This window comes from Choloepus didactylus, chromosome 13, assembly GCF_015220235.1.
Source record: "Choloepus didactylus isolate mChoDid1 chromosome 13, mChoDid1.pri, whole genome shotgun sequence".
NCBI classification, from domain to species: domain Eukaryota; kingdom Metazoa; phylum Chordata; class Mammalia; order Pilosa; family Megalonychidae; genus Choloepus; species Choloepus didactylus.
This window is the reverse complement of record NC_051319.1, coordinates 62,959,741-63,248,098: the sequence shown is the minus strand read 5'-3', so window position 1 is coordinate 63,248,098 and position 288,358 is coordinate 62,959,741. Positions and strand designations below refer to the sequence as shown.

At 36.5% G+C, this 288,358-nt stretch overlaps 2 protein-coding genes, 1 non-coding gene and 1 pseudogene across 4 annotated transcripts in view; 2 read left to right on the top strand and 2 right to left on the bottom strand.

The window, feature by feature from the left end:
* LOX (lysyl oxidase) overlaps nt 1-9,941 on the top strand; it is a 16,982-nt gene extending 7,041 nt beyond the window's left edge. Inside the window, exons 5-7 of one of the 2 annotated variants that reach the window (XM_037802166.1) lie at nt 2,260-2,355; nt 2,715-2,830; nt 6,373-9,941. In XM_037802166.1, coding sequence (XP_037658094.1) covers nt 2,260-2,355; nt 2,715-2,830; nt 6,373-6,379 — 219 coding nt within the window. In that variant the 3' untranslated portion in view covers nt 6,380-9,941. Of the gene's footprint in view, nt 1-2,259; nt 2,356-2,714; nt 2,835-6,372 lie in introns of those variants that run through there. The other variant, XM_037802167.1, reaches the window with a different exon arrangement.
* Nucleotides 9,942-44,670: 34,729 nt separating this feature from the next.
* Nucleotides 44,671-46,339, bottom strand: LOC119508478 (annotated as a pseudogene).
* Nucleotides 46,340-74,688: 28,349 nt separating this feature from the next.
* On the bottom strand, nt 74,689-179,189 carry SRFBP1 (serum response factor binding protein 1). The gene is made up of 8 exons (XM_037801897.1): nt 178,976-179,189; nt 166,906-166,994; nt 165,743-165,815; nt 115,876-115,947; nt 80,975-81,056; nt 79,569-80,277; nt 78,301-78,329; nt 74,689-75,547 (listed from the first exon to the last, which is right to left on the bottom strand). The coding sequence occupies exons 1-8, from the start codon at nt 179,009-179,011 to the stop codon at nt 75,366-75,368; spliced, it is 1,272 nt and encodes a 423-aa protein (XP_037657825.1). The 5' UTR covers nt 179,012-179,189; the 3' UTR covers nt 74,689-75,365.
* A 1,811-nt stretch (nt 179,190-181,000) lies between these two features.
* LOC119508656 lies at nt 181,001-181,132 on the top strand. The gene has a single exon (XR_005211551.1). It is a non-coding gene; the product is annotated as a small nucleolar RNA SNORA3/SNORA45 family (small nucleolar RNA).
* The last annotated feature ends 107,226 nt before the right edge of the window (nt 181,133-288,358 follow it).

The following is a 288,358-nucleotide window of genomic DNA, read 5'->3' as shown; positions in this document are numbered from 1 at the left end:
ATCCAAACCATCATTAGTGGAGTGCTGAGATGATTTTTTAATGCAATTTTATTGAGATATATTCATACACCGCATAACCATCCAAAGTGTCAATCACTGGCTCATGGTATCATCATATAATCATGCATCCATTACCACAATCAATTTTTGAACATTTTCAAAAATAAAAATAAGAATAAAAATAAAAATAAGAACACCCAAAACATCCCATATCCCTTATCCCACACCTTATTATTTATTTATTTATTTATTTATTTATTGTCTTTATTTTCTTACTTATCTGTCCATACACTGAATTAAGGGAGTGTCAATCACAAGGTTTTTCACAATTACACAGTCACACCATGAAAGCTATATAGTTATACAATCATCTTCAAGAATCAAGGTGGCTGGATTACAATTCAACAGTTTCAGGTATTTCCTTTAGCTGTTTTAATACACAAAAACTAAAAAGGGGTATCTATATAATGCATAAGAATAACCTCCAGAATCCCCTTTCGACTCTATTTGAAATCTCTCAGTCTCTGAAATTTTATTTTGTTTTATTTCTCTTCCTCCTTTTGGTCCAAGAAGACTTTCTCAATCCTATGATGCCAGGGCCAGGCTTATCCCTGGAAGTCCTGTCCCATGTTGCTAGGGATTCATGTCCCAGGTAGGGGGGAGGGCAGTGAGTTTACCTGCAGAGCTGGCTTAGAGAGAGAGATGCCACATCTGAACAACAAAAGAGGTTCTCTGGGGGTGACTCTTAGGTATAATTATAATTAGACTTAGCTTCTCCTTTCATAAAGGCAAGGCCAAGATTGAGTGCTTGGCCTATTAAATTGGTAGTCCCCAGTGCTTACGAGAATATCAGGAATTCCCCAGATGGGGAAATTTAATATTTCCACATTTTTTTCCCAGTCCCTCAAGGGAGTTTGCAAATACATTTTTTATTCTCTGCCCAGATTACTTCGGAATGTATTGTGGCATCACACTAACCTGTACAAACAAATAAGATCTCACTCCCTATTCAAGGTTCCATGTAATTATGGTATTTGAATAAACTGACTGTACAAGTTAAATTAGACAGTGTGCTACTGAAAATATAATTTTGCACCAAATATACACTGAGATGATTTTGATATCTCTTTGATGACCAAGGTGATCATCAACACCAAAGCAATTTTGGTGCTACAATTAAATGGAAGAAGTATTGAGTTAAAATGATACTACCATATGATTTTTAATTAATTTTAGATTATTCTTATACTACAAATACAACTGTAGGACTAATGGATTCAAGAGTCCAATTTGAGAAAACTGCTCCAGATGATAACTTCATTGCTCTTTTTTCCCTCTCAGCTTGCAGAAGGCACTCATTTACTTATTGAAGTGAAGATCTTAGCAAGAGAAATTATGTAGCATTCATGCATACATTCATTCCTTCAGTTCAACAAATGTTTCAGTGACCATGTGAGAGAAAGTATAGGATGGTGGTTAAAACAGGGACTCTGGACCCATATTACCAACGCTTTAAGCCAGCTCAGCCACTTCCTAGCTGTATATCCTTGGGTAAATGATTTGACCTCACTGTCCTCAGTTTCCTCATCTGTAAAATGGGTTATAATTAAAGCACCTACCTCAGGTAGTTGTGAGAATTGAACTTACATATTATATGTTTATAATTCTTCCTGGCACATAATACATACTCAATAAATGTTAGCTATTCAAAGATGCAACATAGACTCTACTTTTAGGGAGCTTTTAATCTCCATTCAGATATATTCTTACATAGTACAATTATAATACAGAGAAGAAATGAATACAGACTACAAAGGCTGTACATATGAAAATATCATGGGCCTTCGGAATATCAGAAGATAATTTCCAAGAGGGGAAATTGGGAAGAGTTTCTCTGAGAAGACGACATTTGAGCTCAGTTTGTTAGTAAGTAGGACTTTATTCGTGAATTGGTAATATTCTCAAATTTTGGTGACAATCCATTGTGTCACTGAAGGTTGCATTTATCAGTGGTGATTTATGATGTTATTTAAGAAGCTGGGTGAACTGGATATTAGCCCTGAATCATTTTAGCTAGAGGTGCTGTAAGTCTCAGTAATATACACTTTTCAACAGAGATGACATATAATAAGTTTTATGTCAAACTCTTGCAAGATTATATCAAAATAATAAAAAATTTAATTTGCAAACAGTAGCATATTCTTTAGCATAATCTAACCATATATCATCTTCTAAACTTTTTTATTTTATTTGTTTTAGGGGTTGAGTCCTGGCTGTTATGATACCTATAATGCAGACATAGACTGCCAGTGGATTGATATTACAGATGTAAAACCCGGAAACTACATTCTAAAGGTAGTTGTTTTTTGAAAATATGTACCTGTACTTTACTGATTGCAGATCCATAGGCCCCCTCCTCTGGATTCAAATGTTAAAAAATCATTGTTCTGGAAGCAATCGTGAGTCATCCCAAACTACTTCCAAACCAACTCAAATGTATGAAAAAATTCTTATTTTAAAGAACTTCAGGGGAAAAATGTATAGTCTTCCTCTATATCTACTCCAGGGTTTTAATCAGTTGTGTAAGTTAAACTCTCCTCACTGCTTGATTTAGCTATATGGCACATTCCCTTGTTCTAGCCCCTATGGAAATAGAATTAACCTGTAAATGTGGTGATGAAATCTGAAACACAAATTCTGTTGGTCTTGCCCAGGTCAGTGTGAACCCCAGCTATCTGGTGCCTGAGTCGGACTATTCCAACAATGTTGTGCGATGTGAAGTTCGCTACACAGGACATCATGCGTATGCCTCAGGCTGCACAATTTCACCGTAAGTCCTGTTGTCTAACTTAGTAATTTTCTTCACAGAGAGTGTTAGTTTGTCAGCAATCATTATTATACTTGACAGGTGGCTGTTTCCCCTACTACTGTGCCTTCCTGGTAAAATAAAATCAAAGGTAGAAAATGGTATAGTCTGTGCTATAACATTATTAAAGCTGATCTTTTTTGATAATGCTAGAGGCAGGATGTACTAAGGTTTCCATCATTCTAAAGCTTAATTTTCAAGTCAACACGTACACGCAGAACACATTCTTGGCCTAAAAAGCCTATCTGGAGGCCCAGTGTGTAAAACTGCTCAATGTGCAGCTTGCGTGGATTTGTGGCAGCTTCAAAAATTGAGTTCTGCCTGCTCCCCACATGGGGCTTAATTCCTAAGTTTCTTTGAAGTACATTTTGAAAATCACTTCGCTAAAGTATGCAGCCAAAGAGATTGGAATCCCTGTTTTCTAGAAATCAAAAGGTCAGTATTTGAGTTCTAGCAACAGGTAGTAGAGAAATATGCTGTGTATGGAGAGGAGGGGGATTTCTTTATAATTTTCCAAGTCTCAAAACCTTTTTTTGAATGAATTCTTGGAAGGAACCCCACATATAAAATGTCATTAAGTTGGGTCCACTTGCCTGTTTACCCCTCTGTCCCACCCTTAACCTTCAAGCATTGCCTACTCCAGTGCTGCTGTATAATAGACCATAACTACATATGCTACCTGTGAGTTATACTTTCCCAAACAATGAAGACATCTTAGAAAGACACTGAATCTGCATCAGTTTTGCTTGAATGCTAAGGAGGCATCAGTGTCTCAGGGTCATGCAGAAAGGTCTAGCAGGGTCATGCTAGAAATTTATAATAGAGACATTTTTCCTTGATACAAAACCAGAACAGTGGTTGAACACACATGAACCTCTAATTTTGTGGGCTTCCCCCAGTCCACCTAAATCTGACTGCAGTTTTTGCCAAACGCAGGGCTTAAAATAGACATGTTCCATTCACAAAACCATGTGCTGTGGTTCCAGGCACTTTTTCTTATTCATGTAAAGGATCTGAGCCTGGGCTTTACAAATGTCATCCCAGCATGGGAAATAGATGGAACCTATGACAATAAAGGGATAGCACTGAAAAAAGGCAATCAAATGTGTTCTTCTGAACATGCCCACAACACAGGAAACCTGGCTGGTTTTATGGTCCACATTGTGTGAAGTTGGTCATAGTAATGCTAACCCATACAACACTGGTGTAATTCAAGCTAAGACAAATGGGTTGATTAATTTCTCTTAATTTTTATAGTCCTTTCATTTATCCACTGATTATCCAGTTATTTATTTTCTTATACTGTCACCTGGGCACTGTGTATTTATTGAGGTCCTGAACTAGTCATGAGAAGGGAGTCATGCAAAGATAAAATATGACCCCTGGTTACTATTCTTATGTAGTCTTATTACAATAATTCCAATGAATTATTTGGGAATCTCTTTGTTTAATGTTTATCTCTCCCTCCACTCATGGTGGCCAGGTTCCAGTCCCTTTATGTACCCACGACCAGGCAGGTCTGTCACCTCATAGTCTCTCATTCAACATGTGATTAATAAATGGATTATTCTCTTTCTTAAGGAATTTGAAATTGAGTAAAGGGGGTGAGAAAAATACACACATAACTATAATACAGGTACAATATGAAAAGTTCCATGAGAGGGAAAATAAAATGCAGTGGCACTAGAAGGACCTCTGCTGTAATAAGCTGGGTGACTCCCAGGTAAGGCTGCTGGCTTCCCACTAAGAAAGGTCCAGAGAGCATGACCTTGTTCTTGCATAAAATGTGTCTTGCTTTTTGTCAGTAGAATCCATTGAATTGGATATTGCCAGATATGTAGAGCAAATAAAAATTATTTTATTGCTCCAGCAGTATTAGGACTGTACAGGAGACTCGACATTGGGCAGTGCATCTCTGCCTGACGTTTGGACCAATCAGACCGCCGTGATTGAACTCAACCAATCAGAACACAGCCACGTCTTGATCGCTTGCAGTGACCCACCCCCACAGAGTTGCTGGTTTTCACCAGTTGTCATTGACTGGCTAAACTCTAAAAGTCATTGAGGTGACATTTCTATGAGCAATATTGATAGAAGGAAGACATGAAAAAGTGAAATTACCCGTAACTAGTGATTCATAATAAAATAATGTTATATTTATTCTATGAGAATGTCTATGAGTCGGAAATAACAGGATAAGTGGAAAACACTTGACTGGGGAAAACAAAACCTCACCTTCAAGAGAATGATACTCACGTCATGTATTTTGACTTTCAACTCAGGACTTGCCCACTTAGGATCGGAATTCAGAGGAAGGAGAGAGTTCTGGCTGAGATTCAGGGATAGCTTCAGGACAGCATTTACATTTGGCCTGAGGAGGACTGCGCTGGGAGAGCTAGGGAAAGGCGTGCTGGGAGGAGCCAAGAGCACGGGCAACCTCAGGGCAGGAAGAAAATGGAGGGCATGTTTGGAAAAGCAAATCTTCTGGTTTGGCTAAAGCGTAAAATTCAGGGAGGGTAAGAGTTGGGCAAAAAGAGTAGGAAAGTAGGTTCAGTACAGATCAAAGAGAGCAATGATTAGCCAGGTAAAATGTTTGAACTTCGTTCAGGAGGTGATGGGGACTCTGAACTTTCTTGAGCAGGAGTGTAACTAGCTAGAGCTGTGTGGTTAGTCCGATGGCTGTGTGAACAGTCTGTGTGATTCCCAGGGTAATGTTATTGCACTTTTTTTTTTTTTTAAACTCTCAAGACATATAGCATCTCTCAGTTCACAGATTGTTTTTCAAATTAATCCAGTATTTGAGAACATTCCATCTGTGTGTAAAAACCTCCCAGGAAGTGGGAGGTTTAAAATATCTTGTCTCCTGTCTCCCTCGTTTTCTGCATTGTAAATTAAAGGTGTGGACCACATGACCTCTAAGGCCTCTTTCAGTTCTGAAATACTATGTTTAGATTCTCTCACAGAACTTACTATTTAAAAATGGGTTGTTTATGATTGGGAAGAAGTGCCTTCTTACTTCCTTCTGTAATCGCAGTATTTCAGTACCATGATTATTTGAATTATTGGCTTGGCTTGGTCTCTGCCTATCAGTAGCATCATTCTACATCCAGAGTCTTGCTGGAAAAGTACTACTGCAAGAGGGTGCAGAGGCTGTGACCCCAATCTTGGTGGTCATGTTACACATGCTGCGTGCAGTGAAATGACCTGCTCAGGGCTGCTGATCCCTCAAGTTCTACTTGATGGATGATTGTCCCAGAGCATGTTTGCTTCACCCTTAACCTCAAGACTGTAGGCATCAGGCAGACAACCTCTGGTTCTAATATAGTCACTTTCTTCCAATCATTATTAAAAATAATGTACTAGTGGATAATTTCACAAGGTGATATTGCTTAGGTGGAGGGAGATTGCTACATGAAGTTCTAAAAAGGTTGACTTTAAATTTGTCTACTGCACTCATTCATAATATTGTCAGATTAATAACATCTTATTTTGTTTTCTTCATCTAGGTATTAGAAAACAAGCCAAAACTCCCAATGGATGAATCAGTGCCTGTTGTTCTGAAGTGGGAAAGAAAAAATAGATTAATTTCAGTAGGATTTGTGTATTTTGAAAAAGAGTACAGAAAACAACAAAGGAATGTTTGTTTGGACTGTCTTATAACAAAGCACATAACTGGATTTTGAACATTTAAATCGGCACTATTTGGGAAATTTTTTATACTTATTACACTACTTCATAAATTAGCTAAGGTTTCATTCTAATTGGCTCATGAGGGACAAAATCTGATTTCTTGTGCTCCTTTCGAATTTACAGTGCAAAAGAGAAAATAAGATTTATTGAATGAGCCAAAATTACTTTGAATTGAAAACTGTCTAAAGTGCTGAAACTTCAGTGAAACATAATAATAACTTCAGTGAAACACAACAATAATAATAATAATCATAATATGTCTTAGCATAGATTAATTTAGAAATGAGGCTCCTACTGTTTAAACATACATGGACGCATTTGGTGCTGAGGAACAAACATTTTCATTGGTGTCAAGAAATATTACTATATAGCAGAGAAATGGCAATACATGTATTCAGATAGTTACATCTCTATATAAAATTTGTTTACATTTTAAATTACTAGATAAATTCCTTTCTGTCTGTCAAAGGCACAACTTCATTCTAACTAAAGCCAGTTTTTGTTTTGGAATGAGTTAAGTAATTGAGCTGCCTGATTTCTGTCTGACATTTATAGCTCTTCCCCTCTACTCTTATTTTTCATTAAGGCAGAGACATTTCAAGTGTCATTCTTAAAGTCATCATTCTGGGGGCTAGTGCATATAGGACAACTGTGTAAATGAGAAGTCATCCTGATGACAGATTTGACATATCTATATCAGTATATTTAAGCATATTCAAGTATTAACCAAAAAGAAATTTCCTTGCTGATATAAAAATCATACAAACGAGTCCCCAAACCACAACTGTATCACAAATATTTTTTAAAAAAATGTAAAACATCTTAGTATTTTCAACTTCATTTTTTTAATGTTCAGGTATTAAGAAGAGGAATGCTAAAGAATTTTAAATTATCTGGAATACATGAGCTAATATATTGTGTAATACAGGAACATCATCCTAGATCATTCAGGAATCAATCATACATGCTTTGTGAAATATAGTCCAATTAGCAAAGCACATAGCTTTACATACTTGAGAGTTGGTGAGTACAGGAGAAAAATACTTTCTGCAAAGCCAAGGACTGTGCTGCATAATGAGACAGCTGTGATTTTACTTGAAACTGTGAAATCATGTACCACAACAGAATTTGGAGAGTTTCTCTTTTTCCTGAAATTCAAAAGATGCAGAAAGAAATCAAATTACTTTTAAGTTAGTGGTGCTTACGCAAAAATTTTCATTCATTAACAGCATTAGAATCTCAAGTAAGGGCTTTCCAGTGTCAGAACAAGTTAGGTAGAATTTTAAAAGTGAGTTGGCATCCCTGTATTGTAGATCATAGAGTTGGATCATCAACACTAATTACTAATAATCATTCAGCACTTGCTAGGTGTGTAGTGCAGTAAGAGGAACAGGAAATGGACAGTCATCAAGGGTAGGCACAGTGGTGAACCTGATCCAATCCGCCAGGACACACACTTAACCAATAGACAACACAGCTTGATAGAGACCCAGAACTTTTGTTGAACCAGGATCTGAGCTATGGAGTAACTTCTTTTGTGTACCTCTTTGCCTTAAATTGCTTTTAGTTGTAAGATTGTGGAATGATCCTTACAACTGTAATCTTTTCTAATAGAGATATTTTAATATACTTGCTTTTTTATTTTTAACAAAAAAACAAAAACTACTGTCAGTATTAATACTGAGCCAGACTGGCATCTACAGACTTGGGAAACATTGTTTCATTAAGAATATTGCCCCTGTATTAAAACTAACTAATATCATGGCTTCTGGATACACATAAGGGACACATTTATAATCACTCATTGGGCTTTCCATCTGTCTTTCCATCCATCATCATTTAAGGGCCTAATATATGCCAGGCACTCATGTGCTAGCCATTGGGACATAAAAAAGACTGTCTTTAATATTAATAAGCATTAAAAATGTCATCATTATCTATTAGGTTCATTTTATTTTTAACAACAAGTGTATATCTATAAAATTTCAATTTTAAGCACTATTTTTTCATGACCATGTTTTATTTGAAAAATCAGTTAAAAATTAATTGGAATTTATTTACAATCCTTGATATCTCTGCCTTTTAAATATAATGTGCTGTTTTTGATTTTGAAAATAAAATTCAGTGAGGAAGCTAAACTTTCTCCCTTATTCCTTTAAAACATTACTTTATTCCACCCATCACCCCTCTAACACTTCCAAACAACTTACTAGTATTGATTTAGCACCCAATATTTGTGAAACTTCAAAGTTATTATTTGAATAACCACCAAAACCTATCAAAAATGTTAACTGGGAAAGGTCATCAAATAATAAAATAAAGAATATAATCATCCAGTCTTACCAAACTCTAAACAAGGTTTTTTTTAAAAAAGGAAATAGATGATACAAAAAATGTTGAGTACTTTGAAAAGACTGGCTTTTAAACAAATAAAGTCTGTGGGAAAATGGAGTAAACAGGAAAAATAATTTTGTGAACCTTTCATATGCTGTTAGTAGTCTCATAATTATTCAGACCACAGTCTGGACTAAAAATTTCTTGACCTTTAAGGCTAGGATTCAGTCTCTGAACAGTACCTAATGTATATTAATTCATGACTTGCCTATCTCTAGAAAAATCATATTTTTATATAAGAATTTTATTTAAAATTTCTACCATCTAATTATTCACTTGGCATTATTTGTAATAATAACATTTTTTTTCTTCGAAACCTCATAGGACAGTCACACTCATAAACATTCCCAATATTCAGATTCCAGAGGAAATGCAGGTTACGAAAATTATCAGATATCACTGAGAGTTAATCTTTAGCAGATTGCATGAAAATCTTGAATTCCTGATTAGGAGACATTTTGTTTAAAAATGACTTTATATTTGTTTTAATTTTAACAATATGGTAACTGATATCTAAAAATTAACTTTTCCCTGTATTTTTGTGTTTCAAATTCATATTTGCAATCAATATATCAGGAAACAAATTAAGCTTCATTCCTAGCTACCAAAAGTCCTAGGTCACTTTTGAACAATTAAAGCATTTCATTTATCCTTCAAGTTAAAATGGTGCTGAATTATTTCAACTTGAATGTAAAATGTGTTGTCTTAGCTAATAGGATATAAACATTCAATTGATATATAACTGCTTGATACAAACTAAGTGACATGTTATTTGATATTGTAATGCTTTAATGAAGATTTAATTTCTTCCACATTTTTTAGGGATCCTGTTTTTAAAACATTTGTAACTCTTGTGAAGCACTCATTTTCAATGTCCAGACATAGGCTTTATATTCTTTGCACTATCACTCTCATATTCTTTTTAAATATGTGCCTATACTATGATTGCAAGATTATACAAAAATGCCTTGAATAAAAGATTTCAAGTGTCTACAGAGGTCATTTGTTGTTACATTATAAAAATATCTGAATTTCATATGGGTTAAAATATTAAAACCTTGTATACTGTTGGTGGTTTTGTTTTTGTATTATCAAATTAGTAAGTTCCCATGATTTGAAGCTTGTCTTATGATGGATAAAAATCTAGCTGATATTTAAAAATAGATGTGATTATATATGAATGGACATTAACTTTTTTTAAATGCATTTTTTTGTAAACTTTAACATATATACATAACAGTGATAACTTTTAAAGTACAATTTAACAACTGGTTAGCAAATTTCGAAGAATGTCATGGGTTACATTTCCACAATTTCAGCTATTTCCATTATTGTAAAATACAAAATACATACAGAAAAGTGTTTACTTTCAATGCACAGCTCAACAAGCAGTTACATAGGTAATTTCAAAAATTGCTATGGGTTACCGTTCCACAGTTTCAGTTCTTTCCTTATGAAAAATAGGGTATATACAGAAAGGTGAAGACTTTCAAAGAACAAGTCAACGAGTAGCTATAGAGCAAATTTCAAAGAATGTTTGTTATAGGTTGCAGTTCCACCATGTCTTTACCTCCTTCCAGCTATTCCAACACCCCAGCATCTATATATATATATTTATATAAAGTTTCACTATTCATAGACCTTTTTAAAATCATATCTTGTTTGTTGCTACCCCTTCCTCTCACTTAATCTCTTTCTCCATCTTCAGCAGTGTCTGGGCAGTTAGCACCCTAACTTATTCATATTGAAAGGGGGTGTTGACAGTATGGGGAAGGGGGCTGCATCTGTTTGTTGTTCTTCAAGAAGCTGTTGCCTCTGGGTTTTAGGATGTGTCTGGCATAGGATTTAAGTTTCTGAGAGATAAAACTCAGTGAGTGAATCTTTTACAGAATCTCAGGTAGGGACCTAGGTATTTGGGGACTACTTTTGGTAAGCACATGACATACTGTGGTCATTTGGGATGTCTAGCTGGAGCTTGCATAAGAGAAAGCTCCAGGATAGCCTCTTGACTCTATTCGGGATCTCTCAGCCACTGTGACCTCAGCTTGTTACCTTTCTTTTTTCCCTTTTTGGTCAAGTAGGCATTTTCAATCCCTTGCTGCCAGGACCAGGCTCATTCCTGGGAGTCCTGTCCAACATCAACAGGGAGATTCATTCCCCTGGGAGTCATGTCCCTGGTGGGGGTGGGGGGGTGGGGTTAATGAATTTATTTTCCAAGTTGGGCTCAGAGAAAGTCCACATCTGAGCAACAAAAGAGGTTCCCTGGAGGTGCCTCTTAGGCATAATTCTAGGAAGGCTCAGCCTCCCATTTACAACCCTAAGTTTCACAAGAGCAAGCCTCAAGTCAAGGCCCTGATTTATTAAGTAGTGGGTTCCTAATTTCACCTAATCTATATTCTACCCCAAGATAAATGGTCAGTTTCCTACATTATCTTCACTTGGTTGTACAATCATCATCACTCTCTACTTTAAACAATTATCATAACATAAAACATCCCAGAGCTCTTATCAGCTACTAATTATTCATCCCTAGTATTAGTGTAGTGTTGGTAAGATGTTCCTATGAAATATAGTCTATGATATATAATGGTAGTTTTTCCATCTACCACTCTGTTGTTAAACCTCTGCACAAGTGTCATACCTTATAAGTATATCATGCTAACACTTATTCAGGTTTGTGGTGCTACTCTGCGGGTTATATGCCTTTAAAAACCATTTACGAGCATGTTCACTTTTAATGCATCACAGATACTTATAATCCCAATAATGAACCATAGTCACACCTGACCATTCCCATACCATTAAGTTCACCCTCATTATCATATCTGTACATATTAGATTATCATTCATTCCCTCTTCACTAGCTTCTGTCTATCTATAGGTCCCCTACATTCTACATCAGAAGAAACTTATTTTACATTTTTCAAAGAGTTCACATTAGTGGTAACATACAATATCTCTCCGTTCGTGTCTGGCTTATTTCGCTCAGCATTATGTCTTCAAGGTTCATCCATGTTGTCATATGTTTCATGACCTTGTTCCTACTTACTGATGCATAGTATTCCACCGTATCTATATACCACGTTTTGTTTATCCACTCATCTATTGAAGGACATTTGGATTGTTTCCATCTCTTGGCAATTGTGAACAATGTTGGTGTGCAAGTGTCTGTTTGTGTCACTGCTTTCAGATCTTCTGGGTATATAGGAGCAGCGAAATTGCTAGATCTTAGGGTAACTCAATATCTAGGTTGCTGAGGAAACGCCAAACTGTCTTCCAGAGTGGCTGTACCATTATACAGTCCCACAGCAATGAATAAGAGAGTTCCAGTTTCTCCACATTCTCTCCAGCATTTATAGTTTCCTGTTTGTTTAATGGCAGCCATTCTTGTTGGTGTGATATGATAGCTTGTTGTGGTCTTGATTTACATCTCCCTAAGAGCTAATGAAGATGAACATTTTTTTCATGTGTTTTTTAGCCATTTGTATTTCCTCTTTGGAGAAATGTCTTTTAATATCTTTTGCCCATTTTAAAATTGGGTTGTTTGTACTATTATAATTAAGTCCCAGCATTTCTTTATATATGCAAGATATCAGATACATGGTTTCCAAATATTTTCTCCAATTGAGTTGGCTGCCTCTTCACCTTTTTGACAAATTCCTTTAAGGTGCAGAAGCTTTTGGTTTTGAGGAGTTCCCATCTATCTACTTTTTCTTTCATTGCTTGTGCTTTGGGTTTAAGGTTTAAGAAGTGACCTCCTAATACTGTATCTTGAAGATGTTTCCCTACATTATCTTCTAGGAATTTTATGGTACTGTCTCTTATATTGAGGTCTTTGTTCCACTTTGAGTTAATTTTTGTATAGGTTATGAGATAGGGGTCCTCTTTCATTCTTTTTGTTATGGATACCTAGTTCTCCCAGCCCAATTTGTTGAAGAGACTGTTCTTTCCGAGGTCATTGGATTTGGGGGCCTTATCAAAAATCAGTCAACTGTAGTTCTGGGGGTCTATTTCCGAATTCCCAATTTGATTCCATTGATCAATGTGTCTATCTTTATGCCACTACCATGTCTTTTTGACTGTGTGGCTTTATAATAGGCTTCAAAGTCAGGAAGTGTAATCCTCCCACTTTACTTTTCTTTTTTAAAATGTTGTTAGCAATTCAAAGCATCTTTCCCTTCAAAATAAATTTTATAACTAGCTTTTCCAAGTCTGCGAAGTAGGCTGTTGGAATTTTGATTGGAATTCCATTGAATCTGTAGATCAGTTTGGGTACATTGACATCTTAATGATGTTTAGCCTTCCTATCCATGAATACGGAATATCTTTCCAAATCTTTAGGTCCCTTTTTATTTCTTTTAGTAAAATCATGTAATTTTCTGTGTAGGGGTCTTTTACACCCTTAGTTAAGTTTATTCCTAGGTACTTGAATTTTTTAGTTGTTACTGTGAATGGAATCTTTTTCTTGAGTGTCTCTTTACTTAGGTCATTTCTAGTGTATAAGAACATTACTGATTTATGTGCATTAATCTCATATCCTGCCACTTTGCTGAATTTATTAGCTCAAGTAGCTATGTTGTCGATTCTCAGGGTTTTCCAAATATAAGATCATATCATCTACAAATAATCACAGTTTTACTTCTTCCTTTCCAATTTGGATGCCTTTTATTTCTGTCTTGCCAGATTGCTATGGCTAGAACATCTAGCACAATGTTGAATGACGGTGACAACAGGCATTCTTGTCTCATTTCCAATCTTAGATGGAAGGCTTTCAGTCTCTCAACTTTGAGTACTATGCTGGCTGTGGGTTTTTCATATATGTCCTTTATCATATTGAGAAAGTTTCTTTCAATTCCTACCTTTTGAAGTGTTTATGTCAAAAGAGGATGTTAATTTTGTCGAATGCTATCTCAGCATCTATTGAGATGATCATTTGGCTTTTCCCTTTTGATTTGTTAATGTGTTGTATGACATTGATTGATTTTCTTATGTTGAACCACGCTTGCATGCCTGGGATGAACCCCACTTGGTCATGATGTATGATTTTTTTAATATGTCCTTGGATTCAATTTGCAAGTATTTTGTTGAGAATTTTTGCATCTATATTCACTAAGGAGATTGTCCCGTTGTTTTCCTCTCTTGTAGCATCTTTACCTGGTTTTAGTCTTAGACTGATGTTGGCTTCATAAAATGAGTTAAGTAGTATTCCATTTTCTTAAATTTTTTGAAAAACTTTGAGTAGGAATGGTGTCAGTTCTTTTTGGAAAGTTTTGTAAAATTCCCCTGTGAAGCCATTGGCCCTGGACTTTTATTTGCAGGATCTCTTTACTTGTGACTGGTTTGTTGACGTCTATTATATCTTCTCTGCTCAATCTAGGTGGTTCATGTGTTTCCAGAAAATTATCCATTTCCTCTAAATGGTCTAGTTTGTTGGTGTACTGTTGTTCATGGTATCCTCTTATGATTTTTTAAAAATTTCTTCAGGATCCACAGTATTTTTCCCCCTCTCATTTATTATTTTGCTTATTTGGGTCTTCTTTTTTTTTTTTTTTTTACTTTGTCAGTCTAGCTAGGGGTTTGTCAATCTTGTTGGTCTTCTCAAAGAATGAACTTTTGCTTTTATTTTATTTCTCTATTGTTTTATTGTTCTCCATATCACTTATTTCTGCTTTAATCCTTGTTATTTCTTTTCTTCTACTTGCTTTAGGATTAGTTTGCTGATTATTCTCTAGTTTCTTCAGTTGTTCCATTAGTTCTGTGATTTTAGCTCTTTCTTCCTTTTTAATGTATGCATCTAGAACTATAAAATTTTCCCTCAATACTGTTTTGATATGTTGTGTTCTCATTTTCATTCATCCCTAGATATTTAGCAATTTTTCTTGCAATTTATTCTTTGACCTACTGATTGTTTAGGGGTACAGAAGAAATCCTTTGAAGTATTCTATAGCTGGGTCTTAGATTCATGGGTAGACAATCTGGTAGCTGTGATCATGTCACTTTTGTGTTAGTCAGGTTCTAGTTTCTGGTAACAGATATATATCTTAAACTTCCTCGGCCAAAAGAAGAATTTATAGGCTCATGGAAGCAATAGGAAAAGGGCAGAGGTGGGGCTTTCCTCGGGACCAGGAAGAACCAGAAAATCTAATACCATCAAGACCATATTCTCATTGCCTTTCCTCTCTGTTTCTTTGTGTGTCAACTACATTCTCTTAGTCTGGGGTCTCCATGAGGTTGGAACCCTTGTTGTCTGAAGATATGAGTACACTTCTACACAGCTTGTTGACTATAATGAAAATGGCATCAACCTGTAGCCACTGTTCAAAAAATCTAGGGGGTAGACATTTATTTGATGGGCTCAGTCTGGGTCATGGGTCATTGTGAATACTATGACTAGTACAGATTGAATAAAAAATGACCCTCCTTATTTGATCTAAATAGTCGAGGAGGCAGGGTCAAATGAGAGAATGACTGCTCCCATTCAAATAACATGACTGGATCTTGGCTTGCTTTTGTGTGGATGTGGGGGAATGGTGAAGCAAAGGAGAGTGATTCTTCAAGGAAGAGGGTGAGTTATTACAGGCACTGATGTTGAGGGGGTTACTGACAGCCAGCAAGCCACCTTATTTATGTCCAACATATGAGATGATTAAAATTCATATTCATAGAATTTAACCTATAAACTTTGCTTCCAAGCTGCTCGCTTGCCAGATTTCTGTTAAGGGTACCCCAATGTCCCCAGTCTGTGAGGGCTGACTTTCCTCCCAAAAGAAGTAAGCCCCCTTTCTCTTCCTTTCACCCCTACTCCCCCATCTCCCACATGGCATTTGTGCCACCTTGATGCTTTTTTTAATATGTATTTTTCTGTATTATTTTTATTTGTAAACATATTTTTTCTACCTATCATATTTTCTCATTATTTCTCTTTTATTATTATTATTATTTCTGGAAATATTTAATTTTATAAGCAGTCTATAATATTTTTCCTATTAATTTTAGGGAATTAGCAATTTTTAAAAGTGAAATCTTTAATTTCCTCTCCCAACATTCTCTCTTGGTGTTCTCACCACTCCTTTTAATTCAGATTATAGTGAAAGTCACATGCGTTTGGTGCTGGGTTGAGGGATAGGGGAGTGCATAATTATGACAACCATGCCAGAGCTTTCTGAACCCAAATCCAAGGGCATCAGAAACTGGGTTAAATTTTCCTTGCAGATCAGAGATCTAATGGGATAAGTTAGAGGGATGGGATGAAAACCACACACATAGTGCAGCTTCTTCACCATTAGGCGACCTCTTCTCTGGAAAATGTCTTTCCAAGTTAACATTTCCTCCAAGGCCCTGGCTGACCAGAGATGCCTTCTAGTCCACAGGGAGTCACCTTATCCCTTCAGAATCTGAGAAGGTTTATCAGGAGCTAGGCACACATAAGCCTTATTCAGCCACCATTTTCTCAGAGGAATACTTCTGAGTAATAGAAAGAATTACATATTCTCCTTTCTCTCTCCTCACGTACAGGGTTTCACAGTTTAGCTACAGGATCCTCTGGGATTCATTCTCTCTCAATGATGTGGCAACAAGAAGTCAGTGTGAGTGCTTTGGCCTCAAACACAGGTCTTATTTGAATTTTCTAGAAATTCTAAGACTTGGATTTGCCCCATCAGAATATTTTGGATTTTCACAAAATCAATACTTTCATCCTGGTTCCACTAAAAAATAATGTCAGTTAATCGAGATCAATAAATACTGCTCATTTTTCTGAGGTGATACTAGTGACTCACAAAGAGTTCACAGTATCACAAATTTACCACAGTTTTATACCTAAATGCCCCTGCAGTATGAGAGGGAATGGCCAGTTTTTTGAGGAGCTGGTTAAGGAGATAGATTAGATTTCATAAGAGAACCCATGTACATCATAAAACATACTAAACTTTAATGAATCGTTAGTATGTTCTAGGCATAGGGCTTTATATATACATTTCCTCATTTCATTCTCACAGCTGTGAAGTAAGAGCTCCTGTTTTCTTCAATGCATAGATGACTGAGAGGCTCAGAGAGTTTAAGTCATGGCCTAAGTTACAATAGTTTCAAAGAAAACCCAAGAAAATCAACCAAATATCTTAGAATTAATATAAATTTAGTAAACTATCTGAGCACAGATACAAATAACTTTCCTATGCTAGTAGTAACTAGTTAAGAACTATTTATACATACCATTTATAATACATATGCCTAGGAATATTCTTCACATAGGGCTCATTTAAAGAAAATTCAAACATTCATTGGATAAATGGAGAAGCATACTCTCATTCTACAGGAAGACTGAATGTTGTAAGTAAACAATGATTTAAGTAACATTATTCTTCAATGCTCTCAAGGAAGTGAGAGAGATTCACTTTAATAAAATATTTGAGTAGAAGTTGGTGCGACTTTTCATGAAAATAATTTGGCAATACATATCAAGAGTCTTAAAGAATTCTTATTGGGCAATTACACTGTGAGTACCTTATCTTAAGGAAATAATCAAATACACAAAGATTTATGAAGCATTATTAAACCAGTTTAATAACTGGAAAGTAACCATCTAAGTGATAGTTAATTTTTTTATCCTACTGTAGGAAGAATTATTGGACATTGTCTAAAGTTTGTTTTTAATTTGATTGTATAATAAAATTCTCTGAAACAATATAAGGATAGTAATATCATTGTAAATATTGAATGCACTTGCATAGAAAGACTCAAAGAAGATGAAACAAAAGTTTAATAGTGGTTAATTCTGGACTTTTGGGAAAATGAAAGATCTATCTGTTATATTTTTCCTTCATGTTCTGAATTTTCTCCAGTGATTGCACACATTTTTTTTTCTAATGGAAATGTCCACTTTCACAGCCATTAATAATCACTGCCTGAACCACATTATCAAAATCAGTGATTTTTTTTCCTTAAAGAACTGAGGAAATGTATTCCATTATAGCATATATGCTTTTTCATTTGAACTGAACCAAATGTTTCTTTCATTAATGTACTTCATTAAATTAAATAATACTTAACATGGAATTTGATAACTGATCTTTTTTCCCTTTTAGTAACATGAGATTATTTTGGATCCTCATGAAAGACATTCAAGGTGCTGTGCTCTTTCACAAGAAAAGCCAAAACATTGTTTTTGGAGCTGTTTTTGTTACGTGCCTGTGTATTTTTTTCTCCCATTATTGTCAAGTGTAATTTTAACCTTAAACGAATGATCTGTTGATTTGAAATATCATGGGAAAACTTTGGCCTAGAACATTTTCAAAGAGGTTAGTTACCGGAAAGCAAGAAATTAAAGGACACTTGGTAGGTGGTTACATGCTTCAAATCGAAACAAAGTAAATGTCATTCCTATTTCTCAGTTTTTTCAATTTTCAGTTTGGTTTCTCAATTTCCTGCAAACTAAATTTCAAGCACCGTAACTAATATTCATTCTAATATCTGGCCTCAGTTCCCCTCTTCATCAGTTTCATAACCTACCATTTTTCACACACCCTTTCCTCCAGCCTAACTGGACAACAGAACCTTTCCCGCAGATCTCTCATCTCCCTGGAATAAAGTAATTGGCTACCAAGCACACAGGGACTATACCTCTCTGTCTCTTAAGTGCTTTTTCCTTTGGTATAGATTCACACATACATATCCCTTCTTACTAGACCTGTAGTGGACAGCTGTTGTCTGCTGCCATTGGCCATCTAGCACCTAGTCTGCCTACTTTTTTTTTTTTTTAACAGTGAAAAGTGCTGCAGCATCCACCTACTTTTTAAAAGAAATTAGCAACCTAATTTCCTTTTGGGGAAATATATCTTCCACGTGGAATTCATTCTGGAAGAATTGTTAATAATGGTGCCCTACACCAAGCTGTGGGTAGCTCAAGGTCCCAAACTAGATCAATCAAATGGCACTTTCTTTCTAAAATTTTAAGCATAATTAAAGCAGCTAAAAGAGTAATAATGGTTGGAGATGATTAATTGACAGCTAGATGAGTTTCTCAAGTATTAATAGCCAATATCTACTGAGTGCTTGTCAAAGGACCTTAACCATATACAATGTATAGAATCCTATATGCAAACGTGGCAGGGTTAGGTCTTGGTATTTATTTTGTTGTTTTCTGTGTACTTCCATCCCTCTCTTTTTTCTGTGTTAGTCAGGGCTAGCCAGAGAATCAGAACTGTTACTGATTGCACTGACAATAACAATCAGGCCATTGCTTTCTTGACTAAAAAACTGGACACTATAACTAGCCAAGTTGACATACGAAATTAATCAGCAGACTCATTTATACTCAATAAATAATTTCACCAGACAGTTTTACAAGCATACTTGTAGGCTGTTTTCTAGTTCTGTCCTTAAAGAACAAACAAAACTGGAATTTGGAAAAAGAGAGAGAAAGATGGTAGAGTGGGAAGTCAAACTGGAGAGGAAGAATGGACAGAATAAGGAAGGATACAATTTTCAGAGATTCAGGAAGCAGAGCAAAAAGTTCTCTGATTTTTCAACCATGGCTTACTGTGATTCAATAGTTTTGGACATCTGCAAGCCCTCCTGAAGAAAGGGGTAAGGAAACTGGAACACTCTTTGCAAGGATAAAGGGATGAAAAAAGACCCTTGCTCCTTGACCATATTGGAACTGCATAAAACCAGTGGGAAATTTCCCTATATGTGAGGAAATGGTGGACCAATGTTAATTTTATTTCTTTTCCAGTTAGTTATACCTACCATATTTCTTTTATTTTTTAATTGCATTGGTTTCAGCTTGCAGAACAATGTTAAATGAAAATGGTATAGTAGCCATCCTTCTTAAATTTCTAATGTCTAGTATCTCTCCATTAAATACAACATTGGCTGGTAGTCTAAGACACCCGTTTTCATGTGGAGAAAAACTATTCTTCTATATCTAGATATTCAATTGTTTTGCTTAGAAATAGATAGATTTAATATATGTTGACTTTTTACTGAGAACAAATAATATTTTTTATTGGCCTTATTGGAGTGATGTATTTAATCAAATTAATGTCCTAAAATTTAACTAACCATGGTAGAGCTGGATGATTTCTAAAAAAAAATTTAGAACTGGCTTTGCTGCATTATTTGGCATTTTCATATCTACAATTATGAATGACTGGCTCTCCCCATCCCTGCAATCTTCGTTAGGTTTTAGTATCAGTATTACCCCCACTTAAGAAAAATATGGCAGCATGATGTAGTTGTTAACAACACAAGCTTTTATGTTCACATCTGTGCTGGTTTGGATGTATTATGCCCCCCAAAACTTCATGTTCTTTGATGCAGTCTTTTGTGGGTGGACATATTAGTGTTGATTAGATTGGAATTCTTTGATTGAGTGTTTCCATGGAGATGTGACTCAATCAACTGTGAGTGAAACATTTGATTGAATAATTTCTATGGAAGTGTTACCCCGCCCATTCAGGGTAGATGTTAATTGGATCACTGGAGTTGTATAAAGGGATTCACAGAAAGAAGGACCTCAGAGCAGCTGTGAGTGACATTTTGGAGAGCAACTGAGAGTGACATTTTGAAGAGGAGCAGCAGCTAAGAGAGGACAAAACACCCTAAAAGCAACATTTTGGAGAAAGCCATTTTGAAACGCCACCTGGGAGCAAGTGGATGCCAGCTACATACCTTCTGAGCTAACGGAGGTTTTCTGGATGCCAATAGCCATCCTTCAGTGAAGGTACCTGTGCAGGTTTGAATGTATTATGTCCCCCAAAACTCCATTATCTTTGCTGCAATCTTGTGTGGGCAGAGGTATCAGTGTTGATTAGACTGTAATTCTTTGAGTGTTTCCGTGGAGGTGCACCCTACCCAACTGTGGGTGATGACTCTGATTAGATAATTTCCATGGAGGTGTTACACCACCCATTCAGGGTGGGTCTAAATTAAATTACTGGAGCCATATAAATGAGCTGACAAACAGAAGGAACTCAGTGCAGCTGAGAGTGACATTTTGAAGAGGAGCTACAGCCAAAGGAGACACTTTGAAGAATGCACTGGAACTGAGAGAGGAGCTTCAGCTTACAGAGGCATTTTGGAGATGGCCTTTGAAAGCAGACTTTTGCTCCAGAGAAGCTAAAAGAGGACAAATGCCCCAAGAGCAACTAGGAGTGACATTTTTGAGGTGTTGAAGCCTAGAGAGGAACATCCTGGGAGAAAGCCATTTTGAAACCAGAACTTGGAGTAGATGCTAGCCATGTGTTTCCCGTTAACAGAGGTTTTCCAGATGCCATTCTTCAATGAAGGTACCCGATTGTTGATGCGCTACCTTGGACACCTTATGGCCTTAAGACTGTACCTGTGTAACCAAATAAACCCCCTTTTATAAAAGCCAATCCATTTCTGGTGTTTTGCATTCTGGTAGCATTAGCAAACTAGAACAGTACCCTATTGTTGATGCCCTACTTTGAGCACTTTATGGCCTTAAGACTGTAACTTTGTAACCAAATAAACCCCTTTATAAAAGCCAATCCATTTCTGGTATTTTGCATAATGGCAGCATTAGCAAACCAGAACAACATCCTAGTTTCACCATTTACCTGCTGTGTGACCTTATATAAGTCACTTGGCCCCCAAAAACTATGTTGACAGAGAGAATGTAAATGCTGTAAACCCTTATAAGGTAAAAATTACATAACTAACAAATGTTGAGAAGGGAAGGAGAAGAAAACGTAAGTTTGCTATTTCTTCATTTGTTTTAATAGCTGAGTCATAAGATCTAATTTAAAGCTGATAAATATACCTACCCATTTCCCTACCCTTAGATTTACCAACATAAAAATAAATCCTAAGAAAGATAATTCCAACATAAAATTTGGTAGAGGAGAAAAGGGAGTAAAGAGGAAGAAAAATATGTTAATTTAAGAATGACTCATAGTAGGCAATAAATAGATAATGTCTAAAGCAGTGGCTCCAAATAAGGGCCATGGACAAATCTAGTCTGCCACCTGTTTTTGTGGATAAAATTTTCTGATACACAGCCATGCCCACATGTTTATGTATTATCTATAGCTGTTTTTATGCTATGAAGCTAGAGCTGAGTGGTTGCCACAGAGGCTTAATGGCCCACAAAGCCTAGAATATTTACTATCTCATGACCCTTACAGAAAAAGTTTGCTGACTCTGTTCTAAATCAACAGTGTTAAGTGCAGTATATAAAAATCACAATGATAAAGATGGCTCCTATTTAAAAAAACTACAAATAGTTTCTATTATAAAAGAATCACTCACACACCTATGCAAAGTTACTTAAATGAAATGATCATGTGTCTGATGTACTTCTCACCAGAAACCAAGAAAGTCAGAAAACAACGAGCTATTTTCACAGTGATGGGAGAAAATAATTATTGCTGGAGATTAAGTGCAGGTGGTTTACTACTTGAGAATGACAGTAAAATAAAGACACTGTTCCAAGAAATAAAAAACTAAGAGGGCTTAGCACTTAGAATAGGTCTTCACTATACAATCTTGAGAAATATTTCCTTAAGAATGTAGGAAAATGATACCAGAGAAAAGGTTGGAGACAAAAGAAAAAATGATGAACTAGTAAACTAGTGAGCAAATTTACATACATATTCATTGTTTAGAATAATAATGAAAATGTCTAATTTCAGGATAAAATGAAAAAGAACTAAAATATTTGACACAAACAGATGCAATATCATAAAGAGTGACCAAAGGGTTCTTGGGCCCATGGACTGTTTGGTAGGAGGGCTGGCTGAATTAATCAGACTAGCTATAGATTTTAAGAAAATATGAATGTTAAAATTTAAAGGGTAATTACCAAAAGAAATTCTAACACAGTAGAGAGGGAAAATTGGAAGGAAATTTATTTGAAAGGTTATTTAAAAAAAAAGGTAGAAAAAGAGAAAAAGAAACAGCCTAGAAATCATATTGTATCAGAATCTATGGGATATGGCTAAAAGAAGACACAAGAAAAAATGCTTACCATTACTTAGGCAACATTAACTAATTTAGAAAAAAAGTATAAAACGCAAATATATAAAACAATAAAAATGAATGAAATAGCATACATTTGTAGATGCAATTAAGAGAATCAAGAGACTACGTTGTTTAATTCTATAAATTAAATCTATAGCATGGATGAAATGGGCACTTTTCAAGAAAAATATAAATTAAGTTCAGGCAAAAATCTAAACAGGTAAGTTAATATTGAAAAAATAGAGAAAGTTGTCAAAATGCACCAGACACAAATAGTTGTTACAGGGACATTCCATTAAACCCTTAAAGAACAAAAGAGGAAAATCTTATGATTACCTTCATATATTCTTAAAAGGCATTAGATAAAATTCAACATTCATTCTTGATTTTAAAAATAAGTCTCAGTAAGATGAATAGATTTTAACATCATAAAGTGTATCTATCTAAATCTAAAAGTCAACTTAATGCTTAATGGGAAACATAATATAACTATAATATAAAAAGTAAATATAACATCTATATAAATCTATACATTGTACATTATATAATAAAACATACAATCAATATATAAATGATAAATAAAAATACAATATACATATTATATAATGTAAGCATTATAATATAAACTTTTATTTGTCAGGTGATTAATAAAGCCAGGAAGGGGACTAACCAGTTGATATTTTCTAAGGGAGGTCAGGGAAGTTCTCCCTAATAAGATGACAATTGAGCAGAGACTTGCAAAATTTAGGGAGGGAGACTTTGCAGATATCAAAGTGGAGAACATAAATTCAATCTCTTAAGGAAGTAAAGGCTAGGTATTAATAATCCAAGTCTAGTGTTTAAAAATCTTTCAGAATTTGAGAGGGTCTGATACTTCTTTATTATAAGTGGCGTCTGCAATAAAAAAAAATTCAGAACTGATTTATACCCGTTTCAGAACTGAGTTAACGTGGTTGTTGCTGGTATTGGGGAAGGCTATAACTAACTGTTCTGGATAGAGAGTATTAGCTGAACACTGAGTATTCATATCACATTTAGTTTAGAAATCAACACAAATAACACTCCTCCCTTCATTGACCTTCTAAGATTTGGCTGTCTTTACTGAAAAAATCCTTTTAATTTTATCCTGAAAATAACATGGAGAACAACTTGCTTTCAAAACAACTTTCCCTTGAAGAGAAACACATGTTCAATGCACAAACAATGTTCCAGTGTCCAGCTTAAGGCTACTTAATTTCTGCATGATGCTGTTATACTTAGGCTACTGAACATGTTCCTTTTTGTACATATCATTTCTTCTACAATTCTATAATTTAGGTCCATTCATGGAAGCAAACTCATCATTTCATGAAACTAGAGAACAACAAAGAGAACACATTTGAAATACAAATACTTCTCAGGTTACAAGTAATTTCTCAGAGTAATGACATTAAAATCTCAACATAATTTTCAAATGAAATTTGATAAATTGATTTGAAAATTTATTTGTAAAGAAAAGGCATAAGAATGGCCAAGAAAATTCTGGAAAATAAAAAGGACTTATGAGTAAACCAGGCCACTAGGTGTCTAAATAAAATTTAAAGCCTTAATAATAATTAAAATATAATATGAATTAAATTCTAATAATTAAAAAGGCAATATTGGACCAGGAAATATATAAGTAAAAAAGAAAGGAAGACTATGCATATTCCTAAATCAGTAGAGAAAGGGTGATGGGTTTACTTACAAATAGCATAAAAACAATATTAATTCCAGGAAAATAGAATAGTTAGATTCCAACCACATAGAATACACATATCAGAGTAACCTAAACTACAGTAATAACAGATAAATCCCCCAGATTTCAGTGACTTAACAAAACACTCACTTATGTCTTACTCATGTAAAGTTCAATAGGTGCCTGGAAAGGATGGGGAGGGGGGATACAATCATTCAGGGACCCTAGCTGACAGAAACTTCACCATCTTCAAAATCTGTATTCCAGGTGTCCCAGATTGTCAACATCCATCTAGGAAACAAGGAAGAAATGTAGAAGATCTCTTGGAAAGTGTTGTGGGGCAGGTGAAAGCCATATAATTTTTTACCCATATTTGACTGGCCAGCACTTAACTTGCCTAACTTCAAGGAGTCTGGAAAATGTAATTTAAACCAGGCACCTAAGGAAAGAAGAAATAGATTCAGTTAACACTTTGCCAGTTTCTGACACAGTATGCCCTTCTGGTTAACAAATAATCGACCACATCTAGAACATGCTCCCTCCCTCCCCAAAGGAGACAACCCAAAGTTCTATCCACTCATTTTAATCAGATCAAAATCCAAGATCTCTGAATGATGGATGGTTCTATCAGATCTCGATGTGGCTCCTTTTTTTTTTTTTTTTTATCTTCATTTTATTGAGATATATTCACATACCACACAGTCATACAAAACAAATCGTACTTTCGATTGTTTACAGTACCATTACATACTTGTACATTCATCACCTAAATCAATCCCTGACACCTTCATTAGCACACACACAAAAATAACAAGAATAATAATTAGAGTGAAAAAGAGCAATTGAAGTAAAAAAGAACACTGGGTACCTTTGTCTGTTTGTTTCCTTCCCCTATTTTTCTACTCATCCATCCATAAACTAGACAAAGTGGAGTGTGGTCCTTATGGCTTTCCCAATCCCATTGTCACCCCTCATAAGCTACATTTTTATACAACTGTCTTCGAGATTCATGGGTTCTGGATTGTAGTTTGATAGTTTCAGGTATCCACCACCAGCTACCCCAATTCTTTAGAACATAAAAAGGGTTGTTTAAAGTGTGCGTAAGAGTGCCCACCAGAGTGACCTCTCGGCTCCTTTTGGAATCTCTCTGCCACTGAAGCTTATTTCATTTCCTTTCACATCCCCCTTTTGGTCAAGAAGATGTTCTCCATCCCACGATGCCAGGTCTACATTCCTCCCCGGGAGTCATATTCCACGTTGCCGGGGAGATTCACTCCCCTGGGTGTCTGATCCCACGTTAGCTCATTCATTTTTTTGTTGCCTTTGGAAGTGGTTGGATCTGTTTCAATTATTCAGTTTGAACTGCAGTATCGTTTCTTCTGTTTTGAATCTAAGAAAGGCAAGAGTGTTGCAGTCACAAAGTTGAAACCTGCTGATGAGTCCTGGTTGGGAGTCTAGACAGATCTTCTGACTCTGCCCTTTGAAAGAAGAGAACTCCAGTCCCATTCTGGTCTTGTTTGTGGGTGTGATATGACAGGTCTTACTGAGAACTTGGTGATCACTGGGTGAGAGTTTGGTTGTATCATACCAGAGCCCAAGGATCCCTTTTCCCCACACTGGGAGACCTTCCTGTGTGTTACTTTAATACAACCTAGGAGACAAGTGAATAAACAAGATGAGTCTAGGCAATCTAAACTCTTCAGAGTGGACTCAACATTCAAGTGTGTGGGGTGGGGGTGATAAGAGAAGACTGTATCCCTGAATCGATTACAAAGCTTTGCATGGGGCTCCCATTAAAGCAGCCTCTAGTTGTTAGAACACCTCCCTATCTTGCATGTGTGCAGTGTTGAAACATTTATAAAGTTCTTCCTCACATTAGATCTCATTTGGCCCTATGAAGCAGGGGCATTATTGCTTGCTTTTCTTTCTTTTCTAATTTCCATAAAGAAATTGGAAGAGAAGAAATCTGTGCCAAGAGAAAAGCCATTTTTGAGGTAGATAAAAATAACAGGTGTGTCCTGGCTCCTGGTCCCAACTAACCCTCTCTAATCTGGTTAATTCTGAACAACGCGAAACTGTACCTATACATTACATGTCATGCTATCGAGCGCTTGATTTATGGTGTTCGGCAATGGCCTCTTCCTCCCTGCCATTACTAAAGTACTGGTGAGAAGGGGCTATATAATCTCAGGTAAACTGGGTCTTCCAGGTTTGGAGCATTCTCAGTAAGACCTTTCTGGATATACGAATCAATACGAGGAATAACAACAACAAAAAAAAACCCAATAGAGTAATTGAGACTCAACTCCTGTTACTTCTGTTTGCTCATCTATATTAACACATTTAGGGCTGACAACATGCTTGCATTTTGCAGTGGTTCTGGATCCGTAAATTGATAGGTATTGGTTGAGTAGGAAGAGTATAATAAAGTCTGAGCTGAGTGCTAAGGGGAGTTAGGGTCAGGTGGATAAAAAAGAAACCCATGGTGTGGCCTCTGCTTACAGGGAGATTATGGTCTAGTTGAGACAAGACATAAATATATATCATTTGAAGAGTAACAGTCAATAAAGGAATTGGAAGGTGTAGAATTACCCTGTCAGGTATTTATTGCCCAACAGGGGTCAGAGAAAGGAAAGGACGATGTTGGCTGGATTCGACAGTAGGACTTTTTGGTGAAGACTCTTAGCCCGTATCTGGAGGAACCAGCTGAAGTTGAGGATAGAGCAGCTAGTGTTCCAGGACGAAGGGTGTATGAGCAGGGCTCTGGAGGTGGGGCAGATGGGAAACTCAAGACTGAGCAGATGGGGCAGGAGGCCACGGAGTATGCAGGGCCCACAAGTTCTCAGGAATACCTTGGGACTTGAGTGCTCCCCCTCATGCCTGTGCCTTCTGGGGCTCTGGGTGCAGCCCAGGTGTCCTCAGCCCCTTTGTGTTCTCTCTGAGGTCCTAAAATGGAAGTTTCCCATCCGATAGCCCATTTTGTGTCTTGCTACCAGTTGGGGTTTGTCCAGCCCCTGAGGCCATCTATCCTAGCACTGCTTCTACCTTCAGTATTCTCTAAGCAAACCCTGAGGGGTAGGCTGGGAGGCATGTCAAGTTTTTGAGAGGGTGGACTACGAAGAAGGAAGAAAATAAATGAGTTTTTTTTTTTTTTTTTAATCATCATTTTATTGAGATATATTCACATACCACGCAGTCATACAAAACAAATTGCACTTTCGATTGTTTACAGTACCATTACATAGTTGTACATTCATCACCTAAATCAATCCCTGACACCTTCATTAGCACACACACAAAAATAACAAGAATAATAATTAGAGTGAAAAAGAGCAATTGAAGTAAAAAAGAACACTGGGTACCTTTGTCTGTTTGTTTCCTTCCCCTACTTTTCTACACATCCATCCATAAACTAGACAAAGTGGAGTCTGGTCCTCATGGCATTCCCAATCCCACTGTCACCCCTCATAAGCTACATTTTTATACAACTGTCTTCGAGATTCATGGGTTCTGGGTTGCAGTTTAACAGTTTCAGGTATCCACCACCAGCTACCCCAATTCTTTAGAACCTAAAAAAGGTTGTCTAAAGTGTGCGTAAGAGTGCCCACCAGAGTGATCTCTCGGCTCGTTTTGGAATCTCTCTGCCACTGAAGCTTATTTCATTTCCTTTCACATCCCCCTTCCGGTCAAGAAGATGTTCTCCATCCCACGATGCCGGGTCTACATTCCTCCCCGGGAGTCACATTCCACGTTGCCAGGGAGACTCACTTCCCTGGGTGTCTGATCCCACGTAGGGGGGAGGGCAGTGATTTCACCTTTCAAGTTGGCTTAGCCAGAGAGAGAGGGCCACATCTGAGCAACAAAGAGGCATTCAGGAGGAGATTCTTAGGCACAAATACAGGGAGGCCTAGCCTCTCCTTTGCAGCAACCGTCCTCCCAAGGGTAAAACTTATGGTAGAGGGCTCAACCCATCAAACCACCAGTCCCCTATGTCCGCGGTCATGCCAGCAACCATGGAGGTGGGGTAGGCGAATACCCCTGCATTCTCCACAGGCTCCTCAAGGGGGCACCACATCTTTTTTTTTTTTTTTTCCTTGTTTGTCTTTTTTCTCTCTTTTTTTTTTTTTAACTTTCCCTTCTTTTTTAAATCAACTGTATGAAAAAAAAAGTTAAAAAGAAAACAAACATACAATAAAAGAACATTTCAAAGAGACCATAACAAGGGAGTAAGAAAAAGACAACTAACCTAAGATAACTGCTTAACTTCCAACATGTTCCTACTTTACCCCAAGAAAGTTACATAATATAGCAACATTTCAGTGAACTTGTTCCTACTACATCCATCAGAAATTAACAGACCATAGTCATTTCTGGGCATCCCCAGAATGTTAAATAGCTTATCTGTTCTTCTTGGATTATTGTTCCTCCTTCCTTAATTGCTCTCTACTGCTAGTTCCCCTACATTCTACATTATAAACCATTTCTTTTACATTTTTCAAAGTTCACATTAGTGGTAGCATATAATATTTCTCTTTTTGTGCCTGGCTTATTTCGCTCAGCATTATGTCTTCAAGGTTCATCCATGTTGTCATATGTTTCACCAGATCGTTCCTTCTTACTGCCGCGTAGTATTCCATCGTGTGTATATACCACATTTTATTTATCCACTCATCTGTTGAAGGACATTTGGGTTGTTTCCATCTCTTGGCAATTGTGAATAATGCTGCTATGAACATTGGCGTGCAGATATCTGTTCGTGTCACTGCTTTCCGATCTTCCGGGTATATACCGAGAAGTGCAATCGCTGGATCGAATGGTAGCTCTATATCTAGTTTTCTAAGGAACTGCCAGACTGACTTCCAGAGTGGCTGAACCATTATACAGTCCCACCAACAATGAATAAGAGTTCCAATTTCTCCACATCCCCTCCAGCATTTGTAGTTTCCTGTTTGTTTAATGGCAGCCATTCTAACCGGTGTTAGATGGTATCTCACTGTGGTCTTAATTTGCATCTCTCTAATAGCTAGTGAAGCTGAACATTTTTTCATGTGTTTCTTGGCCATTTGTATTTCCTCTTCAGAGAACTGTCTTTTCATATCTTTTGCCCATTTTATAATTGGGCTGTCTGTACTATTGTCATTGAGTTGTAGGATTTCTTTGTATATGCAAGATATCAGTCTTTTGTCAGATACATGGTTTCCAAAAATTTTTTCCCATTGAGTTGGCTGCCTCTTTACCTTTTTGAGAAATTCCTTTGAGGTGCAGAAACTTCTAAGCTTGAGGAGTTCCCATTTATCTATTTTCTCTTTTGTTGCTTGTGCTTTGGGTGTAAAGTCTAGGAAGTGGCCTCCTAATACAAGGTCTTGAAGATGTTTTCCTACATTATCTTCTAGGAGTTTAATGGTACTTTCTTTTATATTGAGATCTTTGGTCCATTTTGAGTTAATTTTTGTGTAGGGGGTGAGGTAGGGGTCCTCTTTCATTCTTTTGGATATGGATATCCAACTCTCCCAGCCCCATTTGTTGAAAAGACCATTATGGCTCAGTTCGGTGACTTTGGGGGCCTTATCAAAGATCAGTCGGCCATAGATCTTAGGGTCTATCTCTGAATTCTCAATTCGATTCCATTGATCTATATGTCTATCTTTGTGCCAGTACCATGCTGTTTTGGCAACTGTGGCTTTATAATAAGCTTCAAAGTCAGGGAGTGTAAGTCCTCCCACTTCGTTTTTCTTTTTTAGAGTGTCTTTAGCAATTCGAGGCATCTTCCCTTTCCAAATAAATTTGGTAACTAGCTTTTCCAAGTCTGCAAAGTAGGTTGTTGGAATTTTGATTGGGATTGCATTGAATCTGTAGATGAGTTTGGGTAGAATTGACATCTTAATGACATTTAGCCTTCCTATCCATGAACATGGAATATTTTTCCATCTTTTAAGGTCCCCTTCTATTTCTTTTAGTAGAGTTATGTAGTTTTCTTTGTATAGGTCTTTTACATCTTTGGTTAAGTTTATTCCTAGGTACTTGATTTTTTTAGTTGCTATTGAAAATGGTATCTTTTTCTTGAGTGTCTCTTCAGTTTGTTCATTTCTAGCATATAGAAACATTACTGACTTATGTGCATTAATCTTGTATCCCGCTACTTTGCTAAATTTGTTTATTAGCTCTAGTAGGTGTATCGTTGATTTCTCAGGGTTTTCTAGATATAAGATCATATCATCTGCAAACAATGACAGTTTTACTTCTTCTTTTCCAATTTGGATGCCTTTTATTTCTTTGTCTTGCCGGATTGCCCTGGCTAGCACTTCCAGCACAATGTTGAATAACAGTGGTGACAGCGGGCATCCTTGTCTTGTTCCTGATCTTAGAGGGAAGGCTTTCAGTCTCTCACCATTGAGTACTATGCTGGCTGTGGGTTTTTCATATATGCTCTTTATCATGTTGAGGAAGTTTCCTTCAATTCCTACCTTTTGAAGTGTTTTTATCAAAAACGGATGTTGGATTTTGTCAAATGCTTTTTCAGCATCTATTGAGATGATCAATTGATTTTTCCCTTTCGAGTTTTTAATGTGTTGTAATACATTGATTGTTTTTCTTATGTTGAACCATCCTTGCATGCCTGGAATGAACCCCACTTGGTCATGGTGTATGATTTTTTTAATGTGTCTTTGGATTCGATTTGCAAGTATTTTGTTGAGGATTTTTGCATCTATATTCATTAGGGAGATTGGCCGGTAGTTTTCCTTTTTTGTAGCATCTTTGCCTGGTTTGGTATTAGATTGATGTTAGCTTCATAAAATGAGTTAGGTAGTGTTCCATTTTTTTCAATGTTTTGAAAGAGTTTGAGTAAGATTGGTGTCAGTTCTTTCTGGAAAGTTTGGTAGAATTCCCCTGTGAAGCCATCTGGCCCTGGGCATTTATTTGTGGGAAGATTTTTGATGACTGATTGGATCTCTTTGCTTGTGATGGGTTGGTTGAGGTCTTCTATTTCTTCTCTGATCAGTCTAGGTTGTTCATATGTTTCCAGGAAATTGTCCATTTCTTCTACATTATCCAGTTTGTTGCCATACAGTTGTTCATAATATCCTCTTATAATTTTTTTAATTTCTTCAGGATCTGCAGTTATGTCACCTTTTTCATTCATTATTTTGTTTATATGGGTCTTCTCTCTTTTTGATTTTGTCAGTCTAGCTAGGGGCTTGTCAATCTTGTTGATCTTCTCAAAGAACCAACTTTTGGTGATATTTATCCTCTCTATTGTTTTTTTGTTCTCTATGTCATTTATTTCTGCTTTAATCCTTGTTATTTCTTTTCTTCTACTTGGTTTAGCATTGGTTTGCTGTTCATTTTCTAGCTTCTTCAGTTGATCCATTAGTTCTTTGCTTTTGGCTCTTTCTTCCTTTTTAATATATGCGTTTAGTGCTATAAATTTCCCCCTTAGCACTGCTTTTGCTGCATCCCATAGGTTTTGGTATGTTGTGTTCTCATTTTCATTCGTCTCTATATATTTAGCAATTTCTCTTGCTATTTCTTCTTTAACCCACTGATTGTTTAGGAGTGTGTTGTTTAACCTCCAGGTATTTGTGAATTTTCTAAGTCTCTGATGGTTATTGACTTCTAATTGTATTCCATTGTGGTCAGAGAATGTGCTTTGAATAATTTCAATCTTTTTAAATTTATTGAGGCTTGTTTTATGTCCCAGCATATGATCTATTCTGGAGAAAGTTCCGTGAGCACTAGAAAAGTATGTGTATCCTGGTGATTTGGGATGTAATGTCCTGTAGATGTCTGTTAAATCTAATTCATTTATCAGATTGTTTAGGTTTTCAATTTCCTTATTGGTCTTCTGTCTGGTTGATCTATCTATAGGAGAGAGTGATGTGTTGAAGTCTCCCACAATTATTGTGGAAACATCAATTGCTTCCTTTAGTTTTGCCAGTGTTTCTCTCATGTATTTTGTGGCACCTTGATTGGGTGCATAGACATTTACGATTGTTATTTCTTCTTGCTGAATTGCCCCTTTTATTAGTATGTAGTGCCCTTCTTTGTCTCTCAAAACATCCCTGCATTTGAAGTCTATTTTATCTGAGATTAATATTGATACACCTGCTTTCTTTTGGCTGTAGCTTGCATGAAATATTTTTTTCCATCCTTTCATTTTCAGTTTCTTTGTGTCCCTGTGTCTAAGATGAGTCTCTTGTATGCAACATATTGATGGTTCATTTTTTTGATCCATTCTGCGAATCTATATCTTTTAATTGGGGAGTTTAATCCATTTACATTCAACGTTAAAACCGTGAAGGCATTTCTTGAATCGGCCATCTTATTCTTTGGATTATGTTTGCCATATTTTTCCCTCTCTCTATTAATATCCTTTATTGTACCCATACCGAATCTCTTTAGTACTGAACCTTTCTCCAAGTCTCTCTGTCCTGTCTTTGTTTCTCTGTCTGTAGGGCTCCCTTTAGTATCTGCAGTAGGGCAGGTCTCTTGTTAGCAAATTCTCTCAGCATTTGTTTGTCTGTGAAAAATTTAAGCTCTCCCTCAAATTTGAAGGAGAGCTTTGCTGGATAAAGTATTCTTGGCTGGAAATTTTTCTCACTCAGAATTTTAAATATATCGTGCCACTGCCTTCTCGCCTCCATGGTGGCTGCTGAGTAGTCACTACTTAGTCTTATGCTGTTTCCTTTGTATGTGGTGAATTGCTTTTCTCTTGCTGCTTTCAGAACTTGCTCCTTCTCTTCTGTGTTTGACAGTGTGATCAGTATATGTCTTGGAGTGGGTTTTTTTGGATTTATTCTATTTGGAGTTCGCTGAGCATTTATGATTTGTGTATTTATGTTGTTTAGAAGATTTGGGAAGTTTTCCCCAATAATTTCTTTGAATACTCTTCCTAGACCTTTACCCTTTTCTTCCCCTTCTGGGACACCAATGAGTCTTATATTCGGACGTTTCATATTATCTATCATATCCCTGAGGTCCATTTTGAGTTTTTCAATTTTTTTCCCCATTCTTTCTTTTATGCTTTCATTTTCCATTCTGTTATCTTCCAGGTCACTGATTCATTGTTCAACTTCCTCTAGTCTTGTACTATGAGTGTCCAGAATCTTTTTAATTTGGTCAACAGTTTCTTTAATTTCCATAAGATCATCCATTTTTTTATTTAGTCTTGCAATGTCTTCTTTATGCTCTTCTAGGGTCTTCTTGATTTCCTTCATATCCCGTACTATGGTCTCATTGTTCATCTTTAGTTCTTTGAGTAGCTGCTCTAGGTGCTGTGTCTCTTCTGGTCTTTTGATTTGGGTGCTTGGGCTTGGGTTATCCATATCGTCTGGTTTTTTCATATGCTTTATAATTTTCTGTTGTTTTTGGCCTCGTGGCATTTGCTGAACTTGATAGGGTTCTTTTAGGGTTTGTAGACCTATTGAAGTCCTTATCTCTAATTTATCAGATCTACAGCTTCGTGGAGTACACTTTCTCTAACTAACCAGCAGGTGGCGTCCACGAGCCACCTGTTCTCCACAAGCCAGATCTCCCCTGCTTAGCCTTTTTGGTGAGTGGGGGAGTGAGTCTTGTGGGGCCCAACTGGTGTACCAAGCTTGCGTGTGTAGTTGGTGTTGCCTGCCCTGTATGTGGGGCGTGTTTCTGGGCAGTCGGGGAGGGGGGGTGGCCCTAACAATCAAATCTCCCTGATGATCCTAGAGTTTTAAAGCTGCTGCAATAGTCTAATCCTTCAGTTCAGTCCTGCCACAGTTTGTCTCTGCCACTGACCCACAAGTCTTTGGTATTGGCGTATGGCTCCTGAGACTTGCAAGTGGGCCCCTCTTCCAGGCTGTGCACCCCGGGTCCTCTGTTGAGGGATGACTGTGCTATGTCACAGGTGAGTGCCGTCCCCCCAGGGCAGTTCTGGGCTGCTGGGCTGTGTAGGGAGGCTCCCAGTCTGCTCAAATGATGGCTGAATGGGGCTTTGTTAATTCACACTGCTCCACCTTCCCAGCTCTGGGACATTCAGCTGAGGTTGCAGGGAAGGCTAATGTCCACACCCAGTTTTGTGGTGTGTGCCTGTTATTTGAAGCACTTCCGTCACACTGGGTTGTCTGGGGCAGCTCTGGGCTATGGGGCTGGCGATGGGCAGGAGTGTTTCCTGTCCACCAGGATGGTGGCTGTGAGCGGACACCCCCCTTTTCTTGGGAAGTTGTGTTGTTTAGTGAATTTTCTCAGCCACTGGATTATTGCCTTTTGTCTCAGAGCTCTCTTAGTTCTGCTCTTGACTTGACGTGCCCAAATTGCAATTCTTTGAAGCTTTCTGTATTGAGCTTCTTAGAGTAATTGTTTTAGAAAAAGCAAAAATGTATTTAAAAAAAAAAAACAAAAAAACAAAAAAAAAAAAAAAAAAAAAAACGGCCCTTCTCAGAGATCTAATGGGTTATTGAAATGCTAATAGACAAAGCAACCAGGGCCATTAAGGAAAGGTGCACAGGGCAGAGAGATCAGCTTTGCTTCGGGATTTGCATATGCGCCTCAAGGCCTGAGCTCCGCCCTTCCCCTTTCTGTGTTCACCAGAACTCCAAAAATTCTCTGCTTTTATTTTGGAGTTTTTCGTGTTGTTTTTTTCTATGCCTGTCTCCTCTCTGCTGGGCTGGCTGCTCTCAGAGTCTCTGGTGTCTGGTCTCAGTCTATCTATGGTTGGAGTTTGAATCAGTAGAATGAGTTTTCGATAAGAGCAGCCACTGCAGTTCTCCCTTCTCCTTCCCGGAGCTGACAGCCCCTCCTCCCCCAGGACTGAGCCTGGCAGGGAGGGGCGCGGGTCCCCTGGCCGCAAAAACTTACAGATTTCGCTGATCTCAGCAGTTCCACGTTTTCATGAGTGTTGTATGAAGTATGCCCAAAGACAGATTGCTCTGTGGTGTCCAGTCCACGCAGTTCCTGGCCTTTTACCTACTTTCCTGGAGGAGTAACTAAAACTTACAGCTCACCAGTCTGCCATCTTGCCCCGCCTTCCCATCTCGATGTGGCTCCTTGAGGTCAGTAACCTTTGAACTACAAGGCAAATTATGGAAATCTCCTCTCCATTGCCACCATGCTCAACATACCATAGTGAAGCAACAACAGGAAATCTGCAATAGAAATCTCCATCTGAAAAATGGAGATTATGAAATCCTTCTGGTAGGCATTTTGAGGCCCCTCTGATCTGGCAGTGGGGGCATTTCCTTGATTCAAATTTTTCTTCAGGAAGGAACTACCTGTTCATTGTTCTTGCTAGCCCCCGGATCTACGTTCTTGTTGGTTGTCTTTTGTCTATTATCATTGTAGATTACATTTGAAATAAGTTAAGGGAGCTGTACAGGTTTTGCCAACTGCTTCCTGACTAGGCAAGTTTGGAAGCTCCAGAGCTCTTATTTATGTATGTGTATATGTATGTATGTATTTATTTATTTATTTTAGAGATAGCCGTTACAATTCAGTAATGGATGCGATTGCTGTAAGAGCTTACAATCTAGAGACCATTACGATAAGCATTCCCCGATAAGCTGTGCTCTAAAATTCAATTCTGAGTTTCCACATTGTAGTTAGTCCATATTGGTGAGGCATTATAGTGTTTGCCTTTGTTTCTGGTGTACTTCACTCAAAATGCTATGTACAGGATCCGTTCACCTTGTTGCCTGTCTGGAACTCTTTTAATGTTGGAACAGTCAAAGGTTTCCTCATGATTTCTCATGATATTTTTGGCATTACAAAGAAGCAAGAGCTTACTGTTTTTGAGGGAAAGGTATCTATTCAGTTCCATATGTTAGTAGCACTGCTCAAAGTTCTTTCTTAAAGATAATTCTCAAGCCTGCCTTAGTTTTTTGCTCCTTTGCCTGCTATCAGATTTGGGAGGAAATGCCACAACATTACCCTAATCTTTGGAGAAGGGGCAAGTCTTAATGGACCTTTGGGCATAATCTCATCATTTGGGGACTAGAAGCAGTTAGGGTTTCCACCCTTTGTTTTTCTTTCTTTCTTTCTTTCTTTTGTTTGTTCTGCTTGCAAACTGGCAAAATATTCCTACATCCCATCTCTTTTTTGCCATTAACATACTAAATGCAGACAGTAACAACCAACATTCACTACCAAAATTTCATTTCTCCACTTCTTTCTCCAAAACTATGGGGTCAGTAGGCAAGTAGTCTTCCTTCCAAGTAATTTAAAACTTTAACAATTGTTTTGGCACTGCATAACATGATTCTTCAGAGCTCTAGTCCTAGATATTTGTTTTCAAGGCAATGGCACATATGTTGGGCTTTTGTTACTGCAGCATCCTTCTTCCAGCACCAATTTCTGTGTCAGTTATTTTAGCTGTTCTGTCAAACAAACCCCCAAATCCCATTGGTTTAACACAATAGATACTTACTTGATAATTGCTTAAGACCAATTGGCAGGTTGAAGGAAGGGTGGATATCTCTGTTTCTCACAATTATTTAGGTTCTCATACTGATGATGGTTCCTCCATCTTTAAACAAAAAAAGAGGCTTCTAATGCTTCCTAGGGGATTGATATTCAGCTGAGGGACAAAAGAAGAGGGGGGTAGGAGGTGGTTTCATGAAGTAGTCTGTTAGCTTCCACTCATATTCCACTAAACAATTCTTAAGTCACATGAACACAACTTAACTTCAAGGGAGGGAAGAAAATGTAGATTAGCTGTGAATTAATTGGTTTGATTAAATAGTTGACAATCTCTGCCAGAATACACTGAAGTAAACTCTAAGTGGATTGAAGAGTTAATTGTAAACGTAAACCCATAAAAGAACTAGAGAAAATATAGTAGAATTATTTAGGAATGTCAAGAAATGTGCAGGGTGAGAGATTTTGCCCTGTTTGCAAGCTAGTGAGTTAACCCACCACAATTCATGGATGCTGGCAGAAGACGAGACTCCTGGGTCAGAGACAAAGGATTTTATTATTGATGACAAAACCGGTAGCCATAGTGTGAGTTTGATGTTTGTGCCAGATCCATATATTCCCTAAGTCCCATGGGGGTGACACAAAGAGCTCATAATGGATACCTGTACACAGAGTGGGTTGTATTCCAGCAGAGGGCTGCCCAGCTTGTCAAAAAAGACCAATTTTGCCATAATGTTACCTGATCCCTCAAGGTTACTCAGTACAAAGCCTTGAGAAACACAACCCTGAGAAATCGTTCAGGTAAAAAGCAAATAGGGCTTTGCTTTTTGGCACACTGAACAAGAACCTGCAGGGATGCTCAGGGCTGATGGCAGAGTGCCTCTCCAGACAAGGACAGGCTCTCTAAGCAAAATATAAAGCACAAATGGCAAAACTGAAATGACTGCTTAATTTGATTGCATAATAACACTTCTTTAGGATAAAAGATACCATAAATGTAACTGGGGCAGAGACTATAGAGAGCTGGAAAGACCATTCTTATTGCTCCAAAACATTGTGATTGGATAAATTACAAAATCAAAACTTCTCTTGAAACCATCAGAGAGGTGAGGTTGTGGAAAACCAGGCAGCCAGGGATCTAAGAAAGAACAGGTACTTCCCCGGAGTGATAGGATACAAGTGCTGGCTCCACCTCTGTGGCTGAATCCTCAAGCAAGACAAAGATCACCATACAGGTGAGTAAGAATTCAGCTAAACTCTTTGTTGAATTGCTAAAGCTGAGTGTGGGCTTACATGAGACTATGAAACCTCTGAAGCCACAGACACAGAGAAGTTTTCCTCCATTCCTAGAATCATCACTGTGGACCTCCACCAGGCACTCAGAAGAAAGATGGAGGAAGGGCAGATGCAAGAGAAAGCATCCCTCAGTGGGACAAGTTTGGAAGAGGAGAGGCGGCCACAGTAGTAAGGTCACAAATCCCCATCAGGATCCTTCTTCCCTACTGAGCAAAAGCCTTAAGCCACAAGAAGAACATCAAACACTGTTGGATGGGGCACAAGTGAGCACTCACTGTGGTTTGGGGAAGGGTGAAGATAGAAAATCCCTCTAACCTCAGGAAAAGGGCAGGAAGCTAGTCTGGGTCCAGACAATCATAGATCTCCTAACTGGGAGAAAGGCAGGAAATTCTCCCTAACAAGATTCACCAGAACTACAAGGAAGAATTTAACTGCCACAGAAAAAGGGGGCAGGATCACTGAGAAAGAAGTCATTCAAGTATCAAAACCACAGAAAAAAGCTTTAAACATATAAAAGTTCAAATAATTCTCTACTATGAGTCCTTTTTGTGGAATCTACTAGGAAATAAACTTCATCCAAACAGAAAAAAAAAAAAAAGATGGGAAATTATAGCAAAAAGACAGAAATAACATTTAATATACTTAATTGTAAACTAAGATTAAAACAAAGGTGGGGAAAAGTGAAGAAAAATAATACGTTATATGGTAATGCTCTATGTTATATGTTGTGTGCTCTGATGAAGAAATAATACAACTAAAAAAATGGGAGGAGAAGGGAGGTAGAAAGAGGAAAGTAGAATGAACTCAGAGGTTCATTAGTTAAGGAATGTTGTTAAAAAGAATAGTTTAGATTGTAAACAAACAAACAAAAAACAGTAAGGGACTAAGGGCATTAAAAAAGATATAAACACAAAGATACAACTACATCATAAATATAAGCCTCATTAAATACAAAATTTAAGAAATTAAAAAATAAGAAAGCAATGAAAACTTTAAAAGAAGCAGAATAAATATAAAAATATAATAATTTCAACACAAAATAATCTGACAGAATTGAGAGCAAACATTAGTTTTATCAACAAATGTGAAAGGGCTTAAATCACATTCTAAATTGAAAAGATTTTCAATTTGGCTCACAAAGACCCAACTACATGCTTTATTCAGGAGACACGCCTAAAACAGAATGATTCAAAAAGGCTAAAAATGAAAGGATAGTCAAGGATATTCCAGGCAAATGGAAACAATTAAGAAAACAGTGGCAGCAATACTGACATGAGACAAAGTAGAAAGCAAATCATACAAGTACTAGAAGGAAAGCGTGAGTGATTCACAATATTTGCAATCTAATATAAGGTAAGAGTTTCTAATTATGATTCAAAATTCAGATGCAAAAATGAAATAAAAGTAAAGACAAGACGGGAACATCTAACCATATAAAAATCAAACATACCTTTTGCATGGCTGAAAAATAAACAGCATAAACAAAATTAAAAGCAACTGACAAAATGGAAAAAAAATTTTGCAATTCATTTAATGGATAAAAGGCTAATATCCCTAATATAAAAAAGAAACTGTAAAAATTTTGGGAACCCTGTTATTGGGTATATACCAGGGATAACTGAAAAGAGGGACACCAATGGACAGTTGCACTGTGGGGTTTATGGTGGCAGTATTCACAATTCACAGTGGATGAAGGAGGCCTAATGGTACACCAACTGGTGAACAGAATGGTGAACTGTGGTGTACACATACAGTGGAATACTGAGCGGCAGCAAGAAGAAATTAAGTTGTGCGGTATACAACTAGGTGAATGGACCTTGAGGACAGTATATTGAGTGAAATAAGCCAGAATTGAAAAGACAAACATTATTAACGCTTCACTAATATGGACTAACTATAATCTGCAAACTCTAATAGAATCTGAGAGCATAGGGTATCAGGGGAAGGCTTATTGTAAAGGTCCCTACATTGTAAGCTTTTACAGCAGTTACATCTATTCCTGAGTTGAAATGACTATTTCTAAATTCTCAGATGCTGAGCTCTTTGTGTTTAACCTGGTTTGTCCCTGGAAACTTGGGTATCAGTGTGACACCTGAGACTCAGAGGCAGAGTCCAACAGCTATGAATGTCAGCATTACCCCATACAGCACATGTTAAAGAAGCTGGAAAAAGAAATCAGACTTCAATTAGAGATATGAACAAAAAGGACTTGGTTAGGATTAAGGTAAATCAGGGTAAAGGGTAAAGGATGATATTGACAGTGTTTTAAAACTTCAACTTTTGTGTAAGACCAAAGGAAGAAATGTTTATTAGGTGCAAAATTAATATTTTTTATAACACACTATATAATTTAACTTGGATGGCCAGTTTATTCAAACACCGTAATTACTTGGAATTTGAATAGGGAGTAAAATCTGGTTGGTTTCTACAGGTTAGTGTGAAGCCCCAATATATCCCAGGGTAATTTAGACAGAGAATAAAAATGTTTTTGCAAAGCCCCCTTGAAGAACTGGGGGAAAAGGTGCAAATATTCAATTGCCCCACCTGGGAATTATTGATATTCTCACAAGCATTGGGGACTATCAATTTAGAAGGCCAAGCCCTCAATCTTGGGGCTTGCCTTATGAAGTTTGTTACTGCAAAGGAGAGGCTAAGCCTACTTAAAATTGTGCCTAAGAGTCTCCCCCAGAGAACCTCTTTAGTCGCTCAGGTGCGGCATCTCTCTCTAAGCCAACTCTGCAGGTAAACTCACTGCCTCCCCCACTATTTGGGACATGACTCCCAGGTGTAAATTTCCCTGGCAATGAGGGACAAGACTCAAGTGGATGAGCTTGGCCCTGGCATTGTGGGATTGAGAAAACCTTCATGGACCAACAGCGGGAAAAAAAAATGAAACAAAATATAGTTTCAATAACTGAGAGATTTTGAATAGAGTCAAGAGGGCATTCTGGAGGTTATTCTTATGTGAAATATAGATATCCCTTTTTAGTATTTAGTGTATTATAATAGCTAGAAGGAAATACTTGAAACTGCTGAAGTGCAACCCTGTAGCCTTGATTCTTGAAGACAATTGTGTAACTATATAGCTTAAACTGTGTGACCGCACGATTGTGAAAACCTTGTGGCTCCCACTCCCTTTATGCAATCTAAGGACCAATGAGTAGAAAAATGAGGACAAAAGTAAATGAACAATGAGAGGGATGAGGGGTATGGAATGTTTTGGGTGTTCATTTTTACTTTAATTTTTTGTTTTTTAATGCATTTTTAATTGTGAACTTTAATGTATATACATAACAGTGATAACTTTCAAAGTACAATTTAACAAGTACTCAGAGAGAAAATTTCAAAGAATATCATGGGTCACAGTTTCACAACTTCAGCTATTTCCATTAATTTAAAATATACATACAGAATGGTTAACTTTCTCTCAGCCACTGTGAATTCAGCTTGCTACCTTTCTTTTCCCCCCCTTTTGGTCAAGTAGGCATTTTCAATCCCTTGCTGCCAGGGCCAGGCTTACTCTTGGGAGTCATGTCCCACTTTGCCAGGGAGATTCATTCTTCTGGGAGTCATGTCCCTCATATCGGGGAGGTTATTTGCCGAGTTGGGCTTAGAGAGACAAAGGCCACATCTAAGCAACGAAAGAGCTTCCCTGGAGGTACCTCTTAGGCATATTATAGGAGGGCTCAGCCTCCAATTTACAACCCTAATTTCACAAAAGAAAGACTTAAGTCAAGATCTTGATTTATTAAGTAGTGGACTCCTAACTTCATTTAATCTATATTCTATCCCAAGATAAACAGTCAGTTTCTTAAATTATCCTCCCTTATTTGTACAATGATCACCACTCTCAACTTTAAACAATTATCATTATATAAAACATCCCAGAACTCAGTTACTAATTATTCATCCCTAGTGTTAGTGTAGCTTTGGTAATATATTCCTATTAAATATAGTCCTTAATACGTAATGGGTAGTTTTTCCATACCACTCTGTTGTTGACCTCTGCATCAGTGTCATACCTTGTAAGAATATCATGCTAATGCTTATTTAGGTTTGTGGTGCTACTCTGTGGATTATATACCTTTAAACAACCATTTACAAACATGTTCACCTTCAATGCATCACTGATACTTATAATCCCATTGACAAACCATAATCACACCTGACCATTCCCATACATTACGTTTACTCTCGTAATCGAATCTGTACATATTAGATTATCATTCCCCCTTCACAAGCTTTTGACTATCTCTAGGTCCCATATATTCTACATTAAAAGACCTTTATTTTACATTTCTCATGGAGTTCACATTAGTGATAACATATAATATTTCTCCTTTTGTGTCTGGCTTATTTCACTTAGCATTATGTCTTCAAGTTTCATCAATGTTGTCTTATGATTCACGACCTCTTTCCTTCATCCTGCTGTGTAGTGTTCCATCATGTGTATATAACACATTTTGTTTATCTACTCATCTGTTGAAGGATATTTGGATTGTTTCCATGAATTGGAAATTGTGAGCAATGCTGCTGTTAACATTGGTGTGCAAATGTCTCTATATGTCACTGCTTTCAGATCTTCTGGTTACATAATGGGAAATGAAATTGCTGGATCATAGGGCAACTCAATATCTAGTTTTCTGAGGAATCGCCAAACTGTTTTCCATAATGGCTGTACCATTATACAATCCCACCAGCAATGAATAAGAGTTCCAATTTTTCCACATCCTCCTCAGCATTTGTAGTTTCCTGTGTGTTTAAGGGCAGTGCTTTTAGTGGTATGAGATGATATTTCATTGTAGTCTTGATTTGCATCTCCCTAATAGCTAGTGAAGAGGAAAATTTTTTCATGGGTATTTTAGCCATTTGTATTTCCTCCTCAGAAAAATGTATTTTCATATCTTTTGCCCATTTTATAATTGGAGTGTTTGTACTATTGTTGTTGAGTTATAGCATTTCTTTATACATGCAAGATATCAGTCTCTTATCAGATATATGGTTTCCAAATATTTTCTCCCATTGCATTGGCTGTCTCATTACCTTTTTGACAAATTCCTTTGAGGTACAGAAGCTTTTAATTTATCTATTTTTTGTTTCATTGCTTGTGCTTTGGGTGTAAGGTCTAAGAAGCAATCTCCTAATACTAGGTCTTGAAGATGTTTCTATACATTATCTTGTAGGTGTTTTGTGGTGCTGTGTCTTATATTGAGGTCTTTGATCCAATTTGAGTTAACTTTTGTATAGGGTATGAGGTAGGCGTCCTCATTCATTCTTTTGGATATGGATATCCATTTTTCCCAGCTCCATTTGTTGAAGAGAGTGTTCTGCCCCAACACAGTGGATTTGGGGGCCTTATCAAAAATCAGTTGACCATAGATCTGGGGGTCTATGTCCAATTTCTCAATTTGATTCCATTGATCAATATATCTATCTTTGTGCCAATATCGTGCATTTTTGACTATTGTGGCTTTATTACAGTAGACTTCAAAGCCAGGAAGTATAAGTCCTCTCACTTTGATTTTCTTTTTTAGACTGTTTTTAGCAATTCAAGGCCCCTTTCTCTTCCAAATAAATTTGATAACTAGCTTTTCCAAGTCTGCAAAGTGGGTTGTTGGAATTTTGATTGGAATTACATTGAATCTGTAGATCAGTTTGGGTAGGATTGACATCTTAACAATATTTAGCCTTCCTATCTATGAACATAGAATATCTTTCCATCTCCTTAGGTCCCCTTTTATTTCTTTTTGTAAAGTTATTTAATTTTCTGTGTAGAGGTCTTTTACATCCTTGGTTAAGTTTATTCCTAGGTACCTGAATTTTTTTATTTGCTATTGTGAATGGAATCTTTTCTTGAGTGTCTTTTCAAAAAGGTCATTTCTAGTGTATAGGAACATTACTAACTTATGTGCCTTAATCTTGTATCCTGTCACTTTGCTGAATTTGTTTATTAGCTCAAACAGCTGTGTCATTGATTTCTCAGGGTTTTCCAAGTATAAGATCATATCATCTGTAAATAATGACAGTTTTACTTCTTCCTTTCCAATTTGTATGCCTTTTATTTCTTTGTCTTGCCAGATTGCTGTGGCTGGAACTTCTAGTACAATGTCGAATAATAATGGTGGCAGAAGGCATCCTTGTCTCATTCCTGGTCTTAGAAGGAAGGCTTTCAGTCTCTCACCTTTGAGTACTATGCCGAGTGTGGGTTTTTATATATGCCCTTTATCATACTGAGGAAGTTTCCTTCAATTCCTACCTATTGAAGTGTTTATGTCAAAAAAAAGTGCTGAATTTTGTCAAATGCTTTCTCAGCATCCATTTTTTTTTTCTCATTAAACTTTGTTTTAATGGGTCTCAAAATTCTGTGACAGATTTTTGGTCATTGTTTCCATTTAAAAAGTAATGATTTTAAAAACTAATAACTTAAAACTACCACACAAAAACAAATGGTCCACAGAACATTCCTTTCCTTTTGCAAGTTTTACAATGCATTGTTATCATTAACCAGTCTTTTACTATTAAACTTAAATGGCCAATTGAGACAAACAGTTCTGAGACCATTCTTCCACCACTGATTAAGACTGGGGTGGCAGGTGTTATAGGTAATATTCGTTTAGGCTTCTGAGCTTTCTGGGCAGACTTGGTGACCTTGGCAGCTCCAGCAGCCTTCTTGTCCACTGCCTTGATGACACCCACAGCAACTGTCTGTCTCATATCCCCAACAGCAAAATGACCCAGAAGAGGATAATCAGAGAAGCTCTCAACACACATGGGCTTGCCAGGAACCATATCAACAATGGCAGCATCATCAGATTTCAGAAATTTGGGGTCATCTTCCAGCTTCTTACCAGAATGATGGTCAATCTTCTCCTTCAGCTCAGCAAACTTGCAAGCAATGTGAGCTGTGTGACAATCCAGCACAGGTGCATAGCCAGCACTGATTTGGCCTGGGTGGTTCAGGATAATCACCTGAGCAGTGGAGCCAGCTGCTTCCATTGGTGGATCATTTTTGCTGTTATCAGCCACATTGCCAAGATGAACATCTTTTACAGACATGTCTTGACATTGAAGCCCACATTGTCCCCATGAAGAGCTTCACTCAAAGCTCCATGGTGCATCTCAACAGACTTTACTTCAGTTGTAACATTGACTGGAACAAAGGTGACCACCATGCCTGGTTTGAGAACACTAGTCTCCACTCGGCCCACAGGGACAGTACCAACACCACCAATTTTGTAGACATCCTGAAGAGGCAGATGCAAGGGTTTGTCAGTTGGACAAGTGGGTGGCAGGATGCAATCCAGAGCTTCAGGCAGTGTTGTTCCACTGGCATTGCCATCCTTACAGGTGACTTTCCATCCCTTGAACCAAGGCATGTTAGCACTTGGCTCCAGCATGTTGTCACCATTCCAACCAGAAATTGGCACAAATGCTACTGTGTCAGGGTTGTAGCCAGTTTTCTTGTAGGTGCTGACTTCCTTAACAATTTCCTCATATCTCTTCTGACTGTAGGGTGGCTCAGTGGAATCCATTTTGTTAACACCAACAGTTAGTTGTTTTACACCCAGTGGATAAGCCAGAAGGGTCTTATGCTCATGGGTCTGCCTGTTCTTGGAGATACCAGCTTCAAATTCACCAAAACCAGCAGCAACAATCAGGACAGCACAGTCAGCCTGAGATGTGCCTGTAATCATGTTTTTAATAAAGTCTCTGTGTCTTGGGGCATCAATTATGGTCACATAGTACTTGCTGGTCTCAAGTTTCTACAGGGAGATATCAATGGTGATACCACGCTTGCATTCAGCTTTCAGTTTATCCAAGACCCAGGCATACTTGAAGGACCCCTTTCCCATCTCAGCAGCCTCCTTCTCAAATTTTTCAATGGTTCTTTTGTTGATTCCACCACATTTATAGATCAGGTGGCCAGTAGTGGTGGATTTGCCCAAATCTACATGTCCAATAATGACAATGTTGATATGAGTCTTTCCCTTTCCCATTTTGGCTTAAGAATCAGCAATGGTTTTCATGACATGTGTGTTCTGGCAGCAAACCTGTTGTGAAATAGCTCTCAGCATCTATTGAAATGATCATTTGATTTTTCCCTTTTGATTTGTTAATGTGTTGTATTACATTGATTGATTTTCTTATGCTGAACCATCCTTGCATGCCTGGGATGAACCCCACTTGGTCATGGTACATGATTTTTTGAATGTGTCTTTGGATTTGATTTGCAAGGATTTTGTTGAGAATTTTTGCATCTATATTCATTAGGGAAATTGACCTGTAGTTTTCCTTTCTTGTAGCACCTTTATCTAGTGTTGTAATAAGAATGATGTTGGCTTCAAAAAATGAATTAGGTAATGTTCCATTTTCTTCAATTTTTTGAAAGAGTTTAAATAGTAATGGTGTCAGTTCTTTTTGGAAGATTTGGTAGAATTCCCCTGTGAAGCCATCTGGCCTTGGGCTTTTATTTTTAGGAAGTTTTTTATGACTGCTTGGATATCTTTATTTGTGATTGGTTTGTTGAGGTCTTGTGTTTCTTCTCTGGTCAGTCTAGGTTGTTCATGTGTTTCCAGGAAATTATCCATTTCCTCTAAATTATCTAATTGGTTGGTGTACAGTTGTTCATAGTACACTATTAAGATTTTTTAAATTTCTTCAGGATCCACAGTAATGTCCCCTCTCTCATTTCTTATTTTGTTTATTTGGGTGTTCTCTCTTTTTTATTTTGTCAGACTAGCTAAGGGTTTGTCAATGTTGTTGATCTTCTCAAAGAACCAACTTTTGGTTTTATTTATTCTCCCTATTGTTATTTTGTTCTCCATATCATTTATTTCTGCTTTAATATTTGTTATTTCTTTTATTCTACTTGCTTTAGGATTAGTTTGTGGATAATTTTCTAGCTTCTTCAGTTGTTCTACTAGTTCATTGATTTTAGCTCTTTCTTCCTTTTTAATGTATGCATTTACAGCTATAAATTTCCCCCTCAATTCCACCTTCACTGGATCCCATAAGTTCTTCTTTGACCCACTGATTGTTTAGCAGTGTGTTGCTTAACTTCCAGATATTTGTGAATGTTCTAGATCTTTGATAGTTATTGACTTCTAGTTGCATTCCATTGTGGTCAGAGAATATGCTTTGAATAATTTCAATCATTTAAAATTTTTTGAGGCTTGTTATATGTCACAGCATATGAGCTATCCTGGATAAAATTCCATGAGCACTAGAGAAGAATATATATCCTGGTAATTTGGGATGTAATGCCATATATATGGCTATTCAGTCTAATTCATTTATCACACTGTTTAGGTTCTCAATTTCCTATTGGTCCTCTTTTTTTTTCTATCTATAGGAGAGAGTGGTGTACTGAAGCCTCCCAAGATTATTGTGGAAACATCAATTTATTCCTTCAGTTTTGCCAATGTTTGTCTTATGTACTCTGGAGCACTTTGACTGGGTGCATAAACATTTATAATTGTTATTTCTTATTGGTGAATTGTCCCCTTTATTCATACAAAGTGTCCTTATTTGTCTCTTATGACATCCTTGCATTTAAAATCTATTTTATCAGAAATTAGTATTGCTACTCCTGCTTTCTTTTGGCTGTAGCTTGCATGGAATATTTTTTTTTTCTATCCTTTCACTTTCAATATTTTTGTGTCACTGGGTCTAAGATGAGACTCTTGTAAATAACATATTGATGGTTGACATATTTTAATCCCTTCTGCCAATCTGTATATTTTAATTGAGCAGTTTAATCCATTCACATTCAATGTTATTAATGTGAAGGCAGTTCTTGACTCAGCCATCTTTCCTTTGGTCTTTAGTTATCAGATCTATTTTCCCCCTCTCTCTTTATTTCCCTTAAGTTATCCTTACTAATACTCTTCAGTTCTGTGCCCTTCTCCAGGCCTCTCTCTCCCGTCCTTTTTTCTCAGCCAGTATTGCTCCCTTTAGTATTTCTTGTAGGGTAGGTTTCTTGTTAAAAATTCTGTCAGCATTTGTTTGTTTGAACATTTCAAACTCTCCCTCAATTTTAAAGGACAGCTTTGTAGGATAAAGAATTCTTGGCTGGCAATTTTTCTCTTTCAGAATTTTAAATATGTCATACCACTGCCTTCTTGCCTCCATGGTGCCCACTGCATAGTCAGTACTTAGTCTATTTTTTTTTTCTTTTTACATTTTATTTTGAAATAAATTCAAAGTTATAGGAACAGTTGCAAAAACAATACAAATTCCATACACAGAACTCCAGCATTCCCTGACCCACCGATACCCCAATCCACTAACTTTAACATGTTGTCACACTACTATTTCTTTCCCTCCCTCCCTCCCCTCTCCGTCTCTCCCTAGCTATCATCCATCACCTATTGCTCTGTCTTCTGAACATATGAGAGCTAGCTGCACACATCCTGCGGTCGCGGTTACTGCTTCTAGGGGGAGGGGCGGCCGGTAGCCGAGCCCTCAGCTCTCGGGGCTGCTTAAAGGGTACCGGCGGCGGGGGCTCTTTCCCGGAGGCGAGGGCGAGGCGGAGGACGTGGCCGGGTCCTCGGCGGGAGGCGTGCAAGGTGTGGAGGGCGGCGATAAGGACAAGACACTCTTCATCCAGTAGGAGTATGCGCCAAAGAGATTTATTCAGGGGTGATTACAGGTTATATAGGCTGGTAAGAAGGGCAGGGCTGGAAAGGAGGTGAAGCAGCCTTAAATGGCAATATTGAAGGGAGAGGGGCTAGGATTGGTTCTGAGAGGACGCAGGAACCGTTGCAGCGGGGCGGGGGTTGTTCTGGCCACGGTGCATGTGCGCTGGCGGTGGCAGGAGTGGCCTTGGCACAAGGGAGTATGTGGGTAAGATAAGGAAGTGGGGAAAGGGCAGTTGGGAGAAAGGCGGTTTCCTCCGGCAAGCCTCCCCTGCCAGTGGCATTTTGGGTGAGGAAAAGGGAGCTGCCTTGACCTCGCTCCCCAGGCTCGGGGGGGCTGCAGAGGGCACTCACGCCCGTACCTACTACCCTCCCCAGGGGGTGATATCAGGTCCCCTGGCCCAGGCCTGGTAAGTCGAGGTACAAGCTCAGTCACCCGCAACATCCTTGAACAAACAATATAATTCACATATACAATTCCCATGAACAAACATTCTTTTATGCAATCCCATTAAATGCAGCTAAGAAGTACAAGAGATTCAACACTGAAACAAAGCTTACATTCTATATTTCCTTTTCCTTATGTCTCAACTGTGTTGCTTTGAGCCTCCTGTCCTCTATCCTCAGATCCCATCCAGGGTCATCCTTGGCATTCAATTGTCATCTATTTAGACTTTTTTTTTTTTTTCCCCTCAATTGTGGAAACATATACAGCCTAAATCTTCCCATTCCACCCCCTCCCTAGCATTCCATTAGTGGGATTAATCACATTTAGAATGTTGCAATGCTATCACCTTCCCACCAACCATTACTAGAAATTTTCCTTCACCTCTAACAGCAACCCTACACTCATTTCTTAACTCCCCATTGCCCCTTCCCCCATTTCTCATAACCCATACTCTACTTTTTGTCTCTATGGTCATATTCCCTGATAATTTCTTTCTGTTTACTGTGGGGCTTAAAATGAACCTCTTAAATCCATAACAATCTTGTTTTTCTTTGATACCAACTTAATTTCAATAGGACACAAACTATGTAACTATACTCCTCCATTCCCCCACCTTTATATAGTTCTTGTCAAAAATTACATATTTTACATTGAGTTCAAAACCACTGATTTGTCATTAAAGTTTGTGTATTTTATATCATGTAGGAAGTAAATAGTGGAGTTACAATTCAAAAATTATTGACTTCTATTTGTATTCCACTGTGGTCAGATATTGTGCTTTGAATATGTTCAATTTTTTTTTTTTAATTGAGGCTTGTTTTATGTCCCAGCTTATGGTCCATTCTGGAGAAAGATCCATGATCACTAGAGAAAAATGAGTGTCCTGGTGATTTGGGACATAAGGTTCTATACATGTCTGTTAAAATTCCCTATATCTCTTTCTCCTTTCTTTGTTTCTCTGTTGGTAGGGCTCCCTTTAATATCTGAAGTAGGGCAGGTCTTTTATTGGCAAACTCTCTCAGCATGTGTTTGTCTGTGAAAAATTTAAGCTCTTCCTCAAACTTGAAGGAGTTTTGCTGGATAAAGTATTCTTGGTTGGAAATTTTTCTCTCTCAGAGTTTTAAATATGTCATGCCAATGCCTTCTCACCTCCACGGTAGCTGCTGAGTAGTCACAACTTAGTCTTATGTTGTTTCCTTGGTATGTGCTGAATTGTTTTTCTCTTGCTGCTTTCAGAACTTGCTCCTTCTCTTCAGTATTTGAGAGTCTGATAAGAATATGTCTTTGATTGGGTTTATTTGGATTTATTCTATTTGGAGTTTGCTGGGCATTTATGTTTGGTGTATTTATATTGTGTAGAAGGTTTGGGAACTTTTCTCCAACAATTTCTTTGAATACTCTTTCTAGACCTTTACCCTTCTCTTCCCCTTCTGGGACACCAATGAGTCTTAAATTTGGACGTTTTATTTTATCTATCGTATCCCTGAGACCCTTTTTGATTTTTTCAATTTTTTTCTCCATTCTTTCTTTTGTTCTTTCATTTCCTGTTCTGTGGACCTCTGGGACACTGAGTCGTTGTTCAACTTCCTCTACTCTTGTATTATGAGTATCCAGAGTCTTTTTAATTTGGCCAACAATTTCTTTTATTTCCATAAGATCTTCTATTTTTTAAATTTAATTTTGCAATTTCTTCTTTATGCTCTTCTAGTGTCTTCTTTATGTCCCTTTTATCCTGTTCCATGGTCTTCTTCATGTCTTTTATATCCTGTGCCATGTTTTCATTCCTCGATTGTGATTGTTTGATTAATTGTGCCAAGTACTGTGTCTCTTCTGATATTTTGATTTGGGTGTTGGGGATTGGGTTCTCCATATCATCTGGTTTTATCATATGCATTAAGATTTTCTGTTGTTTTTGGCCTCTTGGCATTTGCTTTGCTTGATAGGGTTCTTTCAAGTTGTAAAAAAAAAAAATCTAATTTTTCAGAAATACAAGTTGGTGGTGTACACTTTCTCCAACTAACCAGCAGATGGCATCTGCAAGTCACCTATACCCCTCAACTCAGTTCTCCCCAACTCTGTCTCTGTGGTGTGTGGGGAAATGATTTTTGTGGGGTTCAGTTGGTGAACTCAGTTTGGGTTTGTTGTTGGAGCTGTCCCCCCTAAAAGTGGTGCATGTGTTTGGGTGGTCAGGGAGGCAGGGCCGCTTTAATATTCAAACCTCCATGGTGTTCCCAGAGATTCAAGGCTGTTGCAAGAGTCTAAGCCTTCATTTCAGTTTTGCCCCAGATTTTCTCTGTTGCTGAGCCACAAACCACCAGCATTGATGTAGTGTCCCCGGGTTTTCCAAGTGGGCCCCCCTTCTCAGCTGTGATCTTCCAGGACCTCTGCTGAGGGAACGCTGTGCTACATCACTAGTGTGCATCATCCCTCAAGGGAAGCCCTGGGCCACCAGGCTGTGCAGGGGTGCTCTCTGCCTGATGCAAAGATTAGCCTATAATTCTTGACTGGTGTAAGTTCTGAATGAAAGGCAGGTCATAGAGCTGGGCTCCACCCCTTTCCTCTTAGATAAGATAGACACCCTAGGGGGAGGTCATTAGCATTTCAATGGTCTCTCTCTGCCTGTGTCACACCCCTGTCTGGGTCACAGAACTGGGAACTGAAAATGGCCGAGGCTTTTTCCACTGAGTCAAAAAAGGAACAGAGCTAGTCTGAGGCGACCTGCTGGCTCTCCAAGGTCAGTCATCTCCCAAAGCCTCTGTCTACTTGTAGGGGATTCATACCTCATAGTGAGCAGTTCACACTCACTAATTAAAACCTCAGTTGGAGCTCAGCTGAACTATATTTACTCGCTGGGAGAAAGCTTCTCTCTGGCACCACGAGGCTTTGTAGCTTGGGCTGTGGGGGAGGTGTCTCCTGATTTGGATCTGCAGTTCTTACTTACAGATTTTATGCTGTGATCTCGGGCATTCCTCCCAATTCAGGTTGGTGCATGATGAGTGGACGGTCACGTCTGTCCCCCTGCAGTTATTCCGGATTATTTACTAGTTGTTTCTGGTTTTTTTTAGTTGTTCCAGGGGGACTACTTAGCTTCCCCTCCTCTCTATGCTGCCATCTTAGATCCTCCAGTACTTAGTCTTTTGTTGTTTCCCTTGTATTTGGTGAAGTGCTTCTCCCTTGCTGTTTGCAGAACTTTCTCCTCTTCAGAATTTAACAATCTTATTAGAATATGCTTTGCAGTGGGTTTATTTGGATTGGTTCTATTTGCAGTTCATTGGGCATCTCTGATTTGCATATTTATCTCATTTATAAGGGTTGGGAAGTTTTCCCCAACAATGTCTTAGAGTACTCTTCCTAGCTCTTTTCTCTTCAACTTCTGGAACACTAATGATCCTTACATTTGTGCACTTCATATTGTTCATCATTTCCCTGAGATCCATTTCAAATTTTTCAATTTTTTTTCACCATTCATTCTTTTGCGATTTCACATTCCAGCCTCTTGCACTTGAGTTCACTAATTCATTTCTCTACTTCTTCAAATCTTTTAAATTCAATCAAGAGTATCTTTTGTTTTCATAAGATCTGCTGTTTATTTATACACTCTTGCAGATTCTTCTTTATGCTCTTCCATGGTCTTCTTGATGTCCTTTATATCCTGAGCCATGACAGATGTTTGTGTATACTTCTTTGATTAATTGCTCTACATTCTGTGTCTCCTTTGGCTTTTTAATTTGGACATTTCAGTTGTCCATATCTTCTGGTTTCTTCATATGCTTTACAATTTACTGTTGTTCTTGGCCTATTGGCATTTGCTTATCTTGATAGGGTTCTTTTAGGATATGCAGGATTATCTGAACACTTGTCTATAATTTTGCAGAGCTACAGCTTGTTGGAGTGCACTTTCCCTGACCTACCAGCATATGGTGATTTTGAACCACTTCTTACCCTCAAGGCAGCTCTCCTCCAACTTTGTCTATGCACTGAGTGGAGATCTAAACAACATGGAAGTCCAATCAGTGCACCAATTTTCCATGTACTCTGGGAACTGCCAACCCTGTGCTGGGGGGCCTGCCCTTAACAGTTTGGCAGGGTGCCCACTCCAGGATACAGACGTCCTAGCCATTCTTGAGGCTGCAGGTGGAGTACTCTAGGGCTGCATAGCTTAGAATCTCACCTTCCAGCCCAAATGCCACATGGTCCCTGTTTGCTGTGCACCTGCGAGTACCTGGGATTGGAGGAGGGCTCCTGGCACTTCCATGCAGCATCCCTGATTCTAGGCTGTGCAGACCATGGGCTTCTGTGGAGGAATTGTGTACACTGTCACAAGCCCACTGAATCCCAAATTCCCTCAAGGAAGTTCTGGCCATGGGTCTGTGGAGGATCATCTCCCCAGCCAACTGCAAAGATGGCTGCATGGGCATGGAAAGCTGCCTCCTTCCACACTCATTTGCCTGCTCCAACTGCCAGTCCTGGCATAGGGGCTCTTGTTTGCTGTTCTGTGAAGGGTTATCACCCAAGCTAAGTGCTGAGGAGGGTGCCTGGGGGATGGAAGGCTACAAACATCCATGCTTGTCATCGGCTCCAACTGCCAGTTTCCCAGTGGCATTCAGGACTGAACACTCACTGGTCTTAAACACAGTCTCTCAGCTTCTCAAAGTATACACACTATGGGTGTAGAAGTCCCTGCCCAGCCAGTGGAACCCTGGAACTGCTGTTGTGGAGTGCTTTCTGTCCTTTATCTAGTGCTTTTCATGAAGGAGAATTTTTCTGTCTCTCCTAATCTGCCATCTTCCTGAAAGTGACTTCAATTTTTATTCTTATTCTTTTTCATATTCAATTTTTGTTCAAAAATTGATTGTGGTGATGAATGCACAACGTACACAGTGGTACTGTGAACAACTGATTGTACACTGTGGATGACTGTACATATCTCAATAATGTGAATTTTGAACAAAGGAGAAAAAATTGAGAGAAAAACAAAAATAGTGGAAAAATTGGCAGAAGATATGAACAAATAATTCTCAAAAATTGATACAGAAGTGGTCTGTAATGGTTAGTTTCATGTGTCAACTTGGCCAGGTGACAGTGCCCCGGTGTCTGGTCAAGCAAGCACTGGCATAACCGTTACTGCAAGGACATTTGTGGCTGGCTAATAAACCAGCAGGCTGGTTTATTAAATCATCAGTCAATTGACTGCATCTGTGACTGATTACATCAATGAAGGGCATGTCTTCCACAATGAGAGAATTCAATCAGCTGGATTTAATCCCATCAGTTGAAGACTTTTAAGGGAGAAAGAGAGAATCTTCATTTCTTCTTTGTCTAGTCAGTGTCTCCTGAGGAGTTCATTAAACACCCTATGGAATTTGGACTCTTTCATCCTGCCCTATGGAATTTGGACTTATGCATCCCCACATTTGCATGAGACAGCTTTTTAAAATCTTATATTTACAGATATCTCCTGCTGGTTCTGTTTCTCTAGAGAACCCTAATACAGTTTGGTACCAGGAGTGGTTCTTGAGAAACAGAATCTTAAAATGGGCTTTCACAATTGGTTTTCTACTCTGATTAGACTCAAAGGCACTAATGACTCCATTTCCAATAATCAAGATGGCATCAACATTCCATGGGGTAAGTTAGTAATGGAGATACGCAAAATATCACCATTTGATTCTCCTAATCATGTATAAATCAAGGCTCTGGGTGACAGTGTTTTTGACAAAATAACAGAGTTTTGCAGAGTTAAGAGGTATAATGATGTTGGCTGGTTGCTCTTAGATATGCTGGATAAAGTTATAAGAGAAAGGGATGAGTTGATGGCTTCAAAGGTGAAACATAAATGCCATACGACACATGTAAAGGTTTCCTATGTGTGCCCTGGAAGAAGATCTTATTTTCTGTGGCCGCAGACTTGAGATTTCTGAAAACCAGAGCCAGAGTCTCATTGTGCGAGTAGTGAATTTACAATGTAAATTAAAATCTCAACCTTGCACGGTATCTGCTGTTATAGTAAAGACATTGATTGGAAAAGAATGGGATCCTGAAACCTGTGATGGGGATATATGGATTGATAATAATGGCAGTGAGGACATTGGAGCCCTGGATTCTGCTGAGTCTTTGCTAGATGTACCTGTAATGGTCTGCCCTGAGGAAACAGCACCCCAGTCTTCCCTGAGAAGACTGCCATCTAACCTCCACCTAAAGAGACTAATCTTTCAGTGCCTGCTAAACCTGTAATCACCTCCCCTGAGGAAGCCGCCCTCACTCCTCTGTCTGGAGAGATTAATCCTGTTTCATGATATAAAACTGCAATGGAGTGTCCTGAGGTAATTGGCTTGAGAGATACTTCTAATTATTTTCATGACCCACCCCCACCATCAGTCTTTGCTTCCAGATCTATAACTAAAGTCCCAACAGGCCCCAAAGAGTGGGGTACAAAGTGTGACCCATGAGGAAGTATGACATATTCCAAAAGAACTAATGACTTTTTCCAATTTATATAGAAATAAATCAGGGGAATATGTGTGGGAATTGATATTAAGGGTGTTGGATAATCGTGGAAGGAATATAAAATTGAATCAGGCTGAATTTATTGATATGGGCCCACTAAGCAGAGATTCTGCTTTCGGTGTTGTAGCTCAAGGGGTTAGAAAGGGCATTAATAGTTTGGGTGGTTGCCTGAAACACGGGTCAACAGATGGCCAACATTACCTGAGGTCAAAATGCCAGAATTGCCCTGCTATAATGTAGAGAAGGCTTAGAGAGATTGGAATGTTAGCATATTTATCATGGAAGACATGCTCACACACCCCTGGAATGTCCAGAGGACACACCTTTTACCAGGACTCTGAGGAATAAATTTGTGAGACTAGGTCCATCATCCCTGAAGAGCTCTGTAGTCACCCTTCTCTGTAGGTCACATATTACTGTGGGAACTGCTGTCACTGAGCTGAAATCCTTAAACACAATGGGATAATCAGATCCAGAGTCAGCAGAAGACATGTGGCAGCAGTTAATCACCAAAGACAAGGTGGGTGTGGCTCCAATAATGTAAAACAGGCTCAAAGCAGCAGTCAAAATAATCTGACTCACAGAGACTTATGGTGTTGGCTAGTAGATCATGGGGTACCTAGTAGTAAAATAGACGGGCAGTCTACTAAATTCTTGTTTAATCTGTATAAGCAGAAGAATTATAGGCCAAGTGAACAAAAGTCTAACTTGAATTACAAAAACAGCCACAGTTCCTTAATCAATTCCCAGACTTGAGACAGTTTACAGCCCCAGAGCCCACTGAATGAAGAGAAGGCCGATTATCCTTGGGGAAGGACCCTGTTACACTGCCAAATATTTATAATCTTCCTCTCAGCCTTCCCCAAGGGGACCTATGGCCTTTTACTAGGGTAACTGTGCATTGGAGAAAAGGAAATAATCAGATATTTTGGGGATTATTAGACACTGTCTCAGAAGTGGCATTAATTCCAGGAAACCCAAAACATTATTCTGGTTCTCCAGAGTTGGGGCTTATGGAAGTCAGGTAATCAATGAAGTTTTAGCTCAGGTCCATCTCATAGACCCACTCTGTGGTTGTTCCCCAGTTCTGGAATGCATAATTGGAATAGACATACTCAGCAACTGATAGAATCCTCACATTGGTTCCCTGACTCATAGGGTGAGGGCTATTATGGTAGGAAAGGTGACTCCAATTGCATCTGCTATTCCAGATGTGGCATCATTGCTTGAGCAAATCAACATATCCCCTGGTACCTGGTATGCAGCTATTGAGCTGGATAATGCATTTTTCTCAATAGCTGTTAGTAAGGACCACCAGAAACAGATGGCATTCAGCTGGAAAGGCCATCAATATACCTTCACTGTCCTACTCAAGGGTATATAAACTCTCCAGCCCTATGTCATAATACTGTCTGCAGGGAACTTGATCATTTCTCCCTCCCACAAGATATCACACTGGTCCATTATACTGATGATATCATGTTGATTGGACCTAGTGGGCAAGAAGTAGTAACTACTCTAGATTTATTGGTAAGGTATTTACATATCAGAGGATGGGAGATAAATCCAACAAAAATACAGGAGCTTTTCACCTCAGTAAAATTTCTAGGTGTCCAGTGGTGTGGGGCATCTTGACATATCCCTTCTAAGGTGAAGGATAAGCTGTTGCATCTGGCATCTCCTATGACCAAAAAGGAGGCACAATGCCTAGTTAACCTTTTTGGATTTTGGAGACAACATATTCCTCATTCAGGTGTGCTACTCTGAGCCACTTACTGAGTGACCAGAAAAGCTTCTAATTTTGATTGGGGACCAGAAGAAGAGGAGGCTCTGTGACAGGTCCAGGTTGCTGTGCAAGCTGCTCTGCCATTTGGACCATATGATCCAGCTTATCCAATGGTGCTGGAAGTTTCAGTGGCAAATAGAGATGCCATTTGGAGTCTCTGATAGGCTCCTATAGGAGAATCACAATGCGGGCCCTTAGGATTTTACCATCCACTGAAGGTATCTACTCTCCTTTTGAGAAACAGCTTTTGGCCCATTATTGGGTCTTAGTAGAGACAGAATACTTAACCATGGGCCACCAAGTTACCATGAGACCTGAGTTAACTATCATGAGCTGGGTGTTGTCTGACCCACCAAGCCATAAAATTGGGCATGTGTTCTAGTTTGCTAATGCTGCCAGAATGCAAAACACCAGAGATGGATTGGCTTTTATAAAAGGGGCTTATTTGGTTACACAGTTACAGTCTTAAGGCCATCAGCAATCAGGTACCTTCACTGGAGGATGGCCAATGGTGTCCGGAAAACCTGTTAGCTGGGAAGGCACGTGGCTGGCATCTGCTCCAAAGTTCTGGGTTCAAAATGGCTTTCTCCTGGGACATTCCTCTCTAGGCTGCAGTTCCTCAAAAACGTCACTCTCAGTTGCTCTTGGGGCATTTATCCTCTCTTAGCTTCTCCAGAGCAAAAGTCTGCTTTCAACTGCTGTCTTCAAACTCTCTCATCTGCAGATACTCTCTCAGCTTCTGTGCATTCTTCAAAGTGTCCCTCTTGGCTATAGCAAGCTTGCTCCTTCTGTCTGAGCTTATATAGTGCTCCAGCAAACTAATCAAGGCCCAGGCTGAATAGGTGGGGCCACAGCTCCATGGAAACTATCTAGAGTTATCACTCATAGTTGGATGGGGCACATTTCCATGGAAATGACCTAATCTAAACATTCCAACTGAATCCCCACTAATATGTCTGCCCCCACAAATTGCATCAAAGAACATGGCTTTTTCTGGGGGACACAATACACAAAAACCAGCACAGCATGCACAGCAGCACTCCATCATAAAATGAAAAGGGTACATGAGATAGGGCTCAAGCAGGTCCCGAAGACACAAGTAAGTTACATGAGGAAGTGGCCCAAATGCCCATGTTCTCTACTCCTGCAGCATTACCTTCTCTTTCCCAGCCCACAACTATGATGTCTTGGGGAGTTCCTTACAATCAGTTGGCTGAGGAAGAGAAAACTTGTGCCTTGTTTACAGATGGTTCTGCATGACATGCAGGTACCACCCAAAAATGGACAGCTGCAGCACTGCAGGCTCTTTCCGAGATGTCCCTGAAGGACAGCGGTGAAGGGAAATCCTCCCAGTGGGCAGAACTTTGAGCAGTGCATCTGATTGTTCATTCTTCTTGGAAGGAGAACTGACCAGAGGTGTGTTTGTATAGCGATTCATGGGCTGTTGCTAATGGTTTGGCTGGATGGTCAGGGACTTGGAAGGAACATGATTGGAAAACTGGTGACAAGGGAGCCTGGAGAAGAGATATGTGGATAGACCTTTCTTAGGGGACAAAAAACATGAAGATATTTGTGTCCCATGTGAATGCTCACCAGAGGGTGCTTTAGCAGAGGAAGATTTTAATAATCAAGTGGATAAAATGACCCATTCAGTGGATACCAATCTGCCTCTTTCCCCAGCCACTCCTGTCACTGCCTAATGGGCTCATGAAAAAAGTGGTCATGATGGTAGGAATGGAGGTTATGCATGGGCTCAGCAACATAAACTTCCACAGCCACAGCTGAGTGCCCAATCTACCAACAGCAGAGACCTACACTGAGTCCCCAATATGGCACCATTCCCCCAGGTGATCAGCCTGCTACCTGGTGGCAGGTTGATTACATTGGACCACTTCCATCATGGAAGGGGCAGCAATTTATTCTCACTGGAAAAGATACATACTCTGGATATGGGTTTGCCTTCTCTGCATGCACTGCTTCTGCCAAACCTACCATCCATGGACTTATGGAATGTCTTATCCACTGTCATGCTGTTCCACACAGCATTGCTTCTAACCAAGGAACCCACTTCACAACAAATGAAGTGAGGGAATGGGCACATGCTCATGGAATTATCTTGTCTTACCATGTTCCCCATCATCCAGAGGCAGCTGGGTTGATAGAATGATGGAATGGCCTGTTGAAGAGTCAATTATGGTGTCAACTAGGTGGCAATACCTTTCAGGGCTGAGGCAGTGTTGTCCAGGAGGCTGTGTATGCTCTGAATTAGTGTCCAATTTATGGTGCTGTTTCTCCCATAGCCAGGATTCACGGGTCCAGGAATCAAGGGGTGGAAACAGGAGTGGCACCACTCACTATCACTTCTAGTGATCCACTAGGAAAATTTTTGCTTCCTGTCCCTCCAAGCTTAAGCTCTGATGGTCTACAAGTGTTAGTTCTGAAAGGGGGGATTGCTTCTATCAGGAAACAAAATAATTCCATTGAACTGGAAATTAAGACTGCCACCTGGCCACTTTGGTCTTCTTATGCCTCTTAGTCAATAGGCAAGGAAGGGGATAACTATACTGGCTGAGGTGACTGATCCTGACTATCAAGGGGAAATAGCACTGCAACTACACAATGGAGATAAAGAAGAGTTTTCCTGGAATACAGGAGACTCCCTATGGCATCTCTTAGTCCTACCATGCCTGGTGATTAAAGTAAATGGAAAACTGCAACAACCCAATCCAGGCAGGACTACCAATGGCCAAGAAACTTCAGGAATGAAGGTTTGGGTCACCCACGTGTCAAAGAACTATGGCCAGCTGAAGTGTTTGCTGAGGGTAATGGGAACATGGAATGGGTAGTGGAAGAACGTAGTGATAAATATGAACTATGACCACATGATGAGTTACAGAAATGAGGACTATGATGGCATGAATATTTCCTCCTTATTTTGTTATGAGTATTGTTCTAGTTTGCTAATGCTGCTGGAACACAAAACACCAGAGATGGATTGGCTTTTATAAAGGTGGTTTATTTGGTTACAGTTACAGTCTTAAGGGCATAAAATGTCCAAGGTAACACATCAGCAATCGGCTACCTTCACTGGAGGATGGTCAATGGTGTCTGGAAAACTTCTCTTAGCTGGGAAGGTATGTGGCTGGCACCTGCTTCAAAGTTCTGGTTTCAAAATGGCTTCCTTCCAGGATGTTCCTCTCTAGGCCGCAGTTCCTCAAAAATGTCACTCTTAGTTGCAGTTGGGATATTTGTCCTCTCTTAGCTTCTCCAAAGCAAGAGTCTGCTTTCAACGGCCGTCTTCAAAATGTCTGTAAACTGCAGTTTCTATCTCAGCTCCTGTGCTTTCTTCAAAGTGTTCCTCTTGGCTGCAGCAAGCTTGCTCCTTCTGTCTGAGCTTATATAGTGCTCCAGTAACTCAATTCAGACCCACCATGAATGGGTGGGGTCACACCTCCATGGAAACTGTCCAAACAGTGTCATAAACCACAGTTGGGTGGGGTGCATCTCCATGCAAACAATCAAAGAATTATAATCTAGTCAACATTGATATGTCTGCCCACACAAGATTACATCAAAGATAATGGCATTTTGGGGGACATAATACACCCAAACTGGCAAAAGTATGTTTGTATTTGTCTGTAAAGCAAATATCTTTGTTTTCGTCTCTATTTTATCCTCTTATCATATGACATAAGCTGTATTGCTCATTTTGCAGTATTTAAGCCAAAGGAGATCAATTTTAAGAGAGGTAATGTCACCCAAGGACTTGCACCCTATTCTGGAGAGATTTAGTGCATTTCTGGTTGTATGCAGGACAGCTGAGTATTGTTAGGCCAAATATATGTCTGTTATTGTTCTCTTATTAGAGATAAAGTATGGTTTAAGGTGATATGTATAACTGCAAAGTTGACAAGGGGTGGACTGTAATGGTTAGGTTCATGTGTCAACTTGGCCAGATGACTAGGTGTCTAGTCAAGTAAGCAGTGGCCTAACCATTATTGCATTTGTGACTGGTTAATAAACCAGAAAGTTGGTTTATTAAATCATCAGTTGGTTGCAGGTGTGACTGATTACATCAATGAAGGGCGTGTCTTCCACAATGAGAGAATTCAATCAGCTGGGTTTAATCCTATCAGTTGAAGACTTTTAAGGGTGAAAGACAGAACTTTCACTTCTTTGGCTAGCCAGCATCTCCTGAGGAGTTCATCAAACACCTTCATTGGAGTTGCCAGTTCACTGCCTGCCCTATGGAATTTGGACTCATGCATCCTGCCCTATGGATTTGGACTTGTGCATCCTGCCCTACTGAATTTGGACCCATGCATCCCCACAGTTGCATGAGACACTTTTAGAAAATCTTATATTCACAGATATCTCTTGTTAGTTCTGTTTCCCTGGAGAACCATAACTAATACTTGGTCCTTGAACATTAAAAAAATGTTCAACCATACTCACAATAAGAGAAATGCATAGTAAAACTACATCAAGAAAACATTTCTCACTTATCCAATTGGTAAAAATAAAAAAGGACATATCACACTCTATTTAGAGAGGTTATGAAGAAACAAGCCTCTCTGATACAATACTGGTGGTAAAACAAATCGGTGCAACCTTCAAGGATGAGAATTCATCAATCCTTAGCAAAACTACATATGCATTTACCTTTTGACATAACATTAGTACTAGGAATTTAGCAGGAAGGCACCATCAACAAAGTGAAAGTACATAATGTTGTATGTTTTCATTGAAAAATTATTTGTATTTGCAAAATATTGAAAATAACCTGTATACTTATATATAGAAGTATGATTGAATAAATTAAGATACATCTACCCAATGGAGTACTAATTTTTTTTAAAAAAAATGAAGAACAATCTGAATAGATTTGCAGTTATTTTCAGGCTGTATTTTTAAATAAAAAAAAATCAAAGTTCATAAAAGTCTCTAAGTAATGCTAATTTGGGGGGGGGGAAATAAGTGGAAATAGGAAAATATACATGTGTCTATTCATCTATGTAAAGAGAAACACAAGACAGATTTACCAGGAATAAAATGATTGATTATCTACTGAGTATGGGTGGGAATGGGGTGGAAAGGACAGAAAGAAAGGGGTTGAGTCGTCACCACTTGAGTATACCATTTTGTACAGTTTGACTTATAGAAAAATGTTAATGTTTCATATACATAAAGAAAACAAATATTATTAACAAATATGGAGGAAATTTCTCTAAAAAGAAATGCCATCAGAAACAAATGAACTAACTGCATTTCCAAGGAAGTACTTCACTGAAGGAAGGAGGAAAAAAGAGCACTAACCCAGGTAACTTATTATCTTTATTGTAATTTTTAAAACTGAGATGCAATTGACATACCATAATTATAATATTCACCCTCTTAAAGTACACTATTCAGTGGATTTTTGCATATTCATAAAGTTGTGCAACTGGAACCACCATCCAATACCAGAACATTTTCATCACTCCAAAAAAGAAACCCTATGCTCAATTGTCATTTCTCCCTCCCCCAGCCCCTGGCAACCACTAATTTACTTTCTGTCTCTGTGGATTTGCCTATTCTGGACATTTTATATAAATGGAATCACATAACATTTATCCTTTTGTGTTTGGCTTCTTTTAGTTAGCATAATATTTTCAATGTTCTTCTGTGTCAGTACTTCATTTTTTCTAATGGCAGAATATTATTCCATTGTATGACTATACGTTATTTTGCTTATCCAAACTTCAGTTGATGGACATTTGTGTTGTTTCCTCTGTCATTATTACAATGTTACTATGAACATTTGTGTAGAAGTTTTTTTGTGAGTATGTTTCAAATATCTTAGGTATATAACTACGAATAGAAATACTGGCTCAGATGGTAACTTTATGTTTAATTTTGAGGAACTATCAAACTGTTTTTCAAAGCAGCTACCCCATTTTACATTCCCATCAGTAATGTATGAGCCGTAATTTCTTACATCCTCAACAAGAATTGTTAGTCTATCTTTTTTTTATTATAACCATGCTACAGGGTGTGAAGTGGTATCTCAGTAATTTTTGACTTGCATTTCCCTAATGACTAATGACATGGGGCATCTTTTCATGTGTTTATTGGCCATTTATGTATATCTTCTTTGGAAAAATGTCTACTCAAATCCTTTGGCCAATTTTTAATTATGTCAATTGTCTTTTTACTGTTGAATTGTCAGAGGACTCATTCTGGATAGTAAGCCCTTATCGGATATATGATTTGCAACTATTTCGTCCCTTCCTTTGGTTGTATTGTCACTTTCTTGATGGTATCTTTTGAAGCATGAAATATTTAGAATTTGATGAAGTCCACTTAATTTTTCCTTTTGTTGCTCATGCTTGTAGTATCATATCTAAGAACATATTACTTAATCCAAGGTCACAAAAACTTATCCTTATGTTATCTGTGGTAGATTGAATCATGTACACCAAAAGACATATTCCTGATCTTAATTCACATTCCTGTGAGTGTGAGCCCATTTGTAAACAGTGCCCTTTGAAGATGTATTACCAGTTAAGGGGTGGACTCATTTGTGATAGGGTCTTCTGAGATTCTGTCTAGGTGTGGATAAATTGGATCAGGGTGGATTTTTATCTGTATTACCAGAAGCCATATAAAAAAAGGCAGAGAAGTCAGAGATAGTCACAGAAATGGACCAAGAATAGCACTGTGATGGGAGGCAGAGATGCAAATCAAGGAACCATAAGGATTTTAAAGAGTTATCACCAGAAACCTACCGACGACTGGAGAAAGTATGACCTTCCTAACACCTTGATTTACTGACTTCAGGCCTTAAAAATCCTCAGCCAATAAATTTTTATTGCTTAAGCCAACCCACTGTGTGGTATTTGTCATAGCAGCCTGGCAAACTAAGGAAGTGTTTTTCTAGGAGTTGTATGTATATTTTAGGTCTTACATTTAGATCTATAATCTATTTTAAAATAATTTTTGTGTATGGTGTGAGGCAAGGATCCAAATTCATTCTTTTTTAATGCATTTCTGTATTGTGAACTTCATATATATATATATATATATATATATAGAAATATATATATATAAATATAATAGTGATAAATTTCAAAGTACGATTCAAGTAGTTAGAGAGCAAACTTCAAAGAATGTCATGGGTCACAGTTCCACAACAACAGTTATTTCCATTATTGTAAAATAAAACATACATACAGAAAGGTGTCAACTTTCAATGTACACCTCAACAAGCTATTACATAGGTAATTTCAAAAATTATTTATGGGTTACAGTTCCACAGCTTCAGCTCTTTCCTTATTATGTAATTAATATAGGGTATGCACAGAAAGGTGAAGACCCTTAAAAGCACAATTCAACAAGTAGCTAGAGAGCAAATTTCAAAGAATGCTATAGGTTACAGCTCCACCATGTCACCTACCTCCTTCCAGCTATTGCAAACTCAAGCATCCAAATAATATATATATTTTTATAAAGTTTCAGTATTCATAGACCTCTGTCAAATCCTATCTTGCCTGTTGCTACCCCTTCCTCTCACTTAATGTCTTTTCACCATCTTCAGTGGTATCTAGGCAATGAGCATTCTAACTTGTTCATATTGAAAGGGAGCATATGATTGTTGCTCTTAAAGAGGCCATTGCCTTTGGGTTTTAGGACATGACTGGCATAGGAACACTGGTGGATTTAAGATTCTGAGAGAGAAAACTTGGCAAGTGAATCTTTTATAGAATCTCACGTAGGGACCTAGGTATTTGGGGAGTAGTTTTGGTAAGGGCATGACATACTGTGGTTATTTGGATATCTAGCTGGAGCTTACATAATAGAAACCTCCAGGATAGCCTCTCAGCTCTATTTGGGATCTCTCAGCCACTGTGACTTCAGCTTGTTACCTTTCTTTTTCCCCCTTTGGGTCAAGTAGGCATTTTCAATCCCTCGCTGCCAGGCCCAGACTCATTCCCAGGAATTATGTCCCACACCAATAGGGAGATTCATTTCCCTGGGCCACCTGGTGGGGTGGGGTGAGGTGGTGTTAATGAATTTATTTTCTGAGTTGGGCTTAGGGAGAGAAAGGCCACATCTGAGCAACAAGAGAGGTTCCCTGGAGATGCCTCTTAGGCATAATTACAGGAAGGCTCAGCCTCCCATTTACAGCCCTAAGTTTCACAAGAGCAATCCTCAAGTTGAGGGCCGGATCTATTAAGTAGTGGGTTCCTAACTTCACTTAAAATATACTCTATCCCAAAATAAATGATCAGTTTCTTACATTATCTTCACTTAGTTGTACAATCATCACTCTCAACTTTAAGCAATTATCATAACATAATACATCCCAGAGCTCTTATCAGCTGCTAATTATTCATCCCTAGTATTAGTGTAGTGTTGATAAGATATTTTTACTAAATAGTTTTTAACATATAATGAGTAGTTTTTCCATATACCACTCTGTTAACCCTCTGCACCAGTGTAATACCTTGTAAGTATATTATGCTAACAATTATTTAGGTTTGTGGTGCTACTCTGTGGGTTACATGCCTTTAAACAATCATTTACAAACATGTTTTCCTTCAATGCATCACTGATACTTATAATACCATTAACAAACCATAATCACACTTGACCATTCCAATACCATTAAGTTCACTCGCATTACCAAATCTGTATGTATTAGATCATTCCCCCTTCACTAGCTTGTCTACCTCTAGTACCTCTATATGCTACATTATAAGACACTTATTTTACATTTTTCACAGAGCATTATGTCTTCAAGTTTCATCCATGATGTCATATGTTTCATGATCTCGTTCCTTCTTCCTGATGGACAGTATTCCATCATATATATATATATACCACCTTTTGCTTATGCACTCTTCTGAAGGACATTTGGATTGTTCCCATCTCTTGGCAATTGTGCAAATCCATTCTTTTGCATATGGCTATATAGTTGGTCTAGCACCTTATATTGAAAACACTATTATTTTCCCATAAAGTTGTCTTGGCACACTTGTCAGAAATCAATTGATCTCAGATGTATGGGTTTATTTCTGTACTCTCAATTGTATTTGATGTATATATCTATCTTTATGTCAGTATGACACTTTTTCATTATTGTAGCATTGTAGTATGTTTCAAAATCAGTGAGTCCTTCAATTTCGTTCTCTTTCAACACTGCTTTCGTTAATTGGGAGTCCTTTGCAGTTCCATATAAATTTTAGGATCAGCTTAATTTCTGCAAATAAAGCTGCCAGGATTTGGATAGGGAACATGTTGAACCTGTATATTAATTTGGGGAATACTGTCTTCTTAATATTAATTCTTACAATCCATGAATATGAGCTGCCATTTTAATTTAAATCTTTAATTTCTTTCAATGATGTTACAGTTTTCAGTGTAAATGTTGCACTTTTTAAAAAGTTGAAACCTAAGAACTTATTATTTTTGATGCTATTGTAAATGGAATTGCTTCATTTAATTTTTTTTTGTATATTGGTTTTGTTTCCTGCAAATTTACTGAGCTTGTTTATTAGATCTAATAGTACTTTTGTGGTTTCCTTAGGATTTTCTAATACAAGATCATATTATCTGTACAAAAGAAAACTTTACCTCTTCCTTTCCAATATGGATACCTTTTATTTCTTTTTCTTGCTTATTGCCCTAGCTAGAACCTCCAGTACAATATTGAAAAGAAGTAATGTGAGCAGGCATTTCTCCTGTTCTTGATTTTAGCAGGAAAGTTTTCAGGTTTTCTTCACTAAGTATGGCTTCACAGATGGCTTTTTATCAGATCAATGCAGCTCCTTTTTATTCCAAGCTTGTTGAGTACTTTTTTTTTAAAATGTAAAGGGGTTTTAGATTTTGTTAAGTTTTTGTTATCTCTATTGAGATGTTCTATTCTATTAATATGATTTATTACACTGATTTTAATATGTTGAACCAACTTTGAATTCCTGAGATAAATTTCACTTGGTTATGGTTTATAGTCCTTTTTATGTGCTGCTGTCTTTGGACTGCTGTTGTTTTATTTTATTTTATTTATTTATTGTTTTGAGGATTTTTGAGCCTATGTTCATAGTTATGGGTATGTAGTATTCTTGAAATATCTTTTTCTGGTTTTGGTATCAAGAAAAAAATATAGGCCAAAGAATCAAATGGGAAGGGCTGCCTCCTATTCTATATATTTTTTGAAGAGTTTGAAAAGAATTGGTGTGAATTCTTCTCTAAATATTTGGTAGGTTTTACCAGTGAAGTCATGTGGGTCTGGGATTTTCCACGTGAAGATTTCTGATGACTAATTCAATCATTTTAATTTTTTTTTGAGTTGGTTTGATAGTTTGGTTCTTTCTGGGAATTTGCTCATTTCATCCAGGTTATATAATTTGTTGCTGCAAAATTGTTCACAATATTCACTCAAAACCATTTTGTTTTTTTTTTTTTTTAATTCCAGTAAGGATGGTAGTAATAGTCCTTCTTTCATTCCTTATTTTAGTAATTTGATTCCTCTCTCTTTTTGGTCAGTCTATCTAAAGGTTTGTCAATTTTGATCTTTTTTTAGTTTCATCGATGTCTCTATTGTTTTTAAATTTTCCTGAGTGTTACTTTCACCATATCCCATAATTTTGGTTAAGTTGTGTTTTCATTTTCATTAATTTCAAAATATTTTAAAATTTTCTTTGATTTCCTCTTTGACCCAATTGTTATTTAGGAGTGTTTTGTTTAATTGCCCTATATTTATGCATTTTTCAAATTTCCTTGTTACTGATTTCTAATTTCATTCCATTGTGGTTGGAGAATGATTTCAAATTATTTAAATGTAATGAATCTTTTTTTATGGCCTAACATATGGTCTATCCTGGAGAACATTCCTTGCACACTTGAAAATAATGTGTATTCTGCTGTTTACAGATGGTTCTATGGATGTCTGTCAGGTGTAGCTGGTATATGGCATTGTTCCATGCCTCCAATTCCTAGTTATTCTTCTGCCTATTCTATCCATTATTGTAAGTGGGGGTACTGAAGTCCCTAACTACTATTATTAAAATGTCTATTTCTCCAAATATGTCAGTTTTTGTTTTACATAGTTTGGAATTCTGTTATTTGGTGGATATGTTTCTAATTGTATCTTCTTGATGGATTGACCTTTTATTATTAAAAAGTTCTTTGTCTTTTGTAGTGATCTTTCTTTTAAAATCTATTTTGTCTCTATTATTTTGTTTTAAAGTCTATTTGTCTTCCAGTAATATAGCTACTTCAGCTTTTGGTTATTGTGATGGTTTGAAGCTGTTTGTACCCCGAAAAAGATGATGTTCTTTTAATTCATTCCTGTGGGTGGAGACCTATTGTGCAAGAGAACTTTTGATTAGGTTATTTCAGTTGATGCATGAGGTGGGCTTTAATCCTCTTACTGGAGTCTTTTAAAAGGGGATAAAAGAAAAGACACAGAAAAAAGCCAGAGAAACTCAGAAAGAAAAGCCAGAGAAGCTGAGAGAGGACAAAAGGAATGAAAGCAGAAGTCACTGAAGCCAGAAGCTGGAAACAATGAAACCCAGGAGAAGGGAGAGACCAGTGGACGCTGCCATGTGCCTGGCCATGTGACAGAGGGGCTGAGGATTGTCAGTAGCCAGTCTTCATGGAGGTATTGCTCTGCTGATGCCTTAATTTGCAAATTTCCACAGCCTTAGAACTATAAACTTGTAAACTAGTAAATCCCCATTGTTAAAAGCCAATGTATTCTTGTTATATTGAATTTTGTCAGCTTTAGCAAACTACATCAGTCATTATTTGCATGAGGTACCTTTTTACATTCTTTATTTTCCATCTATTTATGTCTTTGAATGAAAAGTGTGTCTTGTAGACAACATACAGACTGATCATGCTTTTAAATTCATTCTGCCTATCTAAAATTGGAGTGTTTAATCCATTTACATTTAATGTAATAGTTCATAAGGTAGAACTTATGTGTTATTTTGCTATTTGTTTTGTATATGTCTTTATGTTCCTGTTATTACATTCTAATTTCTTTTTTGGTAATAGATATTATATGGTGTACCATTTTAATTCTTATGTCTCTTCTTCTCCTCTTTCTCCTCCTCCTCTTCCTTTTTTATTAGAGATATTTTCTTAGTGACTTGTCATGCAAATTACAATTAACATCTTAATTTAAAAGTCTAGTTTAGATTAACATCAAATTAATCTCAATAGTATTCAAAAACTTTATTCCATTGTGGCTTCATTCCTTTCCCCTCCTTTATGTTGTTTTGGTTGTGCAAATTCCATATTTATATATTGCAGGCCCATCAACACAAATTATTGCTTTATGGGTTGCCTTGTAAATCTAATAGAAGAGTTACAACCAAAACTTATATTTATGTTGTCTTTTATATTCAACTATCTAGTTACCTTTTAATAGTGCTCTATATTTTTTAATGTGGATTTGAGAAACGGTCTAGTGTCCTTTCATTTCAGCCTGAAGGACTCACACTAGTATTTCTTTTAGGGCAGGTTTGAGAGCCATGACTTTTCTTTTTTTCTGGGATTGTCTTAATTTCTCATTAATTTGGAAAGATAGTGTTGGAGATGAAATACTTGGTTGACACTTTCTATACTTTGCATATGCCATTCCATTGCCTTATGGACTTCATTGTTGCCAATGAGCAATCAGCTATTCATCTCCAAGGTTCCTTTGTACATGATAAATCACATCTCTTTTGCTGCTTTCAAGATTCTCTATTAGTCTTTCGCTTTTGACAGTTTGATTAATATACGTCTCAGTACAGATTTCTCTTTCTTTCTTATCTGAAGTTTATTGAGCTTCTTTGATATGCAGATTGTTTTTTTCTCAAACTTAGGAAAATTTTGGCCTTATTTCCCAAGTATTCCTTCTGCCCCTTTTTTCTATCCACTCCTTCTGGAACTCACATTATGCAAACATTGGTAAGCCTGATGGTGCTCTATCACTTTTTTCTTTCTATCTCTCAAATTGGATAATTTCAATTTACCTATATTTGAGTTTACAATATCTTTCTTCTGCTATTTATTGAGCCCCTTTGCTGAGTTTTTCATTTCAGTTATTGTACTTTTTAACACTGGGATTTCTATTTCATTTCTTTTTAAATAATTTCTATCTCATTATTGATCTTTTCTACTTTGTAAGACATTCTTCTCCTACTCTTTATAATTGATTTCCTTTAGTTCACTGATTATAAATAAAATACCTTAGTGGTCAGCAATGATTGGGCAAATTTCCTTAAATGCCTGGAGCTAGTACATCTCTAGGAATTGGCTAAAGTGCTCTTTTGAAAGCACAGCTTCAATGCTCAGCCAGGTAGCTGACAACTGCTCCTTAACCCTCAATTTCAGCTTGTGCAGTAGGCTCAAAATCAGCCAGAGTTGAGAGCTTAGGACCTTCTCAGGTCTTTCCTGAACCATGTGCAACCCTATGCATGCGCACGTCTTTGCTTTCAATAAATTTGTGAGATCATGTCAAGTCCCGATGTGAGTTCCCCAAATATTCCTTTTAAGCTTTTAGATTAACCTATTATTTGTCCCAATTGTTATTCACCTCCACTGGCAGCTGTGATGCTGAACAAATGACTCTAATTGTTTTTGACAATCACTCCTGGGGAAAAGGCTTTTTGCACGGGATGAGCTCTGAGACTGGTCAAATAAAGACAACTTTACAAGGTCTTCCCTACTTGCAAGTCAAATAATGACAGTTCTCCAGGAATGGGACTTTGAAGAAGCTCCAAGCATGTTCTGTCCCCTCTAGTGTCTGAAGGCAGTTGGTTTTCATCATGATTGCTATTGGTTTTCAAGGGAAGTGGATGATGGGAATAGGCAAGTTAAACACCACAAACTCATTATTCTTATCAAGATTCAGCCATTTTTCTTGAATTCTCCCTATACTGCTGCAAGCCTTTAGATAATTCCTAGAGTTCTGAAAAAGTTGGTTCTGACGATTTTTAGTTTGCTTGTTGCTTTTAAGGAGAGGGAGGATTTTTGGAAGGCCTCCCTCTGCCAGTTTTGCCAACATCATTCCAGATAACTTTATATTTCTGACCATGATGGAATAATAGGGATTGGATTTACCCTTCCACACTAAATAATTACCAAGCTGGACACAATATATATGAAACAATAGTTTCTAGACACTGGACAACAGGCATCACAGGGTAGCAATTCCTGAGAGAAGGGAAACAAATTAGTTGAGCTCTACAAAGTGTACCAGCTTACTGTCTGGAGACTATAGTGCAGTGGAAGGGAACCCTAAAAGAGACCATTGGTCTTACTGAATTGAACAGACAGTTCAGAGTTCTGGCAGGTTAATGTAATTAGAATTTGTGAGGCAAAATATTGGAGAGGAGGGAGATGCACAGAAAAAGGGAAAATGCTCAAAATCAGTAAAAGGGTCTTCCCATGTCTTTGACTGAAAACTGAGCTGGACAAGGTCTACAAAGAATTTAACAAAGCTAGAGAGAGAACAACTAGAAGAGTAAGTGGAGCAATTCTAGGAGCTTATACTGACCCAGTAATTGTGTTCTCACCAGATACAGCAGAAAGATTTCCTAATACATAAAACGTCTGGTAGAGTTCTCAGAACAGTAATACCTCAGTAGTGGGGCCAAATGTGCTCTAGACTTTGATTTCTCAACCTTGTCACTACTGACATTTTGGGCTGGATAACTCTCTGTGGGAGACTATCTTACGCACTGTAAAATGTTTAGTAGCATCCCTGGGTGCCATCTACTAGGTGGCAGTAGCACCCTGCCCCTCCATCCCCTGCAGTTGTGACAACCCAAAATATACCCAGAGGTTTCTAAATGTTCCCTGGGGTTCTTGATTGGGAACCACTGCCCTAGACTTGTTCTAAACAGTTGTTCTAGAACAACCAGACTGTTCTAGACTTATTCTCAAAAACAAACACCTCAAAAACAAAATTCTGATTCCAAGTAACCTGTGTTCCAGAACAAAAGCCAACAATACTTTCCCTATAATAAAATCCAGCAGCCAACAAATGTGAAACTCAAAATGGCTGATATCCAAAGAAACAAACAACAACAAAAAAAAACCCACAAAAAATTACCAAGCATTCAAAGAAGCAGGAAAACATGCCCATAATAAAGAATAAAAGTCAACATAAAAGATACAGAATTAGGCAAAATTATAGAACTCACAGATAAGGGTATTAAAAGTTATTATAAATAAATACACTCTGTATGTTCAAGGTAGAAACAACTATGAACATAACAAGAAGACAAATGGTATATTAAGAACCCAAATTGTACTCCTAAAGATTAAAAATTCAGTATCTAAAATGAAAATACAATGGATGACATTAATAGATTAGACATCACAGAAAGATTAGTGAACTTGAAGACATAGCAACTGATATGACAAAAAGTGAAGGAGACCGTGAAAAAGTAAAACAAAACAGAAAAACCCAAAAATGACTGTAGAAAAATTATTTGATAAAACTACAGGAAGCCTGGCAAATCCCAAAACACGTGAATATCACATAAGGGCAAATCAGTGTCAAAATCAAGTTGCTTAAAATCTTAAAAGCAGCTAAAGAAAAAAGCTGCATTACCTAGAGGAAGCAACAATGTAAACTAGAAGAAAATGGAGCAGCATCTCTGAAGTACTGTAAGAAAACAAAAAACAAAAAACTATCAATCTGAACTTCTATACTCAGTTAAGTAAAAATGATGGTAAAATATAAACCTTTTTCAGACATACAAAACTGAAAGAATTTGTTACCAGAATAACAACACTGCAAAAAATGTTGAAGGTGGTCTTTTAGGCAGAAGGAAAATGGTACCAGATGGAAATCCAGATCTATACAAAGGAATGAATAGCACCAGAAATGGTAAATACTTGGGTAAACATAAAATACTATTCCCCTCATATTTTCCAGACTTCTAAAAGATAACTGCTTAAAGCAAAAACAGTAACAATGTATTACATGGTTACATGTAGAAGTAAAATGTGTGCAAATGACACTGCCAAGGTTAGGAGGAAGGAAACTGAACTATACTGTAATAAGGTTTGTACACCATACATGAAGTGGTATATTACTTGAAGTTAGACTGACAAATTAAAGATGTATACTATAAATTTTATATACGCCAACAGAAATCAAAATAAGTAAAATACTCAATACAAAATAAATTAATTATATATAAAAGCTAATAGAAAAAAGTATTCTTGAGATCATACTGAAATGGATAATTAGAAATGCATAAATATGAATAAATAAATGATAAATGGGGAGAAGGGAGAGCTCTTTCTTTGTTTTAAGGAGTCAAAAGGTGAGGGGGAAGAAAGGTAGGAGGGATGGAGGGGGAAAGAGAGATGAGAGTCCAGGATAAAGCAAATATAAAGAAATTCCATGAGGAATTTGGATGAAGGGTACAGACTTTTCTTTCACTTTTTCGTTCAGTCTGAAATCACGTCAAAATAAAAATAAAAAAATAGAAAAAAATTTCGTATTCAACATAGTCAAAATAATTTTTCTTTCTGCATAATTTCTTGAATTTTATTGTTCTGGTTATCCAAATGAAGAAGCTGGAAATCACTCTTCTGAGCTTGTGAATTCCTGGCCAACCAGATGGCATTCCCTGTCATTTAACAGCATTAATGCTCAGGACATATGGAATTTAGTTAGTATTATTTAGTTAACCAAAAACCTTTAATTTCTCTCAGTGGAGCAGAGTGAAACATTTGAAGGGATTTTTTAAAAATCTTGTTTTCTTCAAATAACATTACTGTAGTGTATAAAGTAGTCCCTTCCTCAGTGAGTCAACTTACAACTTCTCTGCTAAGATATCTGTGGACATGATCCTTCAATCTTATATCAACTTCAGAATTTATTCTTATAAAATAATTTATAGAAGTATATTTTATAAGAATTTTTTTCTGTTTCTCAAAAAATATTTTTACAAGGGTTTACACAGGCAGAAAACTAGATGTTAAACATTCTTGACTTAATAGAGATATTTATTTGCAGTGAGAAATAAAACATATTTTTGGTTGCATTGTTACATTTACACAATTTGCCTAGATAACTGAAATACCATAAAATTCAAAATTTTCCTGAGAACCTGTTACAAGAGTCAAAAAGTAAATGATAAGAATAATTAAAACTATTACAGGATAAATGAACACATTTAGTCTAAAGTTAAAAAAATATTTATTGTATAATTTATTTGTATATCCATAATAAAAGCTAATATCTTTGTTTTGCTAACAAGAATAACTTTAATAAAGGTGTTCTAACTATTTTAAATACTTAAAAGTTCCTCAACTTCTTCATTATTTTAAATATATCTTGACATTTATTTCCAAGGCAAAAACCACAGAGCTTGGACCAGTGAAATATTCTTCATGATAAGCACAAATGAGAAAATCTGAGATAGCTAAACCTCAAAATTTTTTTAATAAAGGAAACAGACTGGGATGTATTATTAAAAATGCAATTTTAGGTACATATGTGATTTGGGAAAGGCTTAGGTAAATATAACTTGAAGATAAATAAAAACACAAAATCAAACATTGCTATCATCTACTCAAAAGACACTAATTCAAAACAAGTTTAACTAATAGGCTACTAGAAAAAATAAAAATTTAGATGGAAAAGTTCACAAAAAGAGGCATTAATCATCAAATGTAATTTTTTTCCCTTGAAACACAGCAATTTTAGACTGCTGTTCTTTTCGTCTCTTGCTTGCTTCCCACGAAGGATGAAGAGGCAGCTGCAATTGTTTTTTACTTACAAGTCCTCTTTGTGCACTCTTATTAAATTGATTCTTGATCTGAGGTTCATTTTGCCGAAAACCTGGGAGAAAATGAAAATAATGAAAACTATACACTAAATAGCATACAAGAGAAATGTATTTCTTCTTCTTCAAATCAATATTAAAGGAAGACATTTAGAGAAAGGAAACAGTCGAGTCAGTATGAAAGGCCTTCTCCACTCCCCCTAAAAAGGGGAATCTTGTATTTACAAAGGAACATCATTAGCTGTTATGAAAGGATTCCTCTTCCTTCTGTTACTGAACAAAACAGTGTTCTTACAAAGCAAGTTATTAAATCTACTCAAACATAAGACAAAGTTCTTTCTTAGTAATAAAGTTATCCTTCAGATATGAGGGTGACAACTTTTACTCTACTCCTCACAGTCTCTTTTATTACATGGCACTTTGATTACATTATTTTGAACAAGCTACTGTTTGTGGAAAACACACTATAGACTATGCACATTTTAGATGCTAATAGGGCTTAGCTGAAAGAATCAAAAAGAAAAATGGAGACAACAAGTTTAGTATAGATTAATCAGTTCTACAGGGTGTATAATTCCTCAACTACAATGCAAGTTAGACATCATTGTCAAAAAGCCTTTAAAGATCTCTTTAAAAAGCAAATGTCATGTTATACAAACAAGTGCATGTGGTTTCAGATAACATTTCCAAAACATCATTGTACAGATTCAAAATGTGCCATATCTTGTGCAAATCACATGCTCTAGCAGTCCAATACTCAAAAAGTAGCTCTACTGATATTGCAGAGTTTAAATGAAAGCGTTTAATGAAAATTGAGGTCCTAGGAGTAAAAAGAAAGAGTTTGGCAAACACATGGCAATCTGCCAATCTGCCATATATCTGCAAACATAGGATAACTATGAATATAAGGCAATCCTGCATTTTTCCAATGAGAAGATCCAAGTAAAATGTATTTTTTGTCATTTTTTTGCTTGCTTGTATATTTAAAATATTTATTAAGATGCACATAAAAATTTAGTTTATATCATATATAAAATAACACAGTTTAGAAATATCACCTCACTCAAATCTCAATTTTCCCACTCAAACTTGCTAGCCTCAATGTAACAGACATGGAATGAGAGTGGGGGTGAGGAAAAACAGATATAAGGCAGATTTGAGAACTAGAGCTACAAAATAATTTTTGGTGTGGTTACTAGCTTATGGATGGACTGACTTGCAAACAAAGAGGTAAAAAATTCATGAAGGTTTTGAGGGAACTAGTATTGTGAAAGAAATCACAAGCCCAGGCTGGAAAAAAACCTCTGTTAGACTTCAAACAATCTTCAGGACTTATCATATATGTACCGTCACCTCGGGCAAACTCTAAGAAAGACACACTCAAAGTCCATTTCAGATGTGGCTATGGAGGCTAAAAAAAATCCTCCCCAAATGGTAGAGTCAGAGACCATGGAGAACAATGTATTAGGAAGTTGCTCTCAGCTCCTTTACAGTCCTTGGCTAGCAAGATTCTAGGTAGTAGATCTATAACTGTTGTGTTACCTTTCTTTCTTCCTTTAACTGATAGATTTATTGTGGTTAACTTGTTTCAGCTCTGCCATGGCATATTCAGCATAAGGTTGGGGCTTATACTTTTATCTTTTTAGTGTACAGGTCACCAAAATTTGAAGAGTTATATCCATGGGGAATGGAAATCATATCCATGATGGAAAACATCACATCATCACATAACCTAGATTTGGAGCTGGATGCAATGACTGGATGGGACTTTGGGCTGTCTTCCTTGGGAAGGAGGTTAATGTGCTCTTTGTATGGGAGTAAAAGTGAAATGGCCATCTGGTGATTGAAAGGATTGTCAGTGGCAGACACAGTTATGTGTTCAGTTATGTGTTCTGACAATGAAAAGTGGGAAATGAAATCTATCACTTTCAGGCCTGGGCCATAAAAACCTCCCTCAAAATTCTCAATGCATTGGAACAACCAGATCCAACAAGCTACTGTGTGTGTGTGAATGAACACTCCCTTATGCCCTATATTTTAATGCTACACATCTGTTTTGGATTGTATATTGTGTTTGTGTATTTATGCTTTGATTCATAGTAATTTCTCATGTTATGGAACTGATTTGCACTGAACACAAACTGTAAAGAAAAAATGGCTGAAAGAGCAAGAAAAAAAAATTCTCCACGCACACTACAACATTCTGTTGGCCAAATGGAGAATTTCAGTGTCCCAGAAGAGGAAACCAAAAAATGGAAGGAGACAGATCCTTGAATAAGTAGATGGAACAGAACTCTCTACCAATTCGCAGTGGACAGAAACGTGAGTGACAAGTAATTTTTTATTGCATTAAATAAGCCAGTGAGAGTTTGAGATTGTGTACAGCAGCCAGCCTGCCCAAATATATTAAACTTTATTCGATTTCTTATGAATTAAGTTGAAAATAATCTAAACTTACTCTTGACCTAGAAAGTAATATACTTGTTACTGAATGCTTAATGGCATGGTGTTGACCAATTAAGATAATTTTTACAATAATTTATTTAAAGACAGTGTTTGATTTAATTCTAGACAAATTATCTAATTTTTCATATTGCTTTTGTCTATAGCTCTTTCCTATTAGCAGGACTCAGGGAAAAATCTCTCCAATTACAATGAAACTGTATAGTGATAAGCATAAAATGCTCTGTTTCCATTTCTGTGGGTACATAATTCATTCAGGCTATCAAGCAACCACAATTTTTCATACTTTCATTTTGGCAACTATTGCTCAATTGCATATGGAGGTCAGTCAGCCATTAATACATACCTAGGTTTCTGCTTTTTGGAGCCTGTTCTCTATAATTTTTAAAAGAAGAAAAATATCATTAGGACATTTAAAAGATAAATAAATCCTCTGATCTTAAGAGCACAACACAGTAAGATTGATTATAAAATTGTTTCAAAGCACTATTATATTCCCCCATCCCACCAACAATGAATAAAACATTATGAAATGCCAAGGTTTGGTTACACTGAAGATTTGCTAAACTCCCAACATTACTAGATGAATATGAAGGACTTTTCCTCACATCATCCTTATGGGGGCTTTTGTTCATAACTGAAAAACACCCTTTTTTGAGGACTGTCTAGGTAAGGAATTCCAACAGTCTCACAGGGTAAATGAGTCATGAATAACAAATATTAAGATTTACATTACGTGGGAAGAGGATGGGGTAGTGGTGTGTTATTTTAAAAGAAGAAAACAATGCAGCCTTTTGGGAGATATAAGTAAATATTTTAATTATTTTCAAGGCTCCAGAGGAGGCTGTATGTCTTTTATACCATTAATTCTTTGAAAAATTTCTACTTCACATTTTAAGTAGAAATTATTCCATTAAGGAATATCCCTGACATAAAAAGAAAAGCAATTTACCGAGGAAAACAGCTGTTACTGAAGAAATTAAGTAACCGTGATTGTTACTCTGCAGTGTGAAGATATCCTCTATCAGATAAGAAATACATATGGAGTTAAATTTACTGATTTATAATGGAACAACTGTGAAAACTGGTGGTTAACAGCAAGGATGGAGACAGCAGCATTACCCAATATAAAGCAGTCTGAAGAAACTCAGTGTTAGGCAAGCAGCCTTAGATACTGAAATAGGAATACACAATAAAATGATTGATGCTTATAGTAACGGCCCTAGGTCATCAAAAAAAACAGCACGTTATTTTTAGGAAGTTCTGTTAAAAAAGAAATATGACACATTTTAAAAATTTTTCATCAAAAACTAACTCAAAGTTTCAAAACTTTGAATAATTGAAGGGATTAAATTAAATTATCTAGAAAAATTATTTGGTTGTAACATCTCATTTTCTGATGAAGCTTGATAAATGAGGCACTTCCATATATGTATTTTTATATGTTTTATCAGTATAAAGTTGGAGAGGGCCAAGTCTAAAAACAAGACGTGTTGTACAAACTAGAATATATATGTGAGATAGTTTCTTACCTGACTGTTAGGATGCGTAGATATTTCACTTTTTTTAAAATTAAGAACTAACAATTATTTCAGAACAGAAAAATTCTCTTACCTTCTAGAGTTTTTAGATCCAGATAAAGAATGGAAAAATACCGATTCAAACTTTCTAGCTTCTGTACTTGGCTTTTTTTGGTCATTTTTTATATTCCAGTGGGCTTCAAGTATTTCCTTTTCAGGTAACACTTCTTGGGGGGCATTTTGTTCCTTAACTGAAGAATGGGAGCTACTTTCCTTCTTTCGTGTTCGTCTGGCTTTCCCAATGAAGAAGTCATCACCACTATCGCTATCCTCAGACAAGGAAGACTGTCTGTAAAATCTTTCTTCAGTGCTGTCATCAAAATATTCCTTTTCTTCTTCATGCAATTCTTCCCCATCACTGCTATCACCAAGTGAGCTATCAGACACTTTCTTTTTTTTAGTATGACTTAATGTTTTCACTTGTGAGTCAGAAGGTGTCCTCTGGGGTTCAAGTGGGACTACAGAATCCTTTCCAGAAGGCTTTGATGAAGAACTTAAAATGTCTGCTGCTTTAAGTCCATGTTCCATCTTGCCCATTTTTTCTTTTTTATTATTTATTGGTTTCTTTGCCAGTATTGTGGCTTCTTTCTCTTTTTGCCAACCGATAATAGTTCCTTCATGCTGTAACTTACTTGCATCATTGTTTGAACACGAAGCATCTTTGGAATGATTTTCTTCCGAGGCCTTTGATGCTTTAACTTCCACAACATTTTGTCTTGCATCTTTAAAGGCTTTGACAGCAGCTATGTAGACAAAAAGCACATGACTTGCTTCATCATTGAAACATAATATAAAACACCACTGTTTCAGTATAATATTTTAAAAATTGTTTGGGAACTCTTAGACGAAAATTAGGACATTATATTAGATATTGATAAATGGGTCTGAAATATAAAGAAATCTTTTGAATTGTGAAAAACCAAATTTATATAACATGCTCAGATTTACCCATCTTAAACCTTCAAAATTAAAAGAAATAGGTCTCTTCTTCATGTTTTGGAGAGAATAATAAAAAACTTCATTGAATATGAAAAAAAAAATAAAATGGAAATAAAAGCCCTGACCCCCATAAATGTTTTATAATACACATACACATAAATGAAAATGATATGACTGTGTGGCAAAATCAAAAGAAACAATATGATTATATCAATATTTAGTAAATCCACTGTTATCATGAATATTTATATACATAATTGCTAATTAGAATTTCAGTAAAATGTTCAGATTTAGTTTTTCTTCATACATCAGATATCTTCCATATTTTCAGGTACATTCCCACCATTAAAAATATCTGAAAGAGACATTTATACTATAAATGATCCTCAAGAGGAAAAAAGAACCATAAAAATATTTAAAATAAATAAAAGAATAGCCATTTATCCAAAATCATATACCAAATGAATTAAATATATGGCTTAAAAGTCATTTAATTCATACCTTTTAGCGCATCTATTTTTTTCTTCAGAAGAGGGTGTACTGCTAATCTGGCAATTGCCCTTTCAGTTGCAGTAGAATCTGGCTGCAAATTGAAAAATAAATGGGAATAATAACTTATCATTAAGAAGAAGTGAATAAAATAAAATCTTTCAGTTTTTTTAAATTAGAGTTAGGGACTAGGAATTTGTTAATAGTGTTATTGGTTAAGTCATTTATGTAATCCATGATAAAGAAAATTAAAAATCATGTTGACAAAAATATTACTGCCTTTGAACAATTAAAATTATCATGTAATCAACAAAGAAATATTCTCTGAGTATTTAATATATTTCCAGAATTATGATAGGCATCATGTGTGATATTTTTAAAAAGTGTAATATATCTTATAATGGCAAAGAGCTTAAAAATTTAGTTAAGACTAAATTAATATGAAAGAGTCATATAACATATTAGTGCTATGCTTGGTGATACACAATTTATGATTACTGTAATGTTTGAAGTTCCATTTAATGGAGACCTAGAAATTATCTAATGCCATATATTTTTATTTTAATGTCTACTATCACTGCTGTATTCTCAGTATCTAACACAAAACTTGGCACATAGGTGACATTTTAATAAGTATTTGATGATGAATGAATAGGGAACTGATTATATATAATATTTATTTATATTATTTTATATTTTATTTATATGTAAATAATTTATGAATTCAGACAATTCAGACAATTGTTAATGTGTAACAAGTGTTGATATGGGAACTGGGAATAAAGTGGATACCAACACTAAGGTAACAGACTGAGTAGGCTTCTGTCTTCTCTATGACTCTATTATCTTTATTTCATAGGAACGATTTTTAAAAAATTACGAGAGGGAATATTACATTAATTTGAATTTCCATCTTTTGTGCTGCAAAGCTTTATTATAATTTAAAGTGATGCCCAAACTCCTTAGTAATACATTGGCTCTTCACAATCAGCATCTTATTCATCTTCCATCACTTCTCCACATGCAATAGCCCTGTCATGCCAAAAGAGAAAATTCTGGGGCTCTGGAACACTATGCCTGGCCCATCTACATTTGGCCAGCTCTTGTGAATCTCTAAGACACAACTCAAAAGCCAACTCCTTTGTATAGTTTTTCTAATTAATTTCTTTATGCCCCTTGGTACACTCAGAGCAGGGTGTATCTTTTCTACTAATAAATATACTTATCAAGCTACCTCAAAATTACTTTTCCATTTTTCATTTTCTTTATCAGATTCTGCGAGGGTAAAGGATTGAGATGGTTTCTTATTCATCTTGGTAAATGTGAAGCTGAATATGGTGTCAAATAAATGAATTAGTAGTATTTAAGATACATAGTTATTATAAATCTATTTTTGGTTATACAAAGCTTTTCCTTTTAAAAAAATGTAGACAACAAAAAAATCCTTGATAACATTGCTTGCTTTTCAGCAACACCTGATTTCAACAAATCAGAATTTGTTGAGATTCTAAGGACCTTTTGTTGAATTTCAACCCGGGGTAGATACAAATAAAGCCAAAGACAACCTCTTTCCTCTGCCCTGAATGTGAACACATGAGCATATACATACAGGAATGTTTTAGTGCTGCTATTCTCCCTGTAGGTGTTGGGGACTACATCTTCCACACCAAAATTAGGACTTGTGCCTAATCCTCAAAATCTGGGGTATAAGTAAAAAATAACAATCTCATTTTCTACCTTCCTTTAGTTTATTTCTACAGGTTCAAGCAATTAGAAATAGCCTTAACTTTAACTCATCACAGTAAAAATAATCAGCACTAAAATCACTCAGTAGCCCATAGACATCGTAATTGTCAAATGTCCAACCATAGTTGATTTTGGCTATGTTGTTGCTATCTTCTTGCTCCAGAGCATTGATTTTAACAAGTCATTTTTTTTCATAGACTATGGAATTTGAAAGTGGGAGGGCCTTTGTAAATCATCTGGTGTAGTCCACTCTTTTCATAGATGACTAAACTTAGGTCTAGAGAAGTGATCTGCCAAATTTAGAAAGGTATTTATGCTATGACAAGGCCCAGAGTCCAGAATTAATTCCAGATCCAGTGGATTTTCCACTATAGCTTTCTGCCTCCCTTTCTATTGCTTTTGTATGCATGTGTGTTTATATGAAAAGCAGAGAGATAGTGCTAAAAATCCAACACTCTCAGCTAAGCACTATGATTATTCAAAAATTGACAAATGACTGCAGTTAATAGCTTAAGTGCTTCTTTTTTTATTTCTTAAATGTCTTCCACTACAAAGCCTTGAGTATAGGGTAAAAACTGATTTGGAAGCAAATGATAGATATCAAGGCAATTCCATTTACTAAATTGATCTGGACAACTACCATAGCACATTATTTGAGGTTAGCACTTACGCCATAATAAAATTTTCTTACAGTGATCAACGTGTTCCTGGTCAATAATTAAAGCAGGACAAAATACCAGTGCTTCACGAAATTTAATAGGGGGAAAATCTTTATTTTCACTAATTTCTAGTTGAAACACAATGCTTCCTTCAATTTTGAATGTAGTTATGAGCAAAAGCTGTGACTTTGTCACTAACAGAAATTGTTGAGGTTATTACATCATTATAGACAATGCAGATATCCTGAAACCTGTAACATCAGTAATATGATTGTGTGTCCTACTACTTTGAAATTACGTTATTAGATATATTGCTAGATCTTATTATCTAATGTGTTAATAAAGTTATACATTACGGTGGCTTGAAGTTATGTACCGCAGAAAAACATGTTATTAATTTTAATCCATTCCTGTCATTGTAAATAGGACCTTTTGATGAGGTTACTTTAGTTAAGGCATGACCCAACTCAATCAGGATGGGTCTTAACCCTATTACTGGAGGCCTCATAGAGAAGGCCACAGAGAGAGAAGCCACAGGGAGCAGCAAAAAGCTGGCTGTCCTAAGAACCCAGAAGAGAAAGGAGGAGAAGCTGCTACATGCACTGCCAGGTGACAGAAAAGCCAAGTACCAAAGATAGTACAGCCAGCCCCAGAAAGCCACAGTCTTGGGGGAGAAAACATCACCGTGCTGACTCTGGACTTCTATCTTTAAAACCGAGAGCCAATAAATTCCTATTGATTATGCCTACTCCATTTATGGATTTGTTTTAGCAGCTAGGAAACTGAAACACATATATAGGCATTATATCATACACTTAAAAAATTTTTGATAAAGTATTTCAATATAATTTATCTCGTTTGTAACTACATGTTTTATCTTATGCATCAAAATCATTATTGTGAGAAGAGGTCCACAGGCTTTACCAAATGGTCAAAGAGGAACTGTCCTTGCTCCTAAAGACAACCTATGCAGTTGCATCTAGGATTCCATTCACTAAAACTTACTCTATCATCCTTTTCTCCCTCTCTTCCATATCATTCTATTAGCATATAACAAACGTTGTAAATGGTCCCATTAAAAAAACACACACACAAGCCTAAATAACTTATTTCTAAAATGCTTTCCTCCAGCTCCTACACCATTTCTCAACTAATCTTTGCCTACCTTTGCTCTCTTTCCATTCTCTCTTGAAACCACTTCCTTTGTTCCTTTAGTCCTCATAACTCCATTAATTTTTGTTTTCTTGTCTAGGTCACCAATATGCTTCATTCCTGACTAATTCAATAGTCAATTCCTAGTCCCAGATGTGACCTCTCAACAGCATCTATCCAACTTAGCAGACTGCTCCCCGCTTTCTTAAAATACTTTCTTTTTTCTGCTTATGGATATCATATTCTTTTGGTTTTGCTACTACTTTACTGCCCATTCCACACTATTCTACCCAGAGCCCTAGGGTTCAGTCCTTAGAATTCTTTTCTATCTATACCCATTCTCTGGATGATCCTATGAAAGCTCACTGCTTTAAATACCATCTCTAGGCTCCAACCTGATCTCCAGACTCAACCACCGACTAGACATCTACATGTCAAATCATAATTGTTTGGTTTTCTCCTCAAATGTGCTGCTTCTACAGTCTTCCCCATCTTACTGTATGCAATTTCCATTCCCTGGTTGCTCAGGCCTAAAATCCTAAAGATTATTCTATCACATTTCTGTTTCTCTCACACCTTACAATAAATCCGTCAACAAATTCTGTCGTTCCACCTTCAAAATATATTCAGAACCAGACACTTCTCACTAGTTCCACTCTTACTACCTGTAACCAAATCACTAACACCTCTCACCTGGACCAATGCTATCTTGCATTTTATTCCCCTGAAATCAGTTTTCCATATAGCAGGCACAGTGAGCTTTTAAAATGTAATCAGATCATGCTACTCCCATATCTGTCCCTTTTTAAGCTTTCAAACACTCAGAATATAATCTAAACTCCTTAGTTCCATGGGATCTTATCCCTGCTTCCTTTTCTGTTCTCCTATCCTATCTACCTGGCAGGAGAGGAGATCAGAAAAGGCCTTCTGATGCCTAGCCCATTCCATGGCAGGCTCTTTGCACCTGCTGTTCTAACTGGAATGCTCTACTCTCAAATATTTATTTACATGGCTGATCACCTCAATGTATTCAGCTCAAAAGTTTTCTGAACTAGCCTAACAATTCCATCACTCTTATTTCCTTCACACATCACTTACCACTGCATGCCAGTGCAGGTATTTTCATTTCTGTGATGCAGGGACTTTGTTTCCTGTAGATCCAATGCATCATAAATAATACGTACTAAATAAACATTCGATTAAACAAGTGAATAAATCTCACCTACCTCTTCAAATGTCTTTATTTCAAATTTACCCTCTGTTAATTTGCTAAAAGTTCAATGTAAAGAATCCCCCACTGTGCCAGTTTGAATATACTGTGTCCCCCAAACGCCATTATCTTTGATGCAATCTTGTGTGGGCAGACGTTATCAGTGTTGATTAGACTGTAATTTTTTGAGTGTTTCTTTGGAATGTGCCCCACCCAGCTGTGGGTGCTGACTCTGATTGGATCATTTCCATGGAGGTGTTGCACCGCCCATTCAGGTTGGGTCTAAGTTGAGTCACTGGAGCCATATAAATGAGTTGACGGACAGAGGGATCTCACCAGCTGGGAGTGACGTTTTGAAGAGGAGCTACAGCCAAGAGGGACACTTTGAAGAAAGCACAGGAGCTGCAGATGAGAGACAGTCTGAAGATGGCCAGTGAAAGCAGACTCTTGCTCCAGAGAAGCTAAGAGAGGACAATTACCCCAAGTGCAACTAAGAGTGACATTTTTCAGGAACTGCAGCCTAGAGAGGAATGTCCTGGGAGAAAGCCATTTTGAAACCAGAACTTTGGAGCAGACGCCGGCCACGTGCCTTCCCAGCTAACAGAGGTTTTCCGGACACCATTGGCCATCCTCCAGTGAAAGTACCCGATTGTTGATGCATTACCTTGGATGCTTTATGGCCTTAAGACTGTAACTGTGTAACCAAATAAACCCCCTTTTATAAAAGCCAATCCATCTCCAGTGTTTTGCATTCTGGCAGCATTAGCAAACTAGAACACCCACCCCTGCCCCAGTAATGCAAGCATTTTGAGTACACAAGAAACTTCAAAGACAAGATAAAGGCAGTTTGAAATACATTTAGTTTGGAACGCCTATCTGGGTAATGGCACTCAAAGAATGACTTTAAATTATACCTGTTGCAAACCTTTTGTCGTCAGGATGACCTGTGGCCTAATTACTTTGATCCTTATTCTTAGACATATTTTCTATTCAACCTTCTCCAAGAAGTCAATCCTTCTGCTTCTTTGACCCCTTGCTGAGTCTTCCTGATGCAACACAGGGTTGCTTATCCATTTTATCTACCTCAGAAAGAAATATGAGAGAATCTAGGAAGCAAGCCTACTGCTGATATCCTGAGTGATTTGGTGACAAGCTGGGCTACTGAAAGTATGGGTCAACCACACTTGCTTGGGTTTTATAGAAACCATATTAAGAACATAGAAACCCAGTGATGGACATGATTTTTCATGCTGAAAAGACTCAATATATGAAAATAAAGAGTCACATCAGAATATTAGAGTGTACAAGATTGCAGAGAAAAAACATCAAGTCACATAAACATCACACACAGAAAGGGATAAGAAACAGGAGTGGTTTTGGACTTCACAATAGCAATTCCAGAGGTCAGAAGACAATACAGTAACAAATGCCTCTAATCTTCTGAAGGAAAAACGATTTCTGAGTAGTAGAATTACATACTCAGGGAAGAATGAAAATACTTTCAGATATGCAAGTGGTTTTAATAAGTTAACATCCCTTGTACCTTTTCGCCCAAGAAGCTACTGGTTCCACTAGAATGAAGAAGGATACAAGACTGAGAATGAGAAAGAAAGAATAGGATATGAGAAACAGGAAATCTAGGCAAAGGGAATCCCCAGAATGCTAATGACAGGAGATCCTGGGGTGGGAGAAAAGCTGGTATGTCTGAATATTTTGACAGGAGATTTCAATAACCAATGGAGAGTTCGCTGTCACATTAGTGATAAATTAAAAAAACTAACAAAAAGAAATAAACACAACAATCACAAACTACAGGAAGTAAAAATATTACACAGAGAAAGGAAAAGTAATAATCTCTCACTACAATATAAACGTTCATCTAATCTAAATTTGACCAAAATGTATTGGGAGGATGGAAAGTATAGGGAGGGTATGTATATGACATAGTGGCTGGAGGAAGAAAGAGATATAAATCCCCATCTTCCATAGCATGAAGTCAACACCAACTGCAAGTGCTTAAAGTTGAAAAGTTAATATAGTATTAATATACACACTGACACAGGAATAAATAACAATCAACTAAATTCACAAATGTGCCAACCCCCCATCCCCCAAAAAATTGCAGAAATATTTGATTTTCAAAATCAGGGGTTGGCAAACTGTCCCAGAGGCCAGTACTGATATGTTGCCTGTCTTTTTAAATGAAGTTTTCTAGGAACATAGCTAAACTTATTTCTTTATGTACTGTCTATGGCTGCTCTCATGCCACAACAACACAGCTGAGTAGTTACAGCAGAGACCATATGGATTGCAAAGCCCAAATATTTACTATCTGGAAAGTGTGTGATGCTTGTGTGTAAGTATAATTGGAGGGTAGGGTGGCAAAAATTTAAAGAAGAACAAAAGAAAAAAAAATTCAGTAGGCTCAGGATGTTTAAAAGTTTAATCTGAATAAAAACACAGCAATGACAGATTTATACACAAACAAAGGCAACATGTTATACCAATAAATGTGCATCTAAAATGGTGACATAATTTGAGATTCTGGCTTATTTAGTAAACAATTTATTATTCAGTGCAGAGGAAACATATTTTAATCCTCACAACTAATCCCAGAACACTTAGATGTAAAAACAACAATAATGACAACAAAAACAAGTCCTGACAAATGTTATGCTCCCCAAAGGAAACTGTTCTTCAGGTTACAAGGGAAAAAGAAGACACTCTAAGAAAACACTCCAAGGGCAGCTGTTTATCTTTAGCTGCTTCTTTCATTTCCCCCTGTAGCTACTAAAAATTCATTTCAAAGTTATCCCTAATTTATGAGCTTTTGTATTTGTAAAATAGGTAAAATAAGAAGTAACTTCTTATTACATGTTTTAGATAGAGGTTCTGGGAATCCTAAATAGATTTTGACTAAAATGTACTCACCCACAATTATTCAAAAACACATCTACTGCTGTTCCCATGTCCCTGCTTTGACAATTTGCCAAAAGCTTTAATGAACTGGGTACTTTTCCTTTCATCTCAGTTACAGAAAGTTTTAGAAGAACAGTGGTAATAATAATAGTAATTGTAATACTTTTATGTCTCAGTGTGACTCTAGGTAAATACTGTTTGGCAAAAATTCTTTTATCATTTTATAATTTCTCATATCCTGGATGATCTCCCAGAATAACCACAATTTAATGATCTGACTTAAGTTCTATTAAATAAACAGGAGCCAGAATCAGACTTACAATTTTAGATTTGTGTATTAATCTAATGAATGAAGACATTATTCATATTTGTGATACATGTTTTCTTCCAAAGCTGTGTTTTTATGCTACAATCTTTGTGGAGGACTTCTCTGGAGAAAATACCAGGTTAATAAAGCGAGATCAATTAAAAAAGCGCCATTGCATTGCATAATCCCAGGGGTGCTACTCACATTGCAGTCGTCACTACTGGAGTTGTGCAATGCATAGCCAATGCACACATACGCAGCTGCAGTGAGTTCAAAGACAAATAGAAAGGCTTGGGTTTATGAGATATATAGGATGCAAAATGGAGTAGTTACAACTGATCAGGTATGATTACTTAACAATCTAATAGGCTGAATTATGTATACCATGGCTCTAGGTCCTGTAATTCTATGCAACTTCTATTTTTTTTTTTAAAAGTTAATGCTATTAGCAAACAAAAAGAATATATATTATTCTATTAATAAGTAATTTGTTACTGATGAGGGTAGTAACTTTCAAGGAAGATTTTTTGATTATACGATACTCTAACATATTCTGATAATAGGCTTCTTAGATCAGCAGCTACCAACAGTAACAGTAGTGAAATATTTGATGTGTGGCTTATTCAGAAAACGTATGCGGTGTAGGCATTTGAATTCTGGTAATCACTACACCAGAGAACACATTTTGTGCCTCTAGGCAAATGTTGAAGAGCTATAAATACAAAACCCAGTTTGTACTATGAGGCAGTGTCCATGTCCTCAACAGTAGCTGACATTAAATTTGTCTCACTGTTTAAGAACAAAGGATTGAAAATAAATGGCTTCTCAAGTTCTTATTCATTTAGCTCAAAATCTATTTAACAAAAATGCTGTCTTATGGGTGTGTGGCATTACCAATGTTGTACCATAATTTGAAATAAACATTTCAAAATGTACTTACTGCTTCTAATTTTTATAAATTGGAAATTTTATAAAATCAGCTACCCAACACCATGGCAAAGACATTGGAGAATGAACTGCTTCTGTTATATTGAAATAACAAAAATGCCAGAGTTGTTTAAGAATACTTGATTGGAGATCCAAGATAGCGGATCAAGAGACAGAACAAAATTCTCCTCTATGAAAAACACTACATATAGGACAGAAAGTGCTCCGGAACCGTAGTTCCAGGGTTCCACCAGCTGGGGAGGGACTTCTAAACCCACAGTGACAGAACTTGGAGAAACCAAAAGACTGCGTTCAAGACAGGTGAGTGCTTGGCCCAGAACGCCACTGGGGAACAGGCAGCTGGAGCCAGTGGATGGCACGGTGGGGAGCAGCTCCCTGGGCACCCTCCTCACTACCTGGCGTGGGTGATAACACTTCAGAGACCCGCAGCCAAGAGACCCTGTGCTAGGACTAGAGGTTGGAGCAAGCAGACAAATGCAGAAAAGGCAGCTTTCCATGCCCTGTGTAGCTATCTTTGCATCTGGCTGGGAGACAACCCTTCAAAACCCTACAGCTGAGAGCTTCTTTGAAAGAATTTGGGATTTGGTGGGCTTGTGAAGGCATCCACCCTTCTTCCAAGGAAGCCCACAGTGTGTACAGCCTAGCACCACGGAAGCTGCATGGAAGTGCCAGGGGCCCTCCCCCAATCCCAGAGACTGGTGGGCCCATGGCAGAGATGGTCTGTGGGGCATTTAAGTGCAAAGGTGAGATGCGCAGCTCTGCAGGCCCAGAGTACTCCACCCGCAGCCCTGGGAATGGCCGGGACCACTGTGTCTGGAATGAACTCCCTGCAAAACTACACAGGGCACGCCCCCCACTCTCAGGGCTGGCAGTCCCAAGTGAACATGGAAAACTGGTGCACTGACTGGACCTCCACATGGTTTTGAACCCCACTCAATGCACAGACAAAGTTGGGGAGAACTGGCTTGAGTGTAGCAGGTGGCGCAGGAGCACCATCTGCTGGTAGGTCTGGGAAATTGCACTGCTGTAGCTCTGCCAAATTATAGACAAATTTTCAAATAATCCTGCATATCCTAATCAAACCCTATCAAGCTAAGCAAATGCCAAGAGGCCAAAATCAACAGAAAATTATAAAGCATGTGAAGACAGACATAGGGGACTGGTGGTTTGATGGGCTGAGCCCTCTACCATGGGACTTGCCCTTGGGAAGACTGTTGCTGCAAAGGAGAGGCTAGGCCTGCCTATAATTGTGCCTAAGAGTCTCCTACCGAATTCTTCATTGTTGCTCAGATGTGGCCCTCTCTCTCTAGCTAAGTCAACTTGGCAGGTGAAATCACTACTCTCTCCCCTATGTGGGATATGACACCCAGGGCAGTAAATCTCCCTGGCAACGTGGAATATGACTCCCGGGGAGGAATCTAGATCCAGCATCGTGGGATGGAGAACATTTTCTTGACCAAAAGGGGGATGTGAAAGGAAATGAAATAAGCTTCAGTGGCAGAGAGGCCCCAAAAAGGAGCAGAGAGGTCACTCTGGTGGGCACTCTTACACACAGTATAGACAACCCTTTTTAGGTTCTAATGAATTGGAATAGCTAGCAGTAAATACCTGAAAGTATCAAACCACAACCCAGAAGAACCATTGAATCTTGAAGACAATTGTATAACAATGTAGCTTGTGAGGCGTGACAATGTGATTGGGAAAGCCATATGGACCACACTCCCCTTTGTCCAGTATATGGACGGATGAGTAGAGAAATGGGGGCAAAAAAAAAAAAAAAAAAAAAAAAAGGCACCCAGAGTTTTTACTTTATTTGTTCTTTTTCACTTTAATTTTTATTCTTATTATTTTTGTGTGTGTGGTAATGAAAATGTTCAAAAATTAATTTTGGTGATGAACGTACAACTATACAATGGTACTGTGAACAACTGAATATACACTTTGTATGACTGCATGACATGTGAATATATCTCAATAAAATTGAATTTTAAAAAAATAAAGCATGTAAAGAAACCAGAAGATATGGGTATCCCAAACATCCAAATTAAAAAGCCAGAGGAGACACAAAACTTGGAGCAATTAATCAAAGAAGTACACACAAACATCAGTGTCATGGCTCAGGATATACAGGACATGAAGAAGACTCTAGAAGAGCATAATGAAGAATTTGCAAGAGTTAATAAAAAAACAGCAGATCTTATGGAAATAAAAGATACTGTTGATCAAATTAAAAACATGCTTGAGATACGTAACAGCAGATTTGAAGAGGTAGCGGAATGAATTAGCAAACTCAAAGATACAGTGATGGAAAGTGAAAGCACAAAAGAACAAATGGTGAAAAAATTTGAAAAATTTGAAAAGGATGCCAGGGAAACGATGGACAACATGAAACACACATATATAAGAATTATTGGTGTCCCAGAAGGGGAAGAAATGAGTTAAGGGATAGGAAGAGTATTCAAAGACATTTTTGGGGAAAACATCCCAACCATTCTACACGACATAAATATGCAAATCAAAGATGACAAACTACAAATAGACTAAATCCAAATAAACCCACTCCGAGACATATTCTCATCGAATTGTCAAAGGTGGAAGAGAAGGAGAAAGTTATAAAAGCAGCAAGAGGGAAGCAATTCACCACATAACAAGGGAAACAATGTAAGACTAAGTACTGACTACTCAGCGGGCACCATGGAAGAGAGAAGGTAGTGGTATGATATATTTAAAATTCTGAAAGAGAAAAACTGCCAACCAAGAATTCTTTATCCTGCAAAGATCTCTGCAGGAAGAGCTTAAAATTTTCACAGGCAAACAAATGCTGAAGAGAATGGTTAACAAGAGACTTGCCCTACAAGAAACACGAAACGGATCTCTACCAGCTGACAAAAAAAGAAAGGAGAGAGAAGTCTGGAGAAAGGCACAGAACTGAAGAGTTTTTGTAAACATACCTTAAAGGAAATAAAGAGGGGGGAAAATACATCTGACAAATAAAAACCAAAGGATAAAATGTCTGATTCAAGAACTGCCTTCCCAGTAATAACACTGAAAGCGAATGATTAAACTCCCCAGTTAAAAGATATAGGAAGGCAGAATGGATTAAAAAATATGAACCATCAATACCTTGTTTACAAGAGACTCATCTCAGACCCAGTGACACAAATAAATTGAAAGTGAAAGGATGGAAAAAAAATACTCCATGCAATCTACGGTCAAAAGAAAGCATGGGTAGCAATACTAACTTCAGATAAAAAAGACTTTAAATGCAAGGATGTCATAAGAGACAAAGAAGGACACTATATACTAAAATGAAAGGGACAATTCACCACGAAGAAATAACAATCATAAATATTTATGGACCCAAACAAGGTGCTCCAAAGTACCTGAGACAAATACTGGCAAAACTGAAGGAAGCAATAGATGTTTCCACAGTAATTGTGGGAGATTTCAAAACACCACACTCTTCTATAGATAGATCAAACAGACAGAAGACCAATAAGGAAACTGAGATCCTAAACAATGTGATAAATGAATTAGACTTAACAGACATATATGGAGTATTACATCCCAAATTACCAGGATATACATTATTCTCTAGTGTTCATGGAACTTTCTCCAAGATAGAGCATATGCTGGGGCATAAAACAATTCCCAATAAATTTAAAAAGACTGAAATTATCCAAAGCACATTCTCTGACCACAGTGGAATGCAACTAGAAGTCAATAACCACCAAAGTTATAGAACATTCACAAAAATCTGGTGTGATAGTTTGGATGTATTATGTCCTCCAAAATGCCATGTTCTTTAATGCAATCTTGTGAGGGCAGATGTATTAGTGTTGATTAGTTTGGAATCTTTGGATTAGGTCATTTTCATGGATATGTGACCAATCTGACTGTGGATAATAACTCTGATTAGATTGTCTCCAAGGAGATGTGGCCCTGCCCATTCAGCATGAGTCTTAATTAAACCACTGGAGCCCTATAAAAGCTGAGACAGAAGAAGCTCAGTGCTGCTGCAGCCGAGTCATTTTGGAGATAGCCATTGAAAGCAGACTTTTGCTACTTCAGAGTTTGCCTGGAAGAAACTAACAGAATACCTCCAGATGCCTAGAGCAAAACGTCCTGGGAGAAAGCCATCCTGAAACCAGAACCCCGGAGCAGATGCCAGCCACATGCCTGTGCCTTCCCAGCTAACAGAGGTTTTCCGGATGCCAATGGCCTTTCTCCAGTGAAAGCTGATACCTTACCTTGGACACTTTTATGGCCTTAAGACTGTAATTTTGAAACCAAATAAATACCTTTTACAAAAGCCAATCCATTTATGGTATTTTGCAAAATGGCAGCATTAGCAAACTGGAACATCTGGAGATTAATAACACACTCCTAAACAATCAATGAGTCAAAGAAGAAACTGCAAGAGAAACTGCTAAATATCTAGAGATGGAAGAAATGAGAACACAACATATAAATCTTATAGGATGCAGTGAAGACAGTATTGAGGGGAAAATTTATAGCTCTAAATGCAAACATTAAAAAGAAAGAAAGAGCTAAAATCAAAGAACTAATGGAAAAAGTGAAGAAACTAGAAAATGATCAGCAAACTGATCCAAAAGCAAGTAGAAGAAAAGAAATAACAAGGATTAAAGCTGAAATAAATGATATGGAAACCAAAAAAACAAAAGAGAGAATAAATAAAACCAAAAGTTGGTTTGTCAACAAGATTGACAAACCCTTAGCTAGACTGACAAAGTAAAAAGGAGAGAAGACCCAAATAAACAAAATAATAAATGAGAGTGGGGACATTACTGTGGATCCTGAAGAAATTTAAAAAAGGATAAGAGGACATTATGAAGAATTGTATGCCAAGCAACTAGACAATTTAGAGAAAATGGATGATTTCCAGCAAACACATGAACAACCTAGACTGACCAGAGAAGAAATAGAAGACCTCAACAAACCAATCACAAGCAAAGAGATCCAATCAGTCATCAAAAAGCTTCCCACAAATAGAAGCCCAGGGCCAGAAGGTTTCACAAGTGAATTCCACCAAACTTTCCAAAGAGAACTGACACCATTACTACTCAATAAAATGGAACACTACCTAACTCATTTTATGAAGCCAACATCACTCTAATACCAACACCAGATAAAGATGCTACAAGAAAGGAAAACTACCAATCTCCCTAATGAATACAGATGCAAAAATTCTCAAAAAAATCCTTACAAATTGAACCCAAAGACACATTCAAAAAATGATACACCATGACCAAGTGGGTTCATCCCAGGCATGCAAGGGTGGTTCAACATAAGAAAATCAATCAATGTTAATACAACACATTAAAAAATCAAAAGGGAAAAATCAAATGATCATCTCAATAGATGCTGAGAAAGCGTCTGACAAAATTCAGCATCCTTTTTTGATAAAAACAATTCAAAAGGTAGCAATTGAAGGAAACTTCCTCAATATGATAAAGGGCATATATGAAAAACCCACAGCCAGCATAGTACTCAGTGCTGAGGGTCTGAAAACCTTCTCTCTAAGATCAGGAATGAGAAAAGGATGCCTGCTGTCACCACTATTATTCAACATTGTGCTAGAAGTTCTAGCCATAGCAATCTGGCAAGACAGAGAGATAAAAGGCATCCAAATTGGAAAGAAAGAATAAAACTGTCATTATTTGCAGATGATATGATATTTAGAAGATCCTGAGAAATCAATGACACAGTTATTTGAGCTAATAAACAAATACAGCAAAGTGGCAGGGCACAAGATTAGTGCACATAAGTCAGTAATGTTCCTATACACTAGACAAGAAAAAGATTCCATTTTCAATAGCAACTAAGAAAATCAAGTACCTACGAATAAACTTAACCAAGGATGTAAAAGACTTTACACAAAAAATTACATAACTTTACTAAAAGAAATAAAAGGTGACCTGAAGAGATGGAAAGATATTCCATGTTCATGGACAGGAAGGCTGAACGTCATTAAGATGTCAATCCTACCCAAACTGATCTACAGATTCAATGTAATTCCAATAAACATTCCAACAATCTACATTGCAGACTTGGAAAACTAGTTATCAAATTTTTTGGAAGGAAAATGTGCTGGTTTGGATCTATTAAGTCCCCTAAATGCCATGTTATTTGATGTATTCTTGTAGGGGGCAGACATATTAGTGTTGATTAGGTTGGAATCTATCGCTTGAGTGTTATCGTGGAGATGACTCAATCAACTGTGGGCAAGACCTTTGATTGGATAATTTCCGTGGACGTGTTTATACCGCCCATTCGGGGTGGGTATGAATTAAATCACTGGAGCCATATAAATGAGCTGACAGACAGAGGAAACTCAGAGCAACTGAGAGAGACATTTTGAAGAGCTGCTGCAGCTAAGACAGGACAAAATGCCCCAAGGGCAACATTTTGGAGAATACCATTTTGAAACACAACCTGGGAGCAAGAAGATGCCAGCCATGTGCCTTCCAAACTAACAGAGATTTTCCGGATGCCACTAGCCATTCTCCAGTGAAGGTACTCTATTGTAGATGCCTTATTTTGGACATTTTATGGCTTTAAGACTGTAACTGTACAACCAAATAGCCCCTTTTATAAAAGCCAACCCATTTCTGGTATTTTGCATTCTGGTAGCATTAGCAAATCAGAACAGGAAAAGATGCCTCGAAATGATAAAAATATTCTAAAAAAGAAAAACTAAGTGGGAGGACTTACCTTCCTGACTTTGAAGCTTAATATAAAACCACAGTAGTCAAAACAGCATGGTTTTGGCACAAAGACAGACATACTGATCAATGCAATAGAATCGAGAATTTGGAAATAGACCCCCAGATCTATGGTCGACTGATTTTTGATAAGGCCCCCAATTCCACTGAACTGGGACAGAACAGTCTCTTCAACAAATGGGGCTGCGAGAACCGGATATCCATATTGAAAAGAATGAAAGAGGACCTCTACCTCACACTCTATACAAAAGTTAACTCAATGTGCATCAACACCTAGAAATAAGAGACAGCACCATAACACACCTAGAAGATAATGTAGGAAAACATCTTCAAGACCTAATATTAGGAGGTCGTTTCTCAGACCTTACACCCACAGCACAAGCAATGAAAGAAAAAAACAGATAAATGGGAACTCCTCAAAATCAAAAGCTTCTGTACCTCAAAGGAATTTGTCAAAAAGGTGAAGAGGCAGCTAACACAATGGAAGAAAATATTTGGAAACCATGTATCTGATAGGAGACTGATACCTTGCATATATAAAGAAATCCTACAACTCAACAACAATAGTACAAAGAGCCCAGTTATAAAATGGGCAAAAGATATGAAAAGACATTTCTCTGAAGAGGAAATAGAAATGGCTAAAAAACACATGAAATAAATGTTCCTCTTCACTAGCTTTAGGGAGACACAAATCAAGACCACAATGAAATATCATCTCACACCAATAAGAATGGCTGCCAATAAACAAACAGGAAACTACAAATGCTGGAGAGGATGTGGAGAAACTGCAACTCTTATTCATTGCTGATGGGACTGTACAACAGTACAGCCACTGTGGAAGACAGTTTTGTGGTTCCTCAGAAAACTAGACATCAAGTTGCCCTACAATCCAGCCATTTCACTTCCCCATATATACCCAGAAGATCTCAAAGCAGGAACATTAAGAAACATTTGTACACCGATGTTCATAGTGGCACTGTTCACAATTGCCTAAATAAAGATGGAAACTCCAAATATCCTTCAACAGATGAATGGATAAACAGAATGTAGTATATACACATGATGGAATACTATGCAGCAGTATGAAGGAACAAGGTCGTGAAACAAACGACAACAAGGTTGAACCCTGAAGACATAATGCTAAGAGAAATAAGCCAGACACAAAAGGAGAGATATTGTATGTTACAACTAAGGTTAACTCCATGAGAAACGCAAAATAAGTGTCTTATAATGTAGAATATAGGGGACCTAGAGATAAACATAAGCTAGTGATGGGGGAACGATAATATAATATGTACAGATATGATAATGAGGGTAATCTTAATGGTATGGGAATGGTCAGGAGTGACTATGATTTGTTAACAGAATTATAAGTATTAGTGATTCATTAAAGACAAAAATGTTTGTATATGGTTGTTTAAAGACATATAACCCACAGAGTAACACCACAAACCTAAATAAGCGTTAGCATGATATACTTATAAGATATGATACTGATGCAGACGGTTAACAGCAGAGTGATGCATAGAAAAACTACCATTACATATTAGAAACTATATTTAATAGGAAAATGTTACCAAAACTACACTAATACTAAGGATGAATAATTAGCAGCCAATAACAGCTCTGGGATGTACTGTTATGATAATTGTTTAGAAGTCGAGAGTGATGATCATTGTACAACAAAGTGAAGATAATGTAAGAAACTGACCATTTATCTTGGGATAGCATATAGATTAAGTAAAGTTAGGAACCCACCACTTAATAAATCAAAGCCCTTGACTTGAGGCTTTCTCTTATGATATTTAAGGTTACAACTGGGAGGCTGAGATCTCTTATAATTATGCCTAAGAGGCACCTCCAGGGAACCTCTTTTGTTGCTCAGATGTGGCCTTTCTCTCTCTAAGCCCAACTCGGCAAATAACCTACCCCACGCCCCCACGAGGGACATGATTCCCAGGGGAATGATACTCCCTGGTGACATGAAACATGACTCCCAGGAGTAAGCCTGGCCTTGGCAGTGAGGGACTAAAAATGCCTAATTGACCAAAAGAGGGAAAAAAGAAAGGTAACAAGCTGAAGTCACTGTGGCGGAGAGATCCCAAATATGTTCGAGATGCTATCCTGGAGGTTTCTCTTATGCAAGTTCCAGCTTGACATCCCTAATGGCCACAGTATGCCATGCACTTACCAAAAGTATTCCCCAAATACCTAGGTGCCTACCTGAGATTCTGTAAAAGATTCACTCACTGAGTTTTATCTTTCAGAAACTTAAATTCACCAGAGTGTTCCTATGCCAGACAAGTCCTAAAACCCAGAGGCAATGGCTTCTTTAAGAACAACAATCAGATGCAGCCTCCTTTCCCATATTGTTGACACCCCTTTTAATATGACCAAGGTAGGGTGTTCACTGCCTAGACACCCCTGAAGATGGAGAAAGAGATTAAGTGAGAGGAAAGGGTAGCAACAAACAAGATAAGATTTAACAAAGATCTGTGAATACTGAAACTTAATAAAATTACATTTTTTTTTGGACGCTGGGGTGTTGGAATGGCTAGAAGGAGGTAAATGACATGGTGGAACTGAAGCCTATAGCACCCTTTGGGATTTGCTCTATAGTTTCTTGTTGAATTGTTCCTTGAAGTTCTTCACTTTTCTCTACACACTTTGTATTGTGTAATATGGAAGGGCCTTAAAACTATGGAAGTGTAACACATAACAATTTTTGAAATTACCTATATAACTGCTTCTTGAGCTGTACATCAAGAGTTGACACTTTTCTATATGTATATTTTACAATAATGGAATTGGTTGAAGTTATGGAACTGTGACCCATGATATTCTTTGAAATTTGGTAACAACTTGTGAAATTGAACTTTGAAAATTATCACTGGTATGTGTGTATGTTAAAGATCACAATGATGAAAAAAATACTTAAAATATCAAAAAATAATACAGTACAGAAATAACATAAAAGCCTTGCTAAGTATTAGAAGGAAAGTGATGTATAAAACATTTGATTTTTTTTTTCTTTTTTTGGCAAAACAAAAATCTAAACACTGAGAGAATAAACACAGTTGTTTTTATATCTGAGGCAATAATGACTCTGAAGGGGGACTAAAACATATTACCAGAATGTCTGATCTGGGAAGGCTCTTTATTGCAGAAATGAAAGAAAGCAAAAGCAAAAACAAAACGAGAGCCAGGGATGGTAAGTGACCTGCCTGAAGTCATACAGCTAGTGGCAAGGCAACATTGATTAGAATATAGGAACTCACAGAAATTTAAGCATCTTGCCTTTGTTAAACAGTAATCTTTAGAGGGTGAGTTCATAATAATGAGGATATTACCAATCACTTCTTAGAAGTGCATCCAAATTGTTACCCTAAAAGTAAAGGAATGTCACCTGTAAGTACTAATTAAAATATATTACTATAACACAATTATTAATTATAATAATGAGAATTGGTCTTTCACTGAAATGAAAATTAATTGTTTATTCAAGGCATTCGTAAACAGAATGCATTGTAGTAAAGAAGTTATAAATCCTTAAAATACATCAGTCTAGTTCTTCAAAATTCCTTATATTTAGCTGCTAGCTGGTTTTAATTAATTCATATCTGTTCTTGATGGTCTGTTAATGATTTACAAATCTGAGTAGCTTATGATTTTGGTAACAGAAAAAAATATTTTAATGGGAAAAAACTGCAAATGGAAACTGTTATTGACATACGTCAGTTACATACTTTATAAATACTAGGGATTTAATTTTCCATTCCTAAAAGACCAATGAAAATGTTATATATGTAATTCTTAAAATGTCTGATTTAAAAATAAAAATGTCTGAAAAATATCATAGTTTACAAATTATAGCAGGCATTGAAATAAATTTTTACTCCTCAAATGTCAAATTTAATCTTTAAGCCTTTCTTTTTCATTTTATTTTTAAGAAATCAATTAGAAAATCCTTCCTTTATATTTTTAAATTCATATTTTAACAAGAACTAAAGGGTACATAGATCAAAGGCTTTATGTAATAGACTTAACGGTACAGAGTTGATTTCAAGATTACCTCGCCAGTCAGGAACAAGCTGGAACTCAAAATCTGGCTTCTGCATTCAATCTAATGTTCTAGGCTAGTTTTCCTCTAAACTATTTGAGATAACTTTCCCTCATCTTGTGACCTAACTCCAGATGTTTCTACACTAAAAATCACATGAAGTCTGACTCAAATCTTTTTGGAAAGAAATGAAGTATACAAATAATAAAAGAGGCTTTTAAAGCAAGTGGTCCCAAGTTCATAACTTTGGTAGTGTTTTGGGTCTCTGCTGCATGTTGAGATAATGTTCGCATTTTACTTAAGGCACTGGGCTAAGTGCAGGAATCATAAGAAGGAGGAGAGCAACCTCTGTCAGGAGAAATTTCAATCCCTTTTTCCCTCATTTGTTTCCTGCCCGTCTTTCTTTCTGACTGACAGTCTCCAACTCTATATCTATTGAGTCTCACTACATGAAGGCAGGATCTTACACAATGACATAAAAACGTGACCTTTGTCTTTTGGGGGCTCATACTCCTTCTAATTTAAAAGGCTAATATAAATGCACAAATAACTAATAAAAGGCAGAATATGATAAAAATCATAAAAGAAAACGTTAAGGAGGTATAAAGAAGGAATCAAAATACAGTGATATATTTTAAATTTAAATAAATTTATTTTGAAGCTTAAAAGCCTAAGGAGTCTCTGTGAACAGTTTTTACACCTGCATGAAATAGTCTTCACAATACTGGGAGGTATGAGGGAAAACCACAAGTTTCCTTATTGACACAATGTTTGCTATGGAAAATTCTTGGGAAACTGATTTTCATACAACTCCAGCTACTTCCATTTTCAAATAAATTTAAAAAAAAGGGAAAACACTTCATCTTTTACTGGAAAAATTTTATTTGGCATATGAGGATTGAGAACAAAAAGTATTTGGTGTTCAATTTTGAAAAGAATTTCGAGACTGTACCTGTGAATGTAAACAATAGGCTAAAAGTGAAAAAGATCTCTTCCATATAACGCTTAATTCCTTTGAAATTTTTCTAGAATCAAACTGACTCCAAATCAACTGGCAGAGGTAGAATGCTAGCTGCACTACTTTTAATATTAATTGAACTTAATTTCAAATCTAGGTTTTATCTAAAGCTATAAATCAACACATAAAAATTTGTATTCATTGAAAACATTTTAGCTAGGCTGAACTGTGGCAAACTGAGGATGGATACTTAGGAAGTGATAAAACATTTTCAAGTTTCAATATTATATATTAACTCAACTAAGGTTTTTTAAAATTAAATGCTGAACATAGATAAATGGAGTATTTTCCACAAGAGTGGAAAAACTATACCACTATACTACCCTTTATTTTATCTACTGACTGTTCCTAAGTTAGAAGTAAAGAAAAACAAAATAAAACAAAACCAAAAAAACAACACTGAAAATTGGACATATATTAACAGTTTTGTGTGGAAATTAAATAAGGTAAATGGCAAAGTTAATATGTATGTATAACTATGTCTATATCTATATCTATCTACACATGGAATGATATATGCAAACATTATTAGGGCATGGCAAATAAGCACAAATGAAAAAGCCAGTTCATTAAATGTTAACAGAAATTTTAATCTTTCAAGTTAACCATTTCTGGATCAAATGGAGAAAGCAATAGCTTTTCGGTAGGGGCATGTCTAGTTACTATTACTTTCTTCCTGCTTTTGTAAGGATTGACCTCATCACTGCAGTATGTACCCTAAACCATCAGGTTTGCTCTTAGGAAATGGTGTTGCTTATCTTTAATTAAAACTTACATTAAATTCTAATTATACTTTCCCTTGGGTCCTATTTCCAAGAGTAGATCCATCTTTAAGTTTACTATTCCCAAAACACAGATTGTAATGTCATCTAGTCAACTGAGGAAGAACAAATGCATAAAAACAGAGTAGAATAAAACAATATAATCATAATCATAATATCAGAAAATGATACCATGTACTTGTAATAAATTCTCGGCAAGCAGAGGCCAAGATGAACCATACTCTAATAAGAAAAGCAGTTAAAGAAAAATCTGCCCTTTTAATACTACAAAGCCACTGGGAATCAACAATAAGACAGGAAGAGGAGTAGGCAGGAAAGAATCAAAAGGATAGAAAATAATAATTCAAATTTTCAGTAGTGATGTGACAATTTAATTAAACATTTTTTATAATACCTGTTACTAGTTTATAAGTATTTGTGTCTTATAATTTGATATCGGTGGTGGTGTTAGTAGAGCCGAGTAGGGTGAAGAAGGGAGAATAGAACTAAACAGGAGGACGCGGGGCAAGATGGCGGACTGGTGAGCTGTATGTTTTAGTTACTCCTCCAGGAAAGTAGGTAGAAAGCCAGGAACTGCATGGACTGGACACCACAGAGCAATCTGACGTTGGGCATACTTCATACAACACTCATGAAAAAGTGGAACTGCTGAGATCAGCGAAATCTGCAAGTTTTTGTGGCCAGGGGACCCGCACCCCTCCCTGCCAGGCTCAGTCCCGTGGGAGGAGGGGCTGTCAGCTCCGGGAAGGAGAAGGGAGAACTGCAGTGGCAGCCTTTATCGGAAATTCATTCTACTGATCCAAACTCCAACCATAGACAGACTGAGACCAGACACCAGAGAATCTGAGAGCAGCCAGCCCAGCAGAGAAGAGACAGGCATAGAAAAAAACAACACAAAAAACTCCAAAATAAAAGCGGAGGATTTTTGGAGTTCTGGTGAACATAGAAAGGGGAAGGGCAGAGCTCAGGCCCTGAGGCACATATGCAAATCCCGAAGAAAAGCCGATCTCTCTGCCCTGTGGACCTTTCCTTAATAGCCCTAATCCCTTTGTGCCTTAGCATTTCAATAACCCATTAGATCTCTGAGGAGGGCCCTTTTTTTTTAATCCTTTTTTCTTTTTCTAAAACAATTACTCTAAGAAGCCCAATACAGAAAGCTTCAAAGACTTGCAATTTGGGCAGGTCAAGACAAGAGCAGAACTAAGAGAGCTCTGAGGCAAAAGGCAATAATCCAGTGGCTGAGAAAATTCACTAAACACCACAACTTCCCAAGAAAAGGGGGGTGTCCGCTCACAGCCATCATCCTGGTGGACAGGAAACACTCCTGCCCATCGCCAGCCCCATAGCCCAGAGCTGCCCCAGACAACCCAGTGTGACGGAAGCGCTTCAAATAACAGGCACACACCACAAAACTGGGCGTGGGCATTAGCCTTCCCTGCAACCTCAGCTGACTGTCCCAGAGTTGGGAAGGTGGAGCAGTGTGAATTAACAAAGCCCCATACAGCCATCATTTCAGCAGACTGGGAGCCTCCCTACACAGCCCAGCAGCCCAGAACTGCCCTGGGGGGATGGCACTCACCTGTGACATAGCACAGTCAACCCTCAACAGAGGACCCGGGGTGCACAGCCTGGAAGAGGGGCCCACTTGCAAGTCTCAGGAGCCATACGCCAATACCAAGGACTTGTGGGTCAGTGGCAGAGACAAACTGTGGCAGGACTGAACTGAAGGATTAGACTATTGCAGCAGCTTTAAAACTACAGGATCACCAGGGATATTTGATTGTTAGAGCCACCCCCCCTCCCTGACTGCCCAGAAACACGCCCCATATACAGGGCAGGCAACACCAACTACACACGCAAGCTTGGTACACCAATTGGACCCCACAAGACTCACTCCCCCACTCACCAAAAAGGCTAAGCAGAGGAGAACTGGCTTCTGGAGAACAGGTGGCTCGTGGACGCCACCTGCTGGTTAGTTAGAGAAAGTGTACTCCACGAAGCTGTAGATCTGATGAATTAGAGATAAGGACTTCAATTGGTCTGCAAATCCTAAAAGAACCCTATCAAGTTCAGCAAATGCCAAGAGGCCAAAAACAACAGAAAATTCTAAAGCATATGAAAAAACCAGACAATATGGATAACCCAAGCCCAAGCACCCAAATCAAAAGATCAGAAGAGACACAGCACCTAGAGCAGCTACTCAAAGAACTAAAGATGAACAATGAGACCATAGTACGGGATACAAAGGATATCAAGAAGACCCTAGAAGAGCATAAAGAAGACACTGCAAGACTAAATAAAAAATAGATGATCTTATGGAAATTAAAGAAACTGTTGACCAAATTAAAAAGATTCTGGACACTCATAGTACAAGACTAGAGGAAGTTGAACAACGAATCAGTGACCTGGAAGATGACAGAATGGAAAATGAAAGCATAAAAGAAAGAATGGGGAAAAAAATTGAAAAAATCGAAATGGACCTCAGGGATATGATAGATAATATGAAACGTCCAAATATGAGACTTATTGGTGTCCCAGAAGGGGAAGAGAAGGGTAAAGGTCTAGGAAGCATATTCAAAGAAATTGTTGGGGAAAACTTCCCAAATCTTCTAAACAACATAAATACACAAATCATAAATGCTCAGCGAACTCCAAATAGAATAAATCCAAATAAACCCATTCCAAGACATATTCTGATCACACTGTCAAACACAGAAGAGAAGGAGCAAGTTCTGAAAGCAGCAAGAGAAAAGCAATTCACCACATACAAAGGAAACAGCATAAGACTAAGTAGTGACTACTCAGCAGCCACCATGGAGGCAAGAAGGCAGTGGCACGATATATTTAAAATTCTGAGTGAGAAAAATTTCCAGCCAAGAATACTTTACCCAGCAAAGCTCTCCTTCAAATTTGAGGGAGAGCTTAAATTTTTCACAGACAAACAAATGCTGAGAGAATTTGCTAACAAGAGACCTGCCCTACTGGAGATACTAAAGGGAGCCCTACAGACAGAGAAACAAAGACAGGACAGAGAGACTTGGAGAAAGGTTCAGTACTAAAGAGATTCGGTATGGGTACAATAAAGGATATTAATAGACAGAGGGGAAAAATATGACAAACATAAACCAAAGGATAAGATGGCTGATTCAAGAAATGCCTTCACGGTTATAATGTTGAATGTAAATGGATTAAACTCCCCGATTAAAAGATATAGATTCGCAGAATGGATGAAAAAAAATGAACCATCAATATGTTGCATACAAGAGACTCATCTTAGACACAGGGACACAAAGAAACTGAAAGTGAAAGGATGGAAAAAAATATTTCATGCAAGCTACAGCCAAAAGAAAGCAGGTGTAGCAATATTAATCTCAGATAAAATAGACTTTAAATGCAGGGATGTTTTGAGAGACAAAGAAGGCCACTACATACTAATAAAAGGGGCAATTCAGCAAGAAGAAATAACAATCGTAAATGTCTATGCACCCAATCAAGGTGCCACAAAATACATGAGAGAAACACTGGAAAAACTAAAGGAAGCAATTGATGTTTCCACAATAATTGTGGGAGACTTCAACACATCACTCTCTCCTATAGCTAGATCAACCAGACAGAAGACCAGTAAGGAAATTGAAAACCTAAACAATCTGATAAATGAATTAGATTTAACAGACATATACAGGACATTACATCCCAAATCACCAGGATACATATACTTTTCTAGTGCTCACGGAACTTTCTCCAGAATAGATCATATGCTGGGACATAAAACAAGCCTCAATAAATTTAAAAAGATTGAAATTATTCAAAGCACATTCTCCGACCACAATGGAATACAATTAGAAGTCAATAACCATCAGAGACTTAGAAAATTCACGAATACCTGGAGGTTAAACAACACACTCCTAAACAATCAGTGGGTTAACGAAGAAATAGCAAGAGAAACTGCTAAATATATAGAGACGAATGAAAATGAGAACACAACATACCAAAACCTATGGGATGCAGCAAAAGCAGTGCTCAGGGGGAAATTTATAGCACTAAATGCATATATTAAAAAGGAAGAAAGAGCCAAAATCAAAGAACTAATGGATCAACTGAAGAAGCTAGAAAATGAACAGCAAACCAATCCTAAACCAAGTAGAAGAAAAGAAATAACAAGGATTAAAGCAGAAATAAATGACATAGAGAACAAAAAAAACAATAGAGAGGATAAATATCACCAAAAGTTGGTTCTTTGAGAAGATCAACAAGATTGACAAGCCCCTAGCTAGACTGACAAAATCAAAAAGAGAGAAGACCCATATAAACAAAATAATGAATGAAAAAGGTGACATAACTGCAGATCCTGAAGAAATTAAAAAAATTATAAGAGGATACTATGAACAACTGTATGGCAACAAACTGGATAATGTAGAGGAAATGGACAATTTCCTGGAAACATATGAACAACCTAGACTGACCAGAGAAGAAATAGAAGACCTCAACCAACCCATCACAAGCAAAGAGATCCAATCAGTCACCAAAAATCTTCCCACAAATAAATGCCCAGGGCCAGATGGCTTCACAGGGGAATTCTACCAAACTTTCCAGAAAGAACTGACACCAATCTTACTCAGACTCTTTCAAAACATTGAAGAAAACGGAACACTACCTAACTCATTTTACGAAGCTAACATCAATCTAATACCAAAACCAGGCAAAGATACTACAAAAAAGGAAAACTACCGGCCAATCTCCCTAATGAATATAGATGCAAAAATCCTCAACAAAATACTTGCAAATCGAATCCAAAGACACATTAAAAAAATCATACACCATGATCAAGTGGGGTTCATTCCAGGCATGCAAGGATGGTTCAACATAAGAAAATCAATCAATGTATTACAACACGTTAACAAGTCAAAAGGGGAAAATCAATTGATCATCTCAATAGATGCTGAAAAAGCATTTGGCAAAATCCAACATCCGTTTTTGATAAAAACACTTCAAAAGGTAGGAAGTGAAGGAAACTTCCTCAACATGATAAAGAGCATATATGAAAAACCCACAGCCAGCATAGTACTCAATGGTGAGAGACTGAAAGCCTTCCCTCTAAGATCAGGAACAAGACAAGGATGCCCACTGTCACCACTGTTATTCAACATTGTGCTGGAAGTGCTAGCCAGGGCAATCCGGCACGACAAAGAAATAAAAGGCATCCAAATTGGAAAAGAAGAAGTAAAGCTGTCATTGTTTGCAGATGATATGATCTTATATCTAGAAAACCCTGAGAAATCGACGATACAGCTACTAGAGCTAATAAACAAATTTAGCAAAGTAGCGGGATACAAGGTTAATGCACATAAGTCAGTAATGTTTCTATATGCTAGAAATGAACAAACTGAAGAGACACTCAAGAAAAAGACACCATTTTCAATAGCAACTAAAAAAATCAAGTACCTAGGAATAAACTTAACCAAAGATGTAAAAGACCTATACAAAGAAAACTACATAAGTCTACTAAAAGAAATAGAAGGGGACCTTAAAAGATGGAAAAATATTCCATGTTCATGGTTAGGAAGGCTAAATGTCATTAAGATGTCAATTCTACCCAAACTCATCTACAGATTCAATGCAATCCCAATCAAAATTCCAACAACCTACTTTGCAGACTTGGAAAAGCTTGTAATCAAATTTATTTGGAAAGGGAAGATGCCTCGAATTGCTAAAGACACTCTAAAAAAGAAAAATGAAGTGGGAGGACTTACACTCCCTGACTTTGAAGCTTATTATAAAGCCACAGTTGCCAAAACAGCATGGTACTGGCACAAAGATAGACATATAGATCAATGGAATCGAATTGAGAATTCAGAGATAGACCCTCAGATCTATGGCCGACTGATCTTTGATAAGGCCCCCAAAGTCACTGAACTGAGTCATAATGGTCTTTTCAACAAATGGGGCTGGGAGAGTTGGATATCCATATCCAAAAGAATGAAAGAGGACCCCTACCTCACCCCCTACACAAAAATTAACTCAAAATGGACCAAAGATCTCAATATAAAAGAAAGTACCATAAAACTCCTAGAAGATAATGTAGGAAAACATCTTCAAGACCTTGTATTAGGCGGCCACTTCCTAGACTTTACACCCAAAGCACAAGCAACAAAAGAAAAAATAGATAAATCGGAACTCCTCAAGCTTAGAAGTTTCTGCACCTCAAAGGAATTTCTCAAAAAGGTAAAGAGGCAGCCAACTCAATGGGTAAAAATTTTTGGAAACCATGTATCTGACAAAAGACTGATATCTTGCATATATAAAGAAATCCTACAACTCAAGGCCGATAGTTCAGACAGCCCAATTATAAAATGGGCAAAAGATGTGAAAAGACAGTTCTCTGAAGAGGAAATACAAATGGCCAAGAAACACATGCAAAAATGTTCAGCTTCACTAGCTATTAGAGAGATGCAAATTAAGACCACAATGAGATACCATCTCACACCGATTAGAATGGCTGCCATTAAACAAACAGGAAACTACAAATGCTGGAGGGGATATGGAGAAATTGGAACTCTTATTCATTGTTGGTGGGACTGTATAATGGTTCAGCCACTCTGGAAGTCAGTCTGGCAGTTCCTTAGAAAACTAGATATAGAGTTACCATTCGATCCAGCCATTGCACTTCTCAGTATATACCCGGAAGATCGGAAAGCAGTGACACGAACAGATATCTGCATGCCAATATTCATAGCAGCATTATTCACAATTGCCAAGAGATAGAAACAACCCAAATGTCCTTCAACACATGAGTGGATAAATAAAATGTGGTATATACACACGATGGAATACTACGTGGCAGTAAGAAGGAACGATCTCGTGAAACATATGACAACATGGATGAACCTTGAAGACATAATGCTGAGCGAAATAAGCCAGGCACAAAAAGAGAAATATTATATGCTACCACTAATGTGAACTTTGAAAAATGTAAAACAAATGGTTTATAATGTAGAATGTAGGGGAACTAGCAATAGAGAGCAATTAAGGAAGGGGGAACAATAATCCAAGAAGAACAGATAAGCTATTTAACGTTCTGGGGATGCCCAGGAATGACTATAGTCTGTTAATTTCTGATGGATATAGTAGGAGCAAGTTCACAGAAATGTTGCTGTATTAGGTAACTTTCTTGGGGTAAAGAAGGAACATGTTGGAAGTTAAGCAGTTATCTTAGGTTAGTTGTCTTTTTCTTACTCCCTTGTTATGGTCTCTTTGAAATATTCTTTTATTGTATGTTTGTTTTCTTTTTAACTTTTTTTTCATACAGTTGATTTAAAAAAGAAGGGAAAGTTAAAAAAAAAAAAAAAAAGAAAAACAAGGAACAAAAGATGTAGTGCCCCCTTGAGGAGCCTGTGGAGAATGCAGGGGTATTCGCCTACCCCACCTCCATGGTTGCTAACATGACCACAGACATAGGGGACTGGTGGTTTGATGGGTTGAGCCCTCTACCATAGGTTTTACCCTTGGGAAGATGGTTGCTGCAAAGGAGAGGATAGGCCTCCCTATGGTTGTGCCTAAGAGCCTCCTCCCGAATGCCTCTTTGTTGCTCAGATGTGGCCCTCTCTCCCTGGCTAAGCCAACTTGAAAGGTGAAATCACTGCCCTCCCCCCTACGTGGGATCAGACACCCAGGGGAGTGAATCTCCTTGGCAACGTGGAATATGACTTCCGGGGAGGAATGTAGACCTGGCATCGTGGGACGGAGAACATCTTCTTGACCAAAAGGGGGATGTGAAAGGAAATGAAATAAGCTTCAGTAGCAGAGAGATTCCAAAAGGAGCCGAGAGGTCACTCTGGTGGGCACTCTTACGCACACTTTAGACAACCCTTTTTAGGTTCTAAAGAATTGGGGTAGCTGGTGGTGGATACCTGAAACTATCAAACTACAACCCAGAACCCATGAATCTTGAAGACAGTTGTATAAAAATGTAGCTTATGAGGGGTTACAATGGGATTGGGAAAGCCATAAGGACCACACTCCACTTTGTCTAGTTTATGGAAGGATGAGTAGAAAAATAGGGGAAGGAAACAAACAGACAAAGGTACCCAGTGTTCTTTTTTACTTCAATTGCTCTTTTTCACTCTAATTATTATTCTTGTTATTTTTGTGTGTGTGCTAATGAAGGTGTCAGGGATTGATTTAGGTGATGAATGTACAACTATGTAATGGTACTGTGAACAATCGAAAGTACAATTTGTTTTGTATGAAAAAAAAAAAACAAAAACAAAAAAAGAAGTAAACAGGAGGCAAGAATTGGAGAGCATGACTGAAGGTACAGAGGCCAGGATGGGTGTTCCTCACTGACATAGAGTTTTCAGAAGAAAAGCGGAAAAAGACACATAGAAAGCAAAAAAAAGAAAAGAAAAGAAAAGAAAAAAACAGAGAAAGACACTACATCCTCCCTTGAGAGATTATGAGAATTATCACTGGCATTATTGAAGATCATGGACCACTTCCATCAATGTGACTTGCTTGAAAGAACAAAGTAACACTTTCAGGATTCCTTTCAGGAAAATAGTAATATACATACCACAAATAGAAGCACAAACACAGATCTGGGTGTTTTAGCTATTTGAACTCACAGAGCTTACCAAGAACTATGTTCCCTATCTGTCTGTCTGTCTGTCTATCTAGCTATCTATTTATGTATAGAAAGCATGAAATGTTTCCTGTGAATCCTAAAATATTACATATCTGTTTATTATCCACTTACCAGTTCCAAAAACAATTTAAGAGAGCACAGATAAACAATGCAGGAAGATAATATCACTAAAAAGTAGATAGGAAATAAGTGAGGTAGGGTTACAGAAGGGGAAGGAATACCTCCAGTATTACCATGATACCAAAAACCAGACAAAGATTTCACAAGAAAAGAAACTACAGACCAATACTTCTTATGAGTATGGATGCAAAGTCCCTATCAAAATACCAGCAAACCAAATTCAGGAACACATAAAAAGAACTATATACATTTATCACAAGAATACAGGTGTGGTGGCTTGGAGTTACATACCCCAGAAAAACATGTTCTTAACTTAATCATTCCTATATGTGTGAACCCACAGTAAAAAGGATTTTTTGAAGATGCTATATTTAGTTAAGGTGTGGCCAACTGACTCAGAGGGGCCTTAATCCTATTACTTGGGGGCCTTATAGAGAAAGCCACAGGGAAAGAAAATGGAAGTCAACAGAACCAGAAAAAGGAAGAAGACCACCACCATGTGCATGGCCACCATGTGACAGAGAGGCCAAGGACCCAAGGATCCTCAGCAGCAAGCCCCAGAACACCACAGTCTTCAGAGAGAAAGTATCACCTTGTTCATGCCTAGATTTTGGCCTTCTCCTAGCCTCAAAACTGTGAACCAACACGTTCTTGTTATTAAGCTAACCTACTATCTGGTATCTGTTTTAGCAAACAGGAAACTAAGACGTGAGGTTGGTTTAAAATCTGAAAATCAATTAATGCAAAATATCATATCAATAGAATAAAAAAACAAAAGACCATATCATCTCAATAGATGCAGAAAAATCATTTGACAAAACCCAATGCCCTTTCATGAACACTCAAGAAACTAGGAAAAGAAGGAACTCCCTTAACCTGCTGAAGGGCATCGATGAAAACCTACATTTGGGAGAAGGTCCTTAAGATCGGGAACAAGACAAGGATGTCTGCTGGCCACTTCTATTCCACACTGTACAGGGGGTTACAGCCAGGACAATGAAAAAAGAGAAAGAAATAAAAAGCATTCAGTTTGGAGAAGAAGAAGTAAAACTATCTCTATTCACAGATGCCATGATCTTATTTACAGAAAACTCTAAGGAATCCACTAAACTATAAGAAATAATAAACGAGTTCAGCAAGGTTGCAGGATACAAGATTGATACGCAAAAGTCAGTTGTATTTTTATACACTTGTAATGAACAATTAGAAAATGAAATTAAGAAATCAATTCCATTCACAGTTAAAGTATCAAAAAGAATAAAATACTCAGGAATAAAATTAACAAAAGAAATGCAAAACAAATACTCTGAAAACTACAAAACACTGTTGAAAGGTCTAAATACATAGGGAAAAAAAAACCACCCATGTTTTTGGATCAGAAGACTTTAAGACGGCAACACTCCCCAAACTAATCTAGAGAGTCAACAGAATCCTTATCAGTATCCTAGCTGAATTATTTGTGGAAATTCACATAATTCTATAATTCATATGGAATTGCAAGGGGGCTAGAACAGCTAAAACAATCCTGAAAAAAAAAAAAAAAAAAAGAGAACAAAGTAGGAGGACTCATACTACCTGGTTTCAGTATTACTTCAAAGCAATGGTAATCAAGACGGTGTGGTACTGGCACAAGGAAAGACATAGATAAATGGAATAGAATTGAGAATCCAGAAATAAACTGATACATCTATGGTCAACTGACTTACTACAATGGTATTAACACCATTATATGGGGAAAGAATCATTTTTTCAAAAAATGGTGCTGGGACTAAAGAGGCACATATGAATGAAGTGGGACCCCTACTTCTTACCAAACCCCCAAATTAACGCAAAATAGATCAAATACTTAAATATATGATCTAAAACCATACAACTTGTAGAAGCAAACACAGGGAAGTATCTTTAAGACTTTGTATTAGGCAATAGATTCTTAGACCCTTTTCTATAACAGACTAAAGAATAATCAATGCCTCCTGCACAACACTCTGGTGCTCATCTGATTTTTATTTTATTTATCGATAGATATAGAAGAACCTGGATCCAATGAAAGGAAATCACAAAATAAAACAGGAACAAAATAGCTGAAATCAAGTAGCTTGGGAGAAATCTGATGATTCTTGAGCAGGACAGTTTCACTTGGTTGAATAATGTAACGGTTTCCCTTTCCTTTCTTTGTAAAAAGGGTGGGAATGTAATCAGATCTTACTTGAAAATATTTTAGTGAGAACCTGAACTTGTTATCTGGATTACTATTATAAAACTCAAGGCTACAGATCTAGTCAGATGCAAATGAATTTACTATTACAAAATAACCATATTACGCTAACATGACATTTGATTTTCCATTTTTAGGTGAGATGATGTTTCACATACTGAGAAGCTGAAGAAATGATTGTAAATGGAAGAGGATATCCTAAATATGTGACTTTGCATATATCATACATACATTAATACCAACTTTCCAAAGTGAAAACAATTTGTTTGAAGGAAAAAAAAAAAACAGGCACAGGATATTCTCAAGTTCAAGTTAAGTTATAAATATTGCCATGTTCTATTATAGAAGTTTAAATGGAGGTACATCCTCATAAGGGAACCAAAAATAGTGTCTTATTCTGACCATAAATGAAACATAAATGAAATATTTTTAGAATTTACCAAAAAGAAAGTTCAAAGACTTCTAGTAAAAATCTTAAATTATTATTTTTATTTCTCAATAGAAAACATATATACTGCCATTTTCTATACAATTATTACTATTTTATTCAATATCATCATTTTGTCTGAGACATAGACTAGACACGAATTTAAAATGAACAAGTCCTGAAATTTTCTCTTTTTATGAACAAATCCTATGGAATAAGAATATTTACTGCAAAATCATGCTAGTATAAAATAAAGATACTATAAAATCATTCTCATGACTTTGGTGTTGCTTTTCTGAAGATGATGATAACAACAAATACCCCCTTTCCCACCCAAACAAACAAATTGTACACCTTCATATTCTGGCCTCCTTATAATATGATATTTTAGCATGTCCAATACCAATTAATTGTAGAGAAGTGAATGCTAGTCTATAAAAATGTAGAATTAGAGCATATTAAGGCTGGAACAGACCTTAAATATCATCCAGTTCAACCACATCATTGATGCTTGAATTCCTCCTGAAACATATATTCTCAACTTTTGAGATTCTAATATTCAACAACCTCTCAAATCCCTGTGAAGACAATTAATAGTTACTGCCATGAACTACTGCTGATGTGAGTGGTTTGGTGATTTCCTTTTAGGTGTGTTATAAAAGAAAGGAAGAACTATGTGGTATTCTTCAAGTATTCTTTCATAATACATGTTTCTAAATCTAAATATTCCCTCCTATATATTCAGGACTTTCAACAAAAGCCAAGAATAAGAACTTATTTTATATAGTTAAAATATATTAATCTGAGTTTTATTTTCCTATTTTGTACAGTTGGGAATATAATTCCCTCCAACCTAAAACCTTTCCGCTAGAATTGAAAAGATTAAAAAGTTAAATATGATTGTACCTAGCTTTTTAGCTGTTTTCTGTTTCATCTGTTCTTTGTTTTGTTTCTTCCTTTTCTTTTTTGTCTTCTATTGGGTTAACTGAGAATTTGTTTTCTGATTCCTTTTTATCTCCTCTATTTACTTATTACATATACCCACTTCTGAATACCATGGGCCAAAGAGAAAGGTCCAAGGGAAATTAAAGACATTTTAAACCCAAAGAAAATGAAAATAAAATATATCAAAATTTATGGGATGCAGCTAAAATAGTGCTTGGAGACAATTTTATAGCATTAAATGCTTATATTAGAAAAGAAGGAAGGTTTTGAATTAGTAATCTAGGCTTCCACATTAAGAAACTACAAAAAGAGCAAATTAAATATAAAGTAAGAAGACCAAGAGAAATGATACAGATTAGAGCAGAAATCAATGAAAGAAGAGAGAAGCAATAGGAACAATCCATGAATCCAAATACTGTTCTAAAGTGGAATTGTCTTGCAAAGGTATTAAAAGAATGGGTGGAAATGAAAAGGGGGATATAGTAAGGAAGAAGGAGGAGTGATAAAGTCCATAAAGCAGATAATCTGGGTGAAAGTAGTGACTTTGCCACATAATAGTGATATAGTTTTAAGACATCTAAATCATTTTAAGCTTCAGTTTCCTTATTTGTAAAAAAGGAGTGAAAATAATCTTCTTTTTGAAGATTAAAATAATACTGTGAATGCAAGAACTAAATGAGATATTCATAAAAATGCTTTGCAAAGAATAATAATAAAGATTCTTTGTTCTAGCTAGTAAAATTAATGGACTAATTGTTATTGACACATGAAATACCATATTAAGTTTAACATACCTTCATAGAACTTAGAAATGCAGTATCACAGAAAAGTAAAACTCATAAATTACAATAAAAATATTTTTCAGTAGCAATTTTAGAGCTCAAGTGGGGAAAATCATAATATATTAATAGTAACTGACTTCTTGATAAGTTTTCAAAGAGAAAGGTGACAAGAAAATAGCAAGTAAGCAAAAAATAAGGAACTTTTCATAAAACAAGTAAATGAACTGCAGTTATACCATTTTGCAGATTTTTTCAAAGTCAATATCATCACCAAGAGCAGATTTAGTTACTACATCAGGTTTCAATTCCTGCGGAAGAACAAAAAAAAACCACTTTTAGTTATAAATCTAATTATTTTGAGTTAAATCCTTTCCCATGCCTTGTTTTTAAAAACTTAATAAAATCCTAATTTTTAGAACAGTAACTTAAATAACTCCTATCACAGTAAGAATTATCATACTACCAAATAAGTCACTGCAAAATGACTTTAAGAGATAATAATCCTAAAACAATTATATTCAGATTTCATGGAAGCCAGAAAATTCGTGTGCCATAAAATCTCTAGAATTAAAATATATATATATATATAGAAATTGCAATAAGATTAAAATAATTCAAAATGCTAATTTAAAACTCCTTAAAGATTACTTATGATTATTTTAACATTTCAATTGTCAATTTATAGAGAAATGAAGAGATTTATAGAGAAGTACTTAATTTTAATTGTTTAAAAATATCTAAACCACAAAATATTTTACTATAATGCAAGGAATTAATTGAGACTTATTTTGGAGAATTAAGATATTCAGGAAAGTAGATTTAATAATAAAATTGGTGATATTTATATGACAGTTTAAGAAGGTTTACACTCTTCTAAACATCTTAAGATTTAAATTTGATATGCATTGCACTAAGGTCATGAGGGATGATTTAAGATCACACAAAAATGAAAACTTTCTATTTTAATAGTTATTTTAAAGTACATGAAAAATACAACTAACATCTGGTGTTTCTTACATAGTACCGTTTAGAAGAAAGTGAAAAGAATCAGTTGATTTTAAAACCACATCAAGAAACAGTAAAGTAGATATATGGTGTGACAAAAACTGAAATTATTACATGAAGATGATTTTTAAATTATATTTTAAACAATAACAGAATCATACTATTTTGTAACTGGATTATAAAGTAAAATCTAACCATGTTGCATGGAAAAGACAAACGAAATACATAGTGATTAAAAAAGACTAAAAATAAAGAGATGGGAAAAGATATACCAGATAAATAGGAACAATTAGAAAGTAGGAGTTGAGATATTCTGATATCACAAAAAGTAGAATTCTGGCAAAACAAAACAAAACAAAACAAAAAACCCCACAAAACCTAAAGTAGACAAAGAAGGGCTCTTTATAATGCTAAAAACCTTAATTCACAATGAAGATAATATTTGTGAGTATCTGTGCAGCAAATAAAATACAGCAACTACTTCTAAGAGCAAAAACTATAGGAGATGAAGGAGAAATATAAACACATAATTATAGAAGACTTCGACATATCACTCTCAATTCAAAATAGGCCAAACAATAAGTAAGGATTAAAAGATAATAATATAATCAATAACATAGATCTGTTTTAGGGATTTATTTTGAAAATTATATCCTAATAATAGAAATTATACCTTCTTCTCAGTACATATGGAACAGTCATATAAATTGGTCAAATATTAAGTCAAAGAAAGTATTAGTAAGTTCCATAAAGTAAAATATTACAAACCACATCATCTGATTAAAAACCCAGGCTTGGGTTGCTCAAAGAAAGGCCTGTTTTCAAGACTAGGCCTTGGCCAGTTCCTGGGAGATGAACTCTGAAACCCATGGAATATCCTGCTTGATAAGTGTTTTTGCATGTCTGAGACCTTGGGCCATGCAATATCATTTTGATCAGATAGTTTATACTAACAGTGTGACTTATGGGGTGACTTTGCTCTGAGGGTCTGGAGTCTTAGTAGCTGAAGTCAGTCATGCTGGCATTGCACGCCTGTATGCTGAACCCAAAAGAGCCTTGGACACCAAGGCTCTGGTCAGCTTCCCTGGCTGGCAACATTTCATACATTTTTAAATATCATGTTGTCATCACTGACAGAGAATTAATATATGCATCAGACTCCTCTGAGAGAGGACACCCGGAAGTCTGAACCTAGTTCTTCCTGGCTACAATGACTCTAGAAAGGTTAAGAAACTTATTCAGGGTATCAAAGCAGGGCTAGGACTAGAATCCCCCATTTTTTTTTTTTTTTTACCATCTCCTGCTGTCAGTGATGATGAATTAGAAATAGTTTTAATTCCTTCACAATTACATTTAACCAACATTACTCAAGTTTCCAACATTAAAGGTAGTGATCCACTATAACCAAACCCATTGGAATAATTCCAGTTCTCTCATTCCACATCATGCCAGAGATCACTTCTCTGTTTAAATACAAAACAGCAAATTTAATTAAAAATTGGGTAACCTCATTTTGCTCATTTGGCTATATCTTTGTTTTTCTTCTTTTCAGAGACTTTTGTTTGAACAATCTAATATATTGACTCATAACTATATAACCTGCATATCTCTGGTTGAGTGGGAGAAAGTGTATGTTTGCAACAAAACTATTCTAGATCTGTCTGTTGGGAGGGAGACTGAGTTGACAAGTCATCACTTGGAGATAGTAACAGTGTAACAGTGCGGACCCTTTTTAAATTCCAAAAAGCTTACTATGTAGGGTTGGGCTATTAACTTAATAAAATATAAAACATTTTTGTGTTTTCCCAACTGTGATCAAACTGGAATATGATATTTAGATGATGAGGGGTTAATGCCTAATACAAAGAATTAGACGGTGCCAAGAAAAGTCTGGATTCTTGGAGATTTGGGGCCTATTTGGAAACAAGGCAAGCAATACATTCCTCTGAAATAAAGAATCTGAAATAACTCGTGAGAGAGCTATTGACATCCAAATCTCCATGGTTTTCTACAGATGGCAATCTCATTACCGTTACTCTTTAGTGACAACAAAACCTTATTTCCTAACTATTGTTCTACCAGATGGAACTTCAAGAAGGTTATACTCTGTCGCCATATTACCAAGGAATTTTTCTAAAGTATCACCGTCTTCCTTGTATACCTATTCCTGTGTTCTCTCTATTGCAATTAGTGGCATCCCCATCTTCTGCTGCTCAGGTTAGACAGCTCAGAGTCATCTGACACTCTGCTAGCCTTAGTCATGCTTCTGTTATGCTCCCCCTCCTCTTTCTGCTTACTCCTCTGTACTGTTTGTTGAATCTGGTTCTCTCCTTGATTTTACGTCTTGGTTCTAAATACCATTTTCTAGTAAAATGAACCAGGGCTTCTTAGAGAAATGGATGATTCCAGATCTGAGGCAGGAAAAGTAAAAGTCCTGGAAGCATTCTGTTATGCTAGGAAAGGAAGGACAAGTGGGCTTCTCTCAACAAGTCACACAAACTGGCTTAAAGGGGTTACCACTGGCTAAATCTGAGTCAAAATTAATGACAGCAATGAATCATAACCATGTTGACCATATAGTTTGCTGCTCAACTAGGAGAGTCCAGGCGAAATCCAGTCATATGGTTACCTAATTATAACACTTGTCAATACTTGCTATCTCCAATTGCTCTCCTACTGTTTTCTCTTAAACTCACTGCAAGCAAGCTTTTGCCTCAACTACTCTACCAATCCTATTCTTGTAAAAGTAACCAATGATTTCCACATTGCTATATCTAATGAACAATTCTCAGTACTCTCCACTTACTGGGCATAGAAACAGCATCTTAACTCTACCTTCCTAGGCCTACCCGCATCTTTTGACATGTTAATTCCTCCTTTCTCCTTTATATGCTTTCTTCATTTGACTTACAGAACACACACTCTTGTCCTTTGCTAGTTCCTACTCTTCTCTCCAACTTAAGAGTGGACCAGTTCCTTTTCTTCTCACTGGCTTAACAGTGGACCAGGACTTTGTCCTTCATTCTATTCTCTTCACTATTATTATCTAATACTACCTTAGAGAGTTCATCTAGTCTCATAACTTTAAATATCATGTACATGTCAACAACTCCCAAATCTCTAGCTCTAGACCAGACCAGACCTCTCTTCCGAGGTCCAGAGTTATATATTCAAACTACCTACTTCAATCATCACTCCTAATCCTTCCTACTTTACTCTTTCCCCACAGCATATCATTTACTAACGCACCATATAAATAAGTTTTTTATTATGTTTACTGTATTACCACCCCCCCAAGGAAGAAAAAAAAAAAACAAATTGCAGAAGACCAGGAATCTTTGTCTATTTTTTTAATAAGATGCATACTAAGTACCTAGAAAAGTTATTTGGCACATGCTAAATGCTCTATAAAAACTTCTTGGAAGAATGGATACTGATGTTATTTTAATTGTTAAGATATTACAAATTGATATAATGAATATCTGTTATCTTGCCTCCCAGTGTTAGGTATAACATAAACTAGATCAATCAGTAACCAATGCTCCTGTTCAGTAGCTACGGCATCAAAGAACTATGTCCTTCATTCTAGTTTTTTTTAATCTAAATTAAAAAAAAAAGTTAATCTTTACTCTTGGCCCACATTGAGATTTGAATCTAAATATCACACTTAACATAGAACTTGGTGAAAAGAAACTGGTAAAATTATCTAAAACTTTGTTATTTCTTGATTCTATAGCTATTTCTTTCATAACATTCCCTAAAACAAAAGCAATAAAGCAATATAAATTTAATCCCTTTAATCTACAATTTAAGTTTTATTCACCTTTTGTGACTCAGCTTTGAGCTGCAGGAAGCCTTCCTTGAATCTCCAAGCAGTAATAACTGATAACTGCTCTCTCCTCCAAGGCATCTACCATATTTTCTACACCACAACAAAGTGCTCTGTTAACATGCCCATCTCCTTCATTAGACTACAAATTTCTCAAGATAGGCACCAAATTCATTTATACATTGCATAAAATAGCTTGAGTATGTGGCACAACAAATTCAGACTGAATATATTTTTGTTGAACTTGAAATAAAGTCCTATGGTCATGAGAATGGCTATGTGATGACATTATAAAAGTGTGTGAACTTTTATAGCAAACTACAGGACTAAATAATTTCAGCTAAAACTTTTGTTTTTTGAATCCTATCTTTCTAGCTAAAATAATAAGAACTATTTCAGTTCTGGTCTAAGGTCACAATGCAATCTGGAGAATAATGACTGTTGTGGCATAGTAATATATCCAAATTACTTGGGGAGTTTTTTCAAATTGTACAAACATCCAGTTTATTATATATATGCCCCCAAGCATGTACCTCCCCCTTCTCCAACAAAACCATTGTTTCAGATGTTGGCAAAGTTGTGACAATGCTACGTTCTGGTTTTTGCACATTTGTGTGTTCTGGGTGGTGAATGCTGCCCTCGTTATCAGATAACACCTACAGAAACGTAAAAACAGGATTGCACGAAGCATGTGCAGGAGATTATAATATTGCAGTATTAAGACAGAAATGGGACAGAAAGTGGGACAGGATTGAGAGTAGCCAACTGATGAAAAAAACTTTTAATATTCCCCAGTAATTTAGGTATGGTCCACTAAACAACACGAAGCTAATTTAAGTTCTGAATAGGAGAGTGAAATAATAATAATAAAAAAAGTGGGTTACTAGAAAATTTTACTGGTGCTGAGGTGCTACGTTTTTGCTGGCAGCCATTTAAAGAATTACTAAATGTCTCCAAATAGTACTGTCTCACTTCAGTTCCAAGTTGAATTTCATGTCAAACATTGACTCTTCATATAAACTGAATGAGTTTTTCAACTATAAATCATTTTCCTCAAGATATGAAAATACTTATTATTTTGGTGACCAAAGGCTAAATGTATATACATATATGTATAATTCAATAGTTCAAAGATTTACATTTCATTTTTAAAAGATATTAAGACATAGGCATTATTAACTAATTTTGTCAAATGAAGCTCTGGAAACCATTGTGTCAACATTTTGTCCTATTTCTCACAAAAGAAATTTAGAAAATAGGACAAAACTGCTTATTTAAGCCAAGTGACTAAATATGATCACATTTTTTTTATGCCAAATAAAAACATCTAAACTATTCTTGGCACATAAAATTACTCACTCCTGTCATGTTCAAAGAGGCAGGTAAAGAAAATGAGAGCCAGCAATTACATCAGTCTGAAAATTCTACATACAACACTTCTGCATTTTAAGGAATAAATCACAAAAAACATCTTTTCACCGGTGATGCCCTTCTAACAAAATGGCTGGCCTTGGGAAAACAAAGCTTCCTGATTTTGAAATAAAATCCAAACAGTAGTTTATAAAGGCAAATTTTGTGACAAATTATAAGGAGTAATAAAATACTTAAAACCACTCTATTTTTATGTGTCTTGTCAGGATAAAATGTGAAGGATAAAAGTATAAAATTAAATAATGGGGGTGAGAGGTATGTAGGTATTACCATTGCTTATTCAAGTACTCAAGTAAGAGCAGGGTAAAGCTAGAGTTTGATACAATGAATTTATTCTATTAACATTTTTGCTCCTAAACCATTTTTTATCCACTGAACATTGCGAATTAGTTTTCTTTGCCCACACCCCAAAGAGTTAAAAGGGAAAAAACAAACAAGAAAACTCAAACTTAATAAACAATTATAGACCACACTCCCCACCCCCACCCTCACAGTGAAACCACCTAGAAAATCAAATGGCTTTAGGGAAAACTGTATTGGGAGACTGAGCAGATTGGAATCATGCCTAAGTACAGGGATGTGCTAAAAGGTACACAGAGGTTTGTTAAAAGGAAATGCTCTTTAAGTAAAAGAATAAGGGGACAGTCTTTCAAAGTTTGAAGAAAGTCAAACTATTTGGTTATTAAAGTTCTAATTCCTCCAAACTATTTTCTCCGAGAACCTTCACATTTCCAGCAATCTTCTTAAGGCACATACAATTAAGAAAATCCATATATGTTCCTTAATTATATTTCCATATGTTAATTGCTTTAAGAGCCTATACCAATTCATACCAGGACCATCTTTTGTTAGAATTTATATAAAACAAAGTGCTAAAATTTGGCAGGGAATAAATTTTTGTTGAAACCTAATCATTGTTGCTAACTCATGATCCCAAGGGAACTGCTTATTTTGGTATTTAGTGTGCAGATATTATTTCTAAACTTTTAATGAATTTTTTATGGATTCTCAGGTATTTTTTATTTCAGGAATGTCCAACTATTCTAATTATGCTAAATTATCCTACAAATCCTATTTTTTCATGAGGCAGTAATAATCTATTATTTCCTTATTTTAATTAATAGTGATCATTAAAATTACAATAAATAAATGTAAAAGCACATTAATTTCTTCATAATACTTAATTATTCTTGATAAAATTGTGCTTCTAATACTTTTCAGAGAAGTTAGGTTAAGAGTTTAAGAACACAGACTATGGAATCACACAGATTTAGTCTGAATCCTGGTTTCCCCAACCTTTGCGTGAAGTAATTAGCTCAAATTCTGAATTTCCACATCAGTAAAATGGGGCTAATATGAACCTTGAGTTATATTATGATGATTACAGATAATACATGTAGGCTCTAGCAAAGGGCCTGGCACAGAGTAGGAGCTCAATAATTAATAATTAAAATTATCATTACAATGTTGTTTATGAGCAAAGTTCTTCTATCTGAAGTTGAGACTCCTTGTGCTATAAATAATATATTAACCTGGGATGTTAAGTATGTACATAACACTTGAGATAACCCTTGCTATCTAATTGGGATTTAATTCAAGAATCTAAAGGAAATCATGTCAACTTGGTAAAATAAGCAACATTTACATTTGTGATTAAACTATCACCTCTCCCTGAAGCATTCCCTGATCACTAGCCAGAGACAATCTCTTGCTTTAAAATCTTCAAAGCACCTATCGTGTTTTCAACGTTCTGCATACCAGTTCCATTCCATGATACCATAAGATTTTGCAGAGCAAGTACATTGAATTTTACATTGCACACTACCTTCAATAAAGATAGTTTTAATAAACGTCTGGTTAATGCATGCAAAAAATTAAGTCAGTAGGTGGATATACAAGTCATTGCTTCCTACCTATTTTTATCACCTCCTGTCTTTCCTTATCAATTCTCCACTCTGCCTTTAGATTTATTTTTCTGGAAAACACATATTATTACTCAAAAACCTTTGATACATCCACATTTTCTAAAAGGCTTTAAAATGTGATCTCATCTACCATTTTAGTCACTATCTTCAACCATTTACTTCTTTCTTAATTCCATAATCTACCCATGACATTAATTCACTAAGAAAGTATCTGCTGAGTGTCTGCTTTATGGAAATTAGTGCCCTAGCACCAGAGATGGAAAGACAGTATCTCATCCTCAAAGAAAAGGAGACATATAAAGTGATAATTTTAGTGCAGTGTGCTAAAAACTGTAATTGGAATAGAGTACTGAAGTAGAACTCTATAAACAGTATTCCAAATCATGCTATGCACCTGCAGACCCACATGCTTTGTTCTTGGTGAACGCTATTTACCTAGAATACCTTTTTCCTAGCAGAATCTTACTTATTATTCAAGTTACAACTCAGTGTCTCCCCACTCTGTGAAATCTTCCCTAAAAGCACAATTACGTGATTCATTCTCTATGTTCCCGTAACTCTTTGATTATAACACATATATACACAGTACATAAGACAGATACGCACATATCATGGATAGACTTGTATGGCTGTTTTCCACAGAACAGACTGTTCCTTGATAGCAAGAATAGAAATCTATTCATCTAAGTTTATAGTAGGTTCTAAATTAAAATGTACTTAACTAACTTGGATATATAATACGGAATTTACAGTAGCTGTTCTGAATAGACTAGATTCTTAATCTTTTTAATATAAAGAACAAATAAATTATAACAAGTAGATTACTAATTTTTAAAAGTTATTTTATGGTCACAAATTTTATAGGTTTTAAGAAATATGATTATTAATACATTGGGATGGTCTCTTAGATTGTGATGAACAGAAGAACAACTGTTAATGATAACTAACTAATATAAGCAAGTTTCATTTTAATATACTGAGTTTCAACAGAAATCAGGAATTAAAAAAGGAATGATTTCTCTCCTTACCCCCACTTACATGTAAAACTGATATACCTTGTAAAGGGTTTGGTTACTCTTTACAGAAGAAAAGGGGAAAATAAAGGGAGCTATACATTTGCAATGTAAATTGCTAAAAATATTCATAATTGGAGCAATCACTTCCCTTGGAATTATTTTACTTTCTTGGAAGACTACATAGCTTACCTAATTTAGTACAGATAGTGAAACGGATAAATTCTTCAAAGTCAAGGGAAAAATAGAACATTGAGTTTCTCTTGTTATCACAAAATATTTATTCTTTGAAAAAGTCAAAACACTAACATAAGTTATTCAAATACAGAGTAAGGAAAAAAGATATGATTGCCATTACAATTTGGAAACTTAACATAAAATATGTGTTCAAGTTAATGAGCATAAATGTTTGAAAATAATTTTTCTACATTTAACCCAAAATTGAGGTTACAGTCAGTTAGAAAAAAAAATTCCATTGTGCAATACCAGTGGCTATTCTTATTGCTGTTTTCTCTAGTGCCCCATCTCCCATTGTGTTTTTCAAACAAAATATGTTGTAATATTTGCCTCTTCTCAAGCACTACATTATTTCATACTGGAATTATGACAGTAGTATTGGTTGTCCAAAGTTTTTGAATTTGTTGATGAAAAGGGCTTTGGGTACTTTCACAGTTAGTAGGAAATGTCCTGCCAAGGTTGTAAGGTCAAATTTCCAGAATTACAAAACTTAAAAAATCAAATCAAAACAAAACAAAAAAGAAATTAAAAAAATATTTTAAAAAGCTCATGTGATACTGTTTTCTTAATTCCTACCCCTAAATCCTGTTTACACAATCAGTAGCCTTTGAACTAAGCTTTGTTCTGACTTAAGCAATTCCAAAATCAGTTCCTCATTCAAAAATTAGGTATATGTTATGACTCAGTAAACAGTAATAGTATTTTCACTTTTGCAAACAAAGACCTCAAACTTTTTCTTCTTTTTTTTTTCTGAATGGAAACAAGCAAGTTCAAAAACAGAGGATGGAAACCACTTTTATTTCTACAACTGCTCTTACTTAAAAGACAAGAATAATTTAAGACTATCATAGACGATATAATATCTTTATGTCATCAAGGACTATAATGAAAATCATGGCCCTACATATTTAAAATGTGACACTGCAATGGGTTTCAGTAATATAACCTATTTAAAATATTGGATTAAAGCTGTAGAAACCACCTGGCAGGAAGGAAACTAGAATTCCAAAGTGATGATCTGTTTCTCTTAAATGCTGCTGCATGAGTGTGAGGAAACCAGTATATACTGAACTTTTAGAATACCACCATGACCCCCTGTTCATCATTTCAAAAGTCACAGGTTGAGTACAGAAGGCTATTAAACTAGGGCATTTTGCTGTGCCTTTAGAAGCAATAAAAGTTTTGCCTTTTAAAAAATTAAATGAGAAGTTATCTGGCCTTAGGGCACTGGCTAAAGTGACTGAAAATGAAGAGTCTTTTCACTCTTCTGTTTCTGATACTTATAAAAAAAATAAATGAATACAACCCAAGAGACTTGGTTAGTAACAGTACAATAGCATTCTATTTACCTACAAAGACTCGAAACAAGCTCAACATTCTAAACATGCCAATACAAGGAATTTTGCATTAAAAGTCACTCAGTCAGCTAGCCAGGCAGCATCCACTATGCACCAGACACAGTAATAGGTGTTAGGGACAAAGATTTGAGGAAAACTACCTGACTTGTTTAAAAGTTCTCTCTGCCCAAGTAGTACAAAGAGGGTGAAAGCAAACTGTCATGATAGCAGAAGCATATATAATGTAAACGGATAAATGGAGGAGATGGTAAAGGACTCTTCTGGGGTGAGAATGGTGTTGTAAAGAAAAGTTTCCTAGTAAAAGGTAGATAAGAATTAGGTACTGAAGGAAGATTATGTCTTTATCCAGGTAGAAGAGATGTGATGTATGTAAAAAGCCTTGATCAAAGGCAAGGAGGCATGAAACAGATTGATATATTTGGGGTTCAGTATAGTACAGTTGGCACAAAAAGCAAGAGGTAAGTAACAAGATCTAGGACAAGCAGAGAGGTAGGTAGAGACCAGCAGATTACCAAGGGCCTTGTATGCCACGAGTGAGGAAATCTGATCTGCATTTTAGAAAGCTCACTGTTTACAGTGCAAAACATGATTTGAAGGGAGTGAGAGCAGAGGCAGGAAGTCCAAGTGAGAAACAATATTAAAATTTGGGAGTAGGAGATAGTGAAGGGAGAAGAGAATCAAAATGATTCCTAGGTTTCTGGCTTAGGAAAATGGATGAATGATAGTGTTAAAAACTAAAATCAGGAATACAGGAAGAAAAGAACATCTGATTAATAGTTGAGGAGGTGATTTACAAAATGTTAGGATCAATATTCAGGTACTAATACCTTTTGGAATATCTGCTCATCCATCCTCTCTTCTCTACCCTACAATATATCACACTGTCTCCTTATCCCCAATGCCACAGCTGACTAGACCACTGGTGAACATCTAACCCAAGATGGGCCAGGACTCAAGCCAGGGTGGCTTCTTTCCTTGAGCCAAATGCATGGGAATTCTAGTGTTGAGGGTGACTTTGTAAGGGAACCCTGGGTATACCCAAGGAATGAAAGCTGGTCTGGAGAGTCAGTGGGGGGTTAGGGTAGGGGTCGAGTGGGAATGGCTAAGAGAGAGAAGGAAAGCAGGGGCCAAAAAAGAAAGATGAGGTAAAGCAAAGAAAAAGCACAAGAGAACTTCCAGGGAAGATGGCGGAGTAGGGGTCCGGGAGTCAGTTCTCCATAAAAACAGGCAGGAACTATCTGAAACAAACTTTTTTGAGACTGGAGAGGCCAGAACACTGTACAGCATATGCAGGGAAGAGTGGGAGGAAGAAGATGATAAAGTACAGTAGAAACCATAAATTGCTCTCTCCCTGTGGCGGCTAAGAGCACACATGCCCCCTTCTTGCAGCATGCCACCGGCAGGCTCCAGACCCTTAATAGCTGTTGCTGACAGAAAGGGACAGAAAAATCCTCTTCCCTAAGAACAGGGGTGGGCAGGGTCAATTACTGATCATGGCTTTCGATTAGCAAACTGGCATCTCTGGTTCCTGTCTCTGAGAGCAGCTATTGTTTCAACCTACCTCAACAAAGGCAGCTGGTAGTCACTGTTTCAACCCTCCCTGGACAGGGGCAGAGCTGGTGGAGATTTAAAGATGCAGTGCTTCCTCAGGGCTGTGGGGGACAGGTAACTGAAAGGCTGCATTTGCTGGGCAGGCTAGGAAATCTCAGCTTCTGGGAGCTGTGGGAGAAGCTTTTGGAGTCCTTCCTGATCCCCTCGCAGGGCACTTTGGACCTAGTCTGTGCCTCCTTCATTGGTCCCTGGCTCTGTTTTCACTTGGGAAAAGTCCTTTCTGGGGTGACACCTCTCCCAGAATTTGCCCTTCAGACGAAAAGCAGAGTAAGGCAACAAAGCAATGTAAAAAATTATACAGATGGATAGTCTGGGACTGCTGGCATCAAATACCCAGGAGAGGAGGGTCTGTATCTTGAGAAATAGAGGGGACAACCAAAATCCTGAAATGAAAAATGTCCAGGAGGGATTCAAGAGCAGACTGGAGCTGGAAGAAGAAAGAATCAATGAACTTGAGGGCAAGACACTTCAGTTCAGTTACTATGGTGTTCTACTTCTTGCTATTCCTTTTTAATATTTCTTTCTTCTTTCTGCTCCAGTCTGCTCTTGAAACCCTCCTGAACATTTTTCACCCAAAGTGAGCAGAAGGAAATAAAGATCAGAGTAGAGATAAATGAAACAGAAAACAAAAACAAAGAAACAAAAAAATAGAGCCAATCAGCAAAAGCAAAAGTTGGTTCTTTGAAAAGATCAATAAAATCAACAAACCTTTCACTAGACTGGCAAAGAAAAAGACGACAAATAAACATCAAAAATGAAAAGCGGAACTTAACTACCAACCCTGTTGAAATAAAAAGGACTGTAAAAGGATGCTATGAATAAATGTATGCCAATAATTTAGATAATCTATATGAAATGGACAAATTCTTAGAAACACAGACACTACCTGCAATGATTCAAGAAAAACTAAATAGCAGATCTCAACAAACCAATTACTTTAAAGTGATCAAATCAGTCATCAAAAACCTCCCAACAATGAAAAGCTCAGGACCAAATGGCTTCAAAAGGGAATTCTACAAAACATTCCAAGAAGACTTAACTCCAATTCTGCTCAAACTCTTCCAAAAAATTGAAGAGGAGGTAACACATCCCAACTCATTCTATGGGGCCAACATTACACTCATACCAAACCCAGATAAAGATACCATAAGAAAAGAAAACTGCAGATCAATATCTCTTAAGAATATGGCTGCAAAAATACTCAACAAAATACTAGCAAACCTAATCCAACAGCATTTTAAAAGCAGTATACACCATGATCAAGTAAGATTTATCCCTGGTATGCAAGGTTGGTTCAACATAAGAAAATCAATCAATGTAATATACCACATTAACAGAAAGAAGGAAAAAAAAAATAGATCATCTCATCTGATGCTGAAATGGCATTTGACAAAATATAGCATCTTTCTTGATAAAAACACTTAGAACACTAGAAAGAGAAAGAAATTTCCTTAACATGATTAAAGGTATATATGAAAAGCCCACAGCTAACATCCTACTTAATGGTGAAAGACGGAATGCTTTCCCTCAGAAATCAAGAATAAGACAAGAATGTCCACTGTCACCACTTTTATTCAATATTGTACTGGAAGGTCTTGCCAGAGACATAGCAATTGAAACAGAATGGTACCAGCACAAGAACAGACATACAGACCAATGGAATAGAACTGAGAGCTCAGAAACAATCCTCACATTTATAGCCAACTGACTTCTGACAAAAAGGCAAAGACCTTCAATTGGAAAAGAATGGTCTCTTCAAGAAATGGTGCTGGGCAACTTGATCTCCTTTTGAAAAAAAATGGAGGACTCCTACTTCACACTATATACAAAAATCAACTCAAAATGGATCAAAGAGCTTAGTGTAAGAGGTAGAACTATCAAACACGTAGCGATAACATAAGGAAGCATCTTAAGGACCTTGTGTTAGACAATGGTTTCTTAGACTTCACACCAAAAGCACAAGCAACAAAAGAATAAATCGATATATGGAATCTCATCAAAATTAAGAACTTCTGTTCCTCAAAGGACTTTATCATGAAAGTAAAATGAAAACGTATATGATGGGGTAAAATATTTGGAAATATCCAATAAAGGATTAATATCCAGGATATACAAAGAAATCCTTCAACTTAACAACAAAAAAAACAAACAACCCAAGGAAAAAATGGGAAAGAGAATGAACAGACAGCTCTCCAAAGAAGATATACAAATTACCAAGAAGCACATGAAAAGATATTCAACATCATTAGCTATCAGGGAAATGCAAATGAAAACCACAATGTGATACCATTTCACACCCATTAGAATAGCTGTTACTTAAAAAATTGAAAACAAGTGTTGCAGAAGATGCATTCACTGCTGGTGGCAATGTAAAATGGTGTAGCCACTGTGGAAGACAGTTTGGTGGTTTCTCAGAAACCCAAGTATAGAACTACCATATAACCTGATAATCCCACTACTAGGTAAATGTCCAAAAGAATTGAAAGCACTGACTCAAACAGATATTTACACATCAATGTTCATAGCAGCATTACTCATAATTGTCAAAAGATGGAAGCAATCCAGGTGTCCATCAACCAATGAATGGATAAACAAAATACGGAATATATATACAATGGAATATTTAGCTATAAATAGGAACAAAGTCCTAACACATGCAACAGTACAGATGAACCTTGAAGAAATCATATTGAGTGAAATAAGCCAGACACAAAGGACAAATATTGTGTGATCTCACAGTTTTAAAACAATTGGATAAGCAAACTTATAGAATCAGAATCTAGAGTATAGGTTGTCAGGGGAAGGGGTGAGGATAGGGAATGGGAAGTTGAGGCTTAAAATGTACAGGGTTCCGTTTTGGAATGATGGGAATGTTTTGGTAATGGTGGCAAAACATTGTGAACACAATTAACAGCACTGACATATATATCTGAATATGACTAAAACGGGAAATGCTAGCTTGTGTATATTGCAATCAAATAAATATTAAAAAAAAATTATGGAACTGCACTATGAAAACAGTAAACCTGATGCTAAACCATGGACTTTAATTAATAGCACAATTATAAAAATGTGCTAATATAAATTGTAACAAATGTTCCACACCAATGCAAGGTGTTGATGGTGGGGTGGTATTCGTGAATCCTATATTTTATTCTTGATTATTCTGTAAACCCAGAACTTCTCCAGTAAAAATTAAAAAAAAAAAAAAGAAAAATATAAAGCACACAATGGAGGGAAAAGGGGCAGGAGACAAACACACCAACAAAATTGCCTAAATATCTGTGAGCTCTCCAGATACCAGTTCTAATTCCTGTTGAGATTAAACAGCAGTTCTTATCCTTAGGCTTCATAAGAAACTCCACAGTCTTTCTAATAAAGGCCACTTTTAACTTTCTGTTACTTGATACCAAAAGAATCTTGTAAAACATGGAGTTTCGGGTGCATCTGGAAACACTTAAGTGGAGCTGATTATAAGACTGCAGATCTTATAGGAAAGGTTTGAATCACAGACAGAACTATGAAGTGCTCAGAGTAGTATGGTACTTAAACTTGTGAGTCGTCAATGTTACTGAGTTAGTGAGTATAGAGGAAGATGACTGTTCCAGTTTGCTAATGCTGCCGTTAGGTAAAATACCAGAAATGGATTGGCTTTTATAAAGGGGATTTATTAAGTTACAAATTTACAGTATTAAGGCCATAAAAGTAACCAAACTAAGGCATCAACAAGATGATACCTTCAATAAAGAAAGGCTGATGGCATCTGGAACACCTCTGTCTGCTGGGAAAGCAGTGGCTGGCATCTGCTGTTCCTTTGTCCTGGGTTGCATTTCAAACTGGCATTCTCCAAAATGTCTGTGGTCTTGTCTCTCAGCTTCTTCAGAGCAAACTCTGGACTAGCATCTCTTAGCTAAGCATCTCCAAACATCCTTCTGTCCACATCTCCAGGCATCTTTAAGTGTCAGCAGGCATTTGGGCTTGTGTAGGCTCTTCTTTAAAGGATGCCAGAAAACTAATCAAGATCCACCCTGAATGGGCGAGCCACAACTCCATGGAAATAATCTAACCAAGAGTACCACCTACAGTTAGGTGAGTCACATCTCCATGGAAACAACCTAATCCAAATATCCCACAAGATTGGATTAAAACATGGCTTTTGGGGGGGGCATAATACATCCAAACTAGTATGATGATGATGAGAAAACTTAAGGGAAACATTCAGCATATAAGGGTCACAGTCAAACCCATCAAAGGAAGCTTATGAACAGGCAGACAGAAACTAAACTGAGTAGGCTGAAGAATGAATGAGAAAATGAGAAATCAAGATCTCAGTGACTACACTATTCTGAGCAAACAGACTCTTCTGATTAGAAGGGGAAAGGGAGAAACTGAGAGGCGGTTAAAGATGATGGTTGTTAAGGTACAAACTGAACAAGTTTCTAAGCTCAGGAACATTTGGATAGAGACGAAAGGTATAGATGAGATAAATCATAAGCAATAAAGGAGGCAGAAAAAAGGGACATAGCACATTAAAAGGGAATTGCCCTAACTCTGCAGGTAAACTCGCTGCCCTCCCATCTATGTGGGATATGACCCCCAGGAGTGTAATTCTCCCTGGTAACATGGAACATGGCCCTGGCATCATGGGACAGAGAAAGACTTCTTGGACAAAAAGGGGGAAGAGAAATGAAACAAAATAGAGTTTCAGTGGCTGAGAGATTTCAAATAGAATCGAGAGGTATTTCTGGAGGTTATTCTTATGCACTACATATAGCCCTTTATACTGGAATAGCTAGAGGGAAATATCTGAAACTGTTGAACTGTAATCCAATAGCCTTGATTACTGAAGATGACTGTGGATAACTACATAGCTCTTATGGTGTGACTGTGTAATTGCAAAAACCTTACGAATGACACTTCCTTTATTCTGTATATGGAAAATGAGTAAGAAAACAAAGACAAAAAGTAAATAAATAATGGGGGAGAGGAAGAATATGGGATGTGTTGGGTGTTCTTTTTTTATTTTTATTTTTACTCTTCTCTTCTTACTTCTTTTTTTGGAGTAATAAAAATGTTAAAAAATTTTTGGTGGTGATGAATGCACAACTATATGTTACCGCGAAACACTGACTATACATTTTGGATGATTATTTCGTATACGAATATATCTCGATAAAACTGCATTAAAAAAAGAAAAAGGGATGGGCCCTGAACAGGAGAGGAAAAGGGTAACTTTTCCTCTGAGACCAGTAAAAATAATCCATCAATCTAGGGTGACTCTGTGAAGGGATAAAGACCTATAATACATTTTAGAGAGCTTAACCATGTCATTTTATAAACATCAAAATGTACCTGGTACTTCATTAAGGCAAGGAAGATCATTATAACTACAAAAAACAAACAAACAAACAAAAACACACACACCAGCTTAAAAGATTAGACGCTTAAAGGGTAAACATCTAGAAAAGTTCTTATCTACCAAACATATAAAATAAATGAGGAGTCTTCCGTGAAGATGGTGGAATAGGAGCGGTAGAGGAAACTTCTCCTCCATGAAAAATACTAGATGAAGGGCAGAAAGTGCCCAAAACAGTGGACCCAGGGTGCGATTGGCCAGAAAGGACCTCTACAACGCATGGTAGGGACTTGGATGAAAAAGTGGAGAAATTGTGTCTAAAATGACAGGGTGATTATATTCGACCAGGACCATCACGGGGGGCTGGCAGCTGGACTGACCGCCAAGAGGGGGAGGGACTGGCTATCTACTCCCTGTGCACTCATCTCAGCAGTTGGCTGGGGGGATAACCTTTCATAGCCCTGTGGATGGGAGGTCCTGTGAGGGAACTCGGGATTCAGCGGACTTGTGGTGACCATATTTACTGTTCTTCCATGGAAGCCCACAGTGTGCACAGGTGAGAGGCAGGAAGAGGTAAGGGCATTGTACGGAAGCACCAGGAGTTCCTCCCCAACTCCAGAGGCTTGAGAGGGGCATGGCAGATAGGGACTATGGTGCATTTGAGCTGGAAGATGAAATGCACAGCCCCAGAGGCCAAGAGTGGTCCACTCAGAGACCTGGGAACCTCTGGACACACTGTGCCCTTCAGTGGACTCCGTGCTGAACTGCACAGGGCCCACCTCCCACCCACAGGGCAGGCAGTCCCCAGTGCACATGGAGAACTGGTGCACTGACCAGATTTCCACCTGGTTTGGACCCCACACAGCACACAGGCGAAGTTGGGGGAAAGGTGGCTTGAGGTTTAGAGGTAGCTCAAGGGCTCCATCTGCTGGGAAGACAGGTAAAGTGTACTCCAGCAAGCTGGATCTTTGCCAAATAATAAATGTTCAAATAATGCTGCATATCTGTAAATAATCTTATCAAGAGAAGCAAATGCCCTGAAGCCAACAGAAAATCACAAAACACATGAAGACACAAGTAGATTTGGACAAGCCAAACAACCAAGTTAAAAGCTGGAGAAACAGAATCTGGGGTAATTTAATCAAAGAAGTATATAGAAATTTCCAAAATAACTTCAAATGGGTTGGCTAAAGATGTAAAAGACATTAAGAAAACTCTAGAAGAGCATAAAGAAGAATTTGAAAGAGTAAATAAAAAATAGCAGATTTTATGGAAATAAAATACTGTAGATCAAATTAAAAACACACTAGAGACATACAACAGCAGATTTGAAGAGGCAGAAGAAAGAATAAGTGAATTAGAGGACATGACAATTGAATGTGAACGCACAAAAGAACAAATGGTGAAAAAACTCGAATAATTTGAAATGGATCTAAGGGAAATGAAGACCATGAAGCACAGAACTATAAGAAATCATTGGTATCCCAGAAGGAGAAGAGAAGAGAAAAGGGTTATGAAGAGTATTTGAGGATATACTTGGGAAAAACATCCCCACCCTTCTAAATGACATAAATATGCAAATCAAAGAAGCCCAATGAACTCCAAATAAAACAATTCCAAATAGACCTACTCCAAGACACTAACCAGACTGTCAAATGCTGAAGAGAAGGAAAGACTCCTAAAAGAAGCAAGAGATAAGTGATTTGCCACATACGAGGGAAACATTAGATAAAGTACTGAGTATCAGGCACCATGGAGGTGAGAAGGCAGTGCTATGCCATATTTAAGATTCTGAAGGAGAAAAATTGCCAACCAAGAATTCTTTATTCAGCAAAGCTCTCCTTCAAAATTGAGAGAGAGTTTAAAATTTTTACAGACAAACAAGAGAGAATTTGTTAACAAGAGACCTGTTCTGCAAGAATACTAAAGGGAAATCTACTGGCTGAGAAAAAAAAGAAAGGAGAGAGAGGTCTGGAGAAGGGCACAGAAATGAAGAGTATTATTAAGGGTAACTTAAAGGAAATAAAGAGAGAGGGAAAAATAGTTCTGATGTGTAAAAACCAAAGGATAAGATGGCTGGTTCAAGAACTGGCTTCACAGAATAGCTTTGAATGTGAATGGATTAAACTCCCCAATTAAAAGATACAGACTAGCAGAATCGATTAGAATATGACACGCCAATATGCTATTTACAAGACACTCATCTTAGACCCAGTTGACACAAAGAGAGTGGAAGAGAAAGGGTGGAAAAAAATCACAAGCTGCAACCAAAAGAAAGCAGGGGTAGCTATACTAGTATCAGACAAAATAGACTTTAAATGCAAAGGTGTCATAAGAGACAAAGAAGGACACTACATTTAATAAAAAGGGACAATTCACCAAGAAGAAATAACAATCATAAATGTTTATACACCCAATCAAGGAGCTACAAAATACATGAAACAAACATTGGCTAAACAGAAGGGAGCAACAGACATTTCTACAGTAATAGTGGGAGATTTCAACACATCACTCTCTTCTGCAGATAGAACAACCAGACAGAGGACCAATAAGGAAACTGAAAACCTAAAAAATGTGATAAAGGAATTAGAATTAACAGACATATATAGATCATTACATCCCAAATTACCAGGATATACATTCTTCTCTAGTTCTCATGGAAATTATCCAAAACATATTCTCTGAGAATGGAATGCAACTAGAGATCAATAACCACCAAACAACCAGATCTTTCACAAATATACGGAGGTTAAACAACACATTCCTAACCAACTATTTAGTCAAAGAGGAAACTGCAAGATAAATTGGTAAATATCTGCAACAAATGAAAATGAGAACACGACATATCAAAACATATGGGATGCAGGGAAGGCAGTGCTGAAAGGAAAATTTATAGCTCTAAACACATACATCAAAAATGAAACAGCCAACCAAAGACCCAAGTAAACAACTGAAGAGGCTAGAGAATGATCAGCAAACCACCTCTAAATCAAGTAGAAGAAAAGAAATAACAAAGATTAAAGCAGAAATAAATGATCTGGAGAAGAAAAGAAGCAATAGAGAGAATAAACAAAAATGTAAGTTGGTTCTTTGAGATGATCAACAAGATCGACAAATGTTCTAGTTTGCTAATGCTGCAGAATGCAAAACACCAGAGATGGATTGGCTTTTATAAAAAGGGGGTTTATTTGGCTACACAGTTACAGTCTTAAGGCCATAAAGCGTCCAAGGTAACACATCAAAGGTAACACATCAGTAATCAGGTACCTTCACTGGAGGATGGCCAATGGTGTCCGGAAAACCTCTGTTAGCTGACAAGGCACGTGGCTGGCATCTGCTCCAAAGTTCTGGTTTCAAAATGGCTTTTTCCCAGGATGTTCCTCTCTAGCAAGCTTGTTCCTCTTCAAAAAGTCACTCACAGCTGCACTGAGTTCCTTCTCTTTGAGTCAGCTCATTTATATGGCTCCACTGATCAAGGTCCACCCTGAATGGGTGGGGCCATGCCTCCATGGGAATATCTCATTAGAGTCATCACCCACAGCTGGGTGGGGCACATTCCAAGCAAATCTAATCAGCACCAAAATGTCTGCCCCACAAGACTACATCAAAGATAATGGCATTTGGGGGACACAATACATTCAAACTGGCACAACAAACCCTTAGCTAGACTGACAAAGTCAAAGGGAAGACCCAAATAAACAAAATCAGAAATGAGAGGGGGGGGCATTACTATGGATCCTGAAGAAATTTTAAAAATCGCAAGAGGATACTATGAACAACTATACGCCAACAAAGAACTTAGAGGAAATGAACACTTCCCTGTAAACACATGAACAACCTAGACTGAGTGGAGAAGAAATAGAAGACCTAGGCATATCAATGACAAGAAATGCAATCCCTCATCAATAACCTTCCTATAAATAAAAGCCAAGGGCCAGATGGTTCACAGAGGAATTTTACCAAATCTTCCAAAATGAGCTGACACCATTCCTGCCCAAACTCTACCAAAATATTAAAAAGGAACACTACCTAATTTTATGCAGCTAGTAGCACTCTAATTTCAAAACCAGATAAACTACTACAAAAAAGGAAAGCTAAAGACCAATCTCCTTAATGACATAGATGCAAAAATTCTGAACAAAATACTTGCAAATCAAATCCAACAGCTCACTAAAAGAAGCATACACAACCTCCAAGTGCGGTTCATTCCTGACATACAACTGTGGTTCAGTATAAGAAAAACCAAATCAATGTAATACAACACATTAACAAATTCAAAGGGAAAAATCAAATGATCATCGCAATAGATGCTGAAAAAGCATTCAACAAACTTCAGCATCCTTTTTTGATAACACACTTCAAAAGGTAGGAATTGAAGGAAACTTCTTCAATATATAATAAGGACATATATGAAAAACCCACAGTCAGAACAGTACTCAATGGTGAGAGACTGAAAGCTTTCCCCTTAAGATCGGGAATGAGACAAAGATGTCCACTATCACCACTGTTATTCAACATCAGGCTAGAACAGAAGTTCTAGCTAGAGCAATTCAATAAGACAAAGAAATAAAAGGCATCCAAACTAGAAAGAAAGAAGTAAAACTGTCATTATTTGCAGATGATATGATCTTTTATTCGGAAAATCCTGAGAAATCGATGACAAAGCTACCTGAACTATTAAGCAAATTCAGCAGAGTGGTGGGATACGAGAGTAATGCATCCCACATTATGTTAGTGGTGGGATACAAGAGTATGTGGCATCTCACATTATGTCAGTAATGTTCCTATACACTAGTAATGACCTAACTGAAGAGGCAAGCAAGAAAAAAAAAAAAAAATCATTCATGATAGCAACTAAAAAAATCAAGTACCTAGGAATAAACTTAACCAAGGATGTAAAACATCTCTACCAAAAAGTTATAAATTACTACTAAAAGAAACCAAAGGGTCCCTAAAGAGGTGGAAAGATATTCCCTGTTTATGGATAGATAGGCTAAATGTTGGTAAGATGGTAATTCTAACCAAACTGATCTATAGATTCAATGCAATTCCAATAAAAATTCCAACAACCTACTTTGCAGAGTTGGAAAAGCTAGTTACCAAATTTACTTGCAAGGCAAGGGGGCCCGGAATTGCCAAAAACATACTAAAAAAGAACAAAGTGGGTGGACTTACTCTTTCTGACTTCAAAGCCTGCTATAAAGCCACAATGGTCAAACAGCATGGTACTGGCACAGAGATAGACATATTGATCAATGGAATTGAATCAAAAGTTCCCAAATAGACCCCCAGATGTATGGTCAACTGATTTTTGATAAGCCCCCAAATCCACTGAACTGGGACAGAACAGTCTTTTCAATAAATGGGGCTGGTAGAACTGGATATCCATATCCAAAAGAATGAAAGAGGATCCCTACCTCACACAAAAATTAACTCAAAGTGCATCAAAGACATAAAAATAAGAGACAGTACAATATCACTCCCAGAACATAATACAGGGAAACATCTGTAAGATCTAGTAATTGGAGGTAGCTTTTTAGGCCTTATACCCAAAGCACAAGCAATGAAAGAAAAAAACAGATAAATGGGAACTCCTCAAAATCAAAAGCTTTTGCACCTCAAAGGACTTTGTCAAAAAGATGAAGAGGCAGCTAACACAGCGAGAGAAAATATTTGGAAACCATGTATGTGATAAAGAGACTGATATCCTGCATATATAAAGAAATCCTACAACTCAGTGACAATAGTACAAACAGCCCAGTTATAAAATGGGCAAAAGATATGAAAAGACATTTCTCCGAAGAGCAAATACAATTGCTAAAAATGTTTGTCTTCACTAGCTATTAGGGAAATGCAAATCAAAACCACAATGAGATATCATCGCACACCAATAAGAATGGCTGCCATTAAACAAAAAGGAAACTACAAATGCTGGAGAGGATGTGGAGAAAATTGGAACTCTTATTCATTGTTGGTGGGACTGTATATAGTACAGCCATTGTGGAAGAGTTTGGCACTTCCTCAGGAGACCAAATATCAAGTTGCCTATGATCTGGCAATTCCACTACTAGTATATATCCAGAAGCTCTAGAAGCAGTGACACAGACATCTGAACCCCAATATTCATATTGGCATTGTTCACAAATGCTAAGAGATGGAAACAACCTAAGTGCCCTTCAACAGACCAGTGGATAAACAAAATGTGGTATATAAATATGATGGAATACTATGCAGCAGTAAGAATGAACAAGGTCCTGAAACATATGACAACATGGATGAACCTTGACGACATAACGCTGAGTGAAATAAGTCAACTACAAAAGGACAGACATTGTATGTTACCACTAATGTGAACTCCCTGATCAATGTAAAATCAGTGTCTTACAATGCAGAATACAGGGGACCCAGAGACAGACAGAAACCAGTGAAGGGGGAATGAGAATCTAATATGTACAGACATGTTAATCAGGGTGAATTTAAGGGTATGGGAATCAAGTTCCCATTGTTCATTGATGGGATTACAAGTACCAGTGTGTCACTAAAGGTGCACAGGATTGAAAGTTGTTTAAAGGCATGTATTAAGGCGGGCAAGATGGCAGTTGGTGAGGTGTGGGTTTTAGTTACTCCTCTGCGGCAGCTGGTAGATAGCCAGGAACTGTGTGGAACAGGCACCTCAAGGAAATCTGGATTTGGACATGCATCATACAACAGTTTTAAGCACGTGGAGCAGCTGAGATCTGTGAAATCTGTAAGTTCTCGAAGAGGCCTGAGACCCTCCCTGGCAGGCACAAGGAACTGTTTCACAGCTGGTTTCCTGAGTGAGGAGGGGCGGTCAGTGCTGGGAACCAGGAGGCTCAACTGGGCCCCAGTTACAGAACTGATTAACAAACTCAAACTACTGAAAAGAAACTCCAACCTTAGATAAACTGACCAGACAAGACACTGGAAAATTTGGGAGCAGTCAGCCCCAGGAGAGGAGATAGGGCTAGGAAAAACAGCAAAAAAACAAAACAAACAAAAAAAAACCCAAAACAAAACAAAAAACCAGAGGATTTTAGAGTTGGGGGTTAACATATGGAGAAGGGCTGGGTTCAGAATCAGGCACATAAGCAAACCCAGGCAGCCAGAGCCTTTCTCCGAAAAGCTGGTTTCTCTGGTTACTTGTTTGTACCTCAATTGCTCCAACTCCTTGTCTTTCTGCATTTCAACAGCCCACCAGAAATGCAAGAAATCAAAGCCCTTTTCTTTAGCCAATACTGGGCCTTCCTTTTTCTTTTTTTTAAATCTTTCTTTCCTCTCTCTCTTTTTTAATAACTATTCTAAGTAGCGCATTACAGAAAGCCTGAATGACTTGCATTTTGGGCCCAGACAAGAGCATAGTTAAGATAGCTCTGAGAGACAAAGCAGTAAGTCTAATGGGGGAGACAATTCCCTGGAGGTCAAAATTTCCACAAGAGAAGGGGAGTGTGATGCAGTGCCAGTGGAAGCCCTCCTTCTGGGAACTCAGACACCAGGGGCTAGAAATAGGAAACTAACTTCAGTCAAACACACCCCCGACAGGGTCAGGGTCACCGGGAGAACTAAAGGACCCATATCTCCTTACATCCATGAGGCAACTGCAGGCTGGCAAGTGCCACCTGCTGGACAGGACAGGAAAAGTACAGAATTTAAAGGCCCAGAGGAGAGTGACATTCTCAAAGAAACTCCAAATCTTCCTCCTGAGACCTGGGCCTCTTTGAACTGGGAAAACCTGACAGGGGTTGACCTATCTGAGCAGTCCCTCACACAAAAAGGCTACACAGAGACAGGGCAAAAAACAGAAAAACAAGAGGTGAAAAACTGATCAACTAAATAGAACCTAAGTTAGATGTCTAGAATAGGCTGAACTGAACACCAAAGGTTAGAGAACAAAGCCAACCAACAAGAAAACCCTAGGTAAAAGAGTGAAAATGAGCTCCAGAATAAACCAATCAAGAAAGTCAGATGCCTAGACAGCTTAAGATAACGAGCCATACTAAGAAAAATGAAAATATGGACCAGCCAAAAGAACAAACTAATAGTTTAACCAAGTTACAGGAATTGAGGCAACTAATGCTTAATCAATTCAATTAACTGAGGGAAGATATAGCAAAAGAGATGAAGAATATAAGGAAGACACTGGATGACCATAAAGAATTCATAAACTTCAAAACACAAATGGCAGAACTTAGGAGAATGAAGGGCAAAATGGAGGAGATGAAAAAGAGAATGGAGGGATACAATAGTAGATTTGAACAGGCAGAAGAAAGGATCAGTGAATTGGAAGACAAGACATTTGAATTCATACACACAAAAGAACAGATGGTGAAAAGAATGGAAAAATAAAAGCATGGTCTTAGAGAGCTGAGTGACAAAATGAAGCACACTTAATATACACGTTATGGGTTTCCCAGTGGCAGAAGAGAGGGAAAAGGGGGCAGAAATAATAGAAGAATTATTCACTGAAAATTTCCCAACTCTTTTGAAAGACATAAAATTACAGATTCAATAGGTGCAGCATACTCCAAACAGAAAAGATCCCAATAGACCTACTCTAAGACACTGATCAGATTGTCCAACATCAAAGACAAAGAGAGAATTCTGAAAGCAGCAAGAGAAAAGCAACCCATCACATATAAAGGAAGCTTAATAAGACTTGTACAGACTTCTCCACAGAAACCATGGAAGTGAGAAGAGAGTGGTATGATATAGTTAAGATACTGAAAGAGAAGAACTGACAACCAAGAATTCTATGTCTTACAAAACTGTCCTTCAAAAATGAGGGAGAGATTAAAATATTTTCAGACAGAGACACTGAGAGAGTTTGTGAAAAAGAGACCAGCACTACAAGAAATACTAAAGGGAGTGCTACAGGCTGATAGGAAAAGACAGGAGAGATTGGCCTGGAGAAGAGTGTAGAAATGAAGATTATCAGGAACGGTAACAGGAGGAAGAGGGAAAAAATAAGACATGACAAAATCCAAAAGACAAAATGGTAGAAGAAAGTACTGCCCTTACAGTAATAACACTAAATGTTAATGGATTAAACTCCCCAATAAAAAGACACAGGCTGGCAGAATGGCTTAAAAAAGAGGACACATCTATATGCTGTCTAGAAGAAACACACTTTAGACACAAGGACAAAAAGAGGTTGAAAGTGAAAGGTTAGAAAAAGATAGTTCATAGAAATAGCAACCAGAAAAAAGCAGGAGTAGCTATATTAATATCAGACATATTAGACTTCAAAAGTAAAACAACTAAAAGAGACAAAGAAGGATACTATATATTAATACAAGGGTCAATTCATCAAGAAAACATAACAGTAATAAATATTTATGCACCAAGCCAGAGTGCCCCAAAATTCATAAGGCAAACACTGAGAACACTGAAAGTAGAAACCTCCACAATAATATTTGGAGACTTCAATACACTACTCTCATTAATGGATAGAACACTTAAATAGAGGATCAATAAGGAAACGGGGATGTTGAACTGTGAGATAAATGAACTAGACTTGACAGACATTTATAGAACACTATACCCCACAACAGCAGGATACACATTTTTCTCAAGTGCTCATGGAACATTCTCTAGGATAGACCACATGCTGAGTCACAAAGCAAGTCTCAAAAAATTTAAAAATATTGATATTATAAAAAACACTTTATCAGATCACACATTCATCGGAATGAAGTTGGAAATAAATAACAGGCAGAAGACTGTAAAATTCACAAATATATGGAGGCTAAACAACACACTCCTGGAAAACCAGTGGGCAAAGGAAGGAATTACAAGAGAAATTAGTAAATACTTGGAGGAAAATGACAATGAAAATACAACACATCAAAACTTACAGAATGCAGCAAAGGTGGTGGTGAGAGGGAAATTTATCACCCTAAATGCCTATATTAAAAAAGAAGAGAGAGCAAAGAGTTAGGAATTAACTGTTCACTTGGAGGAACTAGAGAAAGGACAGCAAACTAACCCCAAAGCAAACAGAAGGAAAGAAATAACAAAAATTAGAGCAGACATAAGTGAAATTGAGAAAAGGAAAACAACAGAGAGAATCAACATAACCAGAAGTTGGTTCTTGGAGAAAATCAACAAAATTGATGGACCCTTAGCTAGGGTAACACACACACACACACACACACACACACACACACACACACATACAAGCAGATGCAAATGAATGCAATCAGAAAGGGGAAAGGAAACATAACTACTGACCCCAAAGAAATAAAAGAGATAATAAGATACTATGAGTAACTGTATGCTAAAAAACTAGTCAACTTACATGAAATGCACAACCTCCTAAAAAAGCAAAAACGACCAACATTGACCCGAGAAGAAACAGACAACCTCAACATGCCAATCGCAAGTAAAGAGATTGAGTCAGTTACTAAAAAGCTCCAAAAAAGAAAAACCCAGGACCAGATAGCTTCACATGTGAATTATACCAAAGATTCAAGAAAGAATTAGTACCAATCCTGCTCAAACTCTTCAAAAACACTGAAGTGGAGGGAAAGGTACCCTACTCATTCTATGAAGCCAACATCACACTAATAACAAAATCAGACAAAGATACAACAAAAAAACCCCAGAAAATTATAGACCAATCTCTTTAATGAATATAGATGCAAAAATTCTTAACAAAATACTCGCATATCGAATTGAGCAGCACATTAAAGGAATTATACACCGTGACCAGGTGGGGTTTATTCCAGGTATGCAAGGCTGGTTCAACAAAAGAAAATAAATTAATGTAACACACCACATCAACACATCAAAGCAGAAGAACCACATGATCATCTCAATATATGCAGAGAAGGCATTTGACAAAATTCAACATCCTTTCTTGATGAAAACACATCGAAGGATAGGAATTGAAGGGAATTTTCCCAATACAATAAAGGCAATATATGAAAAACCCACCGTTAACATCATACTCAATGGGGAGAGACTGATAGCTTTCCCTCTAAGATCAGGAACAGGACAGGGAGGCCCACTGTCACCACTGTCATTCAACTTTGTGCTGGAAGTTCTAGCTAGAGTAATTAGGCAAGAAAAAGAAATAAAAGGCATCCAAATTGGAGTGGAAGAAGTAAAACTTTCATTCATTGCATATGACATGATCTGCATGTAGAAAATCCAGAAAAATCTACAGCAAAGCTATTAGAACTAATCAATGAATGCAGGTAAGTGGCAGGGTACAAGATCAACAAGCAAAAATCTGCAGTGTTCTTACACACAATTAATGTGCAATAAGAGGAAGAAATCAAGGAAAAAATTCCATTTACAATAGCAAACAAAAGAATCAAGTATTTAGGAATAAACTTAATGAAGGCCACAAAAGACTTATACAAAGAAAACTACATGAAACTGTTAAAAGAAATTGAACAGGACCTAAAAAAATGGAAGAACATACCATGTTCATGAATTGGAAGACTAAATATAGTTAAGAAATTAATTCTCCCTAAACTTATTTATAAATTTAATGCAATATCAATTAAAATCCCAACAACTTACTTTGCAGAAACAGACAAACCAATAACCAAATTTATTTGGAAGGGCAAGGTGCTCTGGATAGCCAAAAATATCTTGAGAAAGAGGAACAAAGTGGGAGGTCTCACAACGCCTGACCTTGAAGTATATTACAAAGCTACAGTGCTCAAAACAGCATGGCACTGGCATAAGGAAAGATATACCCACGAATGGAATCAAATTGAGTATTCACAAATAGACTCTCCCATCTACAAACAACTGATCTTTGATAAGGCAGTCAAGCCAAAGCAACAGGGATAGAGCAACCTCTTCAACAAATGGTGTTTGGAGAGCTGGATATCCATTTCCAAAAGAATGAAAGAGGAGCCGTATCTGACACCTTATACAAAAATTAACTTGAAATGGATCAAAGACCTAAACATTAGTGCTAAGAGCATTAAGATTCTTAGAAGAAAATGTAAGGCAGTTTCTTAAAGATCTTGTGATAGGAGGTGGTTTCCTAGACCTTACACCCAAATCGTGAGCAACCAAAGAACAGATAGACAAATGTGATTTCCTCAAAATTAAATACTTTTGTACATCAAAGGACTTTGTCAGAAAGGTAAAAAGGTAGCCTACACAATGGGAACAGCATATCAGATAAAGGTTTAATATCCCAAATATATAAAGTGATCCTACAACTCAACAACAGAAAGACAAACAACCCAATTAAAAGATGGGCAAAAGACATGGACAGACACTTTTCTGAAGAGGAAATACAAATGGCTCAAAAATATATGAAAAAATGCTCAACTTCATAGGTTATTAGGGAAATGCAAATCAAAACCACAATGAGATATCATCTCACACCTACCACAATGGCCATTATCCAGTAAACAGAAAATTACAAGTGCTGGAGAGGATGTAGTGAAAGAGGCACACTTATTCACTGTCAGTGGGAATGCAGAATGGTGCAACCACTCTGGAAGACAGTGTGGCAGTTCCTCAGGAAGCTAAGTATAGATTTGCCATATGACCCAGCTATTCCATTGCTAGGTATATACTCAGAGGAACTGAAAGCTAAGACATGACCAGACATTTGTAAACCGATGTTTATCGTGGCATTATTCACAACAGCCAAGAGATGGAAATAGCCCAAATGTTCATCAATGCATGAGCAGATAAACAAACTGTGGTACATACATATGATGGAATATTACATGCTATAAGACAGAACAAAGACACAGAACATATAATAATGTGGATGAAGCCTGAGGACATTATGCTGAGTGAAGTTAGCCAGAAACAAAAAGACAAATACTATATGGTCTCACTAATTTGAACTAACATTAATGAGCAAACTTTCAGAGTTATAAGCTGATAACAAAGGCTACCAGGAGACAGAAAGACGGTAGAGATCGAACATTTGAAGCTGCAGGACAACAGTATGTTCAGCAGGATTGATAGTATAGATCCAGAAATAGATAGCATAATACTGTGTGATTGTAGCACAATATTGTAAGTACACTGAACAAAGATGTCCATGAGTAAAGCCAAAAGAGGTGGGGGAGATCAGGGCAAGATGGCGGCATAGAGAGGAGTGGAAGCTAAGTAGTCCCCCTGGAACAACTACAAAAAACCAGAAACAACTAGTAAATAATCCAGAATAACTGCGGGGGGACAAACGAGACCATCCACTCATCATACACCAACCTGAATTGGGAGGAATGCCCGAGAACACAGCATAAAAGCTGTAAGTAAAACCTGCGGAACCAGGTCGGGAGACTCCCCCAAAGCCCGAGCTGCGGAGCCGCGTGGTGCCACAGAGAATCTCTCTCCCAGCAAGCGAATATAGCTCAGCTGAGATCCAACTGGGGTTTTAAGTAGCGAGTGTGAACTGCTCACTACAGGTACGCAGCCCAAAAAAACAGACAGAGGCTTTGGGTGATGACTGACCTGGGAGAGCCGGAGGGTTGCCTCAGACTGGGTCTGAAGGGGACTATCTGTTTCTTTTTTGGCTCAGTGGAGAAAGCCCCAGTCATTTTCAGTTTCCAGGGCCGTGACCTGGGGAAGGGTGGAGACAGCACAAGCAGAGGGAGACCATTGAAATGCTAATGACTTCCACCTGGGGGCTCTGTCTTCTCTAGGAGGAAAGGGGTGGGGCCCTTTCCATTCAGAACCAGACCCCAGAGCCTGGGGGAACATGGTCATACCTCCTCACACCAGTCAAGAATTATAGGCTAACAGGCGTCACCTGCTGGGCAGAAAAGCACAGTGACCCGAGGCATCAAAGGGTGGAGCAATTTTCTAAGACACACCCACAGGGAAACCAGATACTGAATATTTCTTCCCTCTGGGACCTGAGCCTGTTTTCATCTGAGAAAACCTGATTTGCATAACCAAGGAAACCATGCCTAGACAACAGAAAATTACAACCTACACTAAGAAAAACAAAGTTATGGCCCAGTCAAAGGAACAAACGTACACTTCAACTGAGATACAGGAATTTAAACAACTAATGCTAAATCAATTCAAAAAGTTTAGAGAAGATATTGCAAAAGAGATAGAGGCTGTAAAGGAAGCACTGGACATGTATACGGCAGAAATCAAAAGTTCAAAAAACCTACTAGTAGAATCTACGGAAATGAAAAGCACAACACAAGAGATGAAAGACACAATGGAAACATACAACAGCAGATCTCAAGAGGCAGAAGAAAACACCCAGGAACTGGAGAACAAAACACCTGAAAGCCTACACGCAAAGGAGCAGATGGAGAAAAGAATGAAAAAATATGAGCAACGTCTCCGGGATCTCAAGGATGAAACAAAGTACAATAATGTACGTATCATTGGTGTCCCAGAAGGAGAAGAGAAGGGAAAGGGGGCAGAAGCAATAATAGAGGAAATAATTAATGAAAATTTCCCATCTCTTATGAAAGACATAAAATTACAGATCCAAGAAGCGCAGCGTACTCCAAACAGAAGAGATATGTATATGCCTACGCCAAGACACTTAATAATCAGATTAGCAAATGTCAAAGACAAAGAGAGAATCCTGAAAGCAGCAAGAGAAAAGCAATCCATTACATACAAAGGAAGCTTAATAAGACTATGTGCAGATCTCTCAGCAGAAACCATGGAGGCAAGAAGGAAGTGGTGTGATATATTTAAGATACTGAAAGAGAAAAACCACCAACCAAGAATCCTGTATCCAGCAAAGCTGTCCTTCAAATATGAGGGAGAGCTCAAAATATTTTCTGACAAACAATGAGAGACTTTGTGAACAAGACACCTGCCCTACAGGAAATACTAAAGGGAGCACTACAGGGTGATAGAAGACAGGAGTGTGTGGTTTGGAACACAATTTTGGGAGATGGTAGCACAACAATGTAAGTACACTGAACAAAGATAACTATGAATACGGTTGAGAGAGGAAGGTGGGGAGCATGTGAGACACCACAAGAAAGGAGGAAAGATAACGACTGGAACTGTGTAACTTGGTGAAATCTAGAGTATTCAACAATTGTGATAAAATGTACAAATATGTTCTTTTACGAGGGAGAACAAGCAAATGTCAACCTTGCAAGGTGTTAAAAATGGGGAGGCATTGGGGGAGGGATGCAATCGGCATAAACTAGAGACTGTAACTAATAGAATCATTGTATTATGCTTCCTTTAATGTAACAAAGGTGATACACCAAGGTGAATGCAGATAAGAGGGGGGGATAGGGGAGGCATGTTAGACACTTGGCATTGGTGGTATTGTCTGATTCTTTACTCTACTTTGATTTAAGGTTATTTTTCCTTTTGCTGCTTCCTGTCATTTTTTTTGTTTCCTCTTTCTTTTGCCTCTCTACCTTCTTTGACTCTCCCTCCTGCCTTGTGGAAGAAATGTAGATGCTCTTGCTTAGTATGAGCAGAATGTTCAATTAGGATGAACTTAAATGTTTGGAAATGAACAGGGGTGTTGGTAGCAAGATGTGAGAATAACTAACAGTGCCGAATGGTGTGTGAATGAGGTGGAAAGGGGAAGCTCAGAGTCATATATGTCACCAGAAGGAAAGTTGGAGGTCAAAAGATGGAAATGTATAAAACTGAATCCTATGGTGGGCAATGTCCATGATCAGCTGTAAAAATACTAGAAATCACTTCATGAACCAGAACAAATGTATGACAATACAATTAGAAGTTAATAATAGAGGGGCATATAGGGAAGAACTATATACCTATTACAAACTATATACTACAGTTAGTAGTATTTCAACATTTTTTCATAAACAGTAACAAACGTACTATGTCAATACTAGGAGTCAACAATTGAGGGGGGTTGGTTAGGGATAGGGGAGGTTTAGAGTTTCTTTTTCTGTTTTTCTTTTTTCATCTTTCACTTTATTTCTTGTCTGGAGTAATGAAAAGTTTCTAAAAATTGAACAAAAATTAAGTGTGATGGATGCACAGCTGTATGAGGGTACCCAGGGGCAAGTGATTGTACACTTTGGATCTTTGGATAATTGTATGGTATCCGAACAATCTCAATAAAAATGAAAAAAAAAAAAGAGGTGGGCTAGGGGCATGAATGATACCTGAGGCAAAGATAGAAGATAAAGACTGGGACTGTTTAACTTAGCAAAATCTAGAGTGGTCAAGGATTGTGACTAAATGTACCAATATAAAACTGTTCCTGCATATGGGAGAACAAATGAATGTCAATCATGCAGAGTGTTGGAAAGGGGGTGGTATTGGGGAAAAAATATAATGAAAGCAAACTGGAGTCTATGGTCAACAATAACATTGTAATATGCTTCCATTAAATGTAACAAAGGTAATATACCAAAGCTAAATGTGTATGAGAGGGGGATATAAGGGAGGGACATGGGATTCTTGGTAGTGTTGTTGTCTGACCCTATTATTATATTGCATTATATGTGATGTTTTATTTTTTTTATTATCTTTTTTATTATTAGTTAAAAATTTTTTTTCATAGTAATTATGTTCAAGTGCTGACTGTGGTGACAGACGCACAACTGTATGATGATACCATGAACAACTGACTACACTGTGGGTTATATGTGAATATATTCTATAAAATTGCTTGGAAAAATATCAATGGGATAAAAGTGCTGGAGAAAACATGGAGAGAGGGATGTACATATTTATTGTTGGTTAGGAGGCAGAATGGTATAGCCTTTCTGGAGGACACTGGGTGCCATATACCTCATTAGGGGGCATATACTTGGAGGATCTGAGAGCAGGGACATGAATAGACATTTGCACACTGGTGTTTATGGAGAGATTATGCATGATTTGCAATGGGTGGAGGTGGCCTAAGGGTATACCAACTGAGGAACAGAATGGTGAACTGTTTTGTGTGCATACAATGGAATATTGAGCAATTGCAAGGAGTGAAGCTGTGAGACACCCAATGAGGTGAATGGATCCTGTAGACAGCATTTTGAGTGAACTACGCCAGAAACAAAGGCAAACACTATAATGTTTCACCAATGTGGACTAACTACAATGTGTAAACTTAGAATTGAACCTTACAGCACAGCTTATCAGGGGAATGCTTATTGTAATGGTCCCTAGATTGTAAACTCTTACAGTAGTCACATCTATTCCTGAATTGTAATGGCTATATCCAGATTCTGAGATGCTGATCCCTTTGTGTATAACCTGATGGATCCCTGGAACTTTGGGTATCTGTGTGACACCTGAAACTCAGAGACAGAATTTGGCAGACACGAATGTCAGTATTAGAACATAACAGCAACTGTTAAAAAAGCTGAAAAAGAGTCCAGACTTCAACTAGAGATATGAATGAAGCATATGTGGTCAGGACTAGGACAATTGGAGCCAAAGGGTAAAGGACAATAATGAGTGTGTTTTAAAACTACAAATTCCATGTGAGACCAAGGGAAGAGATGTTTAGTTGGTACAAGATCTATATTCCTAAACAATTTAACTCATACAGTCTGTTCAAATACCACAATTACATGGAACTGTTAATAGGAAGTGAGACTTGGTAGGTCTGCATAGGTTAGCATGGAATAGCGAAACATCCCAAAGTAATATGGACAGAGAATAAAATATATATGTGCAGCGCCCCTCTGAGGAGCTGGGGGAGAATGCACAGGTATTGGGCTTCCTCACCTGGATTACTGCTGCTGTTCTCACAAACACTGAGGACTGACAGTCTGGTGTGCTGAGCCCTCTATCACAGGACTTGTCCTTATGAAGTTCATTACTGCAAAGGAGAGGCTAAACCTGCTTATTATTGTGCCTAAGAGTCTCCCCGGGTACCTCTTTGATGCTCAGATGTGGCCCTCTCTCTCTAGCTAAGCCACCTTGGCAGGTAAACTCACTGCCCTCCCCTGCTATGTGGCTCTGACCCCCAGGGGTGTAAATCTCCCTAGCAATGTGGGATATGACTCCCGTGGATGAATCTGGACCCAACATCATGGGATCAGGAACATCTTCTTGACCAACAGGAGGTTGTCAAATGAAATGAAATAAAGTTTCAGTGGATGAGAGATTCCAAATGGAGTTAAGAGGTCACTCTGGTGGGAATTCTTATGCATTATATAGATAATTCTTCTTAGGTTTTAATGTATTGGAATAGCTAGAAGTAAATACCTGAAACTATCAAACTGCAACCCAGTAGCCTTGACTCTTGAAGATGATTATATAGCAATGTAGCTTACAAGGGGGAGACACTGTGATTGTGAAAGCCTTGTGGATCACACTCCCTTTATCAAATGTATGGATGGATAAGTAGAAGAATGGGGACAAAAAATCAAGTGAAAAATAGGATGAGGGGGATAATTTGAGGGTTCTTTTTAACTTTAATTTTTTATTCTTATTTTTAGTTTTTCTGGTACAAGGAAAATGTTCAAAAAATAGATTGGGGTGATGAATGCACAACTAACTATATGATGGTACTGTGAACAACTGATTGTACACTTTGGATGGCTAGAAGATATGTGAATATATCTTAATAAAATTGAATTAAAAAAAAAAAAAAGGCAAGGTGAGAGGAACCTAAGATGGTGGCTAGGTGAGACAGGGCAAAAAAACACCTCCATGAAAAATACTAGGTAAAAGCCAGAAAGTGACCCAGAACACCAGTTCCAGCTATGCACCAGCCGAACAAGGTCTGCTAAATCAACAGGGACTGTGCATTTGGTGAAACCGGGAGACTGCATTCTGAAATGAGTGAGTGAGCCGGCTGAAAGTCCCGCGGACGCGCTGCGGTGTGTGGGGAAAGTGTGGAATGGTGTTTGGAGACAGATTAGCTCTTTTTTTAAAAAAAAAAAAAAAACACCAGGAGTGGCTGTGGTTACGATGGTGAGAACCGCACAGTGAAGCATGGCAGGAGTGGGCTGGCCCAAGTCTCGGTGTCTGGTGTGGAGGATAGCCCTTTGCTGATTAACCCGGGGCCAGGGGGGCAGAGGGGAGCCAAAAAGAGAAAGAAACCACACCCCTTGCAGCCATCTTCCCGGTGGGCTGGAGACATTCCTGCCCGGGCTGGTGCTACAGCCCAGAGCCGGGCCAAGGGTCCCAGTGTGACAGGGAGTGATTTCTGAAGCACTGCGCACACGCCACAATATTGGCCGTGGTCAGCGGACTTTAGCGCACCCACAGCTAACTGTCCCGGAGCTGGGAAGGCAGAGCTGTGAGAAAAGGGGGAAATTAACATCCCCCATTCAACCATCTTTAAAGCAGGCTGGGAACGCCCCAGCACGGCCCGGCAGCCCAGGGCTTCCCTGGAGGCCAGCGCGCACTTGTGATGTGGCAAAACCTTCCCTCAGCAGAGGTCCTGGAAGAGCACAGCTGAGAAGTTGGGGGCCCGCTCAGAAATCCCAGGGACCCTACGCCAAAAACCTTGGGAAGTTTGACTATTAAAGCTGCCCTGCCTCCCTAACCACCCAGATACATGCCCCACATTCAGGGCGGACAGCACCAACACACACACCCAAACTTAGTGCACCAATTGAACCCCACAAGAATCAGAACCCCACACACCACAAAGACAAAGTTGGGGAAAACTGGCTTGAGGGGAATAGGTGACTTGCAGACGCCATCTGCTGGTTAGTCAGAGAAAGTGTACACCACCAAGCTGTAGATCTGACAAACTAGAGATCAGAATTCTTTATAACCTGAAAGAACCCTATAAGTAAAGCAAATGCCAAGAGGCCAAAAACAACAGAAAATCTTAAAGCATATGATAAAACCAGATGATATGGAGAACCCAAACCCAAACACCCAAACAAAAGATCAGAAGAGACACAGTATTTGGCACCATTAATCAAGGAACTACAATCGAGGAATGAAAACATGGCAAAGGATATAAAGGACATGAAAAAGACCATGGCACAGGACATAAAGGATATAAAGAAGACCCTAGAAGAGCATAAGAAGAAACTGCAAGAGTAAATAAAATAATAGAAGATCTTATGGAAATGAAACTGTTGGCCAAACTAAAAAGACTCTGGATACTCATAATACAAGATTAGAGGAAGTTGAAAAATGACTCAGTGTCCTCGAGGACCAAACAATGGAAAATGAAAGAACAAAAGAAAGAATGGGGATAAAAAATTGAAAAAATTGAAATGGATCTCAGGGATACGATAGATAAAATAAAACTTCCAAATTTAAGACTCATTGGTGTCCCAGAAGGGGAAGAGAAGGGTAAAGGTCTAGAAACAGTATTCAAACAAATTGTTGGGAAAAACTTCCCAAACTTTCTACACAATATAAATACACAAAGCATAAATGCCCAGCAAACTCCAAATAGAATAAATCCAAATAAACCCACTCCAAGACATATTCCGACCAGACTGTCAAATACTAAAGAGAGGGAGCAAGTTCTGAAAGCAGCAAGAGAAAAGCAATTCACCACATACAAAGGAAACAACATAAGACTAAGTAGTGACTACTCAGCGGCCACCACGGAGGCGAGAAGGCAGTGGCATGACATACTTAAAATTCTGAGAGAGAAAAATTTCCAACCAAGAATACTTTATCCAGCAAAACTCTCCTTCAAATTTGAGGGAGAGCTTAAATTTTTCACAGACAAACAAATGCTGAAAGATTTTGCTAATAAAAGACCTTCCCTACTTCAGATACGAAAGGGAGCCCTACCGACCGAGAAACAAAGAAAGGAGAGAGAGATATAGAGACATTTAACAGACATATATAGAACATTACATCCCAAATCACCAGGACACACATTCTTCTCTAGTGATCACGGATCTTTCTCCAGAATAGACCATAGGTTGGGACATAAAAGAAACCTCAATAAATTAAAAAAAAAATTGATTTATTCAAAGCACATTTCCTGACCACAATGGAATACAAATAGAAGTCAATAACCATCAGAGACTTAGAAAATTCACAAACAACTGGAGGGTAAAAATGAGGGGGAGATGAAAACATTCCCAGATAATCAAAAGCCGAGGGACTTCATCACCAGTAGATCAGTCTTATGAGAAAGGCTAAAGGGAACTGAGCAGGCTGAGAGGAAGGGACACTAAACAATTGACTGAAACCACATGAAGAAATAAAGATTTCCAGTAAAGATTACATGGTAAAATATAAATACCAATATTACTGTAATTTTGATTTGTAACTCCACTATTTACTTTCTACACGATCTAAAATACATAAACTGTAATGATAAATCAATGGTTTTGGACTCAATGTAAAATATGTAATTTTTGACAAGAACTACATAAAGACGGGGGAATGGAGGAGTATAGGAACATGGTTTATGTGTCCTATTGAAGTTAAGTTGGTATCAAAGAAAAACAAGATTGTTATAGATTTAAGAGGTTAAAGTTAAGCCCCATGGTAAATACAAAGAAAGTATCAGAGAATATGACCATAGAGAAGAAAAGTAGAGTATGGGTTATGAGAAGTGGGGGAAGGGGCAATGGAGAGTTAAGAAATGAGTGTAGGGTTTCTGTTTGGGGTGAAGAGAAATTTCTAGTAATGGATGGTGGGAAGGTGATAGCATTGCAACATTCTAAATGTGATTAATCCACTAATGGAAAGCGAGGCAGGGGTTGGAATGGGAAGATTTAGGCTGTAAATATGTTTCCACAATTGGAAAAAAAAAAAAAAAAAAAAAAGGCAAGTATCCCAAAGCTGAGCAACACAAATATAAATAAGTACCTGCATGATATTCTTCTAAGGTGTGACACTGGTACAAAGAATCAACAACAGAGTGCTATTATGGGCAAAACTACCACTGCATACCAAGGACGATATTAAATAGGAATACCTTATTAGTACCATACAAACACTCGGGATGAATAATTAGGGGCTGATAAGATTTTTGGGGTGTTTTGGGTCATAATAATTGTTTAAAATTGAGAGTGATGATGATTGTATAATTAAGAGAAGATAATGTGAGACACTAATTGTTTTTATTGCACAGAATATATGCTATGTGAAATTAGGAACCCCTTACTTAGTAAGTCAAGCCCTTGATCTTGAGGATTGACTGCTCTTGTGAAACTTAAGGTTTTAAGGGGGAGGCTAAGTCCACCTATAATTTGGCCTAGGAATTATCTCCAGAGAACCTCTTCTGTTGCTCAGATGTGGCCTTTCTCTGCCTAAGCCCAACTCTACAAATAAATTCAGCACCCTTGTATAGGACATGACTTCCAGGGGAGTGAGTCTCCCTGGTAACATGGGACAGATTCCAGGAATGAGCCTGGCTGTGGCATCGAGGGACTGAGAATGTCTTCTTGACCAAACTGGGGAAAAGAAAGGTAACAAAATAAGATTCCAGTGGCTAAGAGATTTCAAATAGAGTTGAGAGGCTATCAGTGAAGGTTACTCTTATGCAAGCTTCAGCTAGATGCATCAAATGGCCACAGTAGGACAACTCCAAATCAACAGTAGTTCTGAAAACCGTAAAGAATACCCTGGTCCCTGAGACTCTATAAAATTTTCATTCACTAAGTTTATTTTTCAGATACTTAAATCCTCCAGAGTGTTCCTATGCCAGGTAAGTCCCAAAACCTAGAGGCAATAGCCTCTTCAAGAACATCAACCAGATACGTCCCCCTTTCCCATAATGTCGACACCCATTTGCAATATGAAAATGGGTGGCACTGCCTAGACATCCCAGAAGATTGAGAAAGTGATTTAATGAGAAGAAGGGGTAGCAACAGACAAGATAGCATTTAGCAAAGGATTATGAATACTGAATGTTTACATAAATGTCTTTTAATTTTTTTTTTATTTTTTTAGTTCCTAGGGTATTAGAATGGCTAGAAGAAAATAACTGAAATGGTGGACCTGTAGCCCATAATATTCTTTGAAATATACTCTATAGCTACTTGTTAAATTGTCTTTGACAATTTATACCTTTCTGTATATTATTTCACAATAAGGAAATAACTGCAAATGTGGAGCTGTAATCCATAACATTCTTTGAATTTGCTCTTCCACTACTTGTTAAATCATACTTTGAAAGTTATCACTTCTCTCTATATATGTTATATTTCACAATAAAAAAATGCAAAAATAAATAAATAAGGAATTGCTGCATTTAGTAAATAAAGTAGTTAAGTGGACTAAGTAGTAGTATAATGCTATGTGAAAACATATCTACCACCATTTCTTTCTAATTGAAAGCTAAGTTCTAATTATTAGACTCTTTCAAAACAAAATTATTATTTTCACTCGGAGCTAAATTTCCTACTTCTTTACATGTAATTTAAAGAACAGAAAGAAAGTGTAAGATAATCGAAGGTAGAAAACTACAAACTAAATGAGATAAAAAAATTAAGTGATGGAGCAAGAAATGATTTTTTAAAAAGATAATCTCCTAAGCCATCTTTATTTTACAGATGACAAAAAAAGTCTATGGAGGTCCAAGTTCATGACCTTAAATATACCTCAACTCTAGGATTAGAATCCTGTTTTATAAATTTCCAACTCATACCTGTTCCCCCTTTTTATTTCTTTTGGCTTGTGGTAAGAGGTGCTACAGGGAAATATTTTTATATGTTCTGAAAAAAGAGTAAGGCAAAAGCATCAGGAAAAACACTACCCTGTTCTACCTGCTCTGAAAACTACTGCAAACAATTAATTTGGTTCCTAATTACAGTCATGTAGCTGAAAATGTTACTGTCAGGAACTAAAACAGTTTTATTCAATTTTCAAACTATTAGCACCTACTGTCTTACTTTTTTTATGGATTAACAATATCTTTTACTCCCTCCACAACATTCACAATGAACGAGTCTGGGTTTGACTTCTAATTACAATTTTCCTTCCTTTTCAAAGTCAATTATGTTCTAATCTTTTAGAAATATGGCAGAGATCAACTTTAGCATTAAAGGCATATCTCATTTTATTGTGCTTCACTTTATTGTGCTTTACAGATAATTGTGTTTTTTACAAATTGAAGTTTTGTGGCAACTCTGCATCAACCAAGTCTAAGGGCACCATTTTTGCAACAGTCTGTGCTCACTTTGTTTCTCTGTGTCACAATTTAATTGTTTTTTTTTAGACATAATGCTATTGCAGACTTAACAGACTACAGTATAGTGTAAACATAAATTTTATATGCATTGGGAAACCAAAAAATTTGTGTGACTTGCTTTATCATGATGGTCTGGAACTGAACCTGTAATATGTCCAAGGTATTACAAGTCATTGTAAAAATAAACCAACAATTTCAAAACTTAGAATATAAAAAGACAATTATCACACACATACTTTCTAAAACATTTTTGCTGTACAAAGAATATTAAGAAGGAAGTTTTACAATTCATGTTGTTTTCAAATTTTTTCAAGTCTCTGTTTTCTGTTTATAAGAGTAATAGATCTCCAATTGTATGTAAAAAACATTAAAGAAACATATATATATGCATAAATAGAAATGAATGAAAATAATTCATTATGGTAGATAAATATTCTCCTGTATTATTTTTATTTTCACTACATCTAGCATAATTTTATGAATTATAATTTAATAATCTCTAAAAAGTTTTATAAGGATTACACTAAGGTTTTAAATTTTTTAGCATTACAATGTGTGTATGAATATTCTTATCTACCTGGTTTCTCAAGGAGGCTTATTGTAGAATATACTCTTAAAAGTGGAAATGCTCAGTGAATAATTTTAGCACGTTGTCAAATTTCAGGAAAAGGGTATATACAATTTATGCTCACAACAGTGTATAATACTGCCTGTCCACGTACCCACGTCCTCTCCAATCATGGATGTTTTTCTGATTTACCTTAGTACAGTAGTTTTTAAACTTCACAGCTTCCACTCTTCCAAATTACTCATGATAGAAGTTATTTATTTAGAGTTTGCTAGACGAGATATTATCAGAAAGCACAAGAGCAAACAAACAACGGAAGAAAAAAAGGAAGCAAGAGGAAATGTGATGGATGAGGAGAAATAAAGGACAATATAAAAATGTTATGAAGATGGAGCCATTCTCCTTGGTACCTATATTGCATAACCTCTTTTGGAGAAGGGCATTATTTGTCTCTCTCTTAGTAAAAACATATCCTAATTTGAAAGTATTATTCATTGAGGATTTTAAAGTTATTTAAAAGTTTCAAGAAGTTATTTATTACTTGATTTCTATAATGCATTAGAGAAAACAAATCTAAATAAACAGTGCAGAATTATAAAAGGGACTCAAAGTCATAGGAGCTGATTACTGCAGATAACTGATCAGTCACTCCTGTAGTCATAAAAGAGGATAATGTGTGTACACTCAAGAAGCCTAGAAAATAAATGAGAGAAAACATTATGCCTCTTTCAACCTTGGACCACTATTTAGTTTCTAGGTTTCAGACCTGAAGGAAAAAATGACAACTCTGGAAAGATTTTCAGACTTTAGAGATTCAGTTAAACATATTTTTACAGATAAGAAACACAGGGAGGGAAGGCAGGCATTCTTAGCCTGCTTAAGATCACATTAGAAAGGACAAAAACCATTTTGGCTATATTAGCACAGTTCTGTCAAGTTGCCTAAACCACAGACAAACTACAAACTGACAACCTGTCAATAACCATGATCTAATCAATGAATTTACACTTTGAGAATAATATTCCTAATTTTAAAACAACAACAAAAATATCTAGTTCATCACTCTTTCCTTAGAAGTTTCTTTGCTTAGCTTTCTAAATATTACATTCTCTTGTTTTACTTTCTCCCTCATTGGCTACATTTTCTCAGTCTCCTTTACTTATTATTCCTCAACACACTAAAACGGAAATGTTAAGAGTGTTTTGCGGTCCTCAGACTTCTTTCGTAGTTATTTACAGCCACTTCCAAATGTGCCACTTTCATTTCTAGGTATGACAGACTGTTCTAGTTTGCTAATGCTGCAGAATGCAGAACACCAGAGATGGATAGGCTTTTATAAAAAGGGGGTTTATTTGGCTACACAGTTACAGTCTTAAGGCCATAAAGTATCGAAGGTAACACATCAGTAATCGGGTACCTTCACTGGAGGATGGCCGATGGCATCCGGAAAACCTCTGTTAGCTGGGAAGGCACGTGGCTGGCGTCTGCTCCAAAGTTCTGGTTTCAAAATGGCTTTCTCCCAGGACGTTCCTCTCTAGCAAGCTTGCTCCTCTTCAAAACGTCACTCACAGCTGCACTCCATCCGGTCTCTTTGAGTCAGCATGTTTTATATGGCTCCACTGATCAAGGCCCACCCTGAATGGGTGGGGTCACGCCTCCATGGGAGTATCCCGCCAAAGTCACCACCCACAACTGGGTGGGGCACATTCCAAGCAAATCTAACCAGCACCAAAATGTCTGTCCCACAAGACCACAAAGATAATGGCATTCGGGGGACACAATACATTCAAACCGGCACAGATTTTGGTACCAGAGAAGTGGGGTGCTTTTGCTGCTGTGTTTGCAAATACCAAACATGTTGGAGTGGCTTTTTAAATGGATAAGGGGAAGATTCTGGAAGAACTGTGAGGAGCTTGATAGAAAAGGCCAAAACTGCTTTAAAGAGACTGTTTATGGAAATATGGACTCTAAAGATACTTCTGATGAGGACTTAAGCAGAAATGATGAATGTGTTGTTGCAAACTGGAAGAAAGGCGATCCTTGTTTTAAAGTGGCAGAGAATTTGGCAAAATTGAGTCCTGGTGCCAGATGGAAGGAAGAATTTGAAAGTGACAACCTGGAATACTGAGCTGAGATCATCTCCAGACTACATGTGGAGGATGCAGCCTGGCTTCTTCTTGCAGCTTATAGTAAAATGCGAGCAAAGAGAGAAAAACTTAGAACTGAACTCTTGGGTTCAAAGAAACCAGAAGCTGATGGCTTGGAAAATTACGAGCTTCCAGGGGGTGGAATTCCAGAAGCTACAGCCCAACGTGAGGATATAACCAAACATGGAACCCAGCCGCCATTTCAGTACAAGCCAAGATTGGAAAAGGAGTTAAGCAGAAAGGATTTGTGGAAAGTCCTGTTGTCTGATGGCTTTGACCCCTGTGTGCTTCATGCAAAGCCAACAGAATTTTCGTGAGATCTTTATAGACAGAGCCATTGCCAGTCTGGACTGGAGGAGACAGACAAGGAAAAAATTAAAGGAAGAATCTCTTCAAAGACAGAGCCATGGAGGTTGAGGTCTGGAGTCAGGAGGTCTCGGGCTGGGAAAACGGAGCAGCCCACACGCATGGAAAGGGTGAGTTTGCCCCAGAGGTCGAGGGTGGGCATTCCACCTCGATGCTCTGGAAGAGTTTTGCCACCTGAGGTCCCAAAGAGGGTGGAGCACATTCCCAGGGAATTGGGGAGAGCCTGGCTGCCACCACACTGTTCTCAAGGGGTTGAGTGTGTGCCCCGGAGATGGAAGGGAATCCGGGAGCTGCCCCAATGTTTGAGGAGGGTGGGGCCGAGAAGGTGGTCTCCCCAATGTGTGGGTATGTTGGAGCACTCACCTAAGTGTTTGGAGAGGAAAGGGCTGCCACAAAGGCCCTTAGGAAGGGTTAGACTCCCGCTCTCTCAAGCCCCAAGGATGCAACGTTGTTCTGTAAATGACTCTCAGACTTTGAAATCTAATGGAGTTTGTCCTGCAGGTTTTAGGAACTGTTTTGGTCCTGTTAACCCTGTTTTCCTTACTGTTTCTCCTTATGGCAATGGAAATGTTCATCCTATGAATGTCCTTCCTTTGTATATTGGAAGCATATAACTTGTTCTAAGTCCACAGATCCAAGCTAAAGGAAATGTATGCCTTAGGACTGACCACGCCTATATTTGATTTTGATGGGATTTTGTACTTAACTTTTGTTACTGAAATGGTTTAAGTTTTTGTGATATTGTGATGAAATAAATGCATTTTGTATTTGGAAAGATAATGTCATTTTGGGGTCCAGGGGGTGGAATGTGCCGGGTTGAATGTATTGTGTCCCCCAAATGCCATTATCTTTGTGGTCTTGTGGGACAGACATTTTGGTGCTGGTTAGATTTGCTTGGAATGTGCCCCACCCAGCTGTGGGTGGTGACTTTGGTGGGATACTCCCATGGAGGCGTGACCCCACCCATTCAGGGTGGGCCTTGATCAGTGGAGCCATATAAAACATGCTGACTCAAAGAGACCGGACGGAGTGCAGCTGTGAGTGACGTTTTGAAGAGGAGCAAGCTTGCTAGAGAGGAACGTCCTGGGAGAAAGCCATTTTGAAACCAGAACTTTGGAGCAGACGCCAGCCACGTGCCTTCCCAGCTAACAGAGGTTTTCCGGACGCCATCGGCCATCCTCCAGTGAAGGTACCCAATTACTGATGTGTTACCTTGGACACTTTATGGCCTTAAGACTTGTAACTGTGTAGCCAAATAAACCCCCCTTTTTATAAAAGCCTATCCATCTCTGGTGTTTTGCATTCCACAGCATTAGCAAACTAGAACATAGACTAAGACACTAACAGCATAAAACCCCTGCCTCTGAAAGCAACCATAAAACCTGGACATATTACAAAAAGCCCTAAAGTATTAGAGAGTAAACAGAAGCAGACAGACTCTGAGATGGGGAATCTAAGCTCTTTAGGAGTAAAGGAGACAGGGAACTATACAAATAAGTTAGCAATTCTTTGGAGTTTGGCTTAGACTAAGTGCAGTCTGCCTGGCCATGAAAAAGTAGAACTAGGATACCCTGACCACTGAAGACAAAAGAAAATCCAGAATAGAAAGAGCCATAGAAGGGATCCCCAAACCTGAACCACTCATGCAAGGAGCAAATTCAAAGCAGCTCATAAATAAAAGGTGAAAATAATAATGATATTAATGCTATTTATATTAATAATATAATAAACATTTTGTAATATATAACATTATGGTAACAGTTTAAGATTTAAAATACTATTAACATTATTATTTTAGTAGAATAAGTAAACAAAACATTAACCTGCATCAATTAACATGGTATGCTTACTGGATTTAATAAGGAATCTTTTACTTTATGAAGAATTTCTGACAAATTACAGAGAAAAATCTCAATAAATTTTTAATAAGTATAAATAAATTTCACAAAATTATAATTAACATATGTATATATGATGAAAAACCTGCAGTGCAAGGGCTGTATTCAGTCAAGGATCCTGCCTACTTTTCAGAGTTATGATATGCTTTAGTTACTAAATTCTTTTGATGATGGTGTTATTTTACTGTACTTTATATCATATCTCTACAGATTATAATCTACAGTATTTTTCCTATTTGAGACCCACTAATGACAATCACTTAGAAATAGGCTACAAAGAAGCCTGAGACAGGGTGATCTAATGCTAATACAAGCTCAAAAGGACAATTTTAATAACAGAGAGTCTTGCAATGTAAAAATATGGGAAGCAGAAACCAAAAAGAGAAAGTTTTAAAATAGAAGAGTAGTAAGGGCTAGCAAGCAGAGCAAAATCTCAGAGAAGAATATGCAAGGTCTCACAATTAAGGAATATTCAGCAAAGGGAAAAGTAACGCCTCAGAGAGAAAGAGGTTAAAAAAAAAGGCAAAAAAACAGACATATATAACTAAATATTTAAGTGTGAGGAATTCAAGGATCTAAAAATATGCCTACTTTGGGTCTTTCCTTCTTGAAGGAAAGTGTCATGTTTACTTAATTATCTTGTCCTATCTCTTAAGAGTAGAATCTAGATATATTTTAGGAAATTCTCACCTTATTTTCAGCAGCAGAACAGGTAACATCCTTAGCTCTACAGTCAGTTATAGAGCCTACTACTTAATAAATGTTTGACCTTGGACAAATAGCTTAACCTTCCCAAGCCTCAGTTTCTAATTCTGTAAGAAAGCGATAATAATTCTACTTTATGAGATATAAGCCTGAATGTTACCATCTCCTTCTCCTAAGCTAAAAAGCAAAACTGAATTTTGTTGGTAAACTACTTTAATTTCCAAAAAGGAGCTGTTTGGAAATCAGTATCTATACAGAGTATCAAAAGAAAAGTATGAATAACATTAGAAAAGAAAGAGACTTGGGGTTCATACATTATCGAGTCTATAAAATCGGAAGCTCTGATTTTATAGTATCATAAAGATCAGGTCATTTTTGTCTTAGCCAGAAAAAACAAACTCCCATTTCTAAAGATATCTCAGGTTTTCTTCATGAGGAAGTCATCTTGCAACAAAATACCCTATTATCATAGAAAGCAAGTAAAGGACAGTATGTCATGAATAAGACTATAAAAATGTAGTGGTATATGAGCCAAGGAAAAATTCTCCTGGAAAAATAAATAAGTAGAGGTTTTTCTCCAAATTTACTTGAGACTGTGAGTTTTCCATTTTGTGACTGTTTCTCTGAAACTTCCATGTATATGATAAACATTTCCTTAGGAAATTACAAATGCCTTTGAATAGGAAAAAAAATGCTCTGTGAATTTACTTCTTTTAGAAAAGACTAATTTTTTAAAAGAACCATAAATGAGGAATAAAATTTGACACTTAAGAAAAGCAAATATATACTGTTTCTGGTACTCTTTTTATTCTTTTAAAAAACATTTATATTTAATTCAGTTTTTAAAAGGCATTGCAAAAGAAGTTAACGGCAGAGCTGCCAACCCATACCACCCTATAAAGCCACTGCTAAGAATTCAAGGAATATACATGCTATGAATCTTAAGAATTCAAGGAATACACAGGCTATGAATTGTGGCTTTACATGAGGCAACAATTCCACAGTGGTATTATATAATCACAACGAAAAAAAACTTGGCAGCAACAAAGAAATACCATAAACGTAGGAACCTATATTATCCCTGAATCTCACATACTTTTGCTGATAAGATTTAAGAATAACAGAAAACAAGTTTGAGATATAGATCAAACAGGACAATTTCTGATTCTAGTTAACTAAATTAAGTATATTGCTGAGAGTTACAAAACGGAAGTATACAACAGAGTATAAATAGCTTCTGTTCTCATATTCTTCATACACTGCATATAGGCTTATTCTATATATTGCATCTTTTCCATGGTAAAACAAAATCAGCAATTATATAGTACCTCAAAGCCTCTGAATAATTTAGGGCTACAAAAATAACTATTCAGAAGAAATCACAGGGAAAATTTAGGTAGGCAATGTAATTTAGTGAAGACCTTGGTTAAGAAAAAGTGAGAGAGAAACCATAACTTCCTATGCTCACAACAAACAAAAATCTCTAAAGATCTTATTTCTTATAGATCGTTTCTCGGGGTTGGTGGGAGGGAAGCATATGAAAAAGGCTGAATGATGTGCAAAACAAAGGGACACAAATGATAATAAGAAGGCAAATACAGAGTAGTTTTGACTTAATGATTGGAGGAAAAAAGGCCTTAAAAACCTGAAAAAAATGGACTCCATGAATTGTAGAGCTCTGTTGAAAAAAATGAAAGGCAAATATATATATAACCCAAAGAATCATTTCCTACATTTTGTTTCCGCTGAGATTTACAGTGATAACTTTGTCCTTATAAAACACTATATCCTTCAATATCTCTTCACAAAAAAATTATTTCTATCCCTTTAAAAGGAAGAAATGGTGAGATTTGATTATCTAACCCAATTAAAATATTGCTATGGAATTCTCTTGCTCTTTTATCTAGTTCAAAACTGAGAAGTTATACCAAAATACAACAGTCAAACATACATGCAAAAATGACCCTGCAATTCAGATAATTGCTGGTACCAAATGTTGTTTTTAAGTTCTGCAATAAAACAGTCTTCCAGACATTTAATGGTATGTCATTTGGTAAATGAAAGTTTCCACAAAGTATGAGCAACGAAAAGACCTAAAAATTATGCTAGTGAAGAGTCTGGCTGAAAGAAATAAAAATACGGATCATGTTGGTCCAATACTAAATTTATTTCAAGTTATTACAGAGTTGAAAAAATGCTGACACCATCACACAAAAATTTACTGAGTTGGCAATAGGCAAAACATGATGTCAGCCACCAATATCACCTTCTACCTTCCCAAATCAAATGAACACTTTAATTCTTGAACTCAGACTGCATGCCTAAAAAGTTATAGTAAAAATAAAAACCTTGGGCATGATGCATCATTTAATATATGTAAGTTTAGTTTGGCACATCTTTGACTTAATTTAATCTAGCACTTTAACAAATTCAGTTAAAATTTAACATGGAAAACTGAAAGCTTAAAAATTTTAACAATTTTCCAAAATGTGCCAATTCTTCACCAAATAAGAGTTATATAAGTAGTCTCAAGCAATCCCAAGGAATATGCTTATTTGCATATTATTACTTATTTATAATACCACACACACACAAAATGGAAGATGACAGAAGACACAGAAACACATTTACACACCCCCACACAAATCCTTACCTTCATGGCATGGATTTCTTCAAGTAATCGTTGTGCACGTCTTTGGTTTTTTAACAGTGCATCTTCAGTACCCCTGCAAGAAATACATTACACAACACAATATTTAGCTAAGTACTACATTAGCTTTAGACTCATAATGAGAAGACTGTTTATTTCTTTTAGAAAAGTATAATAAATCTGTCAATAACAAATAGTCCTCCAACATATATGCTCTCTTCCTCTTCCCTGGCCAACATACACCTAAACTCCATAAACTAAATCATGTGTTTGAAACTTGCAAAATTAAGCATTTTCCTGGCATTATATTAATGACTATTACAACTGGTAAATAATCTGCCTTTCCTGGTTCCTTCATGGAAAGGCCAGTAACACTTTTATAAGCCAATCAATCAATTAATAGCACATTGTATTTAATGCAATATTTCTCATAAGCTACAATTAAAGCTTGGGTATAATTTTATTAAATGTAAATTTGTTTTCTGGAATTAAAAGAAAAAAGATGTTAAATATCCAATTATATCAGATAGGAGGGATATTTTCTAAAATATTTATGCAAGAAAGAAGAAATTAATCTGGAATAAAACATATTGAAGACTTTGTAAGTATGCATGCTTAAAGCATAAGAGCTATAAATAAAACATTTCTTCTCTAAAACCAGAGATGCTGAAAATACAAAATATTATCTTTCTCCAAAAAAAGTTACATGGCACATAATGTTCTGGTAAACAGTTCTATGATGTACTGAAGATGTCAAATTAATTAGCAATTCAAGGAAAAAAGTAGTAAGAAATCTTCATAAATGATTCAAGGTATTAATAGATTTGTAAAACCATGTCAACATTTAAAAATAATTTTTGGTAACATAATACACACAAATAACCCCAAAGGACTTTCATTCTGAAAAGACAAAAAGTAGATAGAGTTTTGAAAAAACAGCACAAGTCATTGTGTGTTTTAAGGGAATATAGTTCAAACCTTGTAAGGACATGCTGACACAGCACATTTTATCTCCCTTAAATCCTCTCTACATATAAAACCAAGTGCTTCGTGAGCAAGATATTTAATTACTCCTCTTGGTCCCACCCTCAACTTTTGTAAATATTGAATAAAAAACAACTTGTGACATTTTATTAGTCACAGGGTAATTATTTTAAATGACTAACTTTTTTGACTTCAGTCTGGCGACACTCCTGACAAGTTTTCGGATAACCAAAACTCGGATTCTCTTCACTTCTTTCCTTAGCTTCACAACCTTTGAGGAACAAAGTCAAAATCAGAAAGGCACTTAATCCAGGAAGAAACATTTTAACCCTTAATATTATAAGTTAGTCTACAACTTTAACCAAATTTTTAACTATATTCATAGTTTGATGAAATCAAACTTCTTCCATAAATAGTGAAGGAAAACGCAACAGTTTAAAAATTTGTCTGAGGGCTTAACACAAACATGTTATGATTTTTTTTTAAAGTCAAATCACTTCCAGTAATTAGTATTTTAATATGACACATAGTTTGTTGAGCTTGGAACATACTAAACTAAATTTTCTGAGATTAGAGACCATCATATTCATGTCTGTATCCTAGTGGTCTAAAACCTGGAATAAACCTCAGTTGGTTGTGGAGTATAATTCTTTTAATGTACTGCTGAATTCACTTTGCAAGTATTCTGTCGAGAATTTTTATATCTATATTCATTAGGAAGATTGGCCTGTAGTTTTCCTTTCTTGTAGTATCTTTATCAGGTTTTGGTATTAGAGTGAAGTTAGCTTCATAGAATGAGCTAGGTAGTGTTCCCTTTCCTTCAATTTTTTTGAAGAGTCTGAGCAGGGCTGGTGTTAGTTCTTGAAATGTTTGGTAAAATTCCCATGTGAAGCCATCTGGCCTGGGCTTTTCTTGGTAGGGCTTTTTTTTTTTTTTAAATTCAGTATACTCACATACCATACAATCATCCATGGTATACAATCAACTGTTCACAGTACCATCACAAAGCTATGCACTCATCACCCCAATCTATGTTTGAACATTTTCCTTACACCAGAAAGAATCAGAATAAAAAATAAAAGTAAAAAAGAACACCCAAATCGTCCCCCCCCATCCTAACCTATTTTTCATTTAGTTTTTATCCCTATTTTTCACTCATCCATCCATACACTGGATAAAGGGAGTGAGATCCACAAGGTTTTCACAATCACACTGTCACCCCTTGTAAGCTACATTGTTATACAATTGTCTTCAAGAGTCAAGGTTACTGGGTTGGAGTTTGGTAGTTTCAGGTATTTACTTCTAGCTATTGCAGTACATTAAAACCTAAAAAGTGTTGTCTATATAATGCATAAGAATGTCCACTCGAGCAACCTCTCGACTCCATTTGAAACCTTTCAGCCACTGAAGCTTTATATTGTTTCATTTCGCATCCCCCTTTTGGTCGAGAAGATGTTCTCAATCCCACGATGCCAAGTCCAGATTCATCCCCTGGAGTCATATCCTGCATTGCCAGGGAGATTTACACCCCTGGGAGTCAGGTCCCACGTGTGGGGGAGGGCAGTGAGATCACCTGCCAAGGTGGCTTAGAGAGAGAGGGCCACATCTGAGCAACAGACACACTCAGAGGGGACACTTGGGCACAATTATAAGCAGATTTAGCCTCTCCTTTGCAGTAACAAGCTTCAAAGGGGCAAGCCCCAAGACAGAGGGCTCAGCTTATCAAGCTGTCAGTCTGTAGGGGGGGTTCTGATGACTGACTGAATCTCTTTACTTGTGATTGGTTTGGTGAGGTCTTCTATTTTTTCTTGAGTCACTATAGGTTATTCATGTTTCTAGGAAATTGTCCATTTCATTTAAGTAGTCTAGTTTGTTGGCATATAGTTGTTCATAATATTCTCTTATGATTTTTTTGTAAATTTCTTTGAGGTCCATGGTAATGACTCCCATTTCATTTCTGATTTTACTTATTTGCTGCTTCTCTCTTTTTGACTTTGTCAGTCTAGTTAAGACTGATCTTCTCAGAGAACCAACTTTTGATGTTATTGATTCTCTCTACTATTTTTTTGTTCTCCAATTCATTTGTTTCCACTTTAATCTTTGTTATTTCTTTTCTTCTGCTTGCTTTAGGGTTAGTTCACTGCTCTTTCTCTAGTTTCTTGAGTTGTTCAGTTGGGTCTTTGGTTTTAGCTCTTTCTTCCTTTTTAATGTAGCAGTTTTGAGTCATAAATTTCCCTCTAACACCACCTTTGTTGCATTCCATAGGTTTTAATATGTTGTATTCTCATTTTCATTTGTCTCCAGATATTTTCTGATTTCTCTTGCAATTTCTTCTTTGATCCACTGATTGTTTAAGAGTGTATTGTTTAACCTCCATGTTTGTGAAAGTTCCAGCTCTTTGGTGGTTACTGATTTCCAGCTTCATTCCATTATGATCAGGGAAAGAAAAATATGGAACACTTCATGAATTTGCATGTCTTTTATCTCTTCATTCACTGAAGAGGCTGGTGCCCAACTTACAACTTCTCTCTGTCCTAAGTTTTGCCATCATTCTGGGTAACTTAGATTGTCCATTTGAATAACTAATCCAATATGATATCCTTGCTTCCTGATTTTCTCATTTCTAATGAACTAATCTATTCCATCTCAGCCTCCTACTTCCATTGTAGACCTTGTCTGTCACCACCTATAACTGCTCCATTTCTAAAATCATTACTTTCAATATTCTACACTGTGATTGCAATTACATCTATCAGCATGCTTGTTCAACTCTACCCACCACAACCATCTCTAACTTCATTGGGACCACAAGTCCACCGACACCTATACTTTCTCTAAAGAATTAATCCTTTCTACTTTAATTTTCCTCCTTTATCCCATTTAGGTGCATTATCAACACCTACCAATATCCTGAATTCCCCAACCTTAAACCGGGATGAAAAAAACATTCTGCATTCTTCACGATGGCACCCCAGTTACCAGGAAATATTTTAGACATTGTATTATTATAAGTTCAACATAACTAAGCTCAAATGGGCCCTCACACTTCCTAGCAATTCCATCATATTTTTCTGGTCAATTCATTCTATCATGACTATTTTAAACCTCTGTCTGCTCTTCTAAAACCTGTGACCTACCTTTTTACTTCACAGCAAAAATAATTATCACATGGTAACCATAATCTTTCTACCAAGAATGCATATTTACTTACATCTCCCATCCTTCTCCATTAACAAAATTACAATATAAGTGTATTAGTTAGGGTTCTCTAGGGAAACAGAATCAATGAGAGGTGTCTCTATCAGATTTGTAAAAGTGACTCACATAACTGTGGGTATGCACGAGTCCAAATTCTGTAGAGCAGTCAGCAAACTGCCAACTCCAAGGAAGATGTCTGATGAAATCCTCAGGAAACGAACCAGCAACTTCGACGAACTCCTCAGGAAATGCACTGGGATCTTCGACGAACTTGTTCGATGAACTCTTCAGGAAATGCTTCACTGGGCAGCCGAAAAAGAAGTGAAGGTCCTCTAACTGTCTGGCATATAAGTCTTCAACTGATTAATTGGATTAAATCCAGCCAATTGCATTCTCTCCTTGTGGAAGACACGCCTTTTGGTGCGTCATCAGTCACAGCTGCAGTCAATTGACTGATGATATAATAAACCAGCCACAAACGTCCTCACAGCAAATGTTAGGTCAGTGTTTGCTTGACCAAATAGCTGAGTACTATCACCTGGCCAAGTTGACGCATGAACCTAACCATCACAATAAGAAATACCCCTATGCTTATCTGAGGCTAATATGTTAACTGTAGTTTCAATCTCATTCTCTTCTATGTGCTATCCCTTTACTCAAGCATTGCCAATCTCCTCCTCTTAAATGGATTTTTTTCCATTGACTCTTTAAACATGCTCAAATCACTGTCATTAAAGACCAGGCAAACAAAATATCCTCACTAATAATTCACTAGAGGCACCCCCTTTCTTTCACTGCCTCCAGTGCCAGGTTTTAGAAAGAGAAGCCCATATAGGACTTCTTTTAGCCCCTTATCCTCACCATGCTCACACTCACCACAGAACCTTTACACCTGCCATTTCTTCTGGTAGAATGTACTTGCTTTCATGGTAGCTTAGTAAACATCTGTTGATCCCTCTGGTTATGGCTCTACTGTTTCTGAGGATAGCCTCTCTTGGCTTCGCTATGTGCATCAAAAATCCCCCATAGTAAGCACTTAGTGTCTTATGTGAACCTATCACGGTCCCTATTTTAAGTGTAGTATTTTACTCTTAATCTTACTATGTTCAGTGTGTCTTTCTCCCACTGTTCTAGTTTGCTAATGCTGCCGGAATGCAAAACACCAGAAAAGGACTGGCCTTCACAAAAGGGGGTTTATTTGGTTACACAGTTACAGTCTTAAGGCCATAAAGTGTCCCAAGGTAATGCATCAACAATCGGGACCTTCACTGGAAGATGGCCAATGGCGTCAGGAAAACCTCTGTTACCTGGGAAGGCACATGGCCAGCATCTGCTCCAAGTTCTGGTTTCAAAATGGCTTTCTCCCAGGATGTTCCTCTCTAGGCTTCAGCTCCTCAAAAATGTCACTCTTAGTTGCTCTTGGGGCATTTGTCCTCTCTTAGCTTCTCCAGAGCAAAGGTCTGCTTTCAACAGCTGTCTTCAAACTGTCTCTCATCTGCAGCTACTCTCTTATCTTCTGTCCATTCTTCAAAGTGTCCCTTTTGGCTATAGCTCCTCTTCAAAATGTCACTTTCAACTGCACTGAGTTCCTTCTGTTTGTCAGCTCATTTATATGGCTCCAGTGATTTAATTTACACCCACCCTGCCTGGGTGGGGTAACACCTCCATGGAAATTATCCAGTCAGAGTCAACACCCACAGTTGGGTGGGGCACATCTCCACGGAAACACTCAAAGAATTACAATCTAATCAACACTGATACAACTGCCCACACAAGATTACAGCAAAGAAAACTGTGTTTTGCGGGACATAATACATTCAAACCAGCACACCCACTATGCTATAAATCCCAGAAAACTATCCAGTTTTGCTTGACTTTGTATCTTAACACTTAGCATAATGTAGGGAATACCATGAGCATTCAATAAGTATTTGCTAAAAAAATGAGCAAAAACGTAGCAGTATTCATTTGTTCACTCTATCAAATGCATTATAGTAAAAGAATGCAGACTAATCAGGTTCCTTTCCCACTAATATGTTAACCCCTTTGGGATTTTAGTTTCAAAGGTAGATCCCTTTAGAAATAAAGGTCATACTTCGCATAAATGAAAAATAATTTAAATTTGATTTAACTGAAAAAAAAATGCTACATCTCCTAAACAGCATTATAAAAGAGGTTTACGATATATATTTGGAAATCTAAAAGTCACTCACGAAATAAATTAATATCAATAAATTATACACTAAAATACATTAATGTTTCCAACTGCTGTATCTTGGAAATTCTATACCATTTGCTAACCACTGCTAACCAAAGTTAACTAATAAACTGCAGTGGGGAGAACTGGTCCTTGGTTACATTCCAATCATGGGAAAGCTAGACTCCAATTTTAAAACTCCAATTTAAGAAGCACTATGTTTTTCATTACTGGATTAGGGAATCTGAAAAGCAAAGGGAATGCTTCATGACTTAGTTTCATGCCAATATCAAAAAATGCTTTTCTAGCTTATTAACTCTTTCAATACTATGTACAGGCAATAAAAAAAATTGAAAAGTTTAAGTGTATAAAAATATAACTGTTTTGTATAAAAATGGTCTAAAATTTATTTTTCTCACAGCTGTCCATCCTAGTAATTTTTCCCCAAGCACTTGGCTTTATTTTTGCAATAATGAGGAACAATTATTTTTTAGGCAGGATTTAAAAAGCAGCCAATTCATATGTCACCTAAGAATTATGAAGCTGATTTAAAGAAAACCCAGAAGTCCCCACAGGACTAAAACACTGTATACTGCCAGAAGGCCACTGAGGTGCTTAAGGGCAATACACTTTGGCTAATTCTCCAACCAAAATCAAGCAGAACTACCATGGTTACAAGTGCGAAAAGAGCAAAATATTGTTTGGGAGGGAAAAGGAAAAGAGGAATAAAGTGATCGAGAAGAAAACAGAGGCATCAGAATGGAAATGAAATGCACTGACAGAGAAAGAAGAAACGAAAGATGTAGAGGAAAAGAGGTTGAAGACAGAAATAGAAGGAAAAATCTGTAGAACACCATCAATGAGATTGACAAACACAAAGCTGAGGCCTTCTAAGCTCAGACTCTCTTCAACATTATGTACACATGAAGAAAAAGAAGACACACACACACACACACACACACCACAGAGAAAATGTACATGTGCTGACACTTAAAACCTAGACATACAGATGCCCTCAGGGTTCACGTAGTGAAATCTGAACACAGCCAGGTCAACCTGGATCAACTCTTTGGTAGAAAGGACAAAAATACCATCCATAAATAGTTGGAAAGCTAACATACCTGTCTGAGAAAAGCAGATGGTTAGTCAGTATAAGCATAAGAAAGGGAACTACAAGCAGGCAAAAGGTGGCCAACTTAGGCAGAATCCAAAGAAAGGGTTTCCCCAACTGAGGGACTTGAGAAATTCAATCTGCATTGGAATAACTCAGTTACTTTCTTAACCAAACATTATTTTCAAGGTTTATCTCTGATAATATACACAGATACTTTTATAATGACAGTGATGGCAAGCTTCTGATCTACGAAGCTGAGAGCAGACTTTATACTAGCCAGCCTCTTTTTCGTAATGCTCTGACTTTATCATACCTTCCTTTAAAGCTGTAATAAAAACATGTGGTTATTAGAAAACAATTGTGCAAAGAGCTAGTTATCATTCTATGAATGGGGAATTTGCAGTACAAGAAAAATTTAAGTATATATAAGTTTTTTAGAATACATTAAAACTATGGTTGTTATTCACCTATTGAATTGGCAAATACCAAAAACATTCAGTTTGTGAAGCTGTTAGGAAAAAGGCACTCTCAGTGCTGGTAGGAATGCAAATTGGTATATACCTGGAGAACATTTTGGCAATATCTAACAAAAATCCTACTTCTAAGAATCTACCCCTAAAATATACCTCCAACAATAGGAAAAGACATATACAAAAGATTATTTCCTGCAGCTTTGTTGTAGATTAAATTGTACACACCAGTTTGGACAAGTTCTTGGTTTTGATCTGCATTCCAGTGGGAGTGGGCCCATTGTAAATAAGATCTTTTCAAGACGTTACTTTAGTTAAGGTGTGTGGTCCAAATGAATCAGGTTGCACTTAAAAAGGAGACCTTTATAAGCAGAGTGAAAGTCAGAGGGAGAGAGAAACCCACGGGGAGCAGAAAGAAGCTAGAAGTCAAGGGAGGTGGAGAGAGGGGAGAAGACACCAATATATGCACTGTCATGTGATAGAGAAGCCAAAGATCAAAGATCACTAGCAGACAGCCCTGGAACGCCACAGTCTTGGAAGAGAAAGTTTCACCTTGCTATTGATTTTGTACGTCTCCTAGCCTCAAAACAGTAAGCCAATAAATTCCCGTTGTTTAAGCCAACACATTATTGTTTTTTGTTTTAGCAGCCAAGAAACTAAAGCAAGTATTCTTACAAAATGTTACCAAAGATAAGATACTGTATATTGAGCATAAAGCAATATAGTATTTTAAATCTATGCATGGCATCTGCATGTATTATCATGGATAGACCCTGAAAATAACATTTGGTGAAAAAAGTAACTTGTAGAATGATGTATGTGGTGGTACTGCATATATACAGTATGATCCAATATATGAAAAGTTTAAAAATATGCAATGCAATGCTATACTTGGGTATAGATACATATGTTATTAAAATTACGAAAAATATGGATAAGAACACACAATAAAAGAGTAATAATTACCCCTAAGGTGGAAAAGAAGGTGGGTGGATTTAGCATTAAGATAGGCAAAATAGCAAACTTGTTAAATACAGGAAATGGATTTACAAGGACATTTTGTTATATTTTTTGAGCTATTGCAGTTAAAATTAATTGTGGTTTTATAAAGAGAACTACTAACTTGACTATTTTAATAACTTATTTTTGAATTAAACTTATTTTTATTTCTGGTGAACAATTAAAAAAATCAATAGGTGCTTAGTGATTATCTACAACTTGACAATTATTAAGCATATGCTGCCACCTAACAAAACTTCTCAGAATAGTTTAACAACCAAACACAGAAACTGGATCTAGTTGTATGGATGAATGCTGATTTACCACTGTGGGAAAAAAAAATTATTAAAAAGTACTACACAACAAAATAAGACATGGAAGTTTTATAATTTCATAAGCACACAGAAACACAGTTGACATTCTTATCTTTTATGATATGCAGAGGCAAATCATTTTGTTCTCTGGTAGTTTTAGTTTCCATCTTCAAGAAAATGGAAAGCAGTTTTGTAATGGATTTACTGGTAATTTGCTATATCAAAATAATAGAACAATGCCAGTTTTACACAAAGGCCTTTTAAAATACCCTACCTGACTGCTTCACTAGTAATCCTGATTTTACATATCACAGCTGCCTAAAGAAACAGATAACTGGAACACATCAGGCTCTACTTTTGCAAATTCTTTGCTCACTATATGTCATGCCACTGTTGTTTTCAATTGGCATCCCTCTTTTTCTAATTCTAACGGAAAGGGGGAAAATCATCAATATTTAGGAGACTTTTCCTTCTCATGTGAACCTTAGCTGATATTTAGTTCAAGTTGTGCTATCTATATTTTCATCTGCTCAACACATATTTACTTATTACCTGCAGACTAGGTACTATGCTAGATGTTACGGGAGTTGTTAATAATACATCCAAATAAAGTTCTGGGGAAGATAAATCATATAATAAATAATTACAGGATGAAGTAAAAAGTGATGGCTTATTAAACAAAAAGTAAAGGTAAAATTTTACATTACTTTACAAGCATAAATATATTTTAAGTTCCTGGAGTCAGGTGGTGCTTTATAAATTAGCTTTTATCTTGGGATATAAAGGATGGGGAAAATCTGGAAGGATCACTATTATTAAGGGCAGGATTCAATGAAAGTTATACAATATAGTAGGTGCCTCTGCAGACAGGCTTTTATTTTCATAAAAGACATTCTGGGAATTGAAATGCTGAAAACTAGACTGACATAACTTTTTCAAAGAAAAAGATACAATTGAGATTTCTAAAACAAGAACCCCTATCAAATAAATCACAGATATGAGTATTAAAATCCCAAAGATAATACCACAGTGGTTTATCAACTTATGAGAATCTGATAAAACTGATAAAATTCTTTTGCCCAGAGATATTCATACAAATTTACACATAATTTCAGGCAGTTAGAGGACTCCTGAAATACATCCTGGAAATCCAGTTAAGAAGAGCTTATCTAAAGTTATTTGGGATCATAAAAAATGATGTCTCAAGTTATTCCTTCAATGGATTTGATCAAAAATTTATGGTTAGTTTGGGGGTGGGGGTGGGGGATAAGAAATCCCTCTCTCACACACACAAAGCAACTATGACAAGTGTCAAAAAGAAGTAAATGGTGCTACAAGAGTCTATAAAAGGATAAATGAAAGTCAAGAATGATTTTCCTGAAAAAAATAACAACTGAAGTAGGAATAAGTACTAAACAGACTAAAAGGAGAGAAAAAGGAGTTTCAGGTTAACAGGAAGAGTATGTGCAAAGGACCTGTAGAGCGCTAGGCTAGTTAGTGGAGGGAAGCCAGTGTGGCTGGAATACAGAGATCGAGGACAAGAGTGGTATAAGAGAAGGTGGAGAGACAGGCTTTGCTAGAATTGGTCTTTACAAAAGGAATAGGAAGTCACCAAATGGGTTTTAATCAAGGGAGTAACAAGATTAGATCCATGTTTTGAAGAGAGCATGTCACTGCAGTATGGAGATCAGATTAGAGGGGAGAAGAGTCAATGTGAATAAATAATTTGGAGGCTATTACAGTAGATCTGGTGGGAGATGTACCTTGGACTACGATAGTGGTAGTGATGGATAAGTAGTGAAAAAATCTGAATGATAATACTGAATGTGAATCCTTTATCATACACGTTCCCTGCTTTGAGAAATTTACTTCTTTTACTCATTTGATGAGAGTCTCTTCTCAATTTCCAAATACCATTTTATAGTAGTGAAATTAGTCCTTTATCTGTCATATTTACTGTATTTTTTTTCCAGTTGGCTGCATGATTTGGGTCATCCTTTTTCTTCTCTTTGGTATGTTTTTTCAATTCTTATGTAGGCAAATCTACATTTGTTTTTCCCTCTGTCATTTTTCCCCCATTAATTTTCAAGTATAATACCCTCCATCTTCTCCCCTTCCCCCACCCTTCATGTTAGAACACATTAGACTTGACTTGAGTGTGGGATAGATATACATTTTCTGCCTTGACAACTTCATTCTGTCATCCAACAAATATTTATAAAATACATACATTGTAGGTGAAACACACACAAATAAAGAGAGAAACACGTAAGAGAGTATTTTCAGAGTAGAAAGTACTCTTGTTGCAAAAAGGACAGACACCTAGCCCAGACTGAGGTGAGTTAGTGAAGACTTCCTAAAAGTCAAATTTAAACTGTTTTGAATAGGCCAGGAAGTTAGCAAAGTGGAAAAAGAGCCTTGAATGACTAATTCTCTGTCATTACCACTCTCAAAGTAATCTCAAAATCGGACAAGAAGCTCACTAGTACTTACTGTTAATTCCCAAAGACACCCTCTGATTAAGGTCTTTTATACCTCACAGGTAATCTAATGGAAAATAGTCCAACACATGTCTGGCAAAAAGCACATGCTTAATGCATATTTAAGAATAAATAGTAAATGCCTTCAGCATTTCTTTCTTCAGTTCTCTCTTCTTATCCCATGCCCTACTACCTCCTAAATAAAATCCAGACTTATTAGCCCAGTAGTAAAACAGTCTATTCAGTTTTATTTCCTACTTCATCCCACTATAAGTTCTAGTCAATGGAAAATTATGTATTCCTATACCATTCAAGGAACTTCCTACTATCACCCCTTTCCTGCTTATCCTGGTCCCTCTGCCTGGAATGCCTTCCTCCCCTTCACTGAATCACTGACTGTAATTCCTGAGAAAGAGCCTTAAAGCTCAAGTACAAATGTCACCCACCTCATTTTTCCTTCTTTGCAAACTTTTCTGAACTACTAGAGCACCTAATTTGGGTGCACTCTTCATATACTGTTCTGTATCATAAATGCACGGCATACACCTTACCTACCTGAGTAGAGGGGTGCTTGAAAATAGAAAGCATGTCTTTTCTTACACAACTGTGTTACCTGACACAGACTTGCTCATAGCACACACATTTAGCCACAAAGTAAAGAGGACAAATAACTTCCTATGCTGTAGTTGTGAGGTCTTCGTTGAGATGCTTACTTGAGATACCTTATTTCTTCTTTGAACAAAAGCAGAAGCTCGAAAAGGGACAGCGGCAGAAATGACAGCCTGATAACATTAACAAGTTATGGTGGAGGCGGTGAGAGCAAAGGTCTGATAAGGCTGGATTTAAGAGAGAATGAGAAAAAGATAATTGGGGACAGCAAATATAAACGACTCTTTAAAAAAGTTGGGCTGTAAATGGAGGCAGAAAAATGGGACAGTAGCCGTAGGGAGAAATAAAGTAATGAGCGTATACCTTCACAAACCCTAGTGTCTCAATCAAGATAAGAAACTTCTTAACTACAACTCTTAATTCCTCCTCTTCATTTTCTACAGTCAATAACAGCAGATTAGGTGTACTGAGAGTATTATGTGCCAGAGTATTATGTACACTGTGCATTCCTCAGTTAATTCTTAAAACAACCAGGTGAGAAATCTTTCGGGATTTTTGCTTTACAGATGAGGACACTGAACAAAGATATAATGATCTTCCCAAGGTTTCACAGATAAAAAGTCTTAAGTACGAGAGCCAGAGACCTGCCTCCTAATTTAGTCATCTGGAATTCCTCGTAAAGTGGAATTACCGTTCTCACGCTACGAGACCACGTTAGCCCGGGCCCAACAGGAGACTCTTCCTTACCCCCGGCCCCGGCAATTGGAGTTTCGAGTCGCCCAGACCATGCGCCCGTCAGACAGACCTAAAAGGGCCGCTTCGGAGGTCGCTGAAGGAACAGCCTCACAGGGTTCCGGGCCTCAGCGCTCACCTCATTATTAATGTTCAGAGTCCCCGGTTGAGCCATGCAGATCAAGGATGAGGATCCCCCAATGACCTCCAACTATCCGTTGCTACCGGCACAGGAACTCTGCCCACGAAACTGCGGCTTTCTTGCCACGCCCCTCAACGGCGGCCTCTTCAGCTCAAAACTCATCCGTCCGATGCGGAGTCGAAGCTGTCATAAAACAGACACTAAACCTTCGAGGAGGTGAACGGAACTAAGGAAGAGCAACTTCCGGCTCAGAGACTGACGCGCCGGAATCGCGAGTTCCTATGGAAACCAGGGGCGGCCGGGTGGCACTGGGGAAGCTCTACGCGCCTATTTTTGTTGCAGTATGTAGAGGTTGTTCAAATTGTTGATTATATTGTGTTCACTTGTAGATTGTCCTGGCTTTGTCAGGACCTTGATTTTCGGCTTCCAGTGGTGGATGAAAGAGCCTTTGTAAAAGGGTGAAGCACTTGACTGCACTTTTTTTTTTTTGCTAGCACTTGTGAAGATTCCTGAGTTTCTAATAGACACGCCAACCCTTACTAGTTCCTCACAGCTTTTTGTTCCTTCTAGCCTCATCTTATAGCTGAAACCTGCACACTGTAAAAAAGGTTTAAATTTAGACAATGAACATTTGAAGCAGGATGCCCGTTTACTGCTGCTGCGTGTGGGAATGGCTGTGTTGAAGTATTCGCTTACGGACGGGAAAAATAAAGGAGTGACTCTGAATTATATAATATATTAATTAATAGTTTCACCTTCTGTTTATTGAGCGCTAAAATGAGTCAAGCGCTGTGCCAAACGCTTTGTATTAATTATGTCCAAAATCTTCACAGAAATCCAACGAGATAGAACGGTTTAGAGATGTGGAGACGGGCTTTAGAGCCGTCAAGCGTTTATTCAGAGCCGCCCACCTGGGGCAGACTGCTGCTGTAGGACTCCAGGGCAAAATGAAAATGCAGAACCCTGTTCAAAAAGCAGGAAAAAAAGTTTCTTACTTTCTTCCAAGATCTCTCAATCTGTCAGTAGTGTTTTTATTTGCTGTTTAATGACGTGCTCCTTCAAGCACAGAGATACTGGAGGGGCTAGTGCACACCGTCACAGGGGTCCAGGAGCCCTTGCTCCTGTCTAGGCCCTCCTCCCTCCCCCCATGGCAGGAGAGCAGGAAGCTAGAGAACCGATATGGGGAGGCTGTGGGAGATAGGATGACACATAAACTGAGATTACAAGCCCCTGGCGCAGTCTCCATTGTCTTACTGAACTTCACTTACAAAGCACATATTAAAGATACAATTATTAAGAATTTCAAGATTGCCTAAAGAGCATTAAACCAAGCACAGGCTCACTTCAGAGCATGTGGACATATGTCCATGAAGTGAACCGTATCCAGAACCCGTGATTTTAACCCAAGATACTGTACTTCATTTGGAATAGCTCAGACTTGTATTTGGATTGATACTCTTAAAATTTGATTTATGTTGTGGGTGCAAAAGGATTAACTACTGACTTCCTGTTTCACTAGTGTTTCATGAAGGCAGTTTTTGCCCTTACTAGATCTTGCAATGAATTGTAATTGAATCCTTATTTTTCTGCCTCCTCTCATTAAGGTTGAGCTGCTGGAGTGTAGGGGCTTTCTGGGCTCCAGCTGGTTAGAAGACAGTCAGTACATAAATACATGGGGAAGAAAGTCAAATAGTAAAGATAAGTGTACAGTTTTATGTAGAAAGGTGTTATTATGATCCCACAATGCTTCAGAAAATCTATTCTTAATAAAAAGTGTGTAGCTTTTAAAGGCTCTGCAGCCTTTCCTCTTGAACACCACTCTTGCTCCCTCACACCTTAGTTATCCAGCCACCACCATCTTCCCAGGCTCTGCATTTGTTTTCATCCTTTTCTTAGCCCAAGCTCTCCTCTTTGCCTATGATGCTTCTCTGGTCACTTGTGCATTCTCAAGCACTAAATTCCAAAACCAGGTCAAATTTCACCCATCTGTGGTCCCCTTACCACTACCCACAACCCCTCACCCCCAAACTAGAGTCACATTCTGACACAGCTCTTGTCCTAGTGTGCTAGAGTCCCTGGAGAGAATTTGCTGATCTTGATTCACTGGTGGAGAGGTGATCAGTTTCCCTGCTAGTGCCTTGATCAGAAACATATCACTTGGTAATGGATGGTGGTGATGGTAGCACAACACTGTAAACGTGATTAACAGCACTGAAATATAATCTGAATGTGGTTAAAATGGGAAATGTTGGGTTATATATATATGGTACTAGAATACAAGTTTTTAAAAAAGGAAACTCCATGGAACTGCACAATACAAACAATGAATTCTTAAGTTGAACCATGGACTCTGGTTAATGGTACAGTTCTAAAAATGTGCTTTTATCAGTTGTAGCAGATGTACCACAACAATGCGAGGTGTTTATAAAAGGTTGGTATATGGGCAATCCTGTATTTTATGCATGATTGTTCTCTAAACCTACAACTTCTCTAATAAAAAGAATTCACCCATCCCTTTTAAGAATCCTTTAAACACCTTTCCATAGTATCCAAAAGAAGTTATTTTTCTTACTAACAGTTCATACTTATAGTATTTATGGTAGCCTACTTTAATTTGAAATTTCTTTTGTATTTCCTGTTCTTTTACATTATAAACTTTCAGCAACCTCAGGTGCTCTTGTTTTTAATGAGACTAACATATCTCTATTTTCACAATATTAATATGAAATCATTTGTTCCAGATGTATCACCTCCAACTCAATTGACTGCCTCCTTTTCATGCTAGCATCTCACAAATTATTTTGTTTACAAAGGTGATGCTACTAACCTACTCTCATTAAGCTATGCATGTTTCTTCTAGTAATAATGCTCAAACTAAAATCAACTCAAAATGGATCACACATTTAAATGTAAAACCTAAAAATATAGAACTTCCTAAAGGAAATATAGGAGAAAACTTCTGTATCCTAACTCAAGAATTCATGAAGTAATATACTGATAAATTGGACTGCATGAAAATTATTTACTCCTCTTGCAGTCACTGCTGAGAGAGTGAAAAGAGAAGACACACATGGAAACAAGAATATTTGCAAGTCATATATTTTATAAAGGGTTTTTATCCATAATACAAAAAGATCTCACAAAACTCAAGTAAACAAACAACCCAATTAAAAATGGACAACAGATCTGAACAGATATCACACCAAAAAAAGACATGTGGGCAGCAAATAAGCACATGAAAAGATGCTCATTATCATTGGTCATTAGGGAAATGCAAATTAAAACCACAATGAGATACCATTACATAACTATTAGAATGGCTACAATTAAAAGAGTATTATCATGAACAAGCATTGGAAAAGATATGGAGCAACTGGAATTCTCAGACATCGCTGGTGGGAATGTAAAATGGTATAACCACTTTCACAAAAGGGTAGCAGTTTCTTAAGTTACACATTCATCAACCATATGTTCTGAGATTTCCCTCCCTAGATGTTTATCAAAAGAAATGGAAGCATGTGTCCATAGCAGCTTTATTTGTAATATCCAAAATCTAAAAACATCCTAAATGTTCATCAGCAGGTGAAAGAATCAACAAGTTGTGGCATATACACAATGGAATACCACTCAACAAAAAAAGAATTTATATGCACCACAACATGGATTAACCTCAAAATAATTATGCTGAGTGAAAGAATCCAGACAGAAAAGAGTACAAACTTATTATTACATTTATATAAAATTCTAGGAAATGTAAGCTAATGTATAGTGACAAAAGATAGACAATGGTTGCTTGAAGAATGTGGGGGAAGGGAAAAGCAAGGGAATGGTAAGTTGGAGATATTACAAAGGGGAATGGTGATCTTTTGGGGGTGATTGTTATGTGCATTATTTTGATTTTGGCAATGGTTTCATGATATATGCATAAGTCAAAGCTTATCAAATTGCACACTTTAAATATGTGCAGTTTATTTGTGTCAATTTTCAATTATACCTCAACAAAGCTGTTAAATAAATACACTTAACCTGTTGAACCAGCAATTCTACTTTAAGAAAAATTTCCTTCAGTTATACTAATATAGATTAATTAAACATGTACAAGATTATTCATTACATAAGTGTTTGTAATAATGAAAGATTGGAGGCAACCTTCCACCAACATATGACTGATTAAATTAATGGATCCCTTAAGAATAAGTCAGTCCTTTATTTCTGAAATGGAAAACTTTTTCATGATATATTGTTTATTAAATCAAGTTGTGTTATACTAGAGTATGCTATTGTTTGTGTGTGTTTGGAGGAAGGATATGTGAAAATACACGCACAGTCTGCATTTATTTTTTTGTGTAGAATCTTTTTTGGGAAGTCGGTGACTGGGGCACGTAGATAGTCTTTTTATCATGTACTCTTTTGTACTTTTTCATTTTTGTACCATGTGCTAATATTAACTTTAAAACAAAATTTATTCTCATGGTTTTTGTTGCAATTAGGAACAGAATATATTCTCTCATTTTTGTCTGTTTTTGCTGGTTATTGCTAGTATAGATACAAGCTATGGATTTTTTTTTTTTTTTTTTGTATATTTGTTATCCAGTCACTTTTACAGGTGATTTGAATGAAGGGGTATTTTCTAGGCATACAATCATATTATAAGCAAAGAGAATTACCTCTCTTTTTTCAATATTTATGCAATTATTTTATTTTCTTATATTATTACATTTGTTCAAACGTCCAAAACAATGTTAAGTAATAATAGTGAGTAAGTATCCCTGACTTGTTCCTGATTTTAATAAGAATGGTTTTAATACTTCACTATTCAAAATGATATTTGGTGTTTGTTTTGGTAACTAGCTTAATCAAAGTTATGGGTCATTCTTAACAAGGTGGTTGTGATTCAGCCCCTTTCTTACTTGAATGGGTGGGTAAAAGAGAAGTCATTATTGGAAATCCTGTCGTTTTTAAAAATCATGTCATCTGCAATCTTTAGTATTGAACTATCATTAGTAATTCACCTCATAACAAATTGCAACAGATCTGGGTGTTTCATTTCCATCTAAGAACCACAGCAGCAAATTTTTCAGTTATGCTGGCTCTGCATTTTCAATTCTCTATCCCCTGGATGGCAGTCTTGTTCTCCAAATTGCACAATGCAATTGAAACTGTTGAAATTTAAGAAAGCAATCTACATGAATGACAGTGATAGCATTTTCTGAATTAGAAGGAAAATAAATGGATCTAACAAGTCTTATAATTTCTTTAAAGCCTAAGATTAACCCCTACAGTTTTCAGTTTTTGATCTGAAATGAGCCACTAAACAATCATAAACTCTCCAGGTGAACCGGGATTTGGTTTGGATTCAAGGTTATAAATATGTAAAGACTGTAACTCCTACTGTATAGGAGATAGGTAATTGGTAATCAGAACATCACTGAGTTAATATATTTACTAAGTGAGTCCTACAACATTACTGTTGGCCCATGTTTCATTGAATTTACATAGAGTGTTTTAATTGAATTTGCTTTAATTTTTAATTGAATTTTTTTTTTCTAGGAAATCTAAACAGTGATTCATCTCTAGAAAAATTTCTATTCTAAGAATCTTAGATCTTAAAAATTTGAAACAACTGATTAATGCCAAACAGCCACATTTTACAATATTCAAAGGGATGGAGCTGACACTTAGCAATTTAGCATTTTGGCTAAGAGCTTTAGCTCCGGAATCATTCTATCTGATACAAATTTTCAACTCTACCTCCTGCTAGCTTTGTGCCGTTGGGCAAATTATCTGAGCTCTTTGTGCCAAGGTTTCTTTATTTGTAAAACTTGGAAAGATAATCAAGCTCACAGGAGTGCTGTGATGATTAAATGAGAACACATTTTAGAGTTCTTGATGAATATTTATCTCTCAATAATTTAAACTGCTATTAATTTCCATTATCTTATTTGATCTTGACAGAAACTTTGTGAGAAAGGTGTGGTATGCATAAGGGATTCATGACTAATGAATATCAAATTATGCCCAAGGTCAGAGAGGTAATAAGAGGGCAATCCAAGTCTCCTGACATAAAGCCACCCATGGCAGTTTTATAACGGCATCATGATATGAATGTATAAATTACATTAATATTTGTGACTACCATGCCATTCTTTCCCCTACACCTAATTACTTATTGACTGGTCGGTAATTAATGAGCTAATATACTTTGTAAATTATAAACCCCTTCATATATATGATTTATTTCTTTTAGTTCTTTGCCAATTAGCTTAAGATAGGCTCAGTATTATTGTAACAAGCTTATAATAATTTAAAATTAAGTTCAGAGAACATAATTAAAGACCAGTTCAGAATTCATTTTCAACATAGTGACTGGCTTTGAATAACTTTAATAAATATTTTCTGAGCTTCTACTTTGCAAAACATTGTGCTAAGTTCAGTAGGTGATACAAAAATGATTAAGACATTGTCCTTGTCCTTCATGGACTTACAGAATAGTAAATTAAATAATTCTAATACCAAGACACAGTGTATTAAATACCATAGTAGAGTATAAAGTACTAATTAAGCATTATAGGGGAGTGAAAGAACAATTTGACTAGGGGGCTTCCTAGAGGAATTGGGATTTGAGTTCAGTTTGAAGAAAGGGTGGCACTTCAATAGGCAGCTGAAGAATAGGGAGAAAATTCCTGGCAGAAGAAATTAGTTAAATGAAAGCAAAGCAGTAAAGGAGACTCTTCTTAAATGTAGTAAAGGCCTAGAGGATTTTTTTTATCCACATTTAGAAGTTTCCCAAGACATTTAAACCTAGAAATTAAAACATTTTTTATTTCTTAAATATATTTTCCTCTGACACACATATCTCCTAAAAATGATAGTTCTCTTATGTTACTGATTTTTTTTTTTTTTAATGAAGCAAGGTCTTTTGAGGCAAAAAAAAAACAAAACCCTACATAAATTTAGATAAATAGACTGGCAGAAGTGGGCTTCAAATACCTGAGAATTTATAGATGTGTAAATGACTGAGTAATCTTAAAAGGAAATTTGCAGCAGTTATATTTAAACATAAATATGGAAATCTGGGAGAAAATTAAGTGAATAGTGTAAAAGCCTGTTCAGAGAAAACATTTTTAATTTCAACATAACCATTAAGGAGAAGAACCAAGGGGTTTGGAACAAATGAGTTGGGTCATTTGTTGAAGAGGATCAAGAGAGATAAGATGTACACCCTGGGGAGTTAAATTTAGCAAATTACTTAGCCGCTCCTTGAAGGAATTCAGTGAGGCCTCTCTGGTAAGCAGTAGGAATAGAGTAAGATGCTCTTTTATTCCCAACCTTATCTCTACCCCCTCTCCCAAGGATTCATAGTCAAGCTTCTTGAAACCACTATCTCTGCTTCTTCACTTTTTAACAGTTCCTTAATGCACCGTACTTTGGAATCTGCTGCTACTCCACTGAAATTCTGCTTGTCAAAGTCACCAGTGACCTCCTAGATTCTAAACTGGGTTGTTAGAATGATCTGGGTACAAGATTATTATCTCATTCCTTTGCCTGGATTGATTCACCTGAATGTCTTGGCTCCTTCCTCTCTTGCCTCTCCGTATGTATCATTTCTGAAGCTAGAAGTCTTGAGAGTTAGATTTACTATATCTAGTGGTTGATTCTCAGACTTTTAAATACTTGACCCTAGCCACATAGAAATTATTGATTTTCCCTTCTTCATCTAGCCACTATATAAAATATTGATGTCCTCTAACAATATATACTGTCCTTCTCATTCATTTCTGTAGGTAGTTCTCTACTGGAGATAATTTTGCTCCCCTTGCTCCCCAGGACACTTTGCAATGTCTAGAGACATTTTTGATTGCCACATCTAGGGGAGGGACATGGTGGTATCTAGTGAATAGAGGCCAGGGATGCTGCTAAACATCATACAATGCACAGAACAGCCCTTCACAACAAAGAATTATCCAGTCCAAAATGGCAATAGTGCTGAGGTTGAGAACTCCTGATCTATGTTCATATCTATAACGAAAAGACTGTATACTGCAATGGAGTATCAGGTGAAAGCTATGGGAGGGGTCGTCCTGAGAGCAGAAAATAAGGGGATGCTCTGGCTGTAGATAATTTAAAATAAATGATTAACTTGAGTAAAAGTCAAGATGCTTTATTAATGCCATGCATTAAAAATCTTTAAAAAGACAGTGATAAACTATTCCCCCACCAAACCTTTAGTTAGATTAATTTTTTTTTGATTTTGAAATAAATTCAAAGTTACATGAATAGTTGCAAAAACAATACTAGCCCCATACACAGAATTCCATCATACCCTGACCCCCCTCCCCAGATAGCTCAATCCACCAACTTTAACATGCTGTCACATCGCTATTTCTTTCCCTCCCTCCCTCCCTCCCTATCATCCATCATATATTTCTCTGTCTTCTGAACATATGAGAGTCAGCTGCACACATCCTTGAACATACACTATAATTCACTTATGTACTTCCCATGAACAAGAACTTTGTTTTATGTAATTCCATTAAGCACAGCTAAGAAGTATAAGAGATTCAACAATGATACAATGCTTACATTCTATATTTCCTTTTCATTATGTCTCAACTGTGTCCCTTCAAGCCACCTGTCCTCCACCCTCCAATCCCATCCAAGTTCATCCTTAGCATTCAATTGTCGTCTAGTTAGACTGTCTTTTTTTTTTTCTTTCTTTTTCAATTGTGGAAACATATATACAGCCTAAATCTTCCCATTCCACCCCCTCCCTAGCCTTACCATTAGTGGGATTAATCATATTTAGAATGATGTTATGCTCTTTCCCACCATCCATTACTAGAATTTTCCCTTCACCTCAAACAGCAACCCTACACTCCTTTCTTAACTTCCCATTGCCCCTTCCCCCATTTCTCTTAACCCAAACTCTACTTTTCATCTCTATGGGTATATTCTCTGATAATTTCTTTGTGTTTACTGTGGGGCTTAAAATTAACTTCTTAAATCCATATCAATCTTGTTTTTCTTTGATACCACCTTCACTTCAATTGGGCACATAAACTATGTTCCTATACTCCTTCATTCCCCCACCTTTATATAGTTGTCTAAAATTATGTATTTTACATTGAGTTCAAAACCACTGATTTGTCCTTAGAGTTTGTGTATTTTTTATCATGTAGGAAGTAAATAGTGGAGTTATAGTTCAAAAATTATTGACTTCTATTTGTATTCCATTGTGTTTGGAGAATGTTCATTGAGTATATTCAATTTTTTTTTTTTTTTAATTTCTTGAGGCTTGTTTTATGTCCCAGCTTATGGTCCCTTCTGGAGAAAGATCTGTGATCACTAGAGAAAAATGAGTGTCCTGGTGATTTGGGATGGAAGGTACTATATATGTCTGTTAAAATTCTCTATATCTCTTTCTCCTTTCTTTGTCTCTCTGTTGGTAGGGCTTCCTTTAGAATCTGAAGTAGGGCAGGTCTTTTATTGGCAAAGTCTCTCAGCATTTGTTTGTCTGTGAAAAATTTAAGCTCTCCCTCAAATTTGAAGGAGAGTTTTGCTGGATAAAGTATTCTTGGCTGGAAATTTTTCTCTCTCAGAATTTTAAATATGTCATGCCACTGCCTTCTCACCTCCATAGTGGCCACTGAGTAGTCACTACTTAGTCTTATATTGTTTCCTTTGTATGTGGTGAATTGCTTTTCTTTTGCTGCTTTCAGAACTTGCTCCTTCTCTTCAGTATTTGAGAGTCTGATCAGAATATGTCTTGGGGTGGGTTTATTTGGATTTATTCTATTTGGAGTTCGCTGGGCATTTATGCTTTGTGTGTTTATATTGTGTAGAAGGTTGGGGAAGTTTTCCCCAACAATTTCTTTGAATACTCTTTCTAGACCTTTACCCTTCTCTTCCCCTTCTGGGACACCAATGAGTCTTAAGTTTGGACGTTTTATTTTATCTATCGTATCCCTGAGATCCATTGCTATTTTTTCAATTTTTTTCTCCATTCTTTCTTTTGTTCTTTCATTTTCTATTCTGTGGATTTCTAGGACATTGAGATGTTGTTCAGCTTCCTCTAGTCTTGTATTGTGAATATCCAGAGTCTTTTTAATTTGGCCAACAGTTTCTTTTACTTCCATAAGATCTTCTATTTTTTTATTTACTCTTGCAATGTCTTCTTTATGCTCTTCTAGGGTCTTGTTTATGGCACTTATATCCTGGGCCATGGTCCTCTTGATGTCCTTTAAATCCTTTGCCATGTTTTCGTTCTTTGATTGTAGTTCTGTAATTAATTTTGCGAGGTACAACGTTTCTTCCGAAATCTTGATTTGTGTGTTTGGAGCTGATTCTCCATATCATCTGGTTTTATCATATGCATTAAGATTTTCTGTTGTTTTTGGGCTCTTGGCATTTGTTTTGTTTGATAGAGTTCTTTCAAGTTGTATCAAAAAAAGGATATCGATCTAATTTTTCAGAGACACAGTTTGGTGACGTACACTTTCTCTTACTAACCAGCAGATGGCATCTGTGAGTCTTTAATTTGTTAAAATTGCAGCTTGATTACATATGCTTTCTATAACTAACCAGCAGATGGTGTCTGTGAGTCACTTATTCCCCTCAAGTCAGTTCTCCCCAACTTTGTGGTATGTGGGGATCTGATTCTTTTGGGGTCCAATTGGTGCGCTTAATTTGGGAGTGTTGTCGGTGCTGTCTGCCCTCAATGAGGGGCGTGTGCCTGAGTGGTTAGGGAGGAAGAGCAGGTCTAACAATCAGATCTCCCAGGTGTTCCCGGAGAATTAAGGCTGTTCTCTGCTGCTGACACAAAAGTCCTTGGTATTGGCGTAGGTTCCCTGGGATTTCCGAGTGGTTCCCCCCTCCCTGCTGTGCTTTTCCAGGACCTCTGTTGGGGGGGGCATGCCACGTCACAAGTGAGCGCTGGCCTCCAGGGAAGCTCTGGGCCGCCAGGCTGTGTAGGGGCATTCCCAGCCCGCTTCAAAGATGGTTGAATGGGATGCGTTACCTTCCCCCTTTCCACACAGCTCCACTCTCCCAGCTCTGGGACAATCAGCCATGGATATATTCGAGGCCACTGTCCACGGCTGATATTGTGTCATGTGAGCGATGCTGCAGGAAAGACTCCCTGTCAGGCTGGGTTTCTTGTCTCGGGTCTGTGCTGTGTGTTCAGCCGGGCAGGAGTAGCCCCACCCACTGGGGAGATGGCTGGAAGGCTGGGCCTCCTGGTTCGGCTCTGCGCCATGTGCTCGGCCCCGGGCAGGAGCAGCCCTGCCCGACAGGGTGATGGCTGTGAAGCTGGGTTTCTCGGCTGGGCTCTGCACCGTATGCTCGGCCCTGGGCAGGAGCAGCCCCACCCACCAGGGCGACAGCTGTGAGGCTGGGTTTCTCGGCTGGGCTCTGTGCCGTGTGCTCGGCCCCGGGCAGGAATCTCCCCGCTAGGGAGACTGCTGCAAGTTGTGTGTCTCCCCTTTGTTTCCCTGGACCCGAGACAATCAGCAGTGGGTGTGGGGAGGCATATCCCCCACCCCAGACACCGAGATGTTAGTCCAGACCACTCCCGTCTTATCTGCAGCTGTTCCCGGGCTGCTTTTATTTTTTTAAAAAAGTCCAATCCACCATTTCCCCCCAACACAGCGTGGCCGAGGGATTCAGCCTACTCACTCACTCGTTTCAGAATGCAGACTCCTGGTTTCACCAAACGCACGTTCCCTGTGGCTTTAGCAGAACTTGTCCAGCTGGTGCTACTTTGGAAGTGGTGTTCTGGGTCCTTTCTGGTTTTTTATCTAGTGTTTTCCATGGAGGTGTTTTTTTCTCTGTCTCACCTAGTCGCCATCTTAGGTTCCTCCTGGATTAAGTTTTAAACAATTATTGCAGTTTTATTAAGTTTTAGTCCTATAGATATAAACTTGAAAATTGGCACCTTTCCATTATCTGTAATAATTGTATTCTAAATGGAAATAAATTTGGAAAACTGCCAGTTATACAGTTGGCTCCTGACACATATCATCTCAGCTATATCCATTAGATAGTAAATTGATAATGGTTTGAAATCTATCGAGCTCATTTTGGATGTAGTTCAATTCCAGCTATGGTAGCATTATTGCATTTAAGAGTGGTTTAGAAATAAACAATGATAGTTCAATGCAATTTTTTTTTGTTATATGTTTTCTCTATTTGGAAATTTTAGATGGGGTTAATCAGACACAAAAATATTTGCAAACAGCTGAAAGGAAACAAACTTAAACATTGTACAGTAAAATGCCAAGCTTTAAAATCTTTTAGTGAATATAGGCATACAGAAAATATGGAAAGGCTGTTAACTAGATACACTGACAATAAAAAATAGTAAGAAAATGGACATTCACAAAGAAAAAAAAGAATCATATTTTGAAGAAGAATGGCAGGGAAAACAACATAAGATGCTGGCATTACACTGCCATAAAAAGTGAAAGGAGCAAGATTTGAATACCTCAATTATTTTCACCAAGAACAGACACTTATCCTAAAGCAAAGGATCAAATAATGTCCATGTTTGCTATCATTTAGCCATTTTCTCTGATTTTTGTAGAGGAATAAAAATTTCTGTACTTGTGACCAAGTATTATAGAAATCTCTGATGAAATTTTAGTGAATATATGCTAGTGGAAATATTTTTAACTGCAGAGTCATTTTAAACCACTAGCATACATCCTGAACAAATGTACACATGCGTAGTAATCACCATATGTGGAATTTATTGCAAAATGGATTATTATGAATTTATTATTATAAATTCATATTTAGGTTTAAGACTTCTATATTGCTTCATGTGAAAGAAATGTCAACATTAAAATTAAGTAAAATTATTCTTTAGTCAACTATGCATGAAGAGAAATTGACTAATTCAGCTACACTGTCTAATAAGCATGAGTATGTGAAGAACAATTTTTGATGTTGTTGACAAATTTGCAGAAGTTAAGGCTTGGAAACAAAGCTGTAATATTATTATTGAGTGCTGTGACAGACCAATATGTAGGTATACATTTTTACACTTTTAATGAGTATCTACATAATTAAAAAGTGTTTATTCATTACTGGTTTTGATTTTTTTGCATTCTCGTATTTAATTTTTTTGTTTTAATTTTTTTTACTGCATAATTTTATATATAAAGTTCAATAAAGAAAAAAATGTCACTGTGTGCTTTCCTTACTGGCCATGATTGTTATTTGTTTCTTTTTACAACTAGTTCTGAAACTAACATTCATATGGAGGCAGCTGGGGTTAAAATGATTTGTTCTAGATTTACAATCGTTTATGCCACTGGTATATCTCAGAAGTACTTAAAATTGATATGTCTGCAACTAAACTCTCCATTTACCCCTCTCACACCCACATTAAATAAAGCAAACAAAAAAGAACTTCTAATCAGTGAAGGGCGTTATTATGCAAGTGTCATCCTTGACTGCTTCCTTCATTCACCCGCCATTCCCACATATCTAGCCAATACCACATTATTTAGATTTTCCTTTCTTTACTCTCCTGAGACCCCTCACCTCTATTCCAACAGCTGCTGCTTTCCTTTAGGCTCTCATCATTTCTATCCTGGATTTGTGTAGTCATTTCCCAAGTTGTGTTCTTGCCTTCAGACTCAGCCCTGACAATCCATTCTCCACTTTGCCGGTGATCTTTTTTTAGACAAGTCTAATTGTGTCATTCCTTCCATAATTGTTCACCGGTTTTTCATTGCTTTCAGGATAAAAGCCAGAATTCTTAGTGTTGCATATACCAGGTTCTTCGTGATCTGGTCCCTGCTGACATCTCCAAAGTTAACTCCCTGCTCAAATTTTTTTGTTATAAATATATATAAAAAAACTTGCATTTCTCCTGAAATTCCCTGTTGAATATGTCATTGTAGCTATGAAATCCTAGCCTGAAATGTTTATCTAACATCTCACTCCTCACACTTGCCCAGGTATCCATCTACTTACTGCTGTTTTTGGCCTTAGCCTGGATAACCACTCAGATTTTTTTCCTCTGTAGGTTGGGGAGATCTCAGCTGCAGAGGGCTGGGTTAGACTTCATTCATTGCACAGTCTCATCGTTGATCAGTGCAAAGCTCCTTTCTTATTTTATCTATGTTATTTCCTCTATTCATGCCCATTTCCTTCCTCCACCCTGGAAGGTATGCATTCTATTGTATTTAATATGTATCTTTTTTGGGGGAGGGGTTTTTAAAAAATGTGTATTTATTGCTTTTTGTACACATGATTTTAATTTATATAAATGATAAAATTATCCCAATTTCTTTTAAAATTTTCATTAAGCATTATGTTTTAAAGATTATGTTACTCTGTGACTTTAATCACATGCTTCTAATTGTTGTGTATTATTTCATATTATGCAGCTTGTATTTTAACTATCTACTCTCCTAATTTTTGATTCTCATCCCTGCTGCCATATATACTACAGCCCTGAACATCTTCATACGTATCAACTTATAAATCTTTGAGAGAATAATTTTATGGGGTCATACACCCTTACGTGCTGCTATATGTTTAACAATCAACTAGCTGGAAAAAATGTATGTGTCCATACACTTGACAGACACAGTAGACGGATGCTATACATAAACTACCCTAATTCCACAAGGTAAAAGACACAGCAGCCCCCTTCCCACTCACTATGCCTTAGAACTCTACACCAGATTTCTCTAACAAATTTTAAGTGTGGTCTCTCAGTATTGCATGAGGAAGTGGCAGTTTCCTGCTTATCATCACTAGGTTCTATTTAATCTAAAAGAAATATTGGTCAAGGATACTTCAAGGTGTCCCCTATTTTCCTTTTCTTCTTAGTCCCTTTAAAAGGCCAAACCTGGTTCAATGAAACATCATTGTAAGACCTTGATTTTAACTCCACATTTAATTAGCTCATAGACCACCAACTTCTTTTTACGTATTATTGCCTTCCTCCAAATCTTAGCTCTAGTTTGCTCTACTTTATTTTTATCCTCTCAAATATCGATTGCTGAACTTTCTAGTTTCAGAATCTCCCTTTTACCATTCAGCACCCTTAGATTGATGATTCTCTAATCAAATCAACTATGTCAAAGATGAGAATTGTTTCCATTACCTCTTCTGCTCCTCTTCCATTGCAATAGAACTAATGATTTTTTTTTAAGCTGGATACATAGCTGCCCAGAATATAGACTGTATTTTAGCCTTCTAAACAGCAGATTGGCCACTTTACTAACTACTTTCTGACCAAAGGAATGTATGTGAAAGTAGTAGGTAAAACTTAATGTTGAAGTGAATGTACCTTATTGCTTACTGGAATATTGACATAAAGTCAAGTACTTCAGCAATATTTAAATTCATACAGATGAAGGCCACATATAATAATAGAAAAGTCAAAATTTGAAAGGAATCTGGGTTCCCAATGACTTCAGTCAACTGCTATACCAAGTCTGTGCCTTTCCTTTAGAGAAAAAGAATCTTGTGTGTTTAAACCCAGCTTAATCTGGCTTTTCTGTAACATTTGGGTGAAGATAATTTCCTCTTTGCGTAATTATAAATGTAACCATATTTTAAAAAGTTTCCATTAATTTACTTAGCCACCTCATCACTTTCCTTCCTATCCATTTATCTATCCATCCAAAAGAATTCAGTTGTAGTTTGGTGGGATAATACTATGAAAGAGTAAACATACCGTAAGAATATATAAAGGTCATATGCCTCCTTTTCCCCATCCTATCTTTTCTGGGTTGGATTGTGTCTTATCAAAAGACATGTTCAAGTCCTAATCTTGGGTTCTGTGAATGTGATCTTACTTCTAAATAGGATCTTTGATGATGATGTTAGTTAAGATGAGGACATAATGGATTAGGTTGGGCCCTAATCCAATATGACTGGTGTCCTTATAAAGACAGGAAATTTGGATGCAGAAAGGAAGATGGAGAGAGAGACAGATGACCCCACGTGATGGAGACAGAGGTTGAGTGAAGCTTCCACAAGCCAAAGAACACCATGGGTATGGGCCACCCAGCAGAAGCCAGAGGGGACTTGACTGTGGACCAGTCCTACATCCTTTCAATATACCCCCTTAACGGCAACACTTTCTCTGATGGCCCAGGAGTATTTTAAGCCTCTGTAAATGGAGAGTGAGTGCAAAAGAAAACAGTTTGAAATTACACACTGAGTGGAAGTGTTTTGAAGTTTACAAATAAACAATGTATTGCAATATATAATTAGGAAATAAAACAGACATTGGGAAAAGAAAGGCAGGAAAAAAGAGCACCAGAAGAAAAGTTAATATACAAAAATGCATGTCACAATATCCTACACATTTTCTAGGGATTAGCCATGGCTTTATCTCTAAAATCGTAGTGCTAAAAATTAGGAGGAAATACAATAATTTTGGTACTTAAAATGTGCATAACATAAAATATCTTGTTTTTTAGGAGAAGTATAATATTAAAACTAAGATCACAGAGAATCACTTCAACTAAGCCTTCCCCCCTGAAAGTACTGTCGTAGAAGACAATGCTCAATAACATCTTGATAATAAACAGAATCATTTCTCTTATTTCTTGTTGTTTACTATGCATTTGTCCTTTAGAGAATGCTTATATTTCTATGACCTATAGCTGGAAGGCATTCTGGCTTTTCAACTTATCAAAGTGTTGTTTCAAAATATTAAGGATCAACTTAAAAAGAAGAGCAATTCTTCTTCCATTCTTGAGACATTAACAGGGTCTGGAATTACTTCCTGCTGCAAACAACCAGAAACTGAACAAAATGTGTGAGACACCACTGAACAACAGGCAGCATAGGGCTCTAATCCTTGAAAACAGGCAAACAAATGAATATAATTGATGATAACGACATACTGGCTTCCTCTCTTTGAGACTTATTTGACTTGTTTTTCTATGATCTCAGCATCAGTATTCATTATACTTCTCCTAAATAGCAAGATATATTTTATGTTATGGAACTTTGTGTTTTAAAATTATTTAATTGTTGTATATCTCCCTTATTTTAAGCTCTAGAATCACCCCAAATGCCATGATGTCATTTAATATATTCCCTAACCCCTATATTTACTGTGTTTTGATAGTAGATCTGGAGACTAAATCAGATTCTGATACTTTATAAATAAAGTTACTACATTGATAGTATCATGTACTTTAACAAAAATACATGAATGTCTGATTTTCTTCTTTTGTGATAGTTTCTATTGATGACTGCCACTTAGAGCCTTACTTAGGGGTTCTAAAATGGTGATATTTTAATTCTATCATTTCTTCTTTATTTAAAGTTATTCTACTTCTGTAAAGAGAAACTTTCCCTTATCAACTGTTTGGTTACTTTAGGGTACAGTTCATATAGGAAAGGAAGGATAAATGTGTGGTAGCTTTTTATCAGTTTTAAAAATGAGTTGGTTTTGTAATATGCTCCAAAATTGACTAATAGGTTTCCTCTCTCTCTCTCTCTCTCTCTCTCTCTCTCTCTCTCTCTCTCTCTCTCTCTGTGTGTGTTTATTGTCTGCTGCAGAACTATCTAAAATTACCTCACACATCAATAGTGAATAAAAATCCTACAACTTTGGAACTTATTTCAAAAAAATATACCTCCCTGGAATTGGTATATTTGGTCAGAGATTAACTACCAGGTAGATCTTATTTCCAGTACGTATCAGAAGTCACATACAGGCCACTCAGCTATTTCTGCCTCTCCTTTCCTAGATTATTTTCAGACAAATTGAAATGCCACTGCTCCTTAATGATTTTTCTTTTTCCTAGGAGAAGAGAAAAGGAATAGGAACAAGAATCTTATGGAAGGAAGAGGGTAGGCAGAGAGTTTTGGTATATCTATTAGACACATCTTGATGTGGGAATCACAAATCAATCAGGACAATGCCAGGTTGCAGGGGGAGGTTTGGCTAGGCTGCAGTTTGATCAGGCATGTTGATTCTCAGAGTGAACTAGTATGGGAAGCACCAAAGAAGGAGAACAAACCATGGTTTAGGATGCATAAAAGGTAAAAATCCAGGGAAAGAAAGCTCAAGAAGCTATTGCTGGGCTGAAAACTGTAGGCAAAGGGAAAAAGTCAGAGGCTGTGTAGGCCCTAGAGTGACGAGAAAATCAAGATTGATGGTAATGTCAAAGGGCCTATAATAATTGCTTTAAAGAAGTTAGAGAATCTAAGAGTCATTTATATTGAGTCATTTATAAAAGACTTGAACAGAAAGAATTCTTGGGAGGAAGACATTCTTAGAATGCTGAAATGCTCACTCCTTAATTGATTCCTGGGTGATCTAATTTGTTTCAGATTTTGGAGAGGTGGTTGATTATGCATGTACAATTGTATGCTGATTTAAATGCTGTTTATATTTAATTAGAATATAACTCTGTTTTAAATGGAATTGTTTCAATTTTTTCTATTTGGTTTATAAAAGAGCCTGTTAATTCTAATAGGGCTTAAATTGAGCAATGGTGAATAATAACCTCTTGTCAGAAATCTTAAATGGAAGGGTAATAATCACTTGACAACATCTTGCAGACTGCCATGTTACAATCCACTTCCTTAATCTTCCACGTTGAGATACAGCAGCATGCAGGCAGGCCTACAACAGAACTAGAAGTAAAGACGGCTGCTAGAATTCTATCTTATAATTACCTCTATTTTATTTTCTTGGTTGTAGTTAAAAAAGGATTATATCTTACTTAGGATATGTCCAGTCATTAATATTAGAAACACTAATGAGTAAAATATTTAAAAATACCAAAAAACAAAACTTGCAAATTCAATAGAGGCCAGGAGGAACAATAAAATAAACAAGTTTTCTATCAGTGGATACACATCAGCAAAGTTGAGCAGGTGGGACAAAACAAGATAATGAGAAATCATGAAAAGGCTTTAAAAGAAATTATATTTTGTTTGGGAATGCTAAATGTGGATTTACCACTGATACTGTGTCAAATCCAAATACTGACCGTAGTTTAAGAAATGTCAATATTGATTATAAGTTTGACAGTGCTTTAGCATTAAATGATTTTATGTCCACCCAGCCTAGAATGCTCTATCTAAACAGAAGCAGGAAAAATGGATTCATGAAATAGGCAGAATGATGAATCATCCATATATAATAATTTTATATCAAACAAAAGAAGCCCAAAGCTATAGTTTTAGATCTCTATTTTACCTATCGTGCTGGTTTGGATGTATTATGTCCCCCCAAATGCCATGTTCTTTAATGCAATCTTGTGGGGGTAGACATGTAAGTGTTGATCAGGTTGGAATCTTTGGATTAAGTTGTTTCCATGGAGATGTGACCCACTCAACTGTGGGTAATACTTTCAATTAGATTATTTCCATGGAGGTGTGGCCCCACCCATTCAGTGTAGGTCTTGATTAGTTTACTGGAGCTCTATAACAGCTCAAACAGAAGGAGCCCGGTGCTGCAGCTTAGAGAGACATTTTGCAGAAGACCATTTTGAAACCAGAACCCAGGAGCAAGGGGAAACAGATGCCAGCCACGTGCCTTCCAAGCTAAAAGAGGTTTTCTGGATGCCATCAGCCTGCCTTCAGCGAAGGTACCCTATTGTTGATGTCTTAGTTTGGACACTTTTATGGCCTTAAGACTGTAACTTTGCAACCTAATAAATCCCCTTTATAAAAGTCAATCCATTTCTGGTATTCTGCATAACAGCAGCATTAGCAAACAGGAACACCTTATTACTAAAATTTTTACAAAATAGCTTCCCCAACAATGTGAAAGAAATAGTCTTTCACTTTGGAATAAATGTGACATTTCTTTTAGTTTTCAGAAAGTTAATTTTTTACTTTCCATATTGTCATATTTAATACAAGAAAGCCTCATAGTATTAATTAAAAAATTAAATGTAGTAGTCAGTGTTTCAAGAACAATAGCAATTTTACAGTTATATATTTTTGATGAAAAGTGATCTCTATATAGATCCACTGATCAGAGACATTTTTATCCACTAAATATTGGAACACAATACCAAAAATAAAGATGCATTTATGAAATCATTCTTAAATTTTTTTTAAAGAAGCAGAGTTTTCTATAGTCATGCATATTTAATATATTTACTAGGGTTTCAGTTATTTCTTCGTTGGTTTTTGCATTGAGTGTTTCAGGATGGCACTGCTACTGGTGCCGTATCCAAAGAAATAAAGTCATCACTGCTTAGGGGGTATAAAGGAACCATGTGAGTTACCGGTTTCATGCATGCAAAGGTTTAAAATAACATCAAGGTTTGTTTGATCCAACTCTGCAGTTATTCTAATTAAGCAAAGACTATGTATTCAGTTTTGTTGACTCCATGATATGCTGTGCTCTACAATAATAATAGGCTCATAATTACAATGGTATCTATCTAAAAATGTCAAAATTTATTGAGATATATCAAAACCACTCTTCTAGCCATTTCACAGTTCAAGCAGTATTGATACTATATTCTTTTTCAAAAGAGAATGTCTTATTACCTATTAATCCTGTACATCTCTCTTGATTTCCATGCTTCCTGCCTGCCTAATTTTCATTCCTTTATTGAAATGCTTGTGCTGGCAGTAGACAGGAAGGGAATGATCAGATTTCAGTTCAGTATTTTAAATTGCTAAAATCTATTCGGCAATCCATACTTATACTCAAATTCTATAAAACAAGTTGCTAACCAGACACGTCTACATTGGTATTCCACCTGTTGTCACAAATGGAACTCATCATATTTCTCCTACTACAAGCCGCCTCAACTCCATTACAACCCTTGTGGTGACTGGCTCCATGACCATCTCAGAAACCTGAGGCTGTCATGAATTTCTCCCTTTAATTTACCTTTTGCATCCATTGCTACAGCCTGCTGGTTCTGTTTTCTAAGCATACCTCATATCTCTACATTCATCTCCATCTCTCTGCACTAATCATATCTCACTTGCCCTTGGAACAGTCCTCTTAGCTGACCTTCCTGCTTTTAGAATGACTCTCTACAATTCAAACTCGACCCTGAGCCTGGAGTAATGTTCTTAACAAGGGTATGTGATCATATCGCTTCCCTCTGCAAAATTTTTCAATTGTTCCCCACTGCTGACAGGCTATATTTTAAACTCTTTTCTCACAGTACTCTGCAGCTTCATTTATTAGAACTCCCACCCTTGCACTTATACCCAAGAAATGCTCAGTTACTTATAGCCCCAAGGACACCCTACTGTTTGAAGCTTCTGAGCCTTTGATTAGGCTCTTCCCACTGCTTGTAAAGCCCTTCTTATGCTTGTCTGCATTCTCCTGGCAAAGCATCTACAACTCCTTCTCTCCTTCCACCATTCAGAGCTTCATCATTCCAGGTGGATCTCTGAGGCAACCAGGACTATTCCCATCACACCCTTTAATTCTGTGTATTTTATTCCCCCACAGGAAGTCCAGGACTCTCATCCTTGTATGGCTTAAATATTCCCTTATCTGACTCCATGTCCTACCCCTCTCTCTATTCTCTAAGCTCGTCCAGTGTACTCTCTGGAACTTGTGATTTGTCCATAGAAAAATCTGCTATATTTTCAACCTTTTCATTAAACGTTGCCTCTACTTTCATGCTCTAACCAAATTTGGATGTACTCTGAGCACACTATTTTTCATGTAGCCTTCTCAGGAGTAGCTGTTTTCTTTCTCATGGCCTTTCTGCTTCTGAGCCTGAAATTGGAATAAGTGCCCTTTTTGTTTCTCTTTATTGTATCCAAAACATTGTCCCTCCCTCCTTCCAGAAAGCCTCCAGCATTGAAGCTTCTACCATCAGACTATGTCACTCACTATCTTTCATTGTTTCTGTTAGTTACACCCAGGTCAGTGTAACTCTTAATCCTTGATCTTCAGTACTTGGCTCACTATCATTTTCTCCAGGATCACAAATGTACAATTTTGATGATTTCAATATTCATGTAAACTTAAGTAGATTAACCTTCCAATTCCCAGTCCGGGTCTCTTGATTCTTTGACTCTTCTCAATTTATCTTATTTTTCACCCTCAAGCCCTTAGCCAACCACTCCCATGGTCTTCTTACCCTCAACCTTGTCTTTACCAGCAACTGCACTCCTTCCTCTGTAATTTCAATTTCACGCACTCTGCTTTCTTTTCCTTTCCACCATTATAAAATGTTTTTAAACATAAAGCAAAGTTGAAAGGATTTTATACTAATCACCTATATATGCACTACCTGTATTCTATCATTAACATTTTACTGTAATCACTTTACAACATATCTAGCCATCTATCTGTCCCTCTCTCCCTCATTAATCCATCTTATTTTGGATGCACTTCAAAGTAAATTGCAGACATCAGTAAACTCCCCTAAGTTTTTCAGAATGAATGTCATTAACCAGAGTTCAACAATCATTTACAATACTAATTCTTTTTCTCTCTATATATATAAAATATTTGCATACCTCCTTTTCCTCCTTGAGGGATATGACAATGATCCATTTTTATTTGTATCCTTGATGACAAGCACAGGAGCATTTAGTAGGTGGTAAATAAAGGCTAGTTGAATGAATGAGGGTCCATTCTCACATTAACACTAATATAGTCATTTTATATAATAGGATCATTCCCACAAGATCGCTCAAATCCAGTATTAGTTTACTTCCACAAATCAGGCAGGGAACAATGCCGGAGTCAGGACACTTAAGACTGAGTTTATAGACAAGGCAGGCTTTTTATGAAATGCTTCTTTTACATTTCACTACATCCCAAAGAATTGAAAAAATTAAATTCACTGTGTGAGCAAAAGGCTTAATGTTGTATTGCTTTCTTCAGAAAGGCATGCATATCACTGTAATCAAATTTATTTTCTGTAATGGCTAAGTAGAGGCTAATATTTGTATTATTCATTTAGTATGCCAAGAGTAATTATAGTTATATTCTTTTAGTATAGAACTACTTCCAGAGTGCACAGTACCTTTGCACGAAGTTAAACAAAACTATATATTATGTAGCAGAAAGACACCATTAAAGGGACAATATATTCATGCCAATTCTGGTTGAGTTACATGGATGAGAAATTAATAAACTGGGTGAAACTCAGCTTATAGAAATCTATGTTGATTTTCATGGTTGCCTATAGAATAAGTTATACTGATGCTATATTAACAAGAATGTTAGGGCTGTGTAATATGCTGTACTCCCAACAATGTAATTGGATAATTTATCCCTCCTGCTGAGAGAATCAGTAAGCGCACTTACTGAACAGATGCAAGAAAGAGAAATGTGCGAGATGCTCTGACAGGATGACACCATCCACTATACTAAACAAGAAGCTTGTGTTGAAAATTTGAACCTTATGTAATAGAATAGCACCTTTTAAAACACAAGTGTGATCATAAAACCATCTGCTTCATCATCAGCTTGCAAAGTACAGCTGGTATTGCTATATTGGCTCACCAAATTGTTCCTAAATGCATTTTAAAAACATAAAGTGGAATTCAGACAGTCTATGGGTTGAGAGACTAAATGTCCAGATGGCTTTCTTTAGTACCTTTACTAATTTCATTATTGTGTTTCTTAATTAAGCTTTCTCAGTAAGCATGTAACTGTTACCATTAAACTCACATATTGATTAAATGAGTGTTTGAAGGACTCAGTTGTAAGTGGTGGTTTTCAATTTCGGTTAGATTGAGCAAAATTTTATTATTGCTTAATTATTCCCTTCAATTAAAATAAAAGAAAATACAACAGTACTGGAGTTCTTACTTCCATTGTAATATTATATATTATATGACTATATTGTTAGAGAAAACAACAAATCTTCAAGTGGTAAATTAATGTAGAGCAGTCTGCAGCTTCTGACTTTGAACAAATTAAGAAAAACAGCTAAAAAAACTTAGTCTATACCAGGAAGAAATCCTTAACTTTTATTTTCATTGGCATCAGATAATTTGTTATATCTTTGATAAGAATAATATTTGCAGTGAAAATTATTTTTATGTTGATCAATATTTCACAATTTTTCACTAATGCTGAGAAAAGTATGTTCTTTATAACTATTACCCTTTCAATGTCAATATTCTACATAACTGCACTATAATTGATCAGGATTATTACATTTATTCTGATTTCCATTGTACATTTCTTTCTTAAAATTTCTTTTGGGTCCAGATTGACTTATTTCCCATGTAGAATCAATGGACATGATTTTGGTGGGTTTATCTTCAGTCAGTTATGCAAAGTAGTTAATCTAGCCACATCCTGAAGCTTTCCCTTTTCATCTTAAAAGTCCCTCCCATGGAAATTGTAGAATTAATTTGTCATATAATACAATGCCATTAGGTTGATGATATAGACCATCTTAGAGAACCTGGTTTAAAAAGCAAAAGCCGAGAGGCGGGGCAAGATGGCAGACTGGTGAGCTGTATGTTTTAGTTACTCCTCCAGGAAAGTAGGTAGAAAGCCAGGAACTGCGTGGACTGGACACCACAGAGCAATCTGACTTTGGGCATACTTAATACAACACTCATGAAAACGTGGAACTGCTGAGATCAGCGAAATCTGTAAGTTTTTGCGGCCAGGGGACCCGCGCCCCTCCCTGCCAGGCTCAGTCCTGTGGGAGGAGGGGCTGTCAGCTCCGGGAAGGAGAAGGGAGAACTGCAGTGGCAGCCCTTATCGGAAACTCATTCTACTGATCCAAACTCCAACCATAGACAGACTGAGACCAGACACCAGAGAATCTGAGAGCAGCCAGCCCAGCAGAGACGAGACAGGCATAGAGAAAAAAACAACACGAAAAACTCCAAAATAAAAGCGGAGGATTTTTGGAGTTCTGGTGAACATAGAAGGGGGAAGGGCAGAGCCCAGGCCCGAGCTCAGGCCCTGAGTCGCATATGCAAATCCCGAAGAAAAGCTGATCTCTCTGCCCTGTGGACCTTTCCTTAATGGCCCTGGTTGCTTTGTCTCTTAGCATTATCTCTGAGGAGGGCCCTTTTTTTTTTTTTTTTTTTAATCCTTTTTTCTTTTTCTAAAACAATTACTCTAAGAAGCCCAATACAGAAAGCTTCAAAGAATTGCAATTTGGGCAGGTCAAGTCAAGAGCAGAACTAAGAGAGCTCTGAGACAAAACGCAATAATCCAGTGGCTGAGAAAATTCACTAAACACCACAACTTCCAAGAAAAGGGGGGTGTCCGCTCACAGCCATCATCCTGGTGGACAGGAAACACACCTGCCCATCGCCAGCCCCATAGCCCAGAGCTGCCCCAGACAACCCAGTGTGACGGAAGTGCTTCAAATAACAGGCACACACCACAAAACTGGGCGTGGACATTAGCCTTCCCTGCAACCTCAGCTGATTGTCCCAGAGTTGGGAAGGTAGAGCAGTGTGAATTAACAAAGCCCCATTCAGCCATCATTTCAGCAGACTGGGAGCCTCCCTACACAGCCCAGCAGCCCAGAACTGCCCTGGGGGGACGGCACTCACCTGTGACATAGCACAGTCATCCCTCAACAGACGACCCGGGGTGCACGGCCTGGAAGAGGGGCCCACTTGCAAGTCTCAGGAGCCATACGCTAATACCAAGGGCTTGTGGGTCAGTGGCAGAGACAAACTGTGGCAGGACTGAACTGAAGGATTAGACTATTGCAGCAGCTTTAAAACTCTAGGATCACCAGGGAGATTTGATTGTTAGAGCCACCCCCCATCCCTGACTGCCCAGAAACACGCCCAATATACAGGGCAGGCAACACCAACTACACACGCAAGCTTGGTACACCAATTGGACCCCACAAGACTCACTCCCCCACTCACCAAAAAGGCTAAACAGGGGAGAACTGGCTTGTGGAGAACAGGTGGCTCGTGGACGCCACCTGCTGGTTAGTTAGAGAAAGTGTACTCCACGAAGCTGTAGATCTGATAAATTAGAGATAAGGACTTCAATTGGTCTACACATCCTAAAAGAACCCTATCAAGTTCAGCAAATGCCACGAGGCCAAAAACAACAGAAAATTATAAAGCATATGAAAAAACCAGACGATATGGATAACCCAAGCCCAAGCCCCCAAATCAAAATATCAGAAGAGACACAGCACCTAGAGCAGCTACTCAAAGAACTAAAGATGAACAATGAGACCCTAGTACGGGATACAAAGGAAATCAAGAAGACCCTAGAAGAGCATAAAGAAGACATTGCAAGACTAAATAAAAAAATGGATGATCTTATGGAAATTAAAGAAACTGTTGACCAAATTAAAAAGATTCTGGACACTCATAGTACAAGACTAGAGGAAGTTGAACAACGAATCAGTGACCTGGAAGATGACAGAATGGAAAATGAAAGCATAAAAGAAAGAATGGGGAAAAAAATTGAAAAGATCGAAATGGACCTCAGGGATATGATAGATAATATGAAACATCTGAATATAAGACTCATTGGTGTCCCAGAAGGGGAAGAAAAGGGTAAAGGTCTAGGAAGAGTATTCAAAGAAATTGTTGGGGAAAACTTCCCAAATCTTCTAAACAACATAAATACACAAATCATAAATGCTCTGCAAACCCCAAATAGAATAAATCCAAATAAACCCACTCCGAGACATATACTGATCACACTGTCAAACACAGAAGAGAAGGAGCAAGTTCTGAAAGCAGCAAGAGAAAAGCAATTCACAACATACAAAGGAAACAGCATAAGACTAAGTAGTGACTACTCAGCAGCCACCATGGAGGCGAGAAGGCAGTGGCACGATATATTTAAAATTCTGAGTGAGAAAAATTTCCAGCCAAGAATACTTTATCCAGCAAAGCTCTCCTTCAAATTTGAGGGAGAGCTTAAAGTTTTCACAGACAAACAAATGCTGAGAGAATTTGCTAACAAGAGACCTGCCCTACTGGAGATACTAAAGGGAGCCCTACAGACAGAGAAACAAAGAAAGGACAGAGAGACTTGGAGAAAGGTTCAGTACTAAAGAGATTCGGTATGGGTACAATAAAGGATATTAATAGAGAGAGGGGAAAAATATGACAAACATAAACTATAGGATAAGATGGCTGATTCAAGAAATGCCTTCACGGTTATAACATTGAATGTAAATGGATTAAACTCCCCAATTAAAAGATATAGATTCGCAGAATGGATCAAAAAAAAATGAACCATCAATATGTTGCATACAAGAGACTCATCTTAGACACAGGGACACAAAGAAACTGAAAGTGAAAGGATGGGAAAAAATATTTCATGCAAGCTACAGCCAAAAGAAAGCAGGTGTAGCAATATTAATCTCAGATAAAATAGACTTTAAATGCAGGGATGTTTTGAGAGACAAAGAAGGCCGCTACATACTAATAAAAGGGGCAATTCAGCAAGAAGAAATAACAATCGTAAATGTCTATGCACCCAATCAAGGTGCCACAAAATACATGAGAGTAACACTGGCAAAACTAAAGGAAGCAATTGATGTTTCCACAATAATTGTGGGAGACTTCAACACATCACTCTCTCCTATAGATAGATCAACCAGACAGAAGACCAATAAGGAAATTGAAAACCTAAACAATCTGATAAATGAATTAGATTTAACAGACATATACAGGACATTACATCCCAAATCACCAGGATACACATACTTTTCTAGTGCTCACGGAACTTTCTCCAGAATAGATCATATGCTGGGACATAAAACAAGCCTCAATAAATTTAAAAAGATTGAAATTATTCAAAGCACATTCTCTGACCACAATGGAATACAATTAGAAGTCAATAACCATCAGAGACTTAGAAAATTCACAAATACCTGGAGGTTAAACAACACACTCCTAAACAATCAGTGGGTTAATGAAGAAATAGCAAGAGAAATTGCTAAATATATAGAGACGAATGAAAATGAGAACACAACATACCAAAACCTATGGGATGCAGCAAAAGCAGTGCTAAGGGGGAAATTTATAGCACTAAACGCATATATTAAAAAGGAAGAAAGAGCCAAAATCAAAAAACTAATGGATCAACTGAAGAAGCTAGAAAATGAACAGCAAAACAATCCTAAACCAAGTAGAAGAAAAGAAATAACAAGGATTAAAGCAGAAATAAATGATATAGAGAACAAAAAAACGATAGAGAGGATAAATATCACCAAAAGTTGGTTCTTTGAAAAGATCAACAAGATTGACCAGCCCCTAGCTAGACTGACAAAATCAAAAAGAGAGAAGACCCATATAAACAAAATAATGAATGAAAAAGGTGACATAACTGCAGATCCTGAAGAAATTAAAAAAATTATAAGAGGATACTATGAACAACTGTATGGCAACAAACTGGATAATGTAGAGGAAATGGACAATTTCCTGGAAACATATGAACAACCTAGACTGACCAGAGAAGAAATAGAAGACCTCAATCAACCCATCACAAGCAAAGAGATCCAATCAGTCATCAAAAATCTTCCCACAAATAAATGCCCAGGGCCAGATGGCTTCACAGGGGAATTCTACCAAACTTTCCAGAAAGAACTGACACCAATCTTACTCAGACTCTTTCAAAAGATTGAAGAAAATGGAGCACTACCTAACTCATTTTATGAAGCTAACATCAATCTAATACCAAAACCAGGCAAAGATGCTACAAAAAAGGAAAACTACCGGCCAATCTCCCTAATGAATATAGATGCAAAAATCCTCAACAAAATACTTGCAAATCGAATCCAAAGACACATTAAAAAAATCATACACCATGATCAAGTGGGGTTCATTCCAGGCATGCAAGGATGGTTCAACATAAGAAAAACATTCAATGTATTACAACACATTAACAAGTCAAAAGGGAAAAATCAATTGATCATCTCAATAGATGCTGAAAAAGCATTTGACAAAATCCAACATCCCTTTTTGATAAAAACACTTCAAAAGGTAGGAATTGATGGAAACTTCCTCAACATGATAAAGAGCATATATGAAAAACCCACAGCCAGCATAGTACTCAATGGTGAGAGACTGAAAGCCTTCCCTCTAAGATCAGGAACAAGACAAGGATGCCCGCTATCACCACTGTTATTCAACATTGTGCTGGAAGTGCTAGCCAGGGCAATCCGGCAAGACAAAGAAATAAAAGGCATCCAAATTGGAAAAGAAGTAAAACTGTCATTGTTTGCAGATGATATGATCTTATATCTAGAAAACCCTGAGAAATCGACGATACAGCTACTAGAGCTAATAAACAAATTTAGCAAAGTAGCGGGATACAAGATTAATGCACATAAGTCAGTAATGTTTCTATATGCTAGAAATGAACAAACTGAAGAGACACTCAAGAAAAAGATACCATTTTCAATAGCAACTAAAAAAATCAAGTACCTAGGAATAAACTTAACCAAAGATGTAAAAGACCTATACAAAGAAAACTACATAATTCTACTAAAAGAAATAGAAGGGGACCTTAAAAGATGGAAAAATATTCCATGTTCATGGATAGAAAGGCTAAATGTCACTAAGATGTCAATTCTACCCAAACTCATCTACAGATTCAATGCAATCCCAATCAAAATTCCAACAACCTACTTTGCAGACTTGGAAAAGCTAGTTATCAAATTTATTTGGAAAGGGAAGATGCCTCGAATTGCTAAAGACACTCTGAAAAAGAAAAACGAAGTGGGAGGACTTACACTCCCTGACTTTGAAGCTTATTATAAAGCCACAGTTGCCAAAACAGCATGGTACTGGCACAAAGATAGACATATAGATCAATGGAATCAAATTGAGAATTCAGAGATAGACCCTCAGATCTATGGCCGCCTGATCTTTGATAAGGCCCCCAAAGTCACTGAACTGAGTCATAATGGTCTTTTCAACAAATGGGGCTGGGAGAGTTGGATATCCATATCCAAAAGAATGAAAGAGGACCCCTACCTCACCCCCTACACAAAAATTAACTCAAAATGGACCAAAGATCTCAATATAAAAGAAAGTACCATAAAACTCCTAGAAGATAATGTAGGAAAACATCTTCAAGACCTTGTATTAGGCGGCCACTTCCTAGACTTTACACCCAAAGCACAAGCAACAAAAGAGAAAATAGATAAATGGGAACTCCTCAAGCTTAGAAGTTTCTGCACCTCAAAGGAATTTCTCAAAAAGGTAAAGAGGCAGCCAACTCAATGGGTAAAAATTTTTGGAAACCATGTATCCGACAAAAGACTGATATCTTGCATATATAAAGAAATCCTACAACTCAATGACAATAGTACAGACGGCCCAATTATAAAATGGGCAAAAGATATGAAAAGACAATTCTCTGAAGAGGAAATACAAATGGCCAAGAAACACATGAAAAAATGTTCAGCTTCACTACCTATTAGAGAGAAGCAAATTAAGACCACAATGAGATACCATCTCACACCGATTAGAATGGCTGCCATTAAACAAACAGGAAACTACAAATGCTGGAGGGGATATGGAGAAATTGGAACTCTTATTCATTGTTGGTGGGACTGTATAATGGTTCAGCCACTCTGGAAGTCAGTCTGGCAGTTCCTTAGAAAACTAGATATAGAGTTACCGTTCGATCCAGCCATTGCACTTCTCGGTATATACCCGGAAGATCGGAAAGCAGTGACACGAACAGATATCTGCACGCCAATATTCATAGCAGCATTATTCACAATTGCCAAGAGATGGAAACAACCCAAATGTCCTTCAACACATGAGTGGATAAATAAAATGTGGTATATACACACGATGGAATACTATGCGGCAGTAAGAAGGAACGATCTCGTGAAACATATGACAACATGGATGAACCCTGAAGACATAATGCTGAGCGAAATAAGCCAGGCACAAAAAGAGAAATATTATATACTACCACTAATGTGAACTTCGAAAAATGTAAAACAAATGGTTTATAATGTAGAATGTAGGGGAACTAGCAATAGAGAGCAATTAAGGAAGGGGGAACAATAATCCAAGAAGAACAGATAAGCTATTTAACGTTCTGGGGATGCCCAGGAATGACTATAGTCTGTTAATTTCTGATGGATATAGTAGGAGCAAGTTCACAGAAATGTTGCTATATTAGGTAACTTTCTTGGGGTAAAGTAGGAACATGTTGGAAGTTAAGCAGTTATCTTAGGTTAGTTGTCTTTTTCTTACTGCCTTGTTATGGTCTCTTTGAAATGTTCTTTTATTGTATGTTTGTTTTCTTTTTAACTTTTTTTTCATACAGTTGATTTAAAAAAGAAGGGAAAGTTAAAAAAAAAAAAAAGAAAAACAAGGAAAAAAAAAAAGATGTCATGCCCCCTTGAGGAGCCTGTGGAGAATGCAGGGGTATTCGCCTACCCCACCTCCATGGTTGCTAACATGACCACAGACATAGGGGACTGGTGGTTTGATGGGTTGAGCCCTCTACCACAGGTTTTACCCTTGGGAAGTCGGTTGCTGCAAAGGAGAGGCTAGGCCTCCCTATGGTTGTGCCTAAGAGCCTCCTCCCGAATGCCTCTTTGTTGCTCAGATGTGGCCCTCTCTCTCTGGCTAAGCCAACTTGAAAGGTGAAATCACTGCCCTCCCCTCTACGTGGGATCAGACACCCAGGGGAGTGAATCTCCCTGGCAACGTGGAATATGACTCCCGGGGAGGAATGTAGACCTGGCATCGTGGGACGGAGAACATCTTCTTGACCAAAAGGGGGATGTGAAAGGAAATGAAATAAGCTTCAGTGGCAGAGAGATTCCAAAAGGAGCCGAGAGGTCACTCTGGTGGGCACTCTTACGCACACTTTAGACAACCCTTTTTAGGTTCTAAAGAATTGGGGTAGCTGGTGGTGAATACCTGAAACTATCAAACTACAACCCAGAACCCATGAATCTCAAAGACAGTTGTATAAAAATGTAGCTTATGAGGGGTGACAATGGGATTGGGGAAGCCATAAGGACCACACTCCACTTTGTCTAGTTTATGGATGGATGAGTAGAAAAATAGGGGAAGGAAACAAACAGACAAAGCTACCCAGTGTTCTTTTTTACTTCAATTGCTCTTTTTCACTCTAATTATTATTCTTGTTATTTTTGTGTGTGTGCTAATGAAGGTGTCAGGGATTGATTTAGGTGATGAATGTACAACTATGTAATGGTACTGTAAACAATCGAAAGTACGATTTGTTTTGTATGACTGCGTGGTATGTGAATATATCTCAATAAAATGAATATTAAAAAAAAAAAAAAAAAGCAAAAGCCATTAGATCCTGAACAACTTTAAAATAAAAAGCAAGGCAGAGTTTAAGCAGTATACATAATTCTTATCTTTAAGTTTCAGTTGAATTCACAATCACATGTCATAGATTGTAGAGGTCTTGGCATCTTTACTTCAAAAAACAGCATTCTATAATTCTTTAAGGAAATATATGGAAAATATGCAATTCAAATTAGAGCCTTTAAAAATCAAAATAGAATTTTAAGATATACCAAAGAGCTGTGCAAGCAATAAAAGTATCTAAATACAGATCCATCTATCTAGTTTTTCCATAGTAGAATCACATTTTTTTCTCATAGTATAGTCAACAAAATATAATGGATGAATCCCACTAACTAGGTAATGTCAAACATTATTTAAGGACTCCTGGTTTAGGCTGTTTAAGTGTATATTTATTTGAACCTTCTCTTCTCTGAAATAAACTGGAAAATAACAGGGAGAATGGTAAACAGAAATGGAAAGTTCACCTTCTTAGAAACTAAGAAAACTCTATAACTTAGAATCAGAATATATGAAAAAAAATCAGCTAAGTGCAATGAAAATTGAACCAGAATGAGGCAGTAAGCTGAAAATTATTATCTTATTCTATCAAACTTGGGCAAAACTTGGGGAAGACAAAGTTTCTTGCATACCTTCAAGGGAAAACTATGACACTTTTATTGGAGCAAAAAATATCTTTGTGAATGAACTGGAAGCAGTAACTTCCAATGTAATGCTAGGGAAAGTGCTGAAGGAAAAAAACTTACAGACATGCCATTTCTGTAAGAAGCAGTTTACTGGAATGTCAGAATGGAAGAGAAATGCAAACAATGCTAGGATTGAGCAACTCTGTATTAGAGGATCAACTGTGGCTGACCAGAAAATGAAAAACAGTGGTACAAGCAATGCTGTAAATTCTGAAACTAATTAAAAATAGAAATAAGCTAAAACGCCTGTGGAAATTATGGTTATAGAAAAGAATGTGGCTATTATAGACTATGATAATGTAGAAAGAATGTTAAAATTGACCAGTATCTGGATATGGAGTAGGGTTGTAAGTGGAAGATAATGTAAGCATAATGATTTCTACCTCAAATTAATAGATAATGTCTAAATGTAGAGGTAAAGAAATAGAGAAATGAATATTGTTTCAAAAATTATGAAGATAAATACTTGAAGAACTAAGATAATAATATAAACAGCCTAATCAGATGGTAAAGAAATAAACCTAGGAAAAGAGAGAAATTGGAAGTATTAAAATTTCCTAATTGTTCATAGTGGGTGGCAGTATAGGATTAAATATATTTTATAAAGTTGTATTTATAATTACAACTGCTATAGCTAACAACAGGTCATAAACTTCTAATTTATTAAGATAAAAAGGCACAAAAGATTACTATACACTGTAAATTATTATTTAAAAACATATAACTTTACTTGTTTTCAGAAATAGATAATCCTCAGAAAGAATTATGCTGACAAAAGGAAAATGAATGAAATGATAGTGGAATTAAAAAGAATCAGTGGTAAGAAATGCAAACTCCTGGTCAACCAGGATGGCAGCATAAGGTGCTCCAGGGAGCTATTTCACCAGACAATCTTTGAACAACTAGCAAAAACTGGCAGAACCATCTTCCTCAAGACTCCATGAAACAGTTAAAGGGTTACACTTACCAGGAAAGGGATAAATTTAGAAAATGCTGCTTTAAAATTAAAAACGGTGGGAGAAACTCCTGTCGCCCTTGCTGGCGCCAACCCCCATACCCTCTCTGGCATGGTGTGAAGCTGGCCTAAGTTTCACTGTGGGTGGCTGCTGGTCCTGTTAAGAGGGAGCAGAGTAAACCCTAGTGCATGCTGGAGTGCCACAAATCAAATCTTTTGGTGCCAGCCTGAAAGATTGAACCAAGAACTCATCTTTTTTTTTTTTGCCTTTCCAAGAACTTGCTCTGGAGGCAGAAACAGCTTGCAGACAGTTAAAGCTGCATAAGAAACAAGTAGGTCAAAGTAGCTTAGGGCAAAGGATTGCAGGTTTCAAAACATACAATAGAGCACACAGAACGGGGGTGGGGTGGGGGTGGATTTGGATGCCTATAAATAGGGAAATGCCTAAAGTCATGAGCAAAGAAGCCCATGACAAGGTGCAGGCTCAGAGAGGGCCATGCCCTTCACTTCCTTGATGGAGGGCTGAACTCTGAAGGAGAGCACAGGAAATGATGGCCCATCCAAAGGAGCAAGATAAAAATCCCGAAGCCATCAACGGAGAAGATGAGACCTGGGATATATCGGATAAAGACTTGTAAAAAATTGATCTTCAGAATGCTCAAGGAGATAAAGGAAAACACTGAGAAAGAACTAAAAGATATCAGAAAAATAATGAATGAACAATATGGGAATCTCCATAAAGAGACAGAAATTTTAGAAAGGAACCAAATAGAGATACCAGAGATGAAGACCACAATAACTTAAATGAAAAATTCCCTAGAGGGTTTCAATAGCAGATTGCACCTGGAAAAGGAATCAGTGAACTTGAAGACAAGACAATTGCAATGATTCAGGCTGAGAGGAAGAAAGGAAAAAGAATGAAAGAACAGAAACAGAGCCTAAGAGATGTGTGAGACACCATCAAGTATACCAATATACGCATTATCATTCCAGAGGAGAGGAAAGAGAGGAGCAAAAGGAATATTCAAAGAAATAATGGCAAAGAAACTTTCCAAACTTAATGAGACATGAATATACACATCAGGGAGCCCAATGAAACCCCAAACATAGCAAACTCAAAGCAAACCATGCCTAGACATTTGGTAGTCAGACTGTCAAATGTCAAAGACAAGGAGAGAGTTTTGAAAGCTGCAAAAAAAAAGCAATGTGTTATGTACAATGGAGGCCCAATAAGGTTAAATGTCGATTTCTCATCAGACACCATAGAGGAAAGAAAGCAGTGGGATAAAATAAAGTACTGAAAGAAACAATTGCCAAACAAGAAATTTACATCTGTGAGACTATTTTCCAAAACTGAAGGAGAGATTAAGATATTTCCAGATAAACAAAACTGAGGGAGTTTGTCACCACTAGATCTGCCCTACAAGCAACACAAAAGGGAGTTCTTCAGACTGAAAGAAAAGGACACTAGATAATGCATCAAAATGCACAAAGAAATAAAAATATCCCATAAAAGTAAACAAATGGGTAATTATAAATACCAGAACAAGTATATTTTTTGGTATGTAACACCATCTTCTACTTATTACAGGTTTGAAAATGCAAATGCATAAAAAGTAATGATAAATGTATGGTGATGGACAAACAATGTATAAATAAATATTTTGTAACAAGTACAACAAAAAGGTGGGTAAATAGAGGAGTATTGAACAGGGTTTTGTATCTATTAAAGTTAAATTGGTATAAAATAAAAACATGACTATTATAGATTTACATTGTTAACTGTAAGCCCCATGGTAACCACAAAGATAATATTTGAAAAAGATATACAGAATGAAATGAGAAGGGATTCAAAATGGCACACTACAAAAAAGAAGTCAAATAAATATAAAAGTAGCCATTAACAGAAGAATTGAAGGACATATATACATTACACAAAGTCCAAATAGCAAATTGGTAGAACAAAGTCCAGAATTATTGGCAGTTACTTTAAATGTAAACATAATAAACTCTGGAATTGAAAGGCAGAGACTGGCAGAATGGATAAGAAAATATGAAACAAATATATGCTGTTTATAAGAGAGTCACCTTAAATTCAAAGGCACAAGTAGGTTAAAAATGAAAGAATGGAAAAATATACTATGCAAATAGTAACAAAAAGAGAGCTATGGCTGCTATACTAATAGAGGTAAAAGAGACTTTAAGTAAAAAACTAGTACGAGGGGCAAAGAAAGTCACTATATACTGATGAAAGGGTCAATTCAACAAAAAGAAATAACAATTATAAGTGTATATTCACCTAATGGCAAAGTCCCAGAATATATTAAATAAATATTGAAAGATGTGAAGGAAGAAATAGGTGGTTCTACATTAATAGTAGGAGACATCAATACACTACTTTAAATAATGGATAGACATCTAGACAGATGATAAATAAGGAAATAGAAGGCTTGAATGATAATATAAATCAACTAGAGCTAACAGATGTATATAGAACACTTCACCCAAAAGCAACATTCTTCTCTAGTGCATATGGGTCATTTTCCAGGATAGACCCTTTGTTAAGTGACAAAATAAGCTTTAATAAATTTAAAAATATTCAGATCATTCCATGTGTTTTCTCTGACCACAATGGAATGAAGCTTGCAATCAACAACAGAAGGAGAACTGGAAGATTCACAAATATATGAAAATTAAATAACACATTCTTAAACAGCTAATAGGTCAAAGAATAAAGCACAAAAGAAATTAGGCAGTTTCTTGAGGCAAATGAAAATGAAAAAACAGCATACTGCAGCAAGGCAGTGCTGAGAAGGAAATTTGTAGCTCTAAATGTTTACATTAAAAAAGAAGATATCAAATCAGAGATATAACCTCACAACTGGAGGGTCTAGAAAAATAAGAACTAACTAAATCCAAAGGAAGCTGTAGGAAAAAAATAACAATTATTAGTACAGAGATACATGAAATAGAGAATACAAAAACAATGGAATCAATGAAATCAAAGTTTCTTTCTCTGAAAAGAGCAATGAAATTGGCAAACCTTTAGCGGAATGACAAAAAGAGAGGATGAAAATAACTAGAATTGGAAATGAAAGGCGCTGACATCATAGAAATAAAAAGGCTTACAAGTGGATATATGAACAACTGTACACCAACAGATTAGATAACCTACTTGAAATGGACAAATTTATAGCAACATACAAACTTCTTACACTGGCCCAAGAAGAAATAGAAGTTCCCAACAGACCAATAACAAGTAAAGAGATTGAATCAGTAATCAAAAATCTCCCAACAAAGGAAAGTTCAGGTCCAAATTGTTTCACTGGTGAATTTTACCAAACATTCTAAGAAGAATTAACACCAATCCTGTTCAAACACTTCCAAAAAATTGAAGAGGAGTAAAACAGTTCCTGACTCATTCAATGAGACCAACATCACTCTAACACCAAACCCAGATAAAGATATCACTAATAAATAAAATTCCAGACCAATATCCTTTATGAATACAGATGCAAAAATTTTTAACAACATGCTAGCAAGCCAAATCCAACAACACATTAAAAGAATCACACACCATGGATCGAGGAGATTTATCCCAGGTATGCAAGGGTGGTACAACATAAGAAAATCAGTTAATGTAATCCAACACTGTTTTAGTTTCTTAGGCTGCTTAAAGCAGATCCCATTAAATAGGTTGGCTTAAACAAGGGAATTTATTAGCTTCCAGTTTGAGACCAGGAAAATGTCCAAATCAAGGCAACATCAAGGTGATGCTTTCTTCCTGAACACCAGCTGCTGGTGATCCTTGTTTTTCTGTCACTTGGCAGGTATGTGGCAGTGTCTGTTGGTCTCTCCCTTCTCTTCCAGGTTTCATCACTTCCACTTACTGCTTCCATGTTTTCTCTTTGTATCCATTCCATTTATAAAGAACTCCAGTAACAGGATTAATATCCATCCAGAATGAGGTGGGTCACAACTTAACTGAAGTTGCCTTATCAAAAGATCCTACTTCTAATAGGTCCACACCCACAGGAATGGATTAAATTTAAGAACATGTCTTTCTGGGTACATACAGCTTTAAATCACCCCAACACATTAATAGAATGAAGAGATAAACAGACATATATTATCATCTCAATTGACACAGAGACAGCACTTGACAAAATTCAGCATCCATTCTGAATAAAAAAACATGGGAAACTAGGAATAGAGGGCAACTTGTTCAACATAATAAAGGACTTTTACGAAAAACCCATACCTAACATCATACTCAATCGTTAAAGGCTGAAAGCTTTTCCTCTATTATCAGGAACAAACCAAGCATGCTCACTCTCACCACCATTATTCAACATTGTACTGGAAGTTCTAGCCTGAGAAATTAGGCATGAAAAAGAAAAAAACGAATTCAAATTGGAAAGGAAGAAGTTAAGCTTCCCTTATTTTCAGATGACATGATATAAAAAATAGATCAGAGACCTAAATAGAAGAAACAAACTGTAAAACTCCTAGAAGACATGGGGAAGTAACTTTAAGACCTCATGTTAGGCAATGGTTTCTTAGACTTTACACTAAATGATCAACAAATGAAAAATAGATATATGGGACTTTATCAGAATAAAAAACCTTTTGTGCATCAATGGTGTTTATCATGAAGGTAAAAAGGTAATTTACAGAATAGGAGAAAATACTTGAAAACCACATATTGGATAAGCCTTTAATATCCAGAGTATAAAAAAAATCCAATTCAGCAACAAAAAGAGAAATAACCCAATTAAAAATGGGCAAATACTTCACTAGACATTTCTTCAAAGAAAATATAGAAATGGCCACAATTAGATACCTTTCCACACTTAACTGGAATAGCTACTATTATTTTTTTTTAAGTCAAATAAGTGTTGGAGAGGATGCAGAGAAGTAGGAACATTTATTTGTTGTTGGTGGGGAGGTAAAATGGTGCAGTTGCTCTGAAAAACACTTCCTCAGAAAGTGAAGTATAGAATTGCCATATGATCCAGCAATCTTGCCTGTATTTACTCAGAAAAACTGAAAGCAGGGAGGTGAACAGACATTTGCACACCAATGTTCATAGCAGCTTTATTCACAATTACCAAAAGATGAAGACAACCTAAGTGTCCACAAACTGATGAATGGATAAATGAAATGTGGGATGTACATAGAGTGGAATATTATTCAGCCATAAAAAGGAATGAAATTCTGATACATGCAACAAAACAGATGAACCCTGAAGTCATTACATTGGGTGAAATAAGCCAAACACAAAAGGACAAATATTGTATCACCTAACTGATATGAAATAATTCGAATAAGCAAATTCATAGCCTTAAACTAGACTACAGGTTGCCAGGAACCAGGGTGGGGGTACAGAATGAGGAATTAATGATTAATTGGTACAGAATTTCTGTTTGGGACAATGGAAAAGTGTTCATAATGGACGGTAGTGATGATAGCACAATATTGTAAATATAATTAACATCCCTGAATCAACTAGTTGAATGTGGTTAAAGGGGGGAATTTTAGGTTGTATAAATGTTACTAGAATAAATTTAAAAAAAACATAGGATTTTACAACAGAAGCAAAGAACCCTAATGTAAACTAGGGATTATACTTATTTTCTTGCATCATTTGCAACAAAGTTACCACACTAATGCAAAATGTTAATAACAGGGAAAACTGAGTTTGAGTTGGGGTGTATGGGAACTCTGTATTTTTGGCATGATTTTTCTGTAAACCTACAACTTCTCTAATAAGTAAAATTAAATTAAAAAATTAAATACAAAATTTAAATACAAAAAATCAATGATGAGCAAATAAACTAGGAAACTTATTTTTTGCTCTAATTAAGTATAGAATTTTTAAAGTTTTTAAAACAATCTGAAACTAAAACTGCAAACTGAAACAACATGAAAGATTAGGAAACAGGAGTGAGGAGAAAGAAATAATAAGATGAGATAGATATAACAGCATGAAATGTTCTTGTCCTGTTGGAGGGGAGCCCATATTGATTAACTCTAGAGGTTATAAAAATGGAAAGTTATGAAAATATACTAGTAATCTTTATAAATATAGAATTGAGATGTAGAATTTCACTGTAATAGAGGGAAATGAAAGAAAAGCCCACAAGCTACCCCCAAAGATAGAAAAGGAGAAGAAACAAAGAGAAAGCACGTTAACAAAAATGAAATAAAATAGCAAGAAGTGCAAACATAACAGTAATCTAAATAAATATGAATATGCTATGTGCACCTATTAAAAGAAAGAGATTTTCTGATTGATTTAAAAATTCCTAGGTCCAAAGTAAATGATTATTATGAGACATTACATATGTATTCATTACAACACAGAATGAATTAGGATTATCTCACAATAAGAAGAGGAGGCTGTAACAGTTGGAAAACTTGCGCACTTTATGTGCCTGACAAGTGTGCCTTAAAATATATAAAACAATCTTAGAAATATAAAACCTAAAACCATAGTTTGAGATTTTTTAATACCAATATTCAGAAAGGATCAATCAAATAAATAAGGGTACAGAATATTTCAAACTTAAGTAATAGGCTTGATCTAATAGATTAGTAGGTATTTTCTATCCCCCAAATACTGAATACAGATTTTTCTTTCAAATATACAATAATATTTTTTTCACAATTGCCCATGTAATGGCTTCAGAGTAAATTTTAACAAATAGCTACATCTTTGTTCTCCAGATTACATTTCCAGATCACAGTAAAATATAATTAGAAGTCAATAGCCAAAAAAGTATACAACTAGAAAATAAAAATACACCTGGAAATAATTTTGTGTTAAAGAGGAAATACAAAGGATAATTATGAACTGTTCATTATTGAACAACAATACATACATCACATTGCAAAACTTGTAGTTGGGGCAAAGCAGTACACAAAAAAATATTTATAACCATAAATACATTATAAAACAAGAAATACTGAAAACAAATGCAATGAACTTTTAACTCAAGAGATTAAAACAGAGGTGAAAGAAGATGACAGAACAGAGAGGAATGGAAGTTAGACCCCTTGGAACAACTGATAAACAACCAGGAACAACTAGTAAATAATCTGGAATAACTGCTGGGGGACAACCATGACTGTCCACACATCATACACCAACCTGGACTGGGAGGAATGCCTGAGATCGCAGCATAAAATCTGTAAGTAAAGACTGTGGACTCAAGCCAGGAGACCCCTCCCTTCACAAACCAAACTGCAAAGCCTTGCTGTGATAGAGAGCAGCACTCTATGAACAAATGAATATACCTCAGTCCAGCTCCAACTGGGGTTTTGATTAATAAATATGGACTGCTCAATACAAGCTACAAATCCCCAAGAAGCTTACAGAGGCTTTTAGTGATGACTGACCTTAAAGAGCCAGAGGACTTCTCTGTGTTGGGAGGGGGAGCCCAGAGGACTGGGAGCTATGTTTAGCTGGCAGGTGAAGCTAGGGGTACTGTGGACTGGCCCTGAAGGGGGGCTTTTTGTCCCTCTGTCTTTAAACCTGGGTGGCTCAGAGGAGAAAGCCTCAGCCATTTCCAGTTCACAGTGCTCTGATCCAGACAAAGTTTGGAGATAGCAGAGTCAGAGAGACAAAGAACCTATGTAAATGCAAATGAAAACTCCCTAAGAGGTGTAACTTCCCTAAGAGGAAGGAGGTGGTGCCCAGCCCTACTATCAGCCTCCTATTCAGAACCAGACCCCAGAGCCTGGGGGAAAACAGCTGAAACAAAAACTAAGGGCAAAGGAGACCACACTACCTTACACCAGTCAGGAGCTACAGGCTGACAGGCACCACTTGCTGGACAGGTTAGGAAAAGCACAGTGGCTTGAGGCCTCACAGGGTGTGTTAATCTTCTAAGACACACCCTCAGAGAGACCTGATACTGTAAATTGCCCCCTTCTGAGATCTGACCCCGTTATGGTCTGGAAATACTTGATTGGGGTAACCAAGGAAACCAGATGCCTAGAAAACAGAAAATTACAACCTACACTAAGAAAAACGAAGCTATGGCCCAGTCAAAGGAAAAACTTACACTTCAACTGAGATACAGGAATTGAAACGACTAACGCTAAATCAATTCAAAAGGTTTATGGAAGATCTGACAAAAGAGATGAAGCATATAATGAAAACACTGGCTGAATATAAGGTAGAAATTGAAAGTTTGAAAAAAAACTGGTAGAATCTGTGGAAGTGAAAGGCACAACACAAGAGTTGAAAGACACAATGGAGGCATACAACAGCAGATCTCAAGAGGCAGAAGAAAACACACAGTGACTGGAGAACAAGACATAGGAAACCCTACACACAAAAGAACAGCTAGGGAAAAGAATGGAAAAATAAGAGCAACATCTCAGGAAATTGAATGACAACATGAAATGCATGAATGTACATGTCATGTGTGTCCCAGAAGGAGAAGAGAAGGGAAAAGAAGCAGAAGCAATAATAGAGGAAATAATCAATGAAAATTTCCCATCTCTTATGAAAGACATAAAATTACAGAGGCAAGAAGCACAGCGTACTCCAAACAGAATAGATCTGAATAGGCCTACACCAAGACACTTAATAATCAGATTATCAAACATCAAAGACAAAGAGAGAATCCTGAAAGCAGCAAGAGAAAAGCAATCATCACATAAAAGGAAGCTTGATAAGATTACGTGCAGATTTCTCAGCATAAACCATAAAGGCAAGAAGGAAGTGGTATGATATATTTAAGAAACTGAAAGAGAAAAATTGCCAACCAAGAATCCTATATCTGGCAAAACTGTCCTTCAAATACAAGAGAGAATTCAAAATATCCTTTGACAAACAGACAATGAGAGAGTTTGTCAACAAGATACACGCGCTACAGGAAATACTAAAGGGAGCACTACAGACAAGATAGGAAAAGACAGGAGTGAGAGGTTTGGAACATAAACTTGGGTGATGGTAGCACATTAATGTAAGTTCATTGAACAAAGATGACTATGAATATGGTTGAGAGAGGAAGGTTAGGACCATGTGGGACACCAGAATGAAAGATGAAAAATAAAGACTTGGACTGTATAACTCAGTGAAACCTAGAGTGCTCAACAATTTTGATAAAATGTACAAATATGTTTTTACATGAGGGAAAACAAATGAATGTCAACCTTGCAAGATGTTAAAAATAGGGTGGGTTTGGGGGAAAATACAATCAATGTAAACTGAGACTATAATTAACAGAAACATTGTATTATGCTTCCTTTAAGGTAACAAAGGAAATATAACAAAGCTAAATGCTTATAAGAGGGGGATATAAGGGAGGGGAATGGGACTCTTCGCATTGGTGATGCTGTCTGACTCTTTACTCCACTTTAGTTTAATACTGTCTTTCCTTTCGTTGCTTCCTAGCTGTCATGTTTTTTTTCTCTTTCTTTTTCCTTTTTCTTTTGTCTCTTTACCTTCTTTGCCTCTTCCTCCTTCTTTGTGGAAGAAATGGAGATGTCCTTTTATAGATAGTGGTGAGGGTGGTGAATACATAAACATATGACTATACAGGGAACCATTGATTGTTTACTTAGGATGGAATGTATGGGGTGTGAACAAAACCATCTTAAGAAAATGGGTTGATGAAGAAACCTTTAGGACACTATATTGAGTGAAATAAGTCAGATACATAAGGACAAATATTGCAGGGTCTGACTGATATGAACTAATTATAATATGTAAACTCATAGACATGAAATATAAGTCACCAGGATATAGAATATGGCTAAAGAATGGGTTGCAGTTGCTTGTTATGAGCAGAATGTTTAACTACGTTGAACTTAACTGTTTGAAAATGGACAGAGGTGATGGTAGCCTGTTGTGAGAATAACTAACAGTGCTGAATGGTTCATGAATGTGGTGGAAAGGGGAAGCTCAGAGTCATGTATGTCACCAAAAGGAAAGTTGGAGGTTAAAAGATGGGAATTTATAAAACAGTGAATCCGGTGGTGGGCAATGTCCATGATTAACTGTACAAATATTAGAAATCTCTTTCATGAACTAGAACAAATTTATGACACTATAACTAGAAGTTAATAATAAATGGACATATAGGGAGAAAAGTATACCTATTGTAAACTATATACTATAGTTTGTAGTATTTTAACATTCTTTCATCAACAGTAACAAATGTACTATAACGATACTATGAGAGTCACTAGTGGAGAGAGGCTGGTTAGGGGTATGGGAGGAGTTAAGTATGCTTTTTATTTATTTATTATTTATTTATTTATTTATTTATTTATTGTCTTTATGTCTCTTCTGGGGTAATGAAAATGTTCTAAAAATTCAAAAAAAAAAGTAACTGTGGTGATGGATGCACAGCTGTATGATGGTACCACGGGCAATTGATTGCACACGTTCGATCTTTGGATAATTGTATGGAAGCTGAACAATCCCAATAAAAAAAGAGAGAGAGACTAAAAACAAGAAAGCAAAAAAAAAAAAAAAATACCTCCACCCAATTTAGGAAAATTAATATGAAGGGAGAATATTAAAAAATTAAAATACAAGTAAACACACCTCCCAGGAGACTTTTTATCAGTTAAACTATTATTTCTGTTAAAATAACAATAAAAGACAAACTTTTGGAAAATATTATCAAGATGAAAACAGAAAGCACAAATAACTTCAGGTACTATAGATATAAAGGTGATTAAAAATTTTATTGCATAAATTAAAACTTCTAGAAGAAATAGCAATTTTCTAAGACAATACAAATGACCAAAATTACCCTAGAAAAAAATGGAGATGAATAATCTAATGAACTATTAGTATGTATGGAAGGGGTCATCAAGATGGAGAGATTTAAGACCAATGTGCAAAATTCATCACTTTCTTATTCCTCTACAATAATCTTTTATAAAATGTTAAGTCTGTTAAAGTATTAGTTGGACATTGTGTTGCTATTTGTGTAAAAAAAAGTCCCCAAATTGAAAAAAAAACACTCTCTTTTATACTACTACATATACATGTATATATAGGTAAATATAATACATAATAAATAGTGTGGATGATTTTATACCTAACTAATAATAGCAGTGGTTAACTCTGGAATAGGGGAAGGGGACCAGGATTGTGGGTTGTGGTCAAATTTTAAACATTACAAACAAGACTATGAAGTCATCTAATATGTAAAATAAGAGCAGAGGTCTTATGTGTAATTAAAAAAAATTGAAGTAGATTGTCTTCCTTTATTATTTGTGCAATTAATTATTAGTTCAAAAGATAAAGAAATAAAAGCAAATAATTCAATAAATATTAGCACTGCTTAATAATCCTCTCTGGAAAGAATTTTTTATAGGGGAATATCATGTAGCAAACTGTGGCACTGCTCATATTGTGAGCCAGCACCTTCCTAGGCAAACTTAGATGTATGGTCACAATAGTTGTGTGAATGTGTGACTCTAAATACTAGCCTCTCAATCTAGTGTAAGTCAACAGGTATACATGATCTTTCCCAGTTTAAGTAAAAGGCTTCAAACTATAAAACAATAGAAAGATTTTGGAGGGAAAACAAAGACTCACAGTCTGGGGAACAAGTGCTCTTCATTTTTAAGACCAATCTACAATATTGGTTTTGCTCTAAAAGTTAAAGGCCCAAGTTGAGACCTCCTACTAAGTAATCAAAAGTTTGTGCTCTTATTGCATGCTTGTCTTTTCTGATGTTAGAAACTGGGTTTACTTTTGCTGCAGTCTATTTGTTTTATACCCAACACAAGTTGATCTTTATAAATACCATTGTCCCCCAATCCCATGACCAACTTCACCATTCCATTTTAAATTGTTCATTAAAAAACTGTTTGAATTTCCACCATATTCAAGCCACTTACTCTTTTATGAATTTTGTCTGGAGACATTTGTCCCAGCTCTAAAATAACTAAAGAAATAAAAATTTTTAAGTGATTTGAATGAATAGTAATTAATTAGTGATTAAGAAGGTTACATATGAGGTGGCTATGAAGGATAGGTAGGAATTGGACAGTTGGAGTTTGTGAGTAAAGCCAAAAATTAAATCTTGAATGAAGACACAAAGGTTGAATTTCAAGAGAAAGGAGAGAGAAGAAATTGATATTAATTGGGCACTTTTTACAAAGTACTATGCTAGTCACTCTTTATACATACTTCATGTAAAGCCCACAACTATCTGAGGTATGTTTGCTTAGTCCACGTGGATCCCACTTGCTTCCCACCTTTCTCAGAACTCTAAATCCAAGTTGCTGTTTAGGAATTGGGTATAGCAATGTTAGGCTATGAGAGAGTCCTTAGAGCAAGGAATTGGGAGAAACAACCGAAAATCGTTGTTATAGCCAGTTGAAGGTTAAAGAATCACCAGGCTAAAGAATTTGAATTTCAGTCTAGAGTTATTGTTGTCATGCCGGTAACATCCTCTATTGTAGCTAAAGCCATAAGTGTTTGGGATCCATAAGAGAAAGGTAATATAGCAGGGCAAGGGAGAGCAAGTCATCTTATTAAGGTTCTGAAATGTCTAGTGGCAATATTTTTTTTTTTTTTGACATTTCATATGTATCTTTTGGAACTAATCAAATATGTCCTGTGATGGTATCTGAATCAAGGACATCTCTCCACTTTTTCATAAAATAAAGGAAAAGAATGAATTGTTTGGAAGGAAGATAATTTGACAGTCTTTTTGTGCTAAAGTTTAGTGGTGAAAGATTAACTACATGCTTTAATTATTTATTATGCATATATGTATCACTTTCAAAATTACAAGAACTTTAACTTGATATAGGTTCCAGGGGGCAGAAGAAGCAGAAAGAATAAATTATTTTAGAATCAGCAGGCTGTGTGGTTAAACCACAAAAATAATAATCTTATATTCCTAATATTTCTGTCTCCCAGAAAGGACAAAAAGAGAGAACACTCAAACTAAAGAGTCCAATTGTGTTCTCATTTTATTATGAAGAAAATATTTTAATCACTATCATAATTTTGGATCTTTATTTCTGTGTATTGCTACTATAGAATAGTTGAATGAAGCCCCATTTTTCCTCAAACTAGTTGATTGTGATCTAATTAAGATCAATAAATGTCTCTTTATATCATGTATGATGATGAGGGTTTTTTTGTTTGTTTGTTTGTTTGTTTTTGGTTAAAGGACAAACTGAGGCTAAAAAAGATATATTATGGTCTTTGTATTAAAGGAGGTAAAGATTGAATAAGTACTAATATACCCAGAATATACCCAGACTAATATGTCTGGACAAATAGTCCCAGAATATTTTAATGGTAGGTTTAGTAAAATACTTTCTTAGGAAGGATCCTGAAGGTGGGGAAAAAAAGGAAAGATACTGTAAGTGGGAAATCATATGAATGAATGGTAATTGCCATTTGTCAAATTGCCATTTTCAGATGCTGTGCCATATAAGGAAAAATAAAATACTGTGCTAAATCACGGCTCTGTGAGTTTACACTATAAAATTTGGAAATCTTTTAAGAGCTAGTTTTATATATTTTTCCTAAGAACTAGAAATTCCATATTTTTCAGTTTTTAGTTTCCCCAAATTTGTATTTCCATTCAGATGGAATAAAGCCAAACATATATTTCAAAGTTTTTACTAGTTTGTTCAGTAGTAAATGATTCAGATTATTTATGGTATTCACATTATTTAGTATGTAACATATTCCTAAAAAGCTGGCATGTAGGAGAGATCAGATTTCATAAAGCAAGAACGTTAAATTCAGAATGTTAGTAGAATTTCTTCCTCTTAATTTTTTCTTTTTTTTTTCTTGCAAATATTAGGTCATATCTGTATCACAGCACCATTTAAAGTGCCAAAACCTCTGAAGGATCTTTCTATCAATTACTCAATTAGCTTCACATTTTAGGCTTGTATATTTTCTTGTGGCTTAATCAAATTATAGGCTCAGTGAAGGATAAGAAGGAAGTGTATTTTGAGGCTAGCAAAATTTTGATAGTAAGATCAGATATGGCTATACAAAATTGTAGACTAATTCCATACATGAACATAGATGCAACAATATTCACTAATATGTTAGCTGAGTCCAAGAGTATGTTAAAAATTAGTATATTGTTTTCAAGTAAAGTTTATCTGAATAGTGTGAGAAAGGAAAGAAAAATGAAATTTTAGGCAAAGTTGCACACTAATGACTCAGAACGAGATTCTAGACTAAAATAACCAAAAATGTTATATAAAAATTTTTTAAGAGTTTTAAAATTGATCATTGATCTGACACACAATAAAGCAATCTGTAGATGCCAAAAATAAAGAGAAAAGATTATGAACAATAATATGGTAAATATATAGGTAAATCTAAATAAGCAGTGACCATATAAAGCAACAAAAAATGTCTATTCTGGGGGGTTAAATTCAGAGGTGGAACTAAGACATTGGACAACAGTAACATCTATGTTGGTCAAGTATTAACTGAGTTAAAACACTAAAGGTCCCTATTTTGGTGGAAAGAAGGGTAGATGATTAAATATAAGTGTTGTTATGTATTCTTGTGAAGATGCCTAGGACAATCAGAAAAAAGAAAATATATAAAGTGTGTACTTTATAAAATTGCAGAAGGAAAATGGAATGAAAAAATAACAAGCTCTCAATCAATCCAAAAGTAGGCAAGAACAGAGAAAAAGAAACTTTGAAATCAAGGCAAATGGAACAATATAAATGGTAGTAAAAAAACTTTAAAAATATATATAGTTATTGTAAATACAAAAGGACTGTATTAGTTAGGGTTCTCTAACAAAACAGAATCAACAAGGGATATCTATAAATATAACATTTATAAAAGTGTCTCACACAACTGTGGGGATGCACAAGTCCAAATTCCATGGGGCAGGCAGCAAACTGGCAACTCCAATGAAGATGTTTGATGAACTCCTCAGGCAACAAACTGGCAACTGGTCAGATAGAGGAAGTGAAGGTCCTCTATCCGTCTCACTGAAAAGTCTTCAACTGATTGGATTAAATACAGCTGACTGCAGTCTCTCATTGTGGAAGACACGCCCTTCGTTGACATCATCTGTCATAGCTGTAGCCAATTGACTGATGATTTAATAAACCTGCCTGTTGGTTTATTAACCAGCTACAAACAGCCTCACAGCAATGGTTAGGCCAGTGCTTGCTTGACCAGACACCTGGGTACCATCAGCTGGCCAACTCGACACATGAACCTAACCATCACAAGGATGAATACACAATTGTGAGAGAGGATTAAAAGTTCAGTTTTATGTTTTATATGAGACCTATATAAAATCATGAAGACTCATAAATGTTAATAGAAAGTAAAAAAAATTGAAAAAGATGTGTACAATTTCCAATCAAAATAAAGCTGAGTAATTTATACTAATATCAGAAAAAATAGACTTTGATGCTAAAAGTATTAATACATATATAAATAAAATCCCTAGATAATGATTTTTTTAAAGTTCTACACACCAGGAAGATGCAGGAATTCTAAACTTGTATGCTCTGAATAACTTAGTCTAAAAATTCATAAAGCAAAAAAATTATATCACAAAGAGATATTGCTTAATCCACCATCGTGTGATATTATTTAAAAGCACCTTAGTAATTTCTCAACCAGAAATTCAGATCATGGAGAGTTACATATACAAAAACTGAGTAAAACTATGGATAATTCAAACCACATCCTTATAAAACTTCAAATGATTATATATAGAATATTAAATCCAAGAATTGGAAAATGTACATTCCTTTCAAGCATATGCAGATCATTAACTAAAATTGTTAACGTTCCATGTATGCCATAAAACCAGCTTCATCAAATTTCAGGGCATTAACAGCACCCAGGCTATAATCTAAATTAGAATAATTTTAGTAGTAAAGACTACTCAAAATACAACATAATAAATTATATTGTGGGCTGTTTTTAATGTGGCATTTAGACAGAATTCTATAGTTTTAAATATCTACATCAGAAAATGATACACTTAAAATTAATACGCTAAGTATTAAGAAGAAAAAAATAACAGTATAAAGCCAAACAAACTAGAAGAGAAATAATGAAGATAAATGAAGAAATTAATGAGAGAGGAAGCAAACACAAAATAGAGATGAATAACAAACCCAGAAGTTAGTTCTTTGAATACTTTAAAAAAACAGACATAGCAGCAGTTAAAGCACAAATAGAGATGAAAAATGGGACATAACTCAGATCATGGGGACTTCCAGGGAGATGGCCAGTTATAGCATGATAAGCATAACTGGCAGTGTGATAACAGGTTATTGCTGATACATGTTTTTGCTCATGCAACAGATACGTTAATTTTTTCAAGTATGACATTATTTAGAAAATTTAACCCTGAGTTTATTCCTATATTTACAAATATGTAATTAAAAATTCTCTCCAAATTTAAAATACTATCATATCTATAGTTTAGAGAAAGTAAGAGTTCAGTTAGTAATTTTTATTGATCTTACTCAAATTTGACCAACATGATTGGATGAGCACTCTTACTATCGAAATTTTGCTAGCCTCAAAATACACTTCCTTCTTATACTTCACTGAGCCTATAATTTGATTAAGCCACAAGAAAATATACAAGCCTAAAATGTGAAGCTAATTGAGTGATGGATAGAAAGATCCTTCAGAGGTTTTGGCACTTTAAATGGTGCTGTGATACAGATATGACCCAATATTTGCAAGAAAAAAAAAGAAAAAATTAAGAGGAAGAAATTCTACTAACATTCTGAATTTAACGTTCTTGCTTTATGAAATCTGATCTCTCCTACATGCCAGCTTTTTAGGAATATGTTACATACTAAATAATGTGAATACCATAAATAATCTGAATCATTTACTACTGAACAAACTAGTAAAAACTTTGAAATATATGTTTGGCTTTATTCTATCTGAATGGAAATACAAATTTGTGGAAACTAAAAACTGAAAAATATGGAATTTCTAGTTCTTAGGAAAAATATATAAAACTATAATATAATATATATTATAATATAAAAAAATAAAAATAATAAAAATAATAAAAATAATTAAAAAAGAGAAATATTTCTAAAGAACTCTATGAATACTTCTATTTTTTTCTCAGTAAATATGCTCCTTAGAATTTCAATATTTTTGAAACACAAACATATTCCAATAAATATTTATGAATAAGATGTTAATTTTTAAAATTGGAAACATTCTAAATACCTAACATATGCCATTGTTGATGAAACTTTGTTACAAGGTATACAATTATGTTACACTGAAATGACTTGGAAAATCTTCACAAAACAATGATAAATGAAAAAAAGCATGAGTACAAGCTTTCCAAGTCATGTGAACTTCAGATTTCACTGTTAAAGTACATGCATGAGTGTGAACAGTAAAAATACTGGAAGAAAAAGTGCAAAAATATTAAATCATTTTCTCTGAATGGTGAAATTATGAGTGACTTTTATTTTCTTTTTAAAAATTGGCTGTATATTATAAATTTTCTATAATGAATATTTTTATAGTATTATAATCAGGAAAAATAATGAAGTTGAAAACAAAGGAAAAGAATGAAAATATAATTTACCATATTAAAGGACTAAAAGACAAAAAACAAAAACCCTTCATGAGCACTTCCATAGATGCAATAAAAACTTCTAATGAAATCTATATATGATAAAAAGCCCTTGGAAAATTAGGATTATAATTGGAAATTCCTTAATCTGAGAAAGCTTCACACCAAATTCTATAGTAAAATCATAATTAATGGAGAAGATTTAGATGCATTTTCCTTCAAGTCCTGGAACAAGAGTTATTTCTACTTCTTTTATTTAGTATAAAACAAAAACAAAAACAAACAAATAAATGAAATGGAAAAAAACAAGATTGAGGAAACAAAAACTGCAAAATTTGGAAGCAAGAACAGTTTATGTTCAAATGCTACATGATCAGTTACATGGAAAAAACAAAAGCAACAGAGTACTATTAGAATAAAAAATTTCAAAAAAAAGTTCCAGATATAAAACACCATATGAATATCAGCTATATTCCTCTATGTCAGCAAGAATCAATGAGAAAGTACCAGAGTAGAAACCAAGGTTATACTGTATTTAGGAATTAATATAACAAAAAATACAATTTTATGTCAAAACTTCATATACTCTATCAAATTTTATAAATTTTATAGACTCTATTAAAAGATATAAAATTGGAATAAAGAAAGAAGTATAACATCACAAATTATTGAGAAAAGATAGTACCTTGTAAAGGAAGAAATGAATTGGCAATATTGGGGTATATGAAAAAATGACTTGGTTCCCTACCTCACACCATATGCAAAAATAAATTTCAACAAATTTAAAGTTCTAACCATGAAATGTAAAAGTATGATATTACTAGAAGAAAATGTCAGAGAATATTTTTGTTACTTTGAATTGGGAAAGAATTTAAGACCTTAAAGCAGTAACCATAAAAAGAAATTGATATGTTTAATTATAACATAAGTAAATATTTTTGTCCAATGAAGCAGATATTAAGAGGCAGATGAAAGTCTTGCAGAAAGCTATGGCAAAGTTAAAGTTCAAAATATTAATATTACTACAGTGTACCAGTAACTACTTCACATCAATAAAATGTCAGAAAGCCAATCCAAAAATTGTCAAAGGATGTAAAGATGCAATTCAGAGAAGGGGAAAAAACAAATGGCTAACAGGCATGTCCAATATTAATAGTAATCAGAAAATGCAAATTAAAACATAAATAAAATACCATTACCCATCTGTCCAATTGGCAATCATTTTAAAAGTCAAATAAATAAAGAACTGGTTAGGATGTAGGGAAATGGTGTCCTCATGCATAGCTGGTGAGAATTTAAATTTGTTCAGTTCTTTGTGAGAGTGATGTGGCATTAATTAGAAAAAGTAAGTATGTCTATATCTTACAGCATAGCCATTTCACTACTCCAAGACACCCACTCACAGGTGTGCAAACAGGCTGGTATGCAGGCGTTCATTGTTGCTGGGCGGTTGAAAAGCAAATGTGCCTCATGTATACTTTGGAATTCTAGGTAGGCATTGGAAGTACTGGACTTAGAGTTCAGATTGTATAGCAATATAGATAGTTACAAGAAATGTAATTTTAATGGAAAGAGTGAGAAACACAAGATTTATTGAACACCTTTATTTTAAAATTATAAGTTATGCCCACATACAGTACTGTTGCTTTTCATGGATGAATATATATGCAACTAAAGACTCTGTAGTTTGATTGAAGGGAATAAACAAATGGGATCGGGAATAATGGACAAAACAGAAATAATAGAACAAGAAATACAAAACCAGAGACCCTTGCAAGGATTAGTGATCATGATGGTCACCAACAGTGTACTAATGAATGACTGACTTTAGTCAGAAAGAAATGCAAAGAAGGAGGGAAGGGCAGCAAGGATGAGAAAAAAGGGAGACTGAAAGGACCAGTGAGAAGGAATAAATATTTACAGTATAAATAAATATCAGAATAGTAAGAATTGAGTACTCAATCCGTGTCCTACCATCTCAAATTGAAGGCAGATAGAACTTTTGCCTTTAGTCCTTCCCACTTAGCCTCCAGTGGGTGAATAGGGGAAAGGAAGATCAAGATGATGGATTTCTGATTATGACTGTTGTGTGTATATGTTGTGTATCTCTAACATTTTTCTTAGTGACTTTGACAATTTTTTTACTGTATTGAAGTTGAGTTCATTTTATTCTCACTGGACAAACATTTGATTTCTTTCAGAGGGACTAGAGTTCCTTAGGTTCAGTTCTCAAATTTGCCTCTCAGCTACTCTGTCACAGTTTTTATAATAATAAAAATAATATAATAGAACTTTTTGAAGTGTTATTTGCCATCTTTGGATTACTTTCCTTGAAATAATTTTCAACCAGCATTTGCCATTACCAGTAATTGGCTCATTTTGTAATACTGCTATCAATTTTAATTCTTGGGTCTTCCTATCATTTTTCTCACTGATTTTCATTTATTGAGAAAAAGTTTACACATTAAGTTACATGCATTTTAATTGTATGACTTATATATGTGTTATTTGCTCTGAATTATGAAACTGTTGACTACTGGCATTGTACCACTTATGTTTAGACTTCTCTAGTGTAAACTATCATTATTTTATACTTACAGTATTTAAAATTTGTCATATTTTCCTAAACATTATAGCTACAAGCAGAAGCTTGTGTTTAAAATAAAAACAAATCAAAAGAAATAAATTTGCTTTTTATTTGAAGAAATACTATTTCCCCCCAGTAAACAACAAAACCACAAATTCCTACAATTTAGGGAACAGAGTAGAAAAACCTCAAAATCTCACCTAATCTGACTGACAGAAATTCTGTCATTTTTTTTGTACCTGTAGCAACCCGTGGCCTGAGCAAAACAGGCCTGCAGATCTTTGGTGCACAACAGTCTGCATGACCTAGGCAGATAAATGTTTAACCTATTGTCTTTCTAAGCCAGTAAAGAGAAAAAGGGTAAATTGGCCTTAAAATGTAACTTTATGCAAGCAGGCAGGAAGTGAGAGGCTCTCAGTCTCACAAAAAAAGCAAAATGTAATTGTTTAAGTGCTATTCTAGTCCTTCCTGCACCACCCCCTGGGTCTAAGTGGCAGCCTAGAGAGGAATGTCCTGGGAGAAAGCCATTTTGAAACCAAAACTCTGGAGCAGATGCCAGCCACATGCCTTCCCAGCTAATAGACATTTTCCGGACACCATTGGCCATCCTCCAGTTGAAGGTACCCAATCGTTGGTGTGTTACCTTGGACACTGTATGGCCTTAAGACTGTAACTGTGTAACCAAATAAATCCCCTTTATAAAAGCCAATCCATTTCTGGTATTTTGCATCCGGGCAGCATTAGCAAACTAAAACAGTGAGCTTACTGATAACTGACAAAAAAGTTCACTGGTTGGAATCTTAGGTTTTAGTATATAGCATTCTCAAGCAAATACAATGTAAATCACTTTAATTTTCCATTTATAAAAACTGATATGTTAGATAAAAATACATACTAAGATACCATGGTATGGACAAATGAAAAAATAATCCTGTACATATCATCTCTGTGGAAATCCTGAATATAAAATCTTGTCTGTTAGAAGTAGTGGTTAAGATATATTTAACTATTTGTGGACAGATGTAAGAATAAGAAAAAAGAAGAAGCTTCTCAAAATGGGGAAAAAAGACTGACTGGATCATTGATAAGTTGACAAAAGACCATCACAGGGGTTTCATGAAAGCCAGATTTTCATGGTGCTTCTTAATTTGCCATTTTTCTGGATACATAAAGAGATGGATACATGGCAATACTGTGAAAACAACTGAGGTTGCATTTTCTGATAAGTTCTAAATAGATAGCTAGATGGAATTCAAAAGTTCTTGGGGGAGATTTGAAAATGCTTTTGATGTAAATCAGTACCTCCCCCCTTCCCCAGCATTTGTAAATTAGAGAATACAGTGAAAACCATGGAAAGTGCTGGTATGATTTAAGAGATTTTAGGATGCTTTGGATGTCTTCAAGCTTAGAGAATACTAGGCTGAACCAAGTACTGTTTGAAAATTAAAAGTTTTCGCCAACATTTGATCATATGAGTTTGAAATTTTCTTTCCAACTCTAAATTATATACTAAAGTCTATAATTTAGAAATTAATGTTTAGTAATTATTCACATCTGTTTTTAATAAGCATTCTATTTCCATCAAATGAACTGAATTGAATAGAAAAATTTGCCATGATTTTTGGTACAAAATGTTTATATATCTGTTGTAAGTGTTTATTACTTTGAAGAATCAGCAGAATTGAAGATCAAGATTTAATAGCGGTTTTGCTTGATCAAGTATCTTTTTTCTACAATTCAGAAATTTTATTTTCAAGCTTCTAATCTATTTAAAATTAAAATAAAATTTTTCTGAGCAACAATGGTCATTGAAATGAGTTTTTGAATAGTATGACCATGTTCTCTATTCAAGCAGTGTAAGTTTGTGGTCAAATGGTGGATTTGGGAATCAGACAGATCTGGGAAGGGTCCAGGTTCTGCACTAACTAGGTCAAGAAATCCTTTCCAGGGCTCATCAATAAAATGAAGATAATAATAGCATCTACTTAATTTGGTGGTTGTAGGGAATAAATGAGGTAATTTTCATACAATCCTTGTCACAGTGCTGGAAACAAAGTAAACACTCCACAAATAGCAGCTATCATTTTAAATAATAATATAATAATAATAAAGAATGAAAATGAAGTTTGTATATAAGTAATTAATGATGGATTCCTGGTTAGGTTGCCAATTATTGCCAATTATTGAAAAAAAATTAATTAGCAATATGTCTAAAACATTCAATGATCATGTAAACACTTCCCCAAGAGGATGGCTTTCGGAGTTCTGAAAACCAGATGGTGAGCTATAATTTCTGTAACTTACCAATATCCTTTGATAATTGTTGATAAAAGCTAATAATGAACTTTTTATTTTCAAATCTATGCCATGAGTTTCTTTAGGTGACAGCACATCGACATTTGGAGCTGCAGTGGTCAATTAAATTCCGTTATAAAGTGATTACTCACTGTACCCTTACTTGTTTATTCTTGACCTTTTCTTTTTGCATAATATACACATTCAGATTTGCAGCCCTCACACCTCTCCTCAAATTTATAGTTACCCTGAGCTGTTCCAAATCTTAAAGGAAAAAACATTAATTCCTAATTCCACTCATTTTTTGTGATTAATTTTAAGAAACAGATATATGAAAATAACCACAAATATGGACAATATACAAATCCAAGGAATATATGATATTTGAAAACTTTTTTACAGATTGCCCTTTAGATGTTTTCCAGATGGTAGCATTTGTAATATTTTTCAGCTGCTCCAGAGAAATTGTCATGATTATAAGAAATAAATTTTTTGATATCGTATCTTCACTTTTTTCTCCTTATGTATTACTTTTTTGTGAATTATAAACTTTTCCTAGCTTTTAGAAGAGTGGTCATCAAAAATGTTCACTGCTCAGATGAAGAAGAAAAAAAATTAGATTCTCAAATTTTCAGATCGTCTTTCTCTTCCAGTTATGACCACTGTCAAAAATAAAATTCCTTCTTTTCAACACACTCTTGGTCTCCAGATAAACATGTCTTTCAGATTTTTGAAACAACACTATCTATGTTTAGAACATGACGTGTGTTATCTACCTATTGTAACATAAATTATAGAACGATAATAAAACCAAATAAACATCAGTGTGAATGTTACTCCTTATTTCTTATGGCAAAAAAAAGAAAATTCCAATGAATAACAAATATTTCAGATGTAGATATTCATCTTTTTCAGTATGTGGATTTTTTTAGGCCTTCAATTATCAGGAATATTTGAAGCTTATTTTTCTTTAATTTTATTACACTGATAGTAAAGAAACATTGAAATATAATTCTATTAGAATATAAGTTTTAAAATTAAAAGTTCAGTGATATTGTTAGCATTGACCCTTTTCTGATACTTAATGCCTGAGACCATTTTCATCAATCAAATAATGGAAATTAATATTTATCAAGTAAAACATTGTGTCTGATAAACTGCTCTTAAATTATACTCTTGTACATTGTTCATTCATTATTTAAAATGCAATTATGATAACTGCTGTGATGGTAATGACATTCAATTTTTCCCTAAACTACTGCAATCATTCTGAAAGTGTTTAAGGTGAATCAACTACAAGTAGTATAATTGTGTTTATATAAATACCTATATTGTAATTAAGCTGATCTAAGGACCACAGGAACAATAAATCCTGCATGTAGTCCTGTTTTGGTACGTGGGGATGTAGCTAAATTATTTTCCTTCATTAAAATTTTATATTTTAATGAGAATAAGCATTATTTGAGAGGTTTTTTTTTTTTATTTCAGTTGAATAATATTTACCAAATATTCCATTTGGCAGTGAAAAATCACCAATATTAGAATGGAATTTGTTTTTTTCATTCATTAACTCATTTATTGAGCTCTGAATTGCATAGGCATTGGGTAAGTGATAATGGTAGCATGTGGAATAAGATACAGCTCATGCCCTCAAAGATCTTAGTCCAGGAGAAGAGATGGATAGATCAGCAGGAGCAGTAATGCTGTAGTGTGATAAGAGCAATGATAGAGACATGTCCAGGATACTATGGGAACATAGGAAGGGGACATTAGAGTAGTCTAGGAAGCTTCCTGGAGGAGGAGATTGAGTGAGTGTGGACTAAATAAATAAAAAAGTTAACCAAGCAATCACAAAGAGACAAGAGCATTTCCAACAGGTACAAAAGTATGATGGCAAGAGAAAGTGTGATATGTTAAAAAAAAAAGTTCAAAAGTTCAAAGTGGAGAGATGGATAGAGTGGTTGATAAGGTAGCTGAGGTTGATTAAGTTCATGAAACTAATCAAGGCAAAGAAAGGAGCAGAGCAGAGTTAGTTCTGGTAATCAAATGCCTCAAGACAGGAGTCTTTAATTCAATTTCTGCTTATGGATTTCAAATCCCATGGCTACAGCTTTAAGTGAAACATAGTCTGTATAAAACCAAACCTCAACTCGACTGAATGGTCAACAGAAGTGATACCTTGAGATTGCGGAGAGGTGATGGGGAGGGAGTGGAGAGAGATAAGGCTAAGGCTAGCTGGTTCTTAAGGCCAGATGTGAGAGCAAACTATCACAGAGGTGTTTGCATGGGTTAAAGTGATCTCTTCTGTATCATGCATTCAGCAAGAATGACTTAGATTCATTTAATACAGATGTTGACATTAGCAGTACTCCTGATGGCCTGATATTGCTTTGTGCTGAACATTAATGTGAACTAGAGTGGGATATCAAAAGTCTTTGAATTCAAGTTGTTAATTTATGTCATAAAAGTTCCAGAGTGATATATCTAATCTCAATATACATTCATTAAACAAACAAACAGTTATTGAGAATCTGCTAAATACCAGGCACTTTTAGGCTCTGGAGATAATAAAGATAAAAATCATTTTCTGATTCAAGGAACTTACTCATAGTAAAGGAAGTTCACGATAATAATTACCTTTTTAGGGATCATCCTCCAATAACTGGAAAATTCACCTGTGCCTCTCCTTGCAATAAATTCTATGAATTTTTGTTTATTGATATATTGCTATATTTGTGAACTTTAGAGAGGACACTCTTCCGTTAAATAACACGTTTATTGACTTTTAGCTAATGACTGCTTAATTACTTAACATACCACAAAAGGTCCAAAGGAGCAGGGGAAGAAATCCCATCATGGCCAGTCTCCTGGGAAGACTCTGAATTTGGTCGGTGGCTGCCAGCTCCGCATGCCCAGCTTTGTGTTGGAAAGACAAATTGTCTTTCCCGAGGATGGGGGTATTTATACAACCCCAGGGGAGGGGTCCCTGACATGGAGAGTTTCTGTTTCAATAAGCAGCTGGCAGTGCTAGTTCCTGCTTTCTGGGTTTTAAATTATAGCCAGGCCTTTTCATTAAACCTAACATCTCCCCCCGGCTTCAGAATGGAAACATGTTGAAATACCTGTAAAGAATAGGAAAGGAGGTGGGTCAGGTGAGGGTTGGGAGAGGGCTGCTGAGCATGTCCTTAACTTCCCCAGAAGACCTTGGAGATGTCACAGGAATAAGAATAATTTCTTGCTTTCAAGACACATCTAGTCATGTGATTCTTTATAGTCCTAAACACTGGTTTTAAAATGTATTAATAAGTGAGTACCAAACTTACAAATAAATCAGAGAAAGGAAGAAAATGCTATGCAGGGTCTTGCTTTCCTCTTTATCCATTTCTAAACTCTTGATTAATTTTAGTTATTCTTTGGTGTTGGTGTGAGTTTGGGTCAATATGATTTAGATAAGTGAACCAGGAAGGATTCTCGAAGGCAACCAACAAAAACTAACTTTGATGAACTTAGGCAAAAAAAGAAAAAGGAATTTATGGAAAAGATAATGTCTTACTCACAATATAAAATGATGGATTTCAATAAGGACTCCGAAAAGAGCAGAAACCCACCATAGCTGCTTTCATAGTTATTCTCATTGGAAATAACTTCATCTATTTTCTACTTTAAGTCCCTCCATCCAGTATTAAAATTTCTAGGGGAGAGAATTTGGTTATTGTAATATTAGTCATGTACCCATACCTTGGGTAAGGAGAGAAGCACCATAATTCAGAGTTCTACTAGAAGCATATGGAAGAGACGAGGCAAGCTTTTCCAAGAGAAGAGTAGGATGCTATTACCAAAAAGAAAAAACAGGAAAAGCTGCAGAGCAGGTAAGAACAGTGTTTCTCAAGGTTGAAAAAACATGATCTCCTTTAAATGAGAAAGAATTGATCACACACCCCAATGCAGTTTTAAATTACTTTTGCTTGTTACTATTATCAATATTTTTACATGCTCAAGCATTTTGTGCGTATTAATAAATATGCTATAAAATTATTGTATGGGAAAGAATAGGAAAATGATGACTAATTCTTGTTCTGTTGGCCAGAGGTACTGTCAATTGATGGCTGTGGGTGGGGAATAGTTCCAAATAATCTTCATACATCCCTTCCCTTCCAATATAATCTCCAAAATAATGTTACCAATAAAATGCAAACAAAGTAAAAGAGGATATAAAATATTATTTAAAAAACATAGCTCTACCGTGACTGACGTTTTGTTTGCTGAAACTAAATTATTGCTCAAACTATAAATATGGAACCAACCGCTATAAGACAGGTTCTTAAGTTCCCCACCCATGGCCATCAATTGACAGCACCACTGGCCAAGAGAACAAAAATTAGTCATCATTTTCTTATTCTTCCCCATACAACAACCTTATAAAAGGATGCCAGTTGCTGTTGGGAGGGGGGGGGAGTATGTTACCCCCATAATCTCCATCAGCTTCCCTCCCAGCCATTCCAAATGCACATAGAGTTTAAATAAAAATTTCAGACTTATTATGCAAATTTAGTTTCAAGACAAGTCTACTGGCTATACCCTAGCTTATTGCTCTATATCCATATAGAAATTCTGGAGCTGCTATGGATTTGGCATATTGTAGCCCCTCAAGAAAAACTTGGTGGATGGATTTGACACAGGGGGAGACCAACAGACTAGCGAATATTGCATATTGCTGAAAAAAGTTGACCTCTTAGCATACTGATATATTTCTATTTGAAGAGTCTACCACAAATACACGAGAGAAAGAGAGTTTAATAGACTTTGAAAGGAATTTGAGCTATACAAATGTAAAATAAACTATATTTGCAGAGTAAACACAATAAATATAAAATGAATTTATTTAGCTGTTGCTAGAGAGAATTCAGGGTTTAAGACCTTCATTTTAATGAAATGGCAGAAAATGATAATTCATTTACTTTCACTTAGATAAGAATTTGTATTCATTATCTGAAGTCAGAGCTAATAATCCCAATCTATTAAAGGTCAGTTTTTACATGTGGGTTTTACAGTTTGAAAGAAAAGCATTCATTTAGTGATATTTCTGTTCAACTAGATTACATTTACTGAACACTGACTGCAGAGCTTTGTGTTAGGGTGCTATCTGGAAGGTGATATATTGATTAGCAAAACAGTAATTATCCCAACAAAGACTGGGTTTCTTTCTCTTGACTAAGCTGTCAGCCTTGCTCCTCTCCTGCCACTACCTGCTAGCTCCCCTTTCCTGACTACCTTGAAACCAGTCTTGGTTGTGTGGGACTGTAGAGAAAAGCAACCCAGACTGCAGGGCAAGAAAAAAAGGAAAAAGATACTTCAGATCCCAAGTATTCTAAAAATCAAACTCTCCCCCATTCTCTCCCTCTTTTGAACCTCTCACCCTGGCGACCCAGGCACATAGGGGCTCCTGATCGCCACCCTTTCTCCTGGCCTTTATGTGCTGGGGCTGTTTTGTTTTCTTCCAACAAACCAGTTGTTTGAATATATTCATCAATGATCTGTAGTATATTACATGATACCTGATTCATGTCCCTGGTTTATGGTGATCATGTTTTTAGAGAATGACCACAGGACTCAACTAAACCAGAACATCAAAAAGACCCAATCATTGTATAATGTATAATAATTATACATATATGCATTAATACTCAAATATAAAATATGTATTATAGATTTTTCTTTGAGATTATATATTATCAGATTATTTATTTTCTGTGTCATAAATACTATTAAAAAACAACAGTAGGAATAGTTAACAGAGAGTATAGTAATTAATAGTAGGAATGATTGAACAAAAGTATGTGTCTGGACAAATATAATAAGGTGTTATATTTTTATCCTGGAATATTTTCAGATTTACAGAAAAAATATGAAGATAGTGCAGAGATTTATCATGTATACAAGTTCCAGTTTCCTGTCTTATCATTCTATATCAGCTTGGTACATTTGTTACAATTAATAAGCCAATATACATTCATTATTATTAACTACCATCCATTTTTTCTCCAGTTTGCCTTAGTTTTATCTTTTTCTATTCCACATCCCATCCCAGGAGACCACATTGCATTTAGTCCTTATGTCTGCTTAGGCTTACCTTGGCTGTGAGATTTTCTCAGACATTCTTTGTTCTTAATGACCTAGAAAACGTTCAGAGGTACTTGGCAGTAATTTTGTGGAATGTGCTCCAATTGAGATTTTCCTGATGTTTTTCTCATGATTAAGCGGTGATGTTTTGGGGAGGAAGGCCACAGTGGTAAAGTGCCTTCCTCATCACTCCATATCAAAGGTACATACTCGCAAAAGGATGCATCATTGTTGATGTTTACGTTTTTCATCACCTGGCTGATAATTGTTAGGCTACTCCACTGTAAAGTTACTTTTTCCCCTGTCCATACTATATGTACTTTTTGGAAGATAGTCACTATACACAGCCCATCCTTAAGGAGTGAGGAATTATGTTCCACTTGCTTGATGGATAAGTATCTATATCAATAAATTGAAATTTATTTGGATGGGATAAAAAAGGTGCTATCTGGAGACAAAGGTGAAGAAAGAATGGGGGCTGCAGATGAAACAGGTGCACACATCGTCATGACGTATTACTGTAGTGCAAATTTGGTTTGAGAATGACTCTAGTTCAGGAATAGAAAAATTGTACATTTTAAGCATAAAAGGGAGAATTATTGTTGCATTTCCAGGTGTTGGGAATACAGGGGAAAAATAGATACCAATCCTTGCCCTCATGGCTCTTGCAGAAACAGAATTAGTCAAGTAATTATGCAAATGGCTAATTAATCACAAATGCCATGAGCATTACCCTAGAGAAAATAAGTTTTCAGGACAGAGTGAAGCAGAGGACTTGGACTATTTTGGGTTTTCAGCAAAAGTTTTCTGAGGAGGTAGAATCTGAGCAAAGACCTAAAGGAGGTGAGCTACAGTTGGCAAAGAATTAGTTTATGGCATTGTTGAGGGGGCTGATGACAGGAAGACAAGCATCTCAGGCAGCAGATACAGTGGGAACAAACAGAAGTAGGAACTTGCAGAATGGGTCCAATAAAGCAATCCAACTTATTAGGAGCATAGCAAGATTTGAGGGGACATAATGCTAAAGAATATGGGAGAAGTTGGGGTCAGATCAGACTGTGGACTTTAATGCCTTTATTTAAAGCCTTTCAAGGGACTTGGACTCCATTTCATATGGTTTGGTGAAGCCATTTGACCAGGGGATATAGCAAGAAGCAGATCATGAGATTACTCTTGCAGCCGCATGCATGATTTATTTGTGCAGAAAAGAATCTGAGTCAGAGAAGCTGCAGTGGAGGCCGCTACTGGACTAAAGTAAGGAGTTTGAATTCGAGAATCCCAAGTAGTAATGGTAATGAAACGTTGAAAGTGACTTTAAGGTTCTGAATTTGGATGGTTTTATAGGGCTAGTAGTCAGAATTCCAGAGCACAAAAACCGAGAATATTTATGCCAAGAAATGAATGTGGTTTATGAACTTCAGCTAATTAATGAAAGTAATGCTTATTTTTAAAGGAAACAATCACACCCAATAAATAGGTAGGTATGATAGATAAATTTGTGTGACAATTCAATGCAAATGTAGATAAAATCCAGTTTATCCTGCAAATATGCTATTTCAATGGATTGTTAATTATTTTTGCCTAGAAATCACATGGATTTTAAGCTTTTTTTCTTTTTCTTTTCCTTTTTCTTTTTTTTTTTTTTTAATTTTTCAATTCTGTTAGCACTCTAGGGTTGTTAAAGAGGTGGGGAAGAAATACCTGTTTAGAAAAAGACTGTTTCTATTGTAATTCCCACCACTCAGCCAGCAGCCTAATGGTTACCCTCAGGGGAGAAGCCTGGCAGCAGGTTCAATAGTGTGAGTCAAAGGCTAGGCTGGAGCCAGGTAACTTGGCTGTCCCTTTAATGAGGCATCTTCATACATATTTAGAGGAGACTGTTCATTCTCTTTCCAGGAGCTTGATTTGTAACCCCAATCAATTTCGGAGTGTCTGTCTAATTCATTTTAAATAAAGAAAGGAGCCAATTAATCCCACATCTGCCTAGGATAACCAACCAGGTTGAACCAATTCCAAGCCTCTTTAAAAAATTATTTTTACCTTATTCAACTTATGAAGAAGTTCTTTCAAGCTACAGTTGCTTTTTATTTGTTCATTTTGGAAGTCTTGTTGTGCTGCCCCTTCAGTATGGATAGAGTCACCATGTTCACTCACTCAGCATTCACCTTTTATCTTCAGTTGTGAAAGTTGCTCAGTAAACTGATTCTCAGATAATGAATGGGGTTATGTTTCTCTGCACAGTGTTCTGGGCCTAGTACTAAAGTTGGCCCAGAAAATGCAGCTGATTCTGACCACTGAGGGATGGGAAGAGTGAATGGATCTGAAGTAGAAGAGAGGTGGATGTTTTCAGCATTCCAGTATTCCTATCTGTCTGGCCCCTGGAAGAATAAATGAATCTGGGTTTAGCCTGGAGCTGCCTCTGGAATCACATAGGGTGGGAGTAACGGATCAAATAATCAGATTTGCTCTCTCTGGTCCTTAGTTCATCTTCTGAGTCTTTCAAAGAAAAAGTACAGCTGATACAATCAATTGATGTTTTGGGGTCAATTTTATATTTATTATAAATCTATTTTGAAATGAGATTTTTACATTGTCATGTTATGTGTTGATAGTAGAAGAAAGACTTAACCAGCTGAATAAGACCAAGTGTGTGTTCTTGTCTGCTATTTTCCATTTGGAAGATGAAACAGATGAAATCATGTGTCATTTGGAGAAGAGGATAAAGTTATAAAGACAAGTTGTTCAATAATATTGTGCGTGAACTTGATCTTGTGTCTCTCCTCTTCCCTTTGAGGCACTTATTTACCTTCTCTGTGAACTGAGGGTAATGATCATGGTTGAATTGAGAACATACCTTTATCAAAAATTTACTTTTAAAAAAATTGGCTGATGCAGAGTTTTCCTTCCACAAAAATGGTCCTAATGATAAAATTTAAAAATGGAGTGGGTCAAAATATGAAACCTCAGGAGAATTTCCACAGCCTAGAAAGTGGGTTGAAAGATCATTTGAAAAAAGGCTACTAGCATTAGACAATCTTCACAGATTGAGAGTTGGATTGGTACTTGGGTAAAAATAAAATGATATATTCGGTCAACTAGGGCTAAAGAAGGTAAGTATAAACTCTCTATATCTCCAAGTTCTTCATTTTGGCTTAGTTTGCTATCTGTATCATGGTGTGGAAATGGATTTTATTTTACAATTGGCTATTTCATAAGAAAATGGGCTTCTCTAAAAATGTGGGTAAATGAAATAATATGCTGTTTGGTTTATTATACTGATGATGTAAAGCTCTGCAGCTTTATGTTCTCAAATCTTATCAAAATATATTTTCTCTCTGATGTCCTATAATCATAAACACTTAAAAAATATGTCACCCAGCATGAAAGACTGAAAATATTGTTAGATTTTAACTTTTGTTTGTTTCATAAATATCCTGAGGGAAACTGCAGAGAAAAGTGTTCGTATAGTGTATTATAATGACTTGTATTTTGCTGTCATTGCCCAAGCATTTCATAGACATTTCCTTGTATAATCAGAAAGATCAAAATAGAAAATCACCTGAAAAACTGTCTTAAAATTTCCTTATATCCTTCAAAAACTGCAAGCTCTAGTTTACAAGAACTCAAATGAGAAGATACAGGGAGGTTTTTATTTTTATGTATTTCATTATTTTCACTGGTGATTTTAGCCTTGAGACAATTTTTCTACTCTGCAATTCAGAAGAGAGCATGGCAAGGGTTCTTTATGAAGACAAATTGCTGCTAGATCTTGTCAGACAATAGATTAAAATTGACTTTATTTTTTGAAAGCTCATGTAGGGTATGTGTCCACAACTGAATAATAGTTAAGGTTATAAAATAAAATATCTATAGGTATATTAAAAGTACTAATATATGTAGGAAATCATTTGCTACTTTTGGAAGTTTAATGACTTCCATGATCTCTCTCAAAAAGTAAGCCTCATTCTGAAGAGATGTGTTCTTCCTGCTGTGTGCGTATAATTAGCAGTAATGGGAATTAGGCAAGCACACTTAGTGCAGGCTCATCCTTGCTTTAAGTTGTGCTTGTCAAGTGGGAATGTAAAATGAGATGTGCTGTTAAGGCTTCAGTGCATTGTGGGCATATGGCAGGCTTTTAGCAAACTGGCACCCTGGGAAGATATTTGCTTATTCTTCCTACATGGCACTGAGACTCACAGCACCCTTTCTCTCCTAATGCGTAATAGAGGGTACCAAGAAAAACAAGCAGCTGAGTTGATGATCTAACACAGGTTCCCCCTACATCATAAATTATGCCTAATATGAACCTTCTTAATTGAAGGTTCCTTAATGTATTATCTTTATATGGTATTATTTTCTAAAAAGGACTGTAATCTCAACAAAAAATAAATTCCTGCTACAGAAAGATTGGGAATTGTAGGATGAAGAAGAGAGTGTGGCTAAAATTTTTTGAGAGTGTGGCTAAAATTTTTTGAGAAATTACTAAGAGTTTGGCATACTTTAATACTGTTTTGTTTAATCTCTACCATACACTTTTGAGGTAGGGATTATTTATAATTCATAGATGAGGATGCAAGATGGTTTTGAACTTGACCAACTATCACAAAACTAGTGATGAACAAAGTTGTGATTAAACCCAAAACCTTTGGGACCACACTTTTTCCTACCAGTGCTACTGAAAGCTCTTCACTTACCCTTTCTTACCTTCTGCACTTCCTGGCCTGGAGGGATGAAGTAAAGTCTGCTTACTCAATCCATGATTCTCCCATCCTGTAACAAAATACTCTCTTCCTATGAAAAATCACACCCTCTGATTATGCAATTATCAATTGACTTTCATTTTTCTCCCCAAATTTAGTGATAACTTTGGCTCTGGCCTGGTCCTTCCGAATTTTGTTATTACTCTGAGTGATTTCAGTGCCTGTGTGCAGAATGCATCCACCTTCCTCACCTCAAGTACTTCTTTTTAATTCCTCAACATCAATATCTTATGTTCTCCACACTTCAGCAAACGAATAAAGGTGACATTTAAACATCTAGAACTGCTCTCTTATATATTAAATACCAACAGCACCAGGGCAGAGGCTGCTGGTTGCCTATCCCTAATATCCTTTCTCTCTTCTTTTGGTATAGAACCCATGATTCTTAGAAAGCATGACCAATCAGAACAAAAGACTGGATTTTCCAGACCCCTTTTCAGCCATCCGTAGCCAAGTTAGCTTGGAGTTCTAGCAGTCATTTCGAACCATGACAAGGAAGCTGTGAGCTGATGATAACTGAACAACAAAAGTGAAGGAGTCTAATTCCCCCATTCTGTGCAGTACTAACCAGCCTTGACTATTTCTAGACTTGTTTTACATGGGAGAATGAAAAACTTCTATTCTATAAAGCCAGTATTATTTTATTTCTGCAAAGTCAGCCAAACCTTAACCTAATAAATTAACTCTTAGATTCAAACTCAAGCTGTCCATTATTTCATATTTCCATCAACTCTTTTCTCATGTCAATTTCTTTCCTACCCAGCGACACCCCCAATGAATCACATGAACAAACAACTTTTTCACCAGCACTGTACCTACCAATACCTAGAAAAATTAAAGAATACCATTCCAGCTTTAATCCAACAATCTGGGACAGCATGGATTTCATAGAGTACATCCTATATTTGCACATATTTTTCTTTGGGTCTAGAATGCCTGCCTCGCCTTCACTCCTTAGAAAATTCTGGTCTCTTAAACATTACATTTCTAGTTGTGTCTTTCTTGAATAATGACATGTTAACCCCAGACTCAGATCCAGGCAGACTACTTAATATCCCTTCCTCCTGGTCCAGAACATCCAGGTGCGTTTTTTTTTTTTTTTTTTTTTTTCCAAAATTGATTAACAATTTAATTGACAAACATTTGAAAATAAAAAAAAATGCAAATACACACTTTTAAAGCAGTTCCAAGGCAGAATCAAAAGTTATAATTTCAAATATATTTATGAATTTATTGATTCAAATACATTAATGATTAAGATAAAGGCAATGAGTAGTTGAATTGTAAAGAATGCCTTGCATATGATGGCAAACAGTGATGCAACCTTTAAAAATCTTGTAACCACAAAAGGTGAAGGTACCATGAGGAAAACAGAGATGTGCAAACAGGTAGCAATAGGTATAAAAAGTGATTTGTACCTTGAATGATACAGACTTTTCTACACTGAAAAGCAGTTGTAGGAATAAAATATGTAATGCTGATTGATTTGACTACGCAAAATTTATAAGCTTATACACATTCTCCTGAGTACTTCTATACAAACATAAAAGACTTAAAGGCAAGTAACAAAGTTGGTGATAAAACCTGCAGTTATGTTTGAAAGAATGAATTAAAAACAAGAATAAAAACACTCAAACCCAAAAATACACAAGCAAAAATGGGAACAAAAGTATGAAATGAAGAAGGCAAAGTGTTGATAAACAGTCCTATTTAAACTCACCAATAAAGAAATAATCAGAGGTAAATTGTTAATATATCCTTTTTAATCCATTAAATAAAAATGATCATTTTTCCTGTGAATGTCCAACCTGAGATCATATGTATCATAAATTACTGTAGCAAGGTAAAATGTACCTCCATTATACTGTATCTTTTCCAGGAACATGATCAAATACACTTCACCTTAAAAATAAAAAAATGAAATGCCCTCACTTCATTGTACAGCCCTTTATTCTAATACTCCATTTACCTATTCCCTGAACTTCAAAACTTCTTGGAGAAATGTTCTACTTTTCCTAGAATCATTTTATCTGACTTCCATTCCCATCATTTAATTGTCAACAATGACCCCTGAATGCTTAGTCCAATGGATACCTTTTTTTTAAATGTAAGAAGTTCTTTATTGCAACATCAAAAAATAATTATAATGATTTTAATAATATTTTTTTATTGAGGAAAATAACATATATACATAAAAGTGATAAATTTCAAAGTACAATTTAGAGAACAAATTTCAACGAATGTTATAGGTTACAGTTCCACAGTTTCAGTTATTTCCTTACTGTGAAACTAACATATATACATAGAGGTGATAACTTTCACATGCAATTTAATGAGTAGCTATAGAGCAAATTCCAAAAAATGTTGTGGGTTACAGTTCTACAATTTCAGTTATTTACTTATCGTGAAATATACCATATGTGCAAAAAGTGATAACTTTCAAAGTACGTTTTAGGAAGTAGATATGTAGGAAATTTCAAAGAATGTTGTGGGTTACAGTACCATAGTTTCAGTTATTTGCTTATTCTGTGTCCTGGTTTGCTAAAGCTGCCATTATGCAAAATACCAAAAAAAAGGATTGGCTTTTATAAAGGGGATTTATTAGGTTACAAATTTACAATTCTAAGGCCATGAAAGTGTCCAAACTAAGGCATTAACAAGATGATACCTTCACTGAAGAAAGGCCGATGGTGTCCAGAACACCTCTGTCAGCTGGGAAGGCATGTGGCTGGTGTCTGCTGGTTCTTTGCTCCTGGGTTGCGGTTTCAAAATGGCTTTTTCCAAAACGTCTCTGGGCTTCTGTCTCTCTTAGCTTCTCTCTCTCAGCCTGTGTGCATCCTTGCTTGTTCTCCTGGGGTGTTTCTCTCTAGACATCTAAGGGTTCTCTCTTATCTTCTCCAGAGCAAACTCTGGGCTTCATCTCTTAGCTTAGCATCTCAACTTCCTTCTGTCTCCATCTCCAAACATCTCCAAGCCTCTGGGTCTGTGTTGGCTCTTAGCTTCTCCTAGGGGCAAACTCTGGATTATATATCTTCGCTTCTCTTCAAATGTCTGTCTCAGCTTCTCTGAGCTTCTCATCTCCGTGAGCTCTCTTAAAGTACCCCAGTGAAACAATTGCTGGATGGGTGGGGTCACACTTCCACGGAAATGATCTAATCAAAAGATATCATCTACAGTTGGATAAGTCACATCTCCATGGAAACAACCTAATCAAAATGTCCCACCCTAATAAAAAGACTAGTAAGTCTGCCCCCACAGGATTGCATTAAAGAACATGGCTTTTGTGGGGGACATAATAGATTCAAACCAACACATTGTAAAATATAACATATATATAAAAAGGCAATGACTTTCAAAGTACAATTTAACAAGTAGCTATAGAGAAAATTTCAAAGAATATTATGTATTACAGTTCCACCATTTCAGTTCTTTCCTTCTAGCTGTTCTAATACCCTAGCAACTAGGAAAAAGAAAATTATATAGAGATTAAATATTCACGATCCTTTGTTAAATCCTATCTTGTCTGTTGTTACCCCTACCTCTGGTTGAATCACTATGCCGATCTTCAGGGATGTCTAGGCAGTGACCACCCTAACCTGTACATGTTGCAAAGGGGTGTCAACTTTATGAACAAAGGGGGCACATCTAGTTGATGTTCTTGAAGAGGGTTTTGCCTCTGGGTTTGGGAACTTACCTGGCATAGGAACACTCTGGAGGATTTAAGTTTCTGAAAAATAAACTTAGTGAGAGAAACTTTTATACAGCCTCAGATAGGGACCTGGGTATTCTTTAGGGTTTGTAGGACTGTTGACTTGGGCTTGTCATCATGTGGCCATTTGGCATATCTAGCTGAAGCTTGCATAGGAGTAACCTCCAGAAGAGCCTCTCAACTCTATTTGAAATACTTTAGCCACTGAAACCTTATTCTGTTGACTTTCTTTTCCCTCTTTTGGTCAAAAAATATTCTCAATCCCTTGATGCCAGGATCGGGCTCATTCCTGGGATCTGTGTCCCACATCTAGGTGTTATATTGTCAAGCTTCCTTAATTTCACAATTTATTTTTCCTGGGTCTCCTGTATTCACCCAGGTTTTTGACATTTCTAAGGTGTCAGCTAAATAGCTGGAGAAAGGTTGCAGTAATAGATGAGTGTTGATGGTCTTTCAAAATACTGTATGCAATTCAGAGGTGGGGCAAGATGGTGGCATAGAGAGGTGTGGAATTTAGTTAGTTCTCTAGAGGAACTAGTAAATAGCCAGGAACAACTAGTAAATAGTCTGGAACAACTGCTGGGGGACAACCATGACTGTCCACACATCATACACCAGCCTGGAATAGGTGGAATGGCTGAAATCACAGCATAAAAGCTGGAAGTAAAAACTGCAGAACTGCACCAGGAGCCCCCTCCTCCCATGGCAGGCTAAGCTGCAAAACTTCACTGTGGGAGAAAGAAGCAGTCCCTGCTGGGAGCAAGTGAATAAAGCTTAACCTAGCTCCAACTGGGGTTTTAATTAACAAATGTGGACTGCTGAATACAAGCTACAAATACAGACAAACTCCTAACAAGCAGCAAAAAAAAAAAAAAAAGTACCCTGAGGTCACTTCCAGTGGAGAGGAATAAAAAAAATACAGAGGTTTTTGGAGATGGCTGGGCTTAGAATACTGGAAAAATGGCCATGTCCCAAGGAAAGGAGCACAGAAGACCAGGTACTACTTCTCGATGACAGATGAAACTGGGGGGCCAGGGACTGGCTCTGAAAAGGGGCTTTCTTTCACCTTTTTTTTCTATTGAAGTCTGAGTGACTCAGTGGAGAAAGCCTCAGGCATTTTCAGTTCTTCCTGCACTGACCAAGGCAGGGGTAGAGTTAACAGAGTCAGAGTAATTCAAGTGCAGAAGCTAACTCCCTAGGAGGGGTACCTTCCCTAAGAGGAGGGAGATGGGGCCCTGCTCAAGTGCCTGCCCTCCCTTCAAAACTCAGACCTCAGGGCCTCGGGGAAAACAAACAATCAAACCAGAAACAACTTATGGTGAGAATTAAAGGGACCACACTTCTTTACACCAGTGGGGAGCAACAGACTGACAGACTCCACCTGCTGGGCAGGTTAGGAAAAGCACAGTTTCTAGAGGCCTCATGGGAAAGACTATCAATCTTCTAAGACACACTCTCAGGGAAACCTGATACTGAATATAGCCCCATCCTGAGACCTGATCCGGTTCTGGTCTGGGAAAATCTGATTGGAAACCAGATGCCTAGACAACAGAAAACTCTAAATCACACTAGGAAAAATGAAGATATGGCCCAGTCAAAGGAACAAACTTACACTTCAACTGAGGTACAGGAATTTAAACAGCTAATTAAAGATCTTCAAATAAATATGCTATATCAATTCAATGAGTTCAGGGAAGATATGGCAAAAGAGACGAAGAATATAAAGAAAACACTGGGTGTACATAAAGAAGAACTCAAAAGTCTGAAAAAACAACTGGCAGAACCTATGGAAAAGAAAGGCACAACACAAGAGATGAAAAACACAATGGAGACATACAACAGCAGATCTCAAGAGGCAGAAGAAAACATTCAGGAACTGGAGAACAAGACACCTGAAATCCTACTCACAAAAGAACAGATAGGGAAAAGAATGGAAAAACGTGAGCAACATCTCAGGGAACTGAATGACAACATGAAGCACAGGAGTGTATGTGTCATGGGTGTCCCAGAAGGAGAAGAGAAGGGAAAAGGGGCAGAAGCAATAGTGGAGGAAATAATCAATGAAAATTTCCCATCTCTTATGAAAGACATAAAATCACAGATCCAATAAGTGCAGAGTACCCAAACAGAATAGATCTGAATAGGCCTATGCCAAGACACTTAATAATCAGATTATCAAACATCAAAGACAAAGAATCCTGACAGCAGCAAGAGAAAAATGATCCATCACATACAACGGTAGCTTGATAAGGCTATGTATGGATTTCTCAGTAGAAACCATGGAGGCAAGAAGGCAGTGGTGTGCTATATTTAAGATACTGAAAGAGACAAACAGCCAACTAAGTATCCTGTATTTGGCAAAACTCCTTCAAATATGAGGGAGAGTTTAAAATATTCTCTGACAAACAGGCACTGAGAGAGTCTGTGAACAAGATGCCTGCTCTCCAGGAAATACTAAAGGGAGTACTACAGATAGATAGGAAAAGACAGGAGTCAGAGGTTTGGAACACAATTTTGGGTGATGGTAGCACAATAATGTAAGTACACTGAACAAAGATGACTGCGAGTATGGTTGAAAGAGGAAGGTTAGGGGCATGTGGGACACCAGAAGGAAAGAGGGAAGATAAAGACTGGGAATGTATAACTTAGTGAAACCTAGAGTGGTCAATGATTGCAATAAAATGTAACAAATATGTTTTTACATGAGGGAGAACAAATGAATGTCAACCTTGAGTTGTCAAAAATGGGGTGCAATTGGTGAAAAATACAATCAATGCAAACCAGAGTCTATAGTTAACAGAAACATTGTATTATGCTTCCTTTAATGTAACAAAGGCAATATAACAAAGCTAAATGCCTATAAGTGGGGGATATAAGGGAAGGGTATGGGATTCTTGGCATTGGTGTTGTCTGACTTTTTTATTGTACTTAATTTTATCTTTTCTTTTGTTGTTTTTTAGCTGTCATTTTTTTTCTTTCTTTTTCTTTTATCTTTCTACCTTTTTGTGACTGTTCCTCTCTCTATGTGGAAGAAATGGAAATGTCCTTATATAGGTAGTGATGGTGTTGGTGAATGCATAACTACATGATTATGCAGGGACCATTGATTGTTTACTTAGGATGGAATTATAGTGCGTGAACAAAACCATCTTAAAAAAAAATGGGTTGATGGATGAACCTTAAGGACATTATGTTTAGTGAAATAAGTCAGACACAAAAGGATAAATATTGTATGATTTCACTGATATGAACTAATTATAATATAAACTCATAGACATGAAATATAGGTTACCAGAAGATAGAATGAGGCTAAAGGATGGGGAGCGGTTGCTTATTATGAGCAGAATGTTTACCTAGGTTGAACTTAAGTGTATGGAAATGTACAGAGGTGATGGTAGCACATTATCATGAGAATAACTAACAGTGCTGAGTGGTGTCAGAATGTGGTAGAAAGGGGAAGTTTAGAGCATGTATGTCACCAGAGGAAAAGTAGGAAGTTAAAACATGGGAATGTATAACACAATGAATCTTGTGGTGGACAATGTCTGTGATTAACTGTACAAATATTAGAAATTTCTTCCATGAACTAGAACAAGTGTATATCTATAACTAGAAGTTAATAATAGAGGGGCATATAGGGAAAAATGTACTATTGCAAACTATGTACTACAGTTGGTAATAGTTTAATATTCTTTCATCAACAGTAACAAATGTACTATACCAATACTATGAGTCAATAATGGAGGAGCGGTTAAGGGTATTGGAGGATTTGAGTTTTCTTTTTTATGTTTATTTCTTTCCTGGAGCAATGAAAAATTCTAAAATTGAAAAAAAAATTGTGGTGATGAATGCACAACTATATAATGGTACTGTGAATAATTGATTGTATGGTATATGAATAATCTCAATAAAACTGAATTGAAAAATACTGTATGCAATTCAACATTTGCATTTAAATCTGTTAGAATTTCCCCCACATATTTCCTTAAGGAATTGAAATATTTCAGATGGCCTAGTGATACATGACTTCCAAATTCACAAATGCAGATGCTTACCCTTTATTTCAATTTTGTTTGTTTATGGTATCAAGTTATTCCTATGTAGTTGGAAGAAAAAAATCTTTTTTAGTATAATTTTGTGTAATATTACCATGTACAGCATAGCACTGATGAAGATTAGGTTCCCATCAAAGCTATTCATGCTCCACTATTTATGAAACCTCTGGTTTAAAAAGCTATGAAAACAAGATTAGAGTGGATCTTTGCAAATTATGCTTAAGTCTCTCCAACTCTGGTATAGTATGTATGATACTATATCAGAATAAGTCGTGTATCGATAAATAGTATAAATATGGAAATTCTGCCCAGATTTGCAAGTTATTTCCAGAATCTTTAGAAAATTTGGCAACAATTAAGTTTCTGAGAGGTTCATCTGAAACTATTAAGTAGTAGTCCTTTTTTTTTTATTCTATATTTCATTTATTTCTCTTCTAGTTACTCCACTATCAGAGATTATTAATTGATGGCTATATCTACTACAGACTGTAGAAGTTTCCCAAGATAAGGTGTTGATTTTGTCAATCATTACTAGCGATTAAGAGAGTCTATATTTATACTTTAAAATATTGCCATTTGACAAAATACAGTTTATATTACATTTTTACAGATGAGGAATATGGCTACATCAGGAGGCTGGTGAGTTGTTTGATGATATGTTAGCTATTAGTGCCAAAAACTGTGACTGAACTCCAGATCATTTTGATGCCTTCTGGTAATAAGTTTTTTTGCTTTTCCTGCTATTCATTAAAGTCCTTTAAAAGAAAACAAAGTAGCTCTGTGGGTGAGTTGGGGAGGATGACCATTAAGGAATAGGAGATATTTAGAGGTACTAGGGAATTGATTGAAACCAATAAAGATACAAAAAAATGTTTTCCATGTGTAAATTGATTTTTTTGTGCTTTAAAAATAATTTTATATAGTCGAACTAGTTTTTTAATCACAGTTACTTTTTAAAATAAACTTTTGGTTTTAGAATAGTTTTCGATTTACAGAAAAAATTGTAAGATAGTACAGAAAATAGCACAGAAAATAGTACAGATCCCCCTATTATTAACACCTTACATTAATATGGGTTATTTATCACAATTAATGAACCAATACTGATACATTATTATTAACTAAAATCCATACATTTATTCATATTGTTTAGGTTTTATGTAATGTCCTTTTTTTCTATTCCAGGATCCCAATCAGAATAAAGCATTCCATTTAGTTGTCATGTCTTAACTAGGACAGTTTCTCAGACTTTTCTTGTTTTGATGATCTTGACAATTTTGAGAAGTGTACTAGTCAAGTATTTTGTAGAATATCCCCAAATTGGGATTTGTCTGATGTTTTCCCTCACGATTAGACAAGGGTTATGGGTTTTTGAGAGGAAAACACAGAGATAAAATGGCATTCTCATCACATCTTATCAAGGGTCCATACTATCAATATGGCTTGTCACTGTTCATATTAACCTTGATCATCTGGCTGAGGTAGTGTTTGTCAGGTTTCTCCACTGTAAAATTACTCTTATGTTCCCCCTTCCTATATTGTACTTGTTGGAAGCAAGACACTACATGCAACCCACACTTAAGCAGTGGGAGTTATGCTCCACCTCCTTGAGAGCAATTATCTACATAAATTATTTGGAATTCTTCTACATAGGAGATTTGTCTATTATCCCCATTTATTTATTTTTTCAATCATGTATTTATTTCTGCATGAACTCATGGATATTTATTTTAAACTTTTGGTTATGATGCAATACTACTTTATTTTGTTCAAAGCTTTGGCCATTGGGAGTCTTTCAGTTGGCCTCCCATGTCCCTTTCACATATCCCATCATTGTGGATTATTTTAGAGCATTTCCCTTCTTTCATCATCCCAATATGCCCCAGGCTCATCTTGTATTTTTCCTGCCATATGCCTAGAAATAGCCATTTCTCCAAGGAGCCCTCATTGTTTCCTTATTGGAAAATGGTATTAGAAACCAAGATCTGGATGTAAGGTGTGTTCATTGCTTCTGGGACGTAGCTGCTTCTAGACTCTCTCAGCTGGCAGAGCAAGGAAATGAATTTATGTATACCATTCCATGTACATACATGTAGTTGCTATGTCTTTATTTATAGGAAATATTACATTTTATTAGATGTGTTATAGTAGGAAAGGAACCTCCTGGGAAAAATTTATGATTAGAATGTAGCAACTTTTGTATTTCTTTCTCATCTTTCTCTATATTTTATTGTTCATTTGCTATGTGTACATATTGCTTTCAGTGCTTCAAATATATTTTGTCATTTAATCTTTGTAACTACATATGAGATGAGCAATACTACCTATTGTTCTTATTTTACAGATAAAGAAAGAAGAATCTCCCCTTTACAAAGAGAGTTTAAGTAGATTTCTTAAAGTCTCATTGTTATTAAATGAGGAACTCAGGTTCAAATCTGTGTAAATTTATTCCAGAGTCAACCCTTTAACAACATATATCAATATGCAATGAACCCAGCACCACTTATTGAAAAGATTATATTCTATAGCCTCCCCAATGTGTGATACTAATTTAAAGCAATGAAACTGATTTCCATTGTTCATATTCACGAGTAAAATTACTTCACAGTCACAACAGATGGAATAATTATACTCATTCATAAGTGCTGTAAAATTAGTACAAAAGTGGCTAAATTAATTAGACCCAAGTTGAAATGAGTTTCAAAAAAGTTTTTTTCATTTAAAGGTTATTATACTCTTCTTTAAAATAACCTTTTTCACTGAAGTATATAATATATTCAGAAAAGTATACAAATCATGAATGCATAGCAGAAAGGATATTTAGAAAGTGAGCATACCCATGTAACTACCACTCAGATCAAGTAAAAGAAAATTAGAAGGTCCAAGCCTGCACCTCTCTAAAGTCAGCTGCTATCTTGATTATATATTGTACATTGATTAGTTTTGCTTAATGTAAAATTTTTTACAAAAAATCATATTGTACATACTATTTTTGTCTGTCTTCTTTTGCTCAGTGTTGTGAGATTCATCAATGTAGTTGTATGAAAGTTATTCCATTATATACAAGTACAATGAATTATTTATCCATTCATCTCTTGATGGACATTTGGGTTACTTCCAGGTTTTTATTCTTACAAATAATGCTGTTATCTGCATTATTGTATGTGTCTTTTGGCATGCATGTATGCACTTTTCTTTCAGGTATATACCTAACAGTGGAATTGGCAAGTCTAGGAAGTATGTATGTTGAGCTCTAGATTATATTGCTAAAGATTTTTTCAAAGTGGTATTTCTAGTCTTTTAAATTTTAGCCATTCTGGTGGGTATGTAATGATATATACTGTGGTTTTAATTTTCATTACCCTGAGGAGTAATAAGGTTAAGCATCTTTTCAAATGTTTATTGGTCATTTTAGATATCCTATTTCGTGAAGTGCTTATTCATCTTTTTGCTCATAAGGAATGAGTTGAACTTTTCTTATTGGTTTTTAGGAGTTCTGCATGTAGTTTTTACATGAATCTGTCACAGACTGTGTTCTAGAAAAGCATACATTGAAATAGACTTAGGGAATGTAAAAAGTTTATTAAAGAGTAACCCCTGTGGAAAGAAAAAGGGACGCAGAATTGGGTGGTGGTGGTGGGGAGCCTTCAGACTATGATGCGACAAACGTCTGCTAGCCAAATGGAGAGCTCAGGAGCAAAGATTGCCATGTAGGGCAGAAGTGACTATTTGCACCACCACCTTGTTCAGTCATTATCTAGGGGCTGTCCCAAGAAGAACATGGCCTCAGCTACTACCGCCTTGCTCAGTCATTTGGTTGGGTGTCACCCTGAAAATAGCATAACCTTAACTCAAAATATGAGGAAGCTTCTAAATAGTTAGAGGCTGTCAGCTAAATACGCTCCTTGTATCTGTGCAAGTCCTTTCTTGAGGGGGATACACGTCTCTATGTAGGTTACAGAATCCGTTTGGAAGTATCTTCTCCTGCTCTATAGTTTGTCTTTTCACTCTTTTACTGTTTTTTTTTATGAGTATGGTTCATAATTTTAATATAGTTTAATTTATTAATATTTTCATTATGTTAGTAGTTCTATTTGTGTTCTGTTAACAACTCCTTGTCTACCTCAAGTTAAAGAAGATATTTTCTTAATGTTACTTACTAGAAACTTTATTGTTTTGCCTTTTATATTTAGATCTACATACCACTTGGAATAGATTTTTTTTCAATAGAGAAAATTATGAGTTAAAATTAGCTATGTGTATGTGTATATATACATGTAGATGTAGATTGGGTGTAGATGTGGACATAGATAGATGGATAGATAGAGAGAGAGAGAGAGAGAGAGGTATCCAGTGAACAAAGCACTATTTATTGAAAAGAACATACTTTTCTACTGCTCTGCAGTCCTATCTTTGTCATAAATCTAGGGTCCATAAATGGGCAGGTTTGCTTCTGAGTATTCTATTCTGTTCCATTGGTCTTTGCTACAATATCCCCCTGACCTAATTACAGTAGTTTCAGAAATCTTGTTATTTGGTAATCTGAACCCCTCAAGTCCTCTCTGCATTGGTAGCATTCCAATTTTTCATATAGGTATATTTTTAAAAAGAAGTATATAACTTCTGTAACGTTTATATCCTTTCTCTGTGAGAGAATTGGTTTAACAGAAATTTGTGTGCCATAGCTGGAGGTAGAGCTAAGGTATTATATTTTTAATAAAGAAAATTTAAGAAAGATAACACAAATGAATGTCTATAATCACCATAATCTCACCACACAGAGATACACATTTTTTGACTATTAAGATTTTTTGCTGTTATTTCAGTCACAAACACAGACACACACACATTTGTACACGTTGAGAAATTAGATGGTATATTTTACTTAACAAAATTTTATAGAGCATAGATAAATGGATAAATTGGTTCTCATCCACAACTGGGGGATCTCTGTTATCCACAACTGGGGGCTCTCTGATTGTTATAGTTCAAATCTTTATAATTTTGTGAATATGTCAATCAAGAAACTCCATTCTAAGAATTAACTCAAGGAATAATCACTAATATGCACACAAATGCACCTCTCATGGTTGGTCTCTTTTAGGTGATTTTGCTTGCTAAACAATGAGCCTTATGATCTGTGTTTTAGGGTATTTCTTCATTTTATTAAAGTTTCCTCCTGAAAATTCTGAACATTACTTTCATTCTGGTCTATAATTCAGGATCATTAATTTTTCAAATTTTAGGGATTTCTTTTAGTTTGTTCTCCACATTTATAAATTTTATGCATGGTGTAGTGTATTAGGTAAAAGCACAGGTTTGGCTTCCTTTAGAAAACCAAGTTAGTTTGCTCATGTTTTACATGGTGATAATTATTCACTTTCCATGGGATTGTTATAAGGATTTAATGAGATAGTATAAATGAGGAATGGCACATTTCCTATAGTACCCAATATACTGTGCCAAAAAAAAAAAAGGTAATTATTTTCCTTCTATTTCCTTTTATATTACTGTTCAATTTCTGCAGTATTTATTCTGTACTTCACTGATTTTAATGAATATTTAAATTCTGTTACTCTATAGTAAATTCCCAGGCAACTACCCTTTTATTTTAGTTTTATGTTTTTACAATGTATTTCTTATTTCATAGTCTATAATTTCTTAAATTTAATTGAGTTCATAAACAGATGTTTCAAATCTGAGTTCTGCAATAAATCCTTTTCTGTAACTATACTTTTTCTTTATATCTTGCAGGCAATATTTTCCTTCTTTTAGGTTACATAATTGTTCTTACACATCCTATGTTCTCCACTGATTACATTTTTCCTATTTCTTTACATTTTCTGGTTTACTTCAGTTGGGGTTGATAGATGTGAAATCAGATCATCAAATAGTACCTCTTTCCTCACAAAATCCCACACGAAGAAATTTTAAAGTTGTTGTTTGTGGTTTATTTTAATGTAAAATGGAACAATGAGTAAATAAATCACATATTTAATCACGTGAATCACATCATACCCCTCCCTCACACACATACACATAGCAGAGAGAAAAACCAGAAGAGAAAGCACTGAAGGCTCTGACAAACTAATCCATGTAACAGTAAACATTAGATAGGCTTTTACGTTTTCAACAAAAATTTCTCAATCTTTTAGTGCCCTTTAACAACTCTCGAGCTAAGCAATTTTGGCAACAATGTAATTAGATTGATATTGTATAAAAGAATTACTCAAGTGCTAGTTCTCACCTTCTAGACCAGTTCTTCTTCTTAAATTATGCCCCCAAAATCACCACCATCAGAAACAATTTGGGTATTTATTAAAATAAATTTCTGGATCCAACTCTATACCTATTGAATCTGAATCTTTCAAGGTAATATCCAGGAAGTTGTCCTTTTAACCAGCTCACCAAAGGAATCTTAGCTACTGAATGTTGAGAACCACTGCTTTGGATTTTCTTCTTGCTGGTGGTTCAGCAGATTGGTTTTAGCTAATGTTCAAAGCTGCATAAACATACACTTTATATGTTTTCTTTTCCTGGAGAAAGGAGACTCTCTTACCTGAACTGAAAGCTACTCATTTCTAGAGATAGATTGGTATTTCAGCATATCTACTACAGATGTCTACACAACTGAAATTATAAAATTGAGACCTTTTCAGGCATTTCATTTATACAATTTAAAATTGAAATTTTCTATCTAGCCCCCAAACTCTGGTTTATTTAGTTGACTAAAATTATTTTGTAACTTGTTTCTGACAAAGGTGAAAATGAATGAACTAATTGCAGCAAACTCAGCCATAATAAATCAGAGCTAGATATGATATATATATATGCAGATGTTGAAAAGGAAATGCGATTATCATTTGTCATGTCCCAGTCTCTAGTAAAACAATGCCAATTGAGAATGCAGGAATAGGCTCACATATAGATGTTTTAAATGTATCTTGCTAATAGCTAACCAAGGATCCCTTTCAAATATTGATGATTTATGAGTTGTTTACCAATATTTCAATATTTCCACACCTCAAATGGTAATTTAACTGATAAAGGGGGAGCATAACCATCCCTTCTGTTTTTCTTTTTAAATTAAAAAAAAATTCCCTAAGTAGATATTAGAATGGTGATGGGGAATTAATAGCTACTAACCTAGGTGCTGTGTTAATAGGTTGCTCTTTTTTCCTTGGATTATCACATGGCTGGGATTCCTGTCCACTGTCTTCTGTCCTGTTCTGCACTAGAATGTCATTTTCCTCAAGGCAAAACTGTAATGAATTCAATCTGTCTATATTTACTCTTAACTTTCATAGTCCATAAACCACCTCACTTGAGCTGTTTTGAAGCATTGGATGGTGTGAGGCTGAGAAAAAATTTTCACTCCTGAAGTGGTGTGGTTTGGTAAATACAAATGTTGTGACTTTCCATTTGCAATATGCTTCAAAATGATTTTTCTGTATTTGGTCCATTGAACCTTTCATTAGGTCTCTGGATTGGAAAATATATACAAAAATAATTTAATCCAACTATCCAAGAAAAAAAAACTTCTAAATATGAGATTTAAAACTCACAACACATACACATATTATCTATGTGTGTTTACTATTGTCATGACAAATTGCAGGAGATCCACTTTAAAAAAAAAATTGAGGTAGTAAACTATAAAGAATATTTAAGGAACATATTTTCATAGGATATATTTTATTGGAACATATGATCTTCTAGACAACTTCTTTTAAATTATTTTTTCACGTGCATTGGATTTTTTTTTATTAAATTCAGTTTTATTGAAATACATTCACACACCATACAGTCATCCATGGTATACAATCCACTGTCCACAGTATGATAACATAGTTATGTGTTCATCACCACAATCTATCTCTGAACATTTTCCTTACATCAGAAAGAACCAGAACAAGAATAGAAAATAAAAGCGAAAAAAGAACACCCAAATCATCCCCCCATCCCACCCCATTTGTCCTTTAGTTTTTATCCCCATTTTTCTACTCATCCATACACTAGATAAAGGGGGTGTGATCCACACGGTCTTCACAATCACACTGTCACCCCTTGTAATCTACATTATTATATAATTGTCTTCAGGAGTCCAGACTGCTGGGTTGGAGTTTGGTAGTTTCAGGTATTTACTTCTAGCTATTCCAATACATTAAAACCTAAGATGTGTTATCTATATAGTGCATAAGAATGTCCACCAGAATGACCTCTCAACTCCATTTGAAATCTCTCAGCCACTGAAACTATTTTGTCTCATTTTGCATGTGCATTGGATTTTGTATTAAAATATTCAAAAGCAAAAATAATAAATATTTTCCTATGAAAATGCATATGAATTTATGATAATTGGCTCTTTTCAATATGTGATCTACTTTAACTAGTGGATAATTTTTCAAGACCTCAGTGAAAAATAAAAAGTTGTGTTGAATGCAATTTACACATACTAAAACATCAAAGTGAGTATTATAAAATACTCTCACTGTGGAAGTCATTGAAACATTGTCTGAGATACGCTAAATCTGCCAATTCAACATTCAAATAAAATAGATAGCTTACTCTATAAATAGTAAATAGTACTTAGCTTGATTTTGTCTAATAGTTGCCTATTAAAAGAATGAATGAAATAAATATATTAGATATTCAATAACTGTGAAATAATTTAACCTAGAACAGAATAAAAAAATGTTCCCCTATTCTTTCCTTCTTCCCATAAACCCATTATATACTTCATGTCTTTTCAAAATACATGAAAGGAAAGAATATTTCAGCATATTATAAAAATTTAATCAGATACCTTGCACGAACATTTAGACACAATTGCTATACACTGTAATTACTTCCTTCATTCCTCATCCTTGCGGGGTGTATGAGGTGACATTATTAATGGTCTTTGTCTTTTGAGAGGTACGAGTAATTGTTCTGTGCCTCACCGGTCTGCGACTATATGCACAACACTTTAATGAGACTTGCCCTTGCCTTGTCTGTACAGTGCACTAAAAGAGAGGCAAATCCCCTTTCAGAACTTCAGGGACCCATTCCTTGCCATGTATTATTCATTTTAAGTAAGTCAATGTCATTGGGAGACAGAGCTTCTGGCTTGTATGAGAAAAGATTTTAACTGAGGTACAGTTAATTACTTATTGCCAATACCCTGGTGTGCTTTTCCATATGGCCTTTTTGGGCATATGAGTGACAAGAAGTCAGCAGGGAAAAGTCATAAGCAGAACTTTTTATATTAAAACTTGAATGTGTCGATGCCCAGGGCACTAGCTAATTCAAGTTTTCTAGTTACAGAACATGAGCGAATAATTTAGCAGCTAGTTCTTCTCAATGTGCTTATTTTATTTCATATTCCTTCTCCTAAATCAAATGTTGGATTATCTCCCAAGTGCTTCAATTTCATGTGTCAGTGACCTTTAAAAGAAAGCTTTATTAGCAGAACCCTTGTCTCCCCATGGGAAACATACTAAAGCTTTTAAACCACAACTGTAGGTCTAGTCTTCGAGTGATGAAAATCCAAAATGAACATAGTGTAAAGAACATTATAATATTTCTTTTAGTTGTTTTGGATTGAAGAAAAGAAGACAAAATGGTCCTTTACCTTTTATTATTAGGAAGGTGTGCTTTAAAATGCTCCTTGGTTGAAAAATCCTTCTGGTACAAGTTTTGTTGTAACCCGTAATAATTATTGGAACTAAAGAACAAAAAAAAAGAGTGTGAGCATTTCATATCAGTAATGTCTACATCAGAGACAATTAATGGCAGCAGTCTTTCTGGGTGGGCAGGCTGGGAACTTGGCTTCAAGTTGCACTTGCATAGTAGCCCCCTGTTTTTACTTTCCTGGTATGTTCATTTGGGAGTGGTTTTAAGTGTAATTAGAGATTTTTTATCTAAAGCTTTCCATGTGCCATTCTTGAAACTGCCACTTCATATTAAAATATTAGAACTAGAAAGGACTTTAAAATTATTTTAGATTTATGCCTTCATTTTATAGTTGATAAAATTTAGGGCTAGAAGTTAGAGTCAAGGTTACAGTTTAATTCTTTCTGCTTTGTTACCATTAAGATAGCTCTATTAAAAGATATTAATATGCATGTACCCTTCCCTCTTTCTAAATAGGTATCAGAAAGCACAATCAAAACATATTTTCTTTTCCCTATTAGAGTACTGGAAATGCAGTCTCTTCTGTGGGTATAAGGACATGGTTACCAAGGAAGCTGGTAGCAACATAATGTGTTTGTAGAGCAGACATCTGATACAATTTAAACACAAATGTGAGATGCATGTTCAATTAGTTTCATAATTTACTTATTATGTAGTAGTTAAGTTGATTTGCCATGGAAAGGGAATTTGTGCTTAGAAAAAGATTTTCAACAGTAAGGTGAAGTAATATTTAGCCTTACTTTTATTTAATGCTTATGGACAGAATTCTTTCCCTTAAATGAAAAGGGATACTTAACTATTATCTTATTTGCTGTACACCAGAGTCATAAATTTATTTTAAAAATGATACTTGCATACTGTCACTTTAGAATGAGATGTTTTGCAGAAGGTAGAGAAAAAAGGAGAGAAATTCAGTATATTACTAATGAAATAAAAGCACTTGCCAAGAAATTAAGGCCAAGCCCAATTTAGTAGTGATTAAACAGCAATTATGGTTTTAGAGCTATTAAGACAACAGTGTGAACTGATTTGGTTTCAATTCAGTCCCAAGTAGGGACAGATGCACATTGTGTCAGCAGATGCAGTTACTTCACTGAAAGATGTTCTGGAGTGCAATTCAGGAGAGCTGCTCAGTCTGTGTACCAGCTTTACCAGTAATTTTACATAACTGCTATTTTTTATAAAAAATCCTTTATCTGTGGATAATGTTGCAATTCTTGCCTTTTCCTTGAAGGGAGATTCTGATGGTCAATGAATTCTATGCGAATTTGGAAGACATTACATTGCATACTTTAATGCATTTGGCTGCTCGGAATATAGTCAAGAAATGAAAAATACCTGTCATTACTGGATGTTATGACAAGTTAGTAGTTTGGCACACTGAAGTAATGTTAGAGGGATTAAAAGTGCTGGTTTTTAAAGACGCAGGACTTAATCCAGTATCTTTCACAAAATCTCTTCTTTCTCTTTCTCCTATCCCTTTATATATTTTTGTTATGCAAACCCTCTTTCCTTGTCTTCAATTAAAAAATGCTTGATATCTCCCAAGTCCCTGTTTGCAGGCTAACATCTCTGCTAAGCTCCAAGTTCTAGTTCCACCTGCCAACTAAATCTTTCTGAAGGGATGCCCCACAAGCACTTCAAACCCATTAAATCTTCAAACTAATGCCACTGTCTTTCTATCAAGCATCTTCCCTTCTCTCAGAAGTTCATGAATCAAGCTAGGAAATTTAGAATTGCTTTTAACATCTTTCTTTTTCATGTAACCCACAGTCAAAACATTTCTAAGTCCTGAACCTACAATGTGTTTGGATGCAGCTATCCACTCTTCCACTTGATGATGGCCTTGTTCAGGGCCTCATTGTTGACTGCCTTAAGTTAATGCAATAGAACAGATGACGGAGAGAGCCAGGTGTCTGTGGAAAGAATGAAGGCTTTGGCACTCAGTAGACCTAGGTGTTTAAAGTCTCAGCACTGCCTCTTACTAGGTATCTAGGTAACTTCCTTTGTTGAGTATGTAACTTGAACTTTCTGATCTTCAATTTACTCAGTGGTTAGTGCCAAATTGTTGTTTTACTAGGTTTCTCTAAAGACTGGAGGTTATATGTATATATATTCCTAGCACCATGCCTGTTATATCCTAGAATTTAAATAACCAGCAGTGATAGCTTTACAGTACACCTATAGTCTTTCAATGAGCAGCTGCTACTTTTAGCTCAATAGTCCAATAGTCTTCATTGTGCTTCCCAAGTTCTTTCTAAATCTCAGTCTTAATCAAGTCTCTTTCCAGTTTAAAAACCTGCAAAATGTCCAATACTTGAATTTTAATGGAATTTGACATTCTTACCAATCTGCATCCTACCTCCAAGATTCTGGGTTCACTTCCTACCACTTCCTGAAGATATGACTACTTTCTGCTATTGGAGTAAATCAGATACCTCCATATCTCTGGGTCTTGTTTGTTCTGATTTTTCCCTACCTGAATTGCCCTTTCCCAATTTTTCTTCATAACAAAATTTAGCACCTAACTATTATCTCTGCTTTGAAACCTTCCCTGTTTCTCACCCCTTGTCTTATATACAAAAGGAAATGCTTCCTGCTCTGGTAATCCTTAGTCATTTGTTCACACAGCTAATTATAATAGCCAACTTTGTTGACTTTTATCATATTTCAAGTGCATTCCAAGTGTTTTGCATGTATGAGCTTATATATACTTTATAGGAAGGTATTATTATTATTCACATTTTACAGATGAGAAAGCTGAGGCACAGGGTAATTAAGGAACTTTGCCGAAGATCACACAGCTAGTTAATGGTGGAGTCAGGCTTTCAACCAGGCAGTTTAGTCCCTGATCCAAGTTATTATCCACTTAGTCCTTATTGCCTCCCTAATTGTTAAATAATATTTAACACTGGATGGGCTGTCACGTGTCACAGTCATATCCTTGATATTAAGGTAAAACTTCAGTCCTGTGTTGTACATTTTGTAGTTTGGCAATAAGGGTAATGAGGGTATGAGCTCTTTAGGACTGAGCAGGTGATAAGTGTTTGCAAATGATTTTCATTGTTAAAATGCCTTTGACCATCTATTTATCCATAAAACGGCACAATCAACATATATGACTTAGTGAGTGATTTTTTCATTTTTGTAGCTTGCTTTTTTTGTCATTTACTGACTTTACCTCTGCCCCATTATTCCTGCTTTTCCCTATTCCAGTGCTTATTAGCATGTCAATAGAGGAGCTGAATTCTAATCATTTAGTTTTTCCTTGTTGACTGATAGAATGGAGACAGTTTAAACTATTTGACAACACAGTGGCTTGGAATTAGAAGAAGAAATTTTATATACAAATCCTTCTTTTCCATTATCATCAATGACCAAAAATTGTCTTAAAGTTTAAGAACCATGTATGGAGTCCTTACTATGGGTTAGGTCTTATTGACTGCATTATTTGCTGTATTAAGAGACAGGCAGTATGAGCTTTATCTTATACTTACAACCTTTTAACAGAGGCCCAATCTGAGAAATCTCATGAAGTAATTTTTGACAATAGGCACTAATTAATTTAGTAGTGTGCATAAATATACCTGTATAGAAATTTTGGCTTTAGGAAGCTTTGCTTCATTTCTCTTTGGCTAAAAAATATCCAAACTCCTTGCTTTGACACTTACAGCCTTCCCCTGAATGAGTTTTACTTTACTCTTCAAAGGTGCAGGTCCCCAAATCTTCCCTAATAGCCTCCTTTTGGGTGGCTCTCCAATGTGTCATAGGCATGTGACTCAGGACCCTAGCCTCCATCCTGCCTGATATACACGCTACCCTCCATCTCTGTTTTGAGCCTTCTTCTGCCTTCCAGGTCCAACCATGCAGCAACACCTCAAGGAATTGCCTTGGTCCTGGATTCTCCCCACTAGTATGCGCTCCTGTAATGCTTGTTAGCTCTATTGCTGACACTTAACCTGGCAACATTTAGTTTATCTCCTCTTGTTCCTGTTCTGTCTCTCTTATTGGTTTTAGGTAATAATGGCAATACAAAATGAAGTTTATTGTGAAATTTCTCAAAGTCAGCCACTGTACTAAAGTTTTGACAAGCTTTATCTCATTTTCTACTCGCAATAACCCTGGGAGGTAAGCATTACAAAGGAAGTAACTGAGGTTCAGGGAAGTTAAGACACGGGCCTAAATTTCAAGCATGTTAGTGGTGGAGCCACTGCTTTTCTTCATGATGCCCTTTGAGAAAATTGATCATGTCTCTTGTTTCATATCTGTCTCCTAGGGTTATTGTGAGGCATCAGTAAGGTAAAGCTTGTAGCACCTAAACGCACCGAGGAGAATATAATCATCAGTGGATAATAATACCATCCTTTAAGGTACAAATAAAAAGTGCATGAGTGAAGAGAAATTAAACACCAAGTCAATACTTAATTGCACAATTTAAAATATCTTTTCAATTACATAACACCTTTAATAAGTAGCCAATATATTGATGGAGAAAGACATGATCAATACCATGTTTTTGTAACTTATTGATAAGTTATGATAAACATGAACAGCACATTTTCTAACATTAAGTGGTCACCTAGCTTGTCACTATATCGCAAACAAAGTAGTTTTGTTTCATTACGTATATTTGGTAATTTTAAGTTATCATATTTATTTTATTGGTTTATTACCCAATTTTAATGTCATCATTGTGCTGTTCCGTAATGCATTCTTTTTTCTATTGCCTTCCCAGTTTTGAGAAGGTTCAACTTGAAATGTTGATACTGTTGATGATAACCCAGTTTTCATTAACATCTTCAACAATCTTCAGCACCTCAAGTTATGCAAATTAGCTTGTAAAAGGTGGCCAATTACTTAACCATCTCAAATGTGAACATACATAGTAGTAGTCAGATTTCCTATACTTGGTTGTTACCCTTCCCAATTTTTCATTTAATATTATACACTTTTTTAGGTAGAAACTGATAACTGAAAGGGTTAAATCTGGTTATAATGTGCAAGATTTAATGCTGATTTTAAAGTTACAACCATTTTTAAGATATCTATTGAAATACATTTTTCTTTCTTGTAAGTTAATGATTTATGACTTCTTTCTTTTCTTTGATGGGTAACCTGGAATATTTTCAGTATATATAATATATTTCTAATAAAAATCTATTCATCTCTCTGTGGGTGGGCACAGCCAAAGCATGAAATAGTGCTGAGTGTCAGTGGTGCTTCTTCTGTTAATAAAGATCCTGGAGAAAAATTTGACTCAAGCAGCAGGGCCTGGGGTTCTCTTTCTTATCTCTCTTCAAAGCTACAATGCCATTTTTGTTACCACATTTTAACTTTTGTGAAAAATTTAAATGCTTAGTTATCTTAACATGGATTACAAGCAGAGTTTTCACTCAGGCATTTCACATGGTTGTTATTAAGTTTAATGTCTTTCAACCTTGCATATTTGGTTCAGGAGATGTTTCTTCTCAATGTTTGCTTACAAACTGTATCTTTATTTTTTAATCAACTATAAAAATAAAAATGAGCTCTATGGATATCAGTTTTTGAGGAAATTTTTCAAATAATAATTAGCTTAAACTTTATTTTATTTAAATGAATTACATTAGAAGTATGTCAGTTTGATTTTTAGGTTTCTCAATGGGCTAATCTTGTTACATGAACTTTTCACCTTCTCAGTGCCGTCTGTCTCACCTCCTTGTCCACATTCAGGGAAGATTTGGACCATTAGGGTTTTCATTTTCACTCTATTGTCTGCCTTCATCTGGCTGTTTTGATCTGTATGGTCTTTTCAAAACCCTAGACTCATGGCCCTTTGACCTTTTCCATGTCAAAATCTTAATAATCCATTCAATTTCAGCAATACACTCAATACCTTGAAACTTGTTTTATCAGTCAGGGTTCTCCAGAGAAGGAGAACCAATAGGGTATCTATCTATCTATCTATCTATCTATCTATCTATCTATCTATCTATCATATATGTATATATAATAGATTATATATGTGTATATTACTTTATCGAGACATATATTATTGAAAGAGTAAGAAAGAGATTTTAAAGAATTGGCTCCCATGATTGTGGGGTCTGACAAGTTTCAAATTTGTAAGGCAGGCTGGCAGGCTGGAAACTTAGGCAAGAATTTATGCTGCATTCTTGAGAAAGAAGTTCTTATTCTTTGGAAAACTTCAGTTTATTCTCTTAAGGCCATCAACTGATTGGATGAGGCCCACATTACCAAGGGTAATCTTCCTTACTTAAAGTGAACTTCTTGTAGATGTTAGCCAAATCTACAAAATGCCTTCATAGTAACAACTAGATAAGTGTTTGAATAAATAACTGGGTACTATGGTCTAGTCAAATTGACACATAAAATTAACATTTGTCATTACTCAGAACTGCCCAGCTTCAAATTTCTTGCATCTTTGAGCCCCAAATTTTGCTCTTTCATTGAACCTGGTCTTTTCCTTTCCTTGAAAATCAGTTGCTTCACTGCCTTACTATCTTCCTAGTCTTTCAGCCATTTCTAGATTTCATCTGGACTCTTCTGTCTAGACTCTTGTAGTCAGCATATCATGTTCTCCTCCTTTTATTAAATTTTGGTTTTCCTGCTTCAGTTACCAACCCTGGAATAACCAAGCACCTGATTTGTTTGTTCCCATTGTCTAGTCTTATTTTGTGGCACAAAGACATAACTTGGTAAATTAACTCCATAATTAACCCCTGCATTTTCCAAATAGAAGAAAACTGGAAGAAGAATGGAGACTTGAAAATGTATGATTTTTTTTCAGGAAAGAGTGAGTAGTTCAGCTTGATGAGCCTGCTAGGGGAAGAAGCAGACTGTGGCCAGGAAGGTGAGTTGGACTTAGGCCATATCAGAGTCTAAAATGCTATGCTAAGAATTTTAAACTCATTCTACCAGTGATGGGGAGTCAGTGAGAAAATAGAAGTGGGTAAATGATATTCTTAGAGCTCCATTTTTAGAAATAAAATATTGGCAACAGTGTAGATGATGACTGACTTGTGAAGAACAATCGAAAGCTGTCAGACTAGTTAGGAGGTTATTGAGATCGGGCAATCAGAAGGTTTGCTGGAATAGGAGTGAACGGATTCTCTTTCACTGTTCTTCAGAGTGCCAGTGTCTTGCATAAAGTTAATAATGGTCTGTGGTGCCATAGGAGACCTTTAAAAACAATCTTTTGGCTCTTTAACAAGATAAAATGTCAAGTCACCTTTCTCAAGGGAAACAAATTGCCATTTTTCCTGTGTAAAGCTTGGCAAATCTCTTTGCAGAGATGGATTTATTTTACATCTAGCAACAGGTGCATGCACTAGTAATGTTTGCAAAATTTCTATGAGAAGTTTTCTTGGTGTAGAAATTATGCCTGTTTGCTGTTTAATTTCTATGATAGAACAGAAAAGGTCTTTTTCCTCAATAGTTTAAATGAAGTAAAGCTATTGATATCGCCTGAAATGATTTAAGAGAGCTATAATTGAATTGTTACCAAAATCATTCAGTTTACGCATAGGAAGTTAAAGTGTTTGGAAATATTTCCTACCTTTTAAAGCAGTCACTGAACCTGTTCATAGAGCCTGGCTAAGGGTCATTTGCAGACCTCCCTGTGTTAACCTAGGGAACCAGTGAGCCAGGCTAGTTGAGGTGTCTTACATCTTTGGAAGAAGGATAGAAGCAGCAAGCACAGAGTCTGAATGTTGCTTGGTGTTGCCTTGGACAGGAAATAAAGGTAGAGTATAAATTCTTTTGGCTGGTCTCCACTCTATCTTTTGGTACCTGAAATTTCCAACTTACTGTAAAAAATATTCTAAGGTCTGGGCTGAACTAAAAAGAGATCCCTAATTTGGGCAGATATCGGAACATTTCTTACAGTCTAGTGTTTTTCCTGATTTTGGGTGATTTCTTGTCTGCATTGGTAAAATAGGAGGAACTAGCACTTTTCAAATGGCAGCCTCTCTTTAAAAAGAATAATAAAAATTTAAAATTATATTCTAATTCAACCAGTTCTTTGCTATTATTCTTACTTTTTATATTTTTCTGTCATTTCAGTGAGATTTTAGGACACATGAGTAAATTTTTGTGTTTAGTCAGCCACTGTGAAGTAAGCACAAGCACTGTCTGCCCTTTCCCAGAAACTCCTCAAGTATGTTTATTTATCTTTAAAAATAGACTATAAATCAGACATTTACTTTTATTGTAGTTTTCTTTTTCTACTTTCTATTAAGGTTTTTATATACGTGCTCTATTCTTTTCACCCTCTGGCTGTAACATCAGCTTTTGGAGGGCAGGAAATGAGTTCTCATCTTTGGAACAGAACAGTCTCTCTACAGTACCACCTCATTTGTCTCATTTAATAGGATCAAAATAATTTTCATGAAATATATCTCAATAGTGCAATTGTTACCCCTAGTGAAAAAGCATTTTTACTGATATCTTAAGCCACATGAAGTAATATTACTATGGTCATGTAAATATTGACAGAATCTTTTATTTCATTTTATTCAACTATACTACTGTATTTCAAGCATGTCGTTAGGGATTTGAAATTCAAAGATGGAGAAAGTGAAATCCTGGTTGTCCAGTAGGGGAATGCTTAATAAGGAATTGAAATTATTTAATTTTTCTAAAAAGGCATCTTTGATTTCTTCTTTCTTGATGTGTGTGATACCAGGCACTTAATCTATAGTTGACTTCAGCATGATAGAAATACAATACTCGGTGCTTGGGTTGTGTAGAAAACAAAGCAGTTAATCTGAGCAGAGAGGAGAAATGAGCTCTGATATTTTCATCAGCATTCTAGCACTTTCACTCCTTTTCCCAATAAAATTATACAAAAATGGCTTTTTTCTATGTTTTTGGCTAAAGCTATTTCTGTTCTAGCATCATCAATGCGCTGAGGAGGAATATGGGAAGGAGAATATACATCTTTACTATCAACAATAATTCCAATTAGGATATATGAAAGCACCAGTGCTAAAGAATGCATGATAAATATTAACTGGTAAATAAGGAAATAGCTGTTAAAAATTTCTTGATTCTAATTAATTATGAAGTAGGAATCACCTTGGTCCAGTGCTTGAAATGACTGCAAAAAAACAAAAACTGTAGTCATGGCCTTTTAATTTTGGATTTTAATGCTTCACACCTTTTTATTTCTATTTTTACAAGGATTTAACTTTCTTTATACTGAAAGTGGCTGTGATGGTGTGTGGATTTAGTAAATGCCATACACACAAACATAGCTTTTCTGAACCTTAAAGAGGTTTGTTCAATGTACATTATTTCAGAGTTAGGAAAAGTTTAAGGGGTTATAGCTTCAATCACACAACAATTCTACTTTGGGCTCTTGCATTTCTACATGTTTTATAAGCAAAAGCACTGTCTGCCTTTTCCCAGACTCTCTTCAAGTATGTTTGTATAGAGAACAGCCTTGGAAGATAAAGATAATGTCTCCCCCTAAGAGCAAAAGGTAGGTTTCTGTCTGTTCAGTATGATAAAGATAATGTCTCTATTTGGGGCAAAGGTCAAGCACACACTGCTCATTATACAAAGATTTGGATTTTCTAGCTCATGGGTACTTTGTAATATACCTCACTGCATGTACAGGCCCTCTTTGCATTGACTCATGGAAACTGGGGCTGGAGGAACTGGTGCAAAAATGATGACACTAGCTCTTGCTAGTGCTATGAGTAACAGACCGCCTTTTGTATCTGACCCAGGAATACCCTGTCTTCTGCCAGCACCCATGAAACTGTGGCCTGGAAGTGGGGTAAAAAACTTAGAGTCTTCACAGTTCTTGACAGACACAAAATTTCCTATTACAGGATCAAAATGTGGATTCTCCATTCCTCATTGGTTCTATCTTTTTTTCCAACAATGATAGAGTTTTCAATTATTAATAAACATGATACAAACAAGGACAATGATTTGAATGCTGCAGGTAGAAATATTTCCCCAAGAATTGTTATAATAAGATAATTGCATGTGGATTTTTTTTTTTTTTTTGCTATTCTTTTAGTTACTTTTAAGTATCACTTGCTCCCAACTCTCCACACAGATGTCTACTTTATCATTTTCAGCTTTTCCCAAATGTTATTCCTTTTAAGGCTCTTAGCATAGAAAACCTAGGGTATTACCATCACAGGGTATTTACAGGCCAAGCCTCATTTACATCCCTGTGGGGGAATCAAACAAATAGCAGGAGTGTTCTAAATGCAACATATGTCATTTCACTTCTCTGTTTTGTCCTTTCTAGATTGGAGCAGATATTCTATCACCTGTTTCCCTGGAAACCATCCTGAAGTGAAACTTTGCTGAACATTTTATTGTACATGATGTGAGGTTAAAAGAAAATCACTCTGTATGTTTTTGGTGTGGAATGTGTGTATGTGCATGTGTGTGTTTGTATATGTGTGTGTCTGTGTGTGTGTATGTGTGTGTGTATACACCCACAAAAGAGAAGCTTGGAGTTAATTCTCCAAACCTGTAATCAACAGCTCTCTTCATAGAAACAGTTCTTGACACACAAAAGCATGGAAAATACATTTTCCCCTGCATTATCAGTGGCAATAGTCTGTTTATCAACACATTTTTAAGTGAGCTAGTGAATCAGATAGTGGCTGAAGCAGTTTTGAGAGTCATTTGGTTCTATACCAGTATCAATTTCTCATTAGATCATTAACTTATTGAGGGCAGAGCCTCTGACTTATTCATCTTTGCATCTCCAACATAGACAGCATCTGCTCTGGAACATAGGTAGTACTCAGTAAATATTTGTTTGAATTAACAAAAAAATAGTAATTGGATTCAAAAGTAGTAAATGGGTACATTTTTGGCAGAACTATTGTTCAGAGAGAATTTAGAAAATGGTTTACAGGCAGAGCCTCTTTTTTCAAATATCTTGCTGTGTTTTAAAAATGGGGCTTAATAATCTACTATTTTTATAATCTTTTAATTATTTCTCATAATAATGGTTCAAATAAAAAAATATACTTACTGAGAGTTTGAGTGCTCTTTTTATATCACCTTACTTAGCTATCACAAAGCTAACAGAACTATTATTTTCTCTACTGTACAAATGAAGAACCGAGTTCTAGGGAGGTTAGATAATTTGCTTAAGGAGAATCAGGAGTCAAACAGACTGCTAGATTCTAGGCCCATGTCTTAATCAATATTGCTTCTTAGAAAAGGGTAGATATATAAGTGTACATTTTAAAGATGATCCACAATTTATAGCAACTAGCCAGAAGGTGTTGAAAGGAATTGAAACACAAACTATTTTGAATCTAGTTTTCTGTTGCAGTAAACTAGACCTTTAAAAGTATTCCTGTTTCTTCATTCATGGCAAGAGTTTATTTTCCGGGCATCCTGGCTAGAGTCCATTAAATATGGGTTCTGGTAGGGAGGAAATATACACGTTTGTAGTTGACCTGGGATTGAACTTGATGAAGACTTTTCCACATAACAGGTATCCAACAAATACTTCTTTTTTTTTTTTTTTTTTTTTTTTTTTGATAGACTGAGGATAGCATTAAGATTCTAAATTGTTATATCATTTAAGGTTAATCTAAAAATCCAGTTTACAATTTTTCTTATACTTCTCCACCCCTTTGTGGGAAAGTATATCCAAATCTTAGGCTATTGCAGTAAATTTGATATGTCTTTTTTATGGTTCCACAATAAAGTCAATATCAAATGTTTTCTGATGTTGATTCAATTTACTGATATTTAAAAATAATTCCACAGGTTTATAAGTACACTGGCTAATCAAAGCAGTAAATAATTGTGCTTCTGTTTGTTTTATAAATAGATTAGGAATCAGAAATTCTAATGCCTGTTGGGAATCATAACATTATATAGGAAAATAAACTTCCTCAAAATAGCTCTCACTGGGCTCTTGGAGTTTTAGTTTTTGTAAATCTGATGGAGTTCAGGATATTTTCAGAAAAACAGTGTCTGGGATGGACAGCCTCCTCTGAGGGAAAGTCCAGCCTGATAAGTTTGGGCTTTTGGCCTCATCCTAACAGTACAGTTGAGCTTTGGCTTTTGTAGATTCAACTTTTACATGACCCTCAATTTCATGTTTTACTCATTAACAGCTTATACTGTCTTTAGAATCAAATTCAGTATTTTATATTTCACTTGACCCACTTGATCTTGGGTTTTACTTGGCAGACATTAAGGGTGGGAGATGGGCAAGATCTCAGGGTGGCAGAGGGTGTTCAAGACCTGTCTCTGAGGTTCTTATGGCTCACGCCTAGCTGTAGCACCTGCTTATCCTCCAGCATCCCTGTAGAAGATGCCTCATAAGGCAAGGGGGCTCTTAGAGTGCTCGGCAGATGGCAGCCTGGTACTTGATTGTTTGTTCATGTGGTCTTTCATTCTAGCTGTGTCTCCCTTCTCTTGAACCTAAAGAGACAGAGGACAAGGAGGGGAAGGAGAAGGGGACAATTTATGGGTAGGTAGCTCCTCCCAAGGATCATGTTGTGAGTGGGGGTAAACATGTGTGGGCCCAGTGTGACTTGTGTTGTTGCAGAAGCAGAAGACAGAACACTTTCTCCCATCCCTACCTTGTAGGTATATTCTGGGGTACTTGGATTTTCTTTAAAATTTTTATTTTAATTATGCCAAAAATTTTATTACATTTAAAGATATTCTGGGTCATTTAGAGGAATACTTATAACCATGTGCTAAAATAGGATTTGACAGTTAGCGTTTGTGGGGTTTCTCAACCTCTGTACTTTTGACATTTTGGAGTGGATGATTCTTTGTTGTGGGAGGCTGTTCTGTGCATTGTAGTATGCTTAGCATCCCTGGCCTCTACTCAGTAGATGCCTCTACTCATTAGCTCCTCTTCTTCCTGCTTGTGACAATCTAAAATGTCTCTAGACATTGCCAAATGTTCTCTGGGGGAAAAAATTGCCCTGATGGAGAAACACTGTGCATTGGTGTCTAAGAATGTGTTTAAACTAAATGGCACTTTAAAGGTGAGATAATATGAAAAGAATGGAGGCAGAACTTAATACATATGTGATGTATATCATACCAGGTAAAGGCCAGCGACCTCACAGTGCACTGCACAATTGAAGGTTTCAAGATAGTTTTAATAGAGAAAAATCTTAGAACATTCGAGTCATCAGATATCACAATATAAGCATTCTGAACTAAGACAGACAAACCTGTGATGAAGCAGTTAAATAACAAATTTACATTTACATTTAGGTTCAGCATGATAGCATCATCTATCACACTAAATTAATGTTTTTAATTTGAATTTTATTGGTTTTATAATTTTGTTTATATATATATTGGTAAATTTCTTTTTAGAATGAAATCTCTAAGCATAAGGAGTTTATACTGAGTATTGTGTTTATACTTATTTAACAAACATAATAATAAAAATAATTTGTCAACACCAGGAAACATCAAAGAGGTTTTTTTAAATTGAAATGGATTTGTACATTTCTGAAGATGAGAAGCACTGGATTTGGGACACTTGATTTGGGACATGCTTGGGTGTGTCGTGCAGGCCAATAAGAAGAGGACGTCGGAGAGAAATTTGGGGAAGACTCTGGACTTAAGTGCTAAAATTCTGTTGTCTTATTTCAGTTTGTGCCAATTATGTAAGAAAAACAAATCAATATTTTATTTTTTTTAACTTACAAAATGATGGAGCCTGCTAACTAGGATATTCTACATTTTTCCCTTTGACAAAAAAATGTTTATAAACATACTTTTGCCTTTTGTAAACTGCCATATGTAAAGCATAGTTACCCAAGCAAGATAATTTCAATTTTGACAACAACTGAAGAGATAGGAATCAGGGATGGAATTAGATAAGTTTTCAGGTGCTTGTGCCAATTTACTGTAAAAACAATATAATATCCCTGGCAATTTTAGAACAAGTGGAACAGCCTAAAAGTCTACAGAGCAGGGTCCCTTTATCTGTTGTTCTTCCATTCACATCATCTGCTGTTACCTTACTCCTCAGTCGGACTGATCTGGTGGAAAATTCTGGGGACTCTACTGCCTTCTACACCAAAGAAGCTGGAAAATACTCACTTACCAGCCATGGTCTTTTGCCTCCTTACCCTCTCACTCTCCTCTCCTGGAGAGTATTCTGGAGTGGTGACCTCTAAAGTGAAAGTGTGAAACTGCTCAGAGCTGTCATGGTTTCAGTGGCTACAGAGGAAGAGCCAGACCCTTTTCTTTATTTCTTTCCATCCCCATAATGGGGATATCTGTAGACTGTACTGACTCCTCTAGCCCCAGGGTGGCTGGAGATTTATGCTTTCCTCTAGGCTGCAGGGCAAAGGAATGCCTATGGAAAAGTAATTAGGGATTCCAGAGCATTTCCCAGCTTTCCAGAAGGAAGGAATTTCCTTTAAACCTCAGTATCTCTCCACCCAACCCCTCATCCAACAACTGACTGGACGTCTACACTGCTATAGAGAGGGCCAGACCAGAGTCTCCAGTTATTTCCAGGCTCTGAAGAAGCAACACTAGCTTAAGCGACTGTTCTAGTTTGCTAATGCTGCCCAAATGCAAAACACCAGAGATGGATTGGCTTTTATAAAAGGGGGTTTATTTGGTTACACAGTTATAGTCTTAAGGCCATAAAGTGTCCAAGGTAATGCATCAACAATCGGGTACCTTCACTGGAGGATGGCCAATGGTGTCCGGTAACCCTGTTAGCTGGGAAGGCACATGGCTGGCGTCTGCTCCAAAGTTCTTGTTTCAAAATGGCTTTCTCCCAGGATGTTCCTCTCTAGGCTGCAGTTCCTCAAAAATGTCACTCTTAGTTGCACTTGGGGTATTTGTCCTCTCTCAGCTTCTCTGGAGCAAGAGTCTGCTTTCAACAGCCGTCTTCAAACTGTCTCTCATCTGCAGCTCCTGTGCTTTCTTCAAAGTGTCCCTCTTGGCTGTAGCTCCTCTTCAAAATGTCACTCACAGCTGCACTGAGTTCCTTCTGTTTGTCAGCTCATTTATATGGCTCCACTGATCACGGCCCACCCTGAATGGGTGGGGCCACGCCTCCATGGAAATATCTCATCAGAGTTATCACCTACAGTTGGGTGGGGCACATTTCCATGGATACACTCAAAGACTTACAATCTAATTAACACTGATAGGTCTGCCCACACAAGATTAAATCAAAGATAATGGCGTTTGGGGGACATAATACATTCAAACTGGCACAACGACTAAAGAGAAAACCTTGGGAAGAGACAGAAGGGATTTTCTGAGGAGAGAGTTTTGGAGAGGATTTGCAGGGCATTGAAAACCTTGTTCTCCTCCTTCCATTTAGGGGGATGTGGGGTGCTTGGTTGTTTTATATGACTCTGTGAAACCTGGGGCTATCTGAGGGTTCCTGGTTGCTTTAAAAAACACACATACACAAGAAAACAAGCAATACATTTAACCATGATTTCACTATATCATTAGGTTGACTCTTTGCTAATTAGAACCATTCCTTTCTTCAAAAAAGTTAGAAGATTCAGATTACCTTTTAAATATAACTTTTTGGAAAGAAACATTAGTTGGTACTTCATGTGGCATCATTATCACAAGGTCATAGTGTAAAGAAGACAGTTTGTGTAGGTACTTTTATTTGTCATTGTATAATCTCAAACATGGAGCATTTATGATCTGAGGTCTTGATATAAGAAAAACGAAATCCTTCAACTTGCTATGATTTTGGAATAAAATCTCTCACTCTTATAAATGAATTCACAGCATTATTTCATAGAAAAAGTTGAGTCATTGTTTTATAATGTTAAACTCCAGTAAGATAAGTGAAAATGCAGGCTTAGTTTCTTGCAGGTTCAGTTGCTTATAAACTGCCAACATCTGTCAGGGATTGGTGCAATTTGTCCTGTGATTGTTAAGGATACAGGAAGGATCACCAAAGAAATGGGATTAGAGACTTTGACCTTCTGAACGATCATAAGCCCCTTGAAAACAATAGTTTGGACATATTCCTGATAATCTTTGTTAAAGGAAACATAGTATGATTTCCTCCAAATGGTATCTATTCCAGGAGATGCACTGACATGCTTCACACATTGGCATTTTTTTCAGAACTCTGAATTGCTGCAACCAAGTTTATATGAAATGTTATGAAACATTCTCTCTTGAATATCTTTATCTGTCTCTGTATCTGCATCTATATTGTAAGAGAATAGGCCATCATGCTAATTTTAAAATAGCATTTATGAATTCACTTACTTTACGGGTGAGTCTGCTTCTAAATGCATGAAAAACAAAAAAGTTAAATGAATTGCAAATCACTGCTTTTTAAAATATTTTGTATTTTAAGAAGAGGCAATTTCTAAATGGAATATCTTTCAGATAGGCACATTATTGGTTACCTATTATTCTTAATCCTTGAGGAAGATTCCTTCCTAAGAAGATAATGCTGATAAGTGTGGGCATAAGATGCTCGAATTTCAGGTATCAGAGAAGGAAATACATTTTTCAAGTCTTTGATCTGGAATAAAGAGTTGTTTGAATGAAGCAGTGAATGATCCTTTACTGACCATAGAGAAACCAGACCCCATAGTCAGTGTCAAGGCATTTAACTCTTACTCACTGCAACTGATGTTCATATTATGCCTGTTTCCCAACTGCAAACTAAAGTGCTGTGTTGCTGTACTCTATACATCAGAGAGCATTACCTAAGGAATCAGAAAATATGTTTTCATAGCTGAGTTTTGATGTATATACTTCCTTTCCCCCCTAACTACTCTGCATTTTATTCCCTTTCTTCTCATTTTGGAAGACTTCTTCTCCATGGGAAATAGAATTAATTTTGTGTGTAAAAGAGGGCACACAGTCTCTCAGAGGCTAATGAAGTTTAATTTCCAGCTGAAGCATTTTTCGTCAATACTTGATACAATAAAGGAGATATCTGGATATATTTAGCCAGAGAAGGAGCTATATACCTTTCATGAACTTGACATTCATCCATTCAACAACTGTTTCCCATGTACCTGCGATGTGCATGGCACAATGCACAGTTCCATAGATTAATTAGAAATTGTCCATGCCTTCCTATAGGAGGCATAAATACATAACTCAAATTAGAATTATGTAAAAATATCATAAAACCATACATAAAAGCCAGGAATTCTCCCTAGAAGATAGGTGGCATGTGAGCTGGTTCTAAGATATGAAAAATCCTCTTACCACAGGAAGAAGAAAGGAAAGGACATACCAAGGAGAGAGAAGTGGTTTTGAAATGCAGAGGTGTTATCTTTAAGAAATATCAAGAAGTGTAGTAGATTACATATTTAAACTTTTTTTCAGTTCAAGACACAGCTTATTACTAACTTCCCCCATTCTTAACAAACTACCTGGATCCTCTTACACCCTCCCTCTCCCAGCCTCAACTAGTCACTCCCAGCTGGAAGCCCTGATGCAGCTGTCCTAGTAAACATTTTATTAACCACTTCTGTCTCAGCAACAGCTTGGGCATCAGTCCTGCTAACTCAAATTGAGGGTCTGCTGTGCTGGAGTGTGCTCTGGCAACTGGGAGGGCCCTGAACTACAGAATCCCTCTACTGCTTGTTTGGTCCCTCATGTTGAACTTAAGCTCACAAGATCCCTGTTTTTCTGCCAGTGCCTTCTTCTAGGTAGGGAGCCTATTCCCAGCATGCTTGTTTCTGGCTGGCCTACTATATTGAAACAATTGATTGGTCCATAATGATAACACAGTAGCTTATCTAAAAGTATAGCCTCTGCTACTTGTTCTTCTGATGCACATTTTTCCCTGGGATGAGCCTCCTTGGATGTCATTTGTCAACCTTGACAGAACCACAGCTGACGTGGTCTAAGCAGTTTGGGTACTGCTCTTGGAACACTGACTTTGACTATCAGCATCTCTCCCCTCTTCTCTAAGGCCAGTTCTAGACTCAGGCCAATTTCTCAGTGAAACACTTCAGTTATTTGGTTAAAAGTAATAAAACCTTCCTCTTGTTAATGTAAGCATAAAACAAATTTACATTTATTGGAAAAGTGTTGGAGTATGTCGCAGAGGAAAAACCTGAGGGAATAGGTCTTGGAAAAGGCAGTTTTGTGAATCTAGAGGCAGCAGAAAATCAGGTATTATTTTTTGTTTTGTTTTTGTTTTTGTTTAGGTTATCACCACCACTGAGATGAATCAGCTCCAAATTAGTTTTTCCAAGCAAGAGTTATATTCCTGAGGGTTTGTACATGTTAGATTGGTCGTGGTTGGTCTGTTTCTTCCCTTCCCTTTGGCCAGTCAAAGCAGGGCCCCTTAATTGCCATCCCACCAAGAACTCAGTGAGAACTGCATGGCTCCCAAACAGAATGGTAGTGCTGCATACAAAAGATGGCAAAATGGACATTGGTCAAACAAATCATGGCTTGTTGACAGTCTCAGCCTCCCTATATGTCTCTAGTTTTCTTCTCCTCCTCACTGCCCTCCCACCCCCACTCCAAATTACAGTACTGGCATCCTCAACATTTCTTTCTTCTTTATGTGGTCTCTTCTTAGAGAGTTGTCATTTAAGGTTTTATCACATTTGAGTTGCTTTCCTTACATAATCAGAATTAAAAACTTCCTAGCTCAGGGACCATGTTTGCTTTATTTCAGTTAGACTTGAGAGGAATATCAGGATGTAATGCCATATCTATCTATAGTTCCAAAAATGCAATCTGATTTTACAAATCCCAATACTGCAAGATTTTCTAAGCTTCTAAATTTAGGTTGGATTAAAATTAATTATAATTAATTCCGATAATATTTACTGTAGCCTGAAAGAGAAAAGCATTAACATAAGTTTCATCTTTGCTTATTTGCAGTTTAATATAGTTTGCATCCATAAATTATTTAATTAATAAAGTTTTGTACTTCTTGTTGTTCACTTAAAAAATCAATACATATTTTTGAAAATTCTGTTTTTGAAACATAACAGTATAACATTTTAAATGCATGCAACCCTTGTTAGAAAAAGAGATTTCTAATACATGCTCTAAAGCAGTTCTCACTCTTCTCTAACTAAATCAGTTCTGAAGTTAGCTGTTTTTTGTTTCTACTTGAACAAAGTGTGAGTGGTTAATATCCAGAAAAACTGAACAAGCTGATAGTAAGGCCTATGTCAGTTAAACTAGTCAATGATTCTGTGACTCTTTAGAATATTGTTTAGCTGCACTTTATCTTGATGTGGTGAGCATCTTGTTTCATGTAAGAGTGCTTAAGTTCAATAAATAAGAACAAATTGGGTTTCTTGATGTAGTTTAACTGTGATGCTAATAAGGTCAATTTTTTTTTATTTTAGTATCCTATGAACTAAGCAGGTTTGCAAAGATCTTCTTTCTCCCTTGATCACTCTCCAAATTCATATCCCTACTCAACCACTTTATAGATTCTAAGGTGTGTTCCTCATTACAATGGAGAATAAATTTCAGGTGGTGTGAGAAACCCAGCATAACTCATAACCAGGACTGGAAGCAAAGCAACTTAGAGGACATTTTTCTGTAATTATAGCCCTGCAATGCTATCTCTGTTTTTGGACTGTGGCATACAAATGAGAGTAGAATTATTGGGTTTTAAGAATATAGATAATAAAGTAAAAAAAAAAGACATTTTTAAATTTATTTCTTTTATTTTAACTACTATATATAATCAGCTGTTGTATTTCACCAGACCTTGGATTCCAGTGCAATAAATTTTAGAAATGCAGCATGCAAACAGGTGGTGAAACTGAATTGTCTTTGGTTAGAGAACCATGCACATGTTGTAGGGAGATGGGAGATGAAACAGGCCCCTGATGTTAAATATAATAAATTTTATAACTGACCTTCTTTGAAAGCAATGGAGCATTCTTAATCCAGATTCTGCTCCATTGCTTTCAGTGAAGATTTCTTAACATAAGTGCACCAGATCAATCTGGATTTGATTGAAAGCAAAACTGTAATAAGAGAGCATTTCTCTCAGGTCTGCTGCCAATGAATCAACTCATGATAGAATGCATTATTATTTCAATAAAAAAGTTATAAAGTGGACAGTGTGAGTACATAAAAGTATCGCTTAAAAAATATTAGCTGCAAAAATGTTGCTAATATTTGAAATTCTTCGAAGATATATATATTACCCCAAAATATGGCTTACTGAAACACATGACTTTTAGCCAGGGAGTATGGCCTGGAGTTGTACTATCATAGGAAAAAAGAAATTTAGGATGGTCATAGAAGGAATACAGTCATGGAAAATCCTTATGAAATCCATGAATCCATGTTAAGTGCATGTATAACTCAGCATTCTGCTAACACACTAAGATATTGCTTTTTACAGGACAGGAATGTAAGCTTAATGGAATATAGCATGGCTTTTAAAGATAAGTGCAACTAGAGGATTTTATCAGTACCTGAAGGTAGGTGGTAAAGAGCAATGACCCTCACCTCCACCGCCATAACCTACTTGTTCTTTTGAGAACCTCAAAGTACCTGGCCTGGATCAATTTATAAGGTATGGCTGGAAGTAGCAGTTTTAGAAGAGTTACATTAAGGGACTGGATGTCCAAGTAGACAACCCATAAGCAACCTTGAATTTCCACATATAACTCCTGATACAAACCATCCTCAAGACAAATTTAGCCTTTCTAACTAAAAAATTCAAAACAAAAGCTACCCTCCACCATTAACCTTCTAAACAAGTTTATGCAAGGACAGGGGGCAACTGTGGGCCATGCTATGCCCTGGACTCAGCCAGTGGAGAATTGCCTGAAATCGGCAGTCATGGTAGCTGAATTTCTGAAAATGAATGATAAATCAAAGAATTCAGTTTACTAGGAAAAAGTAAATTTCTTTCATCTAAAGTGTAAGCCCTTTAATATGCCTCCCAAGAGATTTCTTGTTCAGGATATTGCATAGGAATACTCTAACAAGAAAAAAACTACAGAGAAATTGGAAATGTTTAGCTGACATGAAAGCCACAAAAAAAAATTTAAACATATTTTGGAAAAATAATTTGGAACTGTGTCTTTGTAAGTTATCTTCATTCTTTGTGTGTGTGAGTAATATGATCCAGTTATGATTGATGAGAAAAATGTGAAATGAAAGACAATCCATATGAGTTCAAATATTTTGCATGTAATAAATCTTTCCAGTCTGTCTGGATAGGAATAAAAGAGGTTTGCATTTCTCTGAATGCAAAAAGAAAAAACAAATCAGGTTTCCCCCCACCAAAGTAGACACTAACTTCATGTTTAAAGGCTATGGGTTTGGTTTGTAGCTTGGTTTGTACATTGCTTGGGGTGCTCACATATCTTGATTTGTCCCTGATTTGCAGACATGGAATAAAATCAAATATAAGATGGCCTAGAACAGTAATTAGTAATTGTGATAGGTAAGGAAAGGTTCAGAGAAATGTTAAGAATTGAGCTGATCTTTAAAAGAAGTTTAGGAATTGAATTAGAAGGAAGGAAGGAAGGGAGGGAGGGAGGGAGGGAGGGAGGGGAAGAGGAAGGGAAGGGAAGGGAAGGGAAGGGAAGAAGGGAGAAAGGGAAGGGGGGAGGGAGGGAGGGAGGGAAGGAGGAAGGAAAGAAAGAGAAAGAGGAGGGAAATGACTTATTTTTTTGAGACTCTGCATTTGTGGAATGATTTTGTCAGTTAACTGTATTTTTTTGTTCAATAAATCTTTACCTCACATGTGTTCCTGTAAACAATGCACTCTCATATTTCCAAAATAGCCAATTGACATTTTTATTTTTTGAAAGATTAATAGTAGGAAGACAGAGACTAATAACTACCCTTTTATTCTCCTGGGTCCTTCACCAAGGTATCTGGTCACTTCTGTGACTAAGCTGTTTGAACAATCTGCTGTACCTTGATTTACCGTATTAACTGAAGGAGCCTCAAATCCATTACAGGCAAGGTAAATTACCTTTGTAAGTCAAAGAGTCTCATAAATTATTTTCATTATAGATTATTAGTCTGTGAAGATTAAATCTTCCAAAGAGTTTAACATGTGTTCTGTGCTATGGTGCAGTTAGGAAATTACAAGTTGCTTTAAAACTTCAGCCATTTAGAGGAAATCAATTCAAACTCTATCAAAGCTCCATTTAGGTCTTCTTCTGACTAGATATTTTGTGCTCATTAATGCAGAACAGCATTTATTTCTTTCACAAATATTATGAATGATGAATATTTCATATTCTGGTATATTTCCAGGTTTGGGCAGAAGTCAAATTAAATAATATTTTTTCATATTAACTGTAATAATAAATATCATTTTTTTGTCATATCCCAATCACTGTGCTAAATGTCATACACACTTTATATTTTACACTCTTCAGAACCCTGTGAGGAAAATTAGAAAACCAAGGCACAGAAGGCTCAATAACTTTCTAAAAGTAATGCAACTGATAAGCAAAGTCAGAATTCACACTCTGGCCTCTTTGATCAAAACTCACATTTTTTTAAATCCCTCTTCCATTAAGTGGGTGTAATCACTTTCCCAAATGCACATGACCAATGTATTATTAGCCAAGAGTCAGAACCCAGCTTAAAATAGTTTAATAAAAGAAAAAAATATTGGAAAAATATAGGGATGGTTCACAAAATTTAAGAAAAAGAGAGCTAAAGAAACCAAGGAACCATAGCTGTTTTCAGAAATCAGGGATTGGGACCAGGATCTAGAATAACGTCAGCTCTCTGTCTTTTCATTTTCTATATTGTGTAAGAGCCAGAAATTTTATACATGCTAATATATTTGCAAAGATTATTTGGATAAGCTGCCAATCTTTCTTTCTTTCTTTTAATAGAGAAGTTACAGGTTTACAGAAAAATCAAACAGAAAATATGGAGTTCCCATATATCACCCTATTATCAACAGGGTACATTTTTTATAGTTCATGAAAGAACATTATTATTATACTATTAACTACAGTCCATGGTTTACATTAAGATTCATTGTTGGTGTTGCACATCCTGTTTTTTTTTAATTTTAATTTTAGTAACATATATAGAAACTAAAATTAACTTTTTTAACCACATTCAAATATATTTAATTCAGTGCTGTTACTTTCACAATGTTGTGCTATCATTACCACCATCCATTACCAAGACTTTTCCATTACCCCAAATAGAAACTCTGTACAGTTTAAGCATTGACTCCCCATTCCCTATCCCACCCCAGCCCCTTGTAACCTATATTCCAGTCTCTTACTCAGCTGCAATAACAAAGGCATGGTGAGTGTACTGATTTGCCCAAGTTGGGTGGCTGATTGGTTGCAGAGGCAAGATTAGAGCGTAGTCTTCCTAAACCTTTGAACCATGCTCTATCTACTTGGGCTTTATTTATAAAGCCATATTGTATCAGCATTCTGTTAAGTATTAAAGCCTTTTATGTTTTAGATAAATAGGCAGGCTAATCAAAATATTAATTCTTGGGGAAAACCAATTTGATATTTGGGATTCTTATATGCCTCAGATACTTATTTGAATATTGACCATATGAAACCCAGGGACAACATGGGCAATTGATCTCCATTTAAATAATATTGTCATTTAAATGTTCTGCACCAGGTTATAGTAGAAAATGAAAGATTACTTTTACTAATTAATGGAGTTCATTAATTTTCTGTAGAAAAATATATTGTAAACTGCTTCTCTAATAGACACCTACTCAAATACAACATTTCTTTTGATAAAAATTACTTAGTATTCTTCACTTTACATAGATAGACATGCTATTAAAATAAAAGTTAAGCTGTTGATCAATTTCTATGTTACCTAGAACATATTTTTACCTCTTACTATCTAAAAGATTTTCAAACAGATAGGCTTCCAAATTAGATGCCTTATCCACAAGATGGTGTCCTAGCAATAGGTTTGAGCTTGCAAATAGAATTGACTTTGCTTGGCAAAAATGATTTTCAAGTGGAAATGCCAAGTGCCCATGCATAAAAATAATTACTCCTTGGCCTGTAGTTTTATGCAAAATGTACTTGGGAAAATGTATTGTTCATGTCAATTTGATTAACTCTTTGTCAAAGCTTTGTATTTATTTACGCTAATGCTACTGTGGAATACACAGTTCATTAACTTCTAATTTAGCTAAAACAGGGAGGAAAACTGTTTTCCTTGCAAATCACAACAAATTTTAAAACGGCACAATAGTTGAACTTTGTGTGATGTGATACAGTCCATTGTTTGTCCACAGAACACTCTTAACATAAGATTTATACCATGTTTTTAATATCCATATGGTTTACTGTTGAAATCAGAGATGGTAATATCTAGTTAATCTTGTACCTGACCACATTTAAATTTTGATCATAATAAGCTGTATCCTGTTTTCTGCATTGAAGACCATTGTTTTCCCTTTTAAAAACCAGCATTTATTTCCAGGCCCCAAGACATCTCTGGCTCCAATAATTCTTACTGGTTGTCACTGAGTTTAGAGCACATGTAAAGAATGCCTAATACCAACACCTAGAGGAAAAGAGGTTGGATGACTTCTATTGCTTTTTTTTTTTTTTTAAATTCAGTTTTATTGAAATACATTCACACACCATACAATCATCCATGGTATACAATCAACTGTCCACAGTATGATCACATAGTTATGCGTTCATCACCACAATCTCTCTCTGAACATTTTCCTTACATCAGAAAGAACCAGAATAAGAATAAAAAATAAAAGTGAAAAAAAAAGAACACCCACGGTTTTAAGCGAGTCTGAATAAAAAGTAAATTGTTTTAGGTATATCAGTAGAAT

What these genes read in the sequence shown, in the direction of transcription:
- SRFBP1 (XM_037801897.1), bottom strand. Translation starts at nt 179,011, where the DNA reads ATGGCTCAACCGGGGACTCTGAACATTAATAATGAG. An exon ending in TTGAAAAAATCTGCAAAATG is followed by an intron (nt 81,057 to 115,875) that starts GTATAACTGCAG and finishes TTCAATTTGCAG; the next exon opens with CCAGATTCTACTGCAACTGA. An exon ending in GGATCTAAAAACTCTAGAAG is followed by an intron (nt 78,330 to 79,568) that starts GTAAGAGAATTT and finishes TAAAAATTATAG; the next exon opens with AGAACAGGCTCCAAAAAGCA.